The sequence below is a fragment of the Lonchura striata genome, chromosome 13 (assembly GCF_046129695.1).
Source record: "Lonchura striata isolate bLonStr1 chromosome 13, bLonStr1.mat, whole genome shotgun sequence".
Classification (NCBI taxonomy): domain Eukaryota; kingdom Metazoa; phylum Chordata; class Aves; order Passeriformes; family Estrildidae; genus Lonchura; species Lonchura striata.
This window is the reverse complement of record NC_134615.1, coordinates 16,278,771-16,496,084: the sequence shown is the minus strand read 5'-3', so window position 1 is coordinate 16,496,084 and position 217,314 is coordinate 16,278,771. Positions and strand designations below refer to the sequence as shown.

The 217,314-nt window shown below is 49.8% G+C and overlaps 12 protein-coding genes, 1 long non-coding RNA gene and 3 other non-coding genes across 26 annotated transcripts; 5 read left to right on the top strand and 11 right to left on the bottom strand.

Annotated features, from left to right (window-relative positions):
- Positions 1-1,675: 1,675 nt before the first annotated feature.
- On the bottom strand, positions 1,676-15,506 carry SLC9A5 (solute carrier family 9 member A5). The gene is made up of 16 exons (XM_031505842.2): positions 15,374-15,506; positions 10,205-10,507; positions 9,381-9,544; positions 9,020-9,098; positions 8,148-8,325; positions 7,797-8,017; positions 7,410-7,612; positions 6,799-6,888; positions 6,600-6,670; positions 5,805-5,934; positions 5,575-5,663; positions 5,315-5,441; positions 5,030-5,200; positions 4,411-4,480; positions 4,123-4,254; positions 1,676-3,746 (listed from the first exon to the last, which is right to left on the bottom strand). The coding sequence occupies exons 1-16, from the start codon at positions 15,504-15,506 to the stop codon at positions 3,280-3,282; spliced, it is 2,628 nt and encodes an 875-aa protein (XP_031361702.1). The 3' UTR covers positions 1,676-3,279.
- Positions 15,507-17,048: 1,542 nt separating this feature from the next.
- On the top strand, positions 17,049-33,615 carry FHOD1 (formin homology 2 domain containing 1). Of its 6 annotated transcripts, XM_021541121.2 has the most exons (24): positions 17,049-17,262; positions 23,672-23,778; positions 23,902-23,966; positions 25,264-25,331; positions 25,423-25,528; positions 25,905-25,999; positions 26,424-26,535; positions 26,628-26,722; positions 26,811-26,954; positions 27,073-27,287; positions 27,441-27,551; positions 27,849-27,872; positions 28,533-28,586; positions 29,001-29,167; positions 29,420-30,315; positions 30,571-30,723; positions 30,858-31,040; positions 31,307-31,426; positions 31,579-31,740; positions 31,841-32,031; positions 32,104-32,296; positions 32,375-32,528; positions 32,614-32,790; positions 33,194-33,615. In XM_021541121.2, the coding sequence occupies exons 1-24, from the start codon at positions 17,077-17,079 to the stop codon at positions 33,274-33,276; spliced, it is 3,861 nt and encodes a 1,286-aa protein (XP_021396796.2). In that variant the 5' UTR covers positions 17,049-17,076; the 3' UTR covers positions 33,277-33,615. The 6 variants fall into 6 exon arrangements, with proteins under 6 accessions (XP_021396796.2, XP_021396794.2, XP_021396797.2 ...); XM_021541119.3 differs by lacking the exon at positions 33,194-33,615 and having other exon boundaries at positions 32,614-33,092; XM_077786355.1 differs by lacking the exon at positions 17,049-17,262 and having other exon boundaries at positions 23,290-23,778.
- Positions 33,616-41,585: 7,970 nt separating this feature from the next.
- On the top strand, positions 41,586-58,625 carry HSD11B2 (hydroxysteroid 11-beta dehydrogenase 2). Its single transcript, XM_021541024.2, has 5 exons — positions 41,586-41,880; positions 55,855-56,067; positions 56,328-56,513; positions 57,142-57,279; positions 57,758-58,625. Exons 1-5 carry the CDS (start codon positions 41,586-41,588, stop codon positions 58,117-58,119), a joined length of 1,194 nt encoding a protein of 397 aa, XP_021396699.1. The 3' UTR covers positions 58,120-58,625.
- Positions 58,626-59,128: 503 nt separating this feature from the next.
- ATP6V0D1 (ATPase H+ transporting V0 subunit d1) lies at positions 59,129-93,714 on the bottom strand. Its single transcript, XM_021541123.3, has 8 exons — positions 93,514-93,714; positions 83,428-83,599; positions 69,486-69,664; positions 66,504-66,583; positions 62,617-62,694; positions 61,855-62,031; positions 61,016-61,093; positions 59,129-60,481 (listed from the first exon to the last, which is right to left on the bottom strand). The coding sequence occupies exons 1-8, from the start codon at positions 93,641-93,643 to the stop codon at positions 60,320-60,322; spliced, it is 1,056 nt and encodes a 351-aa protein (XP_021396798.1). The 5' UTR covers positions 93,644-93,714; the 3' UTR covers positions 59,129-60,319.
- A 2,104-nt stretch (positions 93,715-95,818) lies between these two features.
- Positions 95,819-97,249, bottom strand: AGRP (agouti related neuropeptide). The gene is made up of 3 exons (XM_021541060.2): positions 97,063-97,249; positions 96,720-96,814; positions 95,819-96,091 (listed from the first exon to the last, which is right to left on the bottom strand). The coding sequence occupies exons 1-3, from the start codon at positions 97,244-97,246 to the stop codon at positions 95,900-95,902; spliced, it is 471 nt and encodes a 156-aa protein (XP_021396735.2). The 5' UTR covers positions 97,247-97,249; the 3' UTR covers positions 95,819-95,899.
- A 2,657-nt stretch (positions 97,250-99,906) lies between these two features.
- On the top strand, positions 99,907-105,295 carry LOC110476252 (SNF-related serine/threonine-protein kinase). The gene is made up of 6 exons (XM_021541059.2): positions 99,907-99,990; positions 100,830-101,452; positions 102,885-103,026; positions 103,194-103,406; positions 103,507-103,644; positions 103,792-105,295. The coding sequence occupies exons 2-6, from the start codon at positions 100,864-100,866 to the stop codon at positions 104,630-104,632; spliced, it is 1,923 nt and encodes a 640-aa protein (XP_021396734.2). The 5' UTR covers positions 99,907-99,990; positions 100,830-100,863; the 3' UTR covers positions 104,633-105,295.
- A 605-nt stretch (positions 105,296-105,900) lies between these two features.
- On the bottom strand, positions 105,901-105,973 carry TRNAK-UUU (transfer RNA lysine (anticodon UUU)). The gene has a single exon. It is a non-coding gene; the product is annotated as a tRNA-Lys (tRNA).
- A 1,144-nt stretch (positions 105,974-107,117) lies between these two features.
- Positions 107,118-111,357, top strand: SETD6 (SET domain containing 6, protein lysine methyltransferase). 2 transcript variants are annotated; one of them, XM_021541116.3, is made up of 9 exons: positions 107,123-107,149; positions 107,269-107,367; positions 107,453-107,597; positions 108,106-108,247; positions 108,551-108,745; positions 108,891-109,014; positions 109,260-109,440; positions 109,646-109,788; positions 110,282-111,357. In XM_021541116.3, the coding sequence occupies exons 1-9, from the start codon at positions 107,123-107,125 to the stop codon at positions 110,591-110,593; spliced, it is 1,368 nt and encodes a 455-aa protein (XP_021396791.2). In that variant the 3' UTR covers positions 110,594-111,357. The 2 variants fall into 2 exon arrangements, with proteins under 2 accessions (XP_021396792.2, XP_021396791.2); XM_021541117.3 differs by lacking the exon at positions 108,106-108,247 and having other exon boundaries at positions 107,118-107,149.
- A 2,867-nt stretch (positions 111,358-114,224) lies between these two features.
- CNOT1 (CCR4-NOT transcription complex subunit 1) lies at positions 114,225-169,476 on the bottom strand. Of its 4 annotated transcripts, none has more exons than XM_021541112.2 (49): positions 169,347-169,476; positions 163,484-163,760; positions 159,649-159,756; positions 158,937-159,035; positions 158,371-158,439; positions 158,211-158,265; positions 157,642-157,845; positions 156,152-156,320; positions 154,860-154,986; positions 154,461-154,571; positions 153,178-153,348; positions 152,525-152,652; positions 151,300-151,540; positions 149,729-149,848; positions 148,559-148,681; positions 148,175-148,326; positions 143,609-143,759; positions 142,042-142,243; positions 141,390-141,536; positions 140,131-140,255; positions 139,031-139,317; positions 138,110-138,188; positions 136,650-136,880; positions 135,282-135,422; positions 134,421-134,600; positions 133,247-133,363; positions 132,748-132,858; positions 132,081-132,158; positions 131,579-131,756; positions 130,961-131,091; positions 130,304-130,600; positions 128,689-128,829; positions 128,495-128,599; positions 127,830-127,949; positions 126,812-127,003; positions 124,932-125,074; positions 124,231-124,339; positions 123,974-124,143; positions 122,654-122,885; positions 120,357-120,605; positions 119,601-119,764; positions 119,212-119,329; positions 118,639-118,740; positions 118,229-118,402; positions 117,549-117,698; positions 116,622-116,802; positions 115,686-115,818; positions 115,448-115,582; positions 114,225-115,316 (listed from the first exon to the last, which is right to left on the bottom strand). In XM_021541112.2, the coding sequence occupies exons 2-49, from the start codon at positions 163,583-163,585 to the stop codon at positions 115,238-115,240; spliced, it is 7,131 nt and encodes a 2,376-aa protein (XP_021396787.1). In that variant the 5' UTR covers positions 163,586-163,760; positions 169,347-169,476; the 3' UTR covers positions 114,225-115,237. The 4 variants fall into 4 exon arrangements, with proteins under 4 accessions (XP_021396787.1, XP_021396789.1, XP_021396788.1 ...); XM_021541114.2 differs by having other exon boundaries at positions 141,405-141,536; XM_021541113.2 differs by having other exon boundaries at positions 141,390-141,533.
- Positions 133,792-133,930, bottom strand: LOC116184067 (small nucleolar RNA SNORA46). The gene has a single exon (XR_004148796.2). It is a non-coding gene; the product is annotated as a small nucleolar RNA SNORA46 (small nucleolar RNA).
- Positions 143,147-143,282, bottom strand: LOC116184069 (small nucleolar RNA SNORA50). The gene has a single exon (XR_004148798.1). It is a non-coding gene; the product is annotated as a small nucleolar RNA SNORA50 (small nucleolar RNA).
- A 951-nt stretch (positions 169,477-170,427) lies between the features above and the next one.
- Positions 170,428-177,972, bottom strand: SLC38A7 (solute carrier family 38 member 7). The gene is made up of 11 exons (XM_021541058.3): positions 177,885-177,972; positions 176,271-176,711; positions 175,860-176,058; positions 175,631-175,772; positions 174,817-174,915; positions 174,065-174,122; positions 173,605-173,719; positions 173,233-173,380; positions 172,951-173,150; positions 172,618-172,672; positions 170,428-172,524 (listed from the first exon to the last, which is right to left on the bottom strand). The coding sequence occupies exons 2-11, from the start codon at positions 176,565-176,567 to the stop codon at positions 172,422-172,424; spliced, it is 1,416 nt and encodes a 471-aa protein (XP_021396733.2). The 5' UTR covers positions 176,568-176,711; positions 177,885-177,972; the 3' UTR covers positions 170,428-172,421.
- Positions 177,973-178,119: 147 nt separating this feature from the next.
- On the bottom strand, positions 178,120-191,538 carry GOT2 (glutamic-oxaloacetic transaminase 2). Of its 2 annotated transcripts, none has more exons than XM_021541109.2 (10): positions 191,437-191,538; positions 186,033-186,189; positions 184,729-184,857; positions 184,332-184,391; positions 184,049-184,210; positions 183,513-183,617; positions 182,478-182,628; positions 181,662-181,827; positions 180,575-180,725; positions 178,120-180,097 (listed from the first exon to the last, which is right to left on the bottom strand). In XM_021541109.2, exons 1-10 carry the CDS (start codon positions 191,502-191,504, stop codon positions 179,975-179,977), a joined length of 1,272 nt encoding a protein of 423 aa, XP_021396784.2. In that variant the 5' UTR covers positions 191,505-191,538; the 3' UTR covers positions 178,120-179,974. The 2 variants fall into 2 exon arrangements, with proteins under 2 accessions (XP_021396784.2, XP_021396785.2); XM_021541110.3 differs by lacking the exon at positions 191,437-191,538 and adding an exon at positions 190,964-191,152.
- Positions 191,539-192,472: 934 nt separating this feature from the next.
- LOC116184043 (uncharacterized) lies at positions 192,473-193,687 on the top strand. The gene is made up of 2 exons (XR_004148767.2): positions 192,473-193,033; positions 193,467-193,687. It is a non-coding gene; the product is annotated as an uncharacterized LOC116184043 (long non-coding RNA).
- CALB2 (calbindin 2) lies at positions 193,563-199,903 on the bottom strand. The gene is made up of 11 exons (XM_021541056.3): positions 199,765-199,903; positions 196,598-196,674; positions 196,316-196,405; positions 196,136-196,216; positions 195,232-195,288; positions 195,050-195,127; positions 194,887-194,942; positions 194,662-194,701; positions 194,488-194,541; positions 194,191-194,262; positions 193,563-193,955 (listed from the first exon to the last, which is right to left on the bottom strand). Exons 1-11 carry the CDS (start codon positions 199,853-199,855, stop codon positions 193,839-193,841), a joined length of 813 nt encoding a protein of 270 aa, XP_021396731.1. The 5' UTR covers positions 199,856-199,903; the 3' UTR covers positions 193,563-193,838.
- Positions 199,904-207,064: 7,161 nt separating this feature from the next.
- On the bottom strand, positions 207,065-216,623 carry LOC110476217 (purine nucleoside phosphorylase). The gene is made up of 6 exons (XM_077786446.1): positions 216,601-216,623; positions 213,168-213,337; positions 212,756-212,859; positions 211,334-211,509; positions 208,279-208,469; positions 207,065-207,282 (listed from the first exon to the last, which is right to left on the bottom strand). The coding sequence occupies exons 1-6, from the start codon at positions 216,621-216,623 to the stop codon at positions 207,065-207,067; spliced, it is 882 nt and encodes a 293-aa protein (XP_077642572.1).
- Between the last annotated feature and the right edge of the window lie 691 nt (positions 216,624-217,314).

Below are 217,314 nucleotides of genomic sequence, written 5' to 3'. Positions count from 1 at the left end.
GGTGTGGCTTTGGGACAGGGACAGTTGACACCTCCATCATCAGGGACATTCCAAATCCAGTGGGACAGGGCTCTGAGCTACCTGGTCTAGCTTTGCTACCAGCCCTGCATGGAGCTGGGATTGGACCATGTGCTTCCCAAGCCCCTTTCAGTCTGAATTTTACCTGATGCTCCAATGTGCATTGTGCAAAAGCAATGTGGTGATTTTAAGACTCACTTGTAAGATGGCCAACACCAACCCATTACCCACAGCTCTTCCACACAGCTGATGTCAGATCTGCCTTACATCCCCTGCTGACTTCACAAGTTTTGCTACCACAGAGGAACTGGAGGAGCTGAGTGCTGGAGAAAGCAAATGTCTGTGGAAAAAATGTGCGGGTTTAATGGCAGGCTTTAAACAGAAGCCTGGGTGCAAAATGATAGGTCTGTGATAGTCTGCCCTGGGATGGGGTTGCTTACAGTCACAGTTGGAGGGTTGTGTGTTCTGGGTTAGAGTCTGACAAGCAGCTCCTGTGGCTGTGCCTTACTCTGTCCTGGAGAAGCAGAAGTTTGGGCACATGCATTCGTGGTTTGGCCCACTCGTCATGTTTTTCCACTGAAGCAGTTCAGTATTTTTAGGCTGACAGAGAGGACTCTGCTATGCTGGAAGGATCAGAGCAGTCCTGTGCGGGCAGGACACTCCAAGGTGAGGTGCAGAGAGTGAAGTACAAGACTAAAACCCGGCCAGGAGCCACCATCCCTGCTCACAACAAGGGTGGTTTCACGGTGGGAAGAAGGGGCTCCAAGCTCCTGGCTGGTGGCATGGAGAACCTGCACACACATTAGCTGCTAGGCTCAGATGTCTGGATGAGAGAGCAGCAACCAGCCCCAGCATTTCCTGAAGCTGTCTGCTTTCCCTCCTCTGAGGACCTGAAGGATGCAGACTCACCTCTTCCAGGAAACCACCTGGCCCACACAGCCTGGTGTGCTGCCAAGGCGATTGTTGCAGGCGATGCTGGCACTGGGGTCCAGCACGCAGAGCACAGCTCAGCCAGCAGCGTTGGTGTGGGATGCAAAGCAGATGGGGAATGTCACAAGGACCAACAGCTTCCAGAGGGGCCAGTGCAAAGCTAACAGGGCTAGAAGCTATAACTGACCCTGCCAAAAAGAACCAGGGGTCGATGGTGGATGCCAGGTTCAATACAAGCCAAACATCTGCCTTGTGAATCAAGGAAACCACATTTAATTTCCTTCAGGAAAAGCAGAGGCCAGGAGATCAAAGGGAAGAGCCAAACCAGTACACCACTGATGCAAGGAGGCTCCTGTGACCCAGAATACCCTGAAACAGACCCCTGTAAAACAAATTTTTGGCAAGGAGAGAGGAGATGGGAAGACATGGGCTCTCAGCACGCTGGTGGCTGTGCAGCCCCAGTTCTGGGCAGAAGGGCCTGGTCTCTTGCTGGCTGCTCCCTCTGCACAGCCTAACAACGGCTGCAGGCAAGCATCTCTTCGGAAAGAATTTCACATTTTCCACAAACTTTATGGAAACCAGGAAATCCAGTTAGGCACATCAAGAGAGGGGGGTTGGGGCCTCGGGTGGAGAAGAACGGAGAGGCACAGGGACGTGGTGCCTGCAGAGGAGAACTGAACCAGGATGGGCAGAGGTTCCCAGACAACAGACAGACCAGACCATAATGTCTGCTCCAACTCCAATTTATTGAACATTACAAAATACTCTGCATATATTTTCACATTATAACAATATCCTTGCAAATAATATATTAAGTTCTTGAGTCATTTGTGGTGCCCATGGCTACAGAAAACACTGACCCAACTAGAGATTTAGTATGGCCCAATATCAGAAATCAAAACTAGAATAAGTCATACCAGAAATGCAAAACTATATAAAAACCTTTTAAAAACCTCATGCTCATCTGGTGGAACAGGTACAGAGCTGAAGGGCCTCTGCTGACAGGGCTGAGGGTCCCATCAGCTCACCTGCTCCACATTGGACTCATCCACCCAGTGCATCCAAGTGTCCCCTTGGCACCTGCTGTCTCAGCACACCCATATAGCTGGAAAAGGCAGGCTTTTATCTGCTTTGTAGCATTATCAGTCCAAGTCCCCATTTTTCCCAAAGAGGAGTGACCCCCAAGCCCCTTGCTCTGCCAGTGCCCAGCCATTGTGCTCTTTTGTGTGCTGAGCAGTTCTTGGGGTGCAGTATTTGGCCCTTGGGCTCACACCAGAAATAATTCATCGTGTGGGCCACCAGCTCCCATCACTCTCCGAGGAGGGAACAGGGGTAGCTGGGATGCAGGTGTTGGGGACAGACCTGTGAAGATGAACACTGGTCACACCCATCACCCCTGCTCCTGATGTACATTCATACCTGCTGCGTGTGCCACCCCTGGCACCATGGCCAGTCCTCCCAGCTGATGCACCCCAGGCAACTGGGAGACTCAGACGTGGGCAGAATGAACACCAAAGACACTGTGCAGGGCAGCTGCCTGCCAGTAAAGCCAGAAAGCTGAACACTGCAGCTGCTGGGAACACACCCAGGCGCCAGGTGCGGGGCTGGCACAGCAGTTGGCTGTCAGAGGAGTCCCTGTGCGTACAGGTTCACTAGCCCAGCTCCTGCTGGAGCCAAAGCCCAGGAGCGCTGCTCCCAGTCCTGAGAAAGCCATGGCCTCGCCTCTGTGGTGCCTCCATAGCCCGGGGAACACGGGGCTGTCTGGCAAGGAGCCTATCTCTGAGCTCCTGGCTGAGCTCCATGCATGTGGGGAGCCAGCATGAAGTCAATGGCTCAGTCACTGGGTGTGGGTGGGCTCTTGCTCACCACCGCTGCTCTCACCCCTTTTCCCAGAGGTCTCCTCCTCACAGCCAGGCTGGAGACCAGATCACTCTTACACCTGTAAGCAAGCCACAGCCCATTTTCCAGCAGCCACCACCTCAAGGCAGCACAGCCATGACAGGATCAAGTCTGTTCAGGATCCCAGCCCTGGGAGAAATATCTCTAACTTCCCAGCTGCAGAGATGTGTAGGGATCAGAGAGGAAGAATGAGGTTTGGGATCTGTGCCTCCCTGGGTGTCACAGCACAAAGACCAATTATTGACCAGGTTTGCATCAGTAGGTGCATGGGCAAAGCACACCCTGGAGAACAGCTCCAGCAGGAGTACTGGGTTCTCCTGCCACTCCTGGAGTTTATGGAGACACACACAAGCTTTGCAGTGCAAGACAGAGCAGTCACCAGGTCATAGCCTGTGTGCAGCACTCAGCTCCTTCCCAATCCACAGAGGTGCCTCAGAGGTGGCTTGCTCTGTTGAACATCAGCCACCTGGGCTCTGCAGAGGGTGGCATCCTGCCCTGCTCCTCTGTGGCCATCAAAGGCTGCAGCTCCTGCTGCTCAGGACCGTCCGGGCTGCTGTCGCTCTGGGACCGGCCGCTCTTGGAGACATGGCTGGGGAACTGGAAGCAGGAGCTCTGCTCTGGCATCGCCTGGCTCGCAGACTGGGGCTGCTCCTCCAGCACAGGGCAGGCAAATCTCCTGTGCTGATGTCCGCTCTCGATGCCTGGGGGGGAAGCGATGCTCTCCAGGGAGGAGATGCTTTGGTTCCACGCCTTCTGCATATCCACTGGCACAATTTTGGTGGTCTCCGAGGAGACATAAACAGCCAGATCAGCCTGGTCTCCTTTCCATGGCAGCTCCTTCTCTGCTAAGGTTGGCGATGGAGGGATGATGCAGGGGCTGGGGCAGACATCCAGGCTGCCTGGAGATGCAGATGAAGGAACAGTGAGAGGGAGCTTGCACAGTGCTCAGTCTCTCCTTGGACCCTGCAAACATTGCAGAACTAACCACTACCAAATGGCCATGGAACCCTAGAACATCCTGAGATGGAAAGGACCCACAAGGATTATGGAGTCCAACTCCTTGCCTATGCAGAACAACCCCAAGAATCACACCATGTGCTGGCCCAGGGATGCAGGACACAGGGTGGTTCTGCCATGCCTCCAGAGGACAGTGATTCTCCCATTCATGCTCTGTGGACCTTGGTTTTGCCCAGGCCATGGCAGCTTTGCTCCACAGGCAGAGGAAGGATAAGCTACCCACTGGCAGCTGCCCCGGCATGGAGCATTGGTGCCTACCAGGAGTTGTCTTTCCCTGCAGGACTTCATCAGTGGCTCGAGCAACGAACACAATCCCCTCATCATCCTCCTTCTCCGTCTCTGAGCTATCGCTCTCCTCCTCCTCTGAGCTGACCATCACCAGGACAGGAGCTGCAGGCAGATGGAGGGGCTTGGTTTGGTGCTAGCACAACCCTGGGTGCTGTCATCCCACCGAGCTGGCAGTGGGCAAGCACAGCAGGTGCTCCCATCCCATGCCACCAAGTCCCCTTGCCAGGACCTGCCATCCTCACCTGCCACTGGCCTTACCTGCATCCTGCCAGGGAACATTTCTGTGAGTCTTCCCGTTGGGTGTCTCTTTGGTCAGAGAGATGTTCTTCTGTGAAAGGAGAAGAACTGGCTGAGACCTGTCCTGGGCAAAGCCCAAAACCAAAGAGGTGGTCCTGAAGCCAGCCAACACTGGGCATGCAGATTCCCACCCTGGCTACATGGCATATGGTTTGCATCATCATGGCCCCACAAGGAACTGCTCAGCTGCAATGGCTTCAAAAGCCTCCAATCAAAGATACCTAGGGATCAATTTGAGGCACAGTGCCACACTTCTAGGCCTGGATCTGCATCAACACTGAGGCTGCTTTATGTTGAGTGCTCCTGCAAAACAAACCAGGGGCTCCTCCAGGGCTTTGCTCAGTGAAGAGCCACCCTACAGCACTGATGGCATGCTGGGGACACACGGACACACAACACCTGCATGCACACATGCAGCATGAACAGGACTGAGAAGAGATGAGCCGTTTTCCCCTCTGGTTCTGGAGCTGCTGATGCCCTGCAACACCTCACCTACACCCCAAAAGGACCTCTCTTACTGCATCCTGGGGTGGCCAAATCTCAGAGCTAGGAAAAGAACAAGAGCTTGGGGAGGACTTACCTTTTTCCTGCCTTTTTCCTTCAGCCTGGCCTTGCTCTTGGAGGAGCAGACATTGTGCTTTGTGGACTTGAAGGTCTCCAGACGCCTCTTCATGTTCTGCCGGAAGATTTCTTTATCTTGGCGCTCTTGTTTATCTGGAGAGATGAAGTGACGGCTGTAGCTGGCCTTGTACTGGCCGAGGGAGAGGCAAAGAGAACAGGGTGAGCAGCTGGCCCCACGGAGCCCCGTCCATCCCTGCTCCTCCTGCGGGCGCCGCTCCCCTCGGGGTGGCCCGGGAGTGCTCACCCGCCGGCGGGGCTTGTAGAGGCTCCCTCGCAGCACGTGGTGCATGGCAGCGTCCTCCTTGTCCCGGCGGCTCCGCACCGTGTCGATCACCTGCAGGTCCAGGCACGCGCCGCTCCCGCTCTCCCTCCTGCGGGAGATGGAGATGGATGGGGTCCCTGCCAGCCCCCTGCCAGCCCTGCTGCAGCCCGCCCCGAGGGAAGAGGGCGGTTGCGAGGGCCAAGGAGGTCTGTGCAGGAGCTCAGAGGGATGGCTGTACTCACAGGAGGTTTGTGACCGATGACTCTGACATGGATGTGCGGCTGGGCATGGAGGGCAGCGCCAGCTTGGCAGCCGAGTGCACGTGGCCACCCTGGGAATTAGGAGGACAAGGCTGGCGTCAGGACAGCAAGGAGCCAGCTGGGATGGGCAGGTCCCCACTGCCTGGCCAGAGGGTGAACATGAAGGGAACCTCTCCTGCCAGTGCCATTCTGGCCAGCACTGCTGCCTGTACCTGATCAACAAAGCTGATAGCATCACGGATGTTCAGCTTGTAGTAAACATCCCAGATCTCATCCCGCAGCCTGTAGGCAGATTTCCGCATCAGGAGCTGGCTCAGGTATTTCTTGTCAAACTGCTCCCACCTGCCATGAGATGAAGACACAAGCAGTTTAGCTCCCATGGTGTACCATGGCCAGGGATATCCACACAAGGCTGAGTGTCCCAAGTACAGCAAAGGGAGGCTGGGCACGCAGGACCTGGCTGTGCAGAGGGACACACTGCCAGGGAGAACAGGAGGGGAGGGGATGTGGTGACCCTTCAGCCTGCCCAAGGGGAAGCCAGACACTATCGGGTCTGTGAGAGGCAGTGGGAGTAGGACTGGGGCCACCCTGCTGGAGCACTTCCCCTGCAGGAAACAGGCTTTTTGCATCCTTTTCCTGTCCCTGTGCTGCAGATAAACACTGCCCAGGCAGGAACAGGGCTGTTCCCTCCTCAGTGCCCAGCACAGTTCCATCCATGAGGAGGCAGAGGGCTGTTGCCACCAACATGGACACCCCAAGTTCTGACCTTGGCAAGCAATGTCAGCTCCACGGCATCCCCAACCTGACCTCTCTCTGGGATGCTTTTGTCATCTTGGTCTGCTGCACCACAGCACCAGATGGTACCTATCCAGACTGATGGACAGACATACAGCCTTCCTGTCCACAGGAAGGGGTGTCCTCCTGGGAGAACCCCAAGATATCCCTGTGGCTGGCATGCATCTCCCATTCACAAACAGTCAGCAGAGGATCCTGTCTAAGACACTCACTTGTCCCGCCAGTAGTGGTAGCCATGGTGCCCCACGATGTCCTCCACTGCTGCCAAGATGTGGTCAAAGGCCTTGAGTGAGGGGAAGAGGGTGAGTGCTGGCAAGGCTGTGGATGCCCCAGGGATGCCAAGGTCATACATGGTCCTTGCCCAGCCCCACAAGTGAGGGGAGCTGGGGAGCCTCTGGCACTGTCACTTACGTGCTCATGCAGCTCCTCATTCAGCGTGGGTTTGTGGTGGTCACTACGCTTCACCTTCAGCCATGTCACCAGGGGTTTGATGGTGAGGCCCTAGAATGGCAGGAGAAGGCAAGGGAAAGACCGGGAGGGCGAGAGGGTGCATGGCTGGGGCATGGGGAGCAGAAGCAGCACGAAGTGACTGGGGACAGTGGCTGTACCAGCCACAGATGCCCCTGTAAACCCGACCCCTGTGCCATGATGTGCACCCCCAATCATCCTTCCCCATGACTCATATTCATCCTCCCCATGGCTTCCCTTCCTAGGGTGCTGAACGCCAGAGCTGGGGCCCATCAGCAGCTTTGTAAAGAGAACAGCCTGGACAGGCATGCACACTTGGAGCTCCTGGAGCCAGTCCAACCAGAACAAAATGCCAGTAGGAAAAGAAGGTGCCCATGGCCCCACCACTGCAACAATCCCCATAGCAGTCCTGCACACCTGCTGATGGATGGGGTGCCAGAAAGCACTGAGGACCAAAGGTCACTTTAAAAAGATACTTTCCCAAAGCACATGTCCCCAGGCCAGTTCTGGGGCAAGAAAGCAGCACTGGAGGAGGGCACAGTGCCCATCCTCACCTGCACAATGACAGTGAAGAACACCACCACGATGGTCGTTGCCACAAAGTAGTCCTTGGCTTTCACCTTTTCCCTGTCCAGCAGGATGACCAGGGCAAAGGCCACGGCCCCACGGAGGCCTCCATATGACATGACCACCTGGTCGATCCTGTCCAGGGGGATGAGGCGGAAGCGGTTGAGCACGTATGTTTGAAGAACAACACCTGGGGAAGAAGGAGGAGGAGAGCCTGGAATTCTGGGAGAACCCTTCCTACTCCAGCAGCACAGCACAAAATCCCAGCCAGGATGTATGGCTGGCCTTGTGCCCCAACTTTCCTGGGCAATATCCCTTTTTGGCATGAAAAGGGCTGTGTGCTACCAGCCATATGCACAGCAGGACAGACTGACCCACGGCTCTGAAGAGCAGGATAAAGAAGAGGGTGCCCAGCACCAGTGCTGTGTCCCATGTCCACTTGGAGGTGTCCACAGCTGAGATGCCCAGAAACATGAAGATGATGGTCTCTGAGCTGCTGGCCAGTGTCTTCATGGTGTACTTGACCGTGGTGCGGGATTTCTGGGAGATGTTGGCTTCCACGTACTTCTTGCAGCAGATCCCACAGAAGGTGACTCTGCAGAGGGGCAGGAGGAGATGGCATGGCCCTATGGCAGGATGAGGAGTGGGTCTACTCACTGCCTCTTGCTGCTCAGCACTGCAACCCCAATTTCCTGGGTTCCCCAGGGGGACACCCCAGTACTCACGCCAGGATGGCGGAGAGTGAGACCATCTCGGCAGCGAGGTAGGCGACGTAGGCCAGGAGGAAGACGAAGAGAGGCTCGATGATGCGCACGCGCTTGGTGAACCGCGTGATCAGGGCCAGCAGGAAGGCGAAGAGCAGCCCCACAGCTGTGCCCCCCAGGCTCACCAGGAAGAAGGAGGCTGGTGGGAGGAGAAGTCTCGTGTGAACCATAAGGAAGTGTGCCCACCTCCTGTGCCCCACAGCCACGCCATGCTGGCCAAGCACCACGTTCCCACCCAGGTCCCCTCCAAAGCATCCCATGGAGCACAAAGCTTTGGATGATCCCATAGCATCCCCTGGAGCACCCCTGCTCTGGGCTGATAGAGTTGGGGTTGTTCAGCCTGGAGGAGACCCTGGGGAGACCTCAGAAGCCCTTCCAGTACCTGAAGAGTGCTCCAAAAGAGCTGGAGAGGGACTTTTGACATGGACATGGAATAACAGGACAAGGGACAATGGCTTCAGACTGACAGAGGGCAGGATTAGATTGGGTATTAGGAAGAAATTCTTCCCTGTGAGGGTGGTGAGGCCCTGGCACAGACTGGCTGTCCCATCCCCGGAAGTCTTCAAGGCCAGGTTGAGGGGGGCTCTGAGCAACCCTGTCGAGTGGAAGGTGTCCCAGCCCATGGCAGCAGGGGTTGGAACAAGATGAGCTTTAGGGTCCCTTCCAGCCCAAACAATTCTGCAGATCTATGCTGATGGCCAGCATGTGACACATGGAGATGACAGAGTTGTGGTGCCCAGTGCCCACCCCACAGGACAACAGCTCCTGTGCTTGCCGCCCTCCACTTCCACAGCAGAGGAGGAGGTGGAGGGGCTGGTGTGGCAATTACTCACCTACCCCCTTCACGTAGTCTGTGGCGTGGATGTGCGCTGGGCCCAGCTCCACAAAAGAGTTGAAGACCTTGTACAGCACCTGCAGGGAAGGCAAATCCCTTGAGAAACACAGGGCATTGCCCTGCCTTGAGAGGGGCAGGAAGGGTCCTGTGGAAGAGGCATTTTCCACCCCAAACCTCTCAGGTAATAGCTCATTTCAGCAAAGTCTCCCAGGGCCAGGAGAGTGGAAAGGCCAAGAGAGCATGGCATGGGTCTGCCCCCAGCTCAGGGATGTCACCTGCATCCTCTGCCCATCCTGGGGAATTCCAGCACCTTGGACCATGTTGGGCTCAACTTTAGAGTCCCTCAAGCTGCAACTCACCACGGTGACAGCATCATTTAGGAGAGACTCGCCAAACACAATGATGAAGAGGGTCTCATTAACATGGACCTCTTCAAAGACAGCCAGGACTGCCACAGGGTCCACAGCTGAAATCAGGCTGCCAAAGAGCAGGAAATCCATCAGCCCAGCTTCAACACCTGGATCTGTTAGGACAGAAGGATCAAGGTCAGGCAGGCCAGCCACCTCAGAGCCCCTCTCACCAGGTGGAAACAAGCCTGTCCCTCATCTGATCCCAGTGACTTGGCTGCAGCATCTCAACTGGGAGTGCAGTGGGATGAGCCCAAAAGTGTTCCCAGACCTCCAGGATGCCCCTGGAAAAGTGGGACTTGGTGCATTCTTGCTGCAACATGAGAGGAGCATAAGGGATGTCCCTGTTGGCACCCAGGTGCATCACTGCTCCTCCAGCAGGTACCACCAGAGGCGGCTCAGCAGCCCCACCTCAGGTCCAGGCACCAAGTGGCCCCTCAGGGCTCAGGAGAGCTCAAAACACAGCCCAGGCCAGCCAGGGCCAGTGGTTCCAGCCAAGGACAGGGAACATGGCAGCGAGCCAGCAACGCTAGCCAAGGTTGGCAGACAAAAATAGCAATACATGAGTCAGCCCAGTGCCAAGCAGGGCCCGTCTGTCCTGCACGCTTGACCGTCCTGCCAGAGCACCATTCCCAGGATGTCAGGATCCTGCTCGTGCTGCAATTCCTAGGAATCCACAGCAGGGAGAGGCAGTGGGCTATGAAATTGGGGGTGCTTTGCACCTCTAACCTATTTTTTGGGGGTGTGGCCCAAGCTGGGCAGCCCTGCACACCCACCCATGAGCCCGGCCCGGTGCAGTCCCCAGAGCGCGGTGCCGGTGGCGAAGGAGTTCCAGAGCGTGCCCACCACTGCGTAGGTGAGGATGGCGCCGATGTTGTCGAAGAACAGCCGGCTGGGCATGAAGTACCCCGAGTCCAGGACGATGGGGGGCAGAAGGAAGAGGAAGAACATGTTGGGCTCCAGCTGGTACTCAGCTTTCTTTGCCACGGCCAACACGATGCCCCCCAGGCCCAGCCCCAGCAGGATGAGAAGGCAGCTCTCCGGGACGACGGATGTCACCTTCCTTGACAGGTGGAAAACTAGAAGAAAAAGAAGAATGAGAGGATCAGCCAAACAGGCACATGGACAGAGCATCTCAAATCCACAGGCTTCACGGAAGGGTTGGGTGATGCATGATGGATGGGAGGAGAACAAGGGAGCATCTATGGAAAAATTGCTTCATGGCCACATATGCACAAAAAACCTTCCAGCTATCTCCCAGGTCAGGATTTCAGTTCCCTGACTCTTTAGGATTTCCCTCTCCCTCTCAGCCACTGTCTAATAAGCCAATCAGCCAGGAATTTTACTTTTGTTGGCTTCTGGTATCTACACTTAAAGGTTTAAAGCAGGCAGCGAGCACGTTCACAGTGTCACGAGCACTGCTGGCTGCTATTCAAGTGAAGAAATCATGGTACACCAGGACATGTTACCCCACTTGGAGACGAGGATGCTCAGCCCTGGTGACAGGGTGACCTTGTTTGCATCTGTCTGAGCAAGCAGCCAGAGCAGCATGCAAACCACTGCAGCACAAGCCATGCCTGAGCACAACCTCTCTCAGCACCAGCTAACCTACCTGCATGCAACAACACAGGCACTCGGGAGCTGCAGATTTAGAGATGCTTGGAATAATCAGTTTATTCCATGCAAGGTTTGGGCCAAATCTTAAGCTGCCGTGGAACAGGATGTATTTTCTAAAGCAAACAGAGGATTCCCTGGTATTCATCCATCAGTAAGGTGCCAGCGAGCCTGTGCTCAGGCACAAGCCAGCAGGGTGCCATGCCAGCCAGCACAGGAGATTCATTCTTCCAGGCACCCTTGTCCCACAAGTCAGGGTGTCCTGTGTAACCCCAAATCAGTCCAGCTGCCAGGCAGGAAACTCCCATCCCTGGGGGTTTCTCCTCGCTAGCACAAAGCGCTGTATTGTTGCTGCCCCTCAAAAGGGCATTGCTTGAGGAAAGGCTATTGAGGGTCACAGTGATTTTGTCCCCCCGTCACTGAGTTCTGCCATCATTTGTGCCATCCAGCTCAATTCTGTGGCATGACTTGACCACCAGATGAAGAGATCTCCTGAGGAGAGGATTCCTCCAGGTACTTTGAAAGCCACCTCTGTCCTTGTGCACCCAGCAGGTACAAGGGACATTAGGGTAGGCTCTGAGCCATCACTTGGCTGCAAGCCCAGCCCTGCTGCCAACCCCAAAACCCAGTCCCTAAAGCCCTTTAGCTGGACTAAAGGTGCCCATCGCTTGTGCCAAGCTGCCCCTCCAGAAGGAAAGCTGTGCTATGGTCATGCACCAACCCTGGGTCACTCAGCTGCTTCCCTCCTTTGGAACCCCAGTGGACAGAGCAGAAGGTCTGCCTAGCCCAGGGTGCTGTCTCCAGTGGCACAGACCTGGAGAAGAGCCCAGGAACAGGCAGTATTTCATCAGTAGGTTTCCATGTCTCTATGCCCTTGTCATTCTCCTCTGAACCTGTCCTGCTCCTGCTCTATCCTTCTGGGACAGGTCCCAGTGTCCCTGAGGTGTGGACAACCAGAGAACTGAGGTGGCCTCCTGATGTTCCTTTCTCCTTTCCCAGCACCTCTTAGGTGATTTTCTTTCCTTCACAGCAGCTGAGCTCTGAATTAGAGGAGATAATTGAATGACAAAGATCTGGTTCACAACCAGAGACAACATCTTTGAGCCCACTGCCCAATGTGCAGGCTGAGGACCACTTTTCCTTTAGTTGAGGACCTCAAGAGGTTGGTGCTTGGCACAGTAAGCTCCATCCATGCCCCAGCACTGGCTCCCTGCCATAATACAGCAGGAGCACTGCTGCAGCCAGCAGGGGCAGAGCAGTGAGCACAGGGGCAGCACGATCTGCAGCTCCACCACCAAGCACCTCAATAGCAAAGAACACCCAGGCCAAGGGTCTCTGCCACTGAACACCCCGGGCACAGAGCCCAGGGCACCCCCTGAGCCCCAGCCATCTCTGCTCACTGCTGGGGAACTGTGGAGATATGGACACTACAGCCCTCCAAGCAGACCCACAGCCTGAGGAAACGCTGGCTGGGCTTCATCCAGGCCGAATTCCTGCTAAATGACCACACAAGTCACTGCAGAGCCCTGTTCACCCCACACAAGCTGCTTTCACCGGTGGACAAATGGTGCTCACTCAGCGCCTGCAGCAGGCTGTGCAGCCGCTTCCCACCCACGGGAACAAAGCTCTGAAGTTTTCAAGAAGGGAACGAGGCGTCCAGCCCCTTTCTGCATTCTCAGGAACATTGCCAAGATCCCTGCTTCGGCAGCCCATCTGCATTCCTCGTGCTGTGGAGCTGTCCTGGCTGGCTGGGGGACCCAGGAGAGCGTGCAGGGATACTGTGGGGACATGGGCCATCCATCCTGGAAGTGTTCAAGGCCAGGCTGGATGGGGCTTTGAGCAACTTGGTCTAATGGAAGGTGTCTCTGCCCATGGAAAAAGAAATCCATGGTAGTTGGAAAAGGATAATCTCTAAAAGTTCCTTCCAACTCAAACCATTCTGTGGTTCTATGATTGTCTTCACCAAGCCAAAAACTTGGTCAAATAAAGGAGGAGCATCAATAGGAAAGATCATGCTTGTCCAAAAATCTGCTGGCTGATGGAAAAGCTGCCAGCCTCCCCAGGAAATGGCAGCACATGAGCTCCCCTGTGTCAGAGAGAGCAGCCAGTGGGGAGAGACTGAACGAGCTCTAATTTTATACTAGTCAGGGATTTCAGCACTAAAGGTTCCCACAGCAACAGTAACTTAGCCACATGTGAATTAACTTCAGAGACATAATCATACTCAGGCATCTATAATAAAGGATTTGCCATCGAGAGAACTCAGGGCCAAAACCTGCTCTGCTCCTCCAGAGCTTGGGAAATGGCAGAACACCTAAACCAAGACATGAGCAGCTGGGGACAGAGGTGATGGTGTGAGGAGAGATGGTTGCAGTGCTGCTGCATAGAAATACATCTGTCTGCTGGCAAACTCCTGCCTGTGGGGCAGCTATGTGTAAGGAGAATGTTTGGGGACAATGCTCATCACCTCTGTGCCCCCCATCCTGTGCTCTGACTATGGATGGGAAAGGCAGCAAAGCCCAGATGATGCCTCGCTGTGCAGGAAGGCAACACCCAAGCCAGTTTTTCCCTGCCCCGGGTGTTTGCTGGCTTGGGTCACCCCAGCATTGTGACTGCCTCTGAGAACAGAGCCCACAGTGTCATTTCCCCATCACACGGGCATGGGGCCACTTCCTCCCCTACAGTCACAGGGCTCTGAGCTGCCAGCCCAGCACCACAACCACAATGGTTTCTCTGCGCCAGCCTACGCCCAGCGTCCATGGCTGCCACCGCTGGCGCTGCCCTCTCCGCTCCCCAAAATCCTCCACCCCTGGTTCATCTCCTCTGTGGACTCCTGTGCACCCTGGGGACTACAGATGCCATCTCTGGGGACACCCATGGCAGGCTGCTGCCTGCAGCCGTGCCTCCAGGTCTGGGTGTCACTATTGGCTCCAGGCTCTGAGGCTCCATCGGACCCACTGGATACACTAAACCTGGCAGCTCGAAGCTCTCAGCCATCAGGGCTGTGTCTCACAGACAGAGAGGAGAGCAGCCATCAACCCCAGGCCTGGAAGAATGTGGCAGATCTCAGGATCTGGGAATGGTCCCAGCTCAGGCCCCCCTGCACGCCCTGCAAAAAATCCAGGGTGGCTGGGGGAGCACATCAGTGGAAACCTGCACAGGGAGCAACTCTGGGGAGAGGCTGGAGAGAAGAAAATAACAGCCAGGGAAAGGAATTTTCTCTCTGATCTTCTGCAGGTAGGAGGGACGCTCTCAGCAGCTGGAGGTGGCACAGCTACAGCAGAGTGCTGTATTTTTAAACTCATGATACCTTTTAATTCATTCCTCGCAAGGCTTTAGGTCTCTCTTGCAAGAAGGCAAGGAAGGAGAGGAACAGAAGATCCACAATGATGCTGGGATAGGAAGGGCCAGCTGGTGGTCACAGCTGTAGCTGTCTCCTGTGTAATGAGCGCTGCTGGACATCCCTGGCTGATCAGAGATTCCCCTGCCAAACTCTGAACCCACAACTCGAAACTCAGAGTGTGTCTGCGCCCTCACCAAGGGGGCTGTGCCCACAGTGGGGTGCCTGAGGAGAACCTGGCTCAAGGTCACGATCCCATCCTCTGGGCCCAGCACAGCAGGCACGGGCACTGTGGGGGACCAGCCCCCTGGGTACCCCTGCTTGGCACCCACGCACGGGTGTCCCCTCCCCAGCACCCCGGATGCCGGTGGGGAGCCCAGCCCTGCACAGCTCACACACATCCTCATTGTGCCTTCCCACACAGCCTCGCACAGCAGAGCCTCCCCCGGCTGCGTGGTTCTGTGCTGGGGAGCACAGGAGTCCAAGGCCAACCCCATCTGGAGTGACCCACTGGAGGGGACTGCAGGCACCTGCCATCCCCAGGCTGCTGGGGGCACATCCTGCCTGGCACTGGCACCTCCGAGCCTTTCCCCGGGGCTGCGGGGGAACAATGGCCCTGCCAACGGCAGGTGCTGTGCCAGCCTTTGGGAACATGGGACATCCTCTGGGGCTTCTCTTCTCATGAACCCTCCATCCTCTGTGCCCACCCATCCATCCATCCATCCCTCGCAGGAAAAAACAGCCCGGGCCCCCACCTTTTCCTTCGGGTGCTGCCTTAACCCCGTCACCGCACATCATCCCACGGCAGGGCACGGAGGATGTGGCGTGGTCCCCAACCTCTGCCGGATTTGTCCCTGTGACCCGTGTCCCGGCGTGCGGTGACACCCCTCGTCCCGGTGCCCCCGCGCCCGCCGGGGATGCCGCATCGCCCCTGCCTGCCCCACGTCCGCTCCCGGGGGCCCGGAGCGGGTGGGGACACGGGGACACTCACCGATCTTGGCCAGGCTGGCTACCAGGATCCAGGCGGCCACCAGGCAGGGCGCCTGCACCTCCCGCCACTGCCAGCGCAGCAGCTCGGCTCCCGCCGGGGCGGCGGGGCCGGCGGAGGCCGCCGGGGGCTGCATGGCCCCGCCGCTCCGCTCCGCTCCGCTCCGCCGCGGCCCCGTTCCCCGCCGCGTCACGCGCACGTGGGGATGCGCCAGGACGGCCCCCGCAACCCACGGCACGGCCCCGCCCGCCCGGACCGGCCCGCCCCGCACCGCCGCACGCCGCGCTGTCCCTGCCCCAGCACCCGCCCCGCACCGCCCTACTCACCCCTCACATCCCCCCATCCCAGCTCATCTGCACACTCCCGGAGCCCCCTGCCCCATCCGAGCCCCCTGTGTCCCTCTCAGCCCTCGCTGCAACTGTCCCGGTGTCACTTGCATCACCCTAATCCCCCACGCCCTCTTCCCGTGCCTCGGCTTTGTCTGAGTTTCTCCACACTGGCTTAGTCCTCAGGCACCCACCAAATTCCCCATCCTCCTCCACACTCAATCCCCCTCCCAGCTGAAACCATCTACCCCTGCCCCAGGCGCTGCCTGAGCCCCAGCCTGAACACACCCATGGGCAGCCCCCAAAATTTCTGTCTCCCCTTTACCTCCTCAGCCCCCCTCAGATTCTCCTAAAATCTCCTGTTTGCTCATTAGGCCATCCACCATGCCCTGGCAGGTGCTCCGTCTCCCACACCCCATTCCTGAGCCTCCCAATCCAGGAGCCAGCACTCCATGTTCTGGGTGGGCAGCCCAAGCAGCCCGGAGATGGGATGCTGGCAGAGTGCTCCATGGAGAGCCAGCTCTGACCTGTGCCCACATATCTCTGGAGGACAGGACAGGACACCTTAGCCAGAGCAAGACCTCTGGCTGGCAGTGCCTGTGGCATGGGCACTCTCAGATGCTGAGTGCCAGCTTGAGCCCACTGGCCAGGTAGGAATGGGCCACAGGACACTTCCCTGGGGGCCTCGGTGGCATCATCTTTTCTCATCTCTCTGCCTGGGTACAAATGTGCTACAAATGTTTGCCAGCAGAAGCCAACAGCTGGGGAACGCAGCTGGAGGCAGGAGCAAGGGGAAAGCACCCTGCCCATAACTCCATCACACCTGATCACTGTCATTGTCCAGGAAACCTGTCAAAAGGAAAGTAAAATGGGTTTTTTATGCCCCACTTCCAGGGCAGCACCACAACACCCTTGGATGCAGGAAGCTCATCCTGTGCTGCTTCCCCCCTGCCCCAGGATGGGGAGATTGAGCCCAGCTGTCCATCCGTGCTCCAGGTCACCTGGGGTGAGCAGACTCACCCGGAACCTCATGGGGCCTGGAGCATCCTGGAGCATCCCAGTGCTGCCCCACAGTGCCTGGAGCACCCCTGACGCCGGAGCAGCCTGGGGTCTGGAGATCCACGATACCGGGGCACCCTGACGGAGCCCCGCACAACGCGGCGCATCCATCCTGGAGCACCCCTGATGCCGGAGCGTTCCAGTGGAGCCCCCCCAGAGCCTGGAGCATCCCGGCGCCTGGAGCATCCTTCCCGGACGGGCCCGCGGGAGGGCGCGCCGAGCAGCGAGCGGCTCTCCGGGGCAGGGCAGGGCGAAGGGGCCGGCCCAGCCCGTGTCCGCCCCGGGCGCGGCGCCGCACGGGGCCGCGGCGGCGGCGGGGCCATGGCGGTGGTGGAGGCGGCGGAGGCGACGGTGCCGTGCCGGGTGCAGTACCTGGAGGACGGGGATCCCTTCGCCTTCGGCAGCTTCCCGGAGCCCCGGCGAGCCCCGGTTTACGCCCTGGAGGAGGCGCTGGCCCTGGGGGCGCAGCTGCCCGCGCTGCACCGCCTGGTCGGGGCCCCGCTGCCGGTGAGCGGGGACGGGGCGGCGGGGAAAGCCCCGTGCGGGCACCGTGCGGGGCACGGGGTGGGGATTGCTGGCTGGAGGGGACCGGAGGGCGAGGGATCGGACGGAGTGTCCCCGGCAGCGCTCCCGGTGTGAGCCCGCGGGAGATGCCAGCCTCGGCCGCCCCGCGTGTGAGCCGGCGGGAGGAAGAGGATGTGGCGCTCGGAGCGGCAGGAACCCTGGCAGGGGGAAGCGGGATGAGGGCACGCGTCCATCCCCGTGTGGTCGGGGCTGAGGCAGGCGGCGTGTTCCGCACCGGCCTCGCACTTCCACGCCGGCAGCCGGGAGCCGAGCTCGCCGCTCCGCCTGGGACGCTTCCAGTGTTGCTTCTTGCTGCCGCACCTGGAGCTTGGGGAGGTGATGGTGGGGGCGGAGGGTCACCAGCCCCTCATCTCAGCGGTCCGGCAGCAGCTTTGTCACCGGAGAGCAGTACGGAAATGTATGCTGAGCAATTTCCTTCAGCTGGCAGGAAGGCAGGAGGCTGGATGTGCAGCGAGGCACCGTGCCTTGTTTGTGTGTCCTCAAGTCTGGCTCGGGCTGGGAAGTGGAGAGAAAAGGGGAGACAGGGCACCCTCCCTGTGTACCTGCTGTGGGCGTGATGCTCTCGGAGCATCCTTCTCAGGATGGGGACAGGCTTGTTTTCTTTAGGAACGCGGGACCCAGCAGAGCTTGGCAATAGCTGAGCATCTCCGTCCTGCAGCACTCCGGGAGTGCAGGGAAGGGAGGCAGGAACCCCGGCTGGCTGGGGGGAGCTCCGCTCAGAGCTAGAGCGGAGAGATGGAGCAACAGGAGGGTGAAATTCAGCTCGATGTGCCCGACACTAAGCTTGCTGACCTTCCAGGGGAGAGGTGATCACTTCGAGACCTTTGCCTGCATCAAAAAAAAAAAAAAAAATTCCCGTCCCGTTTATTCCCCTTTTCATTTTTCTTGGAGCAAAGAAGCAGCGTCTCATGTCGCCGTCATGGGATTTTTAGGTGGTGACTAAGGGGAGTTTGTTTGGGAACAAACAGCCTGGAGACATGACGAATGGAGCAAACTCAAATTTCAGGCGTGTGCAGGAGCCTGGGCAGGAGCTGGCTGTAACGGGATCCCCAGCCCAGAGTGCTGCCATGGTGGCACGGGGCAGTGGAGGGGGAGGGGACACTGGACACTGCGTTCCCGAGGGCGGGAGAGTTGCAAGGAGGTCCTGTGCCCACCAGAAGTGTGTCGATCCTGGGATTTCAGGCTCTGTTCTCTACCTAAACCAAGCTCTGGATATTTTTTCCCTGTGTCATCCCATTCACCCTTGGTGAAATCACAGGTGAACAGCCTGGATCCTGTTCTGGGTTTTTAAACCAGATTTCTGGATTATATAGGTTATAAACCATACTGCCTTTACCAACTGAGGCAGCAGGGGCTGCAGAATGCCCCACCTGACAAGCTGGGATGCTGGCTGGGGTTTGCATGAGCAAATGTTCTCATTGGGAGCCTCCCACACTGGGATTCACAGCCTGTGGAGTGACATCAGTCTCCCAGGCCACTCAGTTCAGTCAAAATTCAGAGCTGGCACTCTTGGAGCCATGCAGATATCGTTCCCCTGGTATGACCAGCCAAAGCCTCCCCTGGTGCCTTATGTGCCAGGTAGCACTCAGCTCCATTAGTCACCACCCTAAAATTAGTAGATGAACACTCAGATTTTTCCCAAGGAACTGGCTGTAAAAAAAAATCATCTGGGAATGCCAGGTGCCAGGTTTGTCCTGCTGGGCTCATGCCCGGACCTGCAGAGCACTGGAAGAGGATGCAGCAGCCAGGAGGGAGCTGGGCTGGGGTACCCTCATCTCTGGAGGAAGACTGAGCAGCAGGCACCCAGGGGATGAGCTGCCATGGGAGAGCAGCTGAGTCCTACTTTTGCTGGGCCCAGCTAAGCAGCTCCCTGTGCTGGGGACAGATTAGAGATGATGAGCAAGAGGTTTCTGGTGCAAGCATCGCTGCCTTGAATAGCCTGTCCTGCCCCATGACACCCTTGGTGCTTCCTCTCCCTGAACACGATCTGTCACTGATGACTTTTTCATGCTCTCCGGGAACTGTGTTTGTGCTTGGAAATACCTTCCTGCTTTGTTTGCTGCTGCTGCATTGTTTGCCTCCGGGCTGATACTATCTTCTCAGCTTTCCAGCATTTTTCTAGTACCCTTGGGTGATGCTTGGGCAAGGCGTGGCCATTCTCTGAACCTCGGCAGGCAGGTTTTGACAGGGCAGGTTTTTTTGGCTGTCCTTTAAGTCCCCAAATGCCCCTGGAGCACTATCTCGCCTCTGAATCTGGGGATTTTTCCAAACAATTGCAAAACTCATCAGGCTAGAGTTTTACATTCTCCTTCCTCCCCCCGGAAATCTGGGAAGAGCAAACAGTTCACTGGCCTCAGTGCCATAAACTTGCTGAGAGCTCTTGTACTCAGTAGATGTGCTGGTGGGGCAGTCTCTGTGTGTGAAGTGAGCAATCCCCATCCCACGGCCCTGGTGCCCTCTGTTTCCTAACAGGCTTGAGGAGGGCTTTGGTGTGAGTCTTTGCCCCACTTCACCCCTGGACTGCACAAAAGCAGTGAGGAGGGGTCGTCAGCAGCACTGAGTGTTGGTGCTCAGCGGCCCCCAGCACTCCCCAGCTCCCAACACAGCATCCCAACAAGGATCCATTCCTTGCATGGATCCCTGGAAGGGAGCTGCAGCCAGGCATTCATGCCGTGGCTTTTCCAGGACACCAACTGCTGCCTAGGACTGGGGTCCTCCCACTGCCACAGCTCTGCTGATGAGCACTGAGCCCCGGAGGAGCTTCCAGAGGGAAGCAGGTTTGCACTTCTGGGCTGACTCTGGGTGACCTCCAGAGATCCCTCCTGGCTTGGATATTATTTCCTGCCCCCATAAGGCAGTGGCAGTGTTCTCATCCATCTGCTGCCATCCATCATGCAGGAGTGGACAAGCACCTGAGTGCCCTGGCAGTGGACACCCCTCTTAGCCCTACAACTAAATTGTGGTGAATGCGCTTGGCTGGGGTTGGGGTGGGTCCTGTGGCTGGTGTAATTCTGTAAACCATCAGCCCCTGTGTGTTTTGGGAGGATGAGCAGCAGCTGGTGATGCCAGGGCTTTCTGACCTGTCAGTGCCTCATGTTTAACTGCTGCCTAGTATATTTAAATAATATATTTTTACTGTAATTTCCCCACAGGCTTTCTAGAAGAGCTGCAGCAATGTTGGGAAATTGTGGTTACTGAAAAAAGAAAGTGTTAGAAAGGGGGTAAAAGTGTTTCCTTTGCTGGCAGATAAAGAGGGTATTTGCTGCCTGGCCTTGGAGCATCCTCCCATGTGGGGGTGCTGTGATAGGAGTGAGCAGGAAAATGTGATGCTGTGGTGGGTGGTGTGAGTTTGTCTGTGCCTGGACAATGTCTCCATGTTGGAGGTGAGGGGGTTTCCATTACATCCCCATTGAATCCTGGAATGGTTTGGGTTTGAAGGGACCTTAAAGGGATCATCTTATTCCACCCCACTGCCATGAGCAGCAACACCTTCCTTTAGAGCTCTTGTTCCAAGTCCCATCCAGCCTGGCCTTGAACACTTCCAGGGGTGGAGCATTCAACACAGACAGAAACCTTTTCCAGGTCGTGGGTGCTTGTTCCACATCAGGGCTGGCACCAGCATTGTGTCCTCAGCGAGACCCCAGAACCTCCCTGTGAGTGGGTGAAGGATATCCATCCATCCATCCATCCGTCCGTCCATCCATCCATCCATCCATCCATCCATCCATCCATCCACCCATCCATCCTGTTGCAGGGTGGCTGGGACTCCCAGGAGCCACAGGCTGGGTGTGTGAGCGTGGGACACTCTCCTCTCCCAGCTCTGCTTTGCCCTCAAAATCTGGCTCATTTTGTAATGGTTTACCAGGCAGGAGACAGATCAATCAGAGCCACCCTGCACTGGGAGCTGCCAGTGACCTGTGACCCCAACTTGCTGCTCCCAGCAGCATGACACTGGGATCCCAGCTTGATCCTACAGGGTGTAAACCCCTTGTCTGAACAGCCCCTGGCCCTGGGGCAGTTGCTGCTCCCTGACATGGAAGTGCTGCCCAGGATTTTTGGCAGGGCTGCAGGAGCCTGGGACAGCCTCTCTCCATCCCCAGGGAGGCCAGAGCCAAGCCAGGGCCCAGTGCTTGGAGCATCCCTGGTGGGAAACACTGCCAAGCTCACACGGGAAATAGGCAGGGTCAGGTCCCAGGGGCTTGGCCTCCCCCCGCCAGCTGGGACATGTCACCAGCCCCAGAGGAGCCGGGGATGTTAACTCTGGCTTGCTGGGGCTGTGGCAGCCCAGAGAAGGCAAGGCTTTTGTACTGGGGTCATTTGCTCTTTGCCAGCCTAGAGTGCCAGAGTGGGTGGATGCAGGGATGCCTGAGGGGATGCCCAGGATGCTGGAGAGGTGGAGGGGTGGCCAGGAGGATGCAAAGATGTCTGGGAGGATGCCCAGGAGCATGCAGGAATTGGCTGGGTGGGTGCAGGGATGTCCAGGTTGATGCAGGACAGCCTGTCCCAGTGGAGGAATTGAAGCATTCCCCTGAGCAAACCCTGTCAGTGTTGGAGACCCGTGCTGTGAAGGCAGAGCTGGCAGCCAGGAGCACCTGCCCAGTGCCAGCAGCCTGTGTTTGCTGCACGTTGCCATGGCTGGCTGGCATGGCCAGTGGCCACAGGAGGTGGAGTGGGACACATCAACATCCAACCCAACAACAGTGCCCTGCCAAATTGCCCCTATTAATTACTTCATGCATGTGTCATTTGACTTTACCCTCTGGTATTAACGTCACACTCAGAGTGAATTCATATGTGTGAGCCTGTGCACAATGCTGCCATGCAAGGAGATGGGAATGCCATGGAAAGGAATCCCAGTGAGATGCTGGAGCCTTACCCAGAGGTGCTGTGGGATCTCCAGGGCCACAGTGGGGAAAGGCATTGATGGGAAAGGCAGAGAAGCTGTGACTGTTCCCATCTGAGCTCCTCAGCCACAGGACTGTGCTTGGAGCTTTTGCAATTTGGTGCTGAAATTGAGGTGGGGTTTTAGCTGGCTGATGGATCCCCATTTCTCTCCCCTATTGCTGCTTGCACTGCCTGCTCTTGTTTGCACCATGAGCAGCTTTAATACTGGGGTTTTATCCCAGTCCTCCGTTCCTGCCCTGCAGATGTGTTCCTCAGAGGTGGGATGAGCAGGGAGAAGGTGGGGCAGGGGAGTTGCAAGTGGTTTGGGAACAGATCCAGCGTGCAGGGGAGGCAGGGTGCTGGCACTGCCCTCCCTCTGCTTCTGCTCATGCCTCGAGGGTGAGTTGCTGTGTCCCAGAATTGCCTGGGTGCTGTGGGGTGCTGCTGGCTCCAGGGTACTCATGGACGCTGTGGGTGCAGTGCCCACTGGCTGTGCACCATGGGTGCTGTGCACGGATTTTGTGGGAAGGTGCCCCTTGCCCCAGCCTCATCTCAGGGCTGTGCTTGCTGGAATTCTGATGGAAGATGCCACGTGGCTCTGGGCTGAGTCAGAGGGTGTGTCAGCCAGGGCACATCCCAGGGATTTGCACTGCTTTGGGGGGTCCCTGGCTGGGCTGGGTGCCCAACACTTCCCTCAGACCCAGTCCCTGCAGGGGGGGGCAATTTGCCAGCCCTGGGAGGAGGCAGGTCCTGCCCCAGCTGAGCCCCTGCTGACTAAAGGGAGCCCCAGGGAGTCAATCAACCTCTTGCCATGGGTCCCACCCGGGGATTGCTGAGGAGCTCAATGCTGGCAGGGCTGCCCTCACTCAGCCTCTTCCAGCCTGGGGCTCCGTGTTTCTCCACAACCAGCACCAGGCTGATGTTGTTGTGACAGGCCCTTGCCCAGGTAATAATTATCATTGACTCCATGATTCACAGAAGGTTGATCAATCTCTCTTCTTATTAAGTAACCATTGCTTTTATAGACAGTTACGATATAGGTAGACTTAATTAGTCCTGAATCCAAACACTATCACCATTTCTAATTAAGAAACCACCTTTTGGTAAACAAATCTCTATAACACATTCTATGTGTTCACAACAACAGGTGCAGCAAGTGAAGATAAGAATTGTTTCTCATTCTTTTCTCTGATCTCACAGCCTTTCTCAGGCGATGCCTGGGAAAGTTGTGTGTTTCTCTCTGTGGCCAGAGAGCTGCTACCACAGGCTGAGGCAGGAGGTGCTCAGGCGTCTCCCTGCAGAGCCAGTGACTGGGGACAGGTGGGACATGCCACCTCACTCCAGGATGTGTCTGCCAGTGTGGGCAGGAGGGTGGCCTGGGAATGCTCTGGGAGCCTGTGGGGGTGTGGTGGGCATGGGCACTCAGCCTCGCTGTCTGCATCCCCAGCTGGAGGACTGCACGCTGCAGGTCTCGCCCTCTGGACACTACCTGGACCTTGACTTATCCCTGCTGGAACAGAAGGATGATCTGGAGGGTTTCTATGAGGAGGTCAGGTAGGGCACATGAGGTACCTGAGGCCCATGGGGACACAGGGACCCCACGTGTGTGTACACCATGGGCAAGGAGCTGTGGAGCTCCCACTGCAGGCACTCACAGCACATTTTCCCCCACCTTAGGAAGGGGAGACGGCCGACCCTGATCCTGCGCACGCAGCTCTCCGTCCGAGTCCACGCCATCATCGGTGAGTCGGGGCTGCTCCCTTCTCCAGCCTGGTCCAGCAGCTCCACTGCCCTGGGGGGTGGAGGTCTGCCTCTGCAGTGAATTTTGGCCAGGGTTTTTGTGATGGAGAGGGCTGCTTCCACCCCATAACCCCTCCCAGAGATCAGGGGACACGGGGTACCCGCTGGGTTAATCCCCTCCATCCTCAGAGATCAGGACTTTTGCCTCTTGGGCTGGGAGCCCACCACCCACCGCAGTTATTCTGGGTCATTCAGGCAAGCTCTAAATATAGCTGTGAAGACATAAACAAAGGGTTCTTGCGCAGGAGAAAGTGCTGCCATGGTTCAGGCAGCCTGCTCTGAGGTCCTACAAAATATTCGGGAGATTCAAGCCTTTTTTTTGTCTTTGGCAGGGGAAAAACAAGCATTGAGCAGAATGATGCCAGAAGGGCATCAGCTGACTGTGCAGGGCTGCAGCTGAACTATGCAGGAAGGGGCAGGAAGCCCAGGGTCAGGGTCATGGTCTTGCTCTTTGCCAGCAGTTCCCAGGCTCTGTCTGAGCCCTGAGCTCTTCTGCTGTTCCTCCCAGCAGCTCTGCCTTCCCTCTCAGCTCCCTGACAAGCTGATAAGCGAGCGGAGGAGGCTGCCAGGACACTGTGTTTTACAGGGCATATCTGGAGGACTACTTGGACATCTTGTTTTTGGCTTGTTGCAGCTGTGAGGCCGACCCAAATAAGTTGGGATGCATGGCTAACTCAGTTTTTGCATGTGGGAAATGCTGGCTCCCAAAGGCTTTGGTGTCTTCATGGAGCCTTCCTGGCTGCTCCACGCTGGCTCCTGCCTGCAGGCACCACCCCCATAAGCACACAGTCTCCACCCCAGTGACAGTCCTGTCCCTGAGCAACCTGTGTCACACTACTGGCCTTCCTATCCCCATCCTGTGGTTTTTCCCAAGCCCTGGAGCTGCTGAGAACTCTAGAACCATGGCATGGCTGTGCCCAGGGAGGGATGGCTAAAAGTAGCTCAGCCTCCTGCCTGTGTTCCTGTTTAGGTTCTGCACAGGAAACCAAAGGGGATATTTGTGTCATTGCTGGTCAGAAAAAGAGGACACAAAAAAGGAAATAGGAAAGTGGGAGGGCTGAATGTGTAGTTGTGGTACAGCAGCTGCTTCCAGCCAGTGTGTCCCACAGCCGGGGCAATGCTGGGGTGATGGCACAGGGATCAGGGTCAGGATGAGGGGCTTTCCCAGGAAGCTGAGAGCATTTGGGAGCCCCAGTTCAGTAGTGAGCCACTCACACCACATGTCTCCTTTTCTCCCAGAGAAGCTGTACAACTCACAGGGGCCTGAGCTGCGGAGGTCCCTCTTCTCCCTGAAGCAGCTCTTCCAGGTGAGGTGATGCTGGTGTGGTGGGGGACAGGGGCTCCCCCAGGCCTGGCTGCCCACCCACACTGTGGTAACACTTGGCCTTCTCCCCACAGGAGGACAAGGACCTGGTGCCAGAGTTTGTGAACCTGGAGGGGTTGACATGCCTGATCAAAGTGGGGGCAGAGGCTGACCAGAACTACCAGAATTACATCCTCCGGGGTTGGTATTTGGGCACCTCTGTGGATGCAGAGCAGGTTACCTAAAGAAGCTGTGGATGCCCCATCCCTGGAAGTGTTCAAGGCCAGGCTGGATGGGTCTTCTATGCAACCTGGTTTAATGGAAGGTGTCCCTGCCTGTGGCAGGGGAGTTGGGATGGGTCTTAAAGGTCCCTTCCAACCCAGAGCATTCCAGGATTCTGTGCTTGTCCTGAGAGAGGGAGGCTGGCACTCAGGGCAGGCGAGTCAGAAAGTCCACTAGGGCTGCTCTGCCTTCCCAGCAGCCAGACATTGCCCTTGCTGCAATGATGCTGTGCAGGGATGGGAATTCCCAGCCCCTGCCTGCTGCGCCATCGGCCTGCCCACTCTCTGCCTTGCAGCCTTGAGCCAGATCATGCTCTTCATGGATGGAATGCAAGGTGTCATCAACCACAACGAGACTGTCCAGTGGCTGTACACGCTGTCAGGAAGCCCAGTGAGTGCCTGTTGCTCTTGGGGGGCTGCCTGTGCCCTCCACTGCACCCCCTTCCCTTCCCTGCTTGTGGCTGTCCCCTTGAACCATCCCTCAGAGGATGTACTTCACTTTCTGCCTCTGGGCTTGGTACCCTGGTACCATTGCTTGTGTCGGGTCCTGCTCCCAGCCTTCTGGAAGCCACCCGGGATCTGCAGACCTCCCTGTCCTCATGTGACCACATTCCCAGGCACAGAGCTTGAGTAAGACACTCCTGCTCCAGGTCCCTTCCCAGTGCCTCTTGGCCATCAGCCTCACAGCTGCAGGTCCCTGGCCCCACAGCAAAGCTCCCAGTCCTGGGGCATGGGTACAGCCACCCCACAGTGCCCCAGCAGACGCTGGCAGGCCCCTGTCAGTGCTGCTGTCCCACTGCCATCCCTCATCCCAGTTTCGCCTGGTGGTGAAGACGGCACTGAAGCTGCTCCTGGTGTTTGTGGAGTACACAGAGCCCAACGCCTTGCTGCTCATCCGTGCCGTCAACGCCGTGGACCAGGCCAGGGGTGAGTGCAGTTCCAGCTTCCTGCGAGGTCCCTGCTGGGGGACAGTGTCCCCTCCTGGCCTGCATGTCACCTCTTCATGCCCCTTTTCCCAGGAGCCTGTCCGTGGTCCAACTTAATGGCCATCCTGGAGCAGCGCAACGGGGCTGACACCGAGCTGCTGGTGTTCACCATGACACTGATTAACAAGGTCTGTGGGGGTGTCCCGGTGGTGCCACACTGCTGGGGCTCAGTGCGGGCCACCCCAGTGCCAGCAGCATCCCTCTGATTCTGCCCAGACACTGGCAGCTCTCCCAGACCAGGACACCTTCTACGACGTGACCGACTGCCTGGAGCAGCAGGGCATGGAGCGGGTGGTGCAGCAGTACCTGGGCAGCAAGGGCACCGACCTCGACTTGAAGCAGCAGTTCACGCTCTACGAGGTGAGCGGGGCTCCAGCAGGGTCTGGCCATGTGCCACCCGCCTCCAGCAGGGAGGGTGAGTGCATGGAGTGGCAGGGATGCTGCTGTGCCCGGTGCCATGCCCCTGGTCCCTCCACAGAGTGCTCTCAAGCTGGAGGATGACGTGGAAGAGCCGCCCTCAGGGGGACGCAAAGAGCGCAGGAGGACGGATGAGGGCCGGCGTGGGCGGCGATCCCAGGGTGGCACTCAGGATCCCAGTGCTGATGCCCAGCCACTGCTGGAGTCTCCTGGCACTCCAAAGGAGCCCCCAGCTGAGGACACCCTGCCTATCCCTGCACCAAGCTGCCCAGCAGAGTAAGTGCAGCTGGAGGTGGTCTGTGGTGGGGATGCTCGTGGGATGGTGAACACACCAAGATGCTGCATAAGCAGCACTTGCATCCATTGCTGGTGTCAGGGTGGAGAGCAGTCCTGTGGGACCTGCTCTCAGTCCCTGTCAACTTCTTCCAGACCCTGTCCCACCAGCATCTACAACAGCACGTCCAGTGTGCGGCTGGCCCTGGCCTCCCCCCCGGCGGAGAAGGAGCAGCCCCCGGGCCCAGGAGAGCGCAGCGTCTACAAGTAAGGAGCCAGGAGGGGCTGGGGGCATGGGGGTCCCCCAGGGCAGCAGGGTGGGCTCCCAGAAGCATGGGGTGTGTTCATCTCAGGGCACACTCTGCCTTTCCCCAGGGGGAAGCAGTCTGGGAGGGCACTGGGGCTGGACAGATGTATGGGGGAGCAGCAGGTCTCAAAGGGTCCAGCCAGGGGCTCCAAGGCATCCTTTGGGCATGCACAGCTCTGCTCCAGCTCCTCCTCATTCTCCTCTCTGCCCACGCTTGCCCTCTCCTCTGCCCACTCTTTCTGTCTTTCCTTTTGCAGGCTGCACCAAACTGCCCCTGTCTGGTAAGTGCCTGGCTCTGCACGTGCGTGCTCCCTCCCAGCATGGTCATAGGACCCCAGAATAGTTTGGGTTGAAAGGGACCTTAAAAAGCAACTAGTTCCAATGCTTCCACTAGACCAGGTTGCTCCAAGCATCCAGCCTAGTCTTACAGGGATGGGGCATCCACAGCTTCTCTGGACAACCCATGCCAGTGTCTCACCACCCTCACAGGGAAGAATTTCTTCCTAATATCCAATATAAACCTACTCTCTTTCAGCTTAATGTCCTATTAATTCTCCCTTGCCATGTCCTATGATGCTCTGGGGGAGCAGGCACTTGCACTCACCTTGCTGCCTCCATCCCTTGCCTCTCCCCTTCAAGTCCTACCTGTGGGACCCCAACCCACTCCCCCATCACCCCACAGGATGTGGCACCCTCTGATCCTTGCTTTGGGGTGAGGTGTTCTTGCTGGGGGTGGCACAGCCCACTCCATATGATGGACGATGTCCCATCTCTCCAGCACCTGATGCCACATGGTGCCTGGGCTGGAAGGGACTTGCCAGGGCTCTCCTGGGGCCACGGGGCAAGGGTTCCATGCTGGAGGGCTGCCAGGTGGGTGTGTGCAGGAGACACGAGCCCCAGGGGACCGCCAGCAGTGGGGGCTAACCCCTGTTTTCCCTCAGGCGGGAGGATGCCCCCTCCTTGCATGGGGACAAGCCTATTTTGAAGAAGTTTGAGTAAGTAGAGGCATGCGTGTGTCTCCAGGCATGCGCTTCCTTGGACTGGTGCCCGGCTGGAGGTATCTGGGCTCTGGCCACACAGGGCCTGAGGAGCAGGAGCATGCCCTCAGGTCTCTGCCTTGGTGCCCTCCTGGGTTTTGCAGCTTTTGGATGAGGATTGCAGTGAGCACCAGGTCTGTTGGGACCAACTGGTGACAGCAGCACCCTGTTGGCACAGCCGTGGGGCCATCACCTCTCTCTGCAGGGCTCAGAGGAGGTTGAATCCTTGGTGTCTGCGATGTGGTGTGACCAGTGTAGGGGATTTCTGTGCTGTGGGACTGGCTGTGCAGTGTGGTGTGGTGTGGTTTGCTGGTTGTCCCTATTGTCCCCATCCCTGCTTTGCTTTTGGCCAACATCCACCCCATCTTGCAGAGCTCGCTTTTTGGAGAACCTGGCTGCAGCCCAGAAGGAGAAGATCTCTTCCATGGCCAAGGGACGCCTTGATGTCCTCAGTGATACTACACTGGAGCATCCTACTGCTCTTGCATGGGAAAGAGATCATGGCACCTCTGATTCCGGGATGGAGGCACCCAGCATAAGTAGGTGCTGCCAGGGTGTGTGCTCCCAACTCGTCTGGGTCCCTGGGGTGGGGAGTAGTGGCCCCTCAGTCCCCATCCCATGCCTGTATCTGTGACACACAGAGCCTTGGAGGAGCTGGTGGTACCTCCTTGCTCCAAATGCCAGCATCTGAGCACACCCCACTGCAGAGCAGGACTCCAACTCTACACTGAGCCCAGCACCACCTGCCCCCTCCAAGCAGATTGTCCCAGCTTCTCCCTCTTTCCCTGCAGGGTCTCGTTTGGCTCGATCTGACATCACTGACTCCTGCAGCACCATCTCCTCTGACACCAAGTTTATGCTAGACATGCTCTATGCCAAGGGCTCCTCGGAGTCGGGGAGGGAGAAGATGTTCCATGAAAGACCTTTATCCCCCCAGACCCAGGGTGAGGTGGAGATGGACACCAAGGGAAGTAGCAGCCAGGAGCAGGAGAGTCCCCGGCTCCGTGGCAGGGCTCCAGATGGGCCAGTAGCCAGTGCCCATGCCAAGCTGGTACGTGCCATGTCCAGCATAGATGATGAGACCCACACGCAGAAGCTGGAGAACACTGGGATGATGCCCATCAAAAAGGACACAGAGCTGACATGGGAGCGCCTGGAGACCATCCCCGTGCAGCTGAAGATCAAGGACCTGGACTTCACTGATTTGGGAGAAGAAGAAGACTTTGACATCCTGGACACAGGGCCAATGACCAACGGGTCTTTCCTCCATCCTGGCATTGAAGCAATGAGTGCTGGAACATTCATGGCTCCCCCTCCACCTCCTGCGCTCCCTGGTTGCCCACCACCACCACCTCCACCTCCTGAACTTCCTGGTTGCCCACCACCACCACCTCCACCTCCTGAACTCCCTGGTTGCCCACTACCACCACCTCCACCTCCTGCAGTCCCCGGCTGCCTACCCCCACCAGGGCTGCCAGGTCCCTCAACAACAGATGGCCCCTCCCAGGCCAAGAAGAAGAGGACAGTGAAGCTCTTCTGGAAGGAGCTGAAGCAGCTGGATGGCACTGTGGAGCCTGGCAGGTTTGGCCAGGGGACACTTTGGGCATCCCTGCAGAATGTCGAAGTCAATACTACCAAACTGGAGCATCTCTTTGAGTCACGGTCAAAGGAAGCGCCAACCTCAAAGGTACCACTGGGCACCATTAGCCAAGGGGACTTGAGGGGTAGGAGGAAGGCTGTGGGTTCCTCTGGTGACCCTGTTACCCATTCCCTATGTCAAGGATGGGCACCAGAAGCCTGGAGGCTCACTGGGGATGGTTATGGGCCATGCACAGATTTGGTTTGGCTCACTGCCTGGTCTGTGTTTGGTTCCCCATGTTCATAAGTTCATGAAGGTGAGCCCTTTGCCTGGCTGTCCCCATGCATTCTGTCCTCTTTGCAGAAAGCCATTGATGGGAAGAAGGTGGTGGTGGTGTTGGACCCTAAGAGGAGCAATGCCATCAACATTGGCCTCACTGTGCTGCCTCCCATCCATATAATCAAGACAGCCGTGCTCAACTTTGATGAATTTGCAGTCAGTAAGGAAGGGATTGAGGTGAGCACAAGAGAAGCAGGCTCAGCTCCTCTGAGGTCCTCAGTAGGTCATTTCCCCAGGCTTTGAGGTGTCCGTGCCATGATGCCTGGGGTGACACATCCTGAGTCTAACATATCCCTCTTTCCCCGCTCCAGAAAATCCTAACCATGGTCCCAACTGAGGAGGAAAAACAGAAGATCCAGGAGGCCCAGTTGGCCAATCCTGATGTGCCTTTGGGCTCTGCAGAGCAGTTCCTGCTCTCCCTGTCTTCTATCAGTGACCTCATGGCCAGGCTTCAGCTCTGGGCCTTCAAGCTGGACTATGAGAGCCTGGAGCAGGTACAGAGCCATGTATCACATCTGCCCTCCGCCCTCCCACTGCTGACACCCCAGCAGTGCTAAGCACTGAGCCAAGCATGTTTCTGGTGAGCACCTGTCATATCCAAACATGGGAGGTGCCCCAAGATGGCTTGGGATGGGCTGCAGATCCCCAAGGCAAGCATGGGCTTGGATTGATTAGGAGGTGGTTGTCCTCATGGGTGAATGCTGAAGCTCCCAAGGGAGAGAGTGGCCAAGGGATCTCACCTGCTTCTCCCCTCACCCAGGAGATCGCAGAGCCACTCTTTGATCTGAAGGTAGGCATGGAGCAGCTGGCCAGAAATCACACATTCAAGTGCATCTTGGCCACACTGCTGGCCACGGGCAACTTCTTGAATGGTTCCCAGGTGAGGAGCAGGGCGAGGACTAGCCATGGTGTGTGGGTACCCAGAAGGGTCTGTGGGGAGCTGGGAGGTACTGGTGGGGACCCAGTGGATCTGCAGGCTGGAAGTCTGCTGGGGTAGGGAGGGGAGTCCCTGCTGAGTCCATTGGGTTTCAGAGCAGAGGCTTCGAGCTCAGCTACTTGGAGAAGGTCTCAGAAGTGAAGGACACAGTGCACCGGCAGTCCCTGCTCTACCATCTCTGCCAGATGGTGGTAGAGAAGTTCCCAGAAACAACTGACCTCTACTCAGAAATTGCCTCCATCACCCGCTCCGCCAAGGTGAGGCAAGGCAGGTGACACCTGGGCAAGGGGAGGCTGTGGGTCCTGCGGCTGCCCAGCTACACCAGCATGGCCATGGACTGACATCTCACTCTTCCAGATTGACTTTGAAGAGCTGGCCAACAGCCTGGTGCAGCTGGAGCGGAGGTGCAGGGCCTCCTGGCACAACCTGAAGGTGATTGCCAAGCATGAGACCAAGCCAGTGCTGAAGACGAAGCTGACAGAATTCCTGAAGGACAGCACCCAGCGCATCATCGTCCTGAAGGTGGTGCACAGGCGTGTCCTCAACAGGTTGGTGGCTTGGGGACGCAGCAGGAACCTTACAGTCCTGTTGGTGGCTCTCCATGACTGATGTTCCTGTAGGTTTCACTCCTTCCTGCTGTACCTGGGGTACCCAGCGAGCGTGGCGCGGGAAGTGAAGGTGACGTCCATCTGCAAACTGCTGCAGGAGTTCGCCCTGGAGTACCGCACCTGCCGGGAGCGCGTCCTGCTGCAGCAGAAGAAACGCGCCGCCCACCGCGAGCGCAGCAAAACCCGGGGACGGCTCATCACCGAGGTACGGGGACACTGGCTGGGCGCCACCAGCAGGTGACGCTCCCCGTGTCCCCAGCACCAACATCTCCTCCCGCTGCAGACTGAGAAGTTCTCTGGCATTGCTGAGGCAGTTCTGCCACCTGCCATGGTGTCCAGCAGCCCCAAGGAGCAGATGGAAGCGGGTCATGAGAGCATGAAGATTTTGCTGACCTCCCCCACAGACATCCCTGCCCGCCGCAGCCGAGCCAGCCAGGGTAGGAGCAGGATGGCAGAGGAACTCAAGACATGCCCAGCTGGCTGGGAACAGCTGGTGCCAGCATCCTTTTTGTCCCCATGCAGGAACAGGACATGGCACCCCAACCCAGAGCTCTCCAGCCCAGGAGGATGTTCCCAGCTCACCCGATGATGCTTCAGATGAAATCATGGACCAGCTGGTGAAATCAGTGACTCACAATCCCAACCCCCGACCCTGCCCCAACAAGGAGCGCAGGAGGTCCCGTGTCAACAGGAAGTCCTGTAAGTGCCATCCTTGTGTCCTTGTGCCCTGTTCCATCTCTGTTCCACACTCTGTCCCATCTCCATGTCCCTGCTCAGATGCTTTTTCCCAGCTCTGCGTCCCTGTCCCCTTACCCTTTCCCATCTCTTTGTCTCTCTTGCCATACCCTGTCCCATCTCTCTTCCCAGGCTCTGCCTAATCCCCATACTCCCTCTCATCTCTGTCCCTGTCACTGTCTTCTGTTCATCTCCATGTCTCTGTGCTCTGTCCCCATGCCTTGTCCCCCTCTCGTCATGGGTGTGCCACCATGATGTACCCTGATACCAGCCATGCCCTGGCCCTGGCTGAGCAGGCCCCCTGTGTGGGGACTCTGGCACCCAGCGCAGCTTGTGCTGCCAGGGCCACGCTCTCCCCTTCCCGCAGTGCGGCGGACGCTGAAGAGCGGGCTCAGCGACGAGCTGGTGCAGGCGCTGGGCCTGGGGCAGGCGCCTGGCATGGAGGTTTGAGGGGGCTCTTGCTGCTCCCCACTGCCAGCAGCCCCAGGGCAGGACGTGGTGGCAGCCCCTGTGGTTCCAGGAAAAGCACGCTCCGCACCTTTGGCCTCGCCTCACTTTGCCCTGCTGGCCTCCAGCTTCCAGAGGTGCAGGCAGCAGGATGGGAGCGATGCCCCAGAGCTGCTCCATGGCGACTGGGATGGAGGATGCTCAGCACTCGTGCTTGGAGGCTCGAGGTTCATCTTCTCAACAGTATTAGAGGGGTCAAGGGGCTGGGCTCAGATACCCTCTGGGAACTGGGTCTGGCCCACAGCCACTGTGGCAATAAAATGATCTGATATGCTGTCAGCATCTCTTGTTCCTGGATCTGAGAGGCCAGAATGATGTGGTACTTCCTCCCTGGCCAAGCCAGTATCCCTTCTCCTGCATCCCCAACCCTGCTGCCTGGGGCAAGCACTCAGCCAGCCTGTGGCTTGTAGGAATCATTGTTCCTCTGGGGACAGCATGATCCCCTCTATACCGGGACAGCTGGGGAACTTTTCCAGAAGGAGCAAGGACTGCTGCCAGGCTCAAGGCTGCATGCTCAAGGACAGGAGCAGTGGCTCGAGCACAAGGCCACAGCACAGTAAAATTGTCTCACTTCACCTCTCCTTTACAAACCTCTCCTGGGGGGTTTAGCCAGACCCAGAAATGGCTCAGAGGCAGCGTGGTTGTTCTCCTCTAGAGCAGGTCCAGGGCACAGCAGCCATGTATCCCCCAGCTGCAAGCCTCGGAAATATCTGTGCTGGGCAAAGACAAGCTGCCTGTTCCTGTAAATGCATCAAAGACAGCATCTGCCTGTCCCCATGGGAGCCTGGGAGATGCTTCTGCCACCTCCTGTCCCATGTGGCTCATGCCATGCTAGACACAGCTTAAACCCCACACATGGGCTTCTCACAGTGAGTGCCATTTCTGAGGATCCCCCTCTGCCAGCGCTTTGGGCACTCTCACCTGTGGTAGAGGCATTTGGGAATGGTGTCATGTCATCCATCACGACAGCTCCACCTCGGCGCTGCCCTGGCGCTGGCTCCGGCCCTGAATCCCGCACAGCAGGTCTGTGGCTTTCAAGGAATGAAGAAAAACTCCACCCGGCAGGGCAGCTTTTTCCTCCTGGCTATCTCTGCCAGGGTTGACAAAGGGTTGTCCCTCTCCCATGAGGCTGGACATGCCAGCCTGCCCCAGCTTGCAGTGTCTGAGATCTTCCTGAGAGGTTCTGAAAGCAGCAAGATGCCACACTGAGAGCTGCAAGCGTCCCACAAGTGCTTCAAGATACAGTCTGGCTTTCCTGCCTTCTGGGTGCTTGACTTGGGGCTGCAAAGACAGGACAAAGAGGTTATGATAGGCAACAATGAGCCACAGGAGGAAGGAGAAGGGGCTGAGAAAGCATCTTCTTGACCCCCTGCACCTACTCCAGGTACCTAAAATGATATTGCACATGTGACGGCCCCAGGATTGTTACTCCTGAGGGCTTGCTGGGGAAAACTGAGGCAGGGTGCAGGGGAATGTGTTTGGGTTTTTCCACGGTTTTTTTTTTCAGCCTTGGTGTTATTTCTAGGATTCCCAGCCTGGCCCTAGACAAACGCTGCCCTTGAGTGGCGCCTGAAGTGCTTGGCTTGGCCACAGCACAAGTGCTTTCTGCAAAAATTATGACCAGTAGAGGTGACCCCTGAGAAGGAGAGGGGGTGGCAGGATGCTGGAGGCACCTTTGCAAGCTGAGCGAGGTTTGGGACAGCCAGAAGAGGCTTGGTGGGGACCTGGAGCACATGTGGCCTCAGGCAGCATCAACAGAGATGGGGTTGGGGTGCTGCACCAACAGTGGACTTCTCGAGGTGGGATGAAGTGACCCTGCCAGGGCACATCGAGCACCTCCATTCCTTGCTCCATCTCCATCCCTGCCCACGCCAGCCCGGGACCACGAGCTGTGTGCTGCTGCCACGAGGGGGCACGGTGGCCACGCGCACCAAGAGAACGCCCGCAAGGACCGTCCCGGCCCCAAAGGACGCCCCGTGTCCCGCCGCTCCTCGGCGACTCTCGCTGGACTTCATTTTGTTGTTGTCCCCTGCCTGGCACCCGGCCGGGCTGCCCCCTGCTCCCCCTGCCCGCAGACACAGCCTGCCTCTCTCATGTCTCCTGTTGAGTGACAGCCGCGTCCTTGGTCCTGCCTGTTCGTCTGTTTGTCTGGCCGGCGGGGACAGGCTCCTGTCCCCTGTGATCAGCTGTGTCTCCACGGCTTGGCCCTGGCCCTCATCCTGCCCTGGCCCCGTTCCAGGCAGTGGGGAGGAGCAGGGGACAGCAGGAACGAGCCTGGCTCCACTTTATGTTGCATTTATGCTCTTGTGTAGCTCCCAGCCTTACTGTGATAGATGTTCCCTGCCTTCTCCATTCCATCTTTTCCATGGGACTGTCCCAGCACAAGATCCCGTTTGCTGCCACACTCCGAGGTTGGCTCCAGCTTCATGCTACATGGGCATGTCCCCACTGCCACCCCCAAGCTCAAGGTGGGGGATTGCCTGTGGTTCTGGCCTCGTGGTTGCCACAGAATCCCACCACCTTGTGTGGGAAGCACGATTCCCATCAGTGACAGCACAACTTCTCTTCCCAAGTCAGAGCCATCTCGAACACTTCTTGCCAATACTGGTGCACCCTGGCCACCTTCCAGAAGCATTGTGATCATCTACCCCCCCAAAATTCCTCCTCCTGCCTCAGCTGGAGGACACCTACTCTACTTCCTGGCCTTAACTCTCTTATGCAACTTCAGGCTGACAACATGCTCCATTCTGCAACCACCTTCCCCAGCAGGATGGAGGTGTGGAATGGGAACCAGGGAACCAGGTCACAGCTGCTGTGACCTACTGCCACCTTCCCTAGGAGCAGAGGAGCAGAATGTCACCTGGAGCATGGCCCAGTCATCTTCCCCTGGCATCTGTCTCCCCCTGACCAAAGGGGAGACACATTTCCCCTGTCCCCATCACTCCAATATTGAAATACAGACTCTGTGATGGGCATGGAAGAGATGGGAGATGGGAGGTTGATGTTGGGCTGGCAAAGCAAGCCTGGCATGGGTACCATATATGACCCAGGAGAATGCTAAGTATTCATGGAGATTGAATCACTTTGGAGTGATTCATAGCCACACTGAAGGAGTAAGGTCCCTGAAACTCAAAATCAGCTCTGGTTTGGGGAGCCATGATGTAGAAAGCCCGTGGTGCAGAAAGCCTGGCTGCCAAAGGCTGTGCAGGCACAGTGAGACAAGGTCCTCACCAGGGCAGAAGATGAAACTCCCAAACCCACGAATGTGTCTGGAAACAGAGCTGTGTTTGGTAAATACCTGGGGATCACGTGCAACCTGAAAAGAAAACAAGTCAGAGGCAGGAATGTTCCGAAGACAAGGGGGTCTGGAAAGAGCCAGACCCAGGCTCAGCACTTGGATGGATGCTCCATGATGCCAGCAAGGCTATCCTGGGCAGAAGCCCTGGTACTCCACAAAGGAGCTGCTCCAGCCACAGCACCCCAGGAGCAAGGAAGTCCTGCCCAGCTGCTGGGGAAAGGTTTGAGCTGTGCCCACCATCCAGCTGAGGTGTGTGGAAACCCCCTACAGATGGAGGATCAAAGCCTGGGTCTCAGGCTGATTCCATCACATGCCATCAGATGCACCAGACCATGGGCACCAATAGTCAGCTGTGATTTACAGCTTCAAAATATAAGGAAAGATCAAAAAAAGTCCTTTGTCAATTAAGCTGGAAACAAATAATGGAAAATGCTGGGGAAGAAAAGGAAGAAGATCCCAGAACAAAGAGTTAAGGTGGCTCCATGGAGGCTGTGGCTGAGGTTGGCTGTGCCTTCAGAAGTGCCTCCAGGCTGGGCATTTTTAGATTCAGTTTCCCATGCCTTAGGTTTGGGAAATATCACAGGGATATTGGGTGCAGAAAAAGCTTCCTGGAGGTGAACCTGGCTTAGATGACTCACAGTCACCTGTGGATTTGTGCTCTCCAGAAAAGAATGCCACAATAACAGAGTTCCCACTACAGCAGCAAAGTTCAACCAGAACCAAGACAACTGCACAAAGTTCAGTAGTAGGACACAAATATTTGGTGCCAGGAGTAATTAATCACTGTCCTTTGCAAGATGCTTTGGGGCAAAATGAGAGTTAATTCCAGGTGGTGCAACAGCCTTTGTCACCCCTGAACTGTCTCCAGCCCAGATGCCAATGGGCTCCAGTCTCACATCTTCACCGTGAAGGATGAAGCCCTGTCCATTCAAGGGCACTTTGAGGACATTGTGTGAGGACAAGGAGCCCCCTGTGCTTTAGTGCAGCATCCCCTTTCCTGTGGGTTTGACAGTCCATGGTGGGTACCCAGCCCTCAAGTGACACCGGAGGAGGCTTCAGCCCCATGGTCCCTTCTCCTGAAGCAGCTGCTCCCAGGGAAGGACTGTACCTCATGGCATTTGTGAGGAAGCAAAAGCTGGCACAAATATCCATCAGCACTGAACAGGCAAAAGTGGCCTGTTAGACACTTGCCTGGGTGGCGTTTCCTGAGGAGATAATAGCCCTGGAAGAAGGACTTGCTGTTTTGGAGAAGATTAAGTACCTGTGGCAGCAGCATGCGGATGAATCACAACCCTCATGGGCTTAGAGCCCCTGGAAATGGCTTATGGCACTTTGAAAACAATGTCATGAATCTTCTGCAGATCAGATTAGGGAGTGGAACAATTATCTCAAAACCTGTTAGTCATGGGAGGCTCCAGGAGCTGAAGGAACAGCCTAGGGCAAGGGGAGCACTAGGAAGATGTGGTGTGTGTGTGTCCTCCCTCCCAGGGACCTGCTTGAGCAGCCCCAGGAAAGGTGTGGGAGGTGGCTGTGGTTGAACCAGCCCTGCTTCCCCTGTGAAAGGTGAGCTGTAATTAGCAGAACGGGTACGGAAGAGCTCAAGTAGGTCAAAAGGTAATGGGGCTATCACCAGCATTTCCCAACCGCATGGCGCGGCTGGGAGGCACCCTCGGGGTTGGGCAATGGGCAGTGGAACAAGGCCACGCACTGTCTTCAAGGGAAGAGCCACCAGTCACCCTGAGAGCACACCAACCTTTTGGGGGAAAGCTGGGGAGCAGCCAGAGACAGCAAATGGTGCTGCTGGTTCAGCCCCACCGCATGGGACCTGTGGTGAGAAAACCCACAGAAAGCCCTGACTGCTGTGACAGAGAACACCACAGCTATCTACAAACCCATCTTGAGGTGTCCCACAAGAAGGGCATCCCAAGAGCAGGTGTGAGGAGATCTGGAAGGGATGGATGGATGGATGGATGGATGGATGCATGGATGGACGGATGGATGGATGCATGGATGGACAAACGGACATCCAACCCAGCTCTAAAGGGGTTGTGGAAATTCATGTTGCAATTTGGGAATGGCCACATCTACCCTCTGTGAAACACCAGCATGGGTACAGACTCTACATTCTGTCTGTCCCTGCAAAGCACCATATCCCTGACCCCACTCTCTTGCATGCTCCAGCACTTCCAGCTTGGCCAGCACAGTGACGCATGGCCTCTCATGGAAAACAACCTTTCTCCAACAAGATTTTTCAAGCCCTGGTGAAGTGATTCGTGGTGAGGTTTAATAGGGTCCTCTTCAGAGCCCAAGTTCCCTGAGGCTGTGCTTTGTGGCCATCTCTATTGTTTTCACCAGGTTCAGTAGCCCAGTGCCTCAAGCAAGCAGATTCCTGTGCGAGAGCCCGCGGCCATGCTGTTGGGAGCATCCCTCCTCCTCCTCTACCTTGCCGGCTTCCCAACATTCCCTTGAGCACTTCAAACTCAGCTGGGTGACACCACCACACCCCAGCCAAACCACCCCAGCCTGTTTGACACTGTACTTCTGCAGCCATTGCCATCCCCACTGATGAATTGTAGTTTTCTGCCAGTACCAGGGAGGCTGTTTCCAACAAGGATGGCACAGGCATGCCTGACACATGCTGCCACCACAGCAGGGCTCGGGTGGGGCAGCCAGTGCTGGTGGCAGCACAGCTGGCAGGGCCTGGCTCCACCAGGGAGGGAGAGAGGTGTTGATGATGGCACACGGGAGCTCAGAGAGTGCCCAGAGTCAGGCCCACGGCAGGGACACACGAAGGATCACCGAGTACAGAGACTTGGTGAAATATTAAAGCAGGTGCTTAATAAAGCGAGCCCAGCGGCAGCAATTACCCTGTGTAATTAACCTGGGAAGGAGAGGACTTTGTCCCCCAGCCAGGTGGTGCAGGGAGCTCCTGCCAGCAGCTGCTGGAGGTGGCAGGGACCTGGCACCCAGCACTGCACATGGCAGGGCTTCCCCAGGCTTCGCTGGGGCAAGCCAGGACCTGACCTCCCAGCATGGCTCACCCTGCTGCAGCCCCAGAATAACACCAGGTAGGTGAGGGGCAGAGCACTGCCTGCTCTGGGTGCTGAGAAATGGTTTGGGATCCCCCTGGAGTTATTGGCTCCAAGTGACTGGGAGCAGCTGGGCGAGATTCACACCTCAGCTGCCTGCTCTGGGCACTGAGGAACTGAGCATGGCTGGCCAAGGCAGCAGGACCTGGGCAGCCCACTGCTCCTACAGTGCTCCCCCAGCAGGGTCTGAGGGCACCGTGCTGTGCAGGGAGACCTGACCGAGGGGTGGCCTGGCAGTGGCCATGCCCTGTGCTCCCCCTGTCCCAGTGGTGCTGGTGGCACGGGTTCTGGCTTGGGCAGCCTCCCTCCTGCTAAGCCACCCTGGATGCAATGCCACCTCCTGCCAGGAAGCTCTGCCTGATCAGGCACCAAGCCAGGCTGTGCCAGCCCAAGCCAAACCAAGCTGAGCTGAGTTGAACCATGCTGAGCTGAACGGTGCTTGCCTAGGTGGCACGACGTGCTGAACCAAGCTGAACCAAGCTGAGCCGAGCTGTGCTGTAGGTGCCGCATAACCAAGCCATACCGAGCCAAGCTGAACCATGCTGGGCTGAGATGAGATGAGCTGAGCTGTGCCAAGCTGAGCTGTGCCAAGCTGAGCCAAATCAAGCTGAACTGTGCCTACCTAGGTGGTATGATGTCCTAAGCCATGCTGAGCTGAGTTATGCTGAGCCATGCCAAGCTCTGCTGAGTTAAGCTGTGCCTATTTAGGTAGCATGATGTCTCAAGACGTGCTGTGCCAAGCCAAGCTTTGTCAAGCTGAGTTGTGCCTGCCTAGGTGGTATCTTGTCCTGAGTTGTGCCAAGATGAGCTGAGCCGTCCTGTGCATGGCATGACATCCCAAGCTGGGCTAAGCCAGGCCAAACTGAGTTGTCTACCTGGGTGTCCTAAGCTGTGCTGAAACGAGCTGAGCTGAGCTGAATTGCACCTATCTAAGTGGCATAATGTTCTGAGCTCCGTCAAACCGAGCTGTGCTGAGCTGAATCATCCCTACTGAGGTGCCACCATGTACTGAGCAGGGCTCAGCCGAGCTGAGCTGGGCCAAGTCAAGCTGTGCCAAGCTGAGTTATGCCTTAAATGGGTGGCATCATGTCCCAGGCAAGACTGAGCCATGCCAAGCTGAGCCGAATTGTGCCTCCTGAGGTGGCACAATGTCTTGAGCTCAGCCGGCCCAAGCCAAGCCGAACTGTGAATATCTGGTGCATCATCATGTCCTGGTCCATGCTGAGCTAAGCTGTGCATATTGAGGTGGCATGGTGTCCTGAGCTGTTCTGAGCTGAGCTGTGCCAAGCTGGACCAAGCTGAATTGTGCCTACTTAGGTGGCAAAATGTCCTGAGCAGGGCTGAGCTGAGCTAAGCTGTGCTGAGCCAAGATTAGCCATGTCTCCTGAGCTGGCAAAATGCCCTGAGCCGTGCTGAACTGAATCTACTTGGGTGGCATCATGTCCCTAGCTGAGCTGAGCTGAGCTGAGCCATGCCAGACTAATCAACACTGAACGCACATACCTAGGCAGCACAATATCCGGAGCAGGACTGAGCCAAGCCAAACCGTGCCGAACTGAGATCGAGCCGTGCCTACCCGGGCAGCGCGATGTCCCGAGCCGCGCCGCGCAGTACCGAGCCGAGCTGAGCCGTGCCGAGCTGCGGGTACCAAGGTGCTCCGCCTTCCCCGCTGCCCGGCCGCTGGTGTCCGTGCCTCTCCCGGTGCCCGGCGCTCCCGGTGCCCGGCGCTCCCGTCCCGCCCGTCTCCCATTGGCGGCGGCTGGTCCCGCCCCGCCCCGCTCCCCCGCCGGGCGGCTATAAACGGGCGCGGCGGGGCGGGCGAGCGGCAGCGGCGGGGCCGTGCCGGGCCCGGGATCGGGACCGGGATGGAGCCGGGGCTGGAGCGCTGGGCGCACGGCGCGCTGTGGGCGGCGCTGGCCGGCAGCCTGGCGCTGCGGGCGGCGCGGCGGGCGCCGGGGCCGGGCCGGGGGCTGGGGCCGCCGCTGGGCCGGGGGCTGGTGCTGCCGCTGGCGCTGCTGGCCGCGCTGCAGAGCCTGTGCCGCGCCTGGCTGCCGCTGCCCCTGGGGCTGGCCCTGGCCGCCGCCGCCGCCGGGCTGCTGCTGTGGCGGGCGGCGCCCCGCGGGCTGCTGCCGGTGGCGGGCAGAGCCGTCCTTGTCACAGGTGAGTGCGGGGACACGGCAGCGACGCCCCGACGGCACCGCCTGGGCTCGGCGGAGAGCGGAGTGGGGTGTCCCGCAGGCAGCAGGACGCTGCTGTCTGTGGGGTCCCGCTGGGGACCAACCACCGCTGCCAGCGCATCCCTCATCCTCTTCCACGTCCAAGCAGAACCGGCCGGGCTGTATCTGCCCCGCGAAGCAGGGAGTTGCAATGGCCCCTCGAGTGTTGACCGCTAGTTGCAGCATGATGCCGAGAGCTGCTTCTTCTGGAAGCCCTGAGATTAGGTGGGACAGAGCCAGAGCGCCGGCTTGGGACCCTGTCGGCTGGCCCCAGGGCTTCCCTCTCCTCTTTTCCCCTTCCCTTCCTCCCCTCTGGAGTTGTTCTTGGAAAGGTTCTCATAGTATCTCTAGAGGCTTCAACGGAGCTTGCCACCTAGTGCTGAGCATCACTGCTTCATCCAGAGCTCCATCCAGGGAGCTGCTGGCAACAAAGTCCTCCACTGTGTGGGTATCCTTGGAAAATGCTGCCCAGCTGCTGTCTGCCTCCTCTTTGGGCTGCCTGGTCCAAAGCTCCTCTGTGGTCCTGAGCTCCTTAGAGAATGTGCTATGCTCCCACGTTTTGCACAGCTCTGGCTTGCTGGCTGAAGCTCTTTAGGATATCTTGATATATACATGGTTTCTCACTCCTTCCTCCTGGCAGTGGAACTGAAGGATGAGAGCCAGGCTCAGCAGTGCATTGCTGTGAGGCAATAGTAGTGGAGCAATGAGGAGGAAGTGCTGGAGCTGGGGTGATTTTTGCTCCAGGTGTGCCTGGAAGGTGCTGCTGGCTCCACATGGATGAAGAGGGGAGGGAAATTTCTGGGCATGACCTTGGCAGTGCTCCCAAGGACAAGAGCCTGCATTCTGGTGGGGATGTCTGGGCTGGGCTTGGAGGTGCTGAAGCTGGAGAAGGCAGTTTGCTTCTTTCCTAGAAAATTAAGGCAAGACCTGGGTCCCCCTTCCAGCTCAAAGGGTTCTGTGGTAGCAGTAGGAAGTGCAGGGAATCCTCTCTGGAGGAGGAAGATCAGAGGAGCAAGGCAATGGATGAATGAATGATTCAACTGAGTGAAGGTCGAAGCTGCAGCAGGGCAGGGCTACCTGGGGAGGATGACTGACAGCCATACACTCACAGGTGCCCTGTGGCACACCAGCTCTGGCAGCCCTGGCTCCCTGGCATTGCCTGTATAATTAGTGAGTCAGTGGCTGGAACAAGGTGTTCTTGCCCCAGTGCATTGAGGTGGCACCTCTGCAGCTCTGATGTGTTTGCTCTTGGCTGTAAATATTTTGTGGTTTTACAGGTTTGAGGTGCAGCCCACAGTGCGGGATTGGTGTTTCTGTACTGCTGCTCTGGCAAGTGCCTGCCAAGGGGCAGATGTGAGGGCTGTTTTTTGCTGGGGATGGCATCCCTCACTTGAGTATTTGTATAGTAAATAGCCTGATTCTTTTATGAATTAATTCCAGGCAACTAGGTATTGAGTAGCTGCTCGTGTCTCCTGTGGGAGCAGCCGGGAAGGATCAGCTCGAGGAGAAAGGCAGCCTGACCTTCCTCTTCTTGCCAATGGGAAGCAAAGCCTGGCAGAGAGAGCAGCATGGGCATGGATGGCTGGCAATGTTGGGCCTCTTTGAAGGTGTGTGATGTCAGGGACAGAACTTCTGCGATGCTGTGTGTTGTGCTGGACCTTGGAGATAAGCTGAGAAATGGCACAAAGTCCCCTCCCTGTGGAGCTCTTCAGGTTTCAGCCTGAAAATCTTTAGGCATCATTTCCTTGTATACATATCTTGGCTGCTGTCTTAATCCTGCAGCAGGTTCAGTGATGCTTCTGGGGCAAGTTAAGGTGGCTGCAGTGCTGTTCTATCTCCCAGGTGACGAGTTTCAGCTCTTCCAGCTGCCCACTCTCCCTGGGAACAACCCTAAGTTGAGCTCTGCATGTGATGCTCCAGCCCCATGTGCTATTCAGACATCACTGGCTAAATAAAACTTAGTTATGGGAGGGATTGAAGGAAAACTAACTGTGCAGCTCAGCGGGAAAATAGCAGAGCAGCTGTGGAGCTGCTGCAGAGCAAAGCTGCTGACCCTGTGGTAGCAGCAGGGGCTGGAAAGTTGTGGCGTTTCCCATCTGTTGCAGGTTTGCATTTTTGACTGTTGCACGTGGGACTGGGGTTTGGCTGGAGCAGGGATGGGCAGCCACCTGCTGCTAAAGGGGAGCAAGGGATGCTGTGCTTTCCCATGAGGCATCCCCTGGGCTAGCAAAGTAAGTGGTCACTAATCCGTGCAGTGCTGTGTTTGTCTGGGGCTTTTGTTCTGCATCCCGATGGTCCTGCTTCTCCAGGAGCATGGCTCCGGTGGATGCAGCCTGGCTGGGGGCAGAGGGTAAGGAAAGTGTTAATCTTGTCTTCCTAGGGGATGTAACATCTGTTTTCAGGGAGGAGGAGAATGCCCTCCTGTGCAGCCAGGGGCTGGGAGAGGTCAGCCCCAGGAGGATGGTGGGGATGAGGAGGGGAGCAGAGATCAGCTGCTTGGCCTGAGCTGGGAGGGAGACAGCAGCTGTCTCCATGCCTCCTTTGGTCTGCTGTCCTGAGCCTGCCCTTGTCTTAAAGATGAGCCCACACCTGGCAGAGGCTTTGGCCAAACTCGGAAAACAAGGACCCAAACATACCTGCAGTGTGAGCAGGGTTGCTGCCTGACCAGAGCCTGATCCAGCCCTGGGAAGCTGCAAGGCAGCCAGTACCTGGTATCCCTCACTACAGTGTGTGACAGGGCACTGCCAGGTGCAGGTGCTGCTGGCTGGCACCTGTGGGCCTGTGGTGGCAGTGGCTCACTGAGAACTGCCTGCTCTGAACATCAAACAGCTGGTTTGTGTCTGCATCCCCCTTCCCAAATGTGAAATGGCACTGCTGGGTGTTCTTAGGGCCACTGGACTCCTCAGAGCTGTGTGAACAAAGAGGACAATTATTATATCCCATACTCCTTCCCACTGAGAATTGATACAAAAAGCAGTCCGGCCTCTGGAGCACGGGCAGGGCTGATGGGCTGCAAGAGCAGTTTTGGAGGGAGGTGAGGAGCTGCCATTTCTTTCTGGCCTCTCCAGAGTCAGGCTGACAGTGCTTTGTGCAAGGTTGGGCTTTGACTGAGTCAGTTTAGACATGAACCTACAACATCCTTTGGTTCCTGTGGAATTCAGTGAGTCTATTGAAACCATCCAACTCAACTGGGTGCCTGGAGGTGGTGGAGGGATGGCCAGGTGCATCCCAGGGCTCCACTGAGCAGCTGGAGAAGCCTCTTGCTGTGTAGGTCTGCCATGTGTGACTGTGGGGTGGTTCTTTGGACAGTAGCCAATTGCCCAATTTACTGCAGAGCCTTGAAAAGCACCAAATGCAAAGCAGCCCACAGAGTCTGCCTGCCTGCAGAGCAAAGGAAGGACAGGAGTCGTGTTACAAGATATTGGTTCATATGCTTCAGCTTGGATGGAAAGTTGAAAATTTTGAATTGTTGTTCTGTCTATAACGGTGGTACCTGAATTAGCTCTCCAAAAACCCCAAATATCAGGATGGCTGCCTGAGAGAAGCAGGCTGGGTCTCTTGTATCCTTGCTCTTGGTGCAGCCTGTGAAGGAAGCTAGGAGCACCTGCAGATTGGTCTGTCTTCCAACAAAGCATCTCTGTGAGCAAAACTGGTTGTTGGTCAGGCTGCCCAGACCCAAACATGCCCTGTCCTCCTCTCTTCTTCCTGGCTGCAGGGAAAGTGTGGTTTTCCTGGTGAAGCCTTCTTGTTACAATTGCATGCCCCATTAACAATCTGAAATGGGTCAGAGGTTCAGATCATGCTCAAGGTTAACAGAGGCTTTGCAACTTGCAGTGCTTCAGTGTTTCCCATGGACTCCACAGATGTTGAAGCATCTGCTGGCTGCAGCAGGAGTGAGTGATTCAATCCAGATGTTGGGGCTCTTGCTTTCTGCCATGAAGGTAAATCACTTTCTGTGGTAAAAAAAGCAGTGTTGCTCCCATCTGGACTTTGATGTTGTCTTAGATCTATTTTCCAGCTAAACAAGGTGACTGAGAAATACTGGGGTCAAGGATTCAGGGCTGGCTCTGGCATGGGCACCTCTGCACCACGGCGTGGCCAGAGCACCTGCACAGCACTCTCACAGCCTGTGTTTGGTGCTGAGCTTGCCAGCAGCCTTGCCATGAGAAATGCTTTGTGCAAAGGTGCTGCAGCTCTCCATAGGTGACTTTTATTTTGCTTCTGGAGCCAGTGATCCAGCTCAGAGGTACCTGGGATTTTTCCCCAGCCTAAGTGCAGGAGGTTGGAACTAGGTGATCTTTCAGTCCCTGCCAAACCAAACCATTCTGTGATTCTATGACTGAAAGTTGAAAATCAGCTTATTCCTTGAAATTGCTCTGATTTTTCCAGAATCTATTAAAAATTAACAGCAGAGGCAGCTGCTGCCTCCAAGCTGAGGGGTGGGACAGGACCAAAATCAAACACCCAAATTCCAGCCCTGGTGTACACACAATTCCTGGTATCCATGAAGTAAAAAAAAAAATGCAACATTTAACTCTAGTTACAGGGTTTGCTAGTGGCTTTTGGGAACAGAGCAGGGAAGCTGTTTTTTCTGCCTCTATCTGCAGGGCTGAAGCTCTCCCCCCGCTTTGTCAGCAGCCCTCCATGGATTTAGGATTCTTCTTTCCCACGTAAGGTTTCTTCAGAAATAGATACCTACCCCTGCTCACCACAGGCATGTGGATAGATATGCTTGGCTTTTTCTCACTTATCTATAAAATAAGCACTTTTGAAGCCTACTAATGACACAGACCTGTTGAGGTGGGAGTTTTTAGCACCGTTAACCAAAAATGATGAGCACAGCTAATTAGGAGGAAAAACACATTGAGGTTTCATACTGTGGGAGACTGGAGTTGGTAGAGAAACCCAAGCTGGCTTGATTAACCTCGGGGTTATGCGGGGACATGAGAGCAACAAAGCAAAGACTTCCCTGCCGAAATGAGATTGTCAGATGGGAACGGATGCTTTCGGAAGAAGTGTAGGCAGTTGCTGCCCTCTAGTCCAATGAGCAGCACATTTTTAATGAGGTCTGGGATTGGGTTACCCACTGTTGAGTCTAGCTCCCCTCAAGCCAGGATCTGGTTACAGAAGAGCCAGTTGCTGCTTTTACTGCTGGGAGCACAGCACAGGGTTGGTGGACTTGCCCAGCCAGGGTTTTGTCTGAGGGGGCTCTTCAAGGTGTTTCCATCAAATATTTGCCTTCTCCCCATAGTTGCTGGTCTAAAACTCCAGCTGGAAGGGCTTTTTTTTTTTTTTTTTTCTGAGGAGGAAAGGCTGCAGGGCTTTTGTACCTCTTCACTTTATGATGTCTCTCCTCAGATATGAGGTATTGCTGTGGAGCCTCCAAGGCCAGGATCGGGCTTGGAGCCATCTGGGTTAGTGGAAGGTATCCCTGCCCACAGCAGGGGTGTTGGAATAACCCTATAAGGATAATGCTATAAGGTCCCTTCCAAACTAACTGTTCTATATTAAGGTGGAAAATGCTCTATGATAAGGTGGAAAAAAAATTTCTATGATAAGGTGGAAAAACTGCCCTCATGCTGTCAGTGCATTGCTACATGTATAGTTTAGGACTTTTTAACCTCTCCAGCATGTGCCTGTTACCTCCTTCCCTGCTCCCCTCAGTGGCTGCGGTATATTCACCATCTCCCATTCTTCTGTCTCAGCTTGTATGTGCAACATATCACTTCTGCTTCCTTCTCCCCTGGAGAGCTGCCAGCCCCTGAGCTTTATCAGCTTCCCCCTCGGGAGCTGGCTTCCCTGTCACACATGGTGCTGTCCTGGGATTTGCTGGCTCTAAGGCTGTAATCTTGAAAAGCAGTTTTTGGCTTTACAGGCTTTGCGGCGGCGCTTCCTCTTGTTGGGTGGTTGACCCTGTGGAGCCAGATGGCGAGTGACTCCCAGGCAGGCTGGGAACAGAGAGAAGGGATGGGCTGGAAAGCTCAGGTACTTGCCCAGACGTCTTCTGTGGCAGCTCTGAAAGTCTGGCCTCTCAGAATCATAGAAGCTCTGAATAGTTTGGGTTAGAAAAGATTTTAAAGACCATCTTGTTCCAACCCCCTGCCATGGGCAGGGACACTTTCTATCAGACCAGGTTGCTCCAAGCCATATCCCACCTGGCCTTGAACACTTCCAGGGATGGGACAGCTGCAGCTTCTCTGGGTGATAAGGGTCTTATCCTGCTATGAGTAACCCACTGTGACCAGTGTTTGTGCTCTCTAGGGTCCTGGTTACCAGGTGGGGATAAGCTCCAACCTGGGGTGTGCAGCCATCCCAGGATGAATTCTGTCCTCCTCTTTCAGCTGTTGTGCTGGCCTCTGCCTAAGCTGAAGGGCACATGTGGGTGCTGCCCTGGCATTGTCTGGGTCAGCCCAACTATGTCCAAGCACATCAGCCTGGAGGGCCACCCTCATGTATTTTGGGGAAATTGCACCAAAGTAGACTTATGATACTCAAACTCTTACTCTGAAGAGCTGGTGAGAGCTGCAGGTGAAGAGTAAGGAGGGCACAACTTCAGCTGTGTATGGAAAGGGCAGGTGGGTTGGGGTCATCATGGGGCACAGCTCTGAGCCTGGGGGCTTAAACAGCTAAACAGCTCAGTGTATTTCAAAAGCTGTCTTGGCAGAAGCTCAGTTGGTGTTTGCTCAAGTGTTTTCCTCTGTTTCTAAAAAAAAAGTCCCCCGCTTCACATGGATCTGGAAGCTGCAAAAGAAAATATTTGGTGCAGCTGTAGAGACCATCATGATGAGGGAATGGGCAGGGCTTGCACCACTTCTGCATGCTTGGGACTGTGGCATGAGGTGGGAGTTTGCTCTTGTGACAAGGAGAGTGATGAGATGGCACCTTACAAGCAAAGAAATATCTCATCAGCAAAATACCCCTAAATACTATCCCTAGTGCTCCATTGAAACTGCTGTAGCCTTATTGGGGTGCTACAAATTCTGAGATGCTTAACATGGTGATCCCCTGGGCTTGCTCTGACCTGTTGCTTTGGTCAGCACTGTCCCTGCTGGCATCACTTATGACTTGCCCACAGTGCTGTCTGGGTGGCACTTCAAAGCTCTCCCATGGTTGACCTGTCTCACCACATGGTTATAGACTTCCTAGTCATGCCGTGGCTGTGGTGCTTTGCTGTCCTGGCTTAAAAACACCTTCCCTGAGATGTCCCTGGGTGGTGATGGCTCATGGTGGTCCATGTAGAAGAGCTGTTCTTCCTTTCAGCTGCCTGTGGATGGATTAGCTCTGCCTGTAGCAGGCCTTAGGCATGACCTGATACCTCTCTTCGCTTGTTAGCACACAGGAGGGATGGATATGGGGCTCGGCTGGTGGCTCTCCAGCCTGCTGGGAGTCCCTGGAGAGCCCTTTTGCAGACTAGAGGTGCCCACCAGCATGTGCCCCTGCCATGGCTTTATTGCCACCACCTTATTCCCCAGGAGCATCTTCAGACATTCCAGACCTAGCCAGTGGAGCTTTCTGGCTTCTCAGCCTGTTTCCTACCCAGCCTCTCCCTCTCCAAGAGCCCAGGTGGATGCTACCAGTGCCAGCTTGCCACTGGCACGGATCTTGACTGACACCTGATCTTGAGTGATCTGGTCGAGTTGTGTCTCTGGGCCATGGGTGTCCTTCCCAGTGACAGCTCTTCCTGATGGATGGCTTTTGAGGCTTGTCAGCTCCATGTTCCCAGTTCACCATGTTCCCTTTGAAGTTTATTATTAACCCAGCTATCACCATAGCTCTTCACAACTTCCTCTTCTCCAAGGGACAGCCATTCATCCCAGATTAGCTCTCATGTACGGCCTGTGCCAGGCGATGTCTGTGCTGCTGTCTTCTCTCGTGTATCCCTGCCTCCTGGAAGATCAAATTCTTGACTGTGAGAGTCTCACTGCTCCTTTTGGGGAGAGGATCTCCCCTCGGTGGAGACAGCAGGTGCCGGAAGATGCCATCCAGCCCTGGTGTGCGGTGAGCGGCTGCTTCTAGGAAGTTCCTGTGCTCTCTTTCTGCGAAGTGTTGCAGCGATGCTGGAGGTGGCACTTCCTCCCCCCACCCCCCGTCAGCTTGTGAGCCCAGGGTCACTGCTCACTGCAGCAGCATCACTGCCATGCCAGGGCTGGGTGAATTCCTGGGTCCCAGCCTCTTTGAGCATCCCACCAGGCACTGGCCTTGCATTGCAGGGGGCGGCTGGGCTCATTCCTGTCCTGCTGTCCCGGGCACTAACAAGCTCCTGCGTTCATTAGCCCCACTGGTGGCAAGCAGCATCTGCTGCTCACAGCTTTGGTGGGGGATAAAACACCTGGTTGGCTTTTAGTGACAGTGATGGGGAGGGCTGTGGCCTCTGACACTTTTTTTATTGCCCAGCTGCTCTTGTGCTATCAGTCCCCAATACTGATGCACCAGTAAAACTCCTGAGAAATGGTCTTTAATCCAGAAACTGTGGTTACATTCACGCTGGCCTGGGGCCTCCTTGTCATCTCTATCTGGTTGTGTTGGTCGTCTAGGCAGAAAATCAGATTTCCCCCCTTCTCTTTGTTAAGTGGGAGATAACTTCCCGGGTGGAGGTGATGACTGTGAGGCCCCAGGAACATTTGGCTAATCCATTGTAATTCCTACCATCTGGCTATTGTCCCCGGCACAGGGAGGGGCAGGTCACCCATGTACCCCCTGCCATGAGCATTCCTAGCTCTGCCTTCTGTCATGAGTCTCCTTGTAGGGCTGAGGGCTTGTCTGCCCCATAAGGAGTTTGCTCTGACCCATAGGACCTGTTGGAGGGATGTGGCTATCCTGGGCTGTGGGAGCCATCAGCAATCTCCCTCCAGCTACCCGTGTTATATCATGCAGGGGGGAGCAGGGGTAGTGTGTGCCCCCCTTGGCTCAGGTCCTGCTCAGGAAGGTGGCTGAGGCTTTGCAGGGATGCACACCCAGGCTGGGTCGGGAGCTCCTGCATTATCCACTCACTAGGGATTTGGGGATAGAATTTGGGTCATCCCTAAAGGTATCTTCCGGCTTTAATTTAATTTAATTTAATTAGCCTTGTGGCTTCCTGAACCCCAGTGCTGAGGACCAACAGTAGCATCACTAGGCCTGCTGCCACCCCAGCCCTGTCTGCCTGTGCTTGAGCATGAGGGCTGCTCCCATGGGGAATGGGAACATGGAATGCCATGCAAGCCAGTGGCTGGGGTGGTGCTTCCTGTGGACAGTGATGACTGGATGGGTTGGGGGCTGTGGATGCTCCTTCCCAGCCCCACTCCCACAGAAGTACCTTGGCAGATGGTGGCTAATGCCTGGCTGGGGAGGTCAGGGCTGGCTGTGGTAGCCCAGCTGCTGTGGGGACAGGTGCTCCTGCCTTCCCCTCCCTCTCTGGTGCCCTGGCAAGAATTTGTTCCCTCTTGTCCAGGGCTGACATCACCCCTTTATCACTCCTTGCTCCAAATGTGTGCAGCATCCGGAAGGTGTTGGCCACTGGGCCTTGCCCTGCCCACACAGGATTTTGCTGGGCATTTTATCCTGCCTGGACCTGCACTGTGCAAGGACCCCCTCCTTGAGTTCCTCTGGGGGACTGCTGTCCCCTCTGATGGCACCATCTCCAGCTGGTGCCACCTTGTCCTGTGCTTCCGCGCCCATGAGATGCCCACGCTCCCAGGATGGAGTTGAAATGAACAGCTGAGTTGGGATCAGTGCCTGCTCAGGCACCCAGCTGAGCCTCCCTCAGTGCTGCCTGGCTAAATCCCATACCATGCCCAGAGAAGCTGGATACACGACGGCAGTCAATCCTGTCAGAGCCAGGTCACTTTTAGCTTGGCATCCCAGGCAGAGTTTGAGCCTGAACCTATGGAAACAAGTGGCTCAGCATGTTAATCCATTTGGCCTTGGTGCCCCAGCTCCCCGCTGTTGATGGTGTCCTTGAGCCTGGTGACAGCTCCACCTTAGTGAGGCCTCTTGAACAGGGTAGTGGGACACAGCCCTAAAGCTCTTTGGGGAGGTGGGATTGGTGTCCTGAGATTTGGAGAACAGCAGGAGGAACCCAGCCTGCAGAGCTGATGGGGGTGGAGGGGGTAATTCCCTTCTGAGTGCCCAACTCAGCCGGCAAGCTCCCAGTCAGTGGAAGATGGAGCATCCTCAAGGGGTGTCTCCAGCTGCCTCGCTGCCAGCAGGAGGGCTGCTGACTGACCACACTGCTAGGGTGACCATGGGGGAGAGGGTCTGTCACAAGGGTACTCAGCCCTGGGACAACCCCTCTTCAGCTTCCACAACAGGATCCTCAGCTGGGGTGGCTGTGGAGGGCCGAGATCCAGGGAGCTGCCACTGTACCCACCAGGCTCTGGGCAGTTTTGTAGGCACATGAGAATTCTTTAGCTAAGCTGTGCTTCTCACTGCTTAGGTTTTTGTTGGTCCTCACCTGTTGCACATAGTTCAGGGGTAAGGATGCAGAGGTCATAAGGATGCACAGCTTGTGGTTCAGGGACAAGGGTGCTCAGTTTATGGCTCAGGGATGATTCACAGCTCACAGCCTGAGGATGAGGATGTACACAGCTCATGGCTTGGGGATGAATAAGTCTGCCTTGTAGCTCAGGGCTTAAGATGCACAGCTTGCAGTTCCACAGCTCCGGAATGAGACTGCACAGCTCATGGCTCACGGATGGGGACTCTCAGCTCGCGGCTTGGGAAGGGAAGTCACTCCTAGGTTGTGTTGGGGTGAGCACCGCAGACCTGTGCCGCCAGCCCTCCATCATGTACCGTGCCAGCAGTGGGGGCAGGGGCAGGCACGTGGTTGTGGTTCAGCAGCTCCCGGGTCACAGCCGTGTTATTGACCCTCTCTGCTCCAATCAAAAAACCGTAGCACTAATTTTGAGCATGTCTGTGTGTGGTGGCCTTGGTGCTGGTGCAGGAGAGCAGGGTGAATACCTGAGACAGCAAAATGTCAGAGCGTGCCATGCCTGACTCACCTGAAAGAAATGTGTCCACACCAAACTGGGGCTGCAGCTTCAGCCGGCTCCTGGCAGCGAGGAAGCACGAGCGGTGCAGGCTGGCTGGGAGCTGCCCAGCTGGCACAGCTCAGCCCCGGCAGTGGCTCCGCTGTCACCAGCGAGGAGCAGCTCTGGACAATGGATGCAAGATGCTGTGGTCAGTCCTCTTTGCCCCCCCCAAAGTGGGCAGGAGGGCATCCCTTATGATGATGCTGGAGGCCAAACCTTTTTGCTTGCTCAAGATAAGTAAAATTGGGGCTTGTCATGCCAAAATTCTAGTGGAGGCTTGCGTCTCTCACTCTTTGGGGAGCTGCTGAAGTGGCTGGAGCTTCTGCAAAGTCCTCAGGAATTGCTGCTGACCCGCTGCTCTGGAAAACGTCCGTCTGGCCCCTGGTGCAAGAGTTTGTTCCGGCTTGCTGAGCCTGTGGAGGGCTCCTGGATTTTGCAACCTGGACTCAGGTTTTGCTCTTCTCCTGCTGCAGAAAAAGCCTCTGTCTGCTGGCCCAGGGTCCATGGGGATGTGATACAGGGGCTTCAAGGTACCTGCTCTCCTCTGCTGCGCTCCCAATGCTGGGCTCCTGTGCTTCATCTGACCACGTCCCTCCCTCCAGCACGACTGTGAAACCAGTTGGCAAGCTGGGAGTTGGGGCGGGGGGAACTGGCGCCGGCATCTCCTCGTGATGCAGCATCCTGGGAGGGCAGCGAGCCCAGCGCCAGCCTTGCTGGGGCTGCACAGACTGGACGGCTCCAGCGCTCCCGGCGGGGCCGGGCCAGCGGCAGTGGCTCCTGTGCCAGCTCCAGCGTGGCCAGCAGCTCATGTGCTGGTGGCCATGGGGAGTGAACATGGCCCTGGGAAAGCTGCCATGCTTTGGGGCCACGTGTTATGGGCCCAGGGGGTTCATTGTCCCTCCCTGCACTCTTGGCCATGCCTGAGCACAGCGGATGGGAAGCTGAGTAGCAACGGAGACCTTAAATAACACCAGAGCATCCTCACCCTCCTGGCCTTGGGCCTCCCGCCAGCCTCCCAGGAGTTTTTTTTTTTGGTATGTGTGTGAATAAATTAGAACTTCCGAAACAAACCCTCTGACTGCCCTGCTCCTCTAAGGCAAAACAAATCCTGCCTGACTTGGACAGCATGTGGCTGTGTTTGCTCCCTCCTTGCCAGACTTGCCATAAGAAGCCAGCAAACCTGGCTCTGTTTTTTGGGATGTTTCCCGGGGTTTTGTTACGTGGTGATAGGAAGCTTCATGTTTGGAGTGGAAGCTTTTCTTGCCAGCTGCATGGGATCAGTGCAGGTAACCCTCCTGTCAGCTGAGTCATGGTGAGGCTGTGGCCACAAGCACTTTTATTTTTAAACCTTATCTTTATTGCAGTTTTCTCCCGCAGTGCTCAGAAAGGTGAAATGCACCTTATCTGTTTGTCTGCTGGCAGCATGCACTGCTCCTAGGGAGGGGAGAGATGGATGTGCTGTGCTGGCAGCACCTTCAGCGTGCCCTGCAGACCAGGGCTCTGGGGGCGATGCTGGGGCAATGCCAGGGTGATGCTGAGCCAACCTGGCACACATCCATGAGTGTTGGGTGTTGTGTGGGAAAGGGAGGTCCCCTGCAGCCCCTTCCTGCTAACTGAGCACCTCTGGGCTGTGTTATCACTCTGGCCTCTGGCCAGAGGTTTAATTACATGTTTCTGACATAGCAATAGAGAAACCTGAGCTGGGGACTGGGACAGAGATGTTGAACCAATGCTTAGCTGGCACCCCAAGAGCTGTATCCCAGCCTGGGGGCATGGAAGAGTGAGGCAGCCAGTCCCTGTGCCCACCCCCTCCCCCCACAAAGGCCAGTGGAGGGGTGCTGAATCTTGTGAGCTAACAGTCCCCAGGACCACTGTTGTGTCCACCCTGGGGTGGCTCCGGGTGCCACACAGGGTCCGTTTTCAGGGATGTCCTCACAAGCACCCAAAGGTGCGGGGCAGGAGCGTACAGGGCCATGGGGCTGCCCCTGCAGCGCTCCCCTGTTAATGGTTAATGTGACTGGGCAGCAGTTGTGGCACAGACTCCCCGAGCTATCAGTGCTGCCATCGGCCCCGGGAACAGCCTGTACCTTGCTGCTGCTGCTGTTTGTTTGCATCCTGGCCGCTCCACCCTGGCCACTGGCCTTGTGACCGCTCTGCAACAGCCAGCTCCCGCCTGGGCTGTCCCCCAGACACCCCAATGGCAGCTTTGCAGGTGACAGTGTCACCTGTGGTGCCCCTGTTTGAGCAGAGACGGAGGAAATGAGGCTGGGACCGGACATGGAGCACCAGTACTCTCCTGAGTGGTTCAGCCCATTTGGATGCTCCCTTGAAGGATGCAGGGTAGCAGAGTAGACCAGAATCCTTTTTTTCCCTCACCCTTTTTAATCCCCTTATGCCCCAGCCAGGTGAAGAGGTCTTATGCCTCTTGACCACTTTCTGGGAGACAAAAAGCATTCGGCAAAAGTCTCCCACTGAGCCTTATTGCCAGCTATGAATGGTGCTTGATGGAGCTTTTAGAGGCTATTTTGAGGGTTGATGAACTCACATTGCTGCAGGGCTCTGAGCTGTTCAGCTTCTTATTGGTGCCTGCAGGTTTACCTGCACCTTAAATCAGGGAGGTGCTCAGAGCGATGGGGTTGCAGATAAAGACTGTTTTCTTCCTCCAGCAAGAGAGAGAAAACAGCAGCTCTGGGACCTGCTAATGCCCCAGGGCAAGGTCACATCCTGATGAGTCAGGAGCTACAGCGGGGTGCAGAGCCGAGGTGGTTCTCGGGCAAGGGAAACTGATGCTGGGGTGGATGTTTGGTTCCCGGGGTTGGTTCCTGGTGACAGGCAGAGCTAAGGGATCTTTGGGAGCTGGAGACAGTGGCTGTCACTGTCCACTGCAAGGCTGTTCCCGTCTCTTTCAGGATGTGACTCGGGCTTTGGGCAAGCAACAGCCCGGCACTTGGACATTATGGGCTTTCGGGTGTTTGCCAGCGTGCTGGACCTGCAGAGTCCCGGTGCCCAGGAGCTGCGCCAGAGCTGCTCGACAAGGCTGACGCTGCTGCAGATGGACCTGACCAAGACTGAGGACATCCAGCGTGTCCTGCAGCATATCCAGGCCCACACCAACAGCACAGGTAGGAGCTGCCTTTGGCAACCCCACAGAACTCCCTGGGATCTCAGCCTGCAGCCAGCATGGCAGTGGCAACCCTAAATGTGTCTCCTCAGGGGGCTGTCTCCCTGTAGGCACCTGTGCCAACAGCCTTTGACAGGCTCTCTTCTTGTCCTGGGGCACCCAATTCCCTTGCAGGACCCCAGTCAGCCTGGGGAGCAGCTGGGAATCCCAGGGTGGGGCTTCCCCATTCAGGTCACCTCTTCAAGCATCCCATCCCCACAGGACTCTGGGGCCTGGTGAACAACGCCGGGTTCAATGACACCATCGCTGATGCTGAGCTCTCGCCGCTGGGCAAGTTCCGCACCTGCATGGAGGTGAACTTCTTTGGCTCCCTGGAGCTCACCAAGGGGCTGCTGCCCCTGCTCCGCTCTGCCGGCGGCCGCATTGTCACCGTGAGCAGCCCTGCAGGTGAGCAGCTTCCCTCCAGCGTGGCACCCCTGGCACCCTCAGCCCAGGCATGGCTTGAGCAGCCCCATGGTATGATCCAGCTCCCAACCCACAGGTACTCCAACTTTCTGAGCCAACTGGCACCAGGAACTCTAGAATGAGCTGGCAGCACTGCTAAACCCCACAGCAGACACCAAGATGTGAGGAGACATGGAGGCTGACAGTCAGCCTGGTCACAGGCAGCATGGACAACCCAAGCCCAGCTGCCATGTGCCTCCATTGGGCATTATAGCCCTGGCCAGGGTGGAAAAACCAACTTCCTCTCCCCTTGCCCTTTTTTTTGCCCATTAAAAAACACTAATCCTCCACTGGGGATGACAATCCCAAGCTTTAGCTGGACAAGGAGCAAAATCCCAAGCTTTAGCTGGACAAGAAGGAAAATCAATTTTCTCCTCCCTCACCACTTTTTTTCCCCCCATCAAAACATTGATTTGAAGCTGATTTCAGTTGTTTTCTCAGAAAAACAAACACCAAGCCATTTCCTTGAGCAGGGGCCAGGAACACAGCCCTACACAAGCCCTGCCTTTTCCCCCCATTCTCCTCTGTCCCTGCTGGAGCACTGGCTCACTCATTCTTTCACTCATGCCAGGTGACATGCCCTTCCCCTGCCTGGCAGCCTACGGGGCCTCGAAGGCAGCCCTCAGCCTGGTCATGGACACCTTCCGCAGCGAGCTCCAGCCCTGGGGCATCAAAGTCAGCCTCATCCTGCCCGGCTACTACAAAACAGGTAAGAGGGTCAGTGCCTGCTCCCTGTCTGTGCCTGTGGGCAAAGGACAGGTATCCCAGGGAGGCAGAAGATGAATCAATGGGATGCGCAGTTGGTGGTGCAAGCATGCAGCTTCTGAGCATCACCAGACATACTGGGACAGCGGCTACCCTGTGGCCACTGGGCTTTGATGGATTGGAAACAGCATCACGATCAAGTCCTGCCAGCAGATCCCATACCACTAGAACTGGTCAAAGCAGCTCAGTCACGTTTATGATAACAGCATCCCCACTGCAGTCAGGATCCAAGACCCTTGGTCCAGTCTCAGGCTACCAAGAACCATGATGGTGCCAGTACTGTACTTCACTCACGGCAATCTTTACCAGGGTCTCAGCTGGACCTTCCTGTGAGGCTGGAAGGTGACTGGGGCTGCTGGCACCCATGGTAGGGGGGCTGGAGCGGGGGGCCCACACAGCTCACAGGGACTGTTTTCTTGCAGGGACGACATGCGACCCTGCCTTCTGGAACCTGCAGAAGCAACAGCTGTTGGCCAGTCTACCCCAGGAGCTGCTGCAGGCCTACGGCAAGGAGTATGTGGAGGAGATCAACCAGCAGTTCATCCAGTTCATGAAGGTGGCGGTGGAGGACCTCAGCGCGGTGGTGAACAGCATCACAGAGGGGCTTCTGGCTGCCAACCCAGCCGTGCGCTACTACCCAGGGCAGGGCCTTGGGATCATGTATTTCATACACCGCTACCTGCCCTATTTTGTCCGAGACTTGTTTTTGAAAGGATTCTTCATCAACCCCAAGCTGCCCCGAGCCCTGCGGCGAGAGCACCACAACGATGTGAAGAAGGCCTGACCTCAGCCTGCACAGGCCCTTCTCCTGGGCTTTCCAGGCACACCGGCCCCTGAGCGCGTGCAAAGCCAAAGGCACTGCCCTCCTGCACCGTGGGGGAACAATCAGCACTAGACGTTAAAAACCAAATTTCTTTCCAAAATCAGGTAGATCTATTTTCTATTGTGCAAGAATCAACATTTTCTAGAGACATTGGTTTTGTATTTTTTCTAACCATGTACCCTCCAAGAGGCCCATCCCTGCCTGACTCTGCAGCTCTGCACTACAGGCCGGGATGTACCTCCTCAGCTACCACCTTCCTTACTGCTCTCAGAGCTGTTTGTCTCCATCCCCTCTTGGCTGGGTCAGGGCTGGGACCCTGTGGCCGCTGCCTCCCTGCCACTCATTACACACTCCACATGCTCCTGACGAGTGCAGGGGCCAAGACCAGGCTGCCAGTGCTGCAGAGCTCTTCATGAGATGAACTATGTGATTGTCACTTTTTAAATAAATCCATTCTTGATATTCCAGCAGGTTCTGGCTGTCTCCTTCCACAGTGCAGTGCTGCAATGCTGCTCAGGGATACCTGGCCTGTGAGCAGAGCTATGCTGGGTCATGGCTGGCACCGTGCCGAGCACTGTGGCAGGAGCCTCGTATGCAGCAGCAGGTGCCACAGGTACTCCCAGAAAAGCGGTCAGCCTGCCAGGAGGGATTTGTGCCTGCCCCCTGATCCTCTCTAGCCCTATGCCAAAAGCTTTCTTTTGCTTTGCTCTGACTCTATGGCCCTGCTGGGGTAAGGATGGCAGCGGTGACAGTGCCCCATGTGGACAGCCCCATGCACCAGGAACAAACCATTCAGCTCCAAAATCTTACAGGAACATGGATCACTCCCATAAGGCTGCACTCCTTAGCTCAGCAGCCAGCTCAGGAACCACACCAGGCTCCACTACCACAACTACCAGATTCCCTGTGACTGATGGAGGCTCCACCTGGAGCTGCAGGAACAGGTGCCCAAGTAAGCAGGAGAGCACAGTGCAGTAGGCAGATATTTATTGGTGTAAAGAGGAGGGGATCACAGGAAAACAAACTACAGAGGCGACCAGAGCACAAGCTGGGACAGAGCCACTCTCCATTGATCCTTCCTCTTAGCAGCATCCAGTGTGTTTCCCTCCAGCAAGGCTTGTCTGCTGCCATTGCACATCTCCCGGAACTCAAGTGCAAGAAGAAGCTAGCCAGGACAGAGCAGCAAAGAGCAGGGCTGCCACACTACGCCCAGGGCTTGGCTCCCACCCTAGACTACAGATAGGCAGGGCCTGGGACATCCCTGCCCCCACCAAGGTGACTAAGGCTGCTCTGTCCCCTAGCCAGCTGTGCCATACAGCTCCATGGTAGTGCCAATCCACCCTCTGCAGGGAAGAAGCCTGGATGTTTACCCTGGAGGGGTGCAGGGGTCCACCACCATCTGCAGAGCCCAGACGAACCCCAGCTCTTGCACGGCTGTGTCAGTAAACTGCAAGCTATGAGTCTCCATAGCTCTGAGGAAGGGGCTCAGCCAGCTTATGGAGCCCTGTCCTGGGCAGCAGGGAGACTGATGAGAGCTCCTTCTGCAGACACAGAGAGGCTGCATGAGTGCAAACACTGCCAGAGTGGGAGGACTGTGCTCACAAGCACTCTGGCTCTGCCCTCGCATTCCCACAGGCTCCATTCCAGTCCTGGCCAGAGTTGCTTGGTCTCTCCCAGGTCAGGGTTCACTACAAGGGGACGCAGGGATTGCACAGCAGCATGGGCTACACTACAAACCACATTCTAACTACATCTCACAGGAACAACACTGAGTAGGAGACGTGCAGAGCACTGACAGAGGCCCCTCAGCCATGGCAGACGTGACCCATTCCTCTGCAGCAGTGGGACTCCCTCAGAGGCAGCCCCCCACAGCTCTAAGAGCATAAGCACACACAGCAATTAGTACAGGAACACTGTGACTACTGCATACACAACAGGAGGCCCTCCTGCTGCACAGGGCTAAGCCTGGACCACTGGTCCCTCCGGACGTCTCACGGCACACACAACTCCAGCTTTTGAATAATTTAACTAGCAACTGTACAGTTTCCTCATTTGATCCAGTTCCACAGATGGGACATCCCTGGAGTCTGGGCAAGGGACAACTGAGGGAGTTAGGGGTCCCTCCGGACTCCAGGGGTGGGAGGGTTGGACAGGAGCAGAGTTAGAAGATGGGAATGTAGTTGTCGATCTTGGTCCTGTGTCGCTGGGCGATGCACTCTGCAATCCACACAATGTTGCGGCACTCCTGCTCCTTCAGCTTCACAAAGGCATAGAAGACTCCAAAGTGGAATTGGTTGAGGAAGGCCAACTTGTTCAGCTTTACCTGGGGAAAGCCCAGAGGAGGACATGTCATTTGTTCACCTCAGATAGGAGGAGCTGGTCAAGGCAAGCATGGAGCTGCCTGGAAGGAGCCATGATTTCTCTGCAGGCTGGAAGGCTCTGCACAGGTATCCTGCTCTGCAACTCTCTAGGTCCTCGGGACAGATCCAACCTATAGCACATGGCTCAGGACAGACTGACATTTGAAGGGGGATATATTTATAACTCAGGCACTATAAAAGTCCTTATTTTCCATGTAAATGGAAAACCAGCACTCTGGTTTTGCTATTGATGGACCAAATATCCATTAACAACCCCAAACATGTCTCCTCACACTGCTAGAATCTGTCTGGGTGAGATAACAGGCCAAGCACTATGCCAGGCCCCCATTCTCATGCAGGAGCAGAGGGCAAGCATGCTTCTCCTTTCCCCAAACCCTGTTCATCCACAGCACTGCTGACAGGGCAGTAGACCAGTTTCCTGATACCTGGAGCTTTGCAAATGGCATATGTCATGAAGCATCTAAGGGCTCACTCACCTCATGCTCAAAGAACCTGTCTTCAAGGGTTTTGTCTCCAGGGTTGCTGCCAGCCCCTTCAAACAGCAGCTTGTACTCCTGCAGGAAGGCATTACATGAGAATATACCCTGTACTCAAGCTCAGCAGCACTTGAGGGCCCCCTGTGTCACATATACTCCAGCCACCCTGTCAAGTTAGAGGACAGAGAAACCAAGAGTCCTGCCCCTTCTCCAAAATATTCAGTTCTCAAAGACGTATCATTGCTTTGAGCCACAGGAAAAGGGGCATCAGGTACAGACCCCCTCCAAGTACAGACTGCAGTGTTTGGGCCAGATCCCTGTGCCCACACACACAGGCTGCTCAGTAAGGGGACACTGAGCTCTCTGACTCCAAACAGGTCCCCAGCTGTTCACAAAGTGGCTTGAGCACAGACAAATCCAAACACGTCCTCCCAGGTCAGTGTCTCACCTTGAACTGAGCCAGAGCTCAAGGCTGGAAGTGGGGCAACACCACTTCTCACTGAAGACACATTTCCATTCCCAAATGAGGCAAGGAGAGTCTGTACTGCTGCCACATCAGCACCTCAAGGGTTTGGTGGTAAGGGCAGTCCCCACACCCTTGGACAGGGAACATTGTCTCCCAATCACCCCTAAAATGACAGCCATAACTAACAAGCCAACAACATCTCAGGCAAGCCAAGTCCTGCCTAAGCAGAGCACAGGACCAACAGCATCAGAGAAGACTGGCACCTCTCTCCCCAAGCTGTCAAGCCACAAGTTCCCCCAGATCCTAAAGAAGCTCTGACCCAGAGCAGGCTCTTGTACCAATTCCCATGGCCCTCACCCCAGGGCGTACTCACAGGGTAGTAGTCAGCAACATTTTTGACTTGCTCGTAGTCATCTGCCCTGGCCAGCTGAGCCAGGCCCTCAGGGTAGAGCTTGCCACAGTGTGGGAACAGCTTGGCTCGGTCCTCCTTGGACAGCTCAGTACCAAATGAGTTGATGGTGATAATGAAGGCCCTCCGGTCAGCTTCAAACTGTGGGAAAAGAGTGGCTCATGCTGAGATGCAGTATCTTTACCAGAGGCTGGCAGATATCAGTGCTGCTCTGCACACAGGCACATCAGAGAGCAGCATGAGGAGGCTGCTGGGATGTGTACAGCTCTCCAGTGCTCAGCTAGGGAAGGGTACAAGTGCAGACTCCCAGTATGCCCGGTACTCGGGGAGCATGCAGGTGAGGAAATCCCCATCCCAGGCACAAGCCAAATCCTGCCCGAGTCAAGGATTGTCTCTCACCTACTGCTGCTGAGTTCTGCACATCTCACAGCAAGCTTTGGCATAGAGACAGGCTGTGATCCAAACAGTTCTGGGAGCTCTCCTACATGTCATCCATGTGAGAGGATGAAGATGTTGCCACAGACAAAACAAATGTATCAGTACTTGGGGAACAAAAGTCATGCCCAGGCAGCATTCCCCAGGTCTCCCAGTGAGCAGGTCAAACAGGCATGGGGATGCTGAATGCTAATTGGAGAATGCTGGACAACTGGCAGACAAGATGAGCCTGAGTAGGGAGTGACGACCATCACTGTAACACCATCCAGTTATGGAAGTTTCCAGACCTACCTCCAGGATTGGGCACATGGCATCTGCCGTGGTACCTCCCAGCGTCTTGCAGAACTTGTAGAAGGACTCCAGGTAAGCCTGGAAGAGAGAGGGCAGATAAGCATTCTTCTACACAGCTTCATCTACTCCCCTCACAGGGCCCTTCAGCAGAGGACAGACAGCAAGCAGACTTTGCTTGCTTGCTCCTAGACGCTCTGTAACACAGCACAGGCACTCTGGCCCCATATGAACTTGCCCACACAAGGACTGTGCTTTCCCTAGGAGCCAGAGACATGAAGGGTTGTGGTCAGGTTTGTTCAAGTGACTGCATGAGCTTACTGTGGGCAAGATCCCCAGGCAGCAAGGTTAAAGCCTATTTTTCTCCTTTGAGTCGCCTAACTCATTTTACTGAAGTCTCACGTGGTTTCCTGACCCTGCTCTGGCCTCCACAAACATGCCAAGCCACACAACCATAGCTGCAAGACCTACACTCAGAAAGTAGCGCTGTGTAAGCAGAGTCAAGAGATGAGACAGGACATCTGTGAAAGAAGCCAGCCATTCTCTCTAATTCTCTTTTCACACTGTGGCCACTTGGTCTCTATCCCAACTGAATCACTGCAGAAAACACAGAGCCAGGCACAGCTACGCTGCCTCCAGGAAATCCTTTGTGGAGATGTTCCGTAATCCATCTGGAAGATGACTCTGTCTCCCAGGGGGAGCCTAAGAAGGCTGTGGATGGCTAAAAGTATTGTTCAGCAAAAATGTTCTCAGAAGAAGTGATCAAGTATTAAAACACCTCCCCGAGCAGAGAGCTGCAACCAGAATCACTTCAAAGGGATGGAATAAAAGGTTACTGAGACACCACAAATCTCTGCTTTATCACAACTCTAGGACTGAAGATGGACCAAGAATGTACAAGTTGGGATACCCTCAGCCTCTACACTAGGAAAGCACCCGGATTACTGTGTTCTGTAAGTATTTGTTACCACACAGTGCAAGAGGACAATGTTGGGTGAGGATCACTTGCCAAAGAAAGCCTCTCCAACACTTGCCACTGCTCAGGCGGAGGAGAGCACAGAGCATCAGTCTGCAGAGTCACCACAGGAACAAGGACATAGAAACAGATGCCATTTGAGGCTGACAGGAAAGGGAACGTGGAGAAGAGACTCAGTCACTACCTCTGCCCTTATCATAGCTCGTGCACAAACCTAAGGCTTTAGAAGCAAATACAGGTGAACTCAAATATCCAGCAGTGAATGGGGATCCAATATCAGAGACAACACAGAAACAGTCTGTAAACAGCTGCACTGAGTGCCCTTCCAGTGACAGCAAATGACAGAAAAACTTCAATGTCTGAAACCCTTGCCCCAGGAACAGAGGTGTCTTTGCCTTTAATGATCCTCAACGGGTCTTCCCTTTCATGAGCACACCCCCTCTGCCTTCTGCTAGCCTCATCTGTCCTCAAATCCAGTCTGAAGACAGGCCTGTGGCTTGCCCATCCACACTGACTTTTCCAACATCATCTGTTTGCCAGGTGAGGAATCCTAGCCTTTTTTTGCAGTTTTCTGCACAGAAGTTACACCCAAGCTTCTAAATGTGTCTGCCTTAGCATCATCTCCTGTTCTGCTGTTCATACTCTGAGATGAGCGGAAGGAGATAGTGTCCAGGTCAAAACACACTTTACAGATAGATGCAGTAGCAGTGATACTCATACAGTTCTTTTCTACTGTTAGGAGCATGTTACCTTGTATGGAGATAATTGCTTAGGTCAATCATTACCCAAGATTCCAATTAGTAGCAGGAAGGAACAAGGAGACCCTCACTATACAAGCAGAGTTAGGGGTTTCCTCCTGGCCTCTCCCATACACCACTCCACAATCAGCCATGCTGATTTGCCTACTTTATTTTATTGTCCAGTCGCAAAGCTCCTTCAACTGGTTCCTACAAGAAAGTCACCAGCAAAGGCCAACACTCAGCTGGCTTCACTTCAACAAGAGATGGAACAAAGGGAGTAAACACTGAAGATAACAAGGCCAGCAATAAAGATAACAACGCCAGCCCACTTCCATTGCAAGATTTGGCTGCTGAAGGCACTCTACAATAGGCACTGACCATTTTTAACCTCTGTTCCCCATTTTAGTCATATTTCCATTTGAGAACCTTCATTGCTAACAAGAAGCCTTTGTAATAGCCTTCCTCCTATGAATCCTGATCAAACCTTCTGTCAACACACTCATAGCTTCCTTACAAAAAATCTCCAGTATGTCTGGGAGATAGCACTTCCCCTTCCCATGCCAACTCCACATGAACACAGGCATCTGTCCCGGGCCTGTTGTGCTTTTCAGAGCAGCTCTCTGCAGATTTCAGATTTTATTTCCCTCATTTGCATTGTATTATACATTTTCCAGTCCCTGGGGAGAGAGGTAGCTTTAAGTAGTCTGTAAGCAGCAATCACCTTTTCTGCTCCTTCATCCCGGTGATTTGTTATGGACAGAGCCCCTGTATTCCCCAGGGGCTGCTCTTAAGCAAGAACCAGTGCCAGCACACACTGAGGCATAACAGGCACCTACATTTCCATTTGTGGGTAGGAAGAGCAGACTACAAAGTAGTATTGAGCCTCAAAAAGGCTATGGGAAAGGACATGGCAGCTGGGATCCAAGGGGATACATCCCACCTCCCTCCCAACCAGTTTTCCCTGTGCCCACTCTGCTGCCTGCCTTGCCCCTCCTGCTTCACATTGAGACCGAGGCCTGTGCCCTGCAAGGCTGTGGTGTTTATGCACAAAGGTGTCCCTCCCTGTTACAGCAAAGACCAGTACATGCCAGAGGCCACAGGCAGCTGGGCATGACTGCTGACACACCGCTCCTTTTACCTCCCTTTGCCTTCTTCCCTTCACGCCTGACCTGCTCTCTGCCTCTCCAAACAGGCCACTGCTTCCTTGGAAAGAAGGGGTCACCCGACTGCAGGCTGGCTGTGACCAGCCAGAACAAGATTGACAGATAAAATCTACATCCCACCCCTGATCCAGAGAGCTGAGATGGAGCGATAGCCACAGCCTGCACATAAACACATGCTTTGACACTGCCAGCTAAAACCAGACAGGGCCTGCAGAGGAGATGAAGCTCAGGACAAGGAGATCCTTAGCCCCTCCACATCCCTCTGCTAATACTCTGCCCAGGTTGCACCTTTCACACTACTCTACCAAGAACATCTAACCCAAATCACAACCACAGAAGGCTTGAGCAGACAGCTGGAAGGTCTTTGGGAAGGGCTCAAGACAGGGAGTGAAGCCAATGGGAGTCCTTCAACCTAGTTTAAGTTTAGTCACTGTGAATGCAGTTAACTGCACCTCTGAACGCGTGTGGTAAGGGAGCAGACTTCTCCTGCTTGCCTGGGGCATGAGTAAATTCAAAGACACAACCTCTGCAAAATCTCTTGCACAGACACTTGAGAAAATCCTGTTTGCCTAGCTCTGGTGCTCTGACTCAGCAGAGCTGTGTGATCAGATGTCAGGCCCCTCCAGAAGTATTATCTTTACTTTTCAATGGATGCAAGTAGGTTATGGCCATGTTTAATCACCATGCCAGGAATAAATAGGGAAGTTTACATCTCCTTCCTTTCTCAGAGTCTCTAGCACTAGGACAAGAGGCAACAGGCAGAAATTGATGCACAGAAGTTCCACCTGAATATGAGGAAGAACTTTTTTACTGTGTGGGTGACCATGCACTGGAACTGTTTGCCCAGAGAGGGTGTGGAGCCTTCCTCACTGGAGATATTCCAGAACCATCTGGACATAATCCTGTGCCATGTGCTCTGGGATAGCCCTGCTTGAGCAGGGAGGTTGAATCGGATGACCCACTGTGGCCCTTTCCAGCTGAACTCATTCTGTGATTCTGTGACTCGTTTACCTTATAGAGCGTGTTTCGAATTATTTCGATATTCATTTCATCCAGGTCCTGTTCAGATATGCAGTCCTGGAAGAAAGCAGCTGAAACAGAGACAGAGTTAGCGTTGCCCTAACCAGACCCATGCTCAGCACTTTCCAGACTCAACAATACCAGGCAGAAGCACACCCTGTGCTGAGCTTGTCCCTCCTAGGTCTGGCTCTTATCTTCAGCAGCCAAATTGTCATGACTCAAAACCTCTGGCTCTACCATGGTTCCTTAGGCCATAACAATTTTTGGGCATTTCATAAGAAAATCTTTCTTCACCCCTTAGTCCTATGGTTTTGTTAACAGCCTATTCCCAGTGGAAATTCTCAGCTCTAGCACCCAGTACCAGTGACAGAGAGAAGCCTGTATGTAAAAATAAGCAGTTCCCAAACTGTTCCCAGATGCAGGCACTTGGAGGTGACAAGGCAGCTTTGAACTGCCTGCTACAGCATTGCAGGAGTGCTTAAGCACCTGTGAGACAGCAGCTAAGTGAAACAAAAGGAGCTGATGCTTCTCCCTCCTTCTACACTATCTGAGTGGGGATTAAGAAGGTATGATGATGCCATAGCTCGTATAGCCCATGACACTGGTCATGACTGGAGTCAGGAGTTATTTCTCCTGGTCAAGTCTATCAGTCTCATTTTCCACTTCTTCCAGGAGCTTTTATTTCTCTAGCTGAAAGTTAGTAACAGGAGACAGAATAAATTAGTAGGACTTGGTAGGATGCTTGGCCCTACATACTTCGCCAGAGTATCCCTGGGAGAGAGTTGGAGAAGTTAATAACACAGATTTCAGATCAAACAGGTACTACAAGCTGCAGATATAGATGAGTCTTGTATATCTACAGCGTAAATGCAAACGAGTAGTACAATAACACCCATTGACAGGACTTCCTGACTTCAACTCTCACTCAGTAACCAACTTTGCTGAATTTGCTACAAAGAGAAATCTGATCTGTCTCAGCTTACACAGTGCAGCTGTGGGTAACAGACACCACAGCCATGCTGAGAACTGACCAGTGCTCTGCTCTGTGCAACAAACCAGCTGCAATGCAGGCTTACACCTCTGGCCTGCACCACTTTTATAGCATGAGCTGCCTGGAAGGATGGCAGTCACAGTGTGGGTCTGGAGGATCCTGAACAGAGGTTAACCTCTGCAGAAGTTTCTTTGCAGCACCAGAGCACAATGCCACGTGTCCGGGGAACGCTCCTCCTGATGGTTGGCAAAAATGCAAACAGAGTGTGCCAGGACTGGTTTTTACTGCAGGATGTGCTGGCCAGCCTGGATAGCTAAGCAGTGGCTACTTCAGAGTAGCTGAGGAATGAGTACACAGCTATTTCAGTTCTTGGCCCTCCAATATCCCAAATTAGGCTTACAGCCCTGTTAACCTATGAAAGCCATTTGGGGTTAGGCATTCCCACCAAGCCACGTAGCTACTCAAGTCCTTTTAGGAGATAGAGCTGCTGTTTCTTTGCGTGTGGTCACTGGAAAGAGTGCAAGTTAAACAACTGAAGCCTGCAAGCCTGCTTGTTTAGGCAACACAGCTACTCCCCATGTTCCCCTGCTGAAGAAAATCCACACTGGTTGGTACACAGCCCCAAGGGCATGGCCAGGGCAAAGGTCTGGAGAAGCTAGCCCAGGCAAGGCTGAAGCAGGCAAAACCAACTCATGTACAAGTACATGAAAGCAAGAGGCAAAGACCCTCAATTGCCAGCCATGCTGTTCAGAAGCACCTCAACACTGATACGGGGCATTTTCACTCCATATTCTGCTGGAAGCTTTAAGGAATCTGAGAGATAACATCCCTGAAATACTCTGTTCTATCTTCTTGCCAAAATGGGAAGGTTCCCACTTGTGAGGAGGATTTTCTTCCCACACATCATCCCTATGGTGGGCTCAACTCAACTGCATGCAGAGCCTCAGTTCTCCTGCTCTGCTTGTTGTCCTGCCTTGCAACCCAGATCTCCTGAGGCAGGTTCTCCCTTCTCTACTGGCCACAAGTCATTTTTCCATGACGACTACTTCATTTGCCCCATTATTACACAGGGCATTTACAAAAGCACTTTCAGTTCCAAAGCCAACTATTTCTATCAAAGACAGTATGATGACTTAGAGTGTTTTCTTCTTTCTAGCAACCCCAAAAGAATGACTAATCACTGACTCAGGCATATCTCATTACGTTTTTGCCCACAGATGCTAAACTAGAAAGTCACCTGTGACTACCTCCCCTACTACTGCAAAGACTTCCATATTTTCTCCAGAACCACTTCCTACACCTTTTATCTTTAAAGAACAGAACTGTCTGACTAGCTGTTCATAAGACACTTGGTTTTAGCATTATGTGCCTCCTGAACAAACCTGAAGCTTTGAGACAATATACCTCAGTCCAGGACGCTGCTATACAATGAGTTTTAAAAGGCTTTTGGAGATTTCTTTGTTTTGCTGTGGTTGTTTGTGTTTGTCTTTTGTTTACATAGAGGGCTTTTATTTAACTAGTGCTAATTTTACTAGTCTCAGAACAAGATTGGGCATCTGCAGAACTCTAATTATCTACAAAAACTGCATACAAGAAATTACTCAATGGTCCAACTAAAAGTGCTAGAAATCAAGTGATTCATTCCAGCAAAGACTCAATAGCCTTTCACTAAGGAGACCCAAGGCCTGGCTCACAAAAACCAAACAGTCCAGCATTTTGCCCTACCACTGTGATGGCCTGGACACTGATTGAAGGGTACAGAGAGGTATCTGGTCCTCCAGAGGAAAAGATGGCATAGGACAGACATAAACCTGAACTCAAGCCCAGCCACCACAGGCAGTATAGCCACAACTGTGCATTACCCACCCCTTTGTCTTCCTGGAGCACAACTTAGGCTTAGCTGGAGATAGTTAGACTGGGAGAGAAAGGGACATCTGTTCCACCACAGACAGCTGAGAGGTATTTTGAACAGCTCCACTCACCCAGGGGAGTGTCCACCAAGATTGCATTGTAGAGCTCTGCAGGTGTCTGAGCAATGTTCACAGCTTCCATCTGCTCAAAACTTCCCAGAGGATGGCATTTGGGCACCAGTTCGGAGATGGAGCGCTGGTGCAGAGTCCCAGTGATCAGCAGAATGACATTGTCAATCATGTAGCTGTACCTGGAGGAATCAAAAAGGAAGACTGAAACAATACATACAATATGAAACCCAGCAACAGGCACACATCATCTCCTCGTGAACATCTCCAGAAAGATGTACGCTTCCCACAGAGAAGTACTAAGGCACCCCCTTAGCATCTGTTTATCATGCCAGCCTAGGAGAAGGCAGTCAGGCATAATCCCAGGCTGTGATTTATACCACAGCTGAACCACACCATCTGGGTACCACCTACCACTGAAGAGTATTAGACTGGAACGGACTTCTGGAGGTCTCTGGCCTCATACCCTGCTCTGAGCATGGCCAGCTCTAACTGCTCAGGCAAGAAGACTTTTGAATGCTCATATGAGCTTTGAATTACTTGCAAGGATGTGTATCTCACAACCTCCCTGGCACTCTGCTTCACCATCCAACCACACTCACAATGAAAAGCCTTTTCCTAGTGTTCCCCCGTGGTCATTTGTCTACTGTCTCTCATTCTAACCCCACACACCTCCAAGAGGAGCCTGGCTCCAGTTTCAGTGTCAGCAACACTGCTCCATCTTGCCAAGTGAAAGGAGGAAGGGTCACATTTCTGTTGCCTCATTCCATTCCAAAAACAACAGGACTGGCAGCTTTGGCACAACCTTCACTCACACCCTCAAGAAACTACACATAAGGTTTTTCACACCTCTACACCAAAAGCTACAAACTTCTTTGCATCAGCCCAAGTTATGACGTCCCAAACCAAGTTCTCCACCGATGTTGTTCAGGATTAGCAGATTCGGTCTTTGGCACTGCAGCAATAGGACATTCAATCTGGAATCACAGTACCTGGCATAAATTCTACCAACACAAGCCCTTTGTGGCCCTCCTCTCCAATGTGTCCACTTTCCTCCTGCACTGAGGAGCTCAGAACTGGGCACAGCATGCCGGGTGAGGCCTCCCCTGAGCAGAGGAGAAAGAACACCTTCCAGTACTCCCAGTCCAGCCAGAGAAGAGAGACACAGCTGGCCTGAAGACTGGGTACATACAAAAGGCTCGTAGCCTTCTCCAAGTAGAAGGTCCAAGCAAGGAATCGAGGTATCACATAAATACCAAGTGTCCCCAGCAGCAGTGATACTCTAGTCATCTTCACCACCAGCTAAGCCACAAGTCAACCAAGCTGAGAACCTGAAAAACATCATGTGAGATGAGGGGGGTTTTATTCAGCAGAAGTTGCCTTTGCAGATATCCCTCAGTAGCACAGGGAAGAGGCACAGATGCTTAAGAGCAGGGTATGTGGCATTTTACACTCCCTTGATTGCACTCCTACAATTCTAAAAAGTCAGATGATGGAAAAGACCTGAAGAGGCTCCTTGGCAGGAGATGCTTCAAAACAAATGAGATCAGTCTGAACTAGAGTGGCAGAAGGAGCTATGCACATCTGGAGTTGAAGCTTTGCTGAGAATCAGGCTTCCCACAGGTACTGGAGTGCTGAAGAAAGGGAACTTAATTCCAGCATCCTGGGGCTGAGGTGAAGACAGGCACGGCAAGGCTCTGGTGATATTTACCAGACACACACTGAGATGCTGCTGGTCTTTGCATTTCCAAGCTAACAAAGAGCACAGTGCAGACCTGCTTCCCTTTAACCACATCAAAGGCAGGTAAGCAGAGCCAGTTAAAGGCAGATTTTGCTAGTTTTTATTAGATGGGCTTATTGCCTCTCAAATATGCTCAAAGGGCACGTCCATGAAAACATCAAATCCACACCTTAGTTCCTCAAACAGGTGCTGCTTTTTTTCTCTCCACACTGCAAGGCACCTCCTGGCCCTATGATTTTTGCAGAGCACCCTTCGGCTTTCACAGCCTACCTTTCCTGGTTTAATCTAGAACCAGGGCAATCAGCACAAGCTTCACGTACTAGGAAACCTCCTTTTGCCCTTTAATCTGCAAGGTCATTATCTTCCCTCCTGTTTGTGCAGCTCTCACCATGGAGATGACTGCAATTTCCAGGACAGCAAGAAGGGCCTGTTTATGAGAACTGAGCTAAGTCCCTTGCAGTAAGCAGCTGGTTCCTGGTAAATAAAAGCATCTGCACCCTAACACAGATGCTTCTCCATGAGGTGCACCAGAAAAAGGATACAGAAGACCATTTCCCAGCTCCACTATCTGCTCTCAACATGCAAGTTTCCTTAGTGCAACACAGTAGCTTTAAGGACAGACCATAGGCACTTCTCTCAACAAAGCAAGGCAACAATATACAACCAGACCAAATTTGTTATTTTAACTCGGCCTACAGTGAAGGAATAGGTAAGGAGATTCAGTCATGTATGCCAGCACACCTCCTTCCTATCCCGAGTTTACTACAGATACCACTCTCCACAAGATATTGCAAGGAGCCTGGCCAATGTCAACTACACAAAAAAGGAGCTGAGGAGAAGTGTCTGGAGCCCTGCTGCTCTCAGGTCTTCAGAGCAGCTTACTGGAGTCTCACCAAAGCTCATTCATGCCTTCCCAGTCTAGCTCAGCATAAAAGCCACAGCCAGGTTCCAGGAGAGCTGCTAAAATCTGACTCTTCACACACTGCTTTCAGACTGATGGTCTCAGGAAAAGACAATCCAGCTACCTTCCAGTGCCAGACAGCAAAGCATGGTCCTCCTTGTTTAATTTACACCCCTTAACTTGACTGTTTCCTCATCCTTCAGGGAGGTCTGGGAAATGCATGGTCTATAGCCCAAGTGCCAAGGAAGCACCAACTGTTTTAAAGATTACTTCACCTCCTTAAATCTTGCTGTCAAAGGATTCATCCCTGCAGGAAGAGTTAATATGTGTGAGACAGGAGGGGAATTCTCATTCAAATTTCCCTCCTGACAGCATTTCAAACCTCCACAATAACAAGGCAAATGCAGCAGGACAAAGGTCTTCTTGTACCTGTTAAGGCCAGGCAGACACCAGCAGTACTAGCTAATCCTTCACAATAGTTCCATTTACTTCAAGCAAGGCCAGACCATTCTCATTCACATTCAGTCCCTACTTCATTCCAATAAAATCAGTCACAGCTTAGCCACTCATGGCTACAGGACAAGTCTTCCAGTGCCAGGGCAGCTGGAAAAGCCTCTTCTCATATGTGGAAGGGGCAACAGTCTCATTGCTGTGTCAGGTTTCAACAAGGACCCATCTGCCTCCATCAGCAAAGCTGTCCCAAGACCACAGCAGAGGTCCTGGCTATGCTGGCATTTCCTCCCAGGCTCAAAGAAATAGATTAAGTACAGCAGCAGCAGTGTTTCTAAGAACCTCCAACTACTTGGGTAATAAAGCAACTTTTGTTGTCATCTTCCTCATCTCCTACAAGTTCTGACCAGCTTCAAATGTTTCAGCTTTCATAGTTAATGCCAGCTCAGACTCCTCCAAGAGCGTTTTAACTTTCACTAGCTCTCAGTGTAGCTAATAAGAGGACCACGTTCTGGGACACAAGAAAATTGAAGTAGTTTGTCACCTGCAACACCATGAGGCCTTATTTCAGCCCACTTGGATGGCCTCTTCATAGCAAAACTCTCTTGCACACAAACGTGTTTTACACTCCTGCTTTGAGCTGCTTTCTGCTCACCCAGGGACATGGGCACAAAACCGGCCAGAGTTTGACATGCACAGTTACACCAGGCGTAACTCTTCCTGTCACCCACTGAACAGAGGTATTGTACATTCACAGAAATACAATTTTAGTCAATACTGAGAAGTGTAACATCTAACAGGAGAGTATAACTTCTTATTAAGGGACCAAAAAGAGTCAGCAAACATAGAAATACCCTCAGCATCATCCACAACAGGGCAGAGACAATGTTTTACAGCTTCCTGAAGTCTGAGTCAACTGGAGCCACTATCTTTGCTCCTTCAGCAACTCCCACTGCAGAACAATATACATTAGGTGACACTCAGATAACAAGAACAAAGTCAGGCTAGGATATGCCTAAAGAAGCCAAAAGAGGGGCATTGGTGGGGGGAAACCTTCCTTCCAGCAGCAGCAGGCCAAAGTTCATTCTCACTGCTGGTTTTGGGAGGTATAGTCTCAGGCAGACACAGCAGAGAACCCTAACAGATAAGAGGGGAGAGCCAGCCCCCAGAAGCTAAATCCTGACATAGTCACCCATGGGTAGCCATGGAGCAGAATCAAGCAGGAGTAGAGCACAAGTGCAAAAGCCATGCAAAAGTACTTTGACAATATATGCTTCCTCCTTCTGGCATTACTTAAGTACAGACACCGATAAATGAGATATGCAAGAAAGACTGCAGTGGCCTACTGAATATTTGGAAAGGCTGTTTTAGCCGGGGAGCACGTGAAATGCATGAACACTCATCACATGGGGCATTTACAATTTGGCCTCAAGGCACTCAGGCACAGCCCTGCAAGGCAGTGACCCCAAAACAGTTACAGCTTCTCCCTCCTCTACCTACTAATCTAATCTAATCATAAAGAGTCATTGTCCTACAGCAGGTAGGTTGGTCTTTTATTGCTTTCTGTTCCAGGATACTAAAAAAACCGTTAGCAATACTGCAAGTAGTCACAAAGCATGACTAATGATGGAATATAGCATGACCTGAGATTCTCAGGGATTCTCCAAAAGTATAGCCAAAATTGTAGCTCAAACAGCTGCTCTGCAAGGGATCATGAGGACAGCCCTCCATGTCACAGCCAAGAGACAGCAGTGGGCCAATGCAGAGGTGCATAGCAGGGATTTTGTCAGGATGGGTTAAGATATTGCCTTGCTCAGGCAGCTTTGATGCTTTCCAAAACCAGCATTAGACATTAACTCAGACTACTGTGAGCAAGGCCAAAAATCCTATGTGACTGCATTGGCCAGTTACACAGATTACTATAGAAGCATGAATTTATTTTGGGATGAAAAAGGGAAATTTCCAGTGGGATCAGAGCTGTGCTCTGAACTCAGCATGAATTCTAGAGACAGCTTTAAAAGATAATGAAGTTGTTTTGACTATAGTCACTTTAGCAACTAATGCTTCCTTCTTGCAGCTCATTCAGCTCACATACCCAGGGAGTGTTGGGAGAAGAAACTTAGGGAGAAAGTTTCAGGCTGGTTGTACCGCTGCTTCCTTGGGTTTGTGCACAAATACACAGATCCATCTATATCCCACTGGATACTGTGCTGGTACACAGAACCACTTGTCACACCTCTCTCAAGCTCCAAATGTTAAGCAGCCACAGGGGAAAGCAACACACAGACTTCAAAGCCCAAAAGAGCAGTGCCTGACACTAAGAATAGTGCCAACAGCTGAGATGTTTGTATCTGCCGGGTCGGCTTAAGATCATTAGTAAATAACTGCACAGATGTCCTGATCTAGAAAGGAGAGGAATGTTGCACATCAGGAAGATCTCAGTGCCTCTGAGACTTGTTTGAGTAATAGACAATGGATGTGAACAGAGTCAAATAGTTTAATCAGTTTTTTCAGCTCATATTAGAACAGGTCAGATCAGCAGCAGCTCTACCTCTCATCTGCAGCTGAAGCCCAGACAGTGGGAACAGCAAGAGCAGATGCAGTGTGTGATGATCTCTGCTCAAAGTGTCCTTGCTGGTCTCTTCCTATCTTTGCATACTGTCCCTCCTAGAGTCACACCAATACAAACCATACCTAAGTGCTACATTTGTGAACCTGCCAAAGAGAAAGCTGAGAATTTCATGGCTGCCACCACAAACCAAGGGCACTCAGCCAGGAAGTGGGTGCTCTGCTAAACTTAGATCAACAAGACCATTTGAGAGCAGAGAGTTATAACTTCACAGTACTACAGAGGCTGTGGCAGCCTTTCAAAACCAAGTATCCAGGAATGTTCTCAGCATTAATCTATATTTAGCTGAATCTCCACATGATTTTTACCATCCTCTAGTCTAGGTCTCTTGGGATACTGACCTCAGTTTTCCACTGGTATCATCTGTTAACTTACATGCAGTGATACATTGTTAGCTGCATTAAAATCTAACAAGGAAAAAAAGCTACAAGAAGTACTTTTTATTTTAAGGCTTTATTAATTTGACTCAGTGTTCCTGATCTGTAAAAACCCCTTGAAACATCAGGGAATGTTTTGAGCAGCTTGCAGCCTGATGTAAGAATTTCTGGTTACCTAAACTTGATGCCTCAAAGTTCGAGAAACACAAGGCTGATATGCAAAGCTGAGCCATGGCACTCTGTGCCATATTGAACAGACTTGAGTGCTAATTAAATTTAAATTATTGACCAAAAACATGTCATCATGCTGCTTTCACAGGGACCAGCTGCAGAAGTCAAACTTGCATGAAGTTTTTCTCATCTTACTGGTAAAAACACAAACCCCAAAACATTTAATGGATATAAAGTAAGAGGACAGGCTGCACTATTCACATTATGCCCCAAACTGTCTCTAGTAGCTAAGAAACCTGAATGAGTTTAGAAGGCTAAAAGCCTTTACCTGCTTCTCTGTGAATGTGTGGTCTGGACCCAGCCAATGTGCAGAACACCTCTGTGCATACAGACCTGCTGCCAGCAGAAGACAAGAAAATTCATCATCCCTCTTGACATGCAGTAAACCAAAGAAGGCAGACACAAGATTTAGCTCAGCCTCTAAACATTGTGGTACTTATTCAAAGCTGTTTGCTAGACTTCAAACTAACTTACAGAATGGACCTGGGAGGAGACTAGGACCCAAGATGCTCCCAGGAAGCCTTCAGAAGCAGTGCCCTGGGCCTCCAGACCTTCTCTGGGCTGAACTTGCCAGTCTAGAGTATTGAGTAAGGTAAATCAATGGAAAGGCAAAAGGAAAACAAAAGGTCAAGCATGCTAAGGTCAAGCATGAAAGACCTTGGGAATGGTTTCAGTCAAGGAGTGAAGCATATTAGATGTAAACAGAATTGCTTAGTGAGTGCACACCCAGCTGAAGGCACTGCACATGGGTTTTCTTCTGGAAAAGCTGGAGTCACACAAATTGATTTGAGCAGCATTAATAACCTAATACACACTCCCTTCCCTTCTTGTTTTATGCCTCTAACAGACATTCTGTTCAGCCTGTTGAGGCTGCAAGAAGGAACTTGGGGGAAGTACAAGGACTGCTCCTGCAAACTGCAGACTCACTAGAGAAATTCAGCTTTAAACAAAGCCCAAGAAGATACAGAAGTCCACACACTGCCTGTGGATGACACTGCATGAGCTTGGACAGGGATGACATCCAAGGGCAATAAATTCTCACCTAATCACCCCGAGCCTGCATGCTAGAGCCCTTTCTCAGACTGCAGGGTTTCACTGAAGACTTCCCTTAGCGACACATGGGCTGACATCTGGAGCTCATCACTCGCTTTTTGCTGCATCTTTACTGCCACCAGTAGCATTTTGTTAGCTTTCCTGATCACTACCACAGCCCACTGTTTGCCAGGCACTGTGTTAACACACTGTTAAGAACAGTGCTGCTGTTAAGAACTGTTCTGCTCCGTAGCAGAACAGTTAGGTTGCTCCCATTCAAATCCACCGGCCAAATGAAATGTTTTTCAAGCATCAGGGAAGAAAAAAAATACAGTGAAACACACCTTTCAAAGATTCCATTTCTAATGAGGGCACCCGCAGTCACACCATGACTCCCAGAGTCATCACCGTGCAACCCAGTCCATCATCACAGACACTGGTTCTGGGAAACCAGTATGAGATCAGCATCCTTTGGGAACACAGGTGAGCAGATGCAGCTCTGATGCCACCATCCAGAGGACACAAGTCTCTGATCATTTCCAGACCATTAGCTACATGCCCTCTAATTTTGAATATTGCATAATCCCTCCAAGAACTTGGCTTATCAGTTCAACTTTGCACTCCCTGCAAACACGGAAGCTGTTTGTCAGAAACCCGTGCTGCTTTGCCAAAACAATCTCTGCAGAAAAGGCTCATAAGCCTTTTATTGCAGAATCCCCAGCCACCATGGTAATTTTTACTTCCTAACCCCACTGCCCCCAAGGAACCTGACTGAAACAATATAGTGCAATTCTAAATGCAGCAGCATTAGGAAAGATCCTTCAGGTTGTTGGACTTGTCACAATGAACTACACCTAATGTAAAGCATTTGAAGGGTTTTTTCCTTCTGCAGGAAAGGATTTCAAAAGGATGCAGTCATATTTTATAACCTCTGCAGTTATACCAGGATGCACACTCCAGTGTGTATCCTGGCATAACTGCACACCTTTAGAATGAAGACAGGCAACTTCCTACTCCAGAGTAGAAGATTAGTGCTTTTCAGCTTAAGGAGCAATTGAAAAATCTGGCTCCAGGAAAACCATTGCTGCAAAATTAAAATTTAATTCAAAGTTGTGCAGCAGAAACTAGATCTATCCAGTGCAGGGGAGAGGCAGAGCAGGACTGGGTCAGGGAGAAGGTAACAGAGGGAAGTGTCAGTTACGAAAAGGCACACACAAGGGGAAAAGGTACATGCAGCCTCATCAAAAACACATCTTGTGACCACAAAAACATACTGAAAGCCAAGTTCCCAGCTGCATCCTCGGGGCAAAAAAAGAACCTGGTTCCCAGCCCGTGAAGGCTGGTAAGATAAAGATAAAAGATGACCTAGTCTGTCCTCTGATGACAGGCCTGATCACAGATTTGGAAGATGTATTTAGACACAGCTTGCTCCTAGCCCTCACTCCCACAGCACACTCAGTGTCCACAGTTGCCAGCAGCTCCCCCACTGAAGATAAGACCAAACCCTTCTCTGCCCATCAGTCTGCCATGAGGGTTCAAGGGGCCCAACAGCTGCCAGGGCCTTGACACTGGTCTGCTGCAAAGCCAGACTTCCCAGAGCAGGGAAGAGACTGTGCCGAAGAAATGGGGAGGGAAAAAAACCAAAACAAACCCCAAACAAAAAAACCCCACACAACAAAAACCAACCCAAAAAACCCACTAAATCTTTTTACCTGCCATTGGAAAAATACTAAAGCTGACAATCTGATCAGGCTACAGCAGGCTGGAGTCAGGATTCTTTAGCATAATGTTGTTCCTTTCTAAACCATATGCAGGAACACTGGAAGGAAGGAGAGACAGGCCATGGCACTGTGTCAGGCTAACACAAAGAACAAAGCCTGTACAGAAAGGCAAGGCAGCACATCACTAAGAAGAACCTAAAACCCACTTCCATCCCACAAGTCAATATGTGCTTGTTGAATTCAGGAAGTGGCTTTTGCTGTTTCAAGAACACTTAATACCTGTTTGTTGCTGCCCTACAGAACATCACTGCATTCCCTCAGCCAAAGAGTCCATTGTGTTGGAGCAGAGATGTTAACAGCCAATTTGTGCCTATCACTCAGATCCTACTATGGTTGGCTGAAAGACACGGGGAAGCACCAGCAGACTTCCAGCAAGGAGCTTCATGGCAAGATGTAGAGCTAGCAGGTGTGTTATGGAGACTGCAGCAGGCTCAGCAAGTTGAGCTTTCTGCTTGCAGTGGCAGAGGCTGCCAGCTACAGCCACCACTTGAAAAAACAAATTGAGGAAGTTGGCTGATTTCCCTTATTTTGGTACTAAGAACACAACACTTGCCACAGAAGAGTTCCTGGAGAGAACTAGAGCCAGGAAAGAGTCAGTGTGGTGCCAGGAGAGGAGCACAAGAGGACAAAAAAAAATCAGTGTCAGCAAGTGACCTGAGGAACAAAGACCTTACTTTGGGGTTGCTGCCTAGCCGCGTTCCGGGGTCAGTTTTGTTCTCTAAACACTTTTTTCTCCTATGCTCAGGATAGCGATTAACTCCTGCCCACCTCTCCAGGTGACCATGCTCACCGCTCGCTGTGCACCTGGAGACAGGAAGCACGGGGCTGGAGTGCCACCTTCCGGCAAGCCACCGGCAGCGCCACCTCCCCGGGCCGGGCACGGAGCGCGCACCCTCGGCTCCAGGGCCCTGCGCTGCTCCCATCGCTCTTTCTCCTCCCCCTGGCCTCACTTACTGCAGGCGCTGCTTCAAAAAAGTGAAACGACACAGTATCGTTCCACCTGGGACAAACAGCATGGCTCCTGGCAGGCTGGTGCTGGGGCCAGAGAAGACATTGCAGGTGCTCCTGCAATCAGACATTTCCCCAGATCTCAGCAATGTGTCCTGGGTCAGATCAGAGCATCCTCAAAATACAAGCACAACAGTCACCCGATGATCCACTCAAAACCACCTCAAAGGTTCAGCAGGACATTCAGGAAGGAGAAAGCTTGACTGTTTTTTAAGTGCTTGATCCATGTCCTGGCATCAGCCATGCACAGTGTGGCCACTATCAATGTGTGTTAAGAGGCCCCAAAGTGCCCATCTTACGTGAGGTTATCCAGGAGTCCTTAGAAGGCCAAAAAGGTAAGTACATACAAAGACATCCAAGCAGCAATGAGTTTCAAAGCTGAACTGAACATGCTACAAAACATTTCCTTCCAATTTGAGCCAGACACACCTCCTACAATCCCACTCAATGTTAAAAATCTCTGTTTACAACTCAAAAGAGGTCTCGGTGAACTCAAGCTTTCCTCCTGCAGAAGCCAGCCCTGCTCAAACTTTCCACATCTTTCTACTATTTTTTATTTCACTTCAGCCTGTATACTATTAGCACACAGATACATCCAGTTGAGTACAATTTCTTCTTCTGACCACCTGGTGCCTCAATTGCCTTGAGCTGTCTACCAGGAGCAGTCTTGATCATTTCCTGCTCAAGTCTCATTAACTACCCTGAAAGAATGGAGTAGGAAATAGCCATGTTCAAAAGGCAACGATAAATCACCCCCTATGTGTGCACCCAGAATGAAAAATCAAGAGGCAAAGGCTTGTCCCAGTGTCACCCAGGCAAGCAGGATGACACAGTACCTCTGGGTGCACAAGCACAAAATCCCCAGCACTGCCAACATCCTTTGGCTGAATGTTTTTACAGTGCTGCCTCCATACGTGCCTGAGCTAGATTAAAACCACTGGCACAAGTATGCGCTACCAGCTACAAAGAGAGCTGTTCTTCACTCCAACTATTTGGGACACACATGGAAGTTTTACACTGTCAAAAGACAAAATCTCTGGAATTTCTGTCCCCTGCCCCAAACCAAGACCTGCAACAACTCAAGGGACAGTTTCAGGGAACACAGTCTGAAAGACAGCCTAAGAAGCCTCTTTTCTGCTAGGTCTGTCACCAAAATAATAGATTTATCAAGAGAAGATACTAAGACCCACTGGGTAAAAGCAGCACCCTTTCCAAACTCCTTGTGATTCACTGTATCATGCTTTAACCTGCCTGAAAAGTCATTACAAGTTATTACAGTGTCTAATACCCTGATAGTGACTCCCACCTTGAACCAGTCAAAGTTGGCAACACCTTCTGTACTTCAGCAATACTCCACTGGCGTGATGAGTGCAGACCCAGAGGAGACCCCTCAATCAGTGGTGCAGCAGAACCACAACAAAACCCAACTGAACACTTGACCTCTTTGCACAAAAGACTCTGCAAGAGAGTGCAGACATTCCATATGGAAAAACAACTTTCTCCTACTTGACCTTTTGCCTTCCTCTAGGCAGCACTGCAGACAATGGCATTAAAGCAAATCTTGTGGGTAAAAAGGAAGAGATAAGAGTGAAGACAACTTGAGGAAGGAACATTCTGTGCTGAACAGAAACAATATATTCAAAAAGATTATGCAGTAGCAAGAGACAGAGGAATCTGCACAGAATCATGTTTTGCTGAGAACTCATCACAGGGAGAATGACAGAAGCAGAACAAGACCAACGTTAAATCAAGTTGAGGGCAGAACACCAGTTTTTAAAAGTAATTCCAACAGTTGGTAAGAACCAGCCTTTCTGATTACACAAGATGTCTAAGGTCTTCTGCAAAACACAAGGTAGATTGTAGACACTGAATAAAGATCAACAGGACTCAAGTTAGAGGAACTGGATTCCATGGCCATCCAGTGTGTAACCAAGGCAGGAGTGGTGTGAGACCATTCAGCTCATGTTTGCTACACACCGGTTTTTAAAGTGAGACTCTTAGGCAACAGCAAAGTCTGCAAGATACTGCTGTGCTGCCCAAACTGTTGCCTTTAAACAGATATGACAGAAGCATTAGTAATTACTATGATCATTTCATGGAGACATTTTCATAAACTTGTAACACAGCAAAGGAAAAGCAACAGGGGAGGACCACCCACCCAACACTGTCAAGCTCAAACAGCACTGATGTCTTGACAGAAAATTCAAGATGGGCAAAGAGGTGTTTTAAGAGTTAACTTAAGTTTGAGAGAATAGAAGAGATTGCTCCATACAGCTAAGATGATGAACTAGAAATTGCTTCATCCATTGGAAACACTGCTGCAACATGGGAGCTTAGTAATGTTTTGCTCCATATTTGGGTCCAAACATGAAAACTCAGAAATTTTACTGACAAGCTTATAAGTAAAAACAATTTCTTAGAAAACAGGAAAGGCTTAGGAGACAGCTTCAAGCCTTTCTGACACAGACACAGAAAAAAACAGGTAGGAGTCACTGGGTTAGAAAGTGAGATAGCAGTAGCACCCAGACAGAGAAAGGAGTGAACACAAAGGCACGTGGCAGAGAGATGGGTGCTTAGTCAATATTTGCAAATGCAGGAGATGCCACAGATAGATGAAAATTTAAATTTTTTCCATTAACCACAAAGATCTTTCTACATTAGCCTGCATCATTCAAAAACTTGTAGATGGTAAGCAGGATAACAGACAACTGCCAAAAATGCATAATTAATACCACAGGCTCCTGTACTACAGGATTAACTATCCCACTAAAGAACAGAATGTGATCTCCTTCCCAGCAATGCAAGTTAAAGTCACATTCTACTGAACCAGAAACTCACTTTTGTCCATGAGGCATCTCCTTGGTCCTTAGAGGAGACCACTGGCAGTGTAGGTTTGCAAGCTAAACTAGAGCTTACAAGAATATAGACTAAGCAAATGAAAAAAGTCAATTTTACTTCCATGTTTCAGATGCAAGCTAGGACTAGTATCCCTCTGCCACTAACAATTCCATTTTGTTACTGAACAAAACAAGAGCAGCACACTGGGAAGCAGAGGTTGTACAAAACCTCTGGGAGAAGATACCTCAAGACTGTTGGGCTATTTCAAGCTTTTCACATCAGCTGAACCTGCTGTGGAAGCCCCATGTGTTTCCACCAACTGACAGAGACATGCTGAGGCTGCTGCAGCCCTGTGTTTCCCTGCTGCACATTCCAGGTCCTGCCTGGTACTGGCATTTGCTGGATCCCACTGAGCTGTCCAAGAAAAACAAACCAGTCAAAGGTTAACCCCAAAAGGGAAAAGTTGTTCAATTTCTGGCCAGCCTAGCTCCCTGAACCAGTTTGGGATGGGGCCAGAGCCCCTGGGGTGGGACAGGAGAATCACATCAGCCCTGATGAAGGCTGATCAACCTCAGAACTAGCAGGCAACTCCTGTAATGCACATGCATGGCATGCCTATGTTTTGCAGCAGGACCACAGTTTTAAAAAACCAAGAACATTTAACACAAGGGACGAATATAAATGGTATCTCTAAGAGACTGAATTAATACTGTGATGGAAGGCAGCCAAGCAGCTGTACCAATGGAGCACACGCTCCCTGGGAACAGAAGGCTTTAATAACACAGTGATACAATGCTGCTGCTTTGAGACCTCCAGATACAATCACACCCGTTTCAGTCAAGAAGCTGCATAAAACACAGCAGGTGCAGAGCTCAGAGTAGAAAGCTGGTCTGAGAGCTCTCAAGTCTGGAGGAACACCAGCATTTCAAATGCTGTTCATGACCAGCTGGTACTCACGTGATATAGTCCAGAAAACTTGCCAGGGGCTCATACGCGTGGTTCCTCATGTGACGGAACTCCACCACCATCTTCTCCTTCAGCTTGTCATCAATGACCGACACCGTGAGCGGGGAGGCTTCATTGGCCAGGAAGTTCCCATAGTCTGTGCTCTGGAGGTGCAGTTTCAAGTCTGAAAAAGAAAGAAAAATTCCACTCTAGAGGGTTTTGGGCTGGTTTGGGGCTTTTTTTCAGCATAGCCAAAAAAGATGCTGCTCAGCACTCCTCTAGGCATCCTCTTCTCTGAAAGATCACCTAGACAAAACCCATGTGTTAGGTCATACACTTACATTTGTTCTCAGTTTTATCATGGACAACCCAAATGCAGGAAAAGATCAGTGTTTCACCATATCAGCCTTACCTCATCTTAAAGACAAATCTGTGACACCATCTGTGCAACTGAGCACACACACTGGTGCCAGCTGTTCACTCTGCTAGGTCAAGGTGGAAGCTTACTGATTTTCTAGGAGGTACTTGCTAGAAATCCAGGGGGGTAAAAAAAAAAATTTAAGCACTCCATCTAGCCAAAAGGGCTCTGGGGGCAGGTTCCTCTGAAAAAAAATCACAACCAAGAACCTAACTGCACACACAGCAAGTCTCCCCAGATACTAGAGATGTGCAGACATTTGTAAAGCTTTCAAAACCAAAAACACAGGAACAGCAACTTAGCAATTATAAACCATCTTGGTCTTACATTATCAAAGCAGCCCAGCTAATTGTGCTGGTAAATAGAATTCAGGCTTTAACAGGTAGAGAGGGACTAGTGAAGATGAAGGCCATTTAAATCCATTTCACAGGGTAGGCAATCCCTGCCCAGAATGGATGAACATGTTCAGAAGTCTTCCCTTTCTCCAGTTTCCTCTGTTACCCCTGCTTGCAGGTCAGGTGCCCAACCAAGCTGCAGTCCTGGCCAACAAGCAACCACAACACGCTGAGTTCTGTCAAGATAAAAGCACTGTTTGAGCCAAAAGCATTTAAGCGTCTCTGTGGAAAAACTGAATCCAGAACTCAGGAACGTCATACAATCCTACCCCTCAAAGCTCTACTAGTTGCATTGGTACACAATGTTCATCTCCCTTCAACTTCACCTCAGAGGGCCAGTTAGGCAAGCATCCTCCCAGGGATTCAAGACCTTTATGGGGTAAGGAGAGGAGCTGGAAGAGTTGAGTCAAACCAGATGTGAACACACCATCCAGAGAAAACAAAAGAAGACAATTCTCCCTGGTTTTTCTGAAGCAGCTTTACTGAGGCTGCCTTCCACTGAGCCATACGAGTCCTCAGCATTATGGCACAAGTATCCACAGCACCGAGGTCAGAGCAAGCACTCAGCCTGGTTTGAGGAGTTTGACCTTTTGACATTACACCCAGCCATAGGCACAAGCTGAAGAGCTCCTCCTCAGGCTCCTACCTGAGCTTGTACAGCATGATACTGTTCTCAGCCCAAGGGACCAGGAGTCAAACAGCTTCCAAACCAACTGACTCTTCTGGGTATTTCCAAGGAGCCTTAGCAAAGATGGTTTTCACCCAGCACTCCATAGTTACAAAGATGTTCCCACTACTCAGTCTAAATAAAGGCCAGAGACTTAAATACCACTCAGTTTGTCTTATTTCTCAGTGGTTTACATGAGGATTTTAGGGGCACTTCTTGAAAGGAGGGGATTCTGCTCCTCTAGTCAGTTCTGCTGAGACCCCATCAGCAGCACTGCATCCACCCCTGGGGTCCTCAGCACAGAAAAGACATTGAACTGCTTGGAACAGGTCCAGAAGAGGTTACAAAGATAATTAGAGGTATAGAGCACCTCTCCTATGAGGAAAGGCTGAGAGGTTTGGAATTATTCAGCCTAGAGAAGAAAAGGCTCTAGGGAGACCTTACTGCAGCCTTTCAGTACCTGAAGGGGCTATAGGAGAGTTGCAGAGGTACTTTTAACAAGGGCATAGAATGACAGGACAAGGGGTAACAGCTTCAAACTGACAGAGACTAAGTTTAGATTGGATATTAGGAAGGCATTCTTCCCTGGGACAGTGGTGAGGCACTGGCACAGGTTGCCCAGAGAAGTTGTGGATGCCCCATCCCCAGAATTTTTCAAGGCCAGATTGGACAGCATTTGGAGCAATCTGGTCTAGTGGAAGGTGTCCCTGCCCATGGAAGGAGGTTTAGAACAAGGTCTTTAAGGTCCCTTCCAACCAAAACCAGATTTAATAATTCTATGAATCCTGGATGTAGCAAAGAGAGCTTCCCATCCAACTACACACATCACAGCTGAAGCAAAGCAGAGCTCTAACCTAAATCTCTGTCCCCAGGGTAATCTGCAGCTGAACAGCTGTAGTTTGTTCTACCAAATCACGGTCAGCTCACATTAGCAAGGAGAAGACATTGCCTGAGTAACTCAGTCGAGTCTGCAGCACAAACCTTGCCACAGAGTCATACACCAGATCATGCCAGAACTTGGAACGTCCCTCACCTCCACACAGCCTGCACAGGATTATTACTGACAGTAATCACTTCCTAAAGTCTTCAAAAAGCCCAGTTCACAGGCAGCCCCCTGTGAACAAAGGATTCTGACCCATCTCTTCTGCAATTGCTTGATTTCTGAAAGCAAATACAGATGGGATATCTACCTGAACTATGTCTTAGTGAGTTTTTGTCCCACTTTTAAATCTCTTAAATGAGGAACTTTGGAGTCTGAGTGGAAATTAAGTTCCTGACAGATCAGGACTTTACTAGTTTGCTTTTTGCAGAAACTGGAGAAAACATGGAACAAAACTGATCAATTAATATGTTCAATGAATATGAGAGAAAAGGTCCTTGTAAAAGTATTATACCCAAAAGCTCAGATTGCAAGGGAAGGCACAGGGAACTGCAGCAGTTGCATTCATATACCTTCTACTTGCAGTTCCCAGCAGTTGTGCAGACCTCTAATGGAAGCTAAGTCTGCCCAAAAAGGCATGTGATGTTGTTTTGCAGCAGACAGGACTTTGGAGAGGAAGCAGCTATTGCATATCCTCCCAGATCTGCCTTCAGTAGGGAAGCTGCCAAAGCTTATTTCCTCAAGTTCAACACTATTGGTTTGTTTTGTTGTCATCACAACCTGAAACTCTGCTTTTGAGGTTCCAAGCATATGCATTGCTATCATGTCACTTGATGCTACAGACTCGGCGACACAAAAAGAAGTTTGCTGTAATTCCAGGAAGTCAGAGCTGCACTGCATCTAGACCAGAGGCACACAGGCTGCACATTGTGCCTTGCAGGCTCTCCAACAGCTCTGAGCAAGCTCCCATGAGCTGCTTGGCCGGAACATTTTGCCCTGCTCCATGAAGGGGTTGTGCCCCCAACTCCACAGCACAAGAGCCAGCACATTATGTTGCAACTGGAATAAGGGCCATGTTTATATAACACTTGGAATTCATGTTCATAAGGAAGGCCAGCCACAAACTGCAGAACTAAACTTTTCTGAATCTTTTAGCATCCAAGCAGACAAAACAGAACATATTTGCAAAAATTGGACCGGATTTATGAACCCTGACTCAGTGCATCCCACGGTGTATCAGTGCTTTACACTAGCCTGTCCTCCTCCAGCTGCTGGGCTAGTCACCAAGCTTCAGCCAAGAGGGCTTGGGAGCTTTTAATAGGACTATTCACATGTCAAGCTGCTCAGATGAGAGCAAACTAATCCCGTGGTTTCACAAATCTGCTGCCAGAAGAGCTGTCCCAGTAGCACGGTGACTAATAAATGGATGCACTGCTGAGCAAGCCCCAAGCTCTCCAAAAGCTCAGGTTCCCAACACAAGCTTAGACTACAGTGGAGTTGGCCTCTGGCAGCAAGAGCAGCACCGTGGCAGGGGCAGCTGCCAGAGATCCCACAGGCTGCATGTCGATAAGACACTGGCTGCAAGGCCTTTGCAGTGCCTCTTCCCCAGCTGCTCTGAAAGGGAAGGAGACCTGCACCTAGAGGCCAGCCCCTCCTGATTCTGACAAACAACAGCATGGGGCCTCAACCCAGTGACTGATTTTAAGAAATACATTTGCCTGTTCTGGCATTTTTCCAAGAAGTTCACACACTTTATGTAACAGACTGAGCCAGCATTTGGCAAGGGAGCACTTGAATGACCACAAAACTTTTGTTCTCTCTCCTCCCCCGCAAAACTTAGGAAATTATGGCCAGGTCACTACTCCCAGAAAGTTGCCTCGTGCAAGAACGGAACCATTTGTCAGAATGAGTCTTTTTCAGCTGGGTAGGGTAGTGCTTGGGATTACCATGACATGTACTTACAGCCACCTACTATCAACTCTCAGATCAGGCCCTCTGGTTTTCGTGCAGCTGCCTGTACATGAGCCACAAACACAACCAGAGCTTAATCAACCCACTGCCATGCCAACACCTTGACATTTCAGATGACATCTTCACAAGAGACTTTATATCCACACTAATGCAACAATCCTCTCCTGCAAGTTTGCTTTGACTTAACAAGGAACCAAGCCATTAGTCTGTCAGACATCTGTCAGTCACAGCCTTTCCTGTAAGCCCTGCTCAGACAGAGTGATCCATGGCCCCATCAGCTCAGACTTCAAACCCTTCCTTCTTTCCTGCTGTAACTGCATTGCAGAGCTCTGAATCAAGTTAAGGGCTCAAACACTTCCAGGCAAGGAGTGATCTGTCTTCTCACACACAGGCACAGAATCAGCTTCCACAACTTCTAAGCTGAACTGATGTTTTCATAAAAATTATCTGTTGTAACCCTGACATCTTCCTCCAAAACACCTGGGGCCATCATCACCTATATAAAAAAAATTAAAATATCATTTGCCATCTCCCAAGTTGGAAGCAGTAAAGCAGCCGAGGGATTACACAGCAGTCTGCAGATGAGCTACATCGCCCACGTCTCCCTTCAGGAGACTGCAGTCATTACCATTTGCCTTGTTGCTGTTTGTTTGGTCTGTTTATAGCCACCTCAGACACTCCTGAAGCTGATTCTCTGAAATCTTGTTCAAAAAGAACTCAGAGGCCCCTTGTTCCCTGCGGAATTTAAGACCTTTCCTGTGGTTGCACACCGCCAGCAGTGACATGCTACCTCTTCTTCTCTGTTGTCAGGCAGCAAATTCATCTGAGCCACAGTCAGACAGAGAGAAGCATCATCTTTGGCACTTTCCTCCACCAGTATCTCACCTCTGACTTTTCACAAGTTTGAGATGCCCTCAGCACCAAAGAGCAGCCTGTGTTTCTAGTCATCCCTTCCTGGGACTGAACTTGCTCTGCTCAAGAGCTTCAAACTCAGCACAGCCAGGTCATGTTCCATGAGGAGCCCCTCAATGAGGCAGCCCCTTTCCTAATCTGTCCAAAAGTCAAGGTAATCCCTCCTGATCTGCCTGCATCCCCAATAAGCTTTTTCCCCCCCCTCCAAAAGCAGACTGCTCTAAGTCACTCTGTAACCTCAGAGGCCCAGTGCAGGACATCAGCCCAGCACCTACTGCAGGGGTTAGGGGAGAGGCAACAAATCACTGAGAAACTAAAACAAACAGGGCAGAAAACAGACTCATGCTGCAGGAACTGACAGCTGAGGAAAAACAAGATGAAAGCACTGACTGGCTGCCAAGCAGCAATACCTGCCAGGAAACCCAGACACCATCATCATCATCGCACAAAGGGCAGGACCCAAACAAGGGCTGAAGCTGCACCAGCACTGAGAAGCTGACCTCAGCTGCTGCTTGAAGTTTAGCTAGGAGAAGCTGTGAAGCAGGTCTCTGCCTGGTAAAGGAGGCCAGAACAAACAGCAAAGAGCCTCTGCTGAACCCTGCAGGAAGCCAGTGACCACAGTGTTTGTTTGCCACCATGATCTAGCAGGCTATGGAAGTGCCATCATTCTTCCAATAAATGATGTTTTCCTGAAGCTTGATTTAACAGGACAGTTGATGAAACAGCCACAGCCAGTGGTTACACCCATACAGGATGCAGAACAAAGCACCAAAATTAGCAGGACAGCATTTTGGACACTGTTCTGTTTCTACACAAGAAGTCAGCATTTTGGAGGACAGGAATGGAGAAATGGTCTGTACTTTCCTCAGATCTCACCTTGCCTGTAGACTCTGCCTCCTCTGGCAAGAGAGAGCTCTTGGGGCCAGGGGTCAGTCCTGCTCCACAGTCCCAACACACAGGGGTCAGCTTTTCACACAGAGCTCCAGGGTGTCAGGAGAGTGACAAATCATCATTGTGTGAATGACAATGAAAAGTCCCCAGCACATTAAGGCCTGGCTTCTACAGCCCCTGAGTTCAGACTGAACCACTCTCAGAGCTCAGGATGGATCTAAGCATGGCCACACCTTGGGACTATCAAGTGGCCTCTCCTTGCTTGGTAGTACAGTAAAGGAGCTGCACAGGAAATGATCTATGCTGCTTCCCCTTCACACAGGGGAATATCATGAGCTCCACCAAAAGCATTCTTGAAGTCAGCCTAGAGCTCTGCAACACAAAAGAGGAGACTCATTCCAGCCTTTTTGGGGCCTAAATTCCAGGGCCACAGTGATAAAGTGGAAAATACATGGGTAGCACAGCCTGCCCTGCTCTTCTCTTGTGAAAGAAGATGTGCTGAAGACCTCAAAGCAATGGCAGCCTGCAGGGCAGAAAAAACGGGACAATGAAAACAAAAGCCCACATTGCACGCAGCCTGGTGTACAGAAGAAGAAAACCCATGGACAGATCCCACTCCTCCAAGTGCACACCACTGTTTACAAGGCATCCCAGTTCCCAGCTGTGCCAACGCATGGACAGAGGCACAAGCACCCACAGACTGGTGGTGCTGAGATAGTCTCCAGAAGACCTCTCCCAAAAGAGGCCCACAAGCCTGAGCCAACTCCCTGCCAACTCCTCAGCCTCATCACCCAGCTAGAAGGTGGCACATCCTGCTGCTGGATTTCACCCACCAACCACCTCTACAACACTGGCAAGTCAGAAAGAAAGCAGCTTTCTACACTGTTGCTGCAGAAGCAAGAAGAAGTAGTAGCAATAGGAGGCTCATGAACACTGACCTAAGGGTAAAGACACTCCTGGTTCAAGATGCCTTTGTGCACTTCTTGGGCCATGCATGCTTTTTGCAGAAGGGAGCTTTGCAGACCAACAGTAAAGCCAGCTGATAACCTACATTCCAGTCCCAGACTGAACTCTGCTGCTTAAAAGCATCACAACTGTTCAACTGCATCGACAGCTTTTCATTCTTCAGATACAACATCAGACCCCTGACAGGCCACCACAGCTTGAAGAGCTGTAGATGACTCACCAATCTTTTGCCAGTAGAAATCTGGGTGACTCCTAAGTTTGGTTGCCCCAAACAGATTCCACCAAGCACAGATCCATGCTCATAGCACTGGAGCAGAGGAAAGCAGCTCCAGGTCCTTCACTGACACCTTGTGTCAGAAGCAGGAACTGGATACAACAGCGACCACCAGGCAGGTTCCAAAGCTCCCAGCTCATGTGTACTGCACAGGGCCTCGGCTGAGAAACAACCAGAGCACCAGGACTTTTGGAGCTGAAAGAAGGGATTAAACGTGTTATTGCTAAAGGGTTTAAGAGAAAGCTTAAGCCAGAACAGCTCTCACACACACACCCTCAATCCTGGCCATGTTTTTCTGCACTTCTTATGGCCAGCTCAGGAGCCTGCCTGACCACAGACAGCCCATTTGGCTCTCTGGTTCTGACTCAACAAGGGAGAGCTTGGATCAGATTACTTTGTGATCAGACAAGCAGTGACAACAGGGGATCATGCAGAAAAGCATCATTTCCTCCCTTCCAGCAGCACTAAACTGCCAGCCTAAGTCCTGAAGCCGACAAGTCAATCCCTTTATGCTTCCAGACTGATCTGGGCACAGAGGGAGCAGCATTTCAGACCTGGAAGCACAACATCCTCCAAGCAGCCAGAAATTCAATTCCCAGAGCCAGACCCAGAACAGCCTTGGTCCTTCAGGCTTTCTCTATGGCCAAGACAACCACCTGCTCCAGGACTGGGACTAACTGCAGAGCCAGAAGCAAAGATTAAACAGAGAATTTAGAAGAATTATCAGTAATTTATGCCCTAGTACTTATTTTGGCTGCTAATACATCAGCCACTGCCTGGATTTAGTACAGATGAGCATCTGGGAGGGAAACAAACACGTTAAAAGTCTGTGAAGCACAGAAAACAAGTACTGGAATGGCAAAATCAGCACTAAAAGGACAGAGGAAATAAACTGTTTGACCAGAGACCTATGTAAGTAACAAAGAACCATGCTCCTTTGAAGAAAAATCCCTCTCCAAAAGCACGCTAAGCAGGGAAACAGTGAGCCAAGTGAAGGAGTAACAAGATGGGCAGTGAATTTGGAAGAGCCTTCAGGTTCTGAATGAAGCATGACCAAGAGCACAGCAGCTGCCACCACCAGAGAGCTGCTGGGGACAGAACAGCAACAATGCCATGACAAACATACGGGAACTCCAACGTGACTCATTCCAAACGCAGCCAACACCACTCCAAGGGAGAACTTGGTTTAAGCAGCTTGGTTCAGAAACTGAGAAACAGAGAGAAAAGGGAAGCTCCAAGTACAGAAAAACTCCAAAGAGGAAGTTGCCTGCAGGAAAGGTGAAAAAGTCACAGTTCAGGGGATGCTGAGACTTGTGACTACCAAGAGAGCAGCAGTCACTCCCACTGCTCTCTTTCAGGCCCTGGACTCCACAGCAGGAATGCAAAGAAAGAGCTGAAAAAAAGGAAAAGTGGAAAAAGAGCTTCTGTCCTAAGTAAAAATATACTGGGGATTTTTAAGGTAGAGAGTGGGGCACAACAGAGCACTCTGTTCCCATTCTACTGTTACCTGCAGCTGCTCACTCCAGGTAACTTGCATCCAGGGTTCAGCTGGCCAGGGATTCATCTGAAGTGTCAATGTCAATTAACCACTCAGCAATGATTGTCTAGATAAAACTGATGCTTAACTAATTTTTTTTTAGGAGAAAGAATGATCCAATAATTATGGTTCCACTGATCAAAACAACCAACATCTCTGGGTATGTGTGTTTCTAATTTATTTCAAGATAGGCCTGGTTTTAATCTTTGTGATTTGTGGTCCAGGTTCTGTACATCAAGGAGTGAAAACTGGTAAGCAGGTCACTGATCAGAGGAACAGCTTAGCACCAACTAATTAAGATGACAAGCTGACCATAGGTGATGACAGAACTGTAGGACAATTTGGGTTGGAAGGGACCTTCAAAGGCCATGTAGTCCAACTGCCTACAATGAGCAGGGGCATCTTCAGCTAGACCAGGTTGTTTAGAGAATGGGGCACCTACCACCTCTCTGAACAACATGTGCCAGTGTTCCACCACCCTCACAATGAAAAAAGAAATCCTCACAATTCTGCAAGTTTATACACATTGATCTAGGAAAAAAAGGATGATGGCTGGAAATCAGAATTAACCTCGAAAGAGATCTCAAGATCACAGGCAACAGATAATTCACTGGGGAATTTATTCAGATGTGCACTAGATTTTATTCCACTAGTGATCCTTCAATAACAGCAGGTACTTTCCTAGGTGACCTCATCTCCTTAAACACTAATCATAGATACCAGGGAACTTAGATTATATCAATAACTTTATTCCAGGCCTTAAAAGGCTTCCTGCCCTTTAGGGAGTGATGGCACAAACACGTCTCACCAGCAACGCCTGTCAAAACCCACCAAGCTCCCAAAATGCGCAGGGTACAGCTACACGGCCACCTCAAGAAAGCAGTGGGAGCCCAAGTTCCCTCACAGCAGCGTATCAGCTGCTGCAATCGCACGGCCGGGCTGACCGGGAAACTGAGTCAGCCGGGGCGGGGTGGGGGGCCAGGGCGGGACACGGACTGCGTCCTCAGCCATGGGGTAAAAAGGGAACAGCTCCTCAAAAACGCCGCTATCGGCTCTTTTCCCCGCTGCCAGCCAGCGCCTTCCCTCCCCTCGTCTCCCCACAGCCCCTGAGCCCGGACATTCCCCTCAGGATGGCGGGGAGCGGGGGGAGCCGTTCCCGCTTGCCTCAGGCCTCCACCGCTACTCACCCTCCAGGCTCTCACACTGCACCAGGTTCACGTAATCGCCTTGCCGGAGCACCCCCGCCTTAAAGCCGCGCACCAGCCCCTCCAGGTAGCCGTTGTCCACGTTGAAGTAGAGCTCGGGGAAGCACGACATGGCGGCGGCCGCTCCGCCGCCTCACGTGACCGCGCGCGTCACGTGGCGCGGCCCCTTCCCGGCAGCCCCCGCGCGGCGGGAGCCGCCTGAGGCGGCGGAGCGCGCGCGGCCCCTTCCCGGCAGCCCCCGCGCGGCGGGAGCCGCCTGAGGCGGCGGAGCGCGCGCGGCGCCGCGCGGCGGGAGCGCCCCCTGCAGGACCCGCGAGGGACCGCGAGGCTCCGGCGGGGAAAACGCGGTGAGCGAGCGGATATCGCAATGAAGGTTACATGTGTCACGTTAGAAAGTTATGGGTGTTAGTTCCCTTAAGTAGTGCGTTGAATAGTTTTAGGTTCCAACGTAATGTTAAAATACAGACTGTGAAAAATGCATATTCTATGATTGGCTTTGCACAAATATTACAATGAATATTACACGTGGAATGTTAGAAAGTTATGTATTAATTCTCTTACGTAGTGTGTTAAATACAGTTTTAGGTTCCAACATAATATTAAAATACAGACTGAAAAATGCATATTTAATAATTGGCTTTTCACCAATATTACAATGAATATTACATGTGTCACGTTAGAAAGTTATGTGTATTAGTTCCCTTAAGTAGTGTGTTAAATACAGTTTTAGGTCCCAACATATTGTTAAAATAGAGACTGTGAAAAATGCATATTCTATGATTGGCTTTTCACCAATATTACATGAATATTATATGTGTAATGTTAGAAAGTTATGCTGTATTAGTTCTCTTAAGTAGTGTGTTAAATACAGCTTTAGGTTCCAACATAATGTTAGAGTAGAGACTGTGTATGTGGGGGAAAGTTTGGTTTTTTTTAGGAATGAGATACTCGCTTTGAGGAACATGTAAATCTTCCAAAGAAAAGGAATTTATGGTTTTCTTGTCAGAAGAAGCAAATTTCTTCAGGCCTTGCTCAGACTCAAAGATGCCTTGGGGATTAAAGGAAACAGTTGACATACAACAGACAGAATTCTTGTTTTAAATAGAATGTATGCAGACCACGAAGGATATATGAATATGCAACAGGCTGTTGCTTTTAAGGTTATTCCTTTGTTCACAAGGGATGCTTTTTGTGACTTGGTGTCCAAGAGCATCTGGACTTTGCTTTTTATTGTGTTGTAATTGTCCTAACTCTAAACTTTATTACTCTAATTGTATTACTATTTTTATAACCATTTTATTATTATTAAACTTTTGAAATTTTAAAAACCAAGTGTTTTTCACACTCCCCTTCACTGCACCTAAGCCGCTGAGAGTGACACAGGCAGGAGGAGGACACACAAGTAAAGTTCACAGTGTCAGCTACTGCTGAGACACCACTTATACTAGTCAGGAAATACCCACCCAGTTAAAGGGCTTTGCCAGGAGCTGCTCTGTTAAAAAAATAAAATATTTTTGTTTGATGTAAAGGTGTTGCAAAGTGTGGGATATGTCAAGGTTATATTAAGGCAAGATGTTCTTTGATGTAAGACCTCAAACCTAATCAGGAAGAAAGGAGACCTGATCAGTGGAACAGGCAGCAACCAGCACCCCTCACTCAAGAATATCCTGGAACAAGTTTTAAGGATGTAGTAAGTCAAAATGGTGATGTATGTCTACATGTATGTTAACATGGAAAAATTCTCAAGGTCCATGCATCCTAGAGCTGAGCTGTCTTCACTGTTACACTGAAAATCATGCCTTCAGGGTCAAAAAGACCCTTCCCCTGAGCATGAGTAAAGGTTACCTGGATTAAGTTACGTGATTTCTATGGAAATTACTAACCAGTCTTAATAGAGGGGCTGTCCTTGGGAAGTTACTAACCCTGAACTTCTCTGTGTAAATAATGGCACAGAAAGTCTGGTGGGGTGTGCTGGATTTGTGGAATAGCACTGAGCACCCAGGCTGGGGCAGCTCTGAAATAAACAGTCAATGTCCCTCTGAGTGTGTCATTATTGGCTCGGTGCACACCAGGGAACGAACCCGATTTTGTGGGTGCCAGCAGCATAGCCAGAACATCACCTGGGGTGCCCCTGCTGCTGGAACAGCACTTACATCACCAGGAGAGGCACATCTGGTTTGACGTGGGTGTGTCCTGGGGACACTGCCCAGCTGTGCACGGGCCACCCCACCTTGCTGCCACCCCCCGAGAGCCCGAGCGGACACGTCACACCATTCCCACTCTGCCATGGCTTTGCAAAGGGCTGCTTTATTGGAGCTGCAGAGAAGGAGGCGCACGCAGGGGCGAGGAGCCGGCAGCCCCACGGGCGCTAGTTCTTGCCACAGGGGAAGTTGGTGCTGATTTTCCTGCAGTAGCAAAAGGCGTTGAAGAAGCGGCAGTAGCAGGTGGCACAGGGGTCACAGCAGGGGATCTGGTGGCCGAGGCAGGACTCCAGGAGACGGACGCAGCGGCGGGGGGAGCGCTCCTCACGGCCCTCAGCTTGCAGTTCTGTGGATGATGCCTGCAGGGGAGAGAGGAGGAAGAGGAGGGGAAGACCTGGTCCTGGACCACTGTGCCAGCAATAAAGAACCGTGTGGGAGAGAGCCAAGAGTGGCTGCTGAAACTTGGCATTGCCAGCAGCAGAGGCTTCTGTCATGTTCAACTCCAGGCTCTATTTTCTCTTGGAAATCACTGCTGAGCACTGTGGACTCTCTGCAGGTTCAGCAGTGCACTCATCCACAGTGTCTTATGGCCTTTCTGCACACATTTATTTTGAAGCACAGCCTGGACTTTAGCAAACGGTGCTGTGCCTTCTGCCCAAACAGAGACACTGGGGGCTGAGCCAGGCAACACAGGGCACTGCCCAGCAAACTCCTGCTCTGCAGAGACTTCCTGGGCTGTGCTTGAGCTTAATTAAGTGGATTACAGGAGCACAGGCTTGGACCACTCTCCTTTGAGTGCTGGAGCCCCTTGGAGGTCTGAGCAACCTCAGCTCATCCCAGCTCCTCAGGTGAGGGACAGATAGTCCTGTACCAGGCAGCACCGTGCTGGGCTCCAAACCCCCAGCCCCAGGGACATAGAGAAGGCTGCTGTGGCCTGAGGCTGCCCTGCTCTTAGGGGTGTCTGTAGGAAAGCTCAGGGAGCCATACCTGTGTTTCCAGCAGGCTGCCTCTCTGCACGAAGTCACCATCAGCTTCTTGGACCCCCAGGGCCATCTGCTCAAACCCCAGCCTTGGGAGAGCTCCTGCGGGATACAGAGAGACTGCACAAGGAGGCTGCTGGAGGGTCAGCTCAGGGGTCTTCTCCCTTTGCTCGTGTGTCCCCACAAGAAAAAAAGACCCCGCTCCCTGTGGGCTGCCAGGCTGCTCTCACTAGCCAGGGCCAGGAGAAGCTGTGCTGCATTAAGGGGACCCCCAGTTCAGTTTTGGGGCCCTGGGTTTTCCAGCGAGCGGCCGCTGGGGTCAGTGAAGAGCAGGCAGCTGCAGCACTCACCTGCCGGCTCCACAGACGCCTCCTTGCCTTTCCGCTGCAGGCTGGCCTGCCGGGCTCTGTCCACCCGCTCCAGCCCGCCGCTCGCCTTCTGCAGGTGGCCACAGCTGAGGTCAGCAGTCCTGAGATCCAGGGCAGCCTGGATTCCCTGCAGCAGCCCACAGCACAGCAGCAGCACGTTCAGCATGGTCCTGGGGGAAACCTGTGCAGAGGGGCCTGGCCGGCATCAGCCCACTGCTGGCACCTGGCCTGTCCCATCCACTGCCATCATCCTCCGTCACCTTGAGAAGTGCCGTGTCAGCGAGGGCCAGCCTCTGCCAGCACAGCCACCACTCCCAGCTGTTTCTTCCCTTGGACCTGAGAGCCTTTTTTTGGGCCCACAGACACCTGGGAGCAGGAGCCCCCAAAGCTGTCATGTGCTGTGGGGCACTGCACATGTGTGAGCACATTTATGATCTCCCCACAGAAAGGAGTGTCTAGCAGAGAATGGATTGAGATTTGATCCGTTTTGCATCAGTTCAGGTTCTTCTGCTCCACACACAGCAACCACCAGACGCATTGAGGTGCACAGTGTGTGGCCAAAACATCTGACACAGCTCCTGCCAGGCTCTAAGCCTAGAAGTGCCACTAGAATCTGAGTGCTGGGCAGGAATATGGACCACAGCACACACAGCTGTGGGCTTTGGGAGCCTGAAGGCTCTTAAAAATCTTAGGGAGCGAAAGGAAAGGGGCCAGGAGGTGGTATCCACCAAATGTCAGCCAAATCCTTGGAAACCCTGTGCCTGCTGCTTGGGCAGCCTTGAGGTTCCAAACCTGGCTCCAGCAGCCCAGTGCTGGCCACTCTTCATCTCCCCATCCCACAAAACCACCCAGCTCTTTGCTGGGAGAGACCCCTCTGCACTGTGGGGAGCCCCACAGCCATGGGCATCACATCCCGCATGCTCCCGAGCCCCTTCCCGTGGTGAGCACTGACCTCTCCCAGCAGAGAGGGGGGTTGCTGTCCGCTGCTCCCTGAGCTCGCTGGAAGCTCCGCTACCGCTCTGCCTCAGTGTCCTCCTCCCCACATGTTTACTGGGATTTATATCAGCTTTTCATTAATTAAGTGCTGTAGCCACATGACTTTGCTAACTAACAGGTAGGTGGGAGTCTCTGGAAAACGGGCTTTGTCTGGATAGAGAGGCAGCCAGTGGGGTGATGCATGGGAGCGGGGGACTCCTGCTTTGTGCCTTGCACAGCTGCAGGAAGGAACAGATCCCTGTTAGCTCCAAACTCACAAGTTTTCTTTGGAAGTGATCCCCACTGTCCTTTGGCCCACTTCCCTTTCCAGCACCTAGCCTGAGGACATCTCCTAGTTCCCAAATACAGAAATAACAGGGCTACAATCTCCTTACCAAAACCATGCCAAGCTTGACTGGTTTTCAAAGGGAATGTTGCCTATCTGTATCTTCTGTCAAGCATCCACTCATAGTGCAGAGCCTCCAGTAAGTCCTCCAGCTCCTGACCACATAGCATCTGCAGATTCTCCAGGCTTCCACCTGTGCTAACTGCATCTCTTACTCATGTCTTATTTGGAAAACCTGCATCTCCCCAGAGCCAGGCTTCTTTGGGGAACACTTGTGGTCTTGAGTGGCTTCAGCCGTACGAGGAACTGGGGGAATAAGATATAACAGGAAGGGTTCAGCAGGCTCTTACATTCCCAGCAGGGAAGGCTGACAGCCCAGGTTCTTCTCTGCCCTCACCAGGTTCTTCCTAGACTGAGAGGACCCCTCAGGCCTCCCAGCCCGTCCTCAGCAGAGTGAGACACTGCTCCTGGCTGCAGCACCACCTCTGGGGCTCTTGGCACGCTCCCTCGGCTCCTACATCCCCTGTCCTGGCATGACCTGATTCCTGCTGCATTGAAGGGACAGGCTGAGCAGGCACCAGTGAGGAGTTCATCTGCCATGTGTCATTTTCTCCAGTTGCGCGTGGCTGCTGGAAACACTCGGCACTCACCTGGGTCCCCCAGTGCACCACACCCGGTCAGGATGCCCTGCCACAGCACCCGGATGCCTCCTGCACCCCACATGCCTGGACAGATTCATCTGGGGCGAGAGGCCGGTTCGGCAGCCCTTTCCACCGCCGAGGCCCAGGTGGGTGCCGAGTGTCCCAGGCAGCCCCAGCCCCTGCGTTGCTCAGCCGCGGGTCCCCGCTGCCCGCAGCCCCCGCACGGAGTCCCAGCACAGCTCATTAGCGCCTGTTTGCAGCCGGCGGGGCCGCGGGCCAGGACTTCTGGGAAAGCATTAACGGGAACGAGGGCGGCCGCGCTGAGAGCTTTTTAATCTGCAGGAGCAACATCTGCTTTGTGCGCATCCCCATCGCCAGTAACGAGCTAAATGAGGCGGCCGGCCGCTCGCCGGGCCGCTTCCAGGAAAACACGGGCTTAAAGCGAGGGGGAAAGGGGGGCCAGGGCTGCGCTCCCGGCTCAGTGGTTCAGGCTCCAGCGGGGCTGGGAGCGGGTGATGGAGTGGGTTAGTGGCACAGCAGAGATGCCCATGAGCGGGCATCCCGAGCAGAAGCCCCCAGCGGCGGGACCCTCCGGAGACAGGCCCGGGCTGGGGGCTCTGCCTCTCCTCCTGGAAGCATCAAGGCAGGCGGCTCATTTAGCTCATCACCAGCCCCCGTTACCGCTAAGGCCAAGCGAGTCCCCGCTACCCCAAACAGGCGGTAACGAGCCGGGCCGCGGGAGCTGCGTGGCAGCGGTAGGCAGGGGCTGCCCCTCGGAGGTGCGATGAGCATCGCCCCGGCCCCAGCGCCGCCGGCCGGGCCCTTTAAGGCGCGATCCCGGAGCCGCCTGACGTCAGCGGGGCGGGCGCGCCCGGGCACCGCAGCCCGGCGGCCGCAGCTCCGCGCCCCAGCGAGCGCGGCTCCGCCGGGGCGCACCGGGTGATCGGGGTGGGTATCGGGGTGCCCGGGGCGCTAGAGGGGGAGCATGGGGGTGCCCGGGGTGCTGAGGTCTGGGGGTGAGGGCATAGGGTGGCAGGGATGTTGGGGATTGGAGATGGGGATACGGGAGTGACAGGGGTGCTGAAGACCTGAAGGTTGGTGTTATGGGGGGGTGCTTGGAGTGCTGGGGACTGGAGATGGAGGTCTGGGGGTGCCAAGAGGTGCTGGGTAGTGGAGGTGAGAATATTGGGGTAGCCAGGATGCCGAATATCTGGAGGTTGGTATTATTGGGGTGCCCAGGATGTTGGGGTCTGGGCGTATGGGGTGACAGGGGCACTGGTGATTTGGAGGTAGGACTACGAAGTGCTCAGACTGCTGGGAACCAGGAGAGAAGGGGTATGGGGCTGCTCAGGGTGATGAGGGACTGGAGGCAGGAGTATTGGGGTGCCCAGAGTGCTGCAGTTCTGGACATCTGGAGGAGAGGGTTTCAAGATGTCCTGGGGTGCTGGGAAATAGAGGGATGTATCGGGATGTCCAGGATGCTGGGAACTGAAAGTGGGATGTTGGAGTGCTCAAGATGCTGGGGACCTGGACATGGGGATTATGGGATGCCCTAGGAGATGGAAGATGGAAGTATTGAGATTTCCAGAGTACTAGGAACTGGAGATGAGGATACAGATGGGGGCCTAGGTCCTGGGATGGGGACTGGGAGGCAGAGTGTCAGGGGTGCCCAGGCTGCTGGGCACCTGATGTCCTGGCAGTGCTGTGTCAGTGCTGCTGGGGGACCTGGTATTCGGAAGCACCCCGTCCCTCACCCCACATTGCTCAGCATCTCCTCCATCCCACAGCGCCTGATGCCCGTCCCCACCTGACGGCAGCGCCATGGCCGGGGCACAGAGCTGCGGCGAGGGCAAGATCGCGGGGCTGTACGACCTGGAGCGCACGCTGGGCAAGGGCCACTTTGCAGTGGTGAAGCTGGCCCGGCATGTCTTCACTGGGCAGCGCGTGGCCGTCAAGGTGATCGACAAGAGCAAGCTGGCGGGGGAGGCGGCGGGGCAGCTCCTGCAGGAGGTGCGCTGCATGAAGCTGGTGCAGCACCCCAACGTGGTGCGGCTCTACGAGGTCATCGACACCCACGCCAAGCTCTACCTCATCCTGGAGCTGGGCGACGGTGGGGACATGTTTGACCACATCATGCGGCACGAGGGCGGCCTGGCCGAGCCACGGGCCAAGCACTACTTTGCCCAGATCGTCCATGCCATTTCCTATTGCCACAAGCTCCACGTGGTGCACCGCGACCTCAAGCCCGAGAACGTGGTCTTCTTCCAGGAGCAAGGGGTGGTCAAACTCACAGACTTCGGCTTCAGCAACCGCTTCCAGCCCGGCAAGATGCTCACCACCAGCTGCGGCTCCTTGGCGTACTCGGCACCAGAGATCCTGCTTGGGGATGAGTATGATGCCCCAGCTGTTGGTAAGGGCTGAGGGCTGCCCTGAGGACCTGCCTCCCCTCCTGTCCCTTGCCTGGAGCATGGTCTTGCCAGCTGGGTACCACCTCCCACTTAGCCCCTTACACTAGGAGCACACAGTGGCACTGCTGTCCCTGCAAGGAACAAGCCTGTCCCTTGGGTGCTTGGCTGCCCAGCCCTGCCCTGGCACAGCAGGGTCCTCCCCGCAGAGACCATCCCGGCATCCACAGAGATCCCATAGAGTGATGGTTGCCAGAGAGGGGAAAAAGCCCAAACAGGCTGTGAGCCTGGTGTGGCAGCTGCCAGGAGAAGCAGTGTGAGGATACAGCTGCCAGCAATCTGGCGCTGGTGGTTATTTGGCGGGGCGAGGCAGGAAGGAAATCTGCTCGGGATGCTGCTGTTTGGGCGGAGGAGCTCCGAAAGTTTCCTTTGCTCCATCCCCGCCCTGAAAACCACTTCCTCCCCATGGCTCTCTGTGCTCTTCCTGCCCTGGTGCAGGGGAGGTGCAGGGGTCTGGGGAGACTGTCCAAGGGCACAGGGAGCTGGGCTGGGGGCTCCAGGAAGCTCTGCTGTGACACAGGAGACGTGGGAGGGAAGCAGGATCCGAGCTGGCTGGCTGGCTGGAATTAGGGCAGGAGGATTTAGCAAAGCAAAACACGAGCCCTTAAAGGCAAAAGCCCAGCGTTGGCTCAGGGAAAGGCGGATCCGAGTTGAGAACAGGGATAGCTTATGGAGGCGGTAGAAAAATAAGCTGGCGGCGCTGCAAAGGGAAATGAAAAGAGAAAACCGACGCAGATGAGAAATTTTCGAACACTTGACTTAAGCAGCTGAAGGTATTAGCGGAGTGCCCCAAGGCATGCTCAGCATCCTAAACCCACACATCTGCAGGAATTTGTGTGCTGGGCAGGAGGAGCCAGTGAAGATGCTTCTGGCTCCATCCCTGTTCCCAGGACAAGGCAGCAATCCTGCTCCAGCTGGTCCCCATGCAGCTGGAGAGCCTAGATCGGTGCTATATCCCTCTCTGATGCTGTTGTGTCTCCTAAAGCACAGCCCAGGGCCAGGATGGTTGTGGTGGGGTTTGGGAATCAGGAGCTGAGGAATCACCTGAAGCAGTGCCATGGGTGGGTGTGTGACAGGGGGGAGTGGGGAGGGGGGCAGAGCTCAGGGCTGGCCTTTCTGTCCCTACCTGGACAAGGTGATAACACCTCAACTGTTTTGGTGAAGTCCCTTGAGACCTGGTTGGATGTGGGGATGGGACGGTCCTTCCCTGCCTTGGTGGGAGTATGGTCCCCCTCTCCAAGGGGAAAGACCTCTGTTACCTCCAAGGAACATACCAGTGAGCACTGGTGGGCAGCCCCTCCCAGGGTCCCTGGGGTAGGGAATCTCCTGGGCCATGGTGAGTGCAACCTGAACTGCTGCTGCTGCTGCTTCTTGCAGACATCTGGAGCCTGGGAGTCATCCTCTACATGCTGGTGTGTGGCCACCCCCCCTTCCAGGAGGCCAACGACAGCGAGACCCTCACCATGATCATGGACTGCCGCTACACCGTCCCCCCACACGTCTCGGCACAGTGCGCTGAGTGAGCACCACCCCCTCACCGTACCCCCAGACCCCAACTCGCTGCCCCCGGGGTGGGTGCCCCAGCCCTGGCAGATGCCTGGGAGCTGAGATGGGGAGAGCAGGCAAAGCGGCTTACTTTGGGATTCACGTAGTGTGCAGGGTTGCAATGTCACTCCTTTTCCCCAGTCTCATCTCCAGGATGCTGCAGCGGGACCCGAAGCAGCGAGCATCCCTGGAGCAGATCGAGGGCCACACGTGGCTGCAGGGGGTGGACCCGTCCCCTGCCAGCCGCTCCCTGCTGCCCCTCACCTCCCACAAGCGCGTGTCTGAGGAGGAGCACGAGATCATCCTCCAGGCCATGATGTGCGGGAACATCGCAGATCGGGACACCATCCAGGAGTGAGTGACGGGATGTGGGGGCGGGAGACCCAATGAAGGGCTCTGGGGGTCCCTCCAAGCATGTCCTTGTGTGCTGCTGCAACTCCCTGGTCCCACACAGGGCGCTGGAAGCCGACCGCTACAACCACATCACGGCCACATACTTCCTGCTGGCGGAGAGGATGCTGAGGGAGAAGCAGGAGAAGCAGGGCCACCGCCTCAGTCTCGTTTACAACCTGGCCAAGGAGGTACAGAGCAGGTGAGCCCCCCTGCTGCCGCCCATCCTGTGTCACCCTCCCCCCCATCCTGGGTCCTCAGTGCAGGGTCTTGGCCGGACCCCTGTCCTTTTCCTTGCCACAGCCCTTGTGATGCCCAGCTGGGCACTGACACCTCTCCCCTTCCCCAGGCCCAACCTGTCAGACACGTTCGGCTCTGCGGGCAGCGCCGGCAGCCTCCTGCCCTTCACGGAGATAGGCGGCCTCGCCGGGGGGCCCCGGCTGCCCTCTGGAGGGGACATTGGCGGCCGGCAGCCCACCGGGACCCTACTGAAGGTCCCTGCCGTTGACACCACCATCACCAAGAGCACCCCGGCCCTGCAGCAGATCTGTGAGGAGGAAGAGGAGGACGAGGAGGAGGAGGAGAGACCCAGCGCAATGGAGAGGAAGAGCAGCTCTCTGAACCAGGAGCAGATGCGAGCCTTCCTGCGCGCCCACCGCCCGCCCGGCCGCGGGGAGGTCTGGGGGCCGGGGGTGGAGCTGGGGGGCCGGGGCGGGCGCTCAGGGATGCCCTGGGCTGGGAAGGGAGTGAGTGGGAGCCGGGGTCCCCCAGTGCTGCGGGGAAATGGAGGTGAGCCCCCGAAGAGGGAGGAGGACACAGAGCCTGGGGGCTCCTCAGCAGAGTTCCCCAAGGAAAAGGGAGCTGTCCTGTCACCCCAGAGCAGCTCAGCTGAAGTGCCCCAGGTATTGGGGGCAGAGACAGCTCCTGCCACCCTTCCAAGTCCTGCAGACATGTCCCCAGGGCAGGGGGAACAGATCAGCCCAGCCCAGCAGTCGGTGGAGAGCTCAGGCCCTGAAGGGGGAGCAGAGAGTGTGATCAAGCTGGACCCAGGCAAGAGCAAGGGGGGCAGCCTGCGGGACAGGCTCCTGCAGTTCCCGCTCTGCGAGAAAGCCCTGGCCTTCAAACTCCGGCCGGGCTCCAAGGAGAGCCTCTTATCCCTGGGGCAGTTCAACTGCTGCCATGTCATTTAAGGCCCTGGGACTGGCCCCGCTGTGGGGACTGGGAGGGCGCCACTCCCCTGCCTTTGGCCTGTGGTGGCTGCGGGGCTAGCGGGTGGCACAGTGCCCTGCTTTGTCACCCGTGGTGGCCACCCTGCCAGCACCCAGCCCTGAGCCCGCTCTGACAGACCATCCCCTGGACAGGCCTGCCCAGGGTGAAGCAGACTGGGGTCCATCCCAGCACCGGCCAGTGTGGCCCCAAACCTCTGGGAGAGCTCCATGACCCCGCCGGAATGCGATGGACCACGACACTTTTTTAACTACTAGAAATAATTTTTTTAAATAGTCTATTTTAATGTAATTAAATAGAGATTGCTATATCCCCCCAGACCCCTCAGTGCCCCAGCCCCACAGTGTGCATGGCCTGGGGCTGGGCTGTCCTGCCTGCAGCCCCCCCACCAGCCCTGGTCGGGGCCAGGCACAGCCTGGCCCGTGACCCCAGGCTGTCCCCTGGGCCCTCTCTGCAAATAAGCTTCCTATTTATTATCTCTTTGTTTTCTTGCTGGCAAGAAATGAATGACGACGGAGGCATGGGCCGGAGCTCAGCCTGAGCTGTGGCACATGCGCCTGGAAGGATCGGAGCCGCTGGGAAGCAAAGTTTGTCAGGACAATAAAATAAACTCGTGGGTTGATGTGGGTGCAGTGTCATTGCAGAAACATCTCTGTCCCCCCATTCAGGGCACCAGGGGAGGCTTTAAGGGAACATCTGCCTGTGCTGGGGTGGGCAGGGGCCCAGAATGGAGCTCGGGGCAGCACAGATGGGAGTAAGGACAAGGATGATGAACACCCAAAGGTGAGAGACGGCCTGGGCATGCCAGAAGGCAGATGGAGGGTGCTGCACATCCCCTTGAGAGTCAATCACACTCAGCCTTCAGGGTGCCCCCCATAGCTTTCCCCACTCTCTGCCTGGAGCCATCCCTGAGCCCCCAATTTCAAGCCCAGCCTGGGCTTCCTTCCCTCCAGCTCTCCTTGTTCCTTTGCTATCCATCCATCCGGATAGCTCCCTTGTCTGTCCTCACCATCCAACATGAGATCTGAGTACTGGGTGGTTGAACAGAGCAATCTGTGTGGGTCTGAGGTGGGATGGAGCCAGCTCAAACACCTCGGGGAGTTGGTGATGGGAAAAGAAGGACAGGGGTGCGCCCCAGGTACGCTGCAGCCCCCACAGGGCCCCAGCAGCAGGAGGGGGATGCTGCTCCTGCCCACACACTCTTGTTCTTGATTTTAAAGGATAAAGCCACCGCCTGAACAGGGGCTTGAACCCTGGACCCTCAGATTAAAAGTCTGATGCTCTCCCAGCTGAGCTATCCAGGCTCACACTTGGGGAGGGGGTGCAGGTCTGTGACAGGTGGGGCACCCCGCTCTCCTCAGCTTGCAGGGACAATGTGGGCACCCTCTCTGCTATTCCCCGCTCCCCCAACGAGGCTCCCAGCGCAGGCCAGACTGAACCCGGGCTCTGGGAATGTCCCTGGGCGCTGACCGGGCACAGGGATGCGCCCTGGGAAGATGCCGCTGCCGCAGGGATGCGGGGCAGGGAGAGGAGCAGGAGCTGCGGGAGCGGCTGTGAAACCTCCCCGCTCCCCGAGGGAGGCAGGAGGGCCCCGCGGGGACGGGAGAGCGGCGGCTGCGGCCGGTCGGGCTCCGAGCTCTGCTCTGGGGCTGCGGCAGCCTCGGCTCCATCGAGCCCCAGCGGCGCTTTGCAGGAGCCGCGTTAGAGCGGAGCGAGGGAGGCTGCGGGAGCCGGGCCACCGGGACACGGAGCCGTGGGGCACCTACAGCTGCCACCCACATACTCCACTGCCCTTCCTCCCCATTCCTCAGGAAGGGCCCTTTTGCTCCATAGGGAACCCACCCTGTCAGCCAGCCTTGCCCAGCTCCGAAGGGACCGGAGAAGATGAAAGCCAAACCCAATTGCAGACAGGGCGGGGAGCCCCAGGGACAGCCCGCAGAGAAGCCCGTGGGGGCTCTTCAAACGCCTCGTGCGCACTAATTGGCTTCATTAGAGCAGCCAGGGATGATCAGCCCCGCTTGTGCTGGGGCTGGGGACAGCACTAATGAGTCGGGGAACGGCGGCCTCGGGACGGGAGATCAGAGCCCACACGTACGGTGGGACTGTGCGTGGTGTCGACTGAACAAGAGCACAAGCTTAATTATCCTGATTAATTAGAGTCTGCTGCTTTTACCCCATGTCTGGAGCTGTGACCACACCGGTGCGCGGCCCCCCGGCAGCCACGGAGGCACCGGAGCCCCCCGAGGTGCAGTGGCCCGGGCTGGACACACCCGCAGAGAGACGCGTGGTGGTCCCTGGATGCCACCGAGAGGCACCATAGGCACCTCAGAGCCCTAGGGAGGTGCTCGGAGGCTCCCGGCCGCTGCTGCTCCGGCTCTTTCTGTCCCTTTCCGGCCACCGTCGGCCCGGCCCATGGGGCGGAGCTCCCGCCCGGGCACGCGTGGTGCATTGTCATGGCGTCGGCGCCCAAGCGGTTCAAGGTGCGGGGCAAGGGGCTGCGGGGAGCTGGGCACGCACCTGCTCCTGGGACGGCGGCGCTGAGGGGATCCGCGATCGGCCTCGTGCCTCCTTCCCCTTCACCCTATGTTCCCATCCACAGGCGGCGGTCGGGAGCGGCGCCCAGGGGAAGAGTAGTGCCGACCCCCTCGCCGGGTTCCTGGCATGGTGCGGACGGGCCGGGGTGGAGCTGAACCCCAAGGTGAGGCACGGCGGGCCGGCCCGGGCACGGCCTAGGGCCGCCCTGGTCTCTTCGCTCCGCCCCTCACCGCTCCCTCCGGCCCCAGGTCCGCCTGAGCAGGGAGGGCGCGGTGGCGGGGTACGGGATGCTGGCCGCCGAGGAGCTGCAGGCGGGAGAGGTGCTGTTCACCATCCCTCGCACGGCGCTGCTGTCCCAGCACACCACGTCCATCCACGCACTCTTGCAGGAAGGTGAGTGCAAGCTTCTTATGTCACTCGAGTCTGCTGTACCTTTTAAAGGAGTAAATGGGTCTGTGGTAAAGCCTCGGGATCGTTTCTGATTTGTGCAGGATGCTGTAGGGCTGTTTGATACCAGGTAGGAAAGGGGAGGGCTGGGCATCCCCTCGCTTCCCTCAGAGCTGTGCTGCACAGGGAGAAAAATCCATCAGTGCAAAATCTCCAGCTTCTGTACTAAGCTGCTTTCCTTGAAGCACTGTTAAAAGAAGAGTTCATTGGTTCCTCAAGGCATGAAGAGCCTCAGGGTGAGGAGGGCAAGGCCATGAGGCCTGGAAGAACTCATCTGTAGCTCCAGAGAAGCTGTCTCTGGTCCTGGTTCAGCTCAGGACAAACACAAGACAAACTTGAATAAAAGCTCAACCCCGTCTCCAAGCTGAAGACAGGCATGGAGGCTTGTCATCTAATAATTTGATTCTGAAATGCAGAACAATTAAGGTTTTCTCCATCCTGCCTGGTTCTGCAGCCCAGGAGTCCCTGCAGAGCCAGTCCGGTTGGGTCCCTCTCCTGCTGGCCTTGCTCCATGAGTACACAGCCAGCAGCTCCCACTGGCAGCCGTATTTCTCCCTCTGGCAGGGCTTCCGGAGCCTGGACCACCCCATGTTCTGGTAAGGTGAAAGCAGGGGGGCTTGGGGAGGCTCAGTCTTACAGCTGAAGGCAGGCACGGGCCAGGGGGTGCTGAGTGTTGTCCTGGGAAGGGATGTGGTCCTGCTGGGTGACCCCAACCCTCTGTCTGAGCCCTTTGCTGGCACTGGCAGGAGCCTGAGGAGCCCTCCTGGAGTTACATTACAGGCAGAGCTAGAGAACAAGGACCTGGAGAGCACGGGGAAGCTGTGATTTTTAAGGAGGAAGGAGTTTATAGACCCTTAGGCCTAGCACTGATGGAGAAGAACCTGTTTTTCTTGCAACAGGCCACAAGAAGAACGAACAAGGCTCCTGCAGGGCACAGGCATCCCAGAAGCTGTGGACAAGGATCTAGCTAACATCCAGCTGGAGTACAATTCCATCATCTTGCCTTTCATGGAGACCCACCCCGACATCTTTGATCCCAAACTGCACACTCTGGAGTTGTATAAGGAACTGGTGGCATTTGTCATGGCTTACAGGTGAGAAGTAAGGGCTTTGCTCCAGCAAGGAGCACGGACAAGGAAGTAGGAGTACAGGCTACGTCAGAGGTTGCAGCTGCACAAGAATCTAAGTGTAAGGTGAAGCCTGCCCTGTGCAGCTGTGTGTACCACTGGCTTGTCTTAGCTTTCAGGAACCTTTGGAGGAGGAAGAAGAAGATGAGAAGGGGCCCAATCCTCCCATGATGGTTCCTGTAGCAGACATTTTGAATCATGTGGCCAACCACAATGCCAACCTGGAATACTCTCCTGTGAGTGCAAAGCTGTTGTGCCAGGCATTGTCACAGCTTGGTTCTGTTTTACTAAGACTTACGGGAATGGATGCACAACAGGGTGGGGTCTCAACCCAGGGCAGCAAGTCTGGCCTGGATCTCATTAAAACAAAGCCCTGCTGCATGTTTGGTTAGGAGGAGCTCAGGGACATCCAAGTCTCTGAAAGCTCCTGTTGAGCAGTTGGATCAGCACAGCTCAGATGCTCTCCTGTCCCTGCTTGCAGCAATGTTTGAGGATGGTTACAACGCAGCCCGTGAGGAAAGGACAGGAGATCTTCAACACGTATGGGCAGATGGCCAACTGGCAGCTGCTGCACATGTATGGCTTTGCAGAGCCCTACCCCGGCAACAGCCACGACACAGCCGACATCCAGATGGTGACGCTGCGCAGGGCGGCTCTGCAGCGTGAGTGCCACCCCAGCCCCTCTGGGACAGGATGGGGCAGGGATCTCTGTTCAGCAGGCATGACATGAAAAAGAATTCTGTTCCGCAGTATTTCAGGGGTTGCGGCCATGCCTTAGTTTTCTGCCTCCTTTTTCCTGCTCCATTCACCCTCCCCACCTCCACTGCCATCCTGGCTGTATTCAGAGCTCTGCTGTCTTCAAAACAGGTGCCAAAAGTGAAGCACAGCAGCAGCTGGTCTCAGAGCAGTGGGACTTCTTGTGCCAGCTGGAGATGGTGGGCGAGGAAGGTGCCTTTGTGCTTGGCTGGGATGAGGTGCTGACAGAGGAAGAGCTGTCCATGACCCTCAAGGTAAGAATGGCCCGGTGGGGGAAGAACTGCAAAAGTGAGCACAGAGTGCAGCTGGGCACATGAGCAGTGCAGAATGGCTCAGTGAAGAGGACAAGCACCTGAAGGCAGTTTGGCACTAACAGTCCTATGTGAACAGTGGTAGGGGGTGAGGCTCCCCAGCTCCCAGGTGCTCTTAAGTCATCTTCCTCTCCTGAAGTAGCCATCCGGTGTGAATTCACACACTTGAATGGCTCCACAGGCACTGCTGTTCTAGAAAGCTGTCACAACTTTGTAGTTGAGAGCTGAGATGCTTTGCAAGACCTACCAATACCCAGATTTACTGTTTTAATGTTCTTCTAGCCCACAATTACTTGCACTTAGGTATCTAAGCCTGTTTTAGTCTCTTTAGTGCAGCTGAGGAATAACCCTCCATGTGGCTCTGCTGTTCCACAGAGGAGAAAGCCTTATATACTCACACTGCCAGTGATTTATCCCTTTGCCTGGGTCACTACAGGTGCTCTGCATGTCAGAAGAAGAATTCAAGGAGTATAAGGAGCAAGATGGCTGGGAAGATGACAGTGAGGAAGAAGAAAACTCTACTCTTTCAAATGAGGCCCTCTCCAGACTTAAAACCCCTTGCAAGAAGCTCCTTTATGACAGTGTGCTGCTGACCCTGGAGTCCTATGGGGCAGACCTGAAAGCAGACCAGGACTTGCTAAATAACAAGGAGGCTTATGAAAAACTGAGTCGAAGGGAGCAGCAAGCACTGCACGTGCGCTACGGACAGAAGAGGATCTTGCATCAGCTGCTAGAGCTGGTACAATAGAAACCACAGTGCCCCTGGCCAGGACCTGGCTGGGGCTGATCCCGAGGGAAAGGTCAGCCTCTGGCCACCTCTTCTGCAGCAGAGAGGACAGATAGCAAGAGTGACTGTGGGTCCACTTGTCCCTCATACAGCACATGGATTTTTAGCTACCTCTACGTAAAGAAGTATCTTCACAGCACAAAGGTGGTTTTGAGTGGCCTTAGTGTACCATGAGAGCTCACGTAACACAAATGCCACCTTTTTCCAGACGTTTTAAGAAACCCCAGCCATCCTAATGGCTGTTTTAGGAAGGCAGACACACTGCCAGAACAGCAGAGGATTCCCTCATTCAGCATCGGAAGTTTATGGCAAGAACTGCTCCTTGTCCAGATTAAGAGGACAGAAATCCATCCAGCTGGTAGCTCTTACCTTAGAGAGGTTCAGAGTAAATACCTGGCAGATGGACCTGCTGACAACAGTAAACTCTTCATCTGTACATATTTTATGTTAAACATGTTCGAGAGTACAAGTCCATCTAGCTGGTCTTCATGTAGGCTCAGTATAACAAATATTTCCTTTTATTTCCACAAAAGGTATTTCTGTGTGGGCTTCAGACTAACTCAGGCCGAGCACTATCACAGTTCCACAGCTGCTGCAGGCTGAGCATTTGATATACACCCTCTGCTTGATGCAGTTCTACCCTGAACTCACTTTGGTTTTGCATGACAAAACACTGAGGGTTGACAGGCCAAGCTGTATTTAATAAAAATGAGTTTTCTTACCCAGTCCATGCTCTCTACTTCAGCAGGGTGTGAAGTCCCATCTAAGCAGGGGGATTGTTGCTGCTGCTGCAGTTAAAAGTACTGCAGACAAGCAAAACCCACATTGCACTCATGACAAAGCTCAGCTACAGCCCTGCCTGCAGTGCGTGGGGACAGGGTGGTTTAACAGTACTGAGGGGAGCTTGTTCTGGATTCCCAGCTGGGACAATAGTGAATTTGATCAGAATCACACACAACTGCCACTAGCCTTCATAGAGACATTGTTAAAACTGGTATTTTGGTATCCTGTGTCCCCAAAGTAATCATATTGGAAAACATACATGTCACAGGAGTATTATGTTTTGTATCTTGGTTAAAGTTTGGGGTTTGGGTTAAAACTTGGTTTTTTTAGATGTGCCCAAATTTGGTGATGACCAAAGCATATAAAAGGTTTGAACACTGCAACAAGACTTCGTTATACCTACTGTTTGTAATTGTTTGCCTTCATGGGCATTGGATGTTCCACCTCACTGGAGAAGGGCATTTTGAGAACTTCATGTTTATACTCTATTTTTGGATCAAGGAGAAAGCTTGCAGGGGATTTGCTTACTAACAAGAAGTTGATTATGTGGTGGCCTTCATATCTATTAGAGAATTATGAAAAATGGCCTCAGAATGGATCCTGCAATTAATGTTCCTTTGTTGCCAGGAAGGTAAACAGGGCAAAGTACCAGATGTTGATCTGTTCTTTGCATTGAAGAATAATGATAAGGCTTGGAAGGAATGTGGATTGATGACAATAGACTCTCATGTTTTAGCACTAGAGAAATAAAAAGGAAGTATAATGAAGAGAATGAGGTGAAGAAGAGAAAGGAACGGGGAAAAGAGATCAGGAAAGGAAGGGTAAATTTGGTTGATTGCTGTGATAGTTGGAAGGGTAGGAGGTAATGTAAGGCAATCAGATTTCAACTGGTTAATTCCCATCTAGTAGGAAAAATTCAACAGAGTTACTGTAAGCAGAATGGGCACTGGAAACAAATGCCCACAGAACCCAGGGCACAGGTAATCCTGAAAGATGGGAGACTCCACAAGTAGGAAGACTGCTTACACTCAATTGGGATTTAGACTGAGAGGTCCACAGAATCCCCAACAGAACTTCCTGGTTACAGTAAATTTGGGGAATCAAAAGGTAGAATATCTAACAGAGGAGTACTTAGATGTAAATAAGCCTTCAGTAAACAAAGCACATCTATAGCTGGAGCCATAGGAACAAAGGAAATAAAGCCATTCTTCCAGCTACTCAAATTTGGAATTGGAAAGAGTTTTATAAAATTTCTGTACATATCCAAATGCCCAATGCCATTATTAGGAAAAGAATTAAGTACATTAAATGCAAAAAGAACCTCTGAAAAAGGACAGATCCATAAACCAGAAGAAAAAGCCCTGGGGCCATAAATGTTTATGTTACAGGATCAAAAACACCCAGAGAGGAAGAGATACCCATAAAAATACAAGATGGGGTAACTCCTCTCACGTAGGTGACTGGCACTCCTGCAAGATCACAAAAAGCAAAATTGATAACAATCCAATTAAAACCAGGCACAAAATAGGTAAGATGAAAACAATACCCTGTTCAACTGGAAGCCAGAAAAGGGCTAGAGCCAAACACTGAAAGATTTGTTAGCTTTGGGTTGCTTCAGGAATGCCAGTCAGTTTAATACCTCAATTCTACCCATTAAGAAACCATACTCAGATGAATATCACCTAATCCAAGATTTAAGAGCCATAAAGCTTGCACACAAGATGTGCATCAACCACATAAAAAGAAACTGGTAAATGATTTAGGGCATTAGACTTGAAAGATATTCCCTTAAAAAATGTATCCTTTTGTACCCCACTGGATGCCAGAATTCAGGAACTGTTTGCATTTGAATGGGAAAATCCTCAAACAGGGCGCTGTCAATTATGCTGCACTGTTTTATCATAGGGATTTAACAACAGACATACAATTTCTGGAAAACAATGTATAACTTTGTGTCCTTGGGATTGGATATGGGAGGCATAGTAAAAAGTATAGTGAAGAAGAAATGAGAACTGTGTCCACAGTTCCAGCTTCAAAAGGCTCAGTTTCAGTACAGCTGCTGACCTGGCAAAGAAATGCCATGGAATTTTAGGACTTAGCCACAATCTACTCCTTGACACAGAGGTGACTAATGCCTGGAACAGAGAGGATTCCCTCTGAGCTGCCACCCACTGGCACAGCTGGTTCAGTGATCCCTCAGAGCTGTTTTTTCCTCTATACAGCAAATGCAAAGCCAGGTCTGGAACCCCTTAAACCTGAGCAGGAATTCCTGACCTCTCTGCCCACACCACAGCAGTCAACTAAAGCAGCTAGCTCTAACAACCTGATGTTATGTACAAAGAAAGAAGTGAAGCTCTATTTCCTACCATTTGCTAAGTTGAAGGACCTTGCAATATTAGTAACACTGAAGCTGCATAACCTTAAAACAGCTAACCACAACCTAGGGCAGATTCCTGCTGCAGGGAGATCACAGCAGGGTGGAAGGCACTAGAAATGAAACTGATGGGCTGTCTACACTGAGTTATACCTCCAGTGCAGTCTCCTGCCTGAGACAAACTCTGCTCATGAGCTTGCAACCAAGCCATTTCTATTTTCACACAACTGCCCTTTCTGATGCACTTCAAAGCAAGACTCTGTCCAGTCATTACATCTGCCCACTGAATCATGCTAGAGAACAAACCCCGCTGCTTTCAACAGGCAGTGCCCAAACCACATTGGAAAACTGCAGGTTTTGGATGGGTAGAACAGGCTTTGGAAGACACCAACTGGCCAGGACAGAACTGGAGAGAATAAGCACAGTGGCACGTGCTGCATGTCATGACTTTAATGTGTAACTACAGTATGCATACATACAAGAGTGGGAGAACTAAAGCCCAAGAACTAGAAAGGCTACAAAATACAACACGTGGACCAATACTTTACAAAACATTGAAAATCCTTACAAAATGGGCTGTTGTATTGGTCCTTTGGGTTTTTTGTTTTGTTAAATTTTTTCTTTTTTTTTTTCTTTTTTTTTCTTTTTTTTTACAAACTTATACTGTGTGGTAGCAGGGGAGGGTGGGAAAAGGTCTAGATTTAACCCCTCATCTTCCAAAATTTACAACTGTCCCAAAAAAAAAAAAAAAAAAAAAAAAAAGCTATAGGCCTGGTCTCTGGTTTATTTACTGAAAACAGCTGACCCTCACCCAAAGGGCCTGTTTCTTCTCCAACAAAAAGGAGGCATTCTCTGACTGCCACTCCACTTGCTGTCTATCAGCATTTGATGAGGGTGAAGGGAAAGCAACACTGAACCTTAACCCCTCCCTCACCCCTCCTGTACTCCACAGAATTCCCATATTCCAAACACATCCACTTTTGTTTTAAACAACTTAGTGATTTAAAGGTCCCCCATTCACATAAAGAAAAATAAGTTACTGGCTTTTCAATATTCTTTGGGAGTCTGGGAATGTCAGGACAAGGAGGTCTGCCCCAGACAAGTGCTTGGCATCAGCAGCTGCCCCTTTATTACAAGATGGACAGGCAACAGTTACCCACCTGCCTTTTACACAATTTGCACAAACCCAAAAGTCCAGACAAATGTTTCTGTTCCTTGTATTTACACTAGTTCAAATGATATTCACAGCATCTTCTGAAGTTTGGCCGAAAGTCAAAAAATTTGTTTCAAACTTTGGAACATGCCCACATAAGACTTTCACCCAGGGTCTGTTGTGTCTACCCAATCAAGGGGGCTGGGAAGGTCAGGAGGAGCCTTACAGAGTCTTCAGTCAGCTGATGGGACAGGACCTCCAGGCTGGCACTCTTACAGCACAGGATGCAGCTCACCTAACTGGCACCAGTCCCTTCCATAACTTGCTGGGCCTGCTTCTGCCCCATGCAGCACTGTGCAACCGACTGGAACAACCTGCACACAGAAGCAAAGCAATGGTAGTTGCATTTCTGGCAGCAAATGGATGCTGTGACAGCACCAGAAACTCAAGGTTCAACTGCTTCAGAGATACCACGTTAATGATTCTGTGGTTAAGCTATACTCACTTTTCAATTTCTGGAGCACAGTGAACAAACTCATGGTTCCAGAACTTAAAGGCTGGATTTTTTATCAGCTCAATGAACGTAATAAGGAGACCCCAGGGATGAGGCCTATTTACAATCAGTCGTTCCAAGAGAACCCTGAAATCCAAAAGTAAGAACACTTAGAGCTCAAAGATCAAAAATACAGAAGGAAGGAAAGCAAAAAGCTGAATGTTGCCAAGTTAAATGCTGTCCCTCTCACCTGGTGATCTGCTCCTGGATGGCCTCTGTGTTGGCCTCTGCAAACAGGTAGAGCATGGTGCAGCTGAAGTAGTGGGTGTGGCTGTTGGGGTACCGCAGCTGGTTGGCGATGGCGTTCAGGAAGAGGTACCGGCCTGCAGGAGAGAACACTGAGTACACATGGCCTCCCTTGCACACAAAGGGGAATAAAGAAGCAACCAGTGGTGCTTGAGATTAACCTTTGGGAGACTTGTGGAGGTACATGAAACAAAAGCAACTGAAGGTATCTAAAAGCTGCATCTACCCAGGCTGATGGAGAAGTAAGAATTGAATTCTGAAGGCATTTCTAATTCCCTTGAATACTTTGAACATTTGGTTAGAACATCACTCCTATATTCTAATGTAGCATTAATTTCTGTGTATTCACTATCAGCTCCATGAAATCACAGAATCATCGACGTTGGAAGAGACCTTTAAGGCCATCAAGTCCACCCATCAACCCAGCACTATCCCTGTAACCCCATAACCACTAAATCAGATCACTCAGCACCAAATCCAGACACCTCTCAAATACCTCCAGGGATGGCAACTCTACCACTTCCCTGGGCAGCCTAATCTAGTATCAGACCACCCTAATAGTGGAAAAACCTTTTCTGGTATTTAATCTCTATCTTCCCTGTAACACCTTAAGGCCATTTATCGTCTCACTGCAGGCATGGTAGAAGATGTCTTCCCCACTTGACTACAACAACCCTTCAGAGCTTGAGGTCCCCAAGCCTCCTCTTCTCAACACCAAACAAACCCTCAGCCATTTCTCACAGGAAATGTTTTCTAGACCTTGCTGCCCTTCACTAGACACATTCCAGCACCTCAATATGCTTTTTAAAATGAGGGCCCAATATATAATAATATTACTGTAAATGTGACATTGCATGAACTAGCAGTGTTTACAGCTCACCTTCAGTATCCAGGTCTACTGCCAAATTCTGGAAGATGTCCATGTGAGCTGAGTGGGTAATGGTGCTCATGGAGGGTGTGCTGCCTTTGTTGTGAATGTGTGCAATTGCTTGAGTACCTACATAGAGCACCAGTGCATTAATCAGCTGGATGTTGTAGCGGTTGCCTGGTTCATTTGATACCTAATAGCGAAGATATGAAAAGCATTAACAGTCAATATTCCTTCAGCACTCAAAGGTACAGCATGTACAACAACAGCATCCAATATCCTACTGATTAGCCAGAAGACAACACAGTAGGACATCCACGAAATCAATCTGGCATTTAGCCTTTTTTAATACAGCTTATATTAAAAAGCCTATCTTACAGTGCATATATACGTGTGTGTGTTTGTGTGTATATTCAAAAACATCAGCAAAGTGTTGACACAACAGGTTTGTTTTTACTTTCTGCCTAAAGGTAAACATCAGGTAAGGCAATGTGAATTCACCAGCAGTGCCAGATGCTGGCAGAAAGATCCCCCTTGTGTGAATGTCTAAGCAATTCTCTGAGGAAGTCAAACTTCATACTCATGTCTGCTGCAAGCCAAGCCATAAGATGTCTATGTGAGGTTTTAGCCACAATTCTGAACTGGGCTTTAGCTAATTTGACCTTTTCTACCTTTTAAGTATTGGCATGGGGATCCATTTATTTCTGTAACAATGAATCTATTTGGAGTCAAAATTTAATCAGATTCTAAAAGGCTTCAACACATCCTATCAGGGAGTGGAAGACTTAATCAGTGTGTGTCTTTTCACAGGCTTTTCTACTGCCTAGAACACACCAACAAAATTCCTGCAGGAAAGGATGGTGGCTGAACCAATGAGATCATTTGTGCCACATTATTTCAATTGAGCACCCACAGAAACCTCAAAAACCTCAAACTTACTTGTAGGTTGCTTCGCAAGTCAGACAAAAAGGTGACTGGAGAACGGGTTTTGAGATAGGAATCCAAGTCTTTCTTAAACTGAGGTGGCATCACTCCAGTGAAATTTGTGAGTATTCGTGGAGCAATATTAATCTCACTTAACATGTCCACCTGTTGACAGAAAACCCAGTCAACTAAACCATCAGCAATGGAACAAATTAAAAAGCAGATCTATAAGCAATATTTTATCAACTACTGCTGCTGATCACTCTTCCTTACATCAATGAAATGGCAACACCTGATTTGCAAATTTTAGAAGAAACTTGATATATGATGTCTTGAAGAACTGAGAGGATAAAAAAATTCAGGGTGAAGGCCATAGAGAAATTCAGTCACTGCCTTTGGGGTTTCCCCATCTACACTCCAGTCTGGTAGTTTCAAAAAGCACAAACATCCACACAAGAACAGCCTTCTTTGGTGACAATGAGCACTGCAGCTTTGCTCCCATCACCCTGCACAGCTCAGGCAGAGAAGATCAACAGGACAGTGCTTTAGCAGCATGACAAAGTTTCCTTCTAATCATTCCAGGATTAGTTGCCTAGCAGATACCCAAAGATTTAATTAGATAATATTAACATGGATAGAGAGTATTCTAAGCATGAAAATTTCCTATTATCAAACTCCTTCAAAGTAACTTCTACCTTTAGATTGGGGGTGAAAGGGTCTGGAAGCCTCATGTTCCGTGGAAAGGCACTCAAGATCAGATTCCTTAGCTGAATACAGTTAGGTGGGATCACATCACAGAACCCATAGTGGTAGTCACAAAGAAATTCTGGGAAATCATGCAACAAGACCAGCAACACACGCAGAGTGCCCTGTGAAATAAAGTATTAAATATAAGAGGTGTGTAACTGTTGAAACTGTCCAAAAGCTTGCAGAGCCATTATTCTACGTCATGTGGCTAACATTACCAGAAGGAAACTGATCTGGGAGGGCAGCCTGCTTCCCCCATCATTTAAATTCAACTCTCAGAGGTAAGTTAGAAAAAACCAGCTAATTCTATTTTGCTGCCAGAACACTTCTACTTTGACTGGAAGCTGACTTTTTTTACCTTGTAAAGAATTTGCATAGGTTTGGTGAGTTCCACATTTCTAAGGAAAGGAGCCAAGTACTTGAACAGATCGATCAATAACTGGGCATACATAGGCCAACCCTGTCAAGAAAAGAACAGCAGGTGGAAAACATGCAATGAAGAACAGTTACCTTAATTTCAAAACTATAATTAGACTGATTTTTATAAAGCTGGGTGAAGAGCTAGCAACTGCCAGCTCAACCACTGAGTGCAGCACAGCTCATTTCAAGGGCTTCAGCTGCACTCCATGTGCCATGGGTGTTTCCAGAATCCTCAACATGCCATACTGAGCTGACAATATTTAGCCCAGAAGGAAAGCTACAGCTCTTATAGACATTGACAAAGGCATGTTTATCAAATTCAATTCACCCTGTGTTCCATAGTTACTGACACACAGACTCTCCTCCATGCAGTTAGGTTACTGTGAATATGGAAGACAACAAAAATAGAACAGCCATGCTACTAGTGCTCTTTAAGGAAGTGAAACAGCACCACACCAGATAAACATCTGAGTGAGCTTTTTAACTCAGAGAAGATAAACTGCAGCCACACCTTCTGCTGTGGTGTATGTGCCAGCATTCTTGCAATAAATATCCGATGGGAGATCAGTTCCAGCCAGGCATAAACAAAACCTGGAGCTTTTGTAGGCCTCAGGATGTGAAATGTGTTACTGAAAGAAAAGTTAGAGCAGGTTAGAGGTGCACAGCAATAAGATTGCTTTTCATAACATTGAAGGAAAAACACAGCCCTAAAAGCAAAGGCATTTGAGCATCTTGGGTTTTACCAGTCATCTTTCCTAAAACAAGCAAGTTGGTCAGTCCACAGTAGAACCAGTTACTCCAAAGGTGATGAAGCCACCACAAAGAACAGATAGCCTTTAAGTGAATATCCTTGATCCCAATAAGAAAGGATGAGCACTGTGGCAAATCCCAAATACATACCAGAAAGCTGTGAGTGTCTGGAAGTTGATGGTCTCCAGCACATGCTCAGGAGCATTTAATTCCAACAGCAACATGATAAAAATGCGATGGTAAGGAAGTTGCTGAAATTCACTCTGCCGAACATCATGGTCTTGCAGAAGAACTCCCACCACAATACCAAGAACCTAAAGAGATTAAGACATGTGGAGACAGCAAGAATTATGAAGCAAGTCAGACTACAGATAATACTTTAACCATCAATAAAAAAAATCAGTAGATTTTAACAAGAACCAAAAATCCTAGTTATTGGAAGTGTTGCAAAAATGAATATTCCAATTTGTTTCAGCAATTCCCAACCACATGCTTTGCTCTCCTTGTCCCTTGGACCACAGTCACAATGACTGACTAGTCAGTATCTGAAGGTCTCAGACTACCTAAGACCATCCAGCCACAAACCAAGTAATGCAAGAGCAAAGCAAGACCCTCACAACATGAAGGCAAACACTCAGGAATCAAGAACCTTAAAACAATAGCTGCAGACTATTTCATTTCAAGGCACAAAGATGAACTTCAGATTGGCTTGAGATGAAATCTTTGTGAACAAGAAAGCCAGTAGGCATCTTGGTGGTTCACTCAAAGGTTTATCAGTGATCAACCCATCTAAGTACTTATCAGACACTTCAACAGCTGCCCACATTAAGGTCTGCACCTCAGGTTTATCAAAGGTACAGCAAACAATACATTTCAAATGCAATGAGGACATGAAGGATTCCCAACCTTATTCAGGAGGTTGATCTTTGTGACTGTGTTGGTTGCCTCCCCAGAGTGCTTCACCAGCAGTGCAATGAGTCGCACAAAGGCATCCAGGTTGTGGTAGCACTTGGCTCGAATCATGGTGGGGTTGGCAGCAGGGTTGTGCTGCTGCTCGGCCAGGGCTCGATAGCTGATCTCAACACACATTTCGGTGCAAAGACGGAAAAAACGGGTGATCAGATCATCTGTTTTCAGGATCCCCTGCTGGTGCATCTAACCAGGAAAGGAAAAGATGTCAGCACCATAACCATAGACAGTTCATTTTACAATTTATTTTAAACAACACACCCTTTACAAAGCACCCACCTCAATTTTTGCCATACTTTCTTGAGAGTTTACTGTTTCCAAGACAATTTGAGTGTAGCAAAACAATTTTTGCAAACACATTTCAAATACAATACAATCTTTTGAATCCCAAATATTTCTAACCATCAGCATAGCTGAGAAGGCTGTTTCAGCATCAGTGTGCCACCAACATTCAGCCTTGCATGAAGAACATGAGGAGTACAAGCTCTGGGAAGGGCAGAGTACAACTCCTAGCTCAGGAATCACCACTACTTGGGCAGCCCCATTCTTAGAAGCAAACTGCATTTGGAAAGCAAATCTTCCTTATACACAGAGAAAGACTGTGTGGGCATTTTTGCCATGCATGGGGGAGTTGTTTTAATAATATACATATAAAAAACCCCAGAGACCTAATTTTATTTGTTAGCCACAGTATTGGAGTCATCAAAATGAAACTAATTACACTGCAGAAAACTTGGGGGTTTTGAATAAAGCATCGTATCTCTAAACTCCTACTGGACATAAAGCTATAAAAACAGCACAACAGGTAATTTGGAGACAGTGTGGAGAACTCCAGGTATTTCTGGAGAAACTTTTTTTCTAAAAAGCCCAAAGAATTTAGGTATCTGCCTCCAAAGTTCTGTGCTTCTTCTTGTCCTACAGACAAGGAAGGAAGCAACACTTTGGAAGTCATTTGAGTTCAGTAATAGAATCTTATTTAATGTAATTATTACAAAATATTCCTTTAGAATTTATTACTAAAGCCTGTAAGGAAACAATTGTAAATAAACACTGTACTTCAATATATTTAAATTGCTTTTTCAAAACTGATCAAATATGTAACAAAAGGTAAAAGGCACCTGTTTGATGCTTTATCAAACAAGTGTGATAAAGAGTGAAGTGGGATAAAAGTGTACTTAGTATTATGAGCACCTTATACTGAAGTGTGCTTTAGAAGCATGATTTAAAGTAAAAGAAGTGAGATCACAGAAACAGGTAAAATATTTCTTTAAGATGTGTGTTTAGCACAATATCTATCAAAAGCATTCAAAAACTTTTATGCAGTAGAAGTGAGACCAACAGAAAGCTGTCTATAACCAGTACAAAAGGACACTAAAACCAAATGAAAAGAAACACTGCATAAATCACAATCTTCATGCATACTCTAAAGCTTGAGTCTTTTTTCATTAGTAGCTGCAAAGTCTGCAGCGTATCTGTGGCAGTGTCACAAACTTAAAAAGAATGATGCAGAAAGGCCATGTCAGGGACTTTCTTGCAGCTGCAGTCAAGGAGCTGCATGCAAAGAACACAGTTTTAGGGAGCTGCCTGCAAATACAGGAGTTTGTTACCACACATGCTGGGCTCCTGAAGGGATCTCCCTCCTCAATCACACCCAGAAGGCAGATAGTATGAGATGTTCACCACACCTGTTAAGGTGCTTCAGAGTCCTTTAACACTAGTTAAAAGGACCATGTCCAACGTGATGTTAGACATTGTTTAAATTTAGGCACCACTTCAGCTAATGAAGTCCCAAGATTTTCCTTAATAATTTCATTTTGAAAAAGGATTCCCTTGCCCACATGACCTGAAACGATTTACCTGAATCTTTACTGGTGAAATCCTCTTGTAGGCTGTCAGAGCTTTTACTGTTACTCATAAAGAGCAACACCAGTCAAGGCTCATTACAGAGCATGACAGAACTACTTTCAAGAGCTATTTCAGCTCAATTTCTTTTTCCATCAAGCCTATCTCAGAACTCATGGTCTGAAGTGACAGCCTGTTGCCACAGTATCTGAAGAACATGATTTGGTGGAGGATGGGGCTTCATCAAAACCAGACAGAATTTTGACAGTAAACTGTCATACACCTGAAAGTTTCAAAAGGATGCCTAACAGGTTATAACACTGCTTTAAAATGGAGGGCATCACACCCTACTTATGTTGAATAAAAAGCACCTTTCTTTCCAAAAGCTCTACCTGTCCAACAAACGCAGAGAATGCTTTGGTACTATCACGGCCCGCTGCAGCTGAATGGTAGAGGTTCACCCACTCCCTCAGCAGGTATTCTGCCTTCTCCCTCAGGCCTGGTGGGTCATCATACTCAGAAGCTTGGGAAATTCCTGAATGCATCATGAAATTAGGACCTCCATGAGCACGGTCAATCATTGCTTCATAGTTTGATCGGACAACTTCCATCAGCTGGGGTAATCTAATCAAACAGACCAGTGCAAGAGATGGGTTAGAATTCCTCCTCCCCGACAAGGTGCAGGAACTGGGAGCTCAGTCAGAAAGTTGAAAGAAAGCAAATTATTTCTTATACTAAACTTCCTATCTTACAGTTCTCACTGGAATAGCAGAAATAAGTCATGAAAGCAGATACACTTATGATGAAAGAAGGAACACTGAAACCACGTAAGCTTTGAAGTTCCACTCCAATTTCTACAGTGGAGTGCTGTAACAAAACACCACAGGGACTAGAAGCAGCTTCTCTTCCACAGACTTGAAGAGCCCTAAAATGCTCCCACAGATAGGGAGATGCCAGTACTGAATAGCCTGACTGGTTTTGGGTGCAGTGAAAGCCAAGCCATATCGTGCAGGCAGTCTATCCCTGTCAACTGTAGATGAAAGGACTTTGGTTTTGGGACATCCTATTAGCAGCTGTGTAGGTAATGGTAGCTACTGCCATTAGCCAGCTGCTGGATGTTCTCACAGCTATTCAAAGTTCTCCAAGCTCTAACCCATGTCATTCTCAAACCCAGCAACAACTGCTTCCACCTTAGGAATAGGAGGCCTGGAAGTTCCACAGGTATTTCCAGGTGTTGTGGCAACATTTGCTACCCAAATGGTTTGGGCAGTTTGCTGGATACATAAGCTGTGTGAGACTGGTGGAGGATTGCTCTGCACAGAAAGGATTGTACAACTGGATTATTTGTGATTAACAAATTAGCATACTGACACATAAATATATTAAGATTTAAACAAGCAATAATATTGCATAAATTTGAGACAAAGCAGGAATTCAAACAAGTTTCTCACAGTTCCACAGAATTTTGGACCATAGTGCATGGAGAGATTTTCCTACTTAAGAATTCAGTTTCACATGCTGCTGCAGCTGCCTCTACTTTGACTGCGATGAGCACATTTACATTACAGTAACAGCTGAAACTGAGAAAGGACTGCGGCTTTAGGGAAAGTTTTAAAGCTGTATGATTTAATTATATGAGACATTGACTATATAATATGCAAATCATAAATGAGCACAAAAAAGTCATACATTGCACAATACTATAGCCTCACCCTTCCGGGGCGTTTCCTCTGGAATGAGCATTAATTCTCATGAGTGTCTCAATGGTGTGAAACAGATCTGCTTCTGTTACATGGGCAACACTTCTCTCATCCACCAACAAGATCTTTACCAACTGCATGGCAAATGCCACAGCCATGTAGTTCAAGCCATTCTCCATGGACTGTCAACATGAAAAAGACAAGAGTTCAAAGACAGATCTTACAGTGGAGTGTATCCCTCCTCCTTTAAAAGATCAGATTCTCTTTACCTGAGCCAAGTGAAGGTCATACTGCTGCATGTTAACAAGGTGATTGCGGATTAGCAGCTCCACAGCTTCCACATTGTACTTGTACTCGTCTCTGCATTCGATCAGGCACCTGAAGAATTGGACTTCTTACAAAATGTGCACTTCAACAACACAGCGTAAGTGAAACAACTCAAATCTAGTACTTCAGAAACTGTGACATTCACTGTGATTCATTACCCAGCTTCAAAAGAAGCCTCTTCTAGTGCATTCTCTGAGGTAGTGTTTAAGTCCAAAACAGTCAGACTCAAGCATCTACTGCCCTGCAAAACTGGTCACAAGAGCCCTTTAAGAGCTTCAGTTTATTCAGCATAAGAAGTCTCTCTATCAAGCGTGAATTGGAAGATCTGCATAGCTGAAGCTTCTGCTACAAGCACATGCCATGTCATATTGTTTGTGACATCATAGAGGTAGTCTCTGCAAAATGAGGGGAAGAAAAAGCCCAGTCCATGCTCTAATGCTTAATTCCATTAAAGATTCCTACAATGTTCTGGGATGAACCATCATTATCAGAAGATGTAGTTAATTTTGACAAAAAAAGCTGGTTATTTTTTGTCAAAACTGCAACAAAGCAACATATTAACAGGAAGGGAATTCAAAGTAATACAGGAACTCCCAAAAGATAGTCAAAGCTACATCAGTGCTCTTGCTGCCTTGTAACTGACCTAGTGATTTGTTTGTTACACCACGGAGATCCATAGGCACGGCCATCCTGCAGAGCCTTCAGCACCAGCAGGTGACACTCACGATAGCGGAGCAGGAGGTCAGCGTCAGCCCCACTAGTGGCATCCAGCAAGCCCTCTACAGCCTAGAATAGATGCAACCTGTTAGCAGAGGAAAAAACAAGTCCTCTTCCAAATCTTCTGCACATTACATCAGCAAGAGTTATCACCAGAAGACATGAAAGAAAAATAAATTCAGTAATTGTGCTGACCTCTTGATAAGACTGTGTGAGATTTTACCACCCTACTATGGCATATATGCACTGTACTCAGCTGTGCTACAAGAAATAAACCTACAGGTCTCTCTATGCCCCACTAGTTTTGTATGTGCATCGAATACTATGACAGACCATGTTAGTTTGTGCTGCAGCTTCCCTAAGTCAATGCCTCCTCAAGCAATTCTGCATATGGCTCATGGAAAACTACCTGAGAAAATATTTACAGAACCTGCCAGAGATAAGTGAGCAGCTTCCTTACAGAAAGAGCTGCAGCACTCAGAGATGTATCTGTGTTAGCCTACAGTAAATGAAGGATGATGGGTTTTACATGGACAACACAATTTATTTGGTCAAATTCTAGTCAGGACTGGATTCTTTAGTAGGTAAAAGCACTAGCAGACAAGAACGAAGAGTCTCCCTCCAGCTTTCAGATGCCTCTGTTTTGGCACTGTTCTTGGATCCTCATGCAGACAGCTCAGTATCCTTACACTATTTCTCAAGTGGATTTTTCTCTATGTCTGTCACTTGGTTCTGCACTACTACACAGGCACCGATGCCAGCAGATCACAGAGCTCACTGCAACACTTCCCACTGGTAAAGCCTACAAATTCTGGCTGGGATGGAGTTAATTTGCTTTATAGCAGCCCATATGGTGCTGTGCTTTGGATTTGTGCTGAAACAGTGTTGAAAACACACCACAGTTTTGCCAGTTGCCGAGCAGCACTAGCACAGGATCAAGGCTTTTTCTTTCCCACTATGCTTCCTCCACCAGTGGGTAGGCTGGGAATGGACAAGAGGCTGGGAAGCAACACAGCCAGGACAGCTGACCCAAACTGAATAAAGGGATGTTCTATACCATATGACATCATGTTCAGCAATAAAAGCTCAGGGAAAGGAGGATGAAAAAGAGCATTCATGGTTCTGCTATTTGCCTTTCCAGGAAAATGTCCCATGTGCAGAAGCCCTGCTTTGAGAGGAGTAGCTGGACATCTCTCTGCTGATGGGAAGTAGAGCTTGTTCTTTCATTTGTGCACTTTCCCTATTAAACTGTCATAATCTGAACAAATGTCATCTAGTCTTCCCTGTGTTTTCTCTGTGTCCTGCATAAAGAGCAAACAGCTAGATGGATGTTGGGTAGCTGGCCAGGGTCAACCCACCATGCACAGTCATTTATCAGTTACTGCAAAATAAACACCCCAAGTGTGCCACTAGAAATCTAGTATTCTGCTCAATACTATCTACTTACAAGGGCAGTTCAAACACCTTTTTAGCCTCCAAATCATCCCGAAATCAGACCACTCTGGACTGCAACAGCTCTCTATTTGGCACATCTAAGTCCCAGGACTAAAGTCCCAGGATTCTAAAAATTAATACACCTGATTCTTCCACAGCAGTCTCAACACCATGTCTACAATATAACGTGAACACAATGGCTTCCCTCCGAATCTTATTTATTGGATTTCCAAAGACAGCAGTTCAGTACTGTTCACCCACCAAGTTCCATAGCATGCATGAAGAAACAAGGTTACCAGCAAGACAATCCATGAGCAAGGTGAGTAATAAATTCTGAACAAGCTGTTACAGAGAGGAGTTGTCAACACCTACCTTCTGCAGTAGTCCGAGTGCAGCAATAGCATCCCGGGAGTTCCGAGCCACTACCACTGCCTCCAAGAGGCTACGCAGTGCTTGAACTTGAGGATTCATGGCCAGGGTGTGTGGAATGGACTGCAGGTGCTGCTCCAGTTCTGTCATACATTTGTCATAAATTTGTGCGACATCGTCTGTAGCCCAAGCTTGCTGCTTAAGAGAAAGTGAGAATCAGTGATTTTTGCAAGGATTGCATTTGTGACATTCAAATATTGACTGACTGGCTCTTCTCCTTCAGAAATTATAGCATCCAGAATTTAGACTTCTACAGTACTGCCATTTGTTATACTGGCATTTTAAGTACATACATATAAGTACATGTGAAAATACCCAGCACATAATTCTATCAGTCAGAATCACAGAATGGTTTGGGTTGGAAGGACCTTAAAGACTATCTTGTTTCAACTGCCCTGCTATGGGCAGGGACATCTTCCACTAAAGCATGTTGCTCAAAGCTGCACCCAGCCTGGCTTTGAACACTTCAGGGATGGGCCATCTACAGCTTCTTCAGATAACCTCTTCCAATGTCTCACCACACTCACAGCGAAGAAGTTCCTCCTAACATCTAATCTGAACCTGTCCTCTCCAGTTTGAAGCCATTCCCCCTTGTTCTGTCAGTAAGGCCTTACATATGCATATAAAAATTTGTTAATTATCTTAAAATTCAGACTTGCCATCTACAACGTTCAAAAGTAACCTGAGATTTGAATAAAATGTTTCACTGCAATTAAAAGTACATGTAGTAATCTTAAACTGCAGAATTTGTCCCAATTTGGGTTACAAATCCCCAAGACTGGATGGAAGTTTTATGTTGCCATTACTTTGTCTTTAGAACAAATTCATTTTTTTCCAACCACTATCCCCAAGCAATACAAACACTTGACTCTTATGAGTCCTTCTAACAAAAACACAAGTTCTGCAACAATCTCCAAAACAGCTACAGTACTCTTAAGCTGATTAACTCAGAGACCTCTACCTTCATAGGCTGAGCCAAGAATCCTGTAGGCTGAGTTAAGTCATTGGTGGGCAAGAAGCCAGGGACATTGCGTGCAAACTCTTCATAAACAGCCAGCTGTTTTGGGTCCACACCTCCAACCTTTGCAGCAAAAAGAACAGGCATTTAACTCATTTATAAAACTGAGGCAGAAAAAAAAATGAGGGCAACTTGTGTAGCAGGTAGCTACTCTTAAACAAAATGGCCTAGACATTGAGTAGGATTCAACTGCTCTGCACTGAGGTCCTCCTATCTCTCCTTCCACACCTCCTTAGAGGGAATGTTGCTCTAAAAATTAAACTCACATTCCCAGAAACAGAAATAACTGAATACTGAGAAATGCTCTGCTGAAAGCATATGGTATGTCCTTTAAAGGAAGAATATAGAAAGAAGACAAAAGAAAATAAAATATAAAGACAACAAAACAGTGAGAGGAAATGCAAAGAAATAGAGACTCGAGTAATTGAGAAAATTATATAAATACTCTATTTGGAATAATGTATTTGTGTTTCCATACTCATCAAAATAACAGCAGCTTCACTGTTAGGCAAGACTAACAATATATGATTACTCAGCTGACACCGTGCCATCCACTTTCCCTTATCAGGAGGGAGAGAAGAGCAGCATCAGAACAGAAGAGAACTCACCTTTAACCTGATCTGTTCTGGCATCCGCTCAGCCTGGTATGTTAACACAACAGGATCGCAGTAGCGACGCCCCTCCTGCCTAGCATGCTTTCTGAGCTCAAATTCCTGGCAATAACACAAACACCACATTGCATTTTAGACACCCATCTGGATGTGTATGAGCACATAGGATACTTCAACAGTCCCATACTTACAGTTGCGAGCCTCTTGTCCATCTCAGGGCCTGCCTTTTCCACAGCTGTCTTCTGGATAAAGCAGCAGGCAAGCTCACAGTTATCCTGTGCTAACTGGGCAGCTGCCTGCTCCATCATTTCCCTCTGCTGTGGGGAGGCTGCCTATTGAAAATCACAATAATCAGTGAAGAATGTAAAATTTCCCTGTATATAACTAGCCTTAAAATCTGCACCACTGCTTACACAGAACACCAGCAATAATAAGGAATGCTCTTAGGATCACACTCCCTTCCCATAGAATATACAATATTAAATTTAATTTTGCATAGTTTTGAATAAAACATGTAGGCAAGACGACAGTAAAAACTTTCAACAAGGACAAAACAGCAGGAGTTCTCCATCTTCTCCACCTACCTATCTCCAGGGCACAGAAATAAAGGCTTGCTTTAGACAGACACACACAGAGTGATGCAAATGAAGGGAAAACTTTACATCACAGTAGAAGCTTTTCTACTTCCTAGGTTGTAATTGGAAAATATAAAGATGCACCATTAACAGTGCAAAACAGCAGTCCTATGCCTTTTTCAGTGGGCTCCTTTTCTGATAAGGAATCAGATTTTCTTCCTTCCTTCCCGGAGTTTTCTTTATGAGAATCCTGAACAGATGCACTCATTTTCCAAGGTGCAAAGCAGCAACTTCCACTAGAAGTCCCATCTACTTGAACCTTCTTGTCTGCTAAGAGCTCTTTCATTAATTCCTGAAAATTACACTATTTCTGTTAAACCACTTCATAACCATAAGCCAGATGAGAATTTTGAGATACCTCACACAGAGCCTTTCTGCAACAAAATGTTTTCTACAATTATCCTTTCAAAAACTTCCTTGGATTAAAACTCGATTTGTACCAACGTCATATGTCTTCAGGGGAAAAAAAACCTGATTAATTTTTAATTGATTTAATTTTTTAATTGATTTAATTTTTAATTTTTAAAGCTGTGTCTTGATCCTTCCAAGATCGTTATGCTCTTGTTGCTGATACTAATAGCAAGAATTCTGGGTGGTAGCTGCTGTTGTGGTCAGCAGTTCACAGGCTGTTCCATACTGTTTAGCTCAAACTTTCTTCATTAAGAGACCTGATAACAGCCTCTAGAAAACCCAATGAATTCACAAACTATGTAAGAAGAGTCTAAACTGCGTATCTGCTAACAGCACAAGTAAATAAAATCTGCCTGAAGCATGCATGCTGAAACAAACCAAGATATCACCAAAATCAATTCAGTCCTCCCCACTTTAGCTTTTCTACCTCAAACCCTGCAGAATGTTCAAGCCTCCAAAGCTTCCATTATGTGATTAAACTGGAGAGAACACTGGGCAAAATAAAAAGACAGTCAGGAAGTTTGTGTGTCATTTAGTAAGAGCTACCATCTCAGTTTAAGGGTGTTTGACTTGGAATCACAACGTTTTTTTCCACTGTAATTCCAGAAAAGTCATGAAATTTTACCCAGTGAATTCATGCCCATGCTATTTAAGCCACATAATTAATTAACAAGTCTGTATTGTGGAGAACTGATTTACTAATACTGGATGCCTACAGTCCAGTAAGTTGGATATAAACTCCAAATGATGGGGCTTTTACCCTCAGTGCAGTAGCAAAGCTATTTTTCAAGTTGGTAGCTATGCTCATCAGCAAAGGTTCCCTGCAGGTAATCATGGCCATGCCAGCAGTCAGATTCCTCATCATGTGGTGAGCGGCCACACGCATGCGGGACTCCTCCGAATCCAGGGCAAAGTCCTTCCTGACTATCTGCTCACAGGTCGTCATGGCAATCTTGATGGATCTGTCGACCACTGGGTGGACGAGGTCTTGCACTGCACGCTCGATCGCCTGCCGCACACACTGCTTCAGCTGCGGGTGAGCTTGGAACAGCGGAATCTGCCAGGGATTAGGAAAGGGGAGAGAATAAAGTACATTGGAATCCCACCTACCCTACACACCTGCATTTTCTCAATGACTTGTAAGTGCACTGTCATAGCATGTGCAGTATTCCTATGTTCCCCATGCAGCTACTACAGGATTTGATAAATCTGAAACTGGAACAAATTATTATTTTTCTAATCAGGTTGTAGCTGAGTAACAATGCGAAGATTCACTTAGGAGCTGAGCTGCTAACAGGACAACAGGAGCACAGAGGCTCCTTTTATACTGAAATCCTGATAGCTCCCACCAGTTGAGATCTGCATCAACCCTGGCTGTAAGAATTCCTTTAGTAAACTAAATCAGTTCTAAACTTACCGTTGGATTTAAGGTAATGTGTGGAGCCAGCCCTCCTAAAGAATAGACGTTGATATCATGATAACTGTACTGGGGCTGTGGAGGAACCGTGGCCGTACAAGTGGTGCTGGTAGCTGGAGTTGTAGAAGCAGCTGAAGAACACAAGTAGGTTTGCATTGAGACACTAGTGAAAAGCAACTGCTTATAAAACAAGTGTATAATTCTTATTTAAACCAGGAAACAATGTAGAAATAAAAGCTTTGCAGTTTGATCATGAAATCTCCTAAACTTACCAAGCAACTTTCACTCTGTATTTGCCTAATAATTAGTACCACAGTAGCTTCAGTACATTTTAAGAGAGCTGTTTATTAGGATAGTTTTAGCATCTGGTCTATTGTTAATAGCAGGGAGTCTGAGTAGCTACACAAACATAATACAGAATTAATCCTCATGACAGCTTCCATTCCCTTCCCCTCTCCAAACTCTGTAGACCTATTTCTTACAAAACTACCCAAGTGCTCCCAAGCACTCAGGAATATTAGAACAGCATATGTAGCTTCATATTTTATTTTGTGATAGCAAAACCTGTCTTATTTGAACTTTAACAGTGTGGTTCTGGATTCTATGAGATGTACTTACTAGTTGTTGTGATGGGTGGTAGCTCTTCTGGCTGCTTCACATCCTTCTTTGGAGCAGACAGCTGCTCATCCAGATTTTTCAGACGATCCTTATCTTTCAGGAGACTTCCAGGTTTCAGCTCATTGATGTCTAGTGCAAGATTCTTGCAGAGCACCTCAATCTCAAACTTCAGATTCAACTGCAAAACAACTCTTAAGTTTAGGTCATGTCACAAGGAAAATACCCGAAACATCTACTGAGCCACTTGCCTCCCCAACTCCCCATTCTAATCTCACCCTTTTCAGAGACTAATAATGACTGAGGCTCAGACAACTATCTTGATGCTGACCTCATGGAGAAGAGCTTCATCCAAGCTCTACCAAATTAAGCAATGCCCAAGCAATCTCCCCATGCTATAAAGCAGTGAGGAGGACTGCTTAGTCCTTCATAACATGCTTCTTGACTAGTATGTCAGTAAAACCTTACACTCAGAAGTTACAGAAAAAAAAATCCAGTAATTTACTTTTAGATCATGTTCCTGATGTAGCTCAGCTAAAACATTCATAATGGCCATTGTCCATGGATTTGGAGGCCTGAAGACCTACAAGAGAAAGAAGAGAGCAGGATTACAGAAACTTCTTGAATCATCTGGATAATTTATGACTAGCAGTGTTTGAAACACAAGCAGCGATGTGTGCATACAGCCATGGAAACCTTTGTACAGCTGTGATTAGAGTAGAATTTAGTATTTTAGTAATAATTATTCCAGTAATTCAGCATAACTAGAAATACATTAGAAACTTAAGTGAAAAACTGGAAACACAATGACCTGGTCCTTGAAAAATCAGTTCTATGTCAAGCAGAACTGACAAGCTGATCAGGATCAAAATGGGTGGGAGAAAAAAACCAACAAACTAGGAATAAATATATCCTAAAACCTTTTCAATGGCATCCTTCCATTTCTCAATGGAGTTCTGTTCAGGGATACCATGGTACATTTCAGCTAACACCACCTATTAAAAATGCATGGCCATGTACTTTCCCTCCACACAACTCCTTGACTTTATGCTTTTATATCCCTTTTCTTTCTCTCCACTGGATTAAATCAGTTTTCATACTGGGACAAAAGCTGATTACTTCCTGCAATATTTTGCCATTTGAGCAGTAACTGTCTGTATAAAGATACTTACCACACTCCTGACACTGGATTCTAAGACTTTGGCAACAAATGGCACTACATAAAGCAATTCCTGCTGTCCCTTAACGTATGCTTCCAGCAGTAGTGACTTCACATCCAAATCCTGAAAAAACAATGGAAGTGGGAATGAGGGTAGAGAAAACAGCAAACACATTGCACAATTCCACTAATATACTGCTTCCTTTTCAGATACAGGCAAGGCTGAGTCAAGACAGACCTTGAATTTTACAGACTGCTAAGCAGCAATTACTTTTTGAACATACATCTACATTTCAACATGGATTAATAAGCTCTTGCCAAAATAAATTTAGCTACTAACTTTTCTGATACAAAAAAAAAAAATATTTAGAAGTGTTAAATAACCAACTCTGGAGTCATACTTTGTACTTGGCACACAAAAGAGGCACCAGAAAGATTTCCAAAATAGCCTATGCTACTGCATAACAGCATACCAATTCATGCCAAGGCAATCTGTAAAGACAGAAGCTCACCGTGTGCAAGATGGGCTTATTTTTAGCCATCGTTATCATTCCCAGCCAGTGACCAAGGTTCTTTAACAAGGAACGGTCTGAGAAGTTGGCTGCAGCTTTATCTGATGTCAACAGCACCTAACAAAGAATAAAAAAAAAGATCTCAAGCAACAAGCAGAAGATAACCAGACTCCAAATCCAACAGCTGATCTGAATGAAGGTAAAATTTTAGAACATTAAGTTCTGAGCTTCAGTCATATTACAAAGATATTTGAACAGCTTTTACTTCAAGGTAGCACCCTTAGATCTGCACTGTAATGACTACAAAACTCCTTTCTTTAAAAGGATCAAAAAAAGAGGATTATTTTTCCCAGACCTTACCATTCATTCTGTTGAGACTGTTGCAACTACCCCCATAGCCGAGTGTAACTTGTGCTTCCCCTTAATGCCTCATCACAGATCTGAAGGCTACAGTTTAACCTTCCAGGGAAACCATCTCATCCACAAGTCAAAGTATAAATCATGTCATCATGTCATAAATCATAAAATAAGTATTCTGCTGCTAGTTCTGTTCCTTAACTCCAGAGAAGCATCAGCTGAACAGAGCAGGGTCAGCTGTATTCTCAAGAGCCAGGAGATGCTTTTGCACTACAGCGTAACCCATGGTGGTCAGGAAACTCCACCAAGAGGTTTAAAAATAGTGCATTCTTTACAAACTTGTTTCATCTGGTCATCACTTCTGGGCTATTGCTTCCTCCCCTCATCCACATTATTTTAGCCCTCCAATAAATTTTGGTTTTTACACCCCCATTTTCTAAACACATAATTTCCCCCCTATTCCTCTTTGGCCAAAAAAGCAGAGTGTAATTTTCTATCTTTGCACTTTCCTCCACAGAAAACAACTAGACCATAAGCAATTTCCCCCTGGGTTGTAATTTGCAAACCTCACACAAATTTGAAGTCCACCTACATAAATCAACTGAAATGCAAATTTGCCTACACAATTTATGTCTTTCATATGTTCCTAACTGAAAAGAATCCTAGTATTCCTAAAGATAATCTATAGGTTTAGTGGTAAGCCAGAAAGTAGATTTTTGAATGATATTCTGTATTTGAGGATCAGCACCACACAAACAAACAGCATGAGGACAACAGCATGCTCTCATGCTGCCTTTAGAAAACTTGCAGTACTCACCTTGATATTTCTGTAGGTTTCATTCAGAACCATTTTATTAAACTCTGGATTCTTAAGTGTGTCAAGGAAGTTTGAATATAAACTGTGAAAGTTAGGCTCAATACTGACTCTTTTCATCACAAGATACTGTGATACCCAAGGCATGAACTCTTCTTTCACTGTTTCCTTCAGTTCTTCCACCTGTGCTCAAACCAAAGACAAAGCATACCACAGAACAGATGAGAAGATAATCAAAACCTTCTGGGGTCAGCTCTGACCAACATACAGTTTATGGTCAGTCAACTGCTTCTAACACTAAGGTTGTTTTTCTACAAAAAAATAAGTATTTGAAATCAGTGTCTTATTATCCAAAGATCTGTTCGACTAGAAAGGGCTCAATCACGAAATCAGCAAGATATAACAATTCACCTTTCCTTCACTTCCCAGTTTTTTACCAGAGAAATTGAAATAAATGTTGTCACCTTACAAGTCCAAGCCATACATCCATGAGACAACAGCACAGGTGGCAGCAGGACTGTATGCCTCAACTAGTTCAGAAAAATTCCCTGAATTTCTGAATACCAGAAATTAACCTTGCAACATTTAATGGTACCCAGTCCATTCATGATGTAAATGTTTATTTAAGATTAAGAATAGGTATCTCCTACCCATCTCTCTCCTCTCCCCGGAAAATTTTATCTCCACAGATGTTTAAGCATAAAGTGCTGGAAACTATCATAATTCCTTTAGAGTGTGCTCCCTCCTGAAGTTTTTCAAGTTAGAATTTTGTAGAAGTATCATCAGCCCACACTTAAAAATGAATATATAAAAAAAGGATTAAGAGTATAAAAACTATTTTTACTAGCATTCTTTCATACTTGCCTTCTGTGTCATATTTGACTGAGACAGATTATTGAAGATGAAAGCAATTTTTTCCTGAACATTCTCTGGAGGTTCCACAATCCTCTCTGTTTGATCTGTTGCTACTAACAGCGTATCAATGTTGGTAGTATTAATGGAAGGCTGAAAGGAGAACAAGAAGTTAAGCATAAACAATACCTAGAGGTGACATCAAAAGGAACTTTTGCTCTCTTCTGTCAAGCAAAAATAGAATTGAGCATTATCAGGGGACATCTACTGTCTCGGATTCATTTTCAGCAGCACTCTGAAGTAACCAAGTGATTTTTTTATTCTAAAAATGATGATCAATACTCAGCAGAAGAATGCTGCTGCAGAAGAAGCCTCTACATGCACATATAATAGGTGCAACTGCAATGGCACCCTTTAGGCCTTTAAGCCTGTGTACAATTATAGCTTGGAGAAAAATCACAACACAATAGTGAGCAGCACTTAACACAGCGGGGAGTCTCCAGGAGCACTTCAGTGTTGATTTGGGAAGGAGAAATCCCAGAGGTTCATTCTAAGTTGCCAGCTTAAGAAAAGAGAATGTGGCCCTGGTCCCTGGAGCTGCAGCTCTGGACCACCCCAGGGCTTTAGCACCTGGTATATTGCAATTAAGGGAAAAGGTGATGCAGTTTTCAGCATCAATCCTGACTGGAGTTTAAATGGGAAAACAAACACCTCAATGTAACAAGTTTCTACATGATGTAATCAGGTGAGAAAGACATTAATAGCTACACTAATGACTGTCGCCTCAAGTGTGCTCACAACACTTTCAGCTGTATTTGGCTTTTGCCTCCTTTACAGAGACCTATTCAAAGATAGGCTCAACTTTCCAGTGCATCAGCCATCACACAGAACAGCACCATGCATCCTCAGTATCCACATGGGACCAAGTGTGCCCCAAACCTTCTGTGCAATAGCCAATTCGATCTACCAACCCTGTAATAACCCTGTCAAGCTTCAGAGTTGTTTGCACAAGTTACCAAAGACGTGAAAAACCTAATGCAGTTAGAACTGTGTCAGATGTGTGCAGTAAGTGCTCTTAAGTCCCAAGCAGAATAGCAGCTGCTAACTATTTTAAAAATCCTGTCTCAAGTCATTAACAAAAATGTTTCTGTAATTGTCTTTATAATTACAACCTCAAGAACACACTTCTATTTGACCCCAAATGATGAAAAATGCCTTCTCTCTACAAAAATGTTTGCCTTACTTTAAAAGGTTCTATCATAAATAAGGACCACAGTTTAAAAATCTGTAGTACATAAATTGGAACAAATTCTGTCTGTATGTACTTAGTCCAGAGCAGCATCTGCCTCTCTGGGAAGGGCACAATGACACAATGCTCACCGGCACATCTTTCTTGAAGCTGACTCCAGTTGGTCGGGTGATTGTAATGGTTTTTGCAACGGTGGTGGTGGTTGAGGTGGTCACTATAGTGCTGACTTGGCCAGCAAGAGGAGCTTTTGCTGGAACCTGGGCCTGGGCCTGAGCCTGGGCAAGTGCAATACTTCCAGGGGTGGTGATTGAACCCTGCATCTTCACAGGAGGATCTCTGGATTGCTGTCCATATTCTATGTACTAAAATAGGGTGAACAAGCACATACAAAATTTCACATGCAGCAACAGAACTATAGGCTGATTTTCAGCATGAGCACTATAAAGATTTGCCAACAATCCTTAAAATATTTGACAGTCTTCCCATAAAGGAATCTCTAAATATTACTGTATATTCTGATAAAGCACATCTTGTTACTATGAACTTACTGCAGAGGAACCTCCAGTTCTGCCTGTGGCCTCAACAAATTGATGTCAAGCATCACAAGACCTAACATGCTTGATATTTTAGAGAGTACTACCTAAAAAAACTCCCTACCTATCCCTCCAAGTCTAGAACAGCAGAACAAAAGATGAGAAAGAGCCCAAGAACAATGTGTGAATATCAAGAAACAGGCTACAAAGCAGGTAAGAAGCCTTCTGCAAGGACTCTTGACAGCCAGACAGAATAGTCTGCAGCTCAGCATTAATAAGCAAAACCATAGTTCAGAAATAGACAACTTATAGATATTACATTTTCTGAAATAGTTCCATAGTAGAAGATTAGTTTCTTCACCACTGCTATATATTTTCCCAGAACCTGGAAAAAGACTGTCATTTAGGGGGTACAGTCTGAAAGCTGTTAGTGAACAAGACTGCTACTGGACTTTGCACCTTTGGGTGTGAGCCTCTACCTTAATGGTAGAGCCAAACTTTTTCCTTATTTAGCTCATGCTCTTAAGCTCTACCACTGGGATCAGTTTTTCTGTATTTCTGCCAATAAAAGCACGTTCAAGTCAGACACCATGTGATGAACACTGTTTTGGACAATGAGGTATTCCCATGGCTCTCAGACCTTCAGGAAATATTTTTTTCCTGTATTATTTTATCAGGTCTAAGTATGAAGCAGTATAAAGCCAGCTGAATCACCTCTATTTTAGACTAAAACTCCAAATATTTAAGGGACTGGAATACGAATACACTGAGACACTTTAAAACCTTCATGCATGGACATGCATGCATTGGTTGATTATGAAGTTAGATTCAGCTAGTTTCAACGTAAACAACCAAAACAGATTTATGGGAGCAGGAAATGCACCTTCACCTGCCTACCCTATCCCAAAGCAAAACCTTTAAGAAAAGGCATTTGATTCTGTAGATGTAACATGGTCTAAAATCACCGCAGATGAGACTGCTTTCCCAAAGGAAAACAGAAATTTGCTCTGAAGAATTTGGCACCATAGAAAGTTAATGTTGCTTACAGACACACTCACCTCCTGCAAATGATGTGGGAACTGTATAAAGTGACTAATAGAAGCCAAGTGCTGACAATACTGGGGATAGTCCTTCAATCTGTCAGACAAAACATGCATCAGTCAGAAGCATAAGCCCACATCAGAAACAGTATTAGAGAGAAACAACTATCATGTATGTCATTCCCATACAGCACCACAGAGTTACTTCTGGACTCCTTACAGCAGCTGTGCTGTAAACAAAGCACTACCTACAAAATATTTTCTGCTGCAAAATCTATTTTAAATGAATTAAACATTAAAGCACAAGATTTATTCACAGTAACTCATCTTTTCCTACATATCTGTACTTCTTACCTAGTACACAATTGCATTTATATCCAGTGTTTGCAACAAGATTACTGGATAAATTATTTGTAGTCTGGTTCAGTGCATTTTAAACAGAAAACCAGAGCACACCTCACACCCAGAATCTTCTCTATCTGGAATTCATAAGAAGTTTTGAGAAAGAACTTTTTCTGAGATTGTTTAGCCATACTTTTCTGTGTAAAAGCAAAGTTCTAGAGCTCAGCTCTCAGTCAATCCTTCAGCAATGAACAGTGCAAATGGCACTCCACTGGAAAGCTGTGAGAGTAATTATATTCACCCCATGTCTAAAAAGCTGTTAGTTACTTCATCTAACTCAACACTTTACTGATTTTCATGGAGTCTAAGTAGTTTCAGCATCTCAGTTTGTCCCACATTTATACAGGTGTCACACTGAACATTTTAATTTGGAAAGGTTACCCTTTAACTAGCACATTCACACATTTTGTTTCGTCAGTGTATCTTTGAAGAAATCCCAAAGCTGAGCTGTGCAATTTTGTATGGCACGATTAGAGCAGGTTCAAGGTTCACAAAACAATACAGGCACTATCAGAGCTGTACCAAACCCACACTCACCTATTTTTAAATCTATCTAGTGCAGCAATACCAAAATAGTACATTTTGGATGCAAAAGGCTTTCGTAAGGCTTCAAGAACATAGCGCAGGGCCAGGCCCAATGCCATATAAGTAACCAGTCCTTTCTCTATGATGCCCCCGAAGAGACAGGCTGTTATGTGCAGCTCTTTATCTGGGTACTGGGGAAAGAAGCGATATTCCTCAAACAAATTCCTCAGCATACAGTTAAACACTTCTCGTTCCCGTTTAATGTTGGAGTCCTTAAACCTCTGCAGCATTTCCAAGACCTGGAAAGAAATCAAAGAAATTGTTACTAACAGATTTGCTTTATTTCAGCCCTTTCCCACGTTCATGTTTCTTAAGTGTTTGCAACTACTAAGGTACATTGTGCTACCACAACCACAAAATAACTGCTTCATTTTAGACAGCAGACAGACACTACATCACTACAACCAGCTTCCTCTTCAGACTTTAGTTTTCTTTTATGCAACTGTCTTCACACAAAACTTTTTTTGTGACTGCCTACACTATTACTTTCAAATTAGAAAAATTAAAATTAATGTTGTGTCTTCCATAATTTATAGCCATGAAAATATACTAAAGTAAATTTGAAGTACTTCAAAGAGTAAGTACATCAGACCAATAATTACTCTCATAGAGACTAACAGAAATAATTATCAAAAGCTCAGAAGGTAGACCTTAGGATACTTTTATGTATCTGGATCTTGTAGCCATTTTTACAAAGTTTAAAACCAAATACATTTAAGATAATTTATATAGACTATTTAAAGGCACTCTTTAGCACTTATTTTCAATAAAAAAGCTTCCACACCACACTGAATCCTTCCCAATTAGCAGCATTTTAGAAGTGTTAATTAGAAATCTGAAGTCTTCAATCCAGACAAGTCAAAGCTGAATGTAATGAACAACTGCAAGTTTACTGTGAAAACACCTTCAACCAAGCAAAAAAGCAGTGCTGCAAGCATCCACCACGAGCCCTTTATTATTTCCCACTAAAAATAATACATGAAGGAATAATTACAATCCACTTTATTGCAAGTCTCTGGCAGGTGCTGTAACTGGTGCAGAAGGGAACTCACCTCATCCACAGACATGGTTGGGTGTGGTGGATGGTTGTAAATACGCTGGAAGTAGCTGTTTGCCTCATCATCTATTTCTTTGCTAAAGTGCTGATTAGCCTCTGGCCACACCTGAGATAAGTCAGCTGTTAAAAAAAAGAACAGGTATCATACTCAGGACAACTTCAGACAGTCAGAATTTCATCTAGTTGTTTTCAACTCTTCCACCAATCTATACAGAACTGCTAGTTCTTCTGAAGAGCAGGATATTTAACCTTCCCAGTAAACAGAAACTGCTGAAACTGCTATTTAAAAATCTGTTTTCAATATGCTATATTTATTCAAAAAACTGCATCCTAAGATAGCAATAACCTCACACTGCTCTACTCCTAGAACCCAGCACACCCCAAGCTAACCTCAGCTGACAGCTAAATAACTGAAAGCAGAACAGTCTAGAATAAAGCATGCTACACAACACTAACATGCACACAACCTTGCACACAAACTTTCAGGCCAGCCAGTGAGCTTCCAATAAGTTTCTATTGAATGTTCAAGACCCAGAATATAAACCAGTGGTGATTACAGCTACCTCCACTGTACATCTCTAGAGACAGGTAAGTTTGCTGTAATTGCATATGGCTTCTTTGATAGCTCCTCTGTAAAAGCAATGTGGAAGGTTTAGCATATGGCTGTGCTTCCTCACCATTTTACTGCTTCAGCATCTCACTGTGAGCATGCTGCAGAGGCACAAGTGAGTTAAGGATAATGGCTTAGTGTAAAGAACCAGATCAGTCCTTTCAAAAACTATCTTTCCACCAGCTTTTGTTCATCTTATTTGTATCCAATGTTGCAGTCTATTTCACTGTTTCACCTGTCAAGTTCTCTGCTGCAATAGGACCTTACCCAGGTTTAACCTTGTTACAAACAAAACAAAAAACACCCTGGTAGCAGGCACATAAAATTCTCTGCCAAGAGTAGGACAACACTTTTGTTCAAAACACAGCACAGCAGAAAAAGGACAGAAACATACTATTCATGTAAATCCATAACACATTATATTTTTATGCTAATGGATTCTTTTTTAACACCACCCCCACCATGGACATTTGGCATGCTCTTGGGATACACATTTAGAAGTACCTTTTTCATACTAATATAATAATACAAGAGCCACACTTCTAAGATTTACCACCTACAGATCAAAGCTTTCCCTGAAGGAAACACAGATTAACTGCAGACCACAGTCACACTTCACAGCCACAGACAACACTACCACTTACAAGGTTTCATCTTACTCTGCTGGAATGTAGGCTGGTTCAGTCCAGATGTGCTCAGCTTCCTTTGCACGAATGGATCATTGTTCACCGCAGGAAGGCCCAGGGCTCCAGTTCCTATGCCAGTCAGGCTACCCGTAGTAAGACCACCTACTAAAAAGCAAACCTGTAGTAAGACCACTAGCTGAAAGCAAGCAATTGATCATCTCAGCTGCACCCTCACAGTATCCACTTACCACTCCTCCTAGCACTTGTAATTTCCAAGAACTCAGAGCTTTATAGCCTCATTGCTGTCTAATATCAAACAGTTTTAACATAAGCAGTTCTTCGTCTCTGCCCATCCCAAAATAATGCTGCTATATTTGTCAAAACACTCATCCTCTTGACTCAAACCTTTTACCTACTGCAGCTCTAACACTCTGAAGTGCTGTTTCAGCAATGACCCAGGCGTGAGGACTCCTCACTCCATATCGGAGTGTAACTCCCCTCCCTACGACATAGCTTGTCATCCAGTGTGACTTCCCACCCTTAAAGGGGAGGAAGCACCCAACCTTCCCTTAAGGAGTGGGCTGTCACATTCAGTATTTCCAGCCACAGCAACAACAGTGCCTTAGCTGTGCCATGTCAAAAACAAACCACTCCACCCGAAGAGTAGTACCTGGAAGCTGTGAAGAAAGTCCTCCGATGCCACTGAAACCGGTTGTCTGGTTTTGGGTGGAAAGAGGCGGGAATGCTTTTGCTGGTGATTGAGGAGTACTGAATGCAGAGCCCAAGTTTGGAGGGAAGCCTTGCATGCTCTGGGTGTGAGGAGCAGCTGAGCCACCCAAACTAAGAGAGGCCATTCCTGCAAGCGAGTCGATCTGAATGAAGAAAGGAAAATTATACAAACTCCATAAAACACAACCCAAATGATTTTTGGCATGTTTTGTACAAAGACGGCTACATATCAAAACATTTATGAGTAAAGCTCTTCTGCATGGTTACTGTAAATTCTGAAGTCATCCAGATCACCCCAAAAGACTAGTTTGTCTACAGAAGACACTCTTATTTTTCTTCTTTAATCACATTAAATCCTGTTCTCTCATAGGCTCTACAGAAAGCCTGATTATTCCAGTCTGTAGTTGAACGTAACACAACAGTAAATGCTTACAATAAGCAGCACTTACTTCTACTCACAGATCTTTGTACTAGAGTAGTTTATGCTCTGCAGTTTGCAATCTCAGACCTCACCTTAAGACTTACAAAGCTGTTTCATTTCAAACTTAACAATATTTTTGACTGTCTGAAGGATCCTACTATGCCAACTTTTCACAGATAAATACCTGCTTGAATTCTACAATAAAAAACATTAAGACCTGGTTTATGGATAGGAGGGAAGGCACAATACAGTCTGCCAAAGCAGTAAGTTAAGGAACTGATTAGGAATAGCACAAAATGGTATTACCCAAAAGACAACATGACTACAGAATAAAAATTGCTGCTGTTTGTTCACGAGTTATTTGTAGCAGGTTGCCAAGATATTTGGTACAACTGATGAGCAACTTTAATAAAGCAACAATTCAAATTAAAACCACTATCTGCATTTAGTTTATGTAATCTACTGACAATTCAGTCATTCTTAAATGCAGAAATGTCACTATTTAATATGAAATACTTTTCACCAGTTAAAAATCTGCCATTGAATGTAACTGCTAGAAGCAAAACCTGTCTGTAATGTGTTGCTCCCAGAGGAGGAAGGGATGATGAGTGGCAGGGATTAACTGAAATGTACCTTGTTTTTAAAAGAGCAGTTCAGTTGAGAGCTGAAGAGCCCCAGTTATAACAAGTCCTTATGCTCTAGCACTGTGGCTTGGCCCGTGAAGCTACAAACAAGACACATCAGGTTCAAAGGCAGTGCTTAATTCTCAGAAGTCCTAGTAAATTTTAGCACTTTAAAAGAAAGCCTCAGTTATTTTAAGTAAACCAAATATCTGTCCCTCCTCAGTGCTCCCATCCGGTAATACTTCACAGTTACTTCTTACAGACATCAGTGAAGTGAAAGACAGTTCTGAACTACATCCCTCAGACATTATTCTCTAGTTACAAGCAAGCTATCAAGACATGCAAGCACAAAACTACGTGTAGATGATGTTTGACTTAGTCCTGCAGAAAGAGCTCAACTAGTACAGCAGAACTAGCACTACATCAACACCATCTTCTGAAAATGCAGCATGTGATTGTTCTACCTGCACAGGAGAGATGGCATCCAAGCTGCTGGCGCTGGGCGGGCGTCCTTTGGGCATGACTCCAGGTGGGGGCTGTCGAGCCTTGTTCATGACATTACTGCAGTTTGCTACCATGGTGAGGATCGTCTCTGACAGCTCCGGAGAAACACTCCTGGGATGCAGAAGCACGACAGTGAGCCACGTAACAGTCACAAAAATAAGGCCCTTATTTGATTTTCCTCAAGAAATTCAGGCCATATTTCACAAAAAGAAGCTGCAAAACATAGCCAGCAAAAGCTACATTTTGTTATTAGAAAAGCTTGCCTTAGATAATTTTCCAAGAGAAACAGCTACATTTAAATAGAAAAGTTTAAACTGTAGTTCTACAACAATCTCTAATAGACTATTCTTTTGGTTTTGGTGATTCAAATACTCCTTTACAGTTAACATCAGCAAGTAAGGGCTTACTGGGATATGTACCTACATGACTCCAACACATTCTTGAAGAACCTATCCTGCTGTCCACGTTAGGGGCTATATAACAGTATAACAGCTTAGCCTCAGGAATTAAAGCACAGATAGTGATGCTGTGATCCCTTCTTCATATCTGCCCCTCAAGGCTCATTCCTGTACCAAACTTCACCATTTATGGTTATTCTCATTCTGAATCTCATTACACACAAGGTCTCTCTAAAAGATGAGATACATGGGCTATGTACTCACAGACAAAAAAAGAAGAGGTAAATACCACCACCTGCTTCACTAAAACTCATCTGTCTACAGACTGAAAGATGTGCTTCACACACTGGCACTAAACCCAAATAGACACAGGAAATTTAATTATTCAAGGAAAATAAAATAAAAAAACATCAGAAAACTCAAACTTAGGCACAAAGTCATTGCACAGCCCAGAGCAGCCAGTACCTCTTTCCAAAGTGTTCCATGTCTGACTGGCAGGTTCGCAAACTGGAAGGAAAGCCAGCTCTGTTGCTGACTTACCTAACCACAGACATAATAACAGAACACTAACATTTTCCTTTTGGAAAAAAGCAGCCAGTTATTTATGCTTTCCTGAACTTCACTTATACCCTTCTGGTGAAGACAGCTAAAGCTGCAGATTCCTTCCTGTAATGGTGCAACTATCTTAATACAGCTTTGTTGTTCTGTTAACATTGTCTGAAGATTACTTATTTCAATTCAAATTTCAAAAGCTTTTACTGCTCAGCTCTTGGGATGAGGGGAAAAGAACAAAGGAACCATGTTGGTGATTAAGGCAGAAGAATTGAAGATTAGCCTTCAGCTTTGGCAGGTACCCTATAATGGGACACACTGAATTAGTTAAGGGCATCCAGCTGTTCTCCAAAGCCAGTGATCCACAATGCAGTGTGGGGAAAATCCCACCCATGATAGATGGGAATCTGGGGAGGTATCATGGGTGACCAGGTTTCTATACAGGGCAATGGACATGTTAATAACTGTTTCACAAGCTGGCTCCTCTATGCTCTTTTAACATCCTCTCACCAGAGCCTTGTTTCAAAGACTTCAAAACAAATGGTCCTGGGGGGAATGTATGAAAATGCAATCAGAAATCTACCTTCAAAAAACCCCAAAGAGATTTCTTTTTCAGAAAGTGCAACCAGACCTGTAGACAGAGGTCTGAGCTTGCTACAAGGTAGAGTCAGTATGTATTTGCCCTCACCTGAGCCAGTCTCAGAAATCTCAACACTTAAATGCATGTATGACCAGTGGAAATGCACTACTGGATTTTTTCTGATGTAGGAGGCATTTCAAGACCATACAGCACTTCAGTCAGTCATGGAATGGGTCACAGGAGTCTACAGTTCCCATGTCCTTACCAACCTCAGTCTTTTGCCCTCCTCCTTTTTTCGGGGTTAAATTTGCAGTCTTTATGCTTAAATACTACAACATGCTTTTGCAAAACTAATTCCAAATTGCTGTAGATAGATAATATGGCAGCCCAGAATGAGGACAAAGACAGACTTAAAATCTCCAAGTTGGATATTTATGGTGACTGGTTAGGCCATTTGTGCTTTGGAGAGAACCACTAATGTTTTGTCCCACCATCTACGCAGACTTAAGGTTAACTTTTTTATCATGTCAAGACACACTGCTGTATCAAATTGCAAACATAATAGTATTTTTAGATAGCACAGAACTGCAGGTTTTCTAAAAAAAAACCCCAAAACCTAAATCCCAAACAAACCAACCCACCCACCCAACAAAACCAAAACCTACAAAAAAACCCCAGTCTGCATTTCAGGCAAATGAAGTTGGTGGGCTGAGAGCCAGGGACCAGAGTCTAGAGCAACAAAACTGTCACTGTAAGGGAAGTTCCAGCTTGGTGAAATCACACATTAATTTCTCTTACTCTTTTTTCCCCCCAAGCACCTTCTTATAAAGTGGGAACAAGCCTTTTCATTCCTGAGGAATAGGTACACAGAAGCCTCTTCCCTGCTTGAGACAAGGACTGAGAAGAAATGACCATTCCCCACACTGACACACTTGGACCATGCAGGACATGACTATGTGGACAAGGCACTGCTGCCCCTCTCAACTCACTGCAGCTCCATGAGGGAAGGACTTCTCACAAGCGCCTTGTTAATAAATTACATGGTTGGTCAGCCGGTGGTGCCTGCAACCAAGCCTGACTTCATTGTTAAAACACTCAGTATTGAAAGAACACTTATTTCTTTTTGAAGACTCACTGTTACATGATGCCACAACTGCAGTGTTCACCAGTGATAAACAAGCTGCACCAAAAATAAGTCTCAGAACATGCACGGACCTGGTGGCTAAAAAAAAGTGTCTCCCCAGTCACAAAACAAGACAAGAACTAACTACAGCCTAATTAAAGAGCAGGCTCTTAAATCAACAGATTGAGGAGATGCAGGCTTCAGCTAGTGAACTACCCTCCCAAATGTATTTCATATTTACTGTGATTTTAACCTTCTAGTCTTTACAATGCCTGCTTCCATTTGTGACTGAAACCTAAGCTAATCAAAGCAATTGCTTCATGAAAGAAATCCAAGCTTTTTCTTTCTAAAGCTCAAAGAGAATAACTAATGGAAAATGACTGCAAGTAGGTCACATTCTTGTATAAAAGGGAATAAAAGTAGCTAAAAAAAGAAACCAAAGGCTGTGAGAATTGTGCCAGTAGAGAACTAGTGGAGTTTGAAATTAATGGAATAAATAAAACTCGGTAACACATTAAAATTCAGAACACAATGACATTAGATGCAATTCAAATCTACAGTTAACTATTAAACCTCTAAAACACAGACATTGCAGCATGCAAAATAAGGAATATAAGTTCATTTGAGAATTACAGTCTCGAAAGATGCGCTTTGACTTGAAAATTAAGAGCCATCTCTTCTGACCAAAACGTGTGCTAGATCATTTTATTTTAGAAACAGCCTTTGAACTACAACTGCACAGGTTTCAGCAGAAAAACAGGAAGTCTTGTCTTTTCTCCTAAAGTCTTACAGGTATCTCACCTTCTCTTTCAGTTCCAATATTCATTGTGACCAACCCTATCCAATTTCCTACTATCTACATGAGAGCCATGAATCATCCTGAGTTGCTTTAAAGATGTTTATCTCTTTCAAGATCACACTGACTAAGCCAAAGGACACACTATAAAACCCCAGATTATGTAACACACACTTGGACATGCCAGCCTCATCTGGTGCCAAAATGCAGCAGCAAAACATGCCCCATCCATCTCCAGCTTCCAGTCACTCTGGGCTTGCACATTGCACTACGTACACTGCCTCTCGTTACCACTGAAATATTGCAGCAGTTCAACACACCTTGATCTGACAGCATTAAGAAACAACACCACAGATGTTTTACAATTTTCAGTCACATTTACTATGTGTGTACACAGCATTTAAAGACTGATCTGTCCAACCACAGTTTCCATCAGCCCTGTATTCTAGCTCTGCCTCTAGCAGCTCTCAAATCTAAACCCTTTTCTTTTGACTTCAGCTAAACAATCTGATCTGCAAAAGATGTTCAATATTTTTCATCTTTGACTACTTTGAGTCTCTCTCAAAGACAACGGAAGTTACACTTATCTAGTTTCAGTCTCAATTACACTACAATCACCACTCCCCACTTTTTCCTACACATAAGGACAGAATGAGTGCTTTGTGCCAAAGCAGTTACCACACAGAAATATTTGGTTAATACAATCACAAAATCCATTATAAGACAGTTTTCCAAGATGCTGTCCCATTCTGTAGCCTGGCCTGGATTCCTTTGTCTGAATTACAGCCCTGTATCTGTATAGTCATTAACAGCTGATTATCTGACTAACCAGACAGCCTCCAGTCACCAAGATCAGCTCACCTGTTTGTTGATAAAGACAATACTCAAACTCTTGTGATCTAGCCTACAACAGAAGTTTCAATACAAAATTAAATGTACTACTGCACCTATCCCTGCAAGTTTATATGCTCTCATTAGCCCCATCCTCCACACGAAATTCCAAACCAGCTGTGACCATGTGTCAGAAAGCCAGCTGCAAATGGATTACTCTTTCAGCATAAGCAATATCATTCTTACCCAGCACAAGCTTGCAGACAGGCCAACATAGTTGCCAAGGTTTCCGGAGGAAGCTGAGCACTTTTGGGCTGATCCTTTTCTGGAGCAAGGCCACCCAGGATAGATGGACATCTTCTCTTTAAGAAAGTCATACAGGCCTGGATAAAAGGTTCCTGAGGAAAAAAATGTTATCTTAATCTCTCAAACCACATCAAAGACACTATTTCAAACTTGGCAATTGCACCAGGGAAAGAATTGCACTAAGCTACTATAGTTCAGTGAAAAAGTTGAACTATCAGACCATGGACACTTTTGACAACTTTAAAGCTACTTAGAAAATTGTTAAAGTGACTTAAGTTAGTCACTGACAAGAGTACAAAAATAAAGAGAAAAATCCTGCTTTACCCCATGCTCCCGAATTTTATCTGTGAGCCATTTGTCAAGTTTGAGGTATTCCCGTCGAGAGGCAAGTGCAGCAAGGTCAATAACAAAGGCAAATGGAGTACCATTTAGCAGCATTGACAAGGCCTAAAGAAAGAAAATCAGAAGACTACTAGTGAAGACACACAGATACCCTTTCTCCTTTCTTTTCTTTCTAGTTCCCATACATGTTTTAGTAAAGAGGTCTTATTATGACATGCTGCTATGCTTTCTTTGTCAACGAAGATTGGTACTATCAACTTCACTTATTGCTCGCTTGTGAGACAAATAAGCAAGAGCTCTGATTTGAAATCATGACTTCACCTTCTTTGAAGTGACCTTGTGCTGACAGTTTTAAATTCCTCTGTGATATGGAAAACCACCAGCAAGTGGACAAGAGCTACCAAAGTGATACTGCTACAAAGTTAAGCAGAAGAATGTAGCATTTTCCTGCAAACACCTCAACCACTTCAGAGATACTCAGAACGTATCTGCTCCAAAGAGGTCATATCTGAACACTGTAATTGCTACAACAAAACTGACTTCAAGCAGCAGCTGGTGCTCTTACACTTTGAGAAACCCATTTACTTTGCACCAAACTTTAGGAAGCAATAAAAGCTTCAAAGAAGTCAGTCACAACTTCCAGTCTTTTGCCAATGTATAAAATCTAAGAACTAGTAGCATTCTCAAGAAATCCCCACTCCATTATGTTGAGCAGTGCCACCTTCATACAAACATCTGATATTTTCTACATTGTCATTTCAGTAATCAGTAAGTAAAACAGTCAAAGCTCTTCCTGGATTCACACCACATTCACACAGCAAGCAGTTCTGTTGTGCTGCTTCCCAAAGTACTTGTCAGCAAAGCCACAATAACCAACCCCACTGCAAATACCAAGTACAATGTCTTGTGCTCACAACAGGACTGGCTGGAAGCATCTGCAATCAGACACCACAACTCAGGTGAAGAGTACTTTAAGTCATATGAACATAGGCTTTTTTTTAAGATGAGAGTCAGAAGCCACAAATTGAGACATGCCTAAACAATGTAATCCTTACAAAATTAGTCTAAATTAAGCTTAGCTTTTGTTAAAAGATAAGCAAGTCTGCATGAGGCACCAGACAAAAAATAATGGCAGTATTTTGCAAAACTCACCTTCAAGTCTTGTGCCACATCAAGAATACGTGATAATTTTGCCTGATCATACTGCTCCCCTCTCATGTACCATTCTGCCATGGCATGCATGATAAGCTGACGAATTGAAGGAGACTGACCCTGAGGAGAATCAAATTAGGATTGTACTTCATGATTCTACTAACAGGATCAATTATGTGAACATTCAACAGGGTATTTCACAACTAAAAAGCTTAACATATGAATATATTTACTCTTTAGCTTCGGAACTTGCTTCTGATTTGACCTCTTTCTATGCAAAAATAAACTACCCAGGAGCTACAAGTAAATGATGTAGCTAACTGCAAATGGTAGAAACATACATCCCCACCTCTTTCCTACCACTGTCCAGGACCAATTCCTTTATCAATAGCAAATAATTTTCAGACTACACAAGTATTTACAAAATGTTATGCTTGATATGTCCTGAAGTGAAAATTCAGTACCACACCTTAAAAAGGAAAACAGAGTATCTAGATCATTGCTCATAAAGGGGCAATTTCAAAATACAACACAAGTAATATTTTTATGGCAGCAAGGGTTTTGTTAAAAGGAAGTGTTATGGGAAGGCACCACATCCCATGGCAATCATCATTCAGTGCCCTAATCTCAGACCTACCCTATGGAAAAATTGCTTCTTTTGCCATTTCAAGACTTCATGCAAAAAGAACTTCACGTCTATTCTACCCCTCATCCTTCCATTTAAAGACTTCCATCAAGAAAATATAAAACATTCATAGCATGACCTTAGAGGTCAAGCTTCTTGCCATTAACTCTACTCTAGATGAACAAGGAGACATGGTTGCTAATGCAGATTCCTTCCAATCCCAGAGATTTCCCCCAGTTTTAATTTCATATGACTTCTCTTTGTTTAACTACTAGTGCACACAATGATGAAGGCCACACCAAACAACACATCCATCAGAAGGATGGGATTTGCACACACAGCTACTATATCTCTACATGGAAGCTCTCCTTCAAAAAGCTCAGGAGCAATTCCCAAGTTTTCAGAAAACACCCAGACTCTGAAAACTTCCAGGGCAGGTAGTTTCTTTGTGTCTAGAATAGCTTTTGTCTTTTTAGCAAGTAAAAAGGAGATTATTTTTGTTTAAGTCTTCTCACCTCTTACAACTTCATGTTTTTATATTTTAAATGTGTGAGGTTGAGAGTTCAAGGGGCAGGGTAGGTGATGCTGTTTTCAGGGGTTTGGGGGTTTCTTGTGGGTTGTTTGGTCTTGCATTTTTTTTCCTTTTTCTTAAAATAAAACGGTGGTCAACTTTGTTTAAAGCTAAAGGTTTAAAAAGTCCAACTTAACTTGGGTCTCTGTACTTTTCCAGGAATATTTTCTCAGTGAATATTACTGAAAACCAAACCCTCACAGTTTGTTTCAAGTCAGGGAAGAGATATCCCAATACTTTGCATAAAACATGGATCATTCACCTCTCAGGTTTTAAACTGACCAGTTCATAAACCAATACAAACACTGTCAGAACTGTTCAATCCATTTAACAAGCTTTCAAGTTACAGGAAGAAACTATAGTAAAAATACTTACCTGTCCATGCCATGCATAGTGCAAAATGATGGCTGAGTTGGGATGGTTGCCAAGGAAAATTGGCATGAGCGTGGAGATGAGTTCATGGCGCAAGGTGTGCCAGGACGTGTTGATCTGCAATAAGGCCAATACCAGCATATCTGGGCAATGCTTGATCGGAAAACTGAAGAGCTGTTTAACCTGTTCATACTGCCCCACTTCTGCCAATCGTAACAGAGACTCAATCAAATCCAGGCTCTTCCTAACAAAAGAGAAGAAAAAACAAATAGACAACTCCCACAGAGTTACCAAGCAGCAAGTTTACAGGATCCTGGATAAGTATTTTATGGCAGCAACTGTAAGGACATATAAAGCAACACCCACTGCAAACAACCTGACACTGCAGCTCTTATCATGCACAATTAAGCCTGCAAGAAACCATAAAAAATAACTCAAGATCTTAGGAGCTCCTAATTATGTTAGGGAGGAGAGGGAACTGAAAGATGATGTAGAAGAAATTCAGCTCAAGCTGGGTCACTTAAGATAATTGAACTTGAAACATACTTCCAGAAAATACACTTTTTAAAGTGTAAATACTTCCAGGAATGCACTTTTAAAAACATCTCAAAGTCCCCACTCATGAAAGTTAGTGAAGAGACTACTTGTTTTGCCTGCTTTATAGACAAGTGATCATTGCTCATTTACTTGTATTCCTCATCCTTCAAGTCCCTATTCTGGGCCATAAAATAGAAAAAGAAGCAAGTATCTGTACTGAAATAAGCTACATGGATATATCAAAAAAGGGGTGTAAAGGTCAGCTCAAAGTCACACCAGTCAGCTTTATGCAGTAACTCACTAACAGCCACATACATTTACTAATCAAATTTTAGGACTTCTTTCATACGAGTAGATCAAGTTTCTCTACTCTCATCCTGGGAAAGACAGATTTAAATTTCAAACCACCTCCTCTATTCCCCCACCGTTCAGCTTGCAGGATAGGCCAAAACACATCAGCAGACACTCTCCAAACAAGCTGAAGACTCCAACAAAACCAAGGTATTATGGAAGTACACAGGAAGTTCTGATACTGTGAATAGTTTCACCAAACATGTCACAAATAATAAAGGCTGACCTACTGGTATGTACACAGCTATAATAAATCTGGCTGCGTGAAGATAAAACCACCTTAGACCAGATAATTAATCTTACTCTATGTACAAAAAACTGTTGAGAGCAGGTTTATTACCATGTAGCAATTTCTCGATTGTCATCCTCTGGTGGTGCTTTCAGGATGTCTGTGGCAACAGTATGGCAAGGGTAGTCAGCAAAACAGAAGATGTCAGGGTTTATGAGGGAATGTTGGATGAAGGAGAGCTGGAATAGAAAAAGATGACAGAATTAGTTTAGGTATTTCAGAATCCTTCCACTTATCAAGTGCCACATTTTGAGAATGATACCAATCAACTAAGCAGCAGGGATGAGCCAAGCTTCACTGTGTGTTTTAAGCAAGACTGAACTTCACACTTCTAGAATTCAAGAATGATGGGTATAGACACGTTGAGGACACTTGTTTGCATGAAGCTGTGGTCTTTTTGTGTAACCAGGTAAGCACTCTAGAGCACTGCCATGCAGCAGCAGTTCCATGCTCAGCTGCACTACACACCAGAACTCTGCTGGGGCCAAAGGTAGGGTGACAGTGCACAGCAAGTGACCATATCCCACACAATGCAGTCATCACAGATAGTACTTCTGTAATAGACCTGAGGCTTGTCCTTACAGGCTAAGGTCTCAAATGAGGATTACCTAAACATTCACAATACTAATCTCCCTTTATCATTCAAGAAATTCAGGAAATTTGCAAATATTCGACAGATACAGCAAAAATGTTGGTAAACATACCTGGCCCTCTGCATGCTTCCAAGGTCTGTATATGGCATTAACTGGAAAAACTTCCATGCCCAGCCCTCTCTGGATGCCAAAAACGACAATCTGCAGCCCCTTGCTATCACGAATCTGAAATCCTGGATGGTCCAATTCATACGTTACTACTTTGAAGTCCAGGGTAGGGTTCTGCAACCAGACAAGCAAGGATTGTGAGCTTTCATCTTCGTACTGTCTTGAAAGGACCCCTCTTCATCAGTATTGTATCCAGCTTAACATTCACCCAACTTTTAGCTGAATGCAAGGGTTTTGTTTTGATAAGAGATGTGTTTATATTGTTCTGAGAATTTGATGCAAGTTAATGTTTAATGTTTTAAACTACCCCTAACTAATCTCACTACTATGAGACTGCACTTCCCCAGCACAACAATAGCTGTCACTCCTTCCAAAAATTTAATTAACAATTCTTTAAACACCCCCAAACATATAGCTCCTCTCTTAACGTATTAACTTTCTCCTTTCCTAGGCTTCCACACCCTCTGATAAAAGGCAGAAGGGTCTGATCTGCTGGCAAGCAGAACTTGCTCCTCCTTTTGCAAAATGTAAACTCCAAGACCTTGAAAAGCACCCAATGTATTTTCATGAACAGTGTGAAACAATATTGATGAGGGAGCTTTGAAGGAACTGGCCATTACAGAATACAAACCACTCATTTCAGATATAGGTGCCCAAGGTTTAGAAAAACAAAACCCTGCATAGAGAACATACAGAAAAAATCCTGTCTACGGCAAAGGAAATGGTACTCATGTTCAACTGAGTTCATTACAAAAATCGCTGCTTATAAAGCAGTGAGAAAACTTTCCATTTCTATAGTGTTATCATACCTAAGAAGCACTAAAGAAGAGCTTTGGAATGAGTTAGCTACAAAAATACTTTCATTTTCATCACTAATGTCTACAGTAAGAAGTTTTCCAAAATAAAACATCTGATGCACAAAACTTTCCACTGTCAGAAATACACTGAAAACCAGAAATCCTCAGAAAACACATGCTGAAATACATGGGAGCAGTGTGGAATGAATCTCAAAGTGCACCCAAGTTACTCATTCAAGTAGTTTCCATTTCCCAGAATTCCTCGTAATTTCCTTGTTCATGTGGGAAAAAAAATCCCAGCATTTAAATACAGTTAAGTTAGAGATTCAAAGATATTCAGGCTGTTGGGGAGCTTAAAAAGGTTTATAAACATACTGAGATATGCCCTGCTTTATCCATATGAAAGACCAAGATGCTTACAAGACTTACCAGCTCTTTAAGAACATCAATCAACACCTCCACATTCCAGGTATGGGCTTGGCTTCCATCACTCTTATCTTTGCCATCACTCCAAATCCCACTGCCAGGAGCCGAAATAGACTGCAAATCAAATACACTGAATCAAACACTAGTAAAAAATAAAGCAGTCTCAACACCCACTGGCTACAGAACCCCCTGCACTAGAAAGGTATAAACAGAAGTTCAGACTAGTAATGACATCAGTTTAACACACTGAGAATCTTTCATTCCTGAAAACATAACAGATATTTACAGCAGAACAGTCAGAAGTACAAGTATTGAATGATACAAGCAATTGTTAAATTCCTAGAAGCTAGAATTTTAACTCCTTCTGCTGAAATATAATCCCCAGGACAATAGGCCACTCACTTGTAATGGAATACCGTCTGTCAATCCTGAATGAGTTCGAGCCATCATCCCCAAAACCCTGGCAACCTGGGCAGCTGTGACTTCCCGAACACCAAATTGCATGATTATGTTGCGACATTCTTCGACACTAAGATCCAACAAAACAGAGAGATCTTACAGGAAAGCAAGTTTCACTGCAGCACAAATTAGTCAAATGATCCAACATAAAAATATTCCAGGACAATCAAGAAAAAAACTTCAGTAGACAATCTGTGCAATTATTTCCATGAAATATACTATGCCACGTTTCAGTTCAAAACCAGGTGTACTGAAGTGATGTCACAGAGATGTTTCACAGACTATGCTCTGTCAAAGCGAAAGCACAGGATGGGTTTAGCACTTCTTGGTTAAAAGCACTTCCACTACTGATCTGGGATACAGAGCTTCAGAGACTCAAGTTTTCTACTACCTAGAATGTACATTTCAAAATGCTGACATGCACTCTTCAAAGCCAAGTTGTGACTATTTCTCCTTCAGCTTGATACAAACCATGGCACCCCTGAGCAGAGGGCACCAGCAAAAACCTCCCAGGAGACAAGAGAGAAAACAAAGAGCAGATGACTGAGTTTCAACTTCAGAACTGAAGGCTTTTTTTGCAATTTTTTTTCTATTTTGTGTATATTTCATAACTAGGCCAGGAATATTTATATAGCATGAGTATATAAACTGTTTTATTAACAGGCATGTGTTAACAAAGGAAATAATTCAGTATCTTCCAACACATGGTGTTTTTACTTCTTGGTTTAAACAGAAACTCATGTTAATACCTTCAAGATTTCATCACCTCCCCAAAGTAATCAATAGTCTTTCTCTTGAAATACAGAATTTAATTCTACCTTATGCTTCTTACAAAAGAAGCGGGTTAGCTTCATTCTGAGGGCTAAGTTTTGCAAGAGCAAAGTTCTTCCAACACTCTAGTGGGCTTTAGCTGGAATTTATGTCTACCCAGGCACTTTCATTTTCACTTATGAAAGGGTGATGGTCAAATTCTTATGAAACCTTCACAAGCAATGTGAATCCTTTTATGTAGCACTTCTTACCATGACAAAATTCTACACAGTGTTTACAGGCACGTAATACACATCAGAAGAAAGCAAAATACAACCAGAATTCAAATAAACAACCTCATAACACTTGATAAGAGTCTACTTATTTTAGTAGTTGAAGTGTTATTTACCTTTTACATCAAGAAACAAGAAAGAAATCACCACCACCCAAAGTCACATACTTGAAAAGTACATTTTCCTACAAACCTTGCACAAAAGCCATAGCCAACTTCTTGCATGAAATCTGCCAGAGAACTCTCCATCATGGTTTTGGCTATCCCTCCAGAATCAGGCAGGATCCTGTCCATTAGAATGTCCCGTTTTTCAGGGTATAGAAGTGGTGCAAGCACCACAGGGCAACGCTCCTGGGGAAAATCTAAAGGCAAGAATAACAGTGTGTCAAAACATCCCAAACACCAATTGCATGTGAAAGAGTATTCAAAATTATTCCACTGCTGTGCTAGAATTGGCCTACTGGTGCAGAAATCAAGAGAGCACTGATGCAGCATCCCTCCACCCCATTCTCAGTTCTTTAATGGCACTGGGATATTCCTAGAGAAGAAGAATGTAGACTAAACTAGGCTCATGCAGGTTCACAGCAGCTTGCAGCTGCCCAAAAGTCCAGCAGCTGTGCCAGTGTAAGTTTAGAACTAGACTGTCACTAACAACAGTTATCCAAAAAAAGCACAGGGCAGGGAACAACACAGCAGTCCAGCAAAAGGCATTCCTCTAACTCAGGAAATATCAGGAAACAAAGGATCTGCTCCTGAGTCTAAGAAATACGGCAAAACTAAGCCAGGCACTTGGGCACAGAAAGAGTAAATACTAATTTTGCCCTTCCTGGCAGGCAGAGTTTGAGAGAGACAAGTAATGAGAGGATTATATCTGTGGATCAGAGTTCTGCTCACAGTGGAGAGATACCTTGTGGGTGGGCCTTCCTGAGACAGGCACCTTTGACATGTAACAACTCCAGGGCAGTTCCAAGAAGAGTGCCCAATATTCCAAAGCAAAGTGTCAGGAATTACACAAGCTAATACACAAATCTTTATTAAAATACATATGAACCAAGAAGTTATATTTAAAAAATTAGAACAAATATTTTGTTCTTGTACAAACAGTAGCTTCCTCTAGGTCTGCACAGAATGAAGGAATGGGTTAAGTTCAATTATCATCTTGAGTCCAAATCCTCCCTGGTGTGATAGGTTTACAGCAAACACTAGTTTTGGAATGGAATAGACAACAATGGTAGCTTTCAGGAAATGAACCAAAGTTAAAGTCAGAAGTACCTCCCTCACTGTGCTAGTATTTCCTCATCTACATCTAGTATAACAAAGCAATGCTTAAAATGCACCTGTTTGAAACTTAGTTCCTTACTCTGTAAGGGGGTTTTCAACTACAGTGCACTGAGATGCTTTAGTTAAATCCACAAATACCATGCCATACAAGCAAACACAGACTTGAATATCCCTTACTCAATGTTTATTTATCAAAACTTCTCAAGAACATGAGATCATGTTACTGCCCATTGAAAGCAAGCACAACAATGGTACTTTTCTGTCAGTTTAGAACTACAAAAAATTTACTGTGTTCTAAGTCAGCAAGCTCCCCACCATTTCAGAACTCTGCACTGACAGCAAGTCATGAAAATTCATCTCAAAGTCGGCATCTGGTCAGGCTTCCTGAACAGCACCACTTACCTCTACGTAATGTTTTGAGGAAAGCGTCAATCTGCTCCTGTCCTACCCCAAAGGCTCCCTTCTGCCCAAAGAGGAGATGGGAGAGGAGAAGGTGCAGGACTTCTATTGCAATATCTTGGAAGCCACCTTCTTGATTTCCACTGACGTCTGCGTCAATGTAAGAGCGCAAAAGATCCGGGAGTTTCTGTTTGATGAACTGGGCAGCTTTTGGAAACAGAAGAGGTTAAAGTGAAAACTTGGGATTCTGTTTTAATATGACATTTGTTTAGCTAGGTACCATTCTCATAATTTGAGTTTGTTTACCACAGGCCACAACAGTTCAGATTTAAACAGAAATCTCATACCTGAGAACTCAAATATTAATGGACAACTACACTTTAAGATATCACAATAACCCAGTTTGATTCATCATCAAGCAAGTCATTCATTAAAAGGTCCTTCAACTTCACACAAGATGACTGTGTTATCTACTGCCCCTCCCAGTGGCAACACTAATTGCAAGGTCAGGTCATCTAGAAAACATACTGCTGAAAAAGGCTGTCCCTGCTGCAGTACTTTTAGAAACTTACCAAAACCTCGCAGATCTGAGCTGAAAGAGTTCAGTAAAGCCAGACCAAAAATCACCTATAAGCAAAAATGAACATCATAGTAAGGGGACCTTATCCTTTCTAACTTGTGAAGTAAAAAAAAACAACAATTAAAATATTTTTGAAATAAGCATTCACTTACCTCTTGAACTTTACTTAATTTGATGACTTTACTCAATTGGGCAAATAAATGGGGTGAAGGCTTTAGACTCTGAAACAAGAAAGAAGAATAACATGGAAGTTGTTTTGGGATTAATCTCATTTGCAATGTGTCAGACTATTTAGAGTCTATTTGAAATCTTGGAATATTAGTAACTATTCTGCTGCAGGTTAACACAAAGCTTCTATGGCTAAAAAACTTTCCAACTACTTTTGGATACATTTAATCTAAAAGCTTCTTCCATATATTCCATTATTTAACCACTATCATGGCTTTCATATTGAAAGAAACAGAAATAGTGATAATTTTTTTGGTTCTGGTGTCATAACCCATGAAGTACCAACATTAGATGAAGCATCAATTAAGTTTGCAGTCATTCTGAGTGATTGACTAACTTGCTTAGTTTAACAAAAGAAAAAAAAAAACCCACACCAACCAGGCAAGATCAGTTTTTGAAAAATTTACTACAAGGGAAAACTAGCTGCTTTCCTAGAGACCAATTCAGTGCAGTTTCTGACACTGGAATCCCCTTCAAGAAGCATACAAACCTTTTGATAGTGCAAGGGATTGTCAATGGCGTATGACAGCGTCGAGATAAAGTTTGGTTTTGTAATCAGCGACGCACACTCCTGGATCAAAAATTGAGTCTGAAAAGAACAAGATAACTTGAAGACTCGCAGTTTTATAACAGGACAATAAACTACTGTGTGTGCACTGTGTACAGGAAAACTAAAAGATAAAGTACTTATATAAGAAGTGCCCAAATTCTCTCTAATATCAACCAACTTCTTTTCATTCAAGCTTTCTTCAGGTTTGCTTTGAAGACTGACAAAGTGATGAAACATTGTCCATCATATGTGCAATACTTTCTGTAAACAGCCTCATACATTGCAATAGACAGCCCAAGAGTATTTGATTCATGGTTAGGAGCTAAGAAGTCTGAGGCAAAATTGCTTAAACATGAAAACACTCCTGCCAATAGACAGTCAGCACCAGAAATGTCAGTTAATGGAATCGGACAAATTCAAAATACAGAGAAATGCTTTCAAACTAGAGCACTGCATCTGGTAAAAGTAGCATTTGTACTGATGCAACCTGTTTTTTTCCAGATCAAGAGACTGTAAGTCAGGTATCCTTTTGAGGATTGGCAGAAATGAAGCTACTGCTTCTAACCCGCCTTTGTGCTTGACCTGGATAAAATCCCACCCCAGATTTTTAATAATCAAAATTAATAAACACATGTGGTGGTGCAAACTGTACCTGATGAAAATCTTTGCCACTGCTTTTACCATCGCCACTGAAATCCACGTGCGAGAATAGACAGCGTAGTAAATGCCTGTCTGCCTCGGGACCGTGCCTATTCACAATCTGGGGAAAAAAGTATCAAAAAACCAGCTTGGTATCAAATAGTCATTACAGAGCAAGATCTGGCTCTAGTACTATGGATACAGCAATACTGCTAGTAGTTAAATAATCTACAGTTTCAACAAAACTGCTATAAATGTTCCTTTTAATCAGTAACCTAGAAACCACATCATTAACTCTATTTGCAAATAAGAAGTATAAACAAAGAGAATCTAGACACAAGTTACTGACACAGGAGCCGTGCACTACAGGGGTCGTATTCTTATAAAGCTAAGTAAAAATGAGTTTTCAAGTCTCCCTCAGGATTCTGCCACCAAAACAGCCCAGAACCCACACAGTCCATGGCCTCACTTTTCCCCATTTTTTCCCACAGCTGCAGTGCCTAACTGCAAGAACACAGCCTTGGGACAGCACCTGTGCAATAGGGACCTGCATTTGCTGACTTGTAACACCTATCACTCATTACTACATCTTAACAATATTACATTTTTGTTTGCATCCCCTACCATTTACCTTAACTCTTGGCTACAGACCAGCTCATCAGCTTGCTGTCTGAAATAGCTCCAGACTGTTTCAGAACTTGCTCCTTTCTTTACACTCCAACCAAGTGGACAGCATTATTTGTTACTGTCAAAAACGTGAAGCCAATCAACAGCAGCTTGCCTCTTTGGCCAAACAGTAGCAGGTAATAACAAATCCAACCTTTGTCTACTAGCAACATTTTTCCCGCTGTTTCCCCTTTTCTAGCTGCAGGAGAGAGACAAATATGCCAGCAAAAACCTGCAGCTCTGCCTCTGGTCTGACTGCCTACACCAAGCCCACTGCTTCACCTATCATGAATGTCCTTGTTTGCCAGTAGCTTCTTTGTGCAAAGAGACAAACAGGTTTGCTTTAGGCTCTGTCTGCTCGGGCTCTGATGTTTGACTGTTTTCATCTCAATTTTTCTACTGTTATCTGACACTATGCTTCCCTTTCCCTCAGAGCCTGCTGATTCCAGAGGCTGACAAGTTTTATTCTGCTGGAAAGAAACTTCCAAGTCGAATCTAGCTCTGCTTCTTGACCAGAGGCTATTATATACATGCCTGTGGTATGTCAGTCCAGAGTAAACAGCCCAGCTGTGGTGACAGCTGGGCCTTTGAAGGCAGCCATACCCCAGGATCAAGAAGATGCTCAGAGTGGTGCAAAAGGCAGCAAACCTGACTTGACAGCAAATTCTACTACCTAGCTCAGGCTTCAGAAAACAGGCAGTTTGTTGAGGCAATCTAAATCAAATACAAAGATTTGGATGTGGTAACAAGACTGACATAAAGCTGGATCAATTTCCTAAGGATCTGCCTGGTGCTATGACCAAGGCGAATTCATTGAAGTAATCAGATGCCAAAGAAAACTGTACATACTAAAGCCATCCACATAAATTGGCTGCATCAGAAGTAGATTGCTTCCTTGCACTGAGGTATCTTCCAAAAGACAATAATTTGAAAATTTAACATACAGGAAGGAAGGGAAAAGAAGGCTAGAAGTGCAGTGCATCATATTTCAATTCTAACTACATTCCTAAAAAAGCTCTTCCTGGAAATGGGTAATGAGAATTGCCAATTTTCCCCAAGAAGGAGTTGAAAGAAACCTTTGTATTGGCAGCCTTGATACATATTTATATGACAGTGCATCCAGTCATAAAATCAGATCAAAAATACTAATTTTTTTACTGCAGGGGTCACCAAGCACTGACAGGGGCTGCCCAGAAAAGTTGTAGAGTCTCCATTCATGCTGGTACCCAAAAACTACTCAGATATATTCCTAGGCAACCCACTCTAAGTGACTGAGCAGGAGGTTGGAGCACATGGCCTCCACAGGTCCCTTCCAATCTCAACCAGTCTGTGATTTAGGATAAAGCTTGAGCCACATGTATTTGGATTTATCAGGTAACGTGTCTGGGCAAATACAGGATTAGACAAAAAATAACTTTGTTTTTCTAGATTCAGAAACTTTTGCTTTTCTAGATAGACTCATCCACAAAGCCCTCTCTGCCTCTCCAACCAGGTTCTCTTAACACTTAAGGAGACCACAAAAACTCACTTCAGTGGAAGTCATTGTTTAGAATTTGTGTCTGACAAATGTATAAGATATTTCTGAGTTTTTTTAAACATCTATTCTATTTCTTTAAGCATTAGCTATATTAAATGACTGATAACATATTTAAACAGAAATTAGTCCCTCAGGCTTTGCCACTGTTACACTCGAGTGACATATTTAAATGTGTCATTTTGCTCAGTTGAGGCAAGGACAACTCCAAGCATGAAATTCCACAACTCTACATGCTTAGATGGAAACTCTGCAAAATTGAGTGAATCATGCCAAAAATTTTCCCCAAGAAGTGTACCATGAGACAGAGTTACAGCACATATATTCTCTTCAACTAAAGAAATACTGTACCAGCAACCACAAAAGTAAAGCAATACCAGGGAAATAAAATTTAAAACCAAAAAAGATAAAGGATTCAGATTTTAGGAATTTAGCCTTGAAATTCTAGATCTGCTTTATAACCATACACAATCCAGCCATTTCCACAGACCAGGTCCCAGTCTCTCACCCCTTTCACCACAGTAAGGCTAACAGGCCTGGCTGAAGGGTAAGGAATAATCTGTCCCTGTTTTAGAGAGCTATGCTCCAACTGAAAGGCAGATCAACCATATCTTCTGCCAAATCAAGTCATGCTTTAGTCACACCTTGCTGCAAAAACCATCTGTTGAAACTAACAGTGATCAAAAGGACAGCATGATCCCAAACGAGGCCCTGAAGTACTGAACTTGCAAAAACATGACAAACTTACAAAAGCTACGAGAGACCCATTCCATCTTACACTTAAAAAGCCAATGCTGCTGAAATCACTCTCACTTCAAGATAACCAATGAATGAACTTTTGAAGACATCAAATCTTACAGAAATTCACTGCTTAAGCCCTCTGCCTTCTAATCTGATTCAAATCGCTGCAGGATTGCACTGCTGCAGGAAAAAACCCTCAACATTAAGTGGCCCAGCTGTCTGCTGGGAACTGAACTAAACCAGTTTCTAAAACTAGCTCAGTAGCGTTCACTTCCTGCTAAGCACTCCTCTGCAGATAATGCTTTTCAGTCCACCCTGCGAGTCAGAGCTATTTTTAAAAAGGTCAGTTAAAACAGAATTCTTGCCCAAATCATAGATATTTGGGTCTCAACATGCAGTTACTCTGCCTGCCTTTTGAAAACCCAGGTCCAAGACAGCTCGGCTTCACAACCAACCCATGAGTCACTGAATGAAAAAGGAAAAAAAACTTCCATCAGGGGAGGAGAGAGCATTCACAGATAAATTACAACATACTCAGGCTTTGAACTTTGAACACCGAGTGTATACGTTTTCCTCCCCTTCCCAATCAGTGTTCTATTGAATGGCCAAAAGCGGAATGATTTAACCTGGAGAAATTAGGAAAGCTTTCAATGCCACCCTTCAGGAGCAGCAGTTAATCCTGATATTCAGCTACAAAGTTAATACTGGTCTCAGCTCTGGGCTGTGTTCCATGACTTGGCAGATGAACCAGCAGGAGTATCAGACACACCCTGCAGTTCCCAACACCACAGAAAACAGCAAACAGCAACATATATAAAAGGGCACAACAGAGTACAAATACAAACAAGAAGAGAACTCCAGTTCTCTTTAGAAAATTTATTTTGCAGCACCATATCACTTTACTTACATGCTGTATTTCCTGCTGGCTGGCTCGGTAGTTTTTCTTGGTTAAATTGTCCACCAGGTAGCTGATTTGAGACAAGGCCAGCGAGAGCGAGTCAAGATTCATTGCTGGTTGGGGCGGAAGCAGGCGGCCGAGCCCGGCGCAAAATCACCATTATTCCCCTTTAGTCACCTCAGAGACAGGTCAATTTTTTTTCCCCCAATATGCCTTTATCTGTTTTTGTGTTACTTGCTTCAGCTCTTCTTTCTCAGTTGTCTTTGTCCGTTCTGAAACATGGCACCTGGAAAACAGTATTAAATTAGATTTAAGTTCTGTAGCAGTGTCACGTAACTATGTTCACAAGGAAAATTAAGTACTATTAAGTTTTCACAACACAACCTCAGTTGCTTTTACACTACCTGACCACTTTTGTTTCTGCATTTCGCAGTCTGCAAGAGACAGCACACAGCTCAATCAGAAGAATGATTTTCAGCACCATGAGAAAGAAGAAAATAAGATGAATAATGAACTAGATACACAGCAACAATGAGAGCTCAGAATCATTCAAAGCACCCATCATAAATTAATATTAAAAACACACTTTTACCATCTCTGCTACATTTTGCCCTAGTACATCCAGGCAGTATTACCTCAACCCTGAACACCAAAACAAGCAATCGTGAATGAGCAACACACAAAGAACTGCAATAAACTAACCCTAACATTTGGCTTATACTGAAACAGCTTTCCAGTGAGCTACAACAGCAGAGCTTGCCAGCTTAATAAATTTCTATGACAACACAAAACTTGGCACTTGACATCTCATCTGTTAAATTACAGATTGCCAGTGTGACAAAACTGCATCCCAAAACAAGTCCTGCATATCCAACAGTGTTGGGAGCATCAAAACCCCAAGCTGAGAAGCAACACTGTGCATCATCAAAGGTAGACTCAAGCTGGAGAGTCACTGCTTGGAAGCTCTACCTGATCAGAGCACAAAGGTCACTGGGCTTCATGCCAAGAGTCTGAAATCCCTTTTGCAGAACAAAAACTATTGCTTTGCAGTCTTGGCTCTCCATGGAGAACACCACCAGCACGTGATTTCTGCCTCATCATGGAAATGGGTGGCTCGGGTGATGTGTTCGCCTGGCACGCGGAACCGAGGGCAAACCAGTCCAGGGAGCATTCCTGCAGCAGCACAGCTCGGCATGCCAGGCCTCCTTCTGCCAGCACCAACAGCAGCAGCACACAGGAAGCTGAACAGCCTGTGCTGGGTGCAAATACAACTCTTCTTCCCATCTCCCTTTATACAAAAGTTTTCACTTGCCTACACTTGGAACCATACCTTATTTAACATGTCCCTACACTTCAAAAAACATCAGGAGAAACAAATCCTATCAGGGGCAATGCAGATCATTCTGCTCTTTGAAAAAGTTTATTATATTACACAAATAAATGAGTAAGTTATTTGTAAGAAAAGTCAAATCAACTGACTTGCAGACTTTCAGTTTGCCAAAGAAAACCCTGACTACTCAATGAAGGCATGTAAGATCCTTCTTATGCAATAAAGCTTACATCTCACAAAGAACAAATTTTCAAGCAGTAATACTGAAAAGTATTCTTCAATGACAAGGCAGTGGTCTCTAACAGAATTTCATTTTTCAGAATTAAAACTGCGGTGAGAAGAATTACACAAAACTTCAATTTCTTTTTAGTACATCTGACAAGCTAGAATATAGGCTTTATATATAAAGGTTTAAAAGGCCATTGACTGTGGAACATCTAGAAGGGAGGACTGGCACAGAAGCTTAAAAAGATTTCTCAGTAGTACAGTGTCTGATTTTTTGTTTTAAATAACCTTTAAATTCCTCTTTTGGAATAACCTAGAAAATGCCACTGGGTTTGGCAAGTACATGGCTTTCAAGACAATCGTACGGGCAGGGTTTAACATACATGAACAATATAAAGCTTCTGAAAAGCATTTGTTAAAAATCAAGCACACAGACCTCAGCACAGGACTTGCACTTATACTAAAACCAGCAGTCAGCAAGGGGAATTCAGTCCCATCAGAGCACCTGCTTACAGCAAGCAGCCTGGAGAACTCACAGGCTGTTTGAACTGCCTACAGGACATAATACAAAACTTTAACTTGGCCAATTTTTAAGGCAATAACAGAATTTCATAGTTTGCCTTTCAGGCCCCTAGGAAGAAAAAACACATCTCTCTGGGCATTTTTCATCATACCAATACAAATAGCACAGCAATCTCGCCTACTCCACCTAAAACTCAGGGATTTTAGTACTGAAATTCTCAAGCTGGGCTCAAGCCTCCCTGCTGACATACAACACATTGGCCATCCCACCCTCCTATTAGCATCTCTTGTCTTCCAAAAAAGCAGGGAACGCTTTGATTGCAGAGAAGAAAATCAAGCTTTGCCACCTTCTGACTGCAAAATCTGGCAGTGCCACTGGACAATCCAAGCTGAAGGCAAAATGGGATTTTTTCTTTCAAGGAAGCCTCTCAAGGAAGAACCTGAGCAAACACAGAGACTCAAGGAACACAATAGCTGAGGAAACAGCTTCCTACTTATGTTCTAAACATATGGTTTGCACTGTGTGTATCCCAGCACACGGCAAACCTGACAGCTCCCCAGGACACAACATTAACAGCACTTCAGAGGTTCAAATGATGCAACCTAACTCAGGAGAAGTACACAGCAACCAAGGAGTCTTGCCTGAAAAGCAGAACTGCACAGGTACCTCTTTGGTCATTCAGTGCAAGGCTAAAACTCAATTACTACAGCACTGATTAAGGAAGCTATGAATGCTATGTGAAGCAGACTTTATTTTTAGATCCATATATCCTTCGTGGGAATGAATCTCCCTACACTGGCCTCAACAATTCAGGAAGCTTTCAGTTAATGGGACAAACTTGCCAGGTTCACACAAGTCAGGCCTCAGCCACAGGGAGTTTATCAAAAAAATTCAGATTACCTGGCAAAATTAGCTATTTTCAGTCACACATCCTATAATACAGTAATGGTTTAAGATACCCAGCACAGGACTCAGGAGCTCTTACAATATTACTATTTTATACTGGGAAACACAATCCATTTTAAAGAGATAAAAAATATTTACCAAATTCTACAGCATTACACACCCTCAACTCTTCCTAAGGAAAATGACAGCCCATCAGCAAAAGACATTTGTCATCTATTTCAGTAGATCTTTTTTCAAGAGCAGAGTTCTGCTGGATTAAAATATGAAAATATGCAATAAAATTTCAGGCAAACATCCAAAGATCATAAAATAGAGTGGGCCAATATGAAACCACCCATCAGGTGTGACCAAAGACACTCCCTACTAACCAGAAATCACTAGAGAGCAAGTAAGCCTTGATGCTGAAGTCGACAAACCTGAAGTCTTCCACAAATTCAGAAACACTCCTACAAAGGAAGTAATTTCAAAATTTCAATTACTTTAAGCTAACTTTGGATCTTTTTTTCAGAATTTTGCAGAAGTCAGTAACTATTGCCGCTGGATTTCAAGAGTTGTATGATTTCAGGGCACATGTGCTGCATGTGGAGGATAAAACAGATCAAGTGACACAAACAGCACTGTGTTTGCTGATTAGGTTCTAAACTCCTGTCACAAAACATCACATAAAACATGCTAAAGGGACCACTGCTAAACCTGCTCTCCAGAACAGTCTCTTACCCTCTTTTTAAACCCATGAACAAATACAAAACATGGAAGAGCAGTACACCTACATGAAGGCCAACACTGGGAGCAATCCAAGGGAAAAAGGTGGTTTTGAATCATACTATACTTTATATTTCAGGATGTCTACCACTTTGAAAACTACTGAGGAAAAAACCCCAGAGTGAAAGTCACATTAGCAGTAAAATAAGCTCCTGATTCAATTGACCAGTTCAAATTCAGGTGTATACAATCTGAAAAGACATCTGAACATTCCATACACTGGAAAGCTGCACCCAATTTCAGTAAACTGGAAGTCAAAAGATGATCAGACACAGTAACTTTAGTTTTCAGACTGTGGCTGAACTAAGCACCTAAGTTTTGCCTATACAGTCAGGCCAGTGAAGCTGCAGTTTGAAATCTACACCAAATACATGAGATATGCATCAAACATGACATGGCTACTGTAGATACTTTCTGATGTGAGATACTTTCACATCTCTACCTAAGACTGTTAAAAAAAACCCCAAAAAACAAGAAACTCTCACTTCCCAGTTCTCCTTCAGACAAGACCTGCAGAATTAAGTTTCTGCTGGAGGCACAAAAAGGAGGGACTTGTTATCAGATGCTTCATGGTTTTTTACCATCCAAAATGTGTTTTAGAATAGCTAAATTCTATTTTTAAAGTCAAAGAAAACTGCAGTGTTCATACTTTGGGGATGTTTATGGAACAAAAGGGAAATCTGGCTAAAATAGTGATGGCCTGAACTATGATTCTCAGTGATAACAATTCCTAACATGATTTAGTTATGTCCCATCACAGGGACACAAAACTTTACTGTCCTCTATCGCTAAGTTATGTTCCCATAGTTTCTCTTCCACTTACTCAGCTAAGCACCAAGAGTGGCCATTTCAGCATAAATCTAAAATCTAGGAACCCTATATAGGATAAAAAGGATAAGGTATTTCTCCAAAGAAGAGACGTAGGTAGGCAATAAACTGGCTGTGAGTTTGGTTTGGAGACACCAGGCCAACAGCAGTTAAGAGTGAACATATAAGCAAAAAGGCTGAAAGAATCAAAATAAAAATCGTAGAAAGGACAGCTCAGTCTACTACCAACTAAGGTTGTTTCCTGTTTACAAGAGAGTTATCCCACCTGGACTCACCCTGCCCATGATTTTAGCCAATGCCAAAGTAGTTACCTTAGAAACAGGAATCAGTTGGGTACACTAAGAGTGACTTGTCAGAGTCACACTTGTCTTGTTACCTGCTTAAAAAAAGCTCCTGAGAATAGTTGCCATGCTTCCTTACAAGTGGGATTCAGAAACAATTTGAGTACACGATATACCAACAGACTAGTGTTGTATCTGCAGTACTACCTCACTTCTGTTGTAAATACAGTCCAAACTGATTGTGGTTTGTTGAAATTAAACTGTGAATAGTTCCTATATAAGGAATAAACGGTACTAATCCAAGTTAGGAAACTATTGTAAAGAAGCTCTTGCAGTGATACAGAATCTGTCGAGACACCCAACTGTTGCTATTTCTAGTTTAGAATTAGACAAGTCTATTTTACTGGACAGTGTTTTCTTCACTGAAGGACAGCACTGAGAAGGACTTCTCTTCTGTGGTCTGCAAGAAGGTTACGTGGCCGGATTATTTACTAGAGCTCACTTTTCCCATATTTTCTGCGGGCAAGTCACAACACCGATCTCCTACTGAGGCCGCCGAGGCCGGCCGGGGCAGGCCCGGCCCGGAGTCCTCAAAGCTCCACCTGTCACCAGCGGCGTTACACAAGCCAAGGGGGAGAAATGAGCACAGCTCCGGAGCTGGCGGTCTCCCCGCCACCTCGCGACACCGCCGCCGCCTCCTGCCCCCGCCACCGAGCCGGGAACACCCGCGGCTCCCGCCCCGCACCCCGCGGAGTTCCCTCTGTCGCGCAGGGGCGGCCGCGGCACCGAGGAGTGCGGGGGGGAGGGCCGCGGGTCCCGCCGCTGCCTCTCGCACACCCCGCAGGGCGGCCCGGCCGGGCGGGTGCCTCAGCGGACTCCGCTGCGCCCGGCGCAAGCCGGCCCGGTCCCTCTGCCTCCGGCCCCGTCCCCACCGCGACCCCCCCCCCGCCCCGAAGCTCGCAGTGCCCCCACAGCTAGCCAGAGCAGCCCCCGGGGCCGGGCGGGCGCCGCTCCCACCTCGGCGGTGTCGTGAGGGCCGGGCCGGGGCCGCTCGCGCGCTTCTCTCGCGCCGCCGCCGTTCCGATACAAAATGGCGGATGGGGTCGCGCGCTCGCGCCGCGGCCTTTCCCCTCCCCCGTCCTCTCGCGGGGGGGGCCGCGGGGGGAGCGGAGGGGCGGAATGCGCGCGGAGCTGCCGCGCCCCCGCGGAGACGACTTCGCCCAATCAGAGCGCGGGGCCGCGCGAGAGCCGGCCAATCAGCGCCGCGCGACCTCGGGGGAGGGCATCCTGCCGCCCTCCGCGCGGAGCCTGAGCCGCGCGCCATTGGCCGCGAGGGGCCGAAATCCTTCCTACTCTTTCAGCCAATCAGAGCTCCGAAGCCCTCTCGGCCTGCGCGTGCGCGCCGACGGCCAACCCGCGCTGCCGAGGCCGGCCAATGAGCGAGGGGCGTCGCGCGAGGGCGGGGCGGGAAGGGGAAGTGGCGGGCGGTGCCAAAGGGCGCGCGGAGTCATGGCGGGGGGGTACCCCTCCCCGAGTGGTGCGGCCCGCCCCGTTCCCCCCGCACCTCGTTGTTTCCTCCCCCCAGTGGTGGTATAACCCCAGGAACGGTTCCCCCCCATTCAGCGCTGTGGTACAGGCCCATGAACTGGCGTCCCCTCCCGCTGCCTTGGTGCGGCCCGGGCGCTGCCCCCCCACACCGTGGTGGCTGTGGCTCCCTCAGAGCGCTCCAGCCGCGGGTTTTCCTTTCTAAGGAAATCCTCTCTCCATTTGCACCCTCCCGGATGGCCGGCCTGAGTTCCCGAAGAGGAAACTCCCTCCAGTTCCTTCCCGCCCGTCTCAGCCACACCACACCCGCCTGCTGGCCCCGGGGAGCGACACTGAGGTGCCGCTCCAGGACCGGGGCCCACAGAGCCTTCCCTGGCATCCCCCGGCTCTGGGCGCGGAGATACCCCGGAGGATGAGCGTCTGAGGAAGGCAGCGGGACTTCCCAGCTCCACACCATCCATCCCTAAGCTAGGAGGGCTGGGATGGCATTTCAGGATATGGCTTCATCCCTGTATCCCAGCCGGGAGTATCTCCCACAGAAACCACCTGATGCTGGCCTGACACGCATCACAATGTCACTTTTATTTAGTTACCTCCACTTTCTGCATGTACAAAATACATGTTAAAAGGCCAGTGTTTGTAAACAGGGGAGCAGTAAGGCAAACAGGAACACCCACAGCACCTCCAGACCTGCCCAGCCCTCAGCCATGGGAGCAGCAAGGGAGCCCAGGTGTTTCCCAGGTGACATGAAACATCGTGTCCTCCTCCACTTCGGCCAAGGCACCTCATGCCTAGCACACATTCAAGCAAACCAGAGCCACAGGACCCACCAGGTACCAAACCTTTTCATCTTCCTGCAGGGTGGGCACTGGGAGGCATCTTGGCATTGGCATCTGCTGAGCATCTCTGCTGGGCTCCATGGGAGGTGGCTCTTTGCTCCCCACGTCCAGGACAACTGGCCATCTTCTTTATGCCAAAAGGTCCCCAAGCCCCAGCTCCTGCTCACAGACAGGAGCCTGGCAAAGGGGCTTGGGACACAGCCGGTGCCATACAAGTGGGGGTTTGGTGGAGCCTGGTTTTGTCAAAAGATGAGGGCACAGATGCTGGAGACCCCTTGGGAGAGGAAGGAGGGATCTGTGCCTTCACAGCATCTTTCAAACATTCCTGCTGTGCTTTGGGCTTTTCTTCCTCCTTCTCTATCTGGGTCTTCCTGTCCTAATCAGCAATTGAGAGGTCCCCATTTACACGTAGTGTTAGTAAGGAAAGACCAAACATTCCCACACAGGGAAGCACCCATGGGCTGTTGCCCCTCCTGCAGCCACTGGCTGCAGTGGGAGAGAGCCACGTTGAGAAGTGTAGGAGCACAAGCCATGCTTCTCCTTCCCACCACAACAGCCTGTGCTGCTTCCAGAAGATGCATGAGGTGCAGGGCCAGGTTTTGCACAAATCTGGCCTGAACCCTTGTCGCAGATGCATCAACAGCTACAGCTGAACTCCTCCTCCCCAAGGGTTTTAGAAGCCAAACAACATAAAAAGAAAATCAAAGAGAAACAAGAGAACAATGCTATTGAGGTTTAACGCTCCCAACCAAATCTGCAGCTGGGGGAACTGCTCAACCCAGAAAAAGCAGGAATGAAACTATCATCCAGACAGGCAACAGAGGGACAGCCCAGAGCAACACCAGCCACACAGAGTGTAAATGAAAAAGAGAACAATATAAAACAAATTAATACTGACTGCTTTATCCCAAAAGCATCTCTTAAAACCTGGCCCAGTCCCATTTCCTGGACACCTGGAAGAACGGGATTGTAAATCTGGAGAAGAGCATTGCTCTATTGTAGTGTCTTCAGTAGGTTGATGCAGCCATAGCAGCTTCTCTACTGAGTGAGCAACCCCTGGCAAGGAAAACAATGCACTGGCATGTCCCTACCTTAGGGGCATTCTGATCCTCAAACGAAAAAACCTGAACAGGCTGAAGGCAACCCTTTGTAAAAAAGTGCAGCCCAGGCAGAGGGAGATGTGACCGTAGGGGCAGGAGACCGGCAGGAAACCAGAACTCAAACCAAACATTGACACAAAATAGGACTATGGGGTGTCTCCCTGTCTGATAAACATGATTACTATTTCCCTTTATGCAGAACACTGCTTCTCTCTGCAAAGTTGGGAGAAGGACTTTTAGCTGTGGAGAGGAGCTCCACCAGAACAAGGGTACATACATGAGAGCAGCATGGCTTTGCAAACCCCAGCCACGACCCCTTAGTGATGTCTAAGGGAGTGATGTCTACTCCCAGGGGCAGAAGGATGACAGGTCCCCTTGTAGTGTTGCTCTGGTTTCACCAGGGAGCCAGGGCTGAGAGAAGCCTGACTGCCTGCAGCCTTAAGACAATGAGATACAAACCACCACAGGGCTTCTTCAGCCAAGCCCCAAGTCACAACGGTTCTTTTGGATCTTCCCAACACACCAACATGTTTTCTTCCCACTTCCCTTTGGTCCTAGGGGAAATGTCCATCCCCTCAGCAGCAGCAGTGCAGTCCAGCCTGGAGGAGTCAGGCTGTAAGATCCGCGAAGATGGCATTGGCAGTAGTCTGTCCAAAGATGAAGGCTCCAAGGGTGACCATGAACACCCCATAGCTGACCTGGGCCCACCAGCTGTGGATGCAGGAGGACAGGGAGTATTTAGAGGGGTCCTTCACCCCAATATCCTGAGGGGAATGGGGGAGAGGGGAGGCACATTTCAGTTACCTGATTGCCCTGGTTTCTTGGATCTCAGAGAGCTTGGCTTGAATCAGGCAGAGCCCTGAAAGGTAGGGAAGGCACATTAGAACCAGATGAGAACTATCCACTGAGAACTATCCACTGGGGATTGAACAGACATCCTATAAAAGAGGAAGCTGCACTCCCTGTTACAGAGCTCCATGTCCAGTCAAAATAGTTGGGCTGCTGACTGGCCCCACACCACATTTTTGTCCTCCTCTAAAAATCTCCTGGTTCCTGTGTTTCCATCCTGTCCCTCCCTCTTTGAGACACAAGGCCATGAGAGCTTTGTCAGCCCCTAAGCATCACAGGATGCCCTACCTGGGAAGACAAAGATGAAGCAGGCGGCCAAGCCCCCAATGACAGAGATGACTTTGCCAATATCAGGGATGAAAAGAGCCAGAAGGAGTGTCAGGAGGAACCAGCTGATGGTCTGAAGCAGGCGCCTCCTCCGCTCCCGAACCACGTCCTCCTCCACTGTTACCCCGGTATAGCGGAGCCAGAGACCCTCCAGGACAGCCCTGTGGGCACAGACCCAGGACAGAGGGGTTTCCTTGTGCTGCTCCTCCTTCCCACATCAGCCCCATCTCTCCCAGCGCTCACCGGCCACAGAAGTGCAGGATGGGGTAGGACGTCAGCACACAGAGGATGATGAAAGCCCGGGCGAGGGCAACAGGGATGTCATTGGAGGGGTAGGACATCAAGACGTCCTGCTCCACGCCAGCTCCAAAGGTTAGGAAGCCACAGATGCCTGTCAGGAAAGGAGCAGTCAGCAGGGGAGAAGGACAAGTCTCCTGAACATCTGTTTGAAGGACCAGACTTAGATGGATATAGCACAGAGCACATTGCAGAGGTGTCCGATGGACTCTCCTCCCTTCTCCCTCTGACCCTTGCTGACCAGAGGGTCCCTGCCCTCCTGAAGCTCACAGCCACTCCAAGGACTGTGCCACACTCACACGGTGTCCCCTCACTTACCAGTGCCTGTGTAGACGAAGAGAGCAATCACCATGGCTGCTGTCACCACTGCCCCCCAGGTCTTCACCTCCGGCTGCTTCATGCTGTTAAAGACGGGCACGCTGCTCACGTGGCACTGCCAGGACACAGAGACAGTGGGGATACATGATGGCCAGACCACAGGGCATCCTACTCGTGATATTCAGCATGTGTTGTGATATTGTGATACTCCAGGTTTGTCACTGGAGAAGAAAAGCTGGAGGTACAGGATGCCCTGTACGTTCTAGCTGGGGTAAAATGGATCCTTCTCCATTCAGAGGTGGTGAGATGTTAAAAAGGTTTCAGTTTCCTTGTAAAACTGTGCATTGAGCACATGGGCAGGGTTTTAGCCAATCAACCAGCGAATTACACAGGCAGGGTTTTAGTCTGTCACCCAAGCAACCATAGGATGGAAGGGGGAGTGCCAAGCTCATGGCCTTACCTGGAACCCAAAGCAGATGGTGGGCATGGCATTGAAGACAGCTGTCCAGCTGGAGGGGCTGGCAGGAGAGAAACCTCCGTCAGTCAGACCAGAATCCTCTGTGACCCCCATCCAGTGCCCCAGGGGAGGATGAGTTGGGAGTGCTCAGTGTCTTTGCCTTACTGCATCCCCCCACCCAGGATGATACCATTGCATGGAAGAACAGGGCCTTTCACTGAGACAGAAACAGCCAAACCTGAGCACATAAAAGTAAAAGTATCAGTAAAAAATAAGGATCTAGTTGGGCAGTGCAAAAAACTGGTCTAACCTTTGCTCTGCCATAAAATTCCTGCATTGGATCCAAAAATATACACTGTGAGGAAGGGAATAAGCCACAGTGGTTGTGCTGGCTAAAGAAATAACCAAAATCATCCAAATATAGACACAGCCCTTGATGTGAGCATAAGCACTGCACAGGGAATCCAGGGCCTGGATATGTCAGAGGTAAAAGACAATCAGTGCTATCAAAACCTGTGATGGAGCCATGGGGGACGTTTAAGAGGTCCTTTTCCTCCTCTTCATCATCTGCTCCTCTGAAACAGGCAGAGGTGCAGCCACTTGGGAGCTTCTGGCAGCAACATGCATAGTGCACAGGACCAGCGATGGGACTGATGAAAGATTCACCCCTAGCCTTTGCAGCCCTTGCTCCCACAGCCCTGCCTGGCTCTGCAGTGCTATGATGGCACCGACACCATCATGTCTCTTGCTCTCACCTGGTGGGGATCTCCACAGGCACCAGCTCCTTGTCAGGCCAGATGTACTTGATGATAATGACTGCGGTGACATACCATGTGCCAATCACACTGAGGGAGCTTTGAAAGATGATAGGAGGCTGTGAGTGCTCTGCCTCCCCACTTCATGGAGGGTATCCTCCCACCCTCTCCATTCCCATCTTCTGCCCTGCACAGCCCAGGCTACCCCCCTCCTACCTATCAGACCCATTTTTGCTTTTCCTTCCCATGAGAAAATACCAGGAAATGTCACCCACTGTTCCCCAAGCAGATGCCAACACAATTTGGTTGCATTTGGGGGTTATCCCATCCTTCTGTGAGCGGCAAACCTGCTAGACTTGGGTGTTTGGCTGGAGAAAGAGGCAAATGTTGAAGCAGTGACACTCCTTGGTGCCCCTGCTGGTCCAGCCCCAGCAGCCAGGTCACACCAAGATTTCTGGTGGAGCAGAGCTGGCCTGCAAATCACCCAGCCTAGGGACACTGAGTGGCTATCCTTTCTGCTGGATTGCCAACTCAAAAGATAGGAGACAATGTAGTTGAAAGCAGCATTCCATGCTTCCTCCAGCATGCAGAAGGGAGGGACACAAGCTCTGAAGTATGACACTATGGCTGCACGGTGCTCAGCTACTCCTCTGCTTCCCAGATGGGGAAACTGAGGCGTGGGAAAGCAGAAGGTGAGTGGACAGATGTGGCACTAGAACCACAGCATTTCCAGTCCCTGTCCTCTACAACCATGCTTAAGTGGGTGCTAGCTGGCCCACCCCAACTCCCAGCCCAGAGGGCTCTTTCCGCCTACCTGGCATATTTTTGGAAGCCAATCTCTTTGGGGATGGAGAGGGGCAGGATGAGCAGGAAAGCGGTGATGCTGATGGTAAACTTGCGGTCTGTGTACCAGTGGCTCCCAACTTCCTCAGGCTCCTTCACCAGAGCAGCAATGACTGTGGGGACAACCAAGATGGTCAGGTTGGCCCTTCCAGCTGAAGGGACAAAAACTGGTTATTATTTGCTCCACGGAACGCTCTTACTCTTGTCCTCCTGGTCTCCGATGATGATGAGGAAGGCGATGCAGGTGCCAAAGGTGTAGACAGCGATGGCCACCTCGCACAGCACACCAGGCACCTTCCCACAGACGGCCCACACAACCTCCTGGTAGGTGCGCTCATTGCTGGCCTGTGAGCAGTATGCCAGGATGACCAAGCCTCCAATGATGAAGATCAGCATGCACTGGGATGGGAGAGAGACGGGGGAACACTGAGCCAACAATATGGCTACCCCAGGCAGCCACCCTTCAATACATTGAGAATCTGGTGCACCTCACCCAAACGAGCTTCTTCCTAGGAGTCTGGTCCTCCCCAAGCCCTTACGGGGGCACCACATGTCCCTCCCATGCACTCTCCCAGGATGGGATGGGGGACTGTCCTTCCCCACTCTCTCACCATCTGTAGGGTGATGCCTGCAGCCACGCCACCAGCCATGCTGAAGGCGGCAGGGAAGTTGAGCAGCCCAGCGCCAAGGGCAGCGTTGACCACAATGAAGACCGCTCCCAGAGCTGATGTGGCCCCCAAACTGTTTCCTTGGATCTCTGAAGTTTTGAGCACTGTCTCCACACTAGGGCTCTGCAGGAGCCTGGCCCGTTCACCGGCATCGTCACTCCACTCCCAATCCTTGTAGTCACTGTTGATGCTGCCAGTGCCCTGAGCCATTGTCCCTTCGCAGGTGGCACACACCACCATCCACGTCCCACTAGTGGTCCAGCACCAGGCTCAGCCGGGCACCTTGAGGAGGGTCCTCAGCCAGCGCTGGCTCCATCAGGCAGGAAGGGCAGCAAACAAACAGGCTGGAATGCAGCAAACCAGGAATCAGGCACTTCCTTACTCCTACAAGGGGATGAAGAATGACACTGTTAAATGTTAGTTAAATTATATTAACAAGGGACAATCTCGGCATTAGGTGGGGGCACAGGGGAACTGAGTTCCTGGGTCTTAGCTCAGGGGATCACAGCACACACACACGCCAGCAGAGATAAAGCAGAACTTACCTCTTGTCCCTCAAATCCAGGGAGAGGACACAACTGCTGTCGGATAGGGGACTGAGCCCTGGCCTTGGGGCTGAGGAGCTGCAACCTCACAGCAGGACTTGCCTTTTTGTGGGCATGAGACCCAGTGTCATAGCTCATTTCCTGATTTCCAACCCTAATTTCTGCAAGCTCTGCAAGAGCAGCTGTGCACGTGCTTCTGAGTAAAGGGCAAGGCTGGGCTCAACAGGAATGTCTTGTGTGCAGCAGAAATACTGTGTCAACAGGAAAAGCAGGACTGGCCCCTTCCAGGGCACCCCTATGTTGACAACCAGTAGGAGATGATGTCTCAGAAGCTTTTGGATTTGAAGATCTGATGTTTCCAGCATCACAGCCCTTGGGGGTTGGAAAGCCCAAATCTCATCCCAGTGTCTCCAAGCAGGAGGAGACTGACCCTCACAACCTGGCAGGATTTTGTAGGAATCTACATGACCATGGGAAATCTCTTTTCAAGAAAATCTGGCTTTTATTCCTAGAGGACATCTACAGAGACTCTACCTGCCTAGCTCACTCCTTGCTTCTGGGCTATTTAAACTCTGTGCTTGTACTATGAATCTTCTGTAAAGATTTCTGGGGAAAGGGAGGAAGGGCCACCCTGTGCCCCGTGTGTAGGACCGTGGAGGGACGGACCGGTGGGTCTGCGTGGGCTGAAGTTCCCACCCGGGTGAGGATGCTGCAGGGGTCGATGCTTCTCCCATGGCCTGGGGGAGGATGCTGAAGGGTGTCCTTTCCGTCCAGGCAGAGCAGCCATACTCTGACAACCAGAAATCCCGAGAGCAGGCGCTTCACCGAGGGTGACTCGACAGACCCGCGGCCCCGCTCGGGCCCCGGCGGCGCCCCCGGCCCGGAGGAGCAAGGCCCGGAGCCGGTGACGGTCAGCCCGCGTTCGCACGGGATGCACAGACTCCTGTGCCAGCCGGTCGCTGGGCTCCCCGCATGTGTCCCCCCGGTCCGTCCGTATCCCGGCCCCACTCACCAGGCGGGGAGCGCCCTCTGCTCCGCTCCCTTCGGCCCCGGCCCCAGCCCCGGCTGAGCTCGGCGGCAGCGGCGGCGCGGCGGCGGCTCCGCCCTGCCCGCTGCACGCCGGGGGTTGTAGTCCAGCCCCGGAGGCGGGGGAACATCAGCGAAGGGGAAACATCCCCCTTCGGGTAACCCTTCCCAGGGGCTGAGCCTCCGGGGACACGCGGCAAGGAGAGGGCGACAGACGGGGCTGTGCTCCAGGGTGCTTTTATTGTACAGAGAACGAGCAGGAGAACGCCCCACGCGGGTAACAGGAGGCGGCAGCTCGAGAGCCACGCAGAACCGGGGACCACAGCACAGGAACCCACAGCCCCGTGGGGCAGCACCTACGGCGTGTGCGGCATGGAAAGCGGTTTATTGCACAAAGGACAGCAAGCAGCGGCTGTGGGCATCGGGCCAGTAAACATGCGGTGTGGGAGCGGAAACCTTCTGTCAGGGAGCAGCGGGAGGATCCAGCCTTCCAGCAAGTGTGGCAACAAGGTGCACTAGACCCGGACAGGTGCACCAGACCGGACCTGTCCCAGCTCCAGCAGGCACACAGTTGCCCTGGGCAGGAATGGGAAATGAGGACTGCCCTGCTAAATACCCTGGTACAGCTGCAGAAGGAAGAAGTGCCAGTGGATGAAGACAGCTCACAGACTTAAGACGTAATGCCTCCAGCTCCGCCTAGGGAGGCTCCACTCCATCATGGGCCAGTGGCCAAAGATGGGCCCATGTCCCAAGGCAGACAGTTTTTGGGAATTTGTCCTCTTGCCAGCAACACCTATATTCAACAACATAGGCCTAAATTTCAGCTCCATGGCACCTGGACAATCTCAGTTCACACACACTGTGCTCCCAGGGCTCATTGGTGGGAACTGCCTCTCTACATGGAATTCTCAGGAGTTCACTGGTCACATAAGATCCCCTGTGCTAGAATGGTCCTGAGAGGGATTGTTTGGTGCATGGAAGGGACAGGATCCAGTTGCACAATGACAGGATGAATTCCCCAGTTCAACATAGCCATGCACCAGTTTATTTGGATTAAAAATCGGAGTCCAGTAGGTCAAGGACCTCAGGAACACTTGGTTTAGGACAGAATGGTTTTTGAGTCATCAGCTCTCAGATTTCTCTCAAGATCACTTTTTTTGGTGTCACCAGAAATGTGGTTGTACAGACCAGAGAGGGATGCCCCACACCTCCACGTGAGTGGAATACTGCAGGGCCAAGCCTCTTGGCTTACGGCTTTGAGACACTCAACAAAGAGTGCAGGGAGGGTATAGGGCTGGACTGCTGGGCTTAGGACGGGAATGGGGCAAGGCAGAGACCACCAGAGAGCAGTTTTCAGAGGAAATTCTTATTGGGGATGGGGAGGGGGTGAGAGAAATTGTTTCACCTCCAGGTATGAAAGTGAGACAGGTTTAAAAGAGGGACACCTTTTGGGAGGTCTGCCCCACGCACTGATGCCACTGTGAATTACACCTGAAAGGAGAGTCCCAGATGGAAAGAGTGAAGCCAACAACAGAGCGGAGTTTGGTAGTGAGAAGTCCTCAGAGCTGGTTGTCAGGACAGCTTTGGTGCTGCCCAGCCCCAGGCTGGGATGATGGAGGAAGATGGAGCCTGCTGGCAGCAGGGACTGGCTGAGGAGTTTGGAGGACCACACCTCCAACTCAGCCCACCCAGCTCCCTGCCTGCTGCTGCTTGGGCTAGCAGCCAAAAGCCTCACAAAGCCTTCTCATGGAGAAATGTGTGCGGAGAAGCCTTTGGTGCCTACACTGGTAGGATGGCATTGTAAGCATTTGTTTCCTCCAGCATAGATAGGTGCTGGGGTTGATGAAGAAAGGATGGACAGCAGGGAAGAATGGCTGTGATGAGCAGGAGCCAGCAATTATGTCCTTGCTCCACAACACAGGGTGGATTTGACTAGGCTTCTACAACTCATCTACAAGATACATTCAGCAGCGGCTTCAAGTGCTGTGGTTGAAGTATTCTGCTTGTTTCTTTTCCCTCCTCATCTTCGACTGGTGAGGAAGGGAAAGCCACCAGCTCCAGGGCACCCCTTTGTCTTTACTTTGTGACTTGATGGATGGCATGAGCCAGGTAACCCACGTTGCCTGACGTAACTCCCGCCACAGAGATGCGTCCGTCCTTTGTCATGTAGACTGAGAACTCCTTGATCAGCCGCTCCACCTGGGGTGAAAGAGCAAAGTTCAAACTGCAGACCAACCTTTCCTGTGTCAGCAAAGTGCAAATTTACCCAGCTTGCTGAAACTCAAAGCAAACTGGCTGCCAGCAGACAGGGCATCCCACTACCTGCAGAGTACCCTGTGCACCAAGAGAGATGCTGCTCAGCTCTCAGGCTAAGCAGCAACACTGCAGATGTTCAGCTGGAAGAGTCACCTCACTTGACCTTTAAGATCACTTCACAGCAGCACCAAGTGATTGCTTGCTTTGATAGACATGACAGCTACATTTACTTTCAACCTCCCCAAGTACAGCAGGGAACAGAGCAAGACTGGGGTCCCCATGATGTGCCACTGCTTAGGGCTTGGAGGATGTTCTTTCTGAGGAAGAAGTGCTTTCAAGGGTTCCTTTTGGCATCTGTAGTCAAAAACCTACTGACAAGGACTGCAAATGACACTTTGAGACCACTGGAATTGTGTTTACCTGTTCAGGCTTCAGCCCTGTGAAGCAGAACATGCCGATCTGGTCAGTGATGTGCTGCCAGTTGTGGGAGGATCCCTCCTTCTTGAGGTTCGACACCAGCTGAGTCCGCATGCTGATGATCCGGTCAGCCATGCCCTTCACCTCTGTGAGCCTGAGGAGACAACCCAGGAACCATTGAGAGCAGGGCTGGAACACACCAATGCTGTTCTCCCCACCCCAGCTATTGAAAATCAACCTCTCCACCTAGAGGGGCTCCATAGGGAGATGCAGATGAGCATGAAGAAGGAGCTCCAGCTGGAAAAGCTGCTTCTTTCTCCTGATACTCAAAGGTGATCTCTTTTTATTTATTCCATTGCTGTTGGACACTACTATTAGAATGTAGACATTTCTCACGTCTGAAAGGCACAGGTCAGTAGGATGCCTCATGGCAGCACTATTCAAACCCAGATAAAATAGTATCTACAGGTAAACCAAGCGTGCAGGGCTAACATTGGCAAAACAGGCCCTGCTCCAAAGCAACACAGCTAGGAAATGTCTCCACCGGGCCCTGGATCAGGCTCAAGTGTCAGGCTGCCAAAAGAACACAGCCCCCAGTGAGGCCACAGCACACTGCCAACCTTTGTTCTGCCAGGCCAGCTGCTGGGAAGGACCTGGCACCAAGGGGCTGGGAAAACAGCACAGGCTGACACCAGGAATCAGGCTTAGGGAATGAGGGTTACATTCTTGGGTCTCATTCCCAGGGGGCTTCTGCTTCCACTTCCCCCTCAAGAGACACACTACATGGCTATATACCACGTCAGACATTTAGGCTTCTTAGATAGGCAGCTCCTGCAGCCCTCAATCCTATGGGAGCTTTATCCCCTCCTTTACAGAGTTTTCTTCCTTGCTAACACAAGGAAAACCTGTTTGTGCCAGGTTAAACTGACACCAGCTGATGCCAGGACATAATCAAGGATTTATCCAGAGTAAACATGGTTCTGACTGTTGCTGAAGCTAAGAGCTGCCTGTGACAGCAGCAGACAGTAAGCGCAGCACAAGGCTGAACAAAGAGATCTCACTGTCATGAACATTACAGATTTCTTCTTACCACTCCTTCCGTAGGTCAGGGGTGTTCAGGATCATAGATGCAATGCGTGCTCCGTTCACAGGTGGGTTGGAGTACATGGGGCGGATGAGGATCTTCAGCTGTGATTCGACCCTCTTGGCTTCATCTGCATCACTGCAGATCACTGTGAAGGCACCCGCACGCTCTCCTAAGAGAATCACAGAATATCTTGAGTTGGAAGGATCATTGAGTCCAGTTTTTGGCCCTGCACAGAACAACCCCATGAATCCCACAATTCCTGTGTCTGACAGCATTGCCCAAACACTCCTTAAGCTCTGTCAGGCTTATGCTATGCCACTTCCCTGAGAAGCCTGTTCCAATATCCAATCACCCTTTAGGTTAAGAACCTTTCCCGAATATCCAGCCTAAATCCTCCCTGACACAGTTCTATGTCATTCCCTTGGGTCCTGCCACTGGTCGCAGAGTGCAGATGCTGCCCCTTGAGAGGAAGCTGATGCCTGTGATGAGCTCTGCCCTCAGTCTTTTCTTCCCCAGGCTGAGCAAGCTAAGTGTCCTCAGCTGCTCCGTTTATGGCTTTTCTTTTAGACCATTCACCATCTCTGTAGTCTCTTTCGGACACTCTCTGAAAACTTTCTATCTGTCTTATGCTGTTGCACCCAACACCACACAGCTTTAGTGGATCCCTGTTCTCTAGAAGCGTCTCCACCAGCTCCTATTGGGTTATCCCTGCAGGATGAACACAGGCAGCAGGAAAACACTGGCTGCTAAACCTTGAAGGTGTTGGGATCCCAGCAGCATCCTGGTTTAAACTATTTCCTCACCACGTGCCCTACTCACCGTACAGCCCCATGTTCTTAGCGAAGGACTGTGACAGGACGATGTTGATGCCCTGCTCGATGAAATACCGCACAGCCCAGGCGTCCCGGTTGATGTCCCCACTGGCAAAGCCCTGGTAGGCCATGTCAAAGTACACGAGGAGGTTTCGTTTCTGCCAGCAAAGATAGAAGAGAGTGTCACAGAAGCTGAGCACTCCTCCAAGGTGCAGGGCTAGCAGGCTGAGAAAAGCCATGCAGACAGCAGTCTGTCCACCTGCAGCGATTCTCCTCCAGAAAGAGCACTGTTCCCCTTCATTCACCACAGGGAAAGCACTCCAAAACCTGCAGCTACCCAGCACACATCAAAACAGCAGCTGAAGATCCTCCGGAGCTGAAAATCCCTCCACCCATGGGATGTGCAAGTCTGGCCCAGGAAGCAGAAGTAAATTCGACAGCAATAAAATAGTCTACTTCAATGTCTTCTGTATCATCAGTTTCCAGGAAAATCACCTGGGAACTCTAGTCAGCTAGGCAGAGACCCCAGATACACTGCCCCTTAGAGCTACCTTTCTGTAGGCCACAGAGATCACTTTGATATCTACCAATTCTCAGGACCCTATTAAGGCCTGGTATCTCCAAGCCAAATTTCACCGGCTACAGGCTTGATGGAGCAGCAGGAAGGAGGAGAAGGTAGAACCTGTCCCAATCTATTTGCAGCTGAAGCTTGCAATGAGACACCAAGCATGTGAGAGATCTTCCAGCATTTTTAATACACCAGCACTGGGTACTCCGTTCTAGCAATCACAGCTCATGCTTTCAACCCTGCTGCTCTCCTTTCAGGTCTCCCTACTCCAGCTTCCTGGAGAGGTGCCAGCAGAAAGCCCAATGGCCAGCTAGAAGCTTCCTGGGTACATTTGACTGGCTCCTGTCAGGAACATGACACCCATCCTGGCTTCAGGGACGGGAATAATCTTTAGAGAAGACCAGGTGCCACCCATGAAAGGCCAGAGATGAGGTTTTCCCAGGAATGGCACAGTACCCCTGGGACATTGCTTACCTTCACCATAGCTGCCAACTCCTTCCATTGCTCCTGCCGGGGATCCACCCCAGTGGGGTTGTGAGCACAAGCATGTAAGAGGATGATGCTCTTCTCTGGAATTTTCTAAGGAAGATGTTATAGAGAATGAATAATTGATGATATCTGACCACTCTCCTCAGCAAATGAGACAGCTTAGATGAGCTCTGTGAGGCTTCTAGCCTTGATTTAATGCTTTCAGGCATCATAGAATGATAGAGTATTCTGAGCTGGAATGGACCCATAGGGAGTCCAACTCCTTGGCCCTGAACAGGACAATCATGAGAACCACACTATGTGCCTGAATTGTTCAAACACTCCTTGAAGCCTGGCAGACTTCCCTCGGGACCCCGTTTTGAGTGCCCAACCACCCTCTGGGTAAAAAAATCTTTTTCTAATATCCAGACTAAACCTCCCCGACACAGCTTCATGCCTCATCATCACATTTAGGGTAAAGTAATATCACCACTCATTTCCCCACATGACCTCCCTTCTTCCAGGCACAGAAGGCAACTCACAGAAATGTCATCCATGGCTCCAGAGAAGTCAAGGCTGCATGTCTTGGGGTCATAGTAACGATAAGCCTGAAGTTGCATGCCAGCATCACGGAAAATGGGAGTGTGATTACCCCAGGACGGTTTGGGTAGATACACATCACGACTGGATTTGAAGAACCGTTGCTGGTCAATAGAAAGACAGAGTGTTCAAACAAGTTGTATAAATTCAAGCAGTTAGAAAACCATAAAAAATCAGCTCTGGTCAAAATACATCCTTTCCTTCCACTGCTGGCCAGGCACTCACCAAAAAGTTGGCTCCAATTCGCAGAGATCCAGTCCCAGAAATACCCTGCACGGTAACATACTGCAAGAAAAGAAAAAATACATCTGAGTCTGAGTAGACGTGTTGTATTACAGGGAGAGCACAGTCACCATGTCATGACTGGCAGCAGCACACAAAACAGGGACAAGGGGCTGGAGGAACCACAGGGGTCAGCAGCTCCAGCTCCATAGCAGGGAGTTGGGACCCCTCCCCTTCTTGGACAGCACTGTTTCACCCCAGCCTTCAGAGGAAGCAGTGATCCTTGGGGCCAGCCAGCCCATGACTCAGAAGCATCAATACCCCACCAGTTCTTCCACATTTGCTGAGCCCTCAATACCCACCACGTGTCCTTGCCCCCTGTGCCCTGGGCTCTCCTTACCCGGCCGCTCTTGAAAGCCTCACTGTTCTCCCCCAGAGCCAGTTCTGCAGATGCTCGGGTGAAATCCGCTAGTCCCCCGATGGGCAAGTACTCCTTATCCATCTTCTTGGATGCTATCATGGCCTCCGCCTGGAAGGGAGAACACAAGCTCAGCAAGGAAGGCATCACCGTGCAGAGAGTGATGGACAGCTGAAGGTCACTTCTTTGCACATTTGCTTGCTCGAAAGGGGCAAAGGTTGGTTTACAGGAGTTTCCCTGCAGGGCTCATTCCTGGGCAGCAAGGGGCAGCAGTAAACATTTCAGATAAAACCCCAAAGCCACCAGAGCCCTCAGTGGGTGACAGCATTGGTACAGTGGAACCACAGAAACCTGGCATCAGAAGAGAGCACCACTTCCAGCCCATTACAAGTCAATGCTGCTGCACAAGGACACACACTTCTCTGCTCAAGCAGGAATTGTCCTGCAAGAAAGCAAGACTTGAGTGTTACTGAGAGGCAGATATCATCTCTCTCTGTGGAAGACATCCCCAAACCACGTAGGGTAGGAAACCTTTTGCAGGGTGTTGTCATGCTGGAAGTGGCACAGACCCTGGCAGCATTCACATACCACTAGGAAACTGTCCCTGTGACACCATCCATGTTCCCTGGTTGTGACCCAGCTGCACAGAGAGGGAGGGCAAGGGATGGCTTTAAAACCTACACTGATGAGACACATGGAAAAGGCACTCTCCCTGCACCCTCCCTGTTAATGCAGCCAATCAATGCATATCTCCACTGCCAGCTATTTAACAGCCTATTTCTACCCCTACAGCCCTAAAAGACCCCATAATCCCTTCAAGGGCAATGTCCACACCCAGCTCCCTGGGCTGGAGTTTTAGACTGGCTTATGGAGAAACTGGTAGTATCGGCTCAGCAGAATTTCTAAGACTAATCCATTAAGGGGCCAATGTCAGCTCCTTCCTCCCTTGTGGGTGCCCTAAAGAACACCAGCCTGTTCAAGAAACACCTTGAAATTCAGAGTGCATTGGAGGGCTCATAGAAGTCAACAACGAGTTAGAGTTACCTGAATGGGAACAGGACATGTATTTTCTATTTTGTCCTGTACTACTTAACAGCTCTTCATGTCTCAAGAGCATTAGTCCTGCTAAGAGAAACACCCAGGAATACTGTCCTGCTCTGTTAGAGACAGAGCTTATTTTAAGGATCAACAGACAAAATTTGCTTAGTGACCTTCCCCTTCCCTGACTCCCTCAGGGTACTTGGCACCTGGATCTGGCCCTGCCCAGCAGCCAGCACCCAGCTCACCTTGCGAACACAGTTCAGGACATACGGCTTCCCGTTGTCATCCCGATATGCCCCCACTCCCAGGTTCATCTTCTTGGAGTTGGTGTCACGCTTGTAAGCTTCTGTCACCCCCAGGATGGGGTCGGGGGGACCCATCTCCACATGGGACCACCATGAGCTAAAGGGAGAAACAAGAAGCTAAGCATGAGGCTTGAGAACTGGGCAGAGATGTGCACCAACAGAAACCCCCAAGGGAAATCTTGTCTTTAAACCACTGAAAAAGGTACAAATAGTGTTCAGAGAATTATCCAAAAAAACAAACCAAGCCATTTAAGTCACACTGTATATTGCAGAATGGGTAAAGAGCCTCAGTTCATTGTGGCTGAAGATAACTGACTCCCTCTCAGTCATTTGCATGTTGAAATGCTCTTGTTTGCCTTATGTGCTAACACCACAAAGCGCAGGAAACTGAAGCCTTGAACTCCTATGCTCTGGACAAGTGCCCAGAGCCTGCATGTGGGATTGCACAGGTTATTCCCCTCCAGGGAACCTTGGCCAGACCCAGACAATTGCACAAAAGCATGAATATGGAGTATCTTCCAAACTCCTGGGAAGGCTGTAATACATTAAAACTAATTTGTTTTTTGTGGTTTTTTTTGGTTTTTTTTTTTTTTCCCAACATTGGCTAATAGAACAAAGGTATTTCCATTCCTTGCCCTACAAACTCTGCCTCCCCTGGTGTTGTAGATAAATGCTGTTTTCCAGGAAATCATAGAAGGAAGACAGTTTGTTCCCCGTGTGACAAGTGACAAGCTCTGATGTGAAGACCCTTCCCCTGCTGTCAAGCACAAAACCTCCCTGCACCAGGAGGAGCTTTGTGTTCCCCCAACACAAGGAGCCACCTGCCTCTGCCTGGTTGGCAGCACACCAGGAAGATGGAGAGGCTCTCTTAATGTCAAGGGCAGAGCAGACCATGCTATAAAAAGAAACCTGCTTTTTCCTTTGGCCACAGTCTCTGCCCTGTCCCATGTCCAGGCTTTGCAGGCCTGCAGACAGTGCAGGAGCAGGAGTGTGGTGTTTTTTAACCTGCCTGACAGAGGGATTTGGCTATCACAGCCCCCTCCTGAAGGCACAGTATGCAGCTCTGAGCTCCTGACCACCACACAGGTGCCTACTCCTTCCCCCAGCTCAGTGGGGAACAAAGGGTGCAATACAAAGTAGAATTGGTTTATCTCCTGGAGGAAAGAACTCAAGCCTTGATTGCTGAAGGAGAAACACAGAGACAGACATATCAGCTTTACCAGTTTTGCAGCCCCGGAAAGGCCACATCATCTGATAACAAAATCCTTTCCCAACTTGGGAATGCTGTCCTGGGGCTGGTCCGTGCCCCAGGCAATGCAGGCAGCCCAGGACCAGCCAGACCTCCTGCTGAGTGTGTAGTGCAGACTCTGTGGGCAGATACAGATCTGTGGGCAGTGGGGCTAGGCGGGTTAAGGAAGCTCTAAATGATCAGCAGAATTCATAGTCATCTTTCCACTCTGTCCCTGTTTTAGGCACACTTAGGCCAAGTTTCCTCACTACAGAAAAATTGTGCACTCTCACATGTGTGTAGATTGGAATCCATAGAGCCTCAATCATTTGCCCTCTTCAGACTAGCTGTTCTTCCCCTATGTACACTATTTTCAAATTTTAAAAGAAACCTATCACTCCTTTTGACAGGCTTTGAAGGAGAGGTAGAGCCACCTTAGGTAGTTTAAAAATGTAAGATGTGCTTAATGTTTTGTAGACCACCAACTAGTCTTAATTACCTCTTAAGTACAGGATTAGCTTGGAAAGGAGGATGAGTCAGAGATGCCAGCAACACACACCCTCCAGAGAGGGACTGGGGCTGCAGCCAGTGTGGAGGGAGTGACCTGGAGAACCAACCTGAGCAGGACACGTCAAGGGGACTGTCAGGGCAAACTCTGCTGCAGGTTCAGGCGGCTTTGGACAAACCGCTCCCAATGTGTTCCTGGCAATGGAGAGGCAGGGAAAGAGAGAAACAATGTGCACTAGTGTGGCTCTCTTCAGTTTACCTGGTTTAGGATTATTTTAGTATCAAGGGCTGCAGGAGCCTGGCCATTTATTTTAAAGAGCTGCTACTTTGGAGATGGTGAAATCACCTTCTTTCTGCTGGGCTTTTTCCCAAGCAGCTTACAGTGTTTGGAGTATTTAGGTCCCAATCCTGCTAAGGCTTAGGCAGGTCACTGGGCTCTAACATACTGCAATTAATGCTGATCCTGCAGGCATTTACCTAAGCTGCAGCACTTCAGAGAGTTAAGTACTTTTGTTCTGAGCCGGTTTTTGTGTTGGCTTAAGGCACTGACAGGTAGGTTTAGGACTTATTTTCCTGTTCTCAGCATGAAGGCTTCCAGGTGAAACAAAACTCTACTGGTGTTTCCAGGAAGGTGAGTTTGCAGGGAGACAGGAGAAAAAAGCCTAGGCTGAGTTGTCCAAACACATCAGGATACCAAAGGGATCACAGAGGCAAAGCTTTCCCAAAGGGGTTTGGGAAAAAAGAGATCTACTAGGGGTCCAAGGCCACACAACTGAACACACTGCTAACCCCCGTTACTGTTGTTGTTCCTGCACTGCCTTGTATTTTATTTTCAGCAATTAAAAGAACATTTGGCTTGAATAAAGGTCAAAGCTATAAACTGCACATCTCTGCCAGGCCAGAGGTATTCAGTGCAGAAAACTAACCAGAGGTGAACTTAAGCTGGGGTTGAACTACCTGAGGGATACTCAATGTAAGCCAAAGGAAGCACATTCTCCAGCTACAGGACTTCCACACAGAAGGCCCAAAGTTTAGATGCTCATTAGAGATCCAAATAGTCTCTGTACTCTTCAGCCATGCTGGTCTTCTGAGCTGGTTTAATGTACAACTGCAAGTGCAGTGGGACAGAGAGGATGGGAAAATGCACCAGGAATTGCATAAATTTGCAACATTTTTCAAAAATGTATCTGGAACTTATGCCTCGAGTGCACAGACCTAAGAAGTGCTTAAGCACTCAAGCTAAGCCTGGAGAGCAAGCATTTACAAGCCCAGTGAAGGTTTCCTGAGGTGCAGCCACATAAGATACTGGATTTCAGAAGCTTTGCCAAAGCCCCCACAGCAGTTCTGCAAGACAGAGCAGAGCTAGGGGCCAAAGGCTGTACGTAAACCACATTTAAAGCTAATATTTACACAAGAACAATGCCAACAGGCTGCTGGCTACTACAGGGCTTTTCAAGCCTACAAATTCCTTGCCCCAGTGAGCTTTGGATAAGCTTTCCACCAAGAAAAGTATTTAAATAGCTGTCTTGTGATACATCAGAGCAGCAGACTGAGTTATCGTCCTAATTAGCATTTGTGTGTCAATGGAACAGTTTTAACCATTTCGTATCTCTTAACCTCGGTTCTGCTTTCAGAAACAGCATTCTCAGCACAGATTAATGATAACAGCTGGAGCACCACATTATATTGCTGAAGATAAGGAAACAGAAACTGCTAATCAGTGCTTGGCTTCCCTTGTTGCATAACAAGCCACTATTCCTGAAACAAAAAAGGGGTATGTGCACAGAGGCTCCTTACTTGAAAAACTTAACCTCTGTTGGGTGACCTCAATGCAATTTGGTAATTTACAGTTTGCTGTACAACAAGCTTGAGAAAAACAATGCTTATGCCAGCAGGCTCCATACCTTTCACAGGTCTGCTATAGTCCATGGGCGCAAAACACAAGTTCTAGACAGCTGCTCTTCTGTCCCCGCTGAGAAGAGCCAAAAGGCTGGCTTAGAAGCAGTAGTGACTGCTGGAATAGAGATCTAAAAAAACCCCACTGCTTTCCTGCTCTGACGTAGCCTGGAAACTGTTTCTTAGAGACTTCCCCACTAGTGAGGGCCAGGAGTCAAAGGGTTCTGGAGAGTACCAAGGCCTCATCCAGATTCCTCTGTACACTCTGCTTCTTGGCCATCTGATCTCAGTGATGTTCCCAGCCCCGTGGCTCTCAGGTCAGCTCTACTTTGTGGAAATTTGGATGTTCTGGGCTTTTCACACAGCTCCAGCAGCACCCTACATCTTTCTATCCAAACCTCTGCTGACCAGAGACAAAATAATCCAGAGCTGCCAGTGCAAGACTGGTCCTCACCGAAACACAGTCACTTCCACTCTGCTCCTGCTAGGGGTTGTACCCCTGAGAGCACAGCCAGCACTACTCCCACCCCAATTAATGGATCATGGGGTCACTGCAGACCTGCTGCACCATGCATGATCCCACGTGCATGAGGCCACTGCACAGTGCAGAGGTTCCTTTGGACCCACTACATAGGGCAGCCAGACAGCACCACCTCAGCCCCATTTCACAGCACACAGAATCCTGGAACGGTTTGGGTTGGAAGAGACACGAAAGAGTACGTTGTCAAAACCCCTGACATAGACAGGCATACCTTCCACTAGACCAGGATGTTCCAAGCCCTGTCCAACCTGGCCATGAACACTTCCAGGGATGTGACAGGCATGGTTTCTCTAGACAACCTGTGCCAGGACCTCACCACCCTCACAGGGAAGAATTTGTTCCCAATATCTAATCTAACCCTGCCCTCTGTCAATTTAAACCCTTTCCCCCTTGTCCTGGCATTCCAAACCCTTGTCAAAAGTCCCTCACCAGCTCTCTTGTAGCCCCTTTAGATACCAGAAGGCCACAATTAGGTCACCCCAAAACCTTGTCTCTTACAGGTTGAATAACCTCAGCTTTTTCCCTCAGTCCTTCCACATAGAAATGGTGCTCCAATCCTCTGATCATCTTTGTGGCCTCCTCTGGACTTGCTCGAACAGGTCGATGTCCTTCTTGTGCTAGGGTCGCAAAGGTGGATGCAGTGCAGCAGGTGGAGGTCTCAGCAGAGCAGACCAGAGGGACAGAATCCCCTCCCTTTACCTGATGCCTACACTGCCGGTGATGCAGCCCAGGACACGGCTGCGAGCGCACATTGCCTGGGCACGTCCAGCCTCTCACTGACCACATCATCCGTGCCCCGAAGCACAGTGTACATCACTAGCAGCACCCCGGCCCAATCAAAGCACAGGGTGTCTCCAGCCCCCGGTCCCGGTGCTCGGGGCTGCCCGGTGCCTACGCGCCCTCCACGGCGGCGCCTCAAGGGCAGGCGGGGGGCGCCGGGCTGGGCCGCAGCCAATCAGAGCGCGAGGACCCCCCCTCCCAGCCAATCCGAGCGCGGTCCGTCCCCCCGGCAACCCCCTCGCCCAGCGCGGCGTCAGCCGCGGGCCGCACGGGGCGACTCGCTTCCCGCAGCCTCCCCCACTGCCAGCTCGGAGAGGGGCTCAGCCGCGGGAAAACCCCTCCGCCGACCCCGGCGGGCGGGCCTAGGGGATGAGCCACCTCTCAGCCCTCACCTGGCGCGGGAGGCGGCGGCGGCGAGGCGCGGGGCGGCGAGGAGCCGGCGGCTGTGCAGGAGCGCCATGGCGGCAGCGGCGGCGGTGGCGGCGGCGGGCGGGCACTTCACACCACGGGCGCCGGCGGAGCGCTCCGCCCCGCGCATGCGCTGCCGAGCGCCGGGCACCGCCCGCGCTGCCCCCTGGCGGCCGCTGCGGGTCAGTGCAGCTGCGCCGCTCGGTCCGGGGCTGTGCGGGGATGTGCTGGGCTGTGCTGGGCTGTGCTGGGCTGTGCTGGGCAGTGCTGGGATGTTCTGGGCTGTACTGGGATGTGATGGGCGTTGCAGGGCTGTGATGGGCAGTGCTGGGCTGTACTGGGCGGTGCTGGGCTGTACTGGGCAGTGCTGGGCTGTGCTGGGCGGTGATGGGCTGTGCTGGGCTGCGCTGGGCTTTACTGGGCTGTGCTGGGCTGTACTGGGATGTGCTGGGTGGTGCTTGGCTGTACTGGGCTGTGATGGGCGGTGCTGGGCTGTACTGGGCGGTGCTGGGCAGTGCTGGGCAGTGCTGGGCTGTGATGGGCTGTACTGGGATGTGCTGGGTGGTGCTTGGCTGTACTGGGCTGTGCTGGGCAGTGCTGGGCTGTACTGGGCAGTGCTGGGCTGTGCTGGGCAGTGATGGGCGGTGCTGGGCTGTACTGGGCGGTGCTGGTCAGTGCTGGGCAGTGCTGGGATGTGCTGGGCTGTACTGGGCTGTGATGGGCGTTGCTGGGCTGTGATGGGCAGTGCTGGGCAGTGCTGGGCGGTGCTGGGCTGTGCTGGGCAGTGCTGGGCTGTACTGGGCAGTGCTGGGCTGTGCTGGGCGGTGATGGGCAGTGCTGGGCAGTGCTGGGCAGTGCTGGGCTGTGCTGGGCAGTGCTGGGCTTTACTAGGCTGTGCTGGGCTGTGCTGGGCTTTACTGGGCTGTGCTGGGCTGTACTGGGATGTGCTGGGTGGTGCTTGGCTGTACTGGGCTGTGATGGGCGGTGCTGGGCTGTACTGGGCGGTGCTGGGCAGTGCTGGGCTGTGCTGAGCAGTGCTGGGCTTTGCAGGACTCAACTGTGATGTAGTGGGCCATGCTAGGCTGTATTGGCCCATCTTGTACCAGGCCATACTGGCTGCACTAGGCTGTCCTACACTATACTGGGCTGTGGTAGGCTGTACTGGGATAGGGAGGCCTTAACTAGGACATGTGGGCCATACTAGTCTGTGCTGGACCATCTGGTAGCAGGCTCTACTTGGCCATACTGGGACATACAGGATGGTACTGCACCATACTAGGCTGCACAGCGCTGTTCTTGAGCTGTATAGGACTGCACTGCACCATGTGGAGCCATACCAGTCTGCACAGGGCAGTCTTGGGCCATATAGTGAGCTATACAGGATTGTAACACACCATATGGGATTATACAGGGATATACAGGACTGTGCATGTCCATATGGAGCTGTACAGGATGTACTAGGCCAGTGTGGGGCTGTACTTTGTTGCTCTGTGCCATTCTGGAGTGTAGAGGGCCATGTGGAGCTGTAAAGGTCTGTACTAGGCTGTGCTTAGCCACACAGGACTATAGAACACCACACAGGTCTGTATAGTGTGGTTCTGGGCCATGCTGGGCTATGTGGGGCTGTGCTGGGCCATATAGGACTGCACTGTAGCATGCTGGGCTGTACTGAGCCATACTGAGCTGTGTGGGATTTACTGTGGGCTGTCCTGGGCTGTGCATGTCCAGATGGGGCTGCACTGCACCGTACTGGATAGTTCAGGAGTGGGAAAGGTTGCACTGGGACTCTGCCAGCACCGACACCCTGAGACTGGTTTCCAAAACTGGGAGTGGGGGAAACAACCCTTGGGATGTCCCAGAGGCTTTGGCAGGGTGTGGGGGGGTGAATGGGAGGGATAACTGGGAGGTACAGTGTCCCCACTCAACCTGCCTGCACTCTACTCCCCAGGGATTTTCCAGTGACCCTCCTTCCATAGGGGCTTTCCCAAATGCTCTGTCTCTCTTCCCCACCCAGCAGCCACGTCCTCTGTGGGATCAGAGTGTGGGGATATCCCCCTCCTCCCTGTCACCCCGCAGCCCACCATGGGATAGAGAAATAGGGGCTTCACTCTAGCAGTACTTGAATTTATTAGTAAACTGTTCTTTGGTAAATGATAAAAACTCAAGAGACCAAAGGAATGAAAACAACACCCCCGCAAAGAAAAAAAAAATAATGTCATTAAACAAACCAGGCAGATGGAAAAAAAAAAAAAAGTTTCCCCCCCTAAATGGGATTTTAGCAACCTACAGCAAACCCAAGAGATGTTGGGGGAGCTCTGCAGTGATGGGGGCTCCCCTTTGTGCTTGTTTTCGGGGAGGAGGAGCGTGGGCTGTGTGTATGGGAGTCCTACATGGGGGGCTCATTGCAGAGCACCATCTCCAGTTCCTTGCGGTAGAGTTTGCCCCCGTCGGAGAGGTTCATGATGCTCTTCCTGTAGTTGGTGAGCTGCTGGATGTTCATCTCCTGCAAGGCATGAGGGGCAGTGGGGGTGGGCACCCCTTTCTCCCTGGGGAGTACCCCCAGGCTGAGATTACACTCCCCCCATTTCCAGTGCAGCTTCCCATGAGGATGCAGGCTCAGCACTTGGACCAGCATCTCCTTGTCCCCCTGGAGCATGGACATGGAAGGATGCTGCTGGGAGATGGGAGAAGGAACTGGGGGGCCCTCAGGGTGGCACCCAAGCTCTGCTCACACTTACTTTCTTATTCTTCTCATACAGGTCTTTCAAAAGTGCATCCAGCTCATTCTCATCAATGAAGCCATTTCCATCCTGGATATGTGGGAGGGACATCAACAGCAGGAAGGATACAAGCCCTGCAATTCCCCTTTGGACATGGGCATCCCCGGACCCTCACCCAGCACAGCCAGAGGTAATCCCAATTCTCCCACCCTAAACAAGAGCACAGGATTGCCCCAACCAAAATCATATGATTTGGGGTTATTTTTTGCCAGGTTATATTTATTTGGGGTGACTTCCCATGAGCTGTCTCCCTACCTTGTCATAGAAGGCAAAGATGGCATTGAACTCATCTGAGGACAGCTTCATTCCCTGGGAAGTGACAATGGAATGAGAGAGGTACGAGGGTATGAGAGAGGGGTTGGATGTACAAGCAATGGGAATGGGTTGTTTTTGTTGTTATTATTAGCAGTAGGAGTAGTATTGTGTTACCTGAAACTTCAGAAGAAAGTTTTCTTGCACGGGCAAAAGTCTGAAAAAGAAGGGGGACAGGGAAGAGGCATTCTCCTAAATCACAGTGGTGTTTTGCTCAGGAACATGAGTAAATTAAAGGGGAAAACAGTTTTCCCTGGAAGCTGGAGCAGACTCTTCCTCAATATGAGCATTTCAGGTGTCTTTCCCTCCCCAGCTCTTCCTTCTTGCTGCCCGTGACCTTACCGGGACATCTCGGAGAGGCCCAGCTTCCCATCACCGTTCATGTCGAACATCCGCAGCTGTTGGGACACAAACAGTGCCCTGTGACCATCCCCTCCTCCTCTCCTGCATGCCACCCTGGGGTGCTGAGGCCCCTGGTGGGGACGCAGTGCCCCAGGTCACTCACAATGGTCTGTGTGTACTCCTGCAGCTTGGGCTCGTCGTAGGGCCGGTTTGCCTTCTTCAGCAGGTCTGACAAGAAGCCCTGGGAGGAGAGGGTTTTGCTGGCTGTCCCCATCCCCAGGTGTCCCAGCGGGGATGTCCCACTGACAGGGACCCAGCCAAGCCCAACCTCTGCCCACAGCCCACCTTGAGCTCGTTGGCTTCGATGTAGCCGCTGCGATCCGTGTCGTACCTGCGCCAGGCCTGTGGAGGAACTGCCATGAGCCTTTGCAGGGGCTCGTGTCCCCCACTCCCTCCTGACGTGTGTGTGTGCCCCCATAAACTCCCTCTGAGAGTGTCCCCCACTATTGTGAAGGAGATGGGGCCATCTCACACCTCCCACTGGCATCACATATTCTCCCTTGGGGCTAGATGCTTTTGTTCAGCCCCACACCAAGAGTTCAAGCACCTTTATCCTCGTGTCAGTATGCAAGACCAGGCGTTAATATTTAATAATATTTAATTGCATCCCCCAATTAAACAATAGTGTCTGCTTACCACCCCCCCCACCCCCCACCCCACTCCCAATATCATGAGGTGCTCCTCTTTCAGCCTTCCTCTCCACCCAGGAGTTCAGTTTCCATGTACAAGCTCCTTCCTCTCCAGGATGCTGCACATTACCTTCCGTCCCCTTTTATGTTTTATTCCCCATCTGGAATTTCTCTCCCACCTGTGTGGGTTCACTCCATGCAAGGACAGAGTGAGGTTGTGGGATGCCCTGGAACAGTGTTGGTTTCGGCACATCCCTTGGGCACTTAGGAGCAACATGAGGGGAAGTTTACAAAAAGCCCCAAATCCTTGCCTTGAGGCTGGGATGAGGCACCCAACTGCCCTGAGAAGTATCCAAGGGGTGCTGAGAACTGGGAAAACTCACCACATTCCTGCTCTTCCCTAAACCAGCACTGCCTCCCAGTGTTAACTCCCAGAGTTAATGCCAAGAATTTTGGGGAGACCAGGGGAGGTTTGGTCAGTTCAAGGTCCCAGTTGTTTTCCCTTGGTGGAGCTGGATTGAATTCCCTGGGGATCCCCCAGCACAACCTGTCCCACTCACCTCCATGAACTCTGAACTGGAGCCCACATGCTGGCGAAAACACAGCAGAAAGTTCTCCTCCGTGGGCAGGATCTGGGCCAGCTGTGGGAAGCACAGGCATGGTGGGATGGTGGAGGGGAAACATGAGCATGGGGGCGGAACGTGAACAACCTGGGTTTTGTCAGGTCCAGCACTGCTCACCTCTGCCATCTCGATTTTGCCATCCGCATTTTTGTCATATTTGTGCATAAACTCCTTCATCTTGTCACCCAAATTGTCCTTCTTAGAGTCCTGCCAGCAAGGAGAGAGGAAATGGGAACATTTCCCTCATTCCCTATGCTGGTCTTCTCCCACTTTCTTCCCAGAGGAGTCCCAGTCCCACTCATGAGTGCCCAAAGGAGACGGGGCTGACATGAGCACACATGAGTCTTTGGGCACAAGGGAACGAGGGAAGGAGGGAGCAAAACCAGAAGATGCTCTTACCACACCCGCCCCCTTTCTTGCACTTTCCAGCTCCTGGAAGAAATTTTCCAGCTCTTTGCCTTCAATGTAGCCATTTCCTGCAGGAGGAAAAAAGAAATGCAGTAAGACTTTCACAGTGTCAGAGCACAGGAGGAGAGGGACAGATGCTCCCAGGGGACACAGCAATTGTTCCCTCTGCACCAGGACATGGCTCCAAGGCAACTGTGGCAACAAGGAAATGCCAGCCAATGTTGACGCTGAGCGTTGCACATACTGGTGATGCCCAAATTTGCCCAGGTGACACACAGCCCTGGACTTGCCCCTTGCACTCATTTGTGGGGCACAGGGGACTTTGTTCATCTTGGTCTTTGCTGCATTTTTTGTATTTGATGCTTCAATCAGATGCTTTAAATAAAGGCACGCTATCCCGTGCAAGCATTTCCCAATCAGGACTGTCTCAACCCCCTGTGGGGGCCACAAGGGCAAATGGGGAGCAGAGGCAAGGCACCCAGCACAGCATCCCCCCATCCTGGGTGCAGGATCAGCCCCAGGAAGGGGTGACCCCACTGCCAATCTCCAGCACGGCCAGGAGCTCCAAAAGATCCCTGTCCTGTGTACCTCACACCTCTCACTGCCGGTATCTGTGCTGAGATGTGGCTCCTCTGGAGCCCGGGGTATCCATAGCCCTGCCCTGCCTGTGGGATGCTCGATGGCCAGAGGGCTCAGCCAGGGCTCAGCCACACATGGCTCCCACAGTGGTGGCCCTTGGTGGCTTTGGGGGGTGGCTGCTGTGCCTGGAAGCAGCAGCGTCACATCACAGCTGGAGATAGCAGTAAGACGACACTGGCTCCATGGTGCTGTCAGGCAAGATGTCACCTCCCTGCCAGAAATCCTCCCGTCCAAGAACATCTGGACAGCAGAGGGATGTTGCCCTTTCCCCTGAAGTGCCTGGCTGAGGGATAACCAGGGCTCTTCCTTGTGAATACTTCCCCCAGGACCGCTCCACATTTCAGCCTCCAGGGGCTTGGACCACAGCTGACTGCTCTGCGCCACCTTTGGCATTATCACCTGCAGAATCCCCAGCAGCATCTGCTCCCCACTGCTACACAGCAGCTGGGAATAACCCATCCACATCCCAGCTCGAAGCACTGGGGAAATCCCAGGGTGCCTTCCTCTTTGGTGACCACATCCCAATGGATGAGCAGCATCCTTCCCGGGAGGGGATGAGGGGCTTGGGTGATATTGGGGTGCTGGTGTGAGCCACTGAGGTACATTGTCTTCCCACTCCTCTTCCCAGGGGCTTTGTTTTTGTGGGTGCAGGAGAACCCCAAGTGGCTTTGAATTCAGTTGGGGAAAAAAGAAAAATCAACAGGAGTTTTGAGCTGGGAAAAAAGAATAAGGCTGAGAAAAGCTGTGGCCAGTAGCTTGGCTTCCTCCAAGCAGCAGGTCTGATCCATGTCTGCAGAGCAACGGGATGTGGAGTGTTATGGAAAATCCCCTCCAGAGAGCCACAGCCAGTCCATGCAGCTCCACCTCAGAGCCTCGGGGCAGCAGTGGCTGGTAAAGTGAGGACATCAAAGACATCCGAGGGGACATCTGTGGGGCATGACAAGCCATGAGGGGAAGCAGCTCAAGGCATGGAAGCCACATTGAAGGGGTTTAAATGCAGGGATGAGCTTGGGTGAAGTAGTCCCACGCACAGCGGAATGAACCCCAGGTCCCTCCATTGGCACAGGGAAGCAGCCAGGGCTGTTGGAGCTCCTGCCTGGTGCAGCTGAGCATTGTCCTTGTCAAGGCCACCTTCCTTCCCGACGCCCGAGTCCCTCCTCTCCTGCGCACCTGCCGTGCTGCAGCTCGACAGCCTCGCCCTGCCCGGGGGCCGTGGGCCAAGCTGGACCCGTGCCTGCCGCGGTGGTTTGGAGATGACAGAGCACATCCAAGGGCACAGTGGGAAGCGCTGCAGGGAGGCAGCTGGACACCCACATCAGAAGCTGCCCACTCCCACTGGAGTACCACCTTCCAAACCCCTCGGTGGCTGCTCCAGTGCCAGCAGTGACAGGGACCTGTGTCTGTGTCCCCGATGATGTGAGGCTGCGGGGGGGGGGGGGGGGACGGACCCCAAAATGCAGCCAGGAGCAAGCTGAGCTCCAGTTCCAGCAGCACAGCTGGGGAGGCTACATGATGCAGTTCCAAGGAGGTTTTTGGTCCCCAAACCTTCCTGCAGGAACAGGAGACTCAGTGAAGGACGGGTGCTTTCCCCCTAGGCTGCTGTCCCCAGCAGGCTGAGCCTCATGGCACTGCAGCGCTGGAAGAAACTGTTTTCTCACAAAACAATGCTGGTTTGTGCATTTCCCCACCTTTTTGGGGCTGGTAGTGGTAGAAACAGGGGTGTCCTGCCCAGATGTGACTCCGTGGGAAGGTGACATCCCCATAGTGGACACGGTTTTTGCCAGCATCCCCAGGGAGAGATTTTGGGAGGCTGGGGAGCAGGCAGGCAGAGACCAAGCACTCCAGACGTGGAGGGACCATTCTTCAGCCTGCTCCGGGCGTGGGACACCCGCTCTGTCACTCCTGGCAAGGGGGTGGCCCTGGGGCCAGTCTGGTGGCCATGCTGCCCCACTCATTCCAGGTACCAAGTGTGGGGCACTGCCGAGGCAGGGAGATGGAGAGGACCGAGGGTGGACACTGGGCACCCCGGGAAGGGCAAGACGCCCAGAGCAGCACCCAGAGGTGACAACAACCCCGAGTGAATCCCAGCTCTGAAGGCACCCGGGGGACGTGTCAAGGAGACCCAGGATATCCCAAGCTCAGCGTCCCATGGGCTGAGGACTCCCAGTGGGGTCCAGTTCTGGGGCTCTCCGTCCTTTCTCGACGGGGAGGTTCTGGGACCGATTGCTTCCCCGACCCCAGAGCTTCAACGGACGGGGCTGTGCCGCGGAGACTCTCCATCACCCCCGAGACTCTCCATCCTGGAGTCTCTGCATCCCGGGGGCTCTCCATCACCCCGGGGGCTCACCGTCACCCCCGGGCTGCGGCAGTGGAGGCTCTATCCTCTCCTCCTGGATGTCCAGGGACTCTTTACCCCCCCCCCCTCCCCCTTCAGCCCCGCGCCCCTAGGGATGCTCAGCCCGCTGCCCTCCCCGCCGGTTTTTTGAGGAGCGAAGTGTCCCGCGCGCCCCGGGACTGACCGTCCGCGTCGAAGTGCCGCCAGATGTCGAGGAACTGGGAGGCGGTGAGCTCGGCCAGGTGGAGGTGCGGGGCCTGCTGCGGGCCGGCCATCCCGCTCCCGATCCCGCTCCCGATCCCGCCGCTCCCGATCCCGCCGCCGCCCGCAGCCGCCTTTTATACCCGCCGCCGCCGCGCCGCCCGCCGCCGCCAGAGGGCGCCGCCGCTCCGGGACACCGGCCGGGCACGGGGGACAGCGGGAGAGCGGGACAGGGGGACAGCGGGACACACGGACAGCGGGACACACGGACAGCGGGTACCGGGACAGGGGGACAGCGGGACACACGGACAGCGGGTACCGGGACAGCGGGTACCGGGACAGGGGGACAGCGGGACACACGGACAGCGGGTACAGGGACAGGGGGACAGCGGGACACACGGACAGCGGGTACCGGGACAGCGGGTACCGGGACAGCGGGACAGCGGGACACATGGACAGCGGGTACCAGGGACAGGGGGACAGCGGGACACACGGACAGCGGGTACCGGGACAGGGGGACAGCGGGACAGTGGGTACAGGGACAGGGGAACAGCGGGACAGCGGACCACACGGACAGCGGGTACCAAGACAGCAGAACAGGGGGACAGGGGGACAGTGGGACAGTGGGACAGCGGGATAGGGTGTACAGGGACAGGGGGACATGGGGACAGGGGGACAGCGGGTACTGGGACAGGGGGACAGCGGGACAGCGGGACAGGGGACAGCGGGACAGGAGGACACTGGGACACCGGGACAGTGGGACACCCTGACAGCTGGACAGCAGGACACCGGGACAGCAGGACAAGGGGACACCCAGACATCGGGACACTGGGACAGAGGGATATCAAGATATCAGGACACTAGAACATCAGGATACAACATTGGGACACCAGGATACCAAGATGCTGGGACACCTGGACATTCCAGGACCTTAGGACACCGGAATGCCAGGACACTGGGATACTGAGACACCAGGATACTGGGACACTGGGAGCAGCACTGGGCACAGGAGTCAGCAGCCCGTGCCCTGACACTTGTCCTTGCCCTGTCACCTAACCCTACTCTCTCACCTACCACTGTCCCATGACATCTACTCCTGCCCTGTGTCACCTATCCCTATCCCTGTCCCACACCAGCCACACTGCTTAATGCCACCTACCCCTCTCCCTGACACCTCACTGCCCTGTCACTCTGCCCTGCTGCCTCCTCCTGCCTGTCACTCCATTCCTTCCTCAAGTCCCTGCATCCCTTCCTGTGCCACCGAGTCCTACCCCAGTCACCATGTCCGTGCCCTGTGTCACCACATCTGTGTCATTGTCCCCCTGCCTCATGGCAGCTTCATGGCTTCTGAGTTGCTGGTCCTGGCAGGAGGAGCAGGGCAATGGCAGTGCCAATGTCACCACCACCAAGGGACCATGCAATGGCCACAGCAGGGTCACTTGCACCCATGGCTGGAGTGAGGACACAAAACATGGGCCCTGCAGACATCTTTTGGAGGAAAAAACAAGGAATCCTGAGATCAAGGCTCTGCCATCTCTTCTGGAGCAGGGCTCCTTGGGGTAGAAGGGATGCTCAGCCAAAAACACATTTCTCACCCTGGCTCCCCTTGCCCATCACCAGCTGGTTGTGGGATTTTCTTTTCCCAAGTTTTCCCAAACGGCAGGGAAGTTTCTAGGCCCAAACAAAACAGCCACACATGGGGTTTGTCACTGGCTCCAGCGCAGCCTGCCCAGGGGAAGCGTTGCCATGGCTACAGGGAAAAAAAAAAAAAATCAGATCCAGCAAGAAGGCTGAGCTGATGGAAGTGCTTAATTAAAGATGAGAAGGCATCAGGGAAGTTCAGATGTGCGCAGAGCAGGGACGCAGGCAGCAGCAGGCAGCTGCTGGGAGTTATTTGGGGCACTGCCCATCCTGCCGGGTGCTGGTGACTCTTATTTTTGGCTTTTGGCTGGAAGAACACAGGGGGTGAGGTGCTCCCTCTGAATGGCAGGGGCCGGGAGGGGCTCAGTGTAGTGGGGATGGAGCCACACCTGGGCTCTGACGCTGTGGGAAGCTGAGGCAGGGCAGGACACGACCTCAGGCAGGGGAAGAGATGCTGTGCCAGCATCCCATGAGGAAAGGCACACTGGGACACCAAGCAGTGCGATGGCCTTCTCTTCTTCCCTGCTGCACAATGCAACCTTCAGGCACACAAGGGACACTGAAGGGTGTCCTGTGTATTCCATTCACATTTCCTGTGGTTTGGCACAGAAATTAGTCAAAAAAGCCTCTTTTTCCCATTATTGCAGCACAATTTTCCCCAGCAGAGCCCATTGCTTTATTCTCCCACACCCTCAGAGCTGATTTCTCCTGAGGGCTGAGAGGGGACATTCACTGCTTCTGCAGGGCTGGGTTTAGGAATGTGTCCCCAGTTGTGCCCGGGCAGGGGAGAGAATGGGCACAGGGACCAACACTGGTTCATCATCTGCTCCATAGGGAGCAGAGCTCCAGCCCAGCACAGAGATGGCTCTGGGTCACCAGCCATTCTTGTTGCTCCATGACTCCCCCCTCTCTGCTAACAAAGAGCTGAGGTCGCTCCAAGCTGGGGCCTGGGAGCAATATTTGGGCTCCAGGTGTACTCTCCCCCTTCTCTGGGGAAATGCTTTCCCAAGCTGCCTCTCTGAAGCAGCTGGCAGAGCAAGAGAGGCTCATTGCTGTAGGAAGGGATTTGCTGAGGCTGAGAAAGACTTTTAGAGAGGGCTGTGAAGCTTCAGGAAAGGAAAGCAAGGGGTTGTTGTGCTGCTCTTTGAAGCCATCTCCCCCATGGGTGTCCAGGCACTGGGATGTCCCTTCTGCAGGAGAAAAGGCTGGATGGTTTCCTCCAGCCTTCACCCCTGTCCCACCACCTAGGAAAAGGTTCTTCACCCAGAGAGAGGGTCACAGTAGCCACATCACCAACCCTGACAGAGTTTAGGAAGCATTTGGGCAACACTCTCAGGGGTGATGGGATCCATCACATCAACACACGACGGGATTCTTGGGATGTCCTGTGCAGAGCCAGGATTTGGACTTGATGTTCCTTGTGGGTCCAACTCAGGACAGCCTATGATTCAATCTGAACATGCCATCAGATTGTGGAAAGAACAGACCATCATGCTGCTTACAGAGCCAGGACTTAATTCAGCAGCACTCTGAGATCAACCCACAGCCATGACCCACATCATTCCCCCCTGCTGCACATTCATCACAGCAGGGGAGAGTTTAGCTCTTTCCTGCAAATGAAATCCTTGCAGTGAAGACCTAAAGCTTCTGGAAAAAACCCCAAACAACACACCACTACAGCAGATTCTCCTTAATTCAACTGCAGGTTTTCAATAAAGACAAACATCTAAGGGAAATTTGATAACTTGAAGGCAAGGCACACGCTCGCTTCTGAGCTGAGACAGCACAGGTTTTTAAAAGCTTTCTGATTTACTTTTAAATAGGAAAGAATGCAAAAAGCAAACCTCATGTGAAAAACAAAAAGTGGGAAACCGAGGCTTGCAAAGGAAACAGGATGAATCACACCATCAGATTTTTTGGGCTACAGGGTTGTTTCTCTGATAACAGCAGAGATCTCTGCTTAAACACTCATGATATGGTCCAGCCAAGGGCTGTGGCAGAGGTTTCTCCTCTTGGCCTCACACTTTTATGTGCATCTCACATGAAGGCATCAATATAACACCTCTGTCTTCTCCGGGGGCTGGAAACAGCAGGACCCTGTGATCTGGAAAGTTTTCTCTGGACTGATGAGCAAAAAAAAAAAAAAAAAAAAAGGCTGGCACAGAGGGTGAGGCAGACTGGCTCATGAGTCCATGGCTGTGAGTGAGTAAAGGAGGAGCTGTGCCAGCTCTGCCCTGCACTGGCACAGGTGTTCCATATGTCCCTTTGCCACGGGCACAGCCACATGTGACAGCCCGTGCTGGTGGCATTCCCTAATCAGGCAGCACTTGGGCTCACTGCCAGCCACAGCACTGAGACAGCAAGGACCATCATGTCATTTGGGGCTCTTTTACCACTTGCCAGGTGCCTCACCTTTTCATGCTTCTTTCAGCTTATCTCTATGACCACAATGCCCTGGACTTCAGAAGCAGGTAAGTGGCACAGAGTGACAGAGTGGAGAAAGCTGAGGTTGTCATTTCAGCCATGGATGTTGCCAGAAACCACCAAATGCACTACACAAAAGGCAGAGCATGAAGGGAACAGTGTCCTGCCTCCAGCATAGATGACTTGTTGCTCTGGCATTACCACAGCCCACTGATTTTCCAGCTGCTCAGAAGTTGTGGTACTTTGGTTCTTAGTATTTTTTCCATAAGTTTGTCAGCCTAGTGGGATCAGTAAGAAATAGCTGTGCCAAGTGCTGGTCAAATGTTGGTCCTGCTTATCCCGAGCTTTGTGTTCTGGTCCCCCAGGGATGTGGTTCTGTGGGATTTCCCTGGGTTATCCTCCAGCCTGGATGTAGGGGGAGGAGTTAAGCACCTACTTTCTTTCTAACCAGTGGCATTGGCACAGCAAACAGAAACAGAGTTTTCAGAATCACAGCAGGTTTAATTTCCTCACAATTCCTTCCCCACAGGTCTTGCCCATCTTGCATCACCATACTTCAGACTTTTGAAATTCATCAGCATCAAAAGAACCCAAAATTGTATTAAAAGTATCTCCAAAGCCAGATGAGCTCACTGTGTTTTGTATTTCCCCTCATACCTGCAAATGAATGAGTACAAAAATAAGGATGTTTATGCAAAGTTTGGGCTATCCAAGCCAATTCTGGCCAGCTGAAAGAAGAGCCTCAAACTATTTAAAGGCTCAGATGAAATTTAGATTTTTTTTTCTTAAACAGACAAAATTTGCTGAAGATTTAGCTGTATGGTGATTTTCAGGTTCAATTTTAAGTTGCATTTCAGCTGTATTCAGACACAAGAGCATGGTATCTGCCTCTGGTGCAGCTGAAGAGAGGAGCAGGCTGGCCTGCTGAAAGCAGGTGCTGCTGCCAAGCTCCTCATCATCATCTCAAACCCTGCCTGAGAAGTACCAGCACAACAGCAGGTTTTTTTGGATGCTTCCCTTCACATCCCAGACCAGCCTGACTCTGATTAATTAATGGAGTTTGCTGAAATCCCAGCCTTAGCTACTCTGGCTGCTGCTAGCTACAGCGAACTGCACAGCTGCCTTCCACTCCCACTTGAGAGACTCTGTATTTACCAAGTATTAATTAGATGAATGTGAAGCACCATTTTCTAGGCAGGGAAAATTATCTGCTCTCTCCCTGCCCTGTAACAAGCTCATACTGGGACAAGTCTGAAAAGGGAGCAGGTAGAAGTGGCTCCTTCTTGCTCTGCACATCTGCCACTTTTCATATTTCCCTGCTCGTAGTGCTCCCCTTGACAAGCACTTCACTCCTCTTGATCTGGAAAGGGAACAGCATTGTGAAAGATGGAGCTGGAGCCTCTCTCCCTTTGCAGACCACCACCAGAACTGGTCCCAGAGACTGTCCTGACAGTCAGACCCACAAAATGGGAAGAGCTGCCGTCTCTGAGGGCTCCTCCAAGTGCCAGGAGCTGCTGAACAAGTGAGTCTGCCAGGAAAGCACAAGCAATGAATCCCTCCCTTCCACAAGTCCTCCAAACCAGGCTGGGCAGATATTTCTCAGGGCTGACCACAGGTAACATTGCCCAGGAGGAGACAAGGGGGCCACCCCAAGATCTCCCCTACACCTGAAGTGCTACCATAGAATGGAAAACATTCACAGCAAAACTGTTCCTCCTGGTGGCAACATCTGCACCATGGATACTGCAGCTGACACCAGTAATTGCAGCATGAAAGGCTTCAAGCAAATACCCATCTGGAAAAAAATGGAAGAAATGTCATGGAAGGCTGAAGGCTGTGACGGAGGGCAAGTGTCAACTGGTCAGCTAAATTTAGGAAGGCAGGTTGGGAGCTCTCCATGACTGGTTGGGTGTCTTCAGTTCAGACCACTGAGTCAACTAAAAACATTAAGCTATGACAGTGATGGGCTTTATAGAGAACTACAAGATAAATGAAGGGAAAAAGGTTATCTAATAATTACTGTCACTGTTTCACATGCAGCTGCATCCCCAGCTCAGCTTGACCTTTGAGGAACAATGAATAATGCACCATTCTGGTGAATGTTCCCCCTTTCTTGACAGACCATCAACACACTGGTAAGGGACAACCTCTCCTGTTTGTCCTTTAATCATTTGGTTTGGTTCATTTGCTTTATGTAAGAGGACCAAGAAAGTCTCAGAAAAATATCATACCTGTTTCAAAATATTTCCCCTGTAATTTCACATTGCTAAAATCCACAAACCATTGGCGCTCCAAAATCTGCTGCAGGGACAGCAGTAAAGCTCATGTGAAACATGGGATCAAACAGATCTCTCTGTCTTTGGGCACCGACAGGAAACCAGTCTGCAGTGCTGAAGCCACTGATCTCCAAGACATCCAGAAACTGATCAAAACTAGGAAGAGATGGACCTGGATTCTGCTTCCAGCTTGGCAATGTTTACATGGTGCACAGGTAAGCCATGCCTTGTACTGAGCTGAATTTTCATGTCCTGCAAAATTGGGCAATAAAACAAAATAGAGAGGTGTGAGGAGTGCTGGGGATGTGCTGCATTGTAGCAAACAGCTACTAAGCTCTGCAGCTGGTGATGAGGTGCCAAGGATGAGGAAAGAGTGGCTCTTCTGGGAGACCTTCTGGGAGGGGAAGTCACACAATGACTTCCCTTGGCAAAGCTGTAAAATCAATGGCGATTCACCTGCTCTGCACCATTGCTTGTTCCAGGCAGATCTCATCTTTATCCTGGCCCATTTCATGTATCCAAAACTCATTTTTTTCCTGGGCTTCCACTGGTTTCAGACAGTGAAAAGCAGGCCCAGCAGGCACCAAGCCCCATGACCAGCTCTTGACCTGGCTCATGTGCAGTGGGGAGCAGAGACTTGGGGCAGGGGGGTGTCCCAAGAGAGACAGCTGGAGGTCACAGTCTCTGGGGCTCTGCTGACACTGGGGTTTGGGAATGTGCCAGAATGTTGAAGTGCCAGTAAGCTGTTTTGGTCACCAGCTATTAATGAGGGGATCATCCTGGCAAAATTCAAACTGAACCTCTGCACCTAATCAGATAAAGCACAAAGATCAAAAGGTCTATTTAAAATTGGGAGAGAAGGGGACAGTCCCACCAACAGCTCTCCCCCAGCGCTTGGTAGTGTTCACACACGTTATGATATGCAGGATTAATGGCTGGAGGTCATAGAGAGTTTGTGCTTTCCCCCAGTTTCCCAAGGAGGTGGGTGACCAGTTTCTGCAGGGCTTCAGCCCGGACCACCGAGATGCGCAGCACTTCCTCGTGGTTGGCTTTCTCCTGGCTGCTGTAGCTCATCACCGCTTTGTTGGTGATGAGGGAGATCCCAAGGACTCGGAGGCCACAATGCCTGGCCACAATTACCTCTGGGACAGTGCTCATGCCTACAGGAGGAGAGGAAAGGACCAGAATAAGTCAGGATTTACACCAAAACAAAATCTCTCCAAGGCTGCAAACCACAATCCTACCTCCAAGCACACGCCCTTGTCTCATTCCCCACAGCTCTGTGTCTGAACTCTGTAATAGTTAAAGGCTGTGATATGTACAAGGCTCAAATTGCTGCAGACTACAGTTATAACTCTGTTCAGCACAATAAACCTCCTGCATTTGATCCTCGTGCCACAACTCCCTCCTCAAGATGTGTCAGACTGCTTGCAGACTTGCTAAGGAAGTACTGATGTGCTGTGTCATTTGGCTCTTCCTTGGCTAAAAAAGCAATTGCTTTTTATATAAAATATAAAGCTATTGCTTTTTATATAAAATTTATATATTGATTTTTATATTTTTAGAAATAAAAATGTTTTTGAGGGGAGCTGAACTCCTTTCCGCACATGCAACAAATCTGCAGGTATTAATATACAAACTTCCATGGGCCAGGGGTCATAGAAGGAATCATAGATGGAGGAATCATATGGATCATGGCACTTAGTTTTCTTTTACACAGTTGGGAAGGTATCCACGATTACCATCCCTAAACAAGACTCATAAGAAAGGCTGGTTTGTAGAGAAAAAGTACAGTGAAAATCTTTACAATGTCAGAATTAGAAGAAAAATACTAGGAAAAGACTTCATTTTTATTGAGCCCCACTCAGTCCACCTGAAGTGGAGCCATCTGAGCATGAGAGACTTTGTGTTTGGGAAATAAACACAAAGTTGTGCTGGGATCCCTACCCTGCACAGCTGTAAGCACAGGGACTTTGTGCAGATCCTCCCAGGAGCTGCACTAAGCCACTGCAGAATGAAGCAGAAATACACAGAGCTCATTTCTCTAGCCCCAGGAGACTTAGAGAGTCAAAGACTGAAGCAAGTCAGCCTTGAGCAGAATTAACTGTTCAATCCATGTGCCCAAAGAACCCTGGCAGCCCAGGCTGGCAGCTCACCCACAGCATCAGCTCCCAGCGCCTGCAGCAGGCGGCACTCGGCGATGGTCTCGTAGCAGGGCCCAGCCTGCATGCAGTACACTCCTTCCCTGGTGAAGCTCAGGAACCCCAGCTCCTGGGCACTCTCCATCGCCAGCCCAAGCAGATCTTGTTCATAAGCATCTGACATGCAGGGAAACCTCACTCCAAACCTGAAAGGCAGTAAAGGACACAGATGTGTGATAGTGCTACTGCAGAAGTGTTAAGCGCAGACCTGCCATGGACGCAACCTCTCTCATTCTGCTTTTATCATCAGGTAATTCTGCCATCAATCATGGAATAGTTTAGGTTGGAAAAGACCTTCAAAGGCCATCTCATCAAAATCCATGCAGTGAGCAGGGACATCTGTGGGTCTCAGATTCAGTCAAAGAGAGAAACGGAGAGTTTCTAGCCAGGCAGAAGCCTGGGAAAGAGTTGGAAAATAATGTAAATAATTCTTTATCTCTCTTGTTATTCACATTGTTTATAGTTAAGTTCTATCACTGTGTGTCAAGCACCAATGGAGTTGAGTTGTTTTCACTTCAGGACCAATGGAGTTGGTCCTCACAAAGCTCTGTATAAAAGAGCAGTGTATTTTGAATAAACCGGAGTTTTACTCTCAGCAGCTTCTGAGTCCGAGTCTTTTTATTTCCTGTCCTGCCTTGACAGCAACAGACATTTTCAGCTAGATCAGGTTGCTCAGAGTCCTGTCCCACCTGACCTTAAATGTTTCCAGGAATGGGGCACCTACCTGGGCATGACATTCCTGCTAGATCTAGTAATCCAAGACTGTCAGCACACAGAGCTTATGGCTGTTGGAAGGTCTGGCACTACTTCCCTTCTGCAGGAACCCTTCTGGAATAGTTTTTCAAGGGCTCCTGTCTCTAGGGAGCACTGATGGCCAGTCCTCTCTCTCCTCAGTAACTGCTCATGATGTCTGGTAAACATTTCCCACCAGACAGTTGCTGCTCTGAGGCACAGAGTCCCTCAGGCTGTCCCTGGGTGGGAGTTTGAGCCTGGCCTGAAGGAGCATCAGTCCCTGCATTTAAGGCCCATCAAAGCAGGCAGCTACTTTACATCTTGGAGCTCCAGGGCCATATTTTAGGTAGCTTTCATCTTCTGCTTCAAGACTGGATCTCTTGCTTTAGGTCTTAAAATAGGTGAGTCCCACTCCTGATGGGGTGAAATCTGCTCTTGACCCAAGGAGAGCAGAAGAAGATGGCAAAGATTGTTATGCTGCCACTGAAGAAACCTGGAAAATAAACTCCCAGCCATGTTCACCAACGCAGTTCAGTACGAGTGGAGCAGGTCCCTCATTTATGTTATTAAAGCTTCTGCTTGTTTACATGTTCTTCCAGCCGAATGCTTAGGGCAGTAGGTGGCTTATTTTGTTTTTATAAACATTAAATATTATATAAATAAAAACAAACTTCCCCTTCTGGTCTAAGGTAATAAGTATTCATCACCATAAAAATTGCTTCCCCTCTCTGAAGGATGGCCAGCAATGCAGAAGCCCAATCTCTAATTTATTAAAAAATATTATTTCCACATCACTTCATTGCCTCTAGTTTTGCTCTGTTGTGCTTAGATAAATCCTTCCCGGTAGCTCAGCTGGACAGGATTTTCAGAGTTTGCTCAGCTAAATCTCTGCAATACTTTGAAACCTGATTCATAAAGACCTTTTGCCCATTTTGTTGCCTTGGTCAGCAGTACAGAAGTCACCTCCCAGAGCACTGCAGACTTCACCAAGAAGCTGCTTTTGGGAGGCAATGAGGCAGCTATGCTGCCTTTGAACGCTGTCCAGATGCAGTTGTTTGATTGGAGTTTCTCCTCCTGCTCCAGAGCAATTATGCAAGTCCAGAGAGCTTTAAACACACCATGTAGCTTCTCTGCTTTTGATCACTTTCCTCCAACCCACGGCAATACCTACAAAAATGTAAAGATGTTCCACTTCAGATGGGTACTGTCCTCTTGCCATGGAATCGCGGCACAGTGATTATTGCTCCTGAGGCAGCTGCCAGCACCTTTCAGATTCTTTCAGAAGCAAGAGCCAGGTCTGCTGTTACATCAGGAAGGAACTAATTGAAAGCCAGGCAGGCCACCTTACTCTCAGCAGAACTTTCTCTCTGGAAAGATCTGAGGACAATCCAGATGCTTGCCCTGCAAACACGTCCATTTTTTCATGATGGGCCTTCCACCTTACCAGTCTGATAGTATCTTGGAAGGATTTTGGGATCATAAATTCATTTTTTGAAGGGATCTTGAGGTCATCTAGTCCAGTATCTTACTCAAAGCAAATCCAAATCTGTTGGCAACTGCAGTTCAGGGGTGAGGATATGTTAGAAGCTCCTCTCTGCACTCTCAGTAAGGTAAAGATTCTGCTACACAGCCAGTACAGGAAACCTGACTTCCCAGTTCAGCCAGCAGCAGGTGGCTTTTGTAGATCTCAAGGTCTCTGAAAAAGCTGCCAAGACAACCACCCCTCATCAGAGCAATGCCTTCAGTGAATACAAAGGCACTCCAGTTTAAAGACCTAGATACAGCTGTGGTGATAAGGAATTTTAAAGGTTTCACCTTTGCTCTGCCCTCCACTTACTGCCTGGCCTCTGCTGTACCCATTCCATCACACCAGAAAATGCTGTTGATAAACCCAGGCTGGAGACAGCACAGTTCACTGATTGCTCAGTTAAGAGGAACCAACAGAGAGAAGGGCTGATAAGAAGAGGAGCAGTGGGTGTCTTTAGCAGATGGTACAGCTGGTCATGTCAGGAGAAGGATCAGAAGCCTAGTTGTACAAAACAAAACCTTCTGGGGGTTTGTGTGTCCTTGTAGGCTTGTAAAAGTAAGCAACAGCCAAGGGAAGGCAGGGCAGGCAGCACAGCACATACAGCTATTGCTGTAACTCTTCCCTTGTGGTTACCTGGAGCCAAACTCTGCCTCTCAGTAAATATTTGTCAGCAGGCACAACTGGCAGTGCCAGCCCATGGCTGAAGGAAGAAAAGATTCATTGGTAACAGTGGAGCCGACGCCTTCTTACCGCTCATCATTCGGTCCACGCAGGGGATTCTGCCCTCCCAAGCCAAACAAGCTGATGTGATCCCTTATGAACATGATGTCCCCCACTTGGAAGTGGGGATTCAGTCCTCCAGCAGTATTTGTGACAATCAAGATCTCCACCCCCAGGAGAAAGAACACCCTGATGGGAAAGGTGATCTGCAAGAACCAAAAGCATATGTGCAATGAGTATCACAGTCAGCAGACAGCTACTGCTGCTGCATTTGTAATGCCACAATTTGTGCATGCAAAGAGTCTACATAGGGAGACAAAACAAGCAATTTTAAACATTCCTCTAATTTAAATAGAATGTTAATGCTTTTTAAACAAATTAAACATAATCTTGCAATGAAACAAAGTCTTGCATTAAAATCCAAGACCACAGTTGCACTAAGGTCAAATAAAGGTGGTATGGAAAGAACATGCAGATAGTTTTTGCTCACTGCCAAGGTCTTGCAGAGATCAAACCACTGTGCTGATTGAAGTAACTATTTATGCACATGGACTTGGAGAGTAATCCAAAGCTAAGGATCAGTTGGGAGCTGGAAAGAAAAAAAATTAAAAAGTTTGATTTTGAGGAGTCACAAAGGAATTTGGATGATGCATGCTATCAATCAAATGCTACTGTGAGCAAAACATTTCCTAGTAATGGACACCACCTCTTCAAGAAGTAAGTTAATTTTAATAGACTAACATGTCTTGATAAAGCTAACTTTGTATTGAGTGATTTTAAAATAGCTGTTTTTCTATAAGAAGTTGGGTGGTACCAAAAATTACAGTTTATATCCAAATACAAACAACCTCAATGCAAAAAAGGAAAATCACAGAGCTATCCAAATAAAAAAAGAGCCAATAAATAAATATTATTGTTGTTTTCTAGCAGGAAAGTACATATATGGTAGGTAACATAAATCTCCACACATTCCAGTATGTTAGCTGGGAGGTTATAGTAGCTTGCAGTATCCTGGGAACTTTTTCTAGGGAAAAAAAAAAAAAAAAAAGCTGTAAACTATATAAATGCAATAGAAGATTAAAATAGATTATTCTTATTGAAGTTTTCTCATTGCTGATTTAAATCATGATTAAACTGACTAAGTTAAAGCATGTAAATTCATCTGCCTTATATGATTAATTATTTCTCCCTGTGAGAGTAGCAGGGTCAGCCAATTTGTATGGCTGTGCGGCATCTTCTTCACTCAGCAGAAGCCAACTACCTCCTGGTTTGAACTCCCAATTCAATTTTTTTGGGGGCAGATCTGAAATCCAAGAAAGACTCATTTCAAGAGCAATGTAAGTTCATTGCAAGACCTAGCATCCTGCAGCTAGATAGCAAGGCAAGCAGTCACTTCTGCAGCTTTTACAATGCATCTCCCCAACGTGAATATTTTCCTTAAGGAGAACTCACCATGCTGAGAGAGTAGCCTTCGTAGGAGTGGAAACGTCCCTGCATGCACACGCAGGGCTGTCCATTCAGCTCCCCAAACACCAATCTGCCAACATGCCCTGACACTGGAAATTAACAGTCTCATTTTAGTCACAGGTCTCAAGGAATTTGACTTTAGAGGGATCTGTTAGTTGATGTTTTTCCTTTGCTGCAGGGCCAAGCACTGCAAAAGCAGGAGCTGGAAATCAAATAAATATATAAACCTATAGATACACCTAAATAAATAGCACCTATGTCTGTGCTATATTTATGGTTTTTTACTACAGACACACATTTGGCCGGTGCGGGAGGTTTGCAGACCTGAGTGATCCCTGTGTGGGGCTCTGCTGCAGGCTGCTGGTGGGTGGGTGCTGATGCCCTGGGCTGTGCTCACCTGAGCTCCGTGGGAAGTGAGGGATGTCCTCATACAGGAAGACTGTCCTGTTCTCCAACACATCAGCCAGACCTCCCAGCCCAGAGCCGCAGACGAGGGCGATCCTGGGCTGCTGGGCAGCACGGGCACGCAGCCAGTCTGCTGCCTCCTTATACACCTCGTAGCTATTTCTGCAGGAGGAGAACAGGTCAGTGAGACTGCTAGCCCATTCCAAGAACAAGCTTCAAAGGATAAAACTCCTGAAAAGGTGCAGAGAAAAAGAAATTTCATTAAGACTATAATAATAAAAGCTTCACTGCTATTATTGAAGATGCATCACTTTTAATCTCATATATTTTACCCCTGACTACGGGGAAATAATTTGAATCCCCTTGGCTGGTTTCATTCTGTAGATGAAGAATGGCTAATGATACCTAGATCACAGAAATGTCACAAGGTATAACCACTCCTGCTTCTGATGGGCTCTGTTCTCTCCCGAGTAACTGAAGAAAGGGAAAAGCACAATTAGACAGAGAAATTCCAATCTGTATGAGTGTGCATGGGGATGTCCAGCCTGTGATGGGGAAATACAAGTGTGTGGAGCTCTGAAGACACCTGAACAACACAGCTGGAATGCTGTGCTGATTAAGGACTAGACACTGTCATCTGCAGAAGGTAAAGATTCAGGTAAACTTCTGAGACATGGGTGAAGCATCATCTACAGAGATGGAGAAGCCAATCTCTGTAAGTGCTGAGCGCCATCAGCTCCCACTACTTCCATCTAGGCTGGTGCCACATGTCAGACACCCACCTCCTCAATACCTCATGCCTTCAGTACAGAAGGATAAACAGGGAGATTTTACTCAGCTTCTTCTCTCCCACAGAGTGGGCATGGGATCACACCTGCAGTCCAGACATAGCCGGAGGCCCAATGACATCAGTCTCCATCAAAACAAGTGAAAACCAGGAACCTGGGCTCAAGAGTTTAAAGTGATTCAAGAGGGGGACTCAGCAAATACCTTGGTTAAAAAAAGTCTAATGCAGCAGGGAGCCCCATTGCCTGAAGGTGGGATAGAAATTGGCATTACAGTGCCTGTTGTACATCTGTCTCATGGGAAAGGAGAAGGGTTCAACTTTTAACCTCTTAGCCCAGTATTCAGATGCCTTAATCACAGTTTTGAAACACAATCAATAGCAAAATAATCCTATAATCCTGTTTCCAATAGGACAATGCAGACACGTTCTGAAAGTCAATATCAAGGTTGATTGGAAACTATCCTCAAAAGCAGGAGTACTTGTAGCAGTTCTTGGAAGCAACTCAATCATTACCATCAATGAGTAGAATTAATGATTGTACATGGTAGAGAAGTGGGTCCTGGAGTGAAACCACAGGCAGGGGCAGCTGTTCTCTGTATGAATAGTCAATCTGATTATTGAAAGGTGAGAAAATCAGATACTGTGAGGCTGCAGGTGATGTAAAATTGACTGGAGGTGCTGATAAGCACTCACTATCTATCCAGGAATGTTTCTTTTGGTTCTTTATTATCAAGTCTCTTTTTTCAAGAGTTGTAAACCCCAGTAATGCTGTAATGCTGCTCTCAGCAGTCTTAGAGGACAGGCAGAAAAGCTTAGGCAGTGGTGCTCCTCACTCCAGGAAGTCTCAGGCCACTAAGAGGATTGGTTCTTCCAACTAAAGTACCAGATATGCTTGTTCTTTCTTTATACTGACAGGGTCAGTAGTTATTGCACAGGTGTTTTCTGTGAGCATTTAGCCTCTTAACTGTCTAGTTACTACTGTAAGTACCTTCCAACATAAGATACATTGAACTTATGGTCCTAGTTATAAACTGTAATGTCAAAAATACACAAAAATGTCATAAACCTACAATCCAATGGGAAGAAATAACTTCCATACACATAGATTAAAATGAAGAGTCATACTTAGCTGAAGTACTTTCCAAAGGGAAAGTTTGGAAAGGAGAGAGTTTATTTACCATCACATACTGAATTTTTCTAAGTGCATCATGAGCTCCTGAAATAAGCAGGAGCTGTGAAAATGACATTAATAAAGACTACACTTGACTACGTTATCACTTGCTTCCAGACAAAAGCTTTAAAAGTGTTTTACATATATTAATGAACAATTCCCCCCAGTTTCTCTGTTGAATAACTGTAATCCTTGTTTAGAAATTCAAGGGAGCCAAGAGAATTTATATGTAATGCCCAAGGTTTTGACATACCTGTGGCAGGCATGAGAAAAGAAGCAGGTCACCAGAATCTGCTCTTCCTCATGACCATAATACTGCTTGTTTCGGTATTTTTTGAAGTGCATAAACCATTGCAAAATGACATTAAAGAATGGATATTATTCCTATATCCTCAGAAATTTTAGGAATGTGGGATGGAACCCATTCAATGTCTGCTGAAGACATCAGGACTGACAAAGCTATGACAAGATACAGTGAAATGTTTTCCTTTTAAACAGAAAATATTAAAATGCTTCTTAACCAAAGAAGTAAATCTCCAGTGCTGCATATGTTTCCTTGCCTGAAAGGAGCTCCAGCAAGAGCACAGGGGCCTGGCAGAGCCCTGTCCATCCCAAAAGCTTTGGGCACATCAGAGCTGTCCCCAGTGCTGAGAGCACAGCGATGCCAAAATTAATCTGCTTGCAGTATTTAGCTTTCAGAAACCTTCCGGATGACATCAAAAGGACTGGCAAGCACTGATAATTTCTGAATGCAAGGGAGATACCTGCTCAGCAGGAGCAAAGGGGGAGCGTGACCCGTGGGTCACCAAGCAGAGTGTTTGGCCTGGAACTGCAAGAGCACAAGGCCTGTGCAAGCTTTTTGACAGCTTGAATTAATACATGTAGCACAAAGGCCCCTCTAGCTGCTCTAACAATGCACACCTAATAATAGTGCTTGGTAGCATTGCTTTGGATTAAATCACAGGATCAGCTGAAAACACAATCCCCTTTATTGTGATTGCTGTCATCCACTGGAGAAACACATCTGTTGCAAAGCACAGGACTGTCACCGGTGACAGATCTTTTATGGCATGAAAAAAACCCCACTCTTATTTGCTTCTAAGTTGGCCGAAAGCAAATCTATGTAAAAAAGCAGACATATCCCAATATACAGCTAAAGCATTACGTTTGGGGGCACATGGCCATATGTATTCACAGTCTGTGCCTCTCCACAGGAGATATTTGCCTCTTCTGGCCCGTAACCTCTCCCAAGGTCACCTACTCACTGCCATATTTCATAATACCAGCACCTGCACAGGCAGATGGCCAGATTCCTCTCCAATAATAAGATGTTTACTTCTGAGCAGCCTTTGTCTGACATTTATTGAGTGCCCAGTAGAAAGGAAACAAGGTGAGGAAAAGCAATGTAATTTTGTTAGCCCCATCCAGCTTGGACATCTGTGCATCCCCTATTTCACAGCACCTTACCTGTCTTCCTCAGCATAGGCCATCCTCCTCCTCTCTGGTTAACCAAAAGAAGGGGATGGTTGCTGGAAATGGAGCTGCAGGGTTGTATTTGACCAAAGAGCAGAGGCCTATTGAACCTGCAGAAGCTGCTGCTGTCTCTGGCAGTGAGTCAGGGAAGTGTGTCCCAGCTTCTCTCTGCTGTCCCCTGAGCATCTCTAATCCCTGAGTAGGAGGGGCATGGTCAGGACATCTGCTTTTCTGGCCTCACCCCACATGACACACATGCTCTAGAGCTCTGCAGAAAGCTTACATGCATGCACACACACACTGTAATGCAGATTAAGCCTAGAAATTTCACACGCACACACACAACTTTTCAGCGGCTGACAAGGGATCTGCCTGGATCTGCAGCTCTTGCATCACCTGGGAACCAGCTGGAGTCACCTGCTCCCGTGCAATTCAAACCCCTGGGAGTGTGCAGACTCTCTGAGATGACCTGTACCACCTACCACTGACACCAGACCTTTCCACATCTCGCATCATTACCTTCCCATTCTTTCATGGCAACCAGGGGTGATGACCCATTAGCTCCCCTCAGGGCTTTTGGTTCATATCTAATTGCCTCACCCTTCCCAAAGGGAAGTACTTCTTTGAGATATGCTAAACCTCCGTTCAACAGAATATGGGGAGACACAGGAAAGAAGACAGACACCCCATCTGTCCCTTTAATTTTAG

What these genes read in the sequence shown, in the direction of transcription:
- ATP6V0D1 (XM_021541123.3), bottom strand. Translation starts at nt 93,643, where the DNA reads ATGTCGTGCTTCCCCGAGCTCTACTTCAACGTGGACAACGGCTACCTG. An exon ending in TTCGAAACACGCTCTATAAG is followed by an intron (nt 62,695 to 66,503) that starts GTAAACGAGTCA and finishes TCTCTCTTCCAG; the next exon opens with GCTTACCTGGAGTCCTTCTA. An exon ending in ATGTTGCTGACTACTACCCT is followed by an intron (nt 61,094 to 61,854) that starts GTGAGTACGCCC and finishes GCCTTCCTGCAG; the next exon opens with GAGTACAAGCTGCTGTTTGA.
- CALB2 (XM_021541056.3), bottom strand. Translation starts at nt 199,855, where the DNA reads ATGGCCGGCCCGCAGCAGGCCCCGCACCTCCACCTGGCCGAGCTCACC. An exon ending in GCAAAATCGAGATGGCAGAG is followed by an intron (nt 196,217 to 196,315) that starts GTGAGCAGTGCT and finishes TGCTTCCCACAG; the next exon opens with CTGGCCCAGATCCTGCCCAC. An exon ending in TCGAAGCCAACGAGCTCAAG is followed by an intron (nt 195,128 to 195,231) that starts GTGGGCTGTGGG and finishes CTCTCCTCCCAG; the next exon opens with GGCTTCTTGTCAGACCTGCT.
- SLC38A7 (XM_021541058.3), bottom strand. Translation starts at nt 176,567, where the DNA reads ATGGTGGTGTGTGCCACCTGCGAAGGGACAATGGCTCAGGGCACTGGC. An exon ending in CGGAGACCAGGAGGACAAGA is followed by an intron (nt 175,773 to 175,859) that starts GTAAGAGCGTTC and finishes TTGTCCCCACAG; the next exon opens with TCATTGCTGCTCTGGTGAAG. An exon ending in CCTGTGGAGATCCCCACCAG is followed by an intron (nt 174,123 to 174,816) that starts GTGAGAGCAAGA and finishes CTCTCCTGCCAG; the next exon opens with CCCCTCCAGCTGGACAGCTG.
- GOT2 (XM_021541109.2), bottom strand. Translation starts at nt 191,504, where the DNA reads ATGGCGCTCCTGCACAGCCGCCGGCTCCTCGCCGCCCCGCGCCTCGCC. An exon ending in AGGCTTTCAAGAGCGGCCGG is followed by an intron (nt 184,392 to 184,728) that starts GTAAGGAGAGCC and finishes CTTTTCTTGCAG; the next exon opens with TATGTTACCGTGCAGGGTAT. An exon ending in TAAGAACATGGGGCTGTACG is followed by an intron (nt 181,828 to 182,477) that starts GTGAGTAGGGCA and finishes TGATTCTCTTAG; the next exon opens with GAGAGCGTGCGGGTGCCTTC.
- FHOD1 (XM_077786353.1), top strand. Translation starts at nt 23,438, where the DNA reads ATGCCTGGGAAAGTTGTGTGTTTCTCTCTGTGGCCAGAGAGCTGCTAC. An exon ending in ACTTCTTGAATGGTTCCCAG is followed by an intron (nt 31,427 to 31,578) that starts GTGAGGAGCAGG and finishes ATTGGGTTTCAG; the next exon opens with AGCAGAGGCTTCGAGCTCAG. An exon ending in CCGCAGCCGAGCCAGCCAGG is followed by an intron (nt 32,529 to 32,613) that starts GTAGGAGCAGGA and finishes GTCCCCATGCAG; the next exon opens with GAACAGGACATGGCACCCCA.
- HSD11B2 (XM_021541024.2), top strand. Translation starts at nt 41,586, where the DNA reads ATGGAGCCGGGGCTGGAGCGCTGGGCGCACGGCGCGCTGTGGGCGGCG. An exon ending in CAGAGCCGTCCTTGTCACAG is followed by an intron (nt 41,881 to 55,854) that starts GTGAGTGCGGGG and finishes CGTCTCTTTCAG; the next exon opens with GATGTGACTCGGGCTTTGGG. An exon ending in GCCCGGCTACTACAAAACAG is followed by an intron (nt 57,280 to 57,757) that starts GTAAGAGGGTCA and finishes GTTTTCTTGCAG; the next exon opens with GGACGACATGCGACCCTGCC.
- SLC9A5 (XM_031505842.2), bottom strand. Translation starts at nt 15,506, where the DNA reads ATGCAGCCCCCGGCGGCCTCCGCCGGCCCCGCCGCCCCGGCGGGAGCC. An exon ending in GCACCGGGCCGGGCTCATGG is followed by an intron (nt 9,545 to 10,204) that starts GTGGGTGTGCAG and finishes CTGTCCTAACAG; the next exon opens with ATCCAGGTGTTGAAGCTGGG. An exon ending in AGGAAAAAGGCAGGAAAAAG is followed by an intron (nt 4,481 to 5,029) that starts GTAAGTCCTCCC and finishes CTCCTTTCACAG; the next exon opens with AAGAACATCTCTCTGACCAA.
- AGRP (XM_021541060.2), bottom strand. Translation starts at nt 97,246, where the DNA reads ATGCTGAACGTGCTGCTGCTGTGCTGTGGGCTGCTGCAGGGAATCCAG. An exon ending in GGCGTCTGTGGAGCCGGCAG is followed by an intron (nt 96,815 to 97,062) that starts GTGAGTGCTGCA and finishes TGTATCCCGCAG; the next exon opens with GAGCTCTCCCAAGGCTGGGG. An exon ending in GCAGCCTGCTGGAAACACAG is followed by an intron (nt 96,092 to 96,719) that starts GTATGGCTCCCT and finishes TCTCCCCTGCAG; the next exon opens with GCATCATCCACAGAACTGCA.
- LOC110476252 (XM_021541059.2), top strand. Translation starts at nt 100,864, where the DNA reads ATGGCCGGGGCACAGAGCTGCGGCGAGGGCAAGATCGCGGGGCTGTAC. An exon ending in GATCGGGACACCATCCAGGA is followed by an intron (nt 103,407 to 103,506) that starts GTGAGTGACGGG and finishes GGTCCCACACAG; the next exon opens with GGCGCTGGAAGCCGACCGCT. An exon ending in GCCAAGGAGGTACAGAGCAG is followed by an intron (nt 103,645 to 103,791) that starts GTGAGCCCCCCT and finishes CCCCTTCCCCAG; the next exon opens with GCCCAACCTGTCAGACACGT.
- LOC110476217 (XM_077786446.1), bottom strand. Translation starts at nt 216,623, where the DNA reads ATGGCCTATGCTGAGGAAGACAG. An exon ending in GCCTATGCTGAGGAAGACAG is followed by an intron (nt 213,338 to 216,600) that starts GTAAGGTGCTGT and finishes CTCCTCCTGCAG; the next exon opens with AAATAGCTACGAGGTGTATA. An exon ending in CGTGGACCGAATGATGAGCG is followed by an intron (nt 208,470 to 211,333) that starts GTAAGAAGGCGT and finishes ACTGCCTTTCAG; the next exon opens with GTTTGGAGTGAGGTTTCCCT.
- SETD6 (XM_021541116.3), top strand. Translation starts at nt 107,123, where the DNA reads ATGGCGTCGGCGCCCAAGCGGTTCAAG. An exon ending in CCACGCACTCTTGCAGGAAG is followed by an intron (nt 107,598 to 108,105) that starts GTGAGTGCAAGC and finishes CTGGTTCTGCAG; the next exon opens with CCCAGGAGTCCCTGCAGAGC. An exon ending in GCGCAGGGCGGCTCTGCAGC is followed by an intron (nt 109,441 to 109,645) that starts GTGAGTGCCACC and finishes TCTTCAAAACAG; the next exon opens with GTGCCAAAAGTGAAGCACAG.
- CNOT1 (XM_021541112.2), bottom strand. Translation starts at nt 163,585, where the DNA reads ATGAATCTTGACTCGCTCTCGCTGGCCTTGTCTCAAATCAGCTACCTG. An exon ending in AATTAAGTAAAGTTCAAGAG is followed by an intron (nt 158,266 to 158,370) that starts GTAAGTGAATGC and finishes TTTTGCTTATAG; the next exon opens with GTGATTTTTGGTCTGGCTTT. An exon ending in TTGATGTTCTTAAAGAGCTG is followed by an intron (nt 153,349 to 154,460) that starts GTAAGTCTTGTA and finishes GTCTGGTTGCAG; the next exon opens with AACCCTACCCTGGACTTCAA.